The sequence below is a fragment of the Scyliorhinus canicula genome, chromosome 1 (assembly GCF_902713615.1).
Source record: "Scyliorhinus canicula chromosome 1, sScyCan1.1, whole genome shotgun sequence".
Taxonomy (NCBI): domain Eukaryota; kingdom Metazoa; phylum Chordata; class Chondrichthyes; order Carcharhiniformes; family Scyliorhinidae; genus Scyliorhinus; species Scyliorhinus canicula.
In genome coordinates this window covers 178,118,755-178,364,706 of record NC_052146.1, presented here as the reverse complement: position 1 = coordinate 178,364,706, position 245,952 = coordinate 178,118,755, and the positions used below count along the sequence as shown (strand labels likewise).

The window sequence follows — 245,952 nt, the reverse complement described above, 5'->3', positions numbered from 1 at the left end:
GTAGGAACAGAGTTCGATCCCGGCCCCGGGTCACTGTCTGCGTGGAGTTTACACATTCTCCCTGTGTCGTCGTGGATCTCACCCCCACAAGCCAAATGATGTGCAAAGTGGATTGGCCCTGCGTAATTGCCCCTTAATTGGGAAAAAAGAATTGGGTATTCTAAATTTGAAAAAAAAGTATAATTGTTCCAATCCCCCATTGCAATCAATGATGATCGTAATCTTGCAGAATTAAAGCTACTTTGACTGCCATTGGCGATCTGACAAGCAGCATGATTTGATACGAGAACTGCAAAATGTTATATGCAACTCCAGTCAAAGTAATTAAGTCTTAACTTTCTCCCTGAAGTGGCTGGCAAGTTGCCGATTTGTATCAAAGACAAGGCTTTAACCCTGGGAGGAGAGTAGTAATGACCTACTTGGTAGTTTTGGTGCCCTGGGGTGAGCAGATGTCAGTGTAGATTGTGACCAAGTTGGAGTGAGCTGCTATTAAAAACACTGGGTAACATCTTGGTCTTGTTATGCTCTTGGCGTAGCATAAGCAGCTTCCTTGATGTGCACTCTGAGAAAGGTTCAGACGTGGCGATAACTTCAACACATTTATTGAACTATTTACAATTCTCCTACTCGGGTTCGCCACTACTGTTAATCCTTCTATAGCTACTCAGACTGAAACCAGTCTGCTACAATCCACGTGGTGAGTGTGATATTGAATCAACCCTGTGTCTGTACTCACCGAGTGTCTCCACTGGAAAGAGGAAGATCATGTGTGCTGTGTCCTTTATATATGGGTTGGTGTAATGCCCCCCTGTGGTAGCGTCACCTCTGTGTGTATCATGAATGCCCATTGGTCGTGTCCTATCTTACTGACCTATTGGTTGAGTGTCTGTGTTTCATGTCTCTGGTGCTCCCTCTAGTGTCTAGCTAGTCTACATGTACTTACATTAACCCCTTGTGTATCTACAGTGATGCATATCACCACAATCTTCAGTTTTTCCTTCCTAATCAAACTCAAGCCCAAAACAGATCCTCCGTCCTGAAATTCTGGCATCTGCACCCTGGACGAGTTACTGGACATCTTCTGACAGCTCGGTCATTCTGATTGCATAGGAGCTAGTCTTCAGAAATGGCAATTATTTAGCATTGAGATTAATCCAATTTGCTGTAATGCCCAAAATAAAATACAAAAACTTCATATTAACCAAACCCTAATGCCAATACTGAATGGGAGAGTACTGCTTTAATTCAAAACATGGAACTGGAGGGGAGATAGAACATAGAACAGTACAGCACAGAACAGGCCCTTCGGCCCTCAATGTTGTGCCGAGCCATGAGTACCCTGCTCAAACCCACGTATCCACCCTATACCCATAACCCAACAACCCCCCCCCCCCATTAACCTTACTTTTATTAGGACACTACGGGCAATTTAGCATGGCCAATCCACCTAACCCGCACATCTTTGGACTGTGGGAGGAGAACCGGAGCACCCGGAGGAAATCCACGCACACAGGGGGAGGACGTGCAGACTCCACACAGACAGTGACCCAGCCGGGAATCGAACCTGGGACTCTGGAGCTGTGAAGCATTTATGCTAACCACCATGCTACCCTGCTGCCCTCTTAAGTGTAGTGGATTGAAATCATGGGCTGGAGGTTTGCAATTTCTTGATATGCTGAACATGAAACTCACCTGTGGCCTCATCATCCAAGTCCATAACAAGCTTTTATACAGTACTCTTGACTTCATGCCAGTAGAATTTGCTACCCAAAAATCATATTTCCAGGATTTAATGGTCAAATTACCTAACTGCATTGGAATCTTCTTCCAGTACAAGGAGCACAGTAACTGGAAACAATTATAACCGACTGAGTCATTACGGTTTCTGAAATATTTAAGTATTCAAATAGCCTAATTAAAGTGGGATGTTTTTGCATGGGTTTACTGGCATTTTGTTTTTAATAATTCCTTACTGAATGAAAGTAAATATTGCAAGCAGGTGCCAGTTTACATATGCAAATTGCTCAATTTCAAAACCCATAAGCCTCAATTTGCATATCTTCAAAACATACATTCACTGTAAATGTTAAGTGGCATTTTCTTTCCACAGAAGATGAACCAACAAAATGTCACTGAGGCTGAGCTCATGTTTTTTTAATCACAGCATCCTTCTGTTTTCGGAGACTCCACAATAAACTGGCACAGTGGTTATCACTGCTGTCTCACAGCTCCAGGGACCAGAGTTCAATTCTGACATTTAGTTGACTGTGGAGTTTGCAACATTTTCCCAGTATCTGTGTGGTTTCCTCTGGGTGTTCCAGTTTCCTCCCACAGACCAAAGATGTGCATGTTAGGTGGACTGTCTATGCTGAAGTGCCCCTTAGTGTCCAAGGTGGGGGTTTTGGGGATAGGGCAGGCAGGAGTGGGCCTAGGTTAGGCTTCTCTTTTGAAGAGTGGTGCAGATTTGGATGGGCTGAATGGCTTCCTTATGCACTGTAACGATTCTATGAAACCATTCTCACATCAACACCACAGCTTTCCTAAAATAAAGAATTTATTGGAAAACAATTGTATTTCATTAATCAGTCTACAGTCCTTCCAGAACAAACTTGAATATGCAAACGTTCAAGGGTGTCAGTGCATTCTTATTTCCACAGTATAATAGGTACGTGTAGCACAACAAACAAGAGATAAAAACATTTTACAAATCAGAATATTTGACAACACAAAACGGTAGAGAACCTATAGAAAACTGAGATATTTGCGGATTGGTATTACAGTTCCAAATGTGACGGGAGTGGGACAGGGGCGGTAGGGACAGAAACCACACCAGTCTGTACAGTAGTAATGGCACTTCCAATTGAGCATGCAGCTTATTTTAAATTGCTAGACAGTCAATTGCCCAACATGTGCAGTCTCAGCCTATCAGCTTCACAGAAGCAGTGGTACAGTGACCCCTGTCAGCTGTCAGTGCGGTCCTCAGTTGTACAGTGTTCTTGGCATTTGCAGTAGTGATTGCTTCTCATGTGTCGGAGGACCACTAGAACCCTCTTTCAGGCAGCTTCATTCTTCGTCACAGCAAACCTGGAAAAAACATGCACTTCAGGATGAGTTAGTGTTTGAATGATAGCAACTTGGCCCAAAATAGTAGCGCATATCAAGGTCCGTGTGGTTGGCATCACACACGGATGTGATCTGGAGGCCCATCAAATTTAAGGCATTTTACTGGTAAAATGTGCCCGATCACAGGATGTGTCAAACAAGGGCAGCAGGGTAGCATGGTGGTTAGCATAAATGCTTCCAGCTCCAGGGTCCCAGGTTCGATTCCCGGCTGGGTCACTGTCTGTGTGGAGTCTGCACATCCTCCCCCTGTGTGCGTGGGTTTCCTCCGGGTGCTCCGCTTTCCTCCCACAGTCCAAAGATGTGCGGGTTAGGTGGTTGGCCATGCTAAATTGCCCGTAGTGTCCTAATAAAAGTAAGGTTAAGGGGGGGTTGTTGGGTTACGGGTATAGGGTGGATACGTGGGTTTCAGTAGGGTGATCATGGCTCGGCACAACATTGAGGGCCGAAGGGCCTGTTCTGTGCTGTACTGTTCTATGTTCTATCCACTTGCTACTCTAAGCAGGGTCTTAGGAGCATCACCAATGAGAACAGTCTTATAACAAGGCTGTTATAAGATAAAGGCCGGGTCATATAAAATTGAAATGCGCAGTCTTCTTACATAGGGTGTGAATCTCTGGAACTCTCCTGGAGGGCAGAAGTATTTAAAGTGGAGGTGGACAAATGTGTGTTAGATCCAGGAGTAGAGGGCTATGGGGAAATGGCACAGAAGAGGCCATTTCAACAAAAACAGGTCGAGTATTACAAGGTGTGGCAGCATATTCCAAATGAATTTGCACTGTTGCATATTGCTTGTTGTTTACAATCCACTAAATTAGCAACTTATTAGAAAAGTCCAGAGTTTGGAAAAATAAGCAAGCTTTTGCTACATATTACGTTCTAATAAGTCACCTTAACAAATGGATGATCGAGGAGTTGACTAGATGTCCAGCGGTATTTTGGATCACTTTCCAGGCAATGAGAGAGGAAATCTTTGCCTTCTGGGCTTAATCTGTCTGGGATGGGAGGCTTGTGGCCCATTCCAACCTTGTACATTATTTGGAAGTTATGCTCATATTCATGCCAGGGCCTCTAAAATTGGAAAAACAAAATTTTATTAATCAATATGAAAGATTTGCACTATTCAGTGTGTTTAAATAAACTTGGATTAAAACGAGATCATAACATTTTGAAAATGCCTAGTTCTGATGTGTACACTAGCAAAGGTACATGCCAATATCTCAATGGATCGCAGTGCTCTTGGGGAATAATGCATTTTTCTTCTGATAAAAGTACTTCCTTTCGATAATTTTAAAGAAAGTGCTGCACCAGTGTTGTGTGTTCATATGCAGTGCTGCAAAGCTAAAGTAAAGGCTAAAAATAGTATGGAAAAGTCAGATCATCCAATATAAAAGAAAAAGCATCAGATACAGGAACTCCAGAAGAATTAGGAGTGGGCCACCAGGCCCTTCAAGCCTGCCCTGCCATACAATACGATCAAGGCTTATGTCGGCCTCTTGTGCGCCATTTCCCCATAGCCCTCTATTCCTTGATCTATCAAATATTCATCCACCTCCACTTTAAATATTTCTACCCTCCAGAGTAGAGAGTTCCAGAGATTCACCACCCTCCGCAAGAAGACATTTCAGTTTGAAATGACCTGTCCGTTATCTTGTAGTGATGTCCCCTTGTTCGAGACTCTCCCACCAGTGAAAACATCCCACCATCTATCCTGTCAAGTCCCCTAAGGATCTTATGCGTTTGAATAAGTCACTCCTCACTCTTCTAAACTCCCAAGGAATACAGGAAACTATTTAGTCTCTCTTAAAGACAACCCTTTCATCCCAGGAATTAGCCTAGTGAATCTCCTTTGGACTGCCTCCATATTACTGTATCCTTTTTTAGGTAAGGGGACCAAAACTGGATGCAGTATTCCAGGTGAGGACACACCAATATCCTGTACAATTGCAACAAAACCTCCCTATTTTTAAACTCCAACCCCTTTGCAATAAAGGCCAATATGCCATTTGCCTCCTGAAATACCTGTTGCACCTACCTGCTGGCTTTTTGTGATTCATGCACTAGAACACCTAGATCCCTCTGACCTACGCAGCTGCAGTCTCTCTCCATTTAGATAATAATCTGCTTTTGATTCCTCCTACAAAAGTGCATGATTTCACATTACCCCACGTTAAAACTCCATTGACCAGGTTTTCACCCAGTCACCCAATCTATCTATATCCTATGGCAGAATCACAATATCCTCATCATAACATTCCACACATTTCGTATCGACAGCAAATTTGGGAACATTACATTCTGTTTCTTCAAGGTCATGAATGTAAAGAGTGAATAATTGCGAGCCAAGTACTGATCCCTGTGCTCCCCCACGAGTGACACTCTCCCACTCTGAAAATGACCCATTTATTCCAACACTGTTTTCTTTACGTAACAGCCAGTTTTCAATCCAATTCCATGGGCCTTTACTTTATGCACCAGCTCTTATCACATTGGCTGTTTTCCAATCTTCCGGTAGTCTCCTGCAAGTTACGAAAATTTTCAAATAATAGGTCCACTAACTCTGTGGCTGCTTCCATTAAATCCCTAACATGCAGTTCATTGGGTCCTGGCCACTTGACCGCCTTTAGCACCTCGAGTTTCTCTAATACTCTATCTCTTGTGATTGGGATTTTTGCAAGTTCCACCATGTTATTTGAAATCAGCCCATCTGATATCTTGGGGATATTTGCAATGTCTCCAATGTTGAAGACTGATGCAAAAAAATGTATTTAGCATATCAACCATTTCTTGTGTCCTCTTACAAGATCTTGGGCCTCATCCAGAGTAGTGTGCCTGGTTTTTGTCCACAGATATAATAGCCAATATAAAGCCCCAGAAATGTTAGAGAAGAATGTTAGTTTCATATGTTCGTAATTCCCAAGATGAGCAAATGGGACACGAGGGGGGAGACTCTCCGACCTCTCGCCAGGTCAGAGAATACCCGGGAAGGGGCGGCGCGAAACCGCCCTGCCACCGGCTGCCATATTCTCCGGTGCCGGTTTTCGGGCAGAGACGAGGTTTACGCCACGCTGGCGGGGGGCCGTTGGCAGCACCCCCCCCCCCCCCCCCCCCCCCCCGGGCAATTCTGCAGCCCCAATGTTTCCTGGTCAGTCCCACTGGCGGGAAATGTACATGGTACACACGGTGAGACCTGGCTGGTAGGCCGAGTCCTCGGTGGTGGGGGGGAAGAGAGAGAGAGAGAAATCTGGCCCCTGGGGGGGGGGGGGGGGGGCGGGCACGGTGGCCTGGACCGCGATCGGGGCCCACCGATCTGCGGGCGAGCCTGTGCCATGGGGGCACTCTTTCCTTCCGTACCGGCCTCCGTAGGGCTCAGCCATGGCCGGCGCAGAGAAGAACCCCCCTGCGCAGGAAACACGCTGGCCAGTGTGCGCATGCGCGGAACCACGGCAGCGGTTCTGCGCCTGCGCCAGCGTCGGTTGACACGGCGCCAACCCCTCTGGCGCTGGCCTAGCCCCCGGAAGTGTGGAGGATTCCGCACCTTTCGGTCGGCCCGACGCTGGAGTGGTTCTCGCCACTTTTGGCAATGGCGTCGGGCCATCCGGCCAGTTGCGGAAGAATCCCGCCCGAGATGTCACAATGACAAACACAAGGGCTTTGAATTGCCCTTGAAATGAGAATTGCCGAGCTGAACAAAATAACTGATTTACTGAAAACTGAATAAAGGCTATAGGTAATGATGCAATTAGTCACAGAAATACTGATGTCACCTTGTACTGGATCCTTGTATGCAGATGTTCACAGAACTCATGGAATGTGGTTGCTCCTTTGGAAAGGATGAACTTGCATTCGAACAGTACCTTTCATGTTTTCAGAATAGCCAACAGCTTACATTGGAAATATAGTTTGTTACGTAGCAAGGTCCCACAAACAGCAACCGGGTGAATGACTAGAAAGCTTTTTTTTTTTTAAATGGCATTGGTCCAAGGAGGAATTCTGGCAAGGCCACGATCAAAACTCCCTGCTCCTCCGTTAATGTAATGAAATAATAAACTACAGCTGACTTAATATCTCCTTCAAAAGACAATGCACATTCTGTGCTACGTGGGAAATCCGAGACAACATATACAAGAACTGTTGTCAGCAAGAACAGTGTGTGGTAGTCGGTATTATGGTACCCTGGATAATGCTGTAAGACCATTGGTGTGGGAGGTACCTGAGACAGCAAGATCATTGGTGAAGCCTGCCTGCTGGTTCTGCCCAGTAAGGTGGAATATAAGAGCCCGTGTCTCCCCAGCATTGCATTCTGTACCTGCGCTGCTGGGGGAAACATCTAGTACAACAAAGCCTTCAATTGTCGTCCAATCTCGCTTCTGGAGTCATTGATCGAGCATCACGGTGGTTGGAGTCACAATGGGGTATCTGCAAGGCCAAGAGCTTCATGGATTGCACATTTCCAGAAATGGCACCCCACATTTTAAGATATACAAGTAGAATGAGAATAGGATCCTATGAGTGTATTTGGCTCTCTAACCAGTATTCAGTACATTCTCTCATGCTCTGGAGAAGCCCCCTTCTCCCCCCCATTGCCTTCCTCAGTAGTTCTCTCGTCTCCATCCCCCCTCACACAAACACAGCCAGTTTTCCTTGCATTCAATACACCGCCACCTTGGTTCTCTTCTCTCATCCTTTGATGGCAATACCAAGATCCCAATTCTCTTCTATATAGAAATAGAAGGGCTGTGGTAAGTAGAAGGGTAGATGTGGGGAGGGGACTGGCTACTGCCATAAATCGCCCCTTGTCCCTCAAGAAAAATACAAAACTCTAAAGGGATTGTAAAAATATCCATCGACTCCCCATGTTCTGATGTCCTGTTCTGAAGGGAATTGTTTCCATCCCTATCTCCTTCTCACTTCAACACGAGCAAATTTTTTTTTTTGGCTTTCGCTTCTCCTGTTTTTCCCATTCCGTTACTCCAGCTTCTCCGATCACAGGTTCCTTCTTCCCTAACCTTGCTGCTCCTCCAATCATAGATTCTATCTCTGGAGGAGCGGCAAGAATGGGAGAGAGGAAATCTGTGATTGGAGAAGTTAGAGCAGCAAAATGAGAGAGACTGATTCAACTACACATGCTTTCCAGTTCTCAACAAGATGCCTTCACCTGCAACTATTCAGCCCCAGACCATGCAGGACCCATAACAAGTAATACTGTATCTGAATGACCTTTCTTCAGTTTTCCATTAGGGTTATCATCCCATCGTCCTTGGGGGTTACTTGTGACCTTTCACATGCGGATTTGCATGCCAACATGCATATTTTGCACCCTGCTATAGATCCCCAAACAGGGGAGATAGAAGAGCAAATATGTAGGCAAATCTTTGAGAAGTGCAAAAATAATAAAGTTAATACTGGGAGTTTTAAACCATCCTCAAATTAACTAGTGTGAAAGGCATAGAATTCTTAAAAAGGATCCAGGCAAACTTTTTAAAATAGTACACAGCAAGTCCACAAGAAAGGGGACGGTTCTGGACTTAGTTTTAGACAATGAAGCAATATCAATTGTGGGGTTCTTTGGTTTAAATGTTCAGAATTCAGTTAAATTTAGGGCAGTTGTTCAAAAGGAAAAAGATAGGTTAGTAATTAAAGATCCCAATTCGGGAAATACTAATTTTACTAAGCTGAGATGTGATTTAGCTAAAGTGAGATGGAATCAACTACTTGGAAGATCAATGCCAGACCAATGGAAGGCATTCGAGGAAGAGATAGATCCCTGAAAGAAAAAGAAAGTGGGTCAAACATCCAGAGCTCCTTGGATGTCAAGAGGCTTAAAAGAGTGATAAAGAAAAATGGAAGCTTATGACAGACATTACAAGTTCAATGCTACAGAAAAGCTAGAGTATGAAAGGTATAGGGTAAAGAAGATTGATGAGTTGTAGAAACCCAGCATGCAGATAATCTCATTGAAATATGTTGGTGTGGTGAATGGAGACTCACTCAAAAATGGACAGGACTGGATAATAAAAATATGCATGGATAAAAGACATTTTGGAAAGACAGGAAAAGAAGAAAAAGTGGGGTGGGGGAGGAGAAGGTGACAGTATTAATTAAGAGTTTCATTTTGGTCATGGTCAGAGGATGAAGGATAGAATCTACCTGGCTACAGCTAAGGAATGAAAATGGTGCAATTATGTAGCCAGCGGAGTTTATAGGACACCGACTAGTGGGAAAGATGTGGAGGTTCAAATTTGCAGAGAAATTAGAGAAGTGCACACATTATAAATAGTTAGAACGGGGAACTTTAATTATTTAAATATAGGTAGTACTAGTGTGAAGGGCAGAGGGGCAATAGTCCCTAGAGTGTGTTCAGAAGAATTTCTACAGCAGTATGTTTTCAGCCCAACAAAGAGACATTGTTGAACAAGCTTCTTGGTAATCAAGAGGATCGAGTGTCACTAGGGGAACATTTAGGAAACAGTGATCATTGCATCATGAAGTTCAGGATGACAACGGAAAAGAAACAATCCAGAGTAAGAATGAATAACTGGGGAAAACTCAACTCCAATGGGATAAGAATGGAAGGCAATGATTGTGCGCTTTTTTTCTCTGTCCAGTCTTCTGCTTTGGTGCTGCCTTGGATATCACTAAGAGTGGGAAGGCATCCTCTGCAGCATCGGCAAACGCAACCTTCTCTACATGGACTGCAGGCTGAATATAGAGGGGAATTGAAAAAACAATTGAGAAGCAGAGAGAGAGCATGGGAATAGACTGGCATCTAACACACAGCAAAGGCAGAAAGCTTCTCTAGGCATATAAATAGTAAAAAGGTGGTAAAAGGAGCATGGCTAATCAGGGAGCAGAAAGAGGGTTTGCACAAGTATGGTTGACATACTAAATGAATACTTTGCATCTGACTTTACCAATAAAAATGCTGCTGCCCAGCTCATGGTGAAACAAGAGCTGGTTTAGACACTTGAAGGGGTTGAAATTGATCCAGTGGTGGTATGGAAAGGCTGTTAATAAGGTGCCAGGACTGGATGAGTTGCATCTAAGAATACGGAGGGAAGCGAGTATGGAAATTGTGGAGACACTGGCCATAATATTTCAATCTTCCTTAGACCCAGATGGTGCTAGAGGACAGGAGAATTGGAAATATTTCACCCTTGTTCAAGGGTATAAAGTTAAGTGCAACTACTATACACCTGTCAGTATAATCTTGGTGGGGAGCATAAGTAGGCTTGGGATAGTCCAGTTTGAGTTCAACCTGACCATTTTATACTATATTCACCCAAGCTCAAGAAAGCCATTTTGATACTAACATGTGACTGCAAAAGCCATTTTCTATGACTGTACTAAGTAATGGCCAGTGAAACAGATGATTATAAAAGTAATAAACCTTGATGAATTGTAATATAACTCAATGAATCAATGTAATCAATAATCATATTAGAAAGACTGAGTTTTAATTTAAGTAAATTCTATATAGTAAGGTGGAGCAATTTCAGCTGAAACAGCTCAAACAAAAGAATCTTTTTTGACACTGAAAAATGTTCATGCAACCCTACATCATGACCTAACTTTTCATAATTTGGTTGAATGAAGAGAGTTGTCAGAATCCGATTAGGGAACAGTGTGAACACCCCATTGTATTCCTGTCTGAGATCTTACAGCCAGGTGGCCCTCCTGAGGGGAGATGCAAATAAAAGTCAACCAAATTTACCCAGCAATAGCTAGAACTAATTGCTTGGAAGCAGATCTATGAAGTGACCTAGGTTTGTATTGTTGGATATAAAAGGTAAAGATTGGAGTGTTTTTGTGTAAGAAAGGGTAAAACTCAGTTACATTCATGTTGAACAAAGGTGTGTGCGTATATGGGGATTTTTGGTTTCAGTTCAAACTGTGTCTGTATTGTGCTTAGGGGGTTTACAACATGAAAGGTAAACCAGAACACTGGAGAAAGAATACGCTGTTACTTGGCAACCGAGGTGACCTTTAGGGTAGGAAGGCTTTTTGAATTTAGTTTTAGCTGAATTCATAGTAGATGGAGCTACAAAGCTAAAGAATAGAACAACTCTTTCAGCCCTGCTAGAAAAAGAACATGGGAGCTGTAAAAAAGCAAACTTCTCAAAAAGAACACCAGAAACTAAAGAACAGCTAGTTATGGAAACTAGAGAATTTTCTAGGAAGATTGAAATAAAAATGAAAACAGGAATTCAAAACGGGTACTGTTCATTGAAGTTAAGGTCAGAGTTGAAAAGTACAGATCTGGTGGAGTTAGCTAGTGAAAAGCCAGTGATATCTGAAGCACTACTAAGGTTGGTAATATGTTCTACAGCTTGTGAAGTAAAAGGTTGAAGCAATTGGGATCTCTGAGAGACTGTGTGAAAGTCTGAAAGCTCCCAGTTATTCAAGACAAAGGAATACTGAGAGTTGGAAAACATGGAGATAGATTATTGTTGAAAGCAGCTGAGGGAAAGCATTATTTTAAAGATTCTAAGGCATGTTTATTCGAGAGTGGGTTTAGAAACACTCAAGGGGAAGCCGGATTCCAGTGAGACCAGTTGGCTCACAGCGCAATAACCACCTGGGGTATTTGAGGAGAAATCCACAGAAAATCGATCATGTTACATCTGACACTTGAGTGGGGTGTTGTCTGACCGCATTTAACCTGTTGAGTTACAGGGACTGTGTGTTTACTGAAAACCTTATAGCATAAGATACATTTCTAAACCCGTTACCCTAAAAATCTGTGTACATCTGTGAAGAAAATTGGGAGTGAAGGAGTATCATACTGTGGTTAAACTTTTCATGTTTAATAAATGTTATTTGTGTCAAAAGCTAATTGGCAGCCCTGTGACTCAGCTCATCCACGTTTTCTAAAACAAAGTAAAAGTTACAGCTTTTGAGCCAGGGTTCCATTCTAGAAACCGGCAGTAACACAAACTGGGATTGTAACACGATCATTAAATCAACAAAAGCCTGAGAGTGATATGGTGTGATGGTCACAAATAAGTTAAATACAAGGGTTCTAGTTTGGCATCATGAGCCAAATTTTGAAAACCCTAGAAACAATGAACCACGTCAATGTGTTCGACATGGAGACCAGAGATATATGAGGATGAATCTTGTCACCTATACTTCACTGGAATGCACAACCAGCTGAAGCTAGAAAAATCATTGTCCTAAGTATATCTTTTCTTACATAAATTTTCTATTTTTACTATTCAGAGTCCTCCTGTTTTGCCTGTGTTGGTTAAGCCTCGTCTTGTATAGCTCACACTTCATACTCAGCAAATTACTTACAAATAGAGTGGCTGTTAAAATTAGATAAGGGGAAGAGAAGCTTTTAGAAATGATAATTCAGGGCAACATTAACAACTTGGGCAAATGCAGGTTAATTAAGGGTAAATTTTGTGAATTATTAGACAAAATTAGCATAATGAGAGGGTAAGTATTAACATATTTGAAAGTGGCTGAATAACCCAGGTTTGGACGAAATATATCCTAGGCGGTTAAGGGAAGCGAGAGGGGAAAAGGTGGAGGTATTGACCATCATTTTCCATACCTCTCCAGCTACAGGTCTAGGGCTAGAGGACTGCTACTGTTGGTCCATTGTTTAAACAAAGGGAAAGCACAATAGATTCAATAATTAAGGCCAGTCAGACTAATATGAAAACTTATTGGGGAAAAAGTTACAATGAACAGCATAAATCACCATTTAGAAAGACACTGATTAATCAAAGACAGTACAGATTTGTTCAGGGTAGGCAGTGTCTAACATGATTAAGTTTTTTTGTGCGGGGTAGCAAGAAGGGTTGATGAGAGCAGTGCACTTATTGCAGTCAATATGGATTTTAGCAAGGCTTTTGATAAGGTTTCACATGGCTGACAAGTCACCAACAATAAAAGCCCATGGAATCCTTGGCAAAGTGACAAGTTGGATCCAACATTAACTCAAATACAGAAATCAAGGAGTGTTTTTATGTCTGGAAGGTTGTTTGCAATGGGGCTTAGCAGTACTGAGGACCAGGTCTCTTGCTTTTGTGGTATGTATCAATGATTTGGACTTGAATCTAGAAGGTATAATTGAGAAGTTTGCAAATTATACAAAAATTGACCATTTGTTTGATAATGAAGAAGAAAATTGGAGCTCACAAGAAGATATCAATGGGCTAGGCAGATATGTGTAACAGTGGAAAACAGAGTTCAATCAATCGAGAAGCGTGATGAAAAGCATTTGGCTAACAAGGGAAGAGAAACTCAGTAAGATATCGAGAAGTGTGGAGGAAAAGAGGGACCTTGGACTGCATGTCCACAGATCCCTGAAGGTGGCCGAACATGTAGATAAGGTAGTCAAGAAGGCATACAGGATACTTGCTATTATTAGCGGAAGCAGAGAATATAATGGTTGGAAGGCATAGAATATAATGGCTGGAAGGCTATGTTGAAACTGCAAAAAACATTATTTAGGCCACAGCTGAAGTAATGCATACAGATCTGATCAGTGCACTAAAGGATAAGGATGTGATTATCTCCCCTGGCTGGTTAGTCTAGAACCAGGGGACACAGTTTCAGAAGCAGCAGCAGACCATTGAAGACTGTAATGAGGAGGGATTTCTGCACTCAGAAGGTGGTGAACCTTTGGAATTCCCTACTCCAGAATGCTGTGGAAGCTCAGTCATTGAACAGGTTCAAGACAGAAATCGACAAATCTCTGGAGACTAATGGCATCAAGGGATAGGTTGATAGGGCGGAAAGTGGCATGGAAGTAGATGATCAGCTATGATTTAATTGAATGGCAGAACAAACTTGACAGGCTGAATGGCCTACTCCTTTTCCTACGTGATTGTATTAGAGGGATAGACGGGAGATTTTTGAGGATGTTGCATGGACTGGAGAAGTGTAATTATATGGGAAGATTAGATAGGCTAGGGTAGTTTCCTTTCAAACAAAGGAGGTTGACGGGATGTTCAAAAATGAGAAGTCTTGATAGAGTGGATACCAATTCTCTTTTCCCATTTGGGTGAGGGATTCATAACCAAGGAGCATAGCATTAGGGTAAAATGTAAGAAGCTTAGTGGGAGATTAAAGACAATGGCAGGATTCTCTGTTTCTGTGACTAAGTGCTGACGCCAAGCCAGAATCCGTTGACTTTTCCGACAGAAAAAACGGCACGGCACCTGGACAGATTCCGCTACCGTTGTGGGACTAGCACCGGTGACGTGTGGAACACAATCGTTTCCAATGAAAAACAGTGCGGGATTCGACACTCGGAAGGCTGACAAGCTGCAGCCGCACGTACACATTACACTCCCCACGCACACTTATCCCAGCCATCAAGGTGGCACTGGTTGTGCTGGAGCATGCCCACACAGCTGATATGTTGGCCGGGGCCAGAGGGCACCGGGGGGGGGGGGGGGGGGGGGGGGGGGGGGGGGGTGCTGGGGGAAACACCTATACAACCCTAGACACTTGGTTCAAAGTGGGCTGTTGGCGGTGTGCACAGCTGCATGACTGCCTTGCTGGCTGTGGCAATGCTGTTCCATTACCATCCACCCCAACCCCGCAGCCCACCTCCTGGCCAGCCCCCACTACTGTCCCCAGCTATGGCAAAAGGTCCCCCCCAGCCAGGGGCACAACTGTCAGCAACCTATGGCGACGTTGTCCACCTTCTGTACACTCTTTCGCTCACAGCCGTCACACTGGTTTAACAATTTCTGAAACCACAAGCGAACCATGCCGTTGGAAACTTGTCCCATCGGAGGCGGAGAATCGCGCAGACCCCAGAGAATGCCGGGTCAGGCCTGCTAATGATATGCAAACGGTGTCTATAAAATGTGCGTTCTGGAACGCACTGACACCACTTTAGAGTATTGCGATTTGCCATCAAATCAACACCTGCCGCAATTTTGGCGCCGGAACTGATTTTTCACCCAATCGCCTTTCCTGATTTCGATGTCGGCTAACAGAATCCCGCCCTATGTCATTTTATTCAGTGTACGGCAGGGATCTGGAACCCATTGCCTGAAAAAGGTGATAGAGATAGAAACCCTCATAACATTTAAAATGTTCTTGGATATGCACTTCGTAGCAACATGCAAGGCTATGGATCAAGAGTTGGAAAATGGGACTGGTTACATGGCTAACTGGTTAGCTGGTGTGGATACATTGGGCCCAATTTCCTTGCTGTAGATTTCTGATGCTACGATTCAACACCACTTTTGTGAATGCAATGATCTCACAGTGCTGCATTTACGTGCCAGCTTTATACACTCAGTTCTTTCATTGGGTTTCTGACTCAGAAGTATATCGCAGTGTTTGGTTACTGATAAGTCAATTGAAGCACGGTCTGATAGGACAGCACTTTTTGTGCAATATTTTGGTATTTGAAGGATAATGTTACCTTGACAAGACCAAATGGTGATCTTTCACATCAGCAAATGTGACAGGCAGGGAAGTCAATTCTATTTCTAGAGAGCATGCATTCTCCTGCTATCAAATCATTCAGCCATAAACCTCCAATTTTCTCTGTGTGCTGATTCTTAACTCGCACAGTAATCTAATGGATCCCGTGTATAGGACGATATTCTAATCTGCTCACCCAATAATCTCCTGGATTAGTCTATGGGGCAGTGTTGCCGCCTCAGCAGCCAGCAGTCTCCTGGGTCTGTACACAGGACAGTGTTCCCAGTCTTCACTGCCAGTTGTGAAACGTTGCAACAGCAGCCTTGCAGAGGCTCCTTTACAGCTGCTGAATATAGTTATAAAATAACTTTAAAAATAGATAAAACTCTGAAAAATAATAACGTTGTACCTCTCACAGAAGCAGGCAGAGCATATGCCTGACCACATAAGCCTTTGAACATTCAGAACAGCTTCGCCAGAAAGATTGATCTATACTCTCCAATACCCTTTGCAGAGTGTTAGCCTTGGCTCAGTGGTTAGCACGATCACCCGAGTCGCAAGATTCTGAGTTCAAGTTCCACTCCAGAGCTTGAGAGCAAGAATCTATGCTGACACTTCAGAGCAGTACCGAGGGAGTACTGCAGTGTGAGAGGTGCCAACCGTTGAATATGACATTAAATCAAAGACTCATCTACCCATGGCACTATTTTGAGGAAGAGTTATCCCCAGTGTCCTGGTCAAAATTTAGCCCTCAATTCGACATTAAGAAAAAAGATGACCTGATCATCATCATATTCCTGTTTGAGAGTTTGCTATGTGCAATTTGGCCACTATGTTTCCTTCCATATGGCACTGACTGCACTGCAAAGAGTACTTCATTGGTTGTAAATTACTTTTAGACACCTGGTGGTCATGAAAGGCACGACAGAAGTGCAAGTCTTATATTTCCTTCCACTTTTAACATTTATTTCTGTTCTTAAAATCCGACTTTATTTTGTCTCCACAGCACAACAGTTGTTTCAGTGTGTAATGCAATAAGAAACACTTGAAAAATACCCTGCTGGCTGAAAAAACCTTTGGGATGTCCTGTGTTCTAGAAATAAAGCAAAGTGCTGGAAAAACTCAGATCATGCAGCGCTGTGAAGTCTGGAGAAGAGTCTTATTGGACTCTAAATATGAACTCTGTTCCTTTCTCTCAACAGATGCTGCCAGGTTTTTCCAGAAATGTTTGTTTTTAATATCAGATCTCCAGCATCCGCAGTATTTTGCTTTTCTTTATTTAGGGCAGCACGGTAACAGTGGTTAGCACTGTTGCTTCACAGCAGACACATCCCCGGTTCAATTCCCGGCTTGGGTCACTGTCTGTGTGGAGTCTGTACGTTCTTCCTGTGTCTGCGTGGGTTTCCTCCGGGTGCTCCAGTTTCCTCCCACAAGTCCCAAAAGACTTTAATGTGTTTAGGGTGGAAGAGGGTGCTCCCGAAAGACTGTTAGGTAATTTGGACATTCTGAATTTTCCCTCCGTGTATCCGAACAGGCCCCGGAATGTGGCGACTAGGGGCTTTTCACAGTAACTTCATTGCAGTGTTAGTGCAAGGCTACTTGTGACAATAAAGATCATTAAGATGCGAAGTGGCGTAATTCACATCAAAAGTCATTCTGTGGAGAAAGTGTTATTGCAACTTTCAAGAGATCAGATCCCTGTCAAATACAATCCTCTAAGAAGCTGGACATTAAAGCAATTACCTAAATGTAGCAGCATCTTATTCCCAAATGCACCTAGTTAGCCATCTGAAAGATACGTCTTTAAAGACATAGGCAATACATTGCGAATATAAAACACTCCTTAACCTTGAGGTTTAGAATTAATTATTTCCAATTCCATCAAATATAACAACAGCTGATTTATACTCATCGCTTATCACCATCTTAAAATGCATAGGTGGGTACCATTCAATGGGGTCATTCCTGTACCTATCTAATTTTACAGTCAAAGAGCTCTCTCAAGAGTGTGAATCACCTTCAACTGTACAAATAAAATGAATGCAATAGTAAGTGATGAGTTGCAACAAGTTGACTCATCTCTTGTACTCTATAGGGTGTGGTCCGATTCACCACTAGAGCAAAACATTTTCTTTCTGAATGTGCAGGCTGAAGGAACCACTCAAAACATTGTTACATTTCAGAGGTTACAGTTTTTAATGATTCATATTCTAAGATATTGGAGTAAAGCTCTGGCTACTTGAATGAATCATTGAAGTTTACACCCAGAAACAAAAACAGCTTAACATTCACAAACACAAGTTTGAATTCTACACATCATATTCTACACAATTTTAAACTTGCATATTGACTATTTTAAAATTGCTTATTTGTATCCAGAACAAGTGAGGGATAATGGAACTGATTAATACTCCATTTCAAATCAAGAGAACTCCCAGCCAGGTACAATGTAGCTCCTGTCACATGTACAATGACCATTTCGAGATCTACTGTACTATGCAAGTAGATCACCAATTCAAGCAGAGGGGGCCTGGATTAAAGTCCACTGAATATTAAGCAGGAACTGCACAACCTCGTTTCATTCACTGGAGGAATTGGGAGCTGTCAGATCAATAAACAAACGCAAAGATCTGATACATTACTCATGTAACCAGTGCAATTTTGCAAACAAATATGAAGATGGGTGTGCTTTTATTCACCTCTGTTAAGATAGGAAATGAAGAACTTAAAAAACAGAAAACACTTGTCACCTGCCCATGTGCACCATAACTTCAGGAATGAAAAGTCTGTTCCAATTCCACCCAAACCGTCAACCTGTATCCTGCCATAGGTATGACATGTTGTTGCATATACAAAATTTTATTCTCAATATTCAACTACATACCGACTAACATTTAACTTATCTCACCTTGCCTGTGACCATTTCCACAAGGACACACCCCAAGCTCCAAACATCTGCAGCACGTCCATGCCCTTCACCCTTTGCTCTAGTGATAACTTCAGGAGCCATGTAAGCTTTAAAAGAACAAAAGTGAGACAAATCACTGGATATCTTGCAGTTTACAAATGGCTGTTGTGTTGTTAACACATCAGTAATTGCTGCATTTCAAACTCATTTAATATAAAGCATTTTAAGATATTTCTGAAATGTGATAAGATGCAATAACAATATAAATCTTTTCTCTCTCCAGTATGCACTTTATGGAAAGTTTATACTCTTGGAACTACAATAAGAAAAAACAATGCTGATTTATTACAGGGGCAGTGATCGGGGTAAGTGTCAGTCGTTAAGCTTACTGAATCCATAATTCAGAGGTAAGTTGCTCTTTCAAATAGTCGGTGCAGACTCAATGGGCCGAATGGCCTCCTTCTGCACTGTAGAAATTGTATTCCATTCTAGGCCCAGGCAAATGCTCTGCAGACACGGGTTCAAGTCCCATTGTGGCAGCTGGTGGTACTTAAATTCAGTTAATTATCAATTTAGAATTACAAGCTAGTGTCAATAATGGTGATAAAACTATCCGATTATCATAAAAAGCCAGCTGGTTCGTTAATCTGTCATCCTTTCCTGGTCTGGCCTATATGCGATTACAGACCCACAATGTGGCTGATTCTTAAATGCCCCAGCAAGTTGCTCAATTGTACCAAACTCTTACAGAAAAGTTAAAATGGCAGAAAAACAGGACAGACAATCTGGCAGAGACCTGGGGACTGGAATCAACCCTACAAAGTCCACCTTGCAAACATCTATGGCATGTGCCAACATTTGGAGAACTGTTCTACAGGCTAGCAATAAACTGACAGTCATACTCTCCTTACAGCCAATGCTATGACATCTACATCACCATCCCTGAGGTAGCAGCACAGTGATATCCACTCAAGGGTTACCCTAAAATTCCTCAGCATAGACTCTGGACCCCATGAATTCTCATGGCATCAGGTCAAATGTGGACAAGGAAAATAGAGTACACTTTAGCAGTCAAGGGCATTAAGCCTCTGATCTTCGGGCAAGCGTTCTCCAAGGCGGCCTTCAGGACGCGCGACAACGCAGAATCGCCAAGCAGAAACTTAAAGCCAAGTTCCGCATGCCTGAGTACGGCCTCAACTGGGACCTTGGATTCTTGTCTCATTACATTCACCCCCCACCATCTGGCCTGGCTTGCCAAATCCTACCAACTGTCCTGGCTTGAGACAATTCACACCTCTTTAACCTGTGATTATCCCTCTCTCCAGTCGTATAATCGCCCTCTCTACCATACCGTCAAGGCAGGGAACAATCCTGGTTTAATTAAGAGTTCAGGAGGGCATGCAGGAGCAGCAGTATCTAAGAATTAGGTGCTAACCTGATGAAGCTCCAACACAGAACTACAAGCATGTTAAATAGCAGAAGCAGCAATTGGCAGACAATAACTGACAAGATCAGATCAAAATTATGCAGAATGCTATATCCAGTTGGACCGGTGGTGGTCAATTAAACTAACTGGAAGAGGGTGTTCCACCAATATCTCCCTCCTTATGACTGGGCAGCCCGAGGGTCAGTGTAAAGGAGAAGGCTGAAGCATTTGCTGCTGAGCAGACAATCAATCTTGGCCTCCTTTTGAGGCTTCTCATGTGCCAGTCTTCAGCTAATGTGACTCGCTCTAGCCGAAGGCATTGGATATAGCAAAGCCTAGGGGTCCTGACAACACCCTGGCAATAACACTGAAGACTTGTGCTCTAGAAATAGCTGCAGCCCTAACCAAACAGTTCCAGTACAGCTACATCACTTGCAACTGCCCAACAACGTGTAAAATTACTGAAGGATTTGTAATTTAGGTTTTCCTTTATTTTGGATTGTTGCTCCATTTTGTGTTGGGCAGAACAGAACACACCGTCTGTTCATTCAGCTGAACTTCATTTTGGACAAACATGCAAACCAGACATAACCCAAGGAGGCTGGCCCTTCTTATCTGCTATGCTCACTCCCAGGAGCAGCTCATAGCCAAATAACATTGGCTACTGCTCATTAAACAGTTGTTGTTTTATTTGCCTTCAGAAATAATTTATGGCTTTCTGATAAACTTCATTAACTTTTGCCTCAGCAACATCTGTTCAGGACGGTCAGTGGTGATATCTTAGAGGCAAAAGACAGGGGCCTCTGCTTGAGATAGCAGAACTTGTAGGGTTTGCAGGATACGTGTTATCCGAATGGCCTACCTGAATGAGGCCCTCATTAAACTATAATGCTGTTTATGATACCCATTGATTTAAGGCCTGAGACTAGGTAGCGAAGGGCAGACAATTATCACTGGAGTGTTAATCCGACAGGGCACCTAGATTATTCCGCTTTTGCTATTAGCAGAAACAGCAATTAATAGAGGACTGTGATTACAAAGATCTGAAATAGAATCACAGATGTAACATAATAGAACAAAGAACAAAGAAAATTACAGCACAGGAACAGGCCCTTCAGCCCTCCCAGCCTGCGCCGATCCAGATCCTTTATCTAAACCTGTCTCCTATTTTCCAAGGTCTACTTCCCTCTGTTCCCGCCCATTCATATACCTGTCTACCACCTCCGCTGGTAAAGCGTTCCAGGCACCCACCACCCTCTGCGTAAAAAACTTTCCACGCACATCTCCCTTAAACTTTCCCCCTCTCACTTTGAAATCGTGACCCCTTGTAACTGACACCCCCACTCTTGGAAAAAGCTTGTTGCTATCCACCCTGTCCATATCTCTCATAATTTTGTAGACCTCAATCAGATCCCCCCTCAACCTCCGTCTTTCCAATGAAAACCATCCTAATCTACTCAACCTTTCTTCATAGCTAGCACCTTCCATACTAGGCAACATCCTGGTGAACCTCCTCTGCACCCTCTCCAAGGCATCCACATCCTTCTGGTAATGTGGCGACCAGAACTGCACGCAGTATTCCAAATGTGGCCGAACCAAAGTCCTATACAACTGTAACATGACCTGCCAACTCTTGTACTCAATACCCCGTCTGATGAAGGCAAGGATGCTGTATGCCTTCTTGGCCACTCTATCAACCTGCGTTGCCACCTTCAGGGTACAATGGACCTGAACTCCCAGATCTCTCTGCACATCAATTTTCCCCAAGACCCTTCCATTGACCATATAGTCCGCTCTTGAATTTGATCTTCCAAAATGCATCACGTCGTATTTGCCTGGATTGAACTCCATCTGCCATTTCTCTGCCCAACTCTCCAATCTATCTATATTTTGTTGTATTCTCTGACAGTCCTCCTCGCTATCTGCAACTTCACCATTCTTAGTATCATCTGCAAACTTGCTAATTAGACCACCTATACCTTCCTCCAGGTCATTTATGTAGATCACAAACAACAGTGGTCCGAGCACGGATCCCTGTGGAACACCACTAGTCACCCTTCTCCATTTTGAGACACTCTCTTCCACCACTACTCTGTCTCCTGTTGCCCAACCAGTTCTTTATCCATCTAGCTCAGAACAAGTCATAGGCTAGGAATTCTGCAGTGAATAACACATCCCCATCTACAAGACACAAGTCAGAAGTGTGATAAAATATTCTCCCACTTGCATGAATGAGTGCAAATCCAACAACACTTAGGAAGCTTGAGACCATCCAGGAAAAAGTAGCTTGCTTGATCAAATAGTACCAATCACCTTAAACATTCACTCCCACCACTGTCTATGGACAGTGACAGCAGTGCACATGATCGATAAGGTGCACCATCTATAACTGGACAGCACCTTCAAAACTTGGAGGGCGAGAAAGCAGCCAGGGTTTCTGTTCCAAATTACTACACATTAACTCCTGTTAGAAAATGTGAGAGAGAGGGATTACAGACGAGTTCCCTTCAAACATTTATGCAGTCCATTAATGTTTAGTATTATCTTCACACAAGAGCTGGCGAGCCTCCCCATGGGCTAGACTGCACAGGACAGAAAGCAAAACCCAACCCAACTCTAGAAGGGAAAAGTTCCATAGAGAAATATTCTGCCAACAAGATTGCATAATCTATTCGCAAAGCAAACAGAGGCAAATGCCCACTCGAAATCTCCCCAAAAGTTCCACCCCAGTTCAAAATTAGTGTACAAAATTTTCAGATAGAAAACAAGGATTCATTTGTTTAATACATTAGCAACAGGATGCAGGCTGATTTATTCATCGTATTAAATCCAAGGCACCCAGAAATTAATACTGGCTACATTACATTACTAGTTGATTAACCTACATATGCCATTCATCTGTCTGCTTTAATCCACTGAAAATAAATAAGTTAATGCTGGCATTAAACTATTTTACACAGTTGCAATTTCCATGTTTCACATTCCTAATTAAACTTGAGTTGCATGAAATTTTAGAAGTATAAAATGAATCTAAACTGAAATAGATTACAATCCATCAAAACAACTATAAATTACGAAATCAATCCAAAAAGAAAATGTCAACCCTGCAGCAGGCTCTCCAAGAAAGGTCCCTGCAGCAACACTCCATGCCAGACAGGGTCAGCACTGTAACATTTAGAATTGAATCATTCTGGAATGGCGAACAATCAACTATCTATATCTCTGAAATCCAAGGCTTTTCAAAATATGCAGTAACGATAGTCGAGTGCCGTATGCCTGGTATAATCAGCTTCAATTCTGTACAAAAAAATACGATCTGTTGTCAACACTTCAAGCATTGACTAGATTCTCATCCAAGTTGTGCAATGAAATGTCAGTTGTAGGTCGCAATTTAACCAAAACGTTTCTACATGTGGTAGTGAACAGGAACTGACCCGAGCTTCCATAGGGCAGCCAGTGTTACCACGGCGGAAGAGGCAGCAGCCGTCAGATCGGGGAGCGTGACCAGATGGGCCGCAAGATTAAGGACCTCCACAGGGCTGCATGGGTGCGTTGGTACCTTCCCCCACCCCCTCCCACAAGAATGTGCCTGGCACCACCCCTGCCCAGCACCGTTTCATGCCCCGGCTCACCCGTGTCCAGCAGTGCCGCCCACACCGCTCCCCCACCCCTTCCCCCATAGGGCCCGGCTTCTTCTTCTCTCCCCCTGCCCCCAACACAATAAACGACATGTCCTGGAGGAGCAGTTGGTTCACAACAGGCAGGAGAGGGCCCACACAGGCGGCGAGGTGCTGGACATCAGAGTTCTCACCCCCTATGAGGAACAGGACGTGGAGGACAGATCTGTCACCAATATAGAGATCAGCGTACGGCGCAAAGGTGAGGGTCCACTGGGCCCAACCCAGATGAACTGCCACACCCAAATCTAGTTAATTTGGGGCAGCACGGTAGCATTGTGGATAGCACAATCGCTTCACAGCTCCAGGGTCCCAGGTTCGATTCCGGCTTGGTCACTGTCTGTGCGGAGTCTGCACATCCTCCCCGTGTGTGCATGGGTTTCCTCCGGGTGCTCCGGTTTCCTCCCACAGTCCAAAGATGTGCAGGTTAGGTGGATTGGCCATGCTAAATTGCCCTTAGTGTTGGCTGGGGTTACTGGGTTATGGGGATAGGGTGGAGGTGTTAACCTTGGGTAGGGTGCTCTTTCCAGGAGCCGGTGCAGACTCGATGGGCCGAATGGCCTCCTTCTGCACTGTAAATTATATGTATATGCAATGCCATGCAGAATGGCTCATCCCTCTCAGTGACTACATGTCCATGCTCCTGTAGATTCCTGAGCCAATGGTGCCGACCTATCCAGGGTGCTTCTCCCCTCACCCTCCCATGAGAACAGATGTCACCGTCGCTGCGTCACAGCTGTCATTACCACCCGCCACCAGGACAGAAACACACACCTCGGGGCGGGGGGGGGGGGGGGGGGGGGGGGGGGGGGGGCGTGATGAGGTGCAGCGGAGCAAGTCCCAGTCTCAGATGGGCAATGCAGAGGCCCTTCAGAGCACATCCCAGTCACATAGAGAGGTCTCCCAGTCCTATATGGGCATAGCTGAGGCGCTATGGGACATGTCCTAGTCTCAGGTGGGCGCAGCTGAAGCACTACAGAGCATATCCATGTCAGCGAACTCGGGTATGCCCCAGGCACTGAAGAGCATCGCTCAGGAGGTCACACCATGCAGCAGACATTGGGGAGTTGCCAGGGCTGACGAGAGCCAGAACTGGCAGCTGAGGCTTGATTCAGCTGCCCTTGCGTTCCGAGGTGAACCCCTGTGCCCTATGGGCATGCACTGGAACCACCCTATAGAGCGACAGCGGCCACTCGCTCCCCTGAGACCCACCCCATTGACAATAGCGTGACTCGGAGTCAGCAAATGGAACAGGGTGGCATGGCAGGGCATGTGCCGGCAGCAAGAACGTCAGGGCACTCTGGCCCCAGAGGATACCTGCTAGGGGCATCAAAGGCCACGGCTGCAGTAGGCGCAGTCTGCCTTCACCTCCCCGGGGACACACCTAGACCCAAGGGAGAAAAAAGGTGATTATTGGTTTCTCGCCACACTACTACGGGGTCCTGACTTCGCCAACTGGGGTAGGCCGGTTAGGTCGCAAACAGATCACCGCCCGGCGCGGTTCATGATTTTGGCCTCTCCGGCGATCTAACGGCCTTGCCGCACGCTCACTTAAGTGCAACATGGCTATTAAATCGCATCTGTAGTTGCAATGATAGCAGACATAGTTTTGCTGTACAAAGATAGGATAAGAATGTGAAGGTCAGAGTGTTACTAAATGTCAATTGCTGCGTAAAATCAGAAAATAAGCACCACTAAACTAGTTATACTGCTGAGCATGGGATCTGCAATCTAACTCTGCACTCCATTCTTAGGGGGGTCTTTGTACTTTAGGGAGCATATGATCAGTTAACGAGTTCATCTGTCTACACGAGTACCTACACAAATGCAGAGAGCTCTACTCTTCCACCACCCAAATGTTGGTCAAAACCAATAAAGTTAGCAGAGACGCCAAAACATAAAATTATATTTGAAAAGCAATGCCTGACAAAGTGTCAATGTAATGTTGAAACTATTTACATTAAATGAATAATATGTACACTGATATAGGTGATGACTGAGTAAAAAGCAAACTCTCTAAAAAAAATTCTTACCAGCAGTTCCAAGAGTACTGTTCACTTCACCAGGCATGGTCTGTGCAATATTCTTCAGTTTTACTGAACAACCAAAGTCCCCCAATTTGATTAGACCTGATGAGGTGAGGAAGATATTGGCACCTAAAATATGAAGAAGGCTTCAATGTTAGCATTTAATCAAGTAACAAGTAAATTACTGCCAAATAAAGCAATATCAGTGCAAGACTGCAGCTGGAATAGTGGAAAGAAACATCCGACCTAATTTGATAACCTCTAAAGACAAGCATGTTGCAGAAACCTTTAGTATTGGATAAGCAATTCAGCAGCTGTGCCACCAGAGCTACTGAAATCTTCAACTTGCTAGGAGGCCATCGCATCCTTTCAACATCATAGAAATTTTTGGGTGTTGTTGGCTAGGCCAGCATTTATTGCCCATCCCAGAGGGCATTTAGTAGTCAACCATATGCCATGGATCTGGAGTTACATGTAGGTCACACCAGGTAAGGACATTTTCCTTCCCTAAAGGGCATTCGTGAACCAGATGGGTTTTTAACGACAATGGTTTCATTAGACTTTTAATTCCAGGTTATTGAATTCAAATTTCCCCATCTACCGTGGTGGGATTCGAACCCAGGTCCCCAGAGTATGACTTTTGGTCTCTGGATTACTAGCCCAGCGATAATACCGCTACGCCATTGCCTCCCCATAAAATGTGCACCATCACTGACAATGGGACAAGTTTATTGCCAGAATGGGAAAGTTCTGATTTATTATGCAGTGTAGCAGAAAACTTGCCCTATAGTAGAAAATGGGACAACTAGACAACAAGAAAACCAGTTCATTTTACAGAAGGATATGCAGCAAGTGGCCCCAAAACATAAACTGTCTGCTTAAAGACAGCCAATACATTTAACCTCATCATGACCCTCTTTCTTGCAGCAATTTGAGTACTTTGCTAGACATATACTGTACCGTATAATGGTATACTACCACTGTTCAAATGCCAACTTAACCATGACAAATTATTCCTAATCACAAGTCCTAACTTTGATAGTAGGTTGCTGCTGAGACAGATCTCATATAAGGTGGTACACATGCTACAACTGGCCCAAGTGCCTATGGGCTAGTGGCAGTATGTGAAGGTTAAGAACATCAATGTTAGTCGAGGGTAGAATCTCTCTGTGATTTCGATGCCTGTTCTTTGCGGAGTTAACCTAACTCAGAGGGAGGGCAGATTACTGCTGGTTTCACAGCCGAGTTAGGGACTGGGGGGTTAAAAAAAGAGAGAAAAAGAAAATTAGCTCAGGTTCCCACACAACACCCCCATAGAAAATAGTCACTGAGATTTGGTGGGGAGGGGCATATATTGATGGACAAGGTGGTGTTTTCTGGATGGTATTGGAGCAGTTGCCATAAACTAGTGTCAACAAGATAACAAATTGAGACAAGAGACAGCCTTTAAGAAATGATCAACTTCAAATGAAGGCACCCCAATGCATATAAGCTTGCAGTGCGACAGTGTTGGGCAGCGACAGCATGACATCGTGAAAGAATGGCAGACCACAGGTTCTCCCAGCATTGTACGATAATTGTATTGTTTACTAAATAATAATGTACTAAATTATGTTAATAAATCAGTCTCCACACTTATTGTGATACAGTATGTTGGGAGTATAGCTGCGCTGAATATTGATTTGCTGAATTAATTTCGGCAAAATAGAATAGGGCAAGAAATTAATCCTATCCCCCTCTGTAATTTTGCGAGCTGAATTCACAAGTTTTTAATTACACTGAATGAACCATGGCCAGTCTCCAAATTGTTCCTTCTTCTGAGCAGACAGATTCCTACTGCTTAACAATGAGACTCCAGAGGGTGATTTGGCTGGTTTTAAAGGTTTGATGGTAGATGTTCTGAATCTCCTCAGACAGCAGCTAATGTTGCTGCCAAAGTGGTGTCATTAAGTTTTGCAGCCGATTGTCATTTCATGAATATGGGGACGTGTATTATATTGATTCTTGTCATTCTTCAAGTGCAGACATGTTGCATTTGGTTTGCTAGGAGGATCATTGGCTTCCCTTGATGGGTGGCGTGACGAGAATGATGAATCTTAAACGAGGGGCAGGTTTCCTTGATCTCACTGCAGTGTATGCCAACAGTCTGGCACAATGGTTTATTCGTCAAATATAAAGAGTTCTCTCTCTTTGGGTTACTGACACCATTGAACTGCTACTCCAGGACACACAGTTCAGGGCCATATGGGTGCCAAGATTAGCATGGAGAGGAAATGGGCTAGGCCATGTGACTGTCTTAACCTCAACCCTGTTTCAACTTGTACACCAACGATCAACCCCAACCCCGTCCCAGAAGCTATCTATGCAGATAACATCTGTTGTGGCATACAAGCGGAGTCTCACACGGAGCTGGAAGACGCACTAAATTATGATATTGCAAAGCTGACTGGCTATAGCAAGACATGTGGTTGGATTCTTACCAACCCCCCGCCGAAATCGCATTTGGCGCGGGGGCGGAGAATCAAATTTCACGCCGAAATCGGACCCGGCAATTCTCCAGGCCTCGAGAATCGGCGTGTTTGCGATATAGTGTGGAGAAGCAAATCCAAAATTTTCAAACAATAGCACTGTTGCAGGAGATAATGATCAGCACTTACATTTAATTAAAAATGACTGCCCTGTTTTATACATCACGATGTTGCAACCTATGGAAACGTGTTTAGAATACAATAAAACAACTACTGAGATTAACTTGCTCTACAGTTTCAATTATATGTGCTTTTGTGCAAATGCATTACCCTTGATATCTCGGTGTACAATTCCATGTTCATGTAGTACATTGATAGCTGTGGTGATCTGCTTTGTGTATAATCGTATTACGTGTTCCTGGAGACCCAGCCTAGCCACCTCTTCGAGTGTGCCTTCATCACAATACTCCATAAAGATGTACATTTCTTCCTGATCCAAAGATAAACACCATGGTCAACATGTATGGTGGCTGCATGGTGTCCAAATATTGAGACATGATAATCACAGGAAACACATGCATCTAAACTTAAGGGGAAACAACGTTAGGGTGATGGTCTTCTTTTAATCTAAAATCGGCAGCACGGTAGCATTGTGGATAGCACAATTGCTTCACAGCTCCAGGGTCCCAGGTTCGATTCCTGGCTTGGGTCACTCTCTGTGCGGAGTTTGCACATTCTCCCCGTGTGTGCGTGGGTTTCCTCCGGGTGCTCCGGTTTCCTCCCACAGTCCAAAGATGTGGTTAGGTGGATTGGCCACACTAAATTGCCCTTAGTGTCCAAAATTGCCCTTGGTGTTGGGTGGGGTTGCTGGGTTATGGGGATAGGGTGGAGGTGTGGACCTTGGGTAGGGTGCTCTTTCCAAGAGCTGGTGCAGACTCGATGGGCCGAATGGCCTCCTTCTGCACTGTAAATTCTATGATCTAAAGTACAGATTTCAGAAAGACAAACAAATAAACTGGTATTGGAGTGATTTTGAAAACTTGTTCGGAGTAACATTCATGGGAAGGTCATCATAGGCTTAATGGCATAATTTTCACCCGTTATTTTTTTTAATAGGAAGAGACCAACAGAGACTTCATGCAAATACAACTCCACCCTGGTAGTGCAAAATTGGTCCTTTTCGGTCTTTGAAAGGAAAATTCCAACCACCGACAGTGCAGATAGCAAGGGACCTGATATAAGAGTCAATTTTGCCTCTATTGAACCTTCGCAGTTGTACTGAAGTATAATTTGCAATTTAGGAGTGGAAGGGATACAAAATTAACATTTTAAATAGTTATTAAATCATAGAACAGAGAAGTGAACATTCATTTCATCTAAGAGCATTTTGTTCCAAATTAATGGCCCAGGAATGAAATGAAATCATGTAACATTTGCATAATTTGACTTGGGTCTCAACCTTTGCACAAGGCGCAAGCCAAGAAACATATGCACAAAGAAGCTGTTATTATACACAGGTTGACTGCAATTCTATTTTGCTAAACACTTTATATAACTTATGTAAGCAATGTCACTTTAAACTGGAATCATCTTGTCTAGCACTGACCAACTACAATAAAAGCAGAAAATGCTGGAAACACTAAGATCAGACAATATCTATAAAAAGAAAAAAAACAAAAAAAAGTACAGCACAGGAACAGGCCCTTCGGCCCTCCAAGCCTGTGCCGACCATGCTGACCATCTAAAAAAGGTGGTAGGGTTAATGTTTCAGGCTGATACCCTTTCAGAGAATTAAAAAGTTGTTTTAAGACAGCTTATAGAAAACAGGGGACAAGTGCTGCAGGTAGTTGACAGTCACAGTAGAAAGACCTTCAGCCTTTGACTGTTTTTTGTCTAAGAGTGATAGATTTATAACTGTGCAAACACAAGAACAATCTTAAAACGAAAACTCAGCAGATAATTACTGTTCATTCAGTCTTGAGCTATCCTTCTTTGGTACTTTCAAAGATCACTCCTTTGTCGAAACTCTAAAGGAGACATTGGTTGATCATCTGTCACAAGAATCCTCATCTGATCTACCACCTCCATCAGCCTGGCCCCAAACAGCAGAGGCAACAGAAAAAAAAGCCACAAAAAAATTAACAAAAGCCTCACAGGTACCATCTCAGTTAGCATTTCACTGCTAACCCCAAACTCCAGCAACCAGGAGCCACAGTGTGCCCACAGTGCCTAGCTGACCCCACATAACAAGCACCTACGAAGACGTCCTTGGTGCCTCTACTAAGAAATATTGTGACTGTTTTACAATAACAACCAAGAGATACTGGACCCAACTGAGCAAAGAACAAAGCTTTAGGGTCACTGTCCGTGTGGAGTTTGCACATTCTACCCATGTTTGCGTGGGTCTCGCCCCTACAACCCAAAGATGTGCAGTGTAGGTGGATTGGCCACGCTAAACTGCCCCTGGATAAAATGAACTAGGTACTCTTAATTTATAATTTAAAAGAACAAAGCTGTAATTGACTGGGAATTTCATCAGGGCTTTTCCTATATGTTGCTGAAGGCACCGGTACAGCACAAAGAACAAATGGTGGGTAGAAAGAACATGTAGCTCCAACAAGTCAAATATGAACGACATACGGGTTTTCTTTTTCAGCGCTGCCAAAACAATCCATGGCCCAAGTACTCAAAAGCCCACCCTACTGGCAGCCAAGCATGGAGGAGAGTTCATCAAGGACAGGAAGGCAAATCAATGCCCGCTGGAGAAAACATTTTGAAAAGTTCCTCAAACAAAACCTGTATTTGACTCAAGCTTCCTCAACTTCATTCCTTAATAACCCACTGGCCTTGTCTTGATGCTTGTCAAGGTCTTCAACAAAGTTGAAAAAGCCATCATCATAGAATTTACAGTGCAGAAGGGAGCCATTTCACCATAGAGTCTGCACTGAACCTTGGAAAGAGCACCCCATTTAAGCCAATATCCAACCTATCCCCGTAACCCAGTAACCCCACCTAATCCTTTTGGACACTTAAGGGCAATTTATCATGGCCAATCCACCTAACCTGCACGTCTTTGGACTGTGGGAGAAAACCGGAGCACCCGGAGGAAACCCACGCACACAAGGGGAGAACATGCAGACGCCGCACGGACAGTGACCCAAGCCGGGAATGAATCCTGGGACCCTGGAGCTGTGACGCAATTGTGATAACCACTGTGCTACCATGCTGCCCATTAGACAGCTGAAAAGTAACAAATCCCTTGGGGTTGCTAAAATCTCCACTGAAATTCTGAAACACAGCAGACACACACCTGGTAGGGCTGCACATCCTCATGTTCCTCTTCGAGGAATTAAAGCACAAGTTGGGGGCCTCACGGATGCTACAATCGTGACTATATTAAAGAGGAGAGGCAAGTTTGAATATGGTAAGTACATAGGAGCCTCCCTGGTGTCTGTCACAAGGTAGATCATTGCAAGGACCCTCCTTAACCGTCTCCTCCCAATGTCAATGAGCTCCCTCCAGAGTCAGTGTGTGATTTTTGCCTACCAAGAGGAATCACTGCACGGCAAATTCAAGCACAAGGAACAGTACTAACTGCTGCATTTAGTTTTTTTCAATCTCACAAAAGCTTTCGACTGTCAAGTGCAAAGGCTTTTGGAGGATCCTCCACAAATGTCTCTGCCGTCCGCCTACTCCACCCCCACAATGACATGCAAGTCGTGATCCTCACCAACGGAATCACCAAAGGGTTCATCTCAGTGAAAGCTGGGGTGAAACAGTGTCATTGCACCAGCTCTCTTCTCCACCTTCTTCACTGCAGCACCTCACCTCCAGCAAATTACCTGCTGGTGTGCGGATAATCTACAGAACCAACGGGAGCATTCAATCCAAAATCAAAACCACTCCAACTCAGTCATAGAGTTTCAGTATGAAGAACATGCTCATGTGCGGACTCAGGAACGGTGCTCCAGGTCATTGCTGACTCCTTCGCCAAAGCTTATGGGAAAACGGGCCTTAGTGTGGCAGAGTCCGAAGATTATAACAGAGTAGAAGCTAGTCATCCTGGATTCCCTGGGACTGCCCAAGATCGTTAGGATATTCTCAACTGTGTCTGAAAGTACAATGTTCAATCAGAACACTTTATTCCTCCTCACAGACTCCCTTTCTCCTGAATTATAGCAGCTTTCTGCTTTTCTCATCTTAAAACGCTACCTTGCTACTTGGAAATATGGAAGAAGCCAAAGCAATTAGCTTTTCACTTTAATATGTCTTGAAAAGTTAGTTTGAACCATTGTGATCAGAGAGTATGTACACTACTTACCCTGTGCAGTTCTACACCAAAATACCTAACCAGGTTTGGGTGTTTGATACCTTCAAAAATTTTCAATTCATCTGCTGTCTCCTTGATTGTTTTGTGATCATTTGGCTGGAATCTGATCTACGGATATCAGGAAGGACAAAAGAAACATTATTAAAAGAGAATGAGTTGCATCTAAATAGCTGCTTTCAAAATCTCAGGATGCCCAAGTGCTTTACAGACAATTAAATATTTTTACTTTACTGTTGCCTGTGTGAAATCCAAGCTACATACATTATTTTTTTTAATGCATCTGGCAAAGGGTGCAAAACATGCTGAAGAAAGGCACAAAACTTCAAATTACTATCTGTCAAAAAAATGTCCTTTCACAAAAACGGGAGTTGAATATATCTCCATTAATTCCCATCATCACCCTCCCTGGAGCCCCATGTTTGTTTCCTAACCACTCAGTTATATACCCCAGAAAACAAAGTTCTTTGCATAATAAACTGACCAAAAAGATTCAATATTGATTGAGGGGGACAAAAAAAAACTTACTGAATATACTGCCCACCCCATCTTTTAACAAAATAAAAAGGTTTTGTCTATTCTCTCAGAGGGACATTGGGTGTGTCTTTTCTTCCATTCCAGCACTGACATTTTTCAGACCTCTATCCATGGAGAACCTAACTTCATGGAAAACTACATGGACATAGGTTTTATAAAATCAGTCCTGGTGCAGAACATTGTCCACCTGGAGTAAATTTTGGGAATTCTGCTCCTCCCATCATTTTTCGATCAAGGATGTGAGTCATGCATTTTTCCTTGAGTTGTGCAGCAGCAGTCAAGGATCAATGTCATAGCAAAATTTCATGAACATACCCATTTGTATAGTCACAAACGCAATCCCAGGTACATGTGCACACAGTAACTTTATTGCAGTGTTAATGTAAGCCTACTTGGTGACACTAATAAAGATTATTATTACATATACAAAAAGTTGCCAATGCAGGGACTAAGTAGGTTATTCACTATTTACAAATGGCAAGAGTGACCCCGTCATTGCTGGCTTGCCTTTTAATTTCCCACTGGCTACAAGGTTGAATATTTGCCTCCCTTTGATCCACTGGCTACTTTTAACCATTGGAAAGACAAACAACAATGACAAGATGAAGGTCAGCCTAGGCAGAGATTGCCTACTCGGATCTGTAGACTGCTCTAATTTCCAGATTGTAGAGTGAATATGGATGAATCAGTGCAAGCAGGAATGGAGAGCAATCAAATGGGGAATGCAAGAGTGATATAGACTCTGGGAATGGAAGCAAGAAAATGCTTGCTCATTGAATTTCTGTGGATGGCTTAATTTCCGATCAGCTCTCCAAGCCAGGAGAAGTACACATAGTTGGACATTGTCAAAGCTGGTCCAGGACAGTGTTAACAGAAGTGTCTATTGATGTATCCTGGGTAAGAAGAGGGTAGTGTGACAGAACAGAAAGACAACAAGACTGGTTACAGGAATTCAAAAGTACAAAGTCACAGAAATAGATTTGTCTCTAAAGCTTCTCATTTTTATAGAATCAAAAATTATAATTACATTCAGAAAGGACTCATTCTAATGCAGTTAGGGGAAAGTTTTATCCCTACTAAAGCTGAAAGCGACATCCCCACGTACTCAGTGATCTACATGATATCCAATTCCGGGTGCTATTAGACAAAGTGCGACAGACAGCTGCTAGCACATAGAAGGCAATGTTCCTAAAATCAAAATATACTTACTTCCTTCATTGCCATTAGCTCTCCAGTGTCAACATTTATACATGTGTACACTTTCCCGTACTGTCCTTCTCCTGGAGAAACAAAGAATGTTGTTATATCAATGCCAGCGGTTTTAGATAGTGAGTGAATGAGATGGTCCACCTTTGTCACAAGTAGCTCGGATCATTTATAAAAGAGATGCAAACTCTATCTAAACAGGGAAGTATCAGGCTTAAACCATTTGGCCGAAATTGTCGAAAATTAAGTCATCACTTTATACAAATTAAAAACTATAAACTCAAATAATGCAACATCTGATTTTCAAGATCAAGCTTATTTTAGCCATCGATAACCACACAAATTGTCTCACAACTTACTGCAGCATGACAAAGTGAAAAGCTTGCTGAAATAGACGCGAGCAACTATTGGCTGAAGCAATATATTATGAGAACATTTTTACAAAGTAACACAATTTAATTTATAAAATTTATGTAAGTCTAATTCTTCAGTCATCAAATATGGTTCTTTCAAGTCACATCTAAAAAGTTTTTTTTGTTCAATATATCAGATTCTCTTGCCAAGACTTGTGCAATTTCTTGGAAAGTAATAGCACGTTTATAATCGAGTGGTTTGATGCTTGTAAACATGTAACAGATTCAGTGTGTATCCGTTTTACATTTTGTAAATCACTATTGCATCAGTACTTGCGTGTTGACCACTTCAGGTAAACAAGGGACAGTGTTACGTTTTTCATCTAAACTCATGATGCATCAGGCAACAAATGATAGCTTTGACTTCATTTTTATTGGAGTACTGGCACAATACTGAATACCAGCAAACCACAGATTGGATGGTTATGGCAACAGGTTGAATTTAAACCTTTGCTTTGAATATTGTGCTCATGCAGAGGTTATTTTACAATAACAAATTTAGTAGACCAAAATGAAAACAGTTAACCATTGTAAATAGTTTGTAGAAATGCAGTGTATTGAAAGAGCAAATATTAGTCAGCAATCTGTCAAATTGTGATGGAGGATTCCAGCCAAAACATTCAGACGCTGAGCAACAAATTTGGTACTTTTGAGAATTTGTATTGCCATTTCAGCTTTTTTCCATTCACAGAATTTTGCTAATTCAACAGCCTGTCTTTCTTGACTAGATTCCTATTCCCATAAAGTCAGGATATTAAATCATTCACTTTCCTAAAACGTACCTCAGCAGTTTTCGAGTTTAAATATTTTGTCATGCACCAAGTGATTAGTTATACAAAAATAATTGCATTTCTCAAAAATAGTTGCAGTTATGGAATCACGCTGACCCATAAGGTCCTCTGATAGAGCCATGAAACACCTGTGTGACGTTAACTAATGAAAGCTGAGGCAACAGTATGGTGAACTGGGTTGGCACTGCAGTTCACTATTCAATGCCGCATACCCCTGGTTTAAAACAGAGTGCATGTTTGTACCTCACGATGAGACCTGACCAAGAATCATGTGTCATGCTTTTGGCTCAGTAGACAGCATTCGCCTTGGGGTCAGAAGGTTAGGGGGTTCAAGCCCACTCTAGGATTCGAACAAAAAAAAAAAAAATCAACGGCGACACTCCGGGGCAGTACTGAGGGAGTTTTGCACTGTCCGAAGTGTTGTCTTTCGGAAGTAGAGTTAAACTAAGGTCTAATCTGCCCTTTCAGCTGGATGTAAAAGATCCAATTTTACGATCTGGAACAAGATTAGAATAATTATTCCTGGTGTCCTGGCCAAAGTTTATCCATTAATCAAGATCACTGAAACAGATGATTTGGCCATTGGGATATTGCTGGTTGTGGGAGCGTGCTTAGTGCAAATTGACTGTCGCATTTTCTATATTGCAACAATTTGAGTATACACAAATACTCAGTTTACTGTAAAGTGCTTTGGGATGCCAGTGGTTGTGAAAAACACTATATTAATACAGGTCCTTCTGTATAAGGCTCAACCGCAATATCCTATTCATGCACTCTCTACAAACATTTGGAATTGTTACTTGTAGAAAAGCACAAAGGTTCAGCAGCACCTGAGTCAGTATCCTGCAGCACGCCTGGATCCCAGCAGAAATGAGGAGCACACGGACTTATTTTTAAATTAAAATCTTCAAACTTCTGTACTCGAGCTGTGCAGATTGAACACTCATTTTTACATCCAAACTCTGATATTTACCTATTTTATTTCCCCTCTGCCATTTAAACGTCACTTTTCGTAATCCAACTTGCATGACATTATCATAAGATTTAGGAATATCGCAGACTTGACCAATGATATTCTTTTGCTTCATCTGTCGATTCTGTTGCTCCTCAAAGGATTTGATTGACTTGCGGACGGCTTCAATTCGACTCTGCTTGGCGGCGATATCTAGGAAAATAAATACACATCTGTTCAATTTGTAATGTTTATGAAACAAATGACATGGTTTTCAAGTTTTCCTCCCCCACAGCACAAAGTACCTGCATTAGACACATGGGGATGAAATTACATTTTGTAAATAAAATGATCCAATTCTTTTTCATTTGCTGCTGGGTTTCACAGATTCAAACTTATTTTATGGAAATTATGCTTCCTCTGATGTTTGTCAGTCAGATTAATTGTCATCATCTGCCCAATGGAGGGAAAGAGAAAAGATCAAGTAGAGATGGATGCAAAAGGGAATACTATTTCTAAAGAATGGAAATTGGACAAAGAGTTTTCCAATCGTCTGGCATATACACTATTAGTACTGATTTAAGAACGTGTTTAAGAGCACTGGCACTGGATATTGGAAGTTGTAACAAAATATAATCTTAAGGATGGACTTTTTAAAAATAAATTTAGAGTCCAATTCTTTGGGTACTCATAAGGGGCAATTTATTGTGGCTAATCCACCAACCCTGCGCATCTTTTGGCTTGTGGGGGCGAAACCCACACGGACACGGGGAGAATGAGCGAATTTCACAAGGACAGTGACCCAGGCCGGGATCAAACTCGGGTCCTCAGCACCGTGAGGCAGCAGTGCTAACAATTGCGCCACCGTGCTGCCCATCTTAATGATGTACTGTAGTCTAGTAAAAATTTACAGATGTGTCAGTTGGGGGGGGGGGTCAGCATGTTCAGCATGTTCATAGGGTTATCTTTGCTGTAATTGAGAAATTACAAAAATATTTAGATTTCACTATATTGAAACACAGTATGGTACAAAAGTCTGGAATGAAGCCATAGTACAATCATGTATCATCATTGAGACGCGGTGCATGCTAATCATGGAAACAATGGCAAGTAGGATCGGTTGGGATACAAGAAAGTCACTGGGAAAAATAAAAAAAACTAAACAGTGGGTGAGTGAAAACTATGGGTTGATACTGTGTGGAGCTTTATAGCCATGTATCAACCACATGCACAATATGATATATTTTGAGGAGCTATAGTTATTGCCTTTTATCCCTGAAGAAATAAAAAAACAACTTGCCATTATCATGGCATCAAAATACAACTACATTTAAAGAAATCAGTTTATCCAATTCTTTTACACATTTGTTACATATTAACCCATTTATGCCATAAAACACTGAATGCTGTTAATGTTATTGTAGTCAACAGTCCCTATTAACTGACTCAAGTTTTTAAATACTCAAGTCAATAAATAAACTAACTACGGGAGACTTTTCTTGAAGTTCCTAGGACAGAGTCCGTACTAAATCAACCGATTTCAGTCATGGCACCAGGTCAGGTACTACAATGGCCTCAGAACTCCTGGACTGGGGAGTTGGGGGCCTGGAAGCAGAAAGAGAGAAGGAAAAGCTAAAATGTTCCACTCCTGGTCATTAGAGGGATTCCTGGAAAGCAACAAACATTGGGTTACAGCAGGATAGGGCTTGGCCACGATCTTCTCTACAGCTGACAGCCTACCGCACCATAGGTCATAGGGTTGGGTCACCCAGTTGAGTGCCTGACAAGGGATGGGAGAGGTGGGGAACAAATGGCCAAATGCGTTTTCATAATAATAGCATATTTCTTATTGCAATAAATTTGTAGCAAATGCAAACTCATTCTATATGTAGCGACTTTTTTCAAAAAGCTGATGTGTAATGTCTTGCACATTTCTTCGAATCTATGTAAAGTATTGTGTTACTAGTAGTTAACCTGCAAATCTGGAGAAGACACTTCCTGATTCCTTCATTCACAAACAGAAAATATTACACAAAATACCATGGCTTTAAAGTCAGGTGGATATTTTTCCAAAACTGCGAACACTTAAAAATTTTTAAAATTAGATTACATTTTTCAGATATTTGGCAGGTACAACAATCTCATTAATATGCAGAATACTCTAACTACGCTATAATACATTCTCTCCTTTACCTCATCTTTATCCCGGTTTCCAAGTTCTTGTAATTGTTTTACATTCAAGGTGAGATATATCAGAGTAATGAATGGAAAGGACTAAAGCACGCTCAGGTTAGGAAGGGCATAAAAGCCTGGTGCAAATTACAGCTCCCTCTACTCAACCCTAACGATGTGTCTGATGGACATCTAATGTATGAATAATTGCTCCCCTGGCAAAATGAACTTCAAAGATCTGATTGAAACTAATAAGACTGCCAGAAAAAGATTGTGCAACCACCTCTTCTCGTTATAATGCTTCAATTTTGTATATTCTGTGGATGCTAGAATCATCAGAAAATAAAAATTAAATATGACTGAGCAGAACTCATGTATATGTCTATGTTTTTTTTAACAATCCATGTTACTTCAAATTATTTAGCTTAGGAAAATGTGCAGACATGCCATAACATCAAGTATTTACTTTATATTTTAAAAATTCAATCCAGAAGGCATCCCCTTTGGATGAAACAAAGGCAGCAAAATAAAATGACAGGAGTTTAGAGTTCTGTCAAAACACTCTTATTTTACAGAACAATCTTTAAATTTCATCAAGTGCATATTCCTAGAATTATACTGTTACCTTTTGACTGACTTAACAGAGACCGAAGCTCCCAGCTTCTTCGTGCACTAACACTTGGATCTCCTTTAGGATATACAGGTTCTGGGGAAGAGAAGGAATTAAAAGTTACTGAATTCTACAATCACAAAGTAATTAATGTTAGAAATATACCAAACATAATAGGAGCAGTATACAACACCTTATATCCATTGATTTCCTCAGGTATTCAAAAAAATCTATTGATTTCAGTCGTAAATGTGTCCAACAATGGATTTGATTTGATTTATTGTCACATGTACCGAAGTACAGTGAAAAGTATTTTTCTGCAGCCGAGGGAACGTACACAGTATGTACATAGTAGGCAAAAGAATATTCAACAGAGAACACTGACAAATGGTACATCACCAGTGATTGGTTACAGTGCGGAACAAGGGGGCAAACAAAGCAAATACATGAGCAAGAGCAGCATAGGGCGTCGTGAATAGTGTTCTTACAGGGAACAGATCAGTCTGAGGGGGAGTCGTTGAGGAGCCTTGTAGCTGTGGGGAAGAAGTTGTTCCTATGTCTGGATGTGCGAGTCTTCAGACTTCTGCTTGATGGATGGACGGGTTTGGAAGAAGGCAATGCCTGGGTGGGAGGGGTCTCTGATAATGCTGTCTGCCTTCCTGAGGCAGCGGGAGGTGTAGACAGAATCAATGTGGGGGCGGCAAGCTCTTGTGATGCGTTGGGCTGAGTTCACCACACTCTGCAGTTTCTTGCGATCTTGGACCGAGCATCCATAACATTGGGTTCGACAATTCCAAAATTCACAACCCTGAATATTGCTGAAGGCATTTTGTTGATGCTTTTCATCTTGCACTCATCAGAACAATTGTATGAGTAGCAGTGTCAGGGGGAGCAACAACTTTGTACTGTGAATGTGTATGTGAAGAGAGCAATTAATTATCAAGTGGACCCTAATTGGTAGAGGCACTGTCATGGAGAATGCAACAATTAATGGTGCCTGACAGTTAACTACCAAACATTGTTTGAAAATTTAAACCAGGCAGCTTGACTCGGTTTCACCATGGTATTACCCTGAGGAAAGGATCAGTGAATGGCTGTCCCTCATTTTGCATGGCTGAAACAGGAGCAGTACAGACATTTTCTTTCTGTCTGCAAAAAAAAAAAATCAGGCCTGCGTATATGTACACACATGTAAGCCTTCAGTACATTCAAATGCACCACATTGTGAGCCCAACTGACCATTTCATTGATTTATTTTTATAAATTTAGAATACCCAATTATTATTTTTCCAATTAAGGGGCAATTTAGCGTGGCCAATCCACCTAACCTGCACATCTTTGGGTTGTTGGGGTGAAACCCACGCAGACACGGGGAGAATGTGCAAACTCCACATGGACAGTGACCCAGGGCAGGGATTTGAACCCAGGTCCTCTGTCCCAGTGCTAACCACTGTACCACCGTGCTGCAACCCCCCCCCCCCCCCCCCCCACCCCCCAAATGACCATTTAAAATTGGTTGTCAGTGTATTGTTTTTAACACCAAGAATTATTTAAGAAATATGGTCCAATCGCAGAATTACATGTAATGTTTGAGGGACATGCTAATTGATATGATCCACAAGGCCATAGCGCCATAAGACAGGAAGAGAATTAGGCCACTCGGCCCATCCGAGTCTGCTCCACCATTCAATCATGGCTGATATTTTTCTCATTCCCATTCTCCTACCTTCTCCCCATAACCTCTGATCCCCTTATTAATCAAAAAACTGTCTTTTTTTTTTTAAATTTAGAGTAGCCACTTATTTTTTTCCCAAGGGGCAATTTAGCGAAGCTAATCCACCTAACCAGCATATCTTTGGGTTTTGGGGGAGGAACCCACGCAGACATGGGGAGAATGTTCAAGCTCCACACGGACAGTGACCCAAGTCAAAGATTCGAACCCGGGTCCTCAGCGCCGCAGTCCCAGTGCTAACTGCTGTGACACATGCCGCCTTATCTATCGCTGTCTTAAAGACACTCGGTGATTTGGCCTCCACAGCCTTATGCGGCAAAGAATTCCACAGATTCACCATCCTCTGGCTAAAGAAAGTCCTCCTCAACTCGGTTTTAAAGGATCGTCCCTTTAGTCTGAGATTGTGTGGAAACATCCTCGCCACGTCCAGTCTATCCAGGCCTCGCAGTATCCTGTAAGTTTCAATAAGATCCCCCCCCCCCCCAATCCATCCATCCTTCCAAACTCCAACGAGTACAGACCCGGAGTCCTCAACCATTCCTCATACGACAAGCTTTTCATTCCAGGGATCATTCTTGTGAACTCCCTCTGGACCCTTTCCAAGGCCAGTACATCCTTCCTTCAATAAAAGGCCCAAAACTGCTCACAGGTTCTCCAAGTGGGATCTGACCTGAGCCTTGTACAGCCTCAGAAGTACATCCCTGCTCTTGTATTCTAGCCCTCTCAACTTGAATGATAACACTGCATTTGCCTTCCTGACTGCCGACTGAACCTGCACATTAACCTCAAGACAATCTTGAACAAGAACTCCCCAAGTATCTTTGTGCTTCTGATTTCCTAAGCATTTCCCCATTTAGAAAATAGCCTATGCCTTCATTCCTCGTTCCAAAGTGCATAACCTCACACTTTTCCACATTGTATTCCATCTACCACTTCTTCGCCCACTCTCCTAGCCTGTCCAAGTCTTTCTGCAGCCCCCTTGCTTCCTCAATACTACCTGTCCCTCTACAGATCTTTGTATCATCTCCAAACTTAACAACAGTGCCTTCAGTTCCTTCTTCCAGATCATTAATGTATATTGTGAAAAGTTGTGGTCCCAGAACTGATCCGAGGCACACCACTAGTCACCGGCTGCTGCCTGAAAAAGACCCCTTTATCCCCACTCTCTGCCTTCTGCCAGTCAGCCAATCCTCTATCCATGCCATAATCTTACCCTGAACGCCATAAGCTCTTAACTTATTTAACAATCTTAAATAATTAAATATAATAATTATTTAATAATTAAATAATTTAATCTTATTCAACAGACTTCAGTAATGCTTTTGATAAGGTTCCCCATGGTAGGCTGATGGAGAAAGTGAAGTCTCATGGGGTCCACGGTGTACTAGTTAGATTGGCGAAGAACTGGCTGGGCAACAGGAGACAGAGTAGTACTGGAAGGGTTTTTCTCAAAATGGAGAACTGTGACCAGTGGTGTTCCACAGGGATCCGTGCTGAGACCACGTTGTTTGTGATATACATAAATGATCTGGAGGAAGGTATAGGTGGTCTGATTAGCAAGTTTGCAGGTGACATTAAGATTGGTGGAGTAGCAGATAGTGAAGGGGACTGTCAGAGAATACAGCAGAATAAAGATAGATTGGAGAGCTGGGCGGAGAAATAGCAGATTGAGTTCAATACGGGCAAATGCTAAAAAGATGTGCAGGTTAGGTGGATTGGCCATGCTAAATTGCCCTTAGTGTTGGGTGGGGTTGCTGGGTTATGGGGATAGGGTGGAGATGTGGATCTTGGGTAGGGTGCTCTTTCAAAGAGCCGGTGCAGAATCGTAATGGCCTCCTTTTGCACTATAAATTCTATGAAATGCGAGGTGATGCATTTTGGAAGATTCAATTCAAGAGCGAACTATACGGTAAATGAAAAAGACCTGGGGAAAATTGATGTACAGAGAGATCTGGGTGTTCAGGTCCATTGTACCCTGAAGGTGGCTGCACAGGTCGATAGTGGTTAAGAAGGCATACGGCATGCTTTCCTTCATCGGAAGGGGTATTGAGTACAAGAGTCAGCAGGTCATGTTACAGTTGTATAAGACTTTGGTTCGGCCACATTTGGAATACTGCGTACTGTTGTAGTCGCCACATTACCAAAAGGATGTGGATGCTTTGGAGAAGGTGCAGAGGAGGTTCACCAGGATGTTGCCTGGTATGGAGGGCGCTAGCTATGAAGAGAGGTTGAGTAGATTAGGATTATTTTCATTAGAAAGACGGAGGTTGAGGGGGGACCTCATTGAGGTCTACAAAATCATGAGAGGTATAGACAGGGTGGATAGCAAGAAGCTTCTTCCCCAGAGTGGGGGACTCAATTACTAGGGATCATGGGTTCAAGGTGAGAGGGGGAAAGTTTAAGGGAGATATGCATGGAAAGTTCTTTACGCAGAGGGTGGTGAGTGCCTGGAACGCATTGCCGGCGGAGGTGGTAGAGGCGGGCACGATAGCGTCATTTAAGATGTATCTAGACAGATACACGAATGGCCAGGGAACAGTGGGATACAGATCCTTAGAAAATAGGTGACAGTTTTAGATAGAGGATCTGGATCGGCGCAGGCTTGAAGGGCCGAAGGGCCTTTTCCTGTGCTGTAATTTTTCTTTGTTCTCAATCTCCTATGCGGCACCTTGTCAAAGGCCTTCTGGAAATCTAAATAAATCACGTCCACTGGTTCTCCTCCTTTGTCTAACTTCCTTACTTCCTTGTTACTTCCTCAAAGAACTCTTAACAGATTTGTCAGACATGACCTCCCCTTGATGAAGCCATGCTGACTCAGTCCTATTTTATCATGCACTTCCAAAGTATTATTAGAGAAATACAGCACAGAACAGGCCCTTCGGCCCATGATGTTGCGCCGAACCTTTGTCCTAGGTTAATCATAGAATTTTGGACAATTTGTCATGGCCAATCCACCCAACCTGCACATCTTTGGACTGTGGGAGGAAACCGGAGTACCCGGAGGAAACCCACGCAGTCACGGGGAGGATGTGCAGACTCCACACAGACAGTGACCCAAGTCGAAATCGAACTTGGGACCCTGGAGCTGTGAAGCAATTGTGCTATCCACAATGCTACCGTGCTGCCCTTAAGAAGTTAACCTACACTCCCTTATTCTACCCTAATCCAAGTACCTATCCAATAGCCGCTTGAAGGTCCATAAATTTTCCGACTCAACTACTACCACAGGCAGTGCATTCCATGCCCCCACTACTCTCTGGGTAAAGAACCTACCTCTGACATCCCCTCTATATCTTCCACCATTTATCTTAAATTTATGTCCCCTTGTAATGGTGTGTTCCACCCGGGGAAAAAGTCTCTGACTGTCTACTCTATCTATTCCCCTGATCATCTTATAAACCTCTATCAAGTCGCCCCTCATCCTTCTCCGTTCTAATGAGAAAAGGCCTAGCACCCTCAATCTTTCCTCGTATGACCTACTCTCCATTCCAGGCAACATCCTGGTAAATCTCCTTTGCACCTTTTCCAAAGCTTCCACATCCTTCCTAAAATGAGGTGACCAGAACTGCACACAGTACTCCAAATGTGGCCTGACCAAGGTTTTGTACAGCTGCATCATCACCTCACGGCTCTTAAATTCAATCCCTCTGCTAATGAACGCTAGCACACCATAGGCCTTCTTCACAGCTCTATCCACTTGAGTGGCAACTTTCAAAGAACAATGAACATAGACCCCAAGATCTCTCTGCTCCTCCACATTGCCAAGAACCCTACCATTAACCCTGTATTCCGCATTCAGATTTGTCCTTCCAAAATGGACAACCTCACACTTGTCAGGGTTAAACTCCATCTGCCACTTCTCAGCCCAGCTCTGCATTCTATCTATGTCTCTTTATTCCGCAATCTCATCTTTAATAACGGACTCTAAAATCTTACCAATGACCGAAGGCAGGCTAACCAGTCTATAATTTCCCGTCTTCTGCCTCCCTCCCTTCTTAAACAGTGGTGTTACATGAGCCACTTTCCAGTCCTCTGGAACCCTCCCTGCCTCCAGTGACTTCTTAAAGATCACCACCGATGCCTCCACAATCTCCTCAGCTATCTCTTTTAGAACCCTGGGATATGGTCCATCCAGTCGTGATTTATCCATCTTCAGACCTTTCAGTTTCCTCAGAACCTTCTCCTTAGTGATGGCCACTACAGTCACCTGTGCCCTCTGATTCTCCTGGAGCTCTGGCATCCCACTAGTGTCTTCCACTGTGAAGACTGATGCAAAGTAACTATTCAGTTCCTCTGCCATTTCTTTGTTTCCTGTTATTACTTCTCCAGGCTCATTTTCCAGTGGTACAATGTTTATTTTTGCCTTTCTCTTACCTTTTATATGTTGAAAAAAACTCTTCCAATCTTCTTTTATATTACTAGCTAGCTTCCACTCGCAATTCATCTTCTCTCCCCATATTTCTTTTTTTAGGTGTGCTCTGCTCTCTTTTAAAGACTTCCCAATTCTCTGACTTCCCACTAATCCTCGCCACTTTATATGCTTTTCCATTTATGCTGTCCTTGACGTCCCTTGTCAGCCATGGATGGTTCCTCCTCCTTGGGATGAATTTCTGTTGTGCCGCCTGAATAACCGCCAAAAACGCCTGCCATTGATGTTCCATTGTTTTCCCTGCTAGGCTCCCTTTCCAATCAACTCTGGCCAGCTCCTCCCTCATGTCTTTGTGGTTACCCTTATTTAATTGAATACCGTTACATCGGATTCCAGCTTCTCTCTCTTGAAGTGCAGGGTAAATTCTATCATATTGTGGTCAGTGCTCCCTAAGGATCCTTCACCTTAAGTTTCCTAATCAAGTCTCATTACACATCACCAAATCCAGAATGCCCGTTCCCTAGTAGGCTCTGTCACAAGCTGCTCCAAAAACCATCTCTTAGACACACCAAAAATTCCTTTTCTTGGGATCCACTACCAACCTGATTTTCCCAGTCCACCTACATATTGAAGTCCCCCATGATTATTGTAATATTGCCTTTTTTATATCTCCTGATTTTCTATCTCCTGATTTATTTTCTGCCCCACATCCTGACTGCTGCTAGGGGACCTGTACATAACTCCCACCAGGGTCTTTTTACCTTTGCGATTCCCCAACTCTACCCACAGAGGTTCTATGCCTTCTGATCCTTTATTGCTTCTTGCTATGGATTTTACTTCATTTCTTACTAACGCAACCCACCCTCTTTGCCCATCTGCCTGTCCTTTCGATAGGACACATATCCTTGAATATTTAGATATCTGCCCTGATGCCCTTGCAGCTACGTCTCTGCGATTTATATTTACATAGAACATACAGTGCAGAAGGAGGCCATTCGGCCCATCGAGTCTGCACCGACCCACTTAAGCCCTCACATCCACCCTATCCCCGTAACCCAATAACTCCTCCTAACCTTTTTTGATCACTAAGGGCAATTTATAATGGCTAATCCACCTAACCTGCACATCTTTGGACTGTGGGAGGAAACCGGAGTACCCGGAGGAAATCCATGCAGACTCGGGGAGAACGTGCAGACTCCACACAGACAGTGGCCCAGCAGGGAATCGAACCTGGGACCCTGGTGCTGTGAAGCCACAGTGCTATCCACTTGTACTACCGTGCTGCCCCAATAATAATCACTTATTGTCACAAGTAGGCTTTAATGAAGTTACTGTGAAAAGCCCCTAGTCGCCACATTCCAGCACCTGTTCATGGGAGTCCTGAACAGGAATTGAACCCGCGCTGCTGGCCTTGTTCTGCATTACAAGCCAGCTGTTTAGCCCACTGCTAAACCAGCCCCTGTCCACAACATCATACTGGCCAATTTCAATGTGTGTGACAAGATCATTTACCTTGTTCAGTTTACTGCATGCATTTAGGTACAACACCCTCAGTCCTGCATTGACCATCTCCCTTCCCATAGTTGTCACCTTTTTTTGTTCTGCCTGAGATCCGGCAGTATCTGGGATATATAGTGTGCATGGCATTGTTAAAGCTGAACTCAATTGAGCAAGCTGCTAAGTTGTATGTGCCATATACGTCCAAATAGAGTGTGTTGCCTTGGGATCCCTTGTTGGCCTTCTTCTCACAAACATCTTTGTTGGGTTTCATGAGAAAAGGGTCTTCAAGGGAATGACGCCTAACCTCCTGCCCTTGCATATTTCTAATATTTTGATGATAGTTATATTTAAATCTGAAGCTGTAATAATTTCTTTGCATGTCTTAATGGTTCCAGCCTGCTCTCAAATTCACCTTGAAATGGAGCAGTCAAATTAACTTCCTATCCTTAACATACTGGTTGGGAAATCTGCCAGGGTGTTCTCTACCATTGTCTACTGCAAGCCTATCTTCACTGGTCAATACACGCGTTGGGTTTTTTTTTACAGTTCCATAAACTGTAATATTGGTTTGATCAGCAACCTTGTAAATAGGGGCCAAGCCATTTACTTGCCATGCAAGCTTGATGCTGAGCTAAGGTACCCTGCAGGATAATGACTACCCTGACCAGATAATTTCACGCTGCATATGGAGCAAACTAAACGAGCCCAAGGCGGTCGGTCACTTTTCCCCCCCGAAAAGTGCCCAGCTACCTGGTAGGACAAGGCATCTGAAAGATTTGAGCAACAGGTGAAGCTAGCCATTTCATGCTGTTACTGTACAGGAGCAACACATGGCATTCGCCACAGGATGCTACCATCAAGTCAAATGAGTAATGAGGTATTTGAATTCTTGTACAATGCTAGGTATGTGGGCCTTACATTACATAGACAGGTAGATCGTATCAAGCAACATGTTCCTTCTGCTGTTTGCAACAGGCAAAGTAACCTCCGTATCCAACCATCCCGTGGTTAATGTTGGACAAAAACAGTGTCCAACATTAGATGTGATTCTGCAGTTCGACAACATGTGCTAAATAATCCTCAGTATGCTAAAAATTACACCGACAACAACCAATTTAAGATAGTCATTCGCATTTGCAGTGTGACACATTTGCGTGTACTGGAAGCCACGTATGTTACTACACTGGGCCCTGTTCACTGCAGACAGAAGGAACATGTGCACACAGTTCACCTGTGTTCGCTGAAAAAATAAGTGATAGTCATTTGCTGGTTTATTCCTCAGGACAAAGCCTTGACCAGAGTTAAGTTGCCTGGTTTAATTTTTTTTTTAAATGTTTGGCAGTAAACTGTCAGTCACTATGGCTAAGCCTTTGCCAGAATCACTTTCCAACCGATCAGCACAACAGTTGTCTTGAGTGCAAGGTGAAAAGCTTCTACAAAATATGTCTTTTTTCAGAAATACACAAGTGCTGTACTACCAATTAACAACTATTCACAACCCTTCGAGTGAAGAAACTTCTCACCTCAGCCCTAAATAATCAAACTCTTATTCTGAGTGCGCTCCGGTGTTAATTCTCCAGCCAGAGTGTATAGCCTTTCAGTGTCTACTCTGTCAGCACCTTCAGAATCTTGTACGTTTCAATGAGTTCACCTCTCATTATTCTGGAGAATAAAGGTCCAATTCACTCAACCACCCATCATAGGACAATCCTCTCATGCCACGGAAAAATGTAGTGAACCTTCACTGTACTGCAGGCAAAGTCCTTCTTATAATATGGAGACGGAAACTGTGAACAGCCCAACATTTTTTCTCTACTGATGCTAATTATCTTAAGTTCCTCACTCTTATTAGCCCCTTGGTAACCTGCTATTTCTGATATGAATTGGTGTATTCTATATGATAACATCACATATCGTAGTGATTTCAATCAAACTTCTAAAATTGGTTTAGTTATAGGATAGCTCAATGGTTCAGCTTCCAATGTAACTTTAATAACATGTGGCACCAAGAAATGGAGAGGCATATTAATAACTTACATTTTATAACATTACTAAAATTGTAATTCAGAGAGAGAAATGGGATAGAAAGAGTTGATGGGGAGGGAGAAATGGCTGTACCCTGGCTACATGTGGAACCTGATGCTGCACTTTCAGACACAGTTACATAGGACTTTCAGATCTGTTGTGGTGCTACAGTAGAGTCGAAATGTGAAGTTGCAGGAAAAGATGAACATGATTTGGGAGGCGACAGATTGCTTGGAAATGGAGGTGGCAGATTGCAGGGGGAGGGGGGGCTGGTATCCAGGGGAGGTGGTCAGCGTCAAGATTTGTTTCTTGTAGGAGGTGATAGTATCAGATTCGAAGGAGAGAGTGATAATCTGGAGATGAAACAGTCAACAATATCTGCTAAATGGAAGCCAGGAAAGGAAGTTGGGTGATTATCCAGTTTGATGCAAGTAGTTTGGAGGGAGCAGGAGGTGGACCTTCAGGGTTGCACCAGGGTTCAGTATGGCTGTGTTATAAAACACCACGCCTTCAATTCACGATATTTAATCGTCACTTCCTTACCCTCGCGATCTTCAGTGGGACTGGAGTGTCGGCTCAGTGACTTGAACTGCAGCTCGGCTGCTATGGATGCTAAACGATCATTTTCAGGGACACTCGAACCCCTATTTTGAAACAAACAAGATCACATCAGAAACATTCCAATTCATCTGCATTCCAACACAGCTCAAACATTTACTGGCAATTTACAAACACTGTTTGAAATATAAACAAACAGGGTGGCAAAGTTGGCCAGTGGTTAGCTCTATGACATTCACCATCCTCACTTGGAACTATATTGCCATTCCTTCACTGCCACTGGGTCAGAATTCTAGAACTCCTTTCCGAATAGCACTGTAGGTGCTCCAAATGGACTCCAGCGCTTCATGAAGACAGCTCACCACCACATTCTCATGGGCATTAGGGATGAGGAACAAATGCTGACCTTGTCAGCAAGGCTCACATCCCATGAAAGAATTTTTAAAAACACTTTGGTTTATATTTCCTCTTTAATACTATGTTTTCAAACGTCTGACACAAGATGTTTTAAAAAGCATTGCCTACTTAAGACAGAGAGCAATAGATTATGACATTGAGGGAACCAAGGATTACGGGGATGGTGTACGGTGGTGAATTTGAGGTAGAAAAACCAGTTATGATATTTTTCAATCGTAAGGTGGCTCAAAGTGCTGAATAGCCTACTCGTATTGCTATGAAATAGCACCTCTTATATTATGTTACAACTCAAAACTGAAAGAAAATGTAATTATTTAATAATTTGAGTTCAGCAATGTAGTAACAATTAGCATTATCTGCAACATGGATTCTGGTGCCAAAAGGAAATTTGAGATATCCAAAACTGATTGAACTGATATACGATAAAGAATATACATGTGCCACAAATGCCACCTGTTCACGATGTGAGTAAAGCTACCTTAATTCATTTGCAGTGCTTGCAGACTTGATGTGATTGAGGTCACCACCAACTATAGGGGCTGAGCGAATAGCAGCGATGCATTGGTTCCGTACTTCAGAGCCAAGACTCCTTGGGCTGGTGATAGAGTAGAAAACAATTCAAGAACATATAAAAGTAGCTGACAATTTTGGAAGAAAAATAAATGAAGATTGCATGTAGTATTATTATTGCAATGGTGGTTTGATGTCAAGAGAAAGTTCGGAATTAATTGAATAAACATGGACAAACTGACTAACCACTCCATTTTGTGCACTGAACATATCACAATCATAAAAATAATTATACTTTTCTTAAGATCGTTCTACAATATGGTGAACGGAGTTTCACTATTGTCAATGTCAAATAATGTTTTTAGCTAGCGCATACTATGCTTTTATTTCTCTGTGCTGCTGCAGGTTGCAAGGTGGTTATCGCATAGCAATCAGAAAAAGTGCACTGAATAATGCTATAATCCTACAGTGAGTGCTAAGGATTAAGTGTTCCCACTCCCTCCCTCCCCTCCCCCACACCCCTATGTTATGAATCGGTTCCATCAGGATCTGAAAATTCTCTCAGTTACACAGAAATACTAACTGGTAAACAAAGCTGAAGTACCCTTAACTTCGGAAGATAGAACTTTTAAGGTAACATTCTGACCATCAGTTCAGGCCACCATTAGAAACCAACAATTAATATTCATAGAATTTACAGTGCAGAAGGAGGCCATTCGGCCCATCGAGTCTGCACCGGCTACTGGAAAGAGCACCCTACCCACGGTCAACACCTCCACCTTATTCCCATAACCCAGTAACCCCACCCAACACTAAGGGCAATTTTTGGACACCAAGGACAATTTGTCATGGCCAATCCATCTAACCTGCACATCTTTGGACTGTGGGAGGAAACCGGAGCACCCGGAATAAACCCACGCACACTCGGGGAGGATGTGCAGACTCCGCACAGACAGTGACCCAAGCCGGAATTGAACCTGGGACCCTGGAGCTGTAAAGCAATTGTGCTATCCACAATGCTATGCTATACATCTACCAGTTGGTTAACAAGTGCAGCAAAATAAACTGGTTAGCTCTCGATTTAGAATAAGGTTTAGAATTTTGTTTCGATTATACGCAGATCATGTAACAATGATCTCATGCATGTACTAACAACATGCAGTACATATGACACTTACCATTATAAATGCTGACAGCAGATAGCATAAACAAAAAAATCACTGACAAAAGGGGTACGGTAGCATCGTGCAGTGGCGGACTGGGTCTAAAAATATTGGTTGCCAGGAGACAAAGGGGGCCCACCCACAACTACAATGCTATCATTTAATTTTCATAACGAATAAATAAAATTTTCAAAAAATGCATATGGAAAAAAGGGTACAATTAAAATTTTTGTGGAAAAAGTGTATTTCTTAGTAATTACAGTGTACATGTACTGTACATATTACTGGCAGTAGATACCAAATGTAAATACAGAATGTTATAATTTAATTTTTAATTTATTTTTTTGATTTTAATTGGTTGATATTTTTAAATAGTTTACTGCACAATTTACACATTAACAGATAGTTCAAAAGCACAATAGAGCATTGCATGCAGTCCACTATATTAAGACCAATCGTTTGTATTCGCTAGATGATTGTGCAAATCTGCCAATAATTGCTTCTGCATCCAATTCATCTAACAATTCCTTTTCAATGGATAGCAACATGTATGATTCCAAATTCTCCTCAGACAGCGAATTTCTTAACCTTGTCTTTATGATCTTTAGCTTTGAAAATGTCCTCACATTGGACTGGAGTAACTGATAGTGTGCAGATGACTTTATAAAGTTCATAAAGGTTATCATATGCCTTGTTATGAACTCTGTTGGATGCCAGAATTTTTAGTACACACGATGGGCAAGTGCTGCAAATTTTACAATTGTTGCAACTGGAATCCATATTCTCACCATCATTAAGCAATAGCTTTAATACATCAAAGTTTGAAGCAAAAGAAAACAATTCCAATATTACTTGATCTTTGCTGATTTGTCGGAACAGCTTAATAATACCTTCCAATGCTTCATCTTCAAGGCCCTTCTCTGCAATAGTTTTAAACTTTGCTGGGTCCAAGCAGGACAAATCTTTATACAACTGTTTGTGTTGTACAAAGCGTGATTCTAGTGACTGGACAATGCGATCCATTATTAGGTTAAACACATTTACTCGAAAATCAGCTAGAGAATCTGAGGAATTTCTTTCATCATCAATAAGCTCATCTGCCATTCTTTTCTTCTTCCTCTGCCTCTTAACTGGCAATGCTGCTTCCAACGCATCAATTTCCAATGTTTGATTTTCGTCCATATTCATCTGTGAAATCCTGTCATTACATTTATTTACAAATTCCAAAGCCTTGCTGTGAACGTTATCAAATGTTCTTGTCTGTTCCTTCAACTTTGTTGTAGCTGAATCTACCAAACTCCATGCAGTAAACATATCTAAACCACTTGTCTGTAGATAACTTGATAACGGGGTTGTAGTTTCAAATATATACAAGTAAATGCTGTCAATATGGTTTCAAACTTTAGAAGACTTTGAAGTAAAACATTTGCTTCATGTTTTGTTTTTGCATCAAACTTTTCTGAATCTTGTATCATTGATAAGCATGTCAATAGATTTTCCAAAGCACTGGCAGCGGCATCATCAAAACGTCCAAATATAGTTGTTGCTGCATTGGATTTTCCTGATCATCTGGTCTCACCAATTAGCTTTAATAGTTTCATTTTTTCTTGTCCTAGATGTTTTCCAACAACTTCTATCCATACAGCCATTCTCTTGTATGATGCTTTCACAAATGTTGCTATATTCTGGAGCAAATTGAAAAAAGAAACTGCAGGCACACAACATTTTGTTGTTTCAGTTGCCACCAAATTCAAGACATGGGCATAGCACCATATATGAACATGTTGATCAGCCACATCAGCAATTTTACTTTGTAAACCATTATACTGGCCATGGTAGCTTGCAGCGCCATCTGTGCTATCAGATAAACATTTTTGGGGGTCAATTTTAAGATGCTGTAATGTTTCAATCAATAGATCAAAAAGTCCCTGTCCTGTACCTTCATTACTTGGCACAACTGAAAGTAGTCGCTCACAGATAATACCTTCAAGCACATACCAAATAATAATGCTAAACTGATCGATGAATGAATTATCTTGTGTTGAATCAACCTGAATAGAATAATATTTTGCTTGAGAAACTTCATGACTAATTCTTTCTTGTATCATATTCTTCATAATTTTGATTAACATGATTATAGTTGTTTTACTCAGGTATGTAACAAGTCCACCACGGCCTTTACTTTGAGCCTTTTCTTGTTGCTCTAATCATTTGATTCTTTGTTTAGACGTGTTTTGCACTGCAGAAACGTGAGCTGCCATAATGGGGTCATATTTTGCCATCAACTGCACTGTAGCTAAAAAATTGCCATGATTCAGAACCTCATTATCTAGAATGTAGGCCGATTCATTTCTGTGACCTCGAAAAGGAAGTGCTTGCTTGCCTAACATCTTTATGATGACTATAATCCTCATGACAATACTTCTCTGCTTCAATACTTCTTCTTTCCTTTTAATTATTGATGCTGCAAAAAAATTTATCTAAGGTGCCATCATTAACCACACTGATGTATTGCTGAGCATTTCTGACATGTGTTGTTGTCGATTCATGTAAAGTCAAGCTCTGGCTAATACGCCTGTAGTCACTAAATCCACATACAAAGGGTGATGGATTACAAGTGTTGGAAAACTCAAAGGCTAAGCAGTATGAACAATATAAGCATCTATTTTCTTTGTTATATATTAGCCATTTTCTTGGGATTGAGTCATTCATAATTTTCCTCTCATACAAACGAGCATCAAATGGCAGATTATCAAGTGGCTGAAGTGGATGTTCAGCAAAAAACTGTTTTAGCTTTGCTCGTGATGGATATTGGAAGATTCCAGTAATTGATCATTTTTTTTGCGTAGGTTCATTTACAGGATGTGCTTCAGAAACCAAGTCACTTATGCTTGAAGGAATATCTGATTCCCTTGTCACTAGTTGAAGCTATGTGTTCAGATGTTGCAACTACAGGCAGTACAGATACCGGAACAAGGAAGCCAGAAGAAATGTTGGGCCTGGGTTGATTAGTAATGGATGCACTTGTATTTGTCTCTACATTCAAAGTAGCTCTTCTCTGTTCTTGTAACTCGCATGTTATTGCATCATCACCATGAGCACTGTTTCTTGCTTCTTGATTATTTGTTGCAGAATTGGATATTGATGTGGATTGTGCTTGTGGTATTATAAACTCTGTAATAGGCCTGCATAGCTTGGCTGATTCATTCCTTTCTGCTTCTTTTTGTTCTTTGCGTTTTAGTGACCCAGATTTATGCTTTTTCTTTTCCATGCTGGTAGGGGTAATATTCCTGAAATAAAAACTTAATTAAAAATAGCCCACATTGGGAAAAATGAATATTGATGATTGCAAGAATAACTTGAAGGGACGCCAGATAAACCCCTACTTGATAAAAAATATAAAATAACTTACTTACACTTCAATAGGCTATGTTCATTAGTCAATACTACTGTGGCCTATGCAGCTTCAGAAGAGGAGACAATCCACTGTCCAGTGTTCACACCAGGAAGCAACTGAGACAACTGTTGAAACTTAGAAGTTTGGTCCGACTATAGTAAGACATTAAGAATGGTCCCACGACCAAAGTTAACATGTCCAGTTTGATACCAGTGTAGTGTTACAAGTCTCAACCCTTTGAGTTTACCGATCATGGCTTATCACTTCAATATCTTTGACCTCATGATTCACGGTCAAAGGTACCGCTTCTCCTTTTCGGTGACCTCACAACCCTATGTATTGCTTGATATCCTTTCAAGTTGCCGACCATCTCAAGTCACGAACTGTAACTTTATCTTTAAATTCACACACTCTTGCTGAAAACGTGGATTTCCAACTATGTCCGACCCGGGTGAACCAGCCCCCCCCCCACTCCTTTTCACAACCGTTTAACACTGCTTCGTTCCTTCATACACTGAGTGATTATTTGTTTGTTTCTTTTTTGTATTTTTATTTGGTATTGCTCTTTTTAAAAACAATTATATTTTATTAAGTTAGAATACAAATCTCAGGAAAGAAGTTGGAGATTTATTTATCTAATTAATTATAATTTTTAAGGGCCCTTCAGAGATTCACGGGCCCCTTCTTGGCTCTCCGGGCCCCGGACCGATGTACCGGCTGAACCAAGACTCCTGCTTGATATCCTTTGAAGTTGCCGACCATCTCAAATCACGAATTGTAACTTTATCTTTAAATTCACACTCTTGCTGAAAACATGGAATTTCCTTAATTATGCCCGACCCATGCCCCCCTATTCCACATCCTTCCACTACCTCTCCTGCTTCGTTCCTTTTCATGCACTGCTTATTTGTGTCCTGTTCTCTTTTTTTTTCTTATTCCTTTTTATTACTAAGACAGTTGTCTGTGTTTGTTTCTTTATTGCATTTTTATTTGATATAGGGGGCCCACTTGCCATCGGGCAAGCTGACACCCTGGCCAGTCCGCCACTGGCATCGTGGTTATGTTACGAGACCAGTAATCAGGGGTCTGGACTGATTATCTGGCGACATGAGTTCAAATCCCATTGAGCAGCTGAGGGATTTAAACTCAATTAATTAATTTAATTAATCTGGAATTTAAAAAGCTAGCATCAGCAATGACGACCTGATTTTCATAAAACCCCATCTGGTTCACAAAAAGATTTGGGGGAGAAAAATCTATCCTCCTTGCCTGGTCTGGCTGGCATATGACGCTCGACCCAATGCAACGTGATTTGACTTTGACTTTGCTGCTGTCTGAATCAGCTGAGAAGTCAGTTTATCAAAACCGTTTTTAAAAACAGAATGAGAAACAACCGGACTGATTGCCTGATATCAGCCGACACCAGATTCAGGCATGACAAATATATAATCAGGCGCTGCAAATTCTCTCCCATTAATATCACAGACTAGTCAAGCAACAGCCTAACAGTCATACTTAAGGGATTCTACCTTTTTAGCCAACATTCCAGACTCCATCAACACATTTGGGTATCTTCTATCCCATTAGCAGGAGAGTTGCCAAAAACAACAGCACAATGGTTATAGTGAGGAGGCTGTGGGAATCTTCAACATTGACTCTGTAATCCAGGTTTGCCTAGGTCTCCGCCTTGCCTAGTGGGGCTGGCTGTCCATTCGCCCGTTGTTCCTGCCCCTTTCCGTCGCAGCAGCTTCTCGCCGTCCCCTCGATCTATTGTTCGCAGGCATCTTCTTCTGTGCCTTTTGTGTTCGGGTGGGTTTTAGGAGGCTTTTTAGGCCAAATTCTACGATAAATTTACTGTATTGGGTCAGACTGAGGGGAGAGCTAACTGATGTGCATCCGCTCAGCACATCGCCACCACCGTGTCAAGACTTCCCTATTCTTCTACTCCAATCTTCCGAATTGCTTGCTGTATCTGCATGCTAACTTTGTGTTCCTTTGTAAATACACCCATCTCTGAACATTTAAACGTTTCATATTTTAACAAAGGATTCTTCACATCTCAAGGGTCCCAGATTAGACTCCCCACTGGGTCACTATCGTTCTCCCCGTGTGTGCGTGGGTTTCCTCCGGGTGCTCCGGTTTCCTCCCACAATCCAAAGATGTATAGGTTAGGTGGATTGGGCATGCTAAATTGCCCTTAGTGCCCAAAAATGTTTGGTGGGGTTACAGGAATAGGGTGCTCTTTCCAAGGGTCGGTGCAGGCTCGTTGGGCCAAATGGCCTCCTACTGTATTGTAAATTCTATGTCTAATTCTGCTTTCTATTTGTACTATCATAGCAAATAATCTCACTCTTAACTCATCTGTCAGCTTGTTACACACTCACTTAACCTGTCTATATCTTTTGCAGCTTCTTTGTGTCCTCTGCAAAAGTCGATAGATGTGGCTACTGCGTGGGTGGAGTTAGCATGCTTTCCGTTTTTGTGTATTAGCTTGTTTCTCATTTTCAGCCTAAACCACTGCCTGGCAAGGTGAAAAAAAAAATCAAATATGTAATTCACTCCCCTGTCAGTATGCAGCCTCTCCATTGATAGACCCTCAGCTGTGCTGTCTCATGGTGACACTTCCTTGTGGCCCCAGGCTAAAGCATCAGAGGAACTCAGAAGGTTTGGTCCCCAGACGTGCAGTGTGGAGGCTCACTGACATGTGAACTCGTCATGGCACTCATGAATCAAACTCCCAGCTATGAGTGAATAGCTTCACTGTATGGTGGATACCTCAGGAGTGTTGAAAGCTATGGGAGAAATAATCTGCAGCGGGGCCCAAAGGCAGACTAATGTCTAAATATGTCAGTCATCTTTCAGCCAATCCCTATACCCAAAATGGTGCCAAATCTAATGCTTTACATTATTTTGGACCCAACCAGGCAGGGAGAGAGTTCTTGTCTCCATAGATTTTGCCATGGGATGCACCTTCTCTGCAGGGCATTAACCCAACACAAGAGACCAATTACAAGTGATAATCCCACTTTGATTGATGTAGAGAACATGTATTACAAATAGTCTCTGGTAGTGGGAGGGACCATTTCGTCCCACTGTCAGCGACTGCTCACCTTAAGCTGGGCAACCCTCGGCTAATAAGATGCTGAGCCATCACATTCTATTTGCTTCAATGGGTATTTGGAGTTTAGAGTCTTTGCTGAATAACTGCATGGAATTCATTGCGTCAGGAAAACAAAGAAGAAAGAAGATGCCAACTCTGACTGGCAAGCTGGAATATCAAGTCTATAGGTGCAATTCTCCAGAAAATATTCAAAGTACGGTAGCAAGCGGGAATTGCCACAAGCTTCCCAGCGAAGCCGGCAACACAATTCAACATTCATCGGCCACTTAACGAGGCCCCTCGGGCTTCTTGCCGCAATGAAGGCTCGCTAACTGATTCGCCGGGACCGTGCTCGCCAGCCCCCCGCTAATAAGGTCAGGCAGTACTTAAGCTACACTTGCTCAGCCAACCCCAGCCAACTCCTAACAATGGCGCCCAGGACACCAGCCCCAAGATTCAGTGATGCGGACCTGGGGGTGGCTCCTAGATGCGGTGGAGGTTAGGAGGGGTGTGTGTGTGTGTGTGTGTGTGCCTGTGTGCCTATGGTTGTTTCCTTAATAAACATTCCAGCATTTTCCCAGTGTCTGATGTCAGGCTAACTGACCTTCAGCTCCCTTCATCTGTCGCTCTCCTTTCATAATCAACAATGTTATATTTTCTAACTTCCAATCTGCTGGCTGGTTCTAGAATCTAGGGAAAGATTTTCTAGTACACCCACCAACACTGCGGCTATCCAATTAGAACTCCAGGGCCTCAAGCCCCTGGGGAGGTGTTGGCTTTTAGTCTCTCAGCTTTGCAAATAGTATTTCTCAGTTGATTGTAATTATGTTGGGCTCTTCATTCTCATTAGCCCCTCCGTTATCCTAAATCTGGTGCCATTGGCTCTTTTACTACAAAGATAGATACCAAATATTTGTTCAGCAGCTTTGTCTTTTCTTCATTCCACATTGTAATTTCTTCTAACTCTGCCTCCAAAGTACGAACATTTCCTGTAGCTACTCACCTTTTTAAAAAATATATACTTATAAAAGCTCTTATTGTTTTCATATTCGTGGCTAGTTTACTCTCATTCTAATTTTTCCCTTTCCATCAGCTTTGCTGGTTTCTAAACCACTCCCAATCTTCAGGCTTACTATTATGTGCCACAATATAATGTTCTTCTTTTCATCTAATATTACCCTAAACTTACTAAGCCATGGATGGATTTTTCTTGCTCGGTTTTTATTTTGAAAAGGAATTTGGTGAACAATTTCTAACACAATTAGCAAATGTGTCTAAAAATGACAAACCAATCTGATGAGGTGATAATTCAGTATTATATGTGTGCTAAACAGTGGAAGCAGCATGCTATAGACAGAGTTAAGCAATACTCAAGCAATGAATCCGATCAAAGCTCTGCAAATCCTGCCTCATTCAGTCATGAATGGTGGTAGATAACTAAGCAATCGACAGGTGACAGTTCTATTAAAATCACCATCCTCATTGATGATGGAGCACATGAGTGCAGAGGTCAAGGCTGAAATGTTTGCAACCACCTTCAACAAGTGTTGAGTGGTTGATCCATATTAGCTTTCTCCTCAAGATTCCCAGCATCACCGAAGCTAGTCTTCAGACCATTAAATTTACTTCACTAGACATCAAGAAGCAGCAGAGTACGTTGAATACAGAAACAGCTATGGGCCCCCAAAACATCCTTGCTGTAGTGAAGACTTGTGTCCAGAGCTAGTCACATTTCCCACTAAGCTATTCTAGCACAGCTCTAATACTGGCATCTACCTGAAAAAGTTAGAAATCACCCAGTTAAGTTCTACCCACAAAAATGTCAAATCCAGTCAGTTCTGGCCATCTGCTCATTGATGTTTAATTTAGATTCCACAAAGGCCATGCGACTCATCGCATTATAGCCTTGATTCAAACATGGGCACAAATATCATTGAATTCCAAAGTGGAGGAGAGAGTAGCTGCCCTTGACATCAAGTCAGCATTTGATCATGTTTTGCATCTCCTAGGAAAACTGGGAAATTAGAGGAAAATTCTCAACTGGCCAGAGTTATGCCCAGCACAATGATTGGTGATTGTGGTTGTTGGAGACCCATCATCACAGCCCCAGGACATTGATGCATGGGTCTCTCAAGGCTGTGTCCTGGGCCCAAACATCTTGAGTTGCTTCATCAATGATCTTCCCCTCCATCATAAGGTCAGAAGTGGGGATTGTTTACTGATGATCGTAGTGTTCAGCTCTATTTGCAACTCCTCAGATAAAGAAACATTCAATGCATGCAGCAAGGCCTGGACGACATTCAAGCTTGAGCTGATAAGGAGCACCAGATAATAACCATCGCCAACAAGAGAGAACACCACCCTCTTGACATTCAGTGGCATCGCCATCATCGAAACCCCAGCCTAAATATCCTGGATTCACCATTGATCAGAAACTCAATTTGACCAGCCACATCAACATGGTAACAAGAGGTCAAAGGTACGACAGAAAAAGTCAGGAATACGATGGAATACTTCCCACCTGCCCAGAAAAGTACAGCTCCAACACTTGGAACTGTGGCACCATCTAGGACAAAGTAATCGCTTGAATGGCACCTGAATCATCACCTTCACTCCTTTCACCACCAGCGCAGCCTGTATACATTGGCTATCTCCAACAAAATACAATGTAGAAAATTCTTTGACAAGACTTTCCAAAACCACGACCTCTGCCAACAAGAAGGACAGGTGTTCAAGGGTAGCAAGGGTATTTCCCTCCATGTCACAGCGTACAGATTTGAAACAGGTCGCTGTTCCTTCATCATTGCTAGGTCAATATCCTGGAACACCTATCCATCAGCAGCATGGGAGTAACTTTATCGTGTGGACCGGAGTAGTTCAAGAATGTGACTCACCATCACCTTCTCAAGGAAATTTAGGATAGGCTACATATGTTGGCCTTGCTTGCGATAACCACTTGCCATGGATGAAAAAAAATCCAAAACTTATTAAATAAATTAATTACTACTTACTAGACAGCATGACAATTGGAGTCACAGAGAATAAGTTTTGGTCAAAGAAAAAAAGCAGCAGGATGATTATTGGTTGCAGAGCAAGCAGGCGAATACTGACTGGTCTGAAAGACTGCAGAAGAATGGTGATTAGTCAGACAATCTGCAAGAAAGTGGCTACTGATCAGAGAGACTGGGTGACTATAGACTGCAGGAGGGTGATGACCTGTTAGAAAGACTGCAAGGAGATGAAGATTGCAGGAAACTATGATAATTTTGGTTAGCTCAGAGTTTAGAAAATACAGTCCATAGGCATTTTCAGAATCTCCAGTCGGAGACCACTTCTCATTGGCCAATACAAGAACACTGGAATCAGACATTACTGAAGAATTCTGTGTGACTTAGAACATGGAACATACAGTGCAGAAGGCGGCCATTCGGTCCATAGAGTCTGCACCGACCCAGTTCAATCTTCCACCCTATCCCCATAATCCAACAGCCCCTCCTAACCTTTTTGGACATGACAGGCAATTTATCACGGACAGTCCACCTAACCTGCATGTCTTTGGACTCTGGGCGGAAACCGGAGCACCCGGAGGAAACCCATGCAGACACGGGGAGAATGTGCAGACTCCGCACAGAGAGTGACCCAGCGGGGACTCGGACCTGGGACCCTGGCGCTGTGAAGACACAGTGCTAGCCACTTGTGCTACCATGTTGCCCAACTTACTTGACTTGAACTGGCAAATAGATTTTTGTATTAAATGTGTTTTTGGTGCTGTCATTGTATTCAAAGAATGGCTCAACAGTAGATAAGTCAATAAAATTTCCAGCCCTACTTTTAAATTGTGCAGAAGGGGCGAGAATCAAACAGAGTACTATACCTGAATCCCTCAGGTGTCGGGATGATGAGATGTGGATTAGGTGGGTCACTATGGCATCGAGGTACTTTGATAGGACGAGGGCTATTTCGATGAATTCCTGGAAGGTACATAATGAATTAAGTGCAAAGTCAGATGCCTATTGCAGGTAATCTGTGATAACATTAGTGATCAGGTTCAGGAAACATAAAAACACTTCCAAACAGAACAAATACTGTTGTGAAGCATTAATGCGACAAGCTTGTATACTAAGCAAATTCAATGATAACTTTCATTTAAAAAAAAAATTTAATGTACCCAATTATTTTTTTCCAATTAAGGGGCAATTTAGCATGGCCAATCTACCTAACCAGCACATCTTTGGGTTGTGGGGGTGAAACCCATGCAGACACGAGGAGAATGTGCAAACTCCACACAGACTGTGACCCAGGGCCGGGATTCGAACCCGGGTCCTCAGCGCCGTAGGCAGCAATGCTAACCATTGTGCCACATGCCGCCCCAAATGATAACTTTCATAACAGAAATTGACGAATACTTGTACGATTACGTGATTCTATAACCTTTACAATTTTGTTCTAAATTTAACCCAGATACAACATAAATCCTACTTCCAATTGTTTTCTACAAAAGATAAACTGGGCTTTAATACATGGTTTAAAACTCCATAATTGTTTCAATATTACTCCTCCTCAAATATTATTATAAATAAGCAAGGTCAACTTCCGGTGGCAGCCATGAGCTGAGCGGTTGCTCGAAAGGTGGCACCCTCCTGGAAACTTCTTCTTGGACCTTTTTGACCCGAGGAACAGGCACTAAACCTGTAAAAAGCCAAATCAATTGGACCCCCATCAACAACTTGACTGGTTGGGGATGCCGGTAAGCCACCAGACAGATCGTAAGGGGAGCAAAAGCAGCAAAATAACAAGGTTGACAGTGACCCAAAAGACACTGAAGGTCAAGAACGATGACCAGGAGAACAGGCCAAGGTGCCAAAACCTCTGGATCATTAGGCTACTACAGGGCATAGAAGGTAGGAGCCCAACCGAGTTCATGTCAAAGATGCTCAGGACACTGGTCCCAGAGGAGGACTGCACCAAAACTCCAGAGGCAGAACACGCCCACAGGTTTTTCCACCAGAAGCTGCAACCTTGGGAACCAACGCGGGCAGGAATCATCCGGCTACACAAAGGACAAGGAACGTATCCCGAGTTGGGCAAATTGGAAGGACACGCCATCCGTGTCTACTTGGACATTGGGGCTGAACTGGCCATGCAGCGAACAATGGGGCCAAAGGCATTTTCAAAATCAAGGTGTGATTCAGCATGCTATATTCGACGATACTCTGGGTCACATACAAGGACAGGGACCACTTCTTCAACACGTCGGAGGATGCAAACAATTCTGTGTAAAGAAACGAACTGGGCAAGAACGGAGTAGGATAACTTTAAATCATGGACCTCTATGAAAGGTGGGGGGTTGTATGCATTATCTGTGGTTGTCTGTTTTTATCCTTTGGTTAATTTTTTTCTGTTCTCCTGTGGGTCTTTTCCCCGGTGGGTAACCCTTCGATGTCTCTTCCGCAATTGTCTAGTGGGGAATCAGCATATGCATTGGCAATACAAACTATTTTACAGAGCTTGTGGGATACCAGGGGTTAGGGCCAAAGAGAAGGACTCGATACACAGCGGGGCCAGGCCAACAGGGTGAGGACGGTTCTTGCACACCTCCTTGGGCGTCAAGGCTGACACTCCGCCAGCCCAAAACAGAGCGATACGAAATAGGGAAGGTAAAGTCAGGGCAGGGGGCACACCATACTAGTGAATATTCTGTAAACCGGAGTAACGAACTGTGGGAGAGGCTTCCTGAAAAGGAGGGAAGTCTGGCAGGACTTGAAGGATGCAACAGGGGGATAGAATGCTGGGCACACAGTTTACACGGGGATATGGGTGGAAAGAGGAAAGTGGCGGCAGCCATCTTGAACGGGCCAAGAATAAAGGCAAACCCGGGCATGCAGGGGCATGTCCACGAGGCAAACATGGCTGACCCCAAAGAAGCAAGTGACAGAAACCCTCCATCAGGATAGTCACCTGAAACGTGAGGGTACTTAATGGCCCAATCAAAAGATCCCGACTCTTTGCCCACCTGAAAATCCTGAGGGTCGACGTAATCTTTCTCCAGTAGACGCACCCAAGAACTAAAGACCAGACGAGGGTAAGCTTTTTGAAAAAGGATGACATTGGCCATCAACAGGTACATGAACTGCGACCAGAATGGGGAGGTACCTCCCTCCACATTCTGAAAATATTGAAGATAGTGATCAGAGGGGAGATAATAGCATAACGGACTCATTGGGAAAGGAGACAAAAGGCAGCCGGACGGTGGTTGCTAGACCCCATACTAGAAGTGGATCGGCGGGGGCCGTGGAGTTGCTCATAGAGAGGAAAAGATTACAAATGGAATTCTACCTGCTCTCCACCGGGAAAGCAGTGAACCGCCTCTGGTGGACATGGGAGACCTTCTACGAACATGGGGACAAGGCCAGCTGCCTGCTGGCCCACCAGTGGAGAAAACAGGCAGCCACATAAGAGATAACGCAGATCCGGGACAGGTGGTCACAGCTCCAGAGGAAATCAATGGAGCCTTTGCAATCTTCTACCCGGGACTGTACACATCTGAGCCCCCAGAGAGAGAATCAAAGGTGAAACAGTTCTTGGACGGACTGGTCTTCCCAGGTGTGGGGGAGGAAAAGGTACAGTGATTGGAAGCACTGTTGGGTCAAGAGGTGGTCATGGAGTGCATCAACTCCATGCAATCCAAGAAGGCACCAGGACCTTTAGCAGCAGAACCTCCCCCGCACCTGCGGGAGATGTTCAATGCCTCATTGCCGAGGGGGGCCTTGCCATCCACGCTGGCACAGGCCTTGATCTCACAGATCCCGAAGAAAGACAAAGACTCGGTAGCGCGTGGGTCACACAGACCCATCTCATTCCTGAACACTGACCTAAATTTCCAAGTGCAAATTCTGGCACGACGACTGGAGAGTTGCTTGCCAGAAGTTAACGTACAATATCTGGTTTGTCAGGGCAGACAGCTGATGGCAGACAACAAGGGGGGGGGGGGGGGGGGGGGGGGATTCTCCAAATTGGAGACAAAGTGGTTGTGCCATCGCGAATGCCGTCGCGCTTCACGACGACGCAAAACGGGCACTGGGACGACCGATTCTGACCCCCACAGGGGTCCAGCACAGCGCTGGAGCAGTTCATGCCGCTCCAGCCTCCCTTCCCGGCGCCAAATGGGTGCCACGCCAATCCACGCATGCGCAGTTGGGCCGCGCCAACCTGCGCATGCACGGGGGACTTCTTTAGCACGCGGCCCTGACTCAACATGGTGTCGGGGTTCAGGGGCCGGACATGCAACAAAGTAGGCCGGGGGGGGGGGGACGCTGACCTGCCGACTGGTGGGCCCCGATAGTGGGCCAGACCCCAATCGGAGGACCCCCCCCCCCCCCCCAGTGAAGGAACGCTTTTCCCCGTCCCACAGGCCCCCTCCCCGAGCCTTCGCGCAGAGTTCCCAACGGCAGCGACCAGGGGTGAACGGCGCCAGCAGGACTGTCGTATCCGCGTGGCCCATTTGGGCCGGAGCCCACCGATTCCAGCGGCCCGCGCCGCGTCAAACACGCCAGCGCAAATGGCGCCGATTCTCCGCACCTCGGAGAACCACGCGCCGGGCCGGAGAATCGCCGCAACCGCGCCCCGTCGGCGATTCTCCGGCCCGGCACGTGGCTCGGAGAATCGCGCCTCAGGTGCCTGTTTAACATAGTCATGTCCCCAACCAGTGAGGAGACACCAGAGGTGATATCTCCCTGGACGCAGATAAAGTCTTCGACCAGGTGGTGGAAGTACCTCTCGGGTAACTGGAACGATTTGGATTCGGACCAGTGTTAAACTCGCTCCCATGACGAGCTTACGGATGAACATCACCAGTTCAAATTACTTCCGGCAGCACAGAAGCATGAGGCAGGGGTGCCCACTGTCCCCGCTGCTGTTCACTCTGGCAATTGAGCCACTGGCTATCGCGCTCATGTCAGCGGAGAGGTTTAGAGGCATTCTGTGATGAAGTAGGGAGCACAGAGTCTCTCTCTATGCAGAAGACCTGCTGCTCTACATCTCGAATCCCCAAGCCAGCAGGAGAAAGATAATGAACTCCCGAGAGAGTTCAGAGCCTTCTGGGGAAACAAATTAAATCCGAGCAAGAGCGAAACCTTCCCAGTGAACCCACAGGGGGAAAAGCAGAACTGGGAACGCTGCTGTTCAAACCAGTCCAAATTAAATTCAAATAGCTGGGGATCTAGATAGCCCACAACTGGGCCCAGCTCCACAAGTGGATCCGGTCTAGCTTGGTGGAGGTGGTGAATGGGGACGTGCGGAGGTGGGACTCACTCCTGCTCTCCTTGGCGGGGAGAGTACAGATAATAAAGATGATAACCCTGTCAAGGTTCCTCATAATGTTTAGATCGCTCCCGATCTTCATCCCCAAATCCTTCATCACCAAGGTGGACAAACTAATCTCGGCCTTCGTCTAGGCAGGAAAGAACCCCAGGATCTATAAAACTGTTCTGCAAAGAGGGTGGCTTGACATTGCTTAACCACCTGTACTACTAATGGGCAGCAAACGTAGAACAGGTGTGGAATGGGTCACTACCTCACTCCCATTCCCCCCAGCCAAGTACTCGCCCGGTGATGGTAGCATCACTGAAAGCCTGGAACCAGCTTATGCCCTATTTCAGGTTAAGAGACAAGATGCATCCCAGTAGAACAGACATCACATACAAAACCTGGAGAAGGGAGGAAGGGGTGTTGAGGGCCCGATACATGTACGTGGACGGCAGAGTAGCAACCTTAGAGGAACTAACAGAGAAGTTCCAACTCCCGAAATGGAGCAACGTTTGATATTTTCAGAACGAGCCTTCCGCCACAAGGTCCCCCAGTTACCCAGGCGCACCCCACTAGACAGATTGATATCACAGGATGAGTTAGGGGAGGGCAAGTGTGCATACATATATGGACAACCACTAGAAGAGGTAATGACCCCACTGGACGAAACAAGAGAGATGGGAGGAAGAACTAGGCCTTGAGCTAGGAGGACGACTCTGGACCGAGATCTTGCACAGAGTAAGCTCCACCTCCTCATGCACGAGGCTGAGCTTGATGCAACTGAATGTAGTGCACAAGGCACACCTGACCAGGACTAGCATGAGCAAGACCGCGGTGAACGATGTCAGGGGAGTCCCTGCAACGATCCCACATTTTCTAGTCCTGCCCAAGACCGATGGGATTCTGGACCACATTCTTTGTAGCCATGTCCAAAGTCTTTGGAGTTAAGATGGAGCCATACCCATTGGTGGTGGTCTTTGGGGTGTCAGAACAGCCTGAACTCTTCGGGGGGGGGGGGGGGGGGGGTGCAGGCTGAGGTCCTGCCCTTCACCTCCCTGATAGCCCGGCAACGATTTCTACTTGGATGGAGATCAGCAGCGTCCCCCCCAAGGCCATAGACTGGCTTTCTGACCTGGCAGAATTCCGGAGGCCAGAAAAGTTCAAATTTGCCATCAGGGGGTCAGAGGAAGGGTTCCACTTCAGGTGGAAGCAGTTCACCACCATCTTCAAAGGCCTGTTCATGACCAACAGCTTGAGAGGGGGGCAATCACATTACTAAAAAAAACAATTGCACAGATGCTCATGAGCTGTATCATGGTTATGTTGTGCAGTAACATGTTTTAAAAAAATAAGCATGGTCAGATTTTTCAATTAATTAAAATAATCCAACAAAATCACAAATACAGAAATTTTCTTTAAGGCATTGAATGGTTTGCCATCTTTTCAAATATGTTATCTGAACTGCCAATTCTAAATAGTAGAGGTACATCTAAACAAGATACAGATTGATAAGGAAAAGTGGCAACTGCAACTGTAGTGGGAAAAGTACCAGCACCATCTTACTGCCAACACCCATTATCATTAACACAGCAAGTAATACACGTTTCGGCTCTGAAGAGCCATCTTACAGACTTGAAACATTAACTGTTTGTTTCTCTCTCCACAGATGCTGCCAGGCTCGAGTTTATCCAGCATTTTCTGTTTTTGTAACAAGCAATACAATGAGCTTCCCTACAGTCCAGTTGAATGCGTGGACACCCAGCTATGAAGGAGGTGGGATCAGGAACAATAGCTTGAAACCTCTAGCAGGGACTTGCAATATATTCTAGCTCAAACTAGAAATGTGCCAGCTTGTCAACAGAGCAACAATCCTTTAAAAGGGAAGTGGGAGTGGAGAGGTTGAAATAGACATTGTTGGCATAGAATGGCAACGTTCAATAATAATAATAATAATAATAATAAACACTTATTGTCACAAGTAGGCTTCAATGAAGTTACTGTGAAAAACCCTGTAATATTTAATAATATTTATTAAGAATGCTAATGAAATTCGAAAATGTTGGAAATACTCAGTGGGTAGGGCAGCATCTATGGAGAGCGAAACAAAACTAGCTAATGTTTTAATGAAAGGTTATCGATCTGAAACATGGTTTCTCTCTCCAGAGTATTTTCAGAATTTAGTTTTTTGGTTTCAGATTTCTAGATTCCACAGTATCATGCATTGAATGGGTCTTAAAATAAAAAATATAATTTTCCTCAGTTGTATTAAGTATACAATACTGAACACAAACCTGTCACAGGGCTATGAGGCTTTCCTATCACATGGCCGATGCACTCATTCATTAGAGACTGCAAACTCTGCAAAAAGTAATAAAGGATGCACTTCAACACCAGAGCTCAATCAATAGTTGAGAATTCTGTCAGCTCATTTACCCAAGATTTAAGTAATAGAGAAGTATTACAACCTAATGATCAACCTGTTAAAAAAAAAGATGGCACACCATAGAAATCACACCAGACATATTACTGGCACGTCTCCCAGAAAATAGAAGCCTATGTCAACATGTAACATACATTTAATGTTACGGTAATTCGAATGGAGATATAAATGTTATTGGAATCTGTTAAACTGGTTAAAGGAATTCACAATGAAGGGAAGGATATCAAAAATATTTTCCGTACTTTATAATTTGAAAATTATACGGGATAAAAATAGTTGTATGGTTTATATTTTAATTCATGAGAAGCAGTACATCACCCATCTTTGAAATGAGGCTTTCCCTACCTCTTCACGCATCATAGAAGATGCCATAGCACTGTGTCCATGCCAATGTGATCAACATCACTTTAAAAGAAATTCTGGTTATTTACGTTTGTGGGATCTTGCTCTGCATGAATTGACCACCATGTTTTCTACATCTGAACAACGATGACTTTGAATGCACTTCACGTAGTGTAAAGCATTTTGAGACGTTCGGGATGCAACAGTACAACTTTAGCAGGAGGTAGCAGACACTCCTATAACAGTTTGCATGAGATTAAACGCAGAGAACCATCAGCTGGGACAATAGCATATGTCTCTCAATATGACAGGCCTGCAGCCATGGTGGTCTAAAAATGATCTGCGTAGTTAAGATAACAGCAGAACTAAAAAGTTAGTTAACATTTAGCTTGGCAGCCAGTAGACTCAGTGGCCATTTACTGAATCTTTCCTAACCAATTTATTGACAAAACATCCGAACACGATCACCAGGTGACAGACGCACTGTATAGATCACAAGTTGATAGCAAGTTACCAAAAAGTCATCTTCTGGAAGAGCTGAAATAAATCCTGGTTCAATTGCCTGAAGGAAATCAAATCCTTGGGTTGCCCACCTGCAAATGGATCATAACATTAGTACTGATTCAGAGGGGAAAAATAATAAAAATATTTATTTTTATTTGAATATATCGAACCTGGGTCTTGTTCCCCTCCCGCTTTCACATTTTGTAAGCACATAGGTCATCCATTTTCTAGCAAAGCTTATAAATTTGTCCCCCATCTTCTGCCTGAATTCTCCAGACATCAGACGCACAGCTTCTTTGTGATACTGAAATAACAAAAATAATTTTCAAACATTTATAGATGGCAATACATTGTGTTTGTTACTCTAACTCAGGGGTGGGCAAACCTATCTGTGCAAGGGCCACATTCAGAAATTCACAATTTTAAAGGATCGCATAGTATATTAAGTAAAATAATTAATATTTGAAATAGCCAAAATAAAAGGTTTTTAAAGAAAAAAAAGCAATTAATTTTTATTAATTAATATTTTAAAGTAGAAACTTTACATGAAACACATTTATTTGAAAAACAAAGTAACTTAGTTTAAAGGAAAAAAAGCAATTAATTTTTATTAATTAATATTTTAAAGTAGAAATTTCACATGAAACACATTTTGTGCCGAGCAATGATCACCCTACTCAAGTCAACGTATCCACCCTATACCAGTAACCCAACAGCCCCCCCATTAATCTTAAAATAAAAAAAATAAATAAAAAATGAAAAAATACATTTATTTTTTTTAATGACTTGATCTTGGTGGGCCGCATAAAGACCTTTGGCGGGCCGCATGCGGCCCGTGGGCCGTAGTTTGCCCACCCCTTCATTCCAGGGATCATTCTTGTGAACCTCCTCTGTACCCTTTCCAAGGCCAGCACATCCTTCCTTAGATATGGGGCCCAAAACTGCTCACAACACTCCAAATTGGGTCTGACCAGAGCCTTATGCAGCCTCAGAATACACCCATGGTCTTGTATTCTAGCCCTCTTGACATGAATGCTAACATTGCATTTGCCTTCTTAACTGCCAACTGAACCTGCACATTAACCTTAAGAGAATCGTGTACAAGGACTCCAAAGTCCCTTTTATGCTTCTGCTTTCCGAAGCATTTCCCCATTTACAAAATAGTTTATGTCTAGATTTCTCCTTCCAAAGTGCATAACCTCACACTTTTCCACATTTTATTTCATTTGCCACTTCATTGCCCATTCTTCTAGCTTGTCCAAATTCTTCTGCAGCCCCCCTGCTTCCTCAATACTACCTGTTTCTTCAACCGTGCCTTCAGTACCTTCTTCCAGATCATTAATGTATATTGTAAAAAGTTGTGGTCCCAGCACAGACCCCTGAGGCACACCACTAGTTACCAGCTGCCATCCTGAAAAAGACCCCTTTACCCCCACTCTTTGCCTTCTGCCAGTCAGCCAATCCTCCATCCATGCCAGGATCTTACCCTGAACACCATGAGCTCTTAACTTATTTAACAGTCTCCTATGCAGCACCTTGTCAAAGGCCTTCTGGAAATCTAAATAAATCACGTCCACCAGTTCTCCTTTGTCTAACTTCCTTGTTACCTCCTCAAAGAACTCGAACAGATTTGTCAGACACGACCTCCCTTTGACAAAGCCATGCTGACTCAGTCCTATTTTACGATGCACTTCCAAGTGCTTTGTGATCTCATCTTTAATAACAGACTCTAAAATCTTAAGTGACCGAAGTCAGACTACCCGGCCGATAACTTCCTGTCTTCTGCCTCCCTCCCTTCTTAAACAGTGGGTATTACAATAGCCACTTTTCAGTCCTCTGGGACCCATCCTGCCTCCAGTGATTCAAGATCATCACTAATGCCTCCAAACTTTCCTCAGCTATCTCTTTTAGAACCCTGGGGTGTAGACCATCCGGTCCAGGTGACTTATTCACCTTCAGACCTTTCAGTTTCCCCAGAATCTTCTCCTTAGTAACGGTCACTGCCCACACCTCTGCCCCCCGGTTCTCCTGGAGCTCTGGCATCCCACTGGTGTCTTCCACTGTGAAGACTGATGCAAAGTAACTATTCAGTTCCTCTGCCATTTCTTTGTTTCCTATTACTTCTCCAGCCACATTTTCTAGTGATCCAATGTCTATTTTTGCCTCTCTCTTACCTTTTATATATTGAAAAAATCTCTTCCTATCTTCCTTTATATTACTAGCTAGCTTGCACTCGTACTTCATCTTCTCTCCCCCCCCCCCCTTATTGCTTTTTTAGTTGTCCTCTGCTCGCTTTTAAAAGGCTTCCCAATTCTCTGGTTTCCCACTAATCCTCACCACTTTGTATGTTTTTTCTTTAGTCTTTATGCTGTCTTTGACATCCCTCGCCAGCCATGGATGCCTTGTCCTCCCCTTGGGATGAATTTCTGTTGTACCTCCCTAATAACCCCCAAAAACTCCTGCCATTGTTGTTCCACTGTCTTCCCTGCCAGGCTCCTTTTTCAATCAACTCTGGCCAGCTCCTCCCTCGTGTCTTTGTAGTTAACCTTATTTAATTGTAATACCGTTGCATCTGATTGCAGCTTCTCCCTCTCAAACTGCAGGGTAAATTCTATCATATTGTGGTCACTGCTCCCGAAGGGTTCCTTCACCTTAAGTTCTCTAATCAAGTCTGCCTCATTACACATCAGAGAGAGAGAGCGAGAGAATATGAGAGACTACAATCCCAGCTGTGGCAGCATTGATTAATTTGTAAATGTAAATTTTTCTTTTTTAAATATGCAACTTAATGACAAAAAAATTCTAAAAAACATCAGTTTAGATCAGTTTGCGTATATAAAATTATCGATCATTTTGCAGAACAGCCGCAAGTGATTTTAAATGTTAGCTTAAACCCCAATTGGTTCATTTTGTTTTTAAATTTAGAGTACCCAATTCATTTTTTCCAATTAAGGGGCAATTTAGTGGCCAATGCACCTAACCCTGCACATCTTTGGGTTATGGGAGCGAAACCCACACAAACACGGGGAGAACGTGCAAACTCCACACGGAATGACCCAGAGCCGGGATCGAACCTGGGACCTCGGCGCTGTGAGACAACAGTGCTTCATAGAATTTACAGTGCAGAAGGAGGCCACTCGGCCCATTGAGTCTGCACCAGCTCTCGGAAAGAGCACCCTACCCAAGCCCATACCCCCACCCTATCCCCATAACCCAGTAACCCCAGCCAACACCAAGGGCAATTTTGGATACTAAGGGCAATTTAGCATGGCCAATCCACCTAACCTGCACATCTTTGGACTGTGGGAGGAAACAGGAGCACCCATAGGAAACCCACGCACACACGGGGAGAACGTGCAGACTCCGCACAGACAGTGACCCAGCGGGGAATCGAACCTGGGACCCTGGCATTGTGAAGCAATTCTGCTAACCACTATGCTACTGTGCTGCCCCAATTGTGCTAACCACTGCATCACCATGCTGCCCTAACTGGTTCATTTTAAGGAACCTTGATGGAACAGCTTTAATTTTGTTGTTATTTGTTTTTTAAAAAGTTAATAGCATCAGGATTATTACCTCAAAACCAAAGTTATAGCTTTGAATCATGGTTTCCCTGTAGTACTGCTGTAAAGTTGCACATTCAGATTCATCCATTTCAGCTTCGGACTCGGAATTAAACATCTTGTCAATCCTATTGATCGCATTACTAATCTTATTGCATAGCAATAGTGCTTCTTGCTGAAATTTAAATTGAAGTCATTAGGTAAACAATTTAGGTTTAACACTTTTTTCAATTTAGTACTTCTGTCCAAAACTCAAGGACAAAATACAGAAGAAAATAAACCATATATTACAGCAGTTAAAAAATATATTCCCTGCACAGTTTTAATCTAATTTTTTCACACTTTCAATGTGTCCAAGATTCCCAAAACTGAGTGTTATAAAATATTGACACAGGGGACAAGGTTTGACAGAGTTGCATTTAACAAATATAATTTCATCAAAATGGGCAAGACCATGGCAATGTCACTGGACTAATAACCCAGAGGTCCTACTCATGCTCTGGAGACATCATTTCAAATCCCACCACAGCAGCTGGTGGAATTTGAATTCAATTAATAAATCTAGAATTGAAAAAGTCTTAGTGATGGTTCCATGAAACTATGACTAATTGTCGTATAAATACATCTGGTCCACCAAGTCCTTTAGGGAGGAAAATCCATCTACATGTGACTGGCTCCCGACGCACAGCGATATGGTAAAACTTTTAATTGCCCTTGGAAATGGCCTCACAAGCCACTCAGTTCAAGGGGAATCAAGTATGGGAAACAAATGGAATAGCCACTTCCCTTGAAATAATAAATTAAAATGGGGAGTTGGTGGCAGTATTTTCTTGCACTCAGTGTCCAAGAACAACTTCCAATGGATAAACACAAAACAAAATTAAAGGACCCAATCCATTTATGGACATGTTCAAAATTATGCATTGGGTACACTTAAAATGGGGAAAATCTGCCTTTAAATAAACTGCTTACAGGAAGACAGTTATTCTTAAAAGCTTAGAAAAAGTTTCCACTGTTCCTTCAAGGCCCACAATACAAAGCCATTCAAACAGCAGCAAAACATTAAAAGTGATAGTCAAAATTATGACAATCTCAAAGAAACAAATTTAGTTATTTTTAAACACAACAGAGGAAACTGCTCTCATTTTTGCAACCTGCTAGCTGTAAAAACTATTATGCTTTGATGTTCAAGTGCCAGCCCCCAGGCTCCTTTCCTAATCTTTATTCTGTTTGTTATTCTTTTTCCAGTTTAGTTTTCTCCCCAGTAATCACATTTCTAATCCTTTCTGCATTCCTAAAAACTCAGTGCTATTCGACATAAGAAAACAAAAAATGCTGGAATTACTCGGCAAGTTCATGATCTGACCTGCCTGAATACCACCCTGTAGCAATCTGCAAGTCCACGGTGACTTGTCCTGTTACTTTCTCACTATGACCAAAGTTGAAAGACGGAGAAAGTGTTTGAATGCCACTACAAGGCATAGTGACCAAAACCTTTAGCGTCAGCTAGGTTTAAAAACAGGCAGTAGTGGATTGTTTGTCTATACATCTCACCCGATCTTACAACAAAAAATTGGGTATGGTGCCCAATGAGCAGCTGATTTGCTACTGCCCATTTTATTGCCACACTGAAGTTTAATGTTATACCCAACATATTGGTGACAGGCAGCCTCCAATATTTGCTCAGTATGATGTTATATAAATGCAATTGTTTGCTTTAACCCTGAACAGTAATTGAACAACGCAATTTCATTCTCATCCCCACCACTACCACCCCACTGAGGCTTTAACTACAAAGTCAAAAAGTCAAAGTTAACTACAAAGTCAAAATTGGCAGGAAACATTAAGAGGGACATGACAGCTTCACACCTCATCCTGTTTCGAACTATGCAATCAGTATGGTCACGTATCAGGACATTGATGAATAGACAGACCACTTGATTTACTCACTACGGGCATCACAAGGTCGTGTATATTCATAAATGCAGAATGTTTATATTTGTTCATTCATGTTACTTAAGATTTATAACCACCTTCAAGGAAAGGAAGTAAACAATGCAAGGTACTCTGGTCGAATATACATATATATGTAGGTTTAGGATTTACAAAATAAAACTTTTGTTGTATTTTTATTTGTAAATTTCTTGTGGATTTGGACCATAGCTAAAAAATAACAAAATTGTTATGTTGTTCATTCCCATAAGGCTTTAGAATTTAATGCTGCATAGTATAATTTAGTTGACTGTACAGTTTTGCTTTTGCTGAGGTGCAGGATGTGGGTTGCAGGATTAGATTAGTGTTGACATTTTTGATAGCCCCACTATGGAAAAAGATAGCCAAGACAGACTGAAGATAGGAAGTAGGATAACAAGGCAGAATGGTAAACAAGGTGGAATCTCATATTTTAATCAGAACTCTCTTATTTCTAAGGGACTTATTTACAGCAGAAATGTCATGCTATCATGAACCAGCAAGAACACAGTGCGTGAAAAGTGATTGCCCGAGATCTTGTGCTCTCCTTAATAATTTGTAGTGTGTGATCAAAATGATCATTCATATTCTGTTTCTACCCAGAGAAAAACGAACAATTGTGTATTTTCTCCACATGTCTACTGCATAATGGCATTGCAGGAGTCCAGATATGGGCAGCAAAATATTTACATTGCAACCACATAGTTTGCAGATTCAAATGGTCTTACAACTGCAACCTACAAATGTGTGACACAGGTAATCTATCACCATACCACCCAAATATCCAAATGCCAATTACCTACTAAATTAGACAACAGCCAGGGGTGAGAATTAGTGTGTTAAACAGAGGGCTTCAAACAATAAAATTACCTCAAAATAAGGTCACAATATTCATAAAGATAATCATAACATTTTGACCATGAGTGCTTGAACGTTCCAAAGCTTCCAGTTGAAGGTTCATAACGAAAATGAGTAAAAACTAGGTTTTGTTAAAGTGATTCACTGTGGTTTCCCTTATCTTGACTATGCTCAACTTTCTTTGCCCTGCTTCTGCCTCCAAAGCCCCAAAACAGGATTATAATCTTAGTTCCAAATGTAACAAACAGTGTAGAATTACTTTGTTCTGACCAATTACAAAAAGGCTGAGAATTGATACAAAATGATGGGGGAAGATGATGGAGTTACAAGCTTAAATAAGGAACCAAGTAGATAATCACAATTACATCTTCTTTTCAATTCAACCGTTGACTTTTAAAAACTAACAGCATTAAAAGTCATGTCCCGCTGACCAGATTTGAATTGTCCATAGTATTGAATCTGTATCATGGAATTTTCTATTCTTAATTACAAAGCTCTGAAGCATCGGGATATGAATAAATGTAACACGAGATAAAATACCTTTAGCTGCTCCAAAGCTTTGGCAATGACAGGTTGGCTGGATGTCTGTTCACGGTGTAAAGAGATTAGACTTTCTATGGATTGTTGAAATGTTTTGCGTTGACTCACAAGGTGGGAAGATTGCATGACAACCAACAATAAATTACTAATCTGAGGAGTTAAGTAAAAACAGAATTTGCAGATTTGGTAACAATTCATTAAAATTCAGGATACTAATGTAGCACACAATTTAGTATCTCTGATAAAATGATTTCAGCACAATACACCGCCAATACCATCTTCTAAAGCCCTAGTCCCCAAAACTGCACCCTACAAACAATCCAACAAAGCTCCATTTTCTATATTACTGCACCTCCCAATACGATGTCCGTGCTCCAACCACAAATCAGAGATTTCAAATCTTAGGGGATTTCTTATATATCTTCCAACAAGACGAGCCATTCAGAGAGTAGACCAGGACTTGTAAAAGCTTTATCTGTTGAATCAAAGGCTAGAAAGTTTGTGAAGTCACTTTTTGAGCTCCCTGCTTTCTCCCACAATACTCTTCCTAGTTTATTTCCACTCCAGCTATGCGACCGCCATACTTCCATAATGAAGTCCATCCATCCCCTACCGTCATTGATTCCACATTCCAATGTATTCTAATCTGCTTCAGCAGTTTCCAGTGGCTATGTTTAATTATATTGCCCTATTAGAATCCCTAAGGTGCAGAAATGAGGCCATTCAGCCCATCATCAAGTCTGCACCAGCCTTCCAAATGAGCAGACCCAAGTCCACTCTCTCACCCTATCCCTGCGCACTGATCATGGCCAATCATATAACCTGCAAATCTTTGGATTTAGAGCAAGAGATTTAAAAATACAATCCAGATTAGTATCTAATCACCTTCACAGTGTTCTAAACTTCAGACGATCCATAAAGAAAACTACAGAAGCTCGCCAAATGTTAAGCAAATTTGAGAAACGAGAATGTTGTTCTCACCATTCTCTATCTGGTCTACCCATTCCTTTTTTGCCACATTACTGCTCCTATGAAGCACCTTTGAACACTATATTATCAAAGGTGTAATATAATTACAAGTTGACAATGTTTTAACTAATTGTAAACTGTTACTTAAATCAATTTCAGATATTCTACTTAAAATGCATTATAGACTATCACATGTACAATGAGGTTTCAAACTAATGATGCATGTTTAGTCATGAAGTTACATACCTGCATGCTTCTCAACGTATCCACAGTTTCTACCTGGGGCAGTACTTTGATAGACTGGCCACCCCACAATTTCCAGTTATCCTCCCGATCTCTATCCTTTGGGTCGCCTTTGATGAGAAGCAAGTAAGCTTCATCCATTGATTCGTCAGATTCCTTTGAGCAGTCCTTTCCAGCTGTTGCACTAAGCAGCTGGAGTATCTGAGATTTTCGCTCTGCAAGGTCAAATGCAACAAAAATATGCAGGTCCTCCACTCCAGGGATTTGAACCTGAAAAGGGAAGGAATGGCAATAGTTATAATTTTTTCAGTGCTTTATGTATTAAAATAAAAACATTAAGCTCAAAAATATTTTCCATACTAGATTTGTATTTTTCCGTACCTAGCATTAATTAATAATTTCACAGCCAAAATAAAATCAGCACCACTGGATTACTTAACCATAATTTATTGTTAATCAAAAGGCCTTTGTATACGATAATTACTATTCTTTTGTCCAGGGCATACACCACAAAAGTAAACGGCCTAATCCCACTGAAAAGAGGTTTTGACTGGAACTACAAGACTTTCCCTTCATAATGCAAGAGTTTGTATAATTCCCAAGGTGGTTAACTCCAGTGACATTAATTATATAAGTAAATTGTGTCTTTGAATGCAACAGCACATTTAAGCACTATATAGCTTATTTAAAAACTTGTGTTTACAACTCTTGCACTTTTCTAACTCGTTCTGTGGTCTATTGCCCAGAATTTCTTTCTCTGTATAGGCATCAGGCTCTTTTAAAAATGTTGATGTTTATTTGTAATTTTTTCCCCCATTTTCTCTCATCATTTGTGTACCTGTAGCTTTCATTATGCCTCATCCCTTGTCATTGTTGATTTCCCTTTATCAAGGATGGCCATTTCTCGCATGCTGTGTAAGTAACACTTATGTGAGTTGATTACAGTGGAGATGGATTGTGCTTGGCAAGCCTCACTTTCTCAGTCTTGCACATCTGTTCCCAGATGTTTGACAAGACATGACGACTGGAGGTATAGTATTCTGCAGCGGCTGATCTTCAACACCTTCTCCCATGCAAATGAACTTTACAGCTGCGTTGTGGTGCTTTCAGTACCAGTGTAAGGGAATGCCATGTGTTCAGCTACATCTGTCAAAGCTGCTTTTTTTTGTTGCCAACTTGAGGAAGGGCAATTGGAGCTTTCACTCGCAGTGGATATCTGCAACCCTCATCCAGTTTGAAGTTGCCAGCACGTGGTCCCTGCCATACACAAGCAGCTACAAGAGTCACAGGTGAGAGCTGGGCAAAGGTATTGACAACCTGGTGGAGCAGAAGATCAACTATGATCTTGTTGAGGACTTGGTGCAGTTATCCAGTCAGCTATGAAGTAGGTTGCAGCCGACTCCTGACACACATCCATTCTTCCACATCACTCCATATAAATATAAATATTATTTTATCTCAGTACTTAAACAAGTTAGGGAGATGAAACAGGCCGAGCTAGCTTGTAACAGGAAGAAACGGAGGCAGGGAAAATTGCAGACAGGAAACAGGAAGGTGAGAAAACTTGGAACTGAAATGGGAAACAATGGGTATGGGAGCTCTCATTGGTGTTTGAATATTGGTTCTAGGACAGAATGGCACAGGGCAGGATGAGGTGGTGGTCTGTCAATATTCCATCAGTCACCACTAGTACAGATAGTGCCCAGGACTGTGGCAAGAATCAAGTTGTACAAACTAAACTATGGGTGCTGTCCTGGCACTCCAATAAGAAAGGAAAGCAAGAAGAAGTTGGCACTGGAAGTGGGTCACTCCAGGCTGCAGATTATCTGGAGAAGTCATGCATGTTCATAGTTCAAACAAAGTATTTGAACTCGAATGACTGGTTAAAGCAATCAACTCTGGGGTCTGAACAGATAATTCAGGATCCTGACAGAAAGTAGGCCCAAAGGAAATAGAAAAAATATTTTCTACATTTGCATTTAATTCTGTAAATGTAGAGTTTCATATTTTGGTGACATTCTTATCTCCTCTGTTCTAAAACATTTTAACTGCAGATAGAATGAGTGGGACAGAGGTGCATGGCTTAGAAAGGTAGCTGCAAACTTTTATTTATCAGTTTGCTTTGTCCTGCAACTGGATACTGGAACACATGATCAACTATATGATAACAATATATAAACATATATGCATGCAAAAATAAAACTACAGATAGTAATTTAGTTCACACCAATATTTTCCACACATATAAATGAGTGTGATGTACATGACATTTAATCAGATAGATATTTGGGCTACAGATAACATGTTTAACTACAAAGATTATGCAGGTAGCAGCCAAAATAAACCATCATATACTAAAAGTTGTTGCGCCTGAAGACATTAATGTAAAACATTTTACATCACCAAATGGAAGGTTAAATTGGGTCAGCAAAAATGTTAAAATTATTAAATTAAGGTATTCAATAAGTAATTAGGACTGCATGAAAGAGTTGAAGCTTGTTCATAGCTTGGGATGCCACATTTCCATTCTCCCCACCACCCCCACTCACTCAAGAGGCAGAAGGAGTAATTAAAACAAATGGCCAAAGTCTGCATTACTGTGCCTGGCACACAGCCCCCTCCGCCCGGCAGACATCCTTTTCATCTGCCTCCTCCCAACAGACATCTTCACCCCGCCTCCTCCCTGGCAGTGAGCCTCTTTGCCCCGCCTCCTCCTCCTCTCCGACAGCCAGACTCTTCGCCCCACCTCCTCCTCCTCTCCGACAGCCAGCCTCTTCACCCCGCCTCCTCCCAGCAGACATCCATAGTCCATAGAAAATACAGCACAGAACAGGCCCTTCGGCCCACGATGTTATGCCAAACCTTTGTACTAGATTAAGAACAAATCAATCTACACCCCAGCATTCTACCGTAATCCATATACCTATCCAATAGCTGCTTGAAGTTCCCTAATGTTTCCGACTCAACTAATTCCACAGGCAGTGCATTCCATGCCCCCACTCTGGGTAAAGAACCTACCTCTGACATCCCCCCTATATCTTCCACCTTTTCACCCACCTCCCACCAGAAATCAGCCTCTTCACCTGCCTCCTCCCCAGCAGCCAAACTCTTCGCCCCGCCTCCTCCCCAGCAGCCAACCTCTTTGCCCTGCCTCCTCACCAGCAGCCAGCCTCTTTGCCCTGCCTCCTCACCAGCAGCCAACCTCTTTGCCCTGCCTCCTCCCCAGCAGCCAACCTCTTTGCCCTGCCTCCTCCCCAGCAGCCAAACTCTTCACTCCACCTCCTCCCCAGCAGCCAGCCTCTTCACCTGTCTCCTCCCCACTGGCTGACCTCTTCACGCCGCCTCTTCCCCGGCAGCCGTTCTCCGCCCTGCTGCCAGCCTCTTCACCCCGCCTCCTCCCCAGCAGCCAACCTCTTCACCACCTCTCTTCCCTGGCAGGCATCCTCCGACCCACCTACCCCCTGCAGCCAACCTCTCCGCCCCACAGCCTCCCTGGCAGCCGGCCTCTTGGCATTTTCAAATCTATGGGCCATTGCTTGAACAAGCCTGAATTGCACAATTAAAATGTATGCAAGTAATGTCTTGAATTTATAACAAAAACATGCTTGGCTTCATCATAAACAAATGCTGAATAATCAACTACATCATTGGGTTGACAATACCAAACTCAGAAATCACCTAAATGATTTAATTATTAGCACCTCAGGTAATACAGGGAATAGGAAAAACCTTGCTGTCTAGCGATCACAACATACCAGCTTTATTGCACAGTCCAGGTATATAAATGCATGTCATAGTTTCAACATGAGAAATGATTGACAAAATTCAAAACAAAAACATTACCTTGACATGTTTTTTTGTTTTAAGAGCTTCCAAAATATCTGGAACTGGAGCTGACAAAGTAAATTCAGCTGCTATTTCAAGGTCCTAAATCAAAACAAAGAGTTTTACTTTTGGCCCGTTTTTGTTGAGAAAGTAATGTAACATTGCACATTATATTTACAAATAGTTACATATTACCTTTCTTAGCATTTTAGCAAATCCCAGGGCCTTGGACGCTCTCTCCCGAGCTTCATGAAAGAGCTCTTTTAATGCACGACTGGTCTCTATAACAGACCTCCTGAAGAAAACAATGTTAAATCAGAAATTCAACTTTTTGAGAACAGTAACACACAAGTCAGTGTGGAAAGGAAGGGGAAAATATCAATCTCTCAATAATAATCTTTTTATTGGCACAAGTAGGCTCACATTAACTCTGCAATGAAGTTACTGTGAAATTCCCCTAGTTACCACATTCTGCCGCCTGTTCGGGTACATGGAGGGAGAATTCAGAATGTCCAAAATACCTAACAGCACGTCTTTTGGGACTTGTGGGCGGAAACTGGAGCACCCAGAGGAAACCCACGCAGACAAACGGAGAACGTGCAGACTCCACACAGACTGTGACTCAGCAGGGAATCAAACCTGGGACCCTGGATCTGTGAAGCAACAGTGCTACCCACTGTGCTACCGTAGTTTCATAAGTTAAGGAAAAGGAAATAGTGATAAAATAACATCAGAATGTCCCAGAGCATTCAACATAATCTTTTGAAGTGCAGTCACTGTAGAATAACTGCTTTATATTTTCCAAAATGCATTTTTATACACAAACGTTCATACAGACTAATTTAATGATTCACCTTACAAAATGTAATCAACTTTTCTTCCCCCTGCACCCTACTTCCTGATCCCATATCCTAGCAAGGAGTTCTCTCTAGCTGTTTAAGAGAGACGATCATTTTTTCCCCAAGATCAGCTAGTACTCCTGAACTGAAATTCATATAGCTGGACTGAAACTCCAAAATGGCAATGCAGCTTTATTCTGTACAAACAACAGGCACATTTGCCAAACAATAGATGAAAAATTCACATCCCCAAAAATTGCATTACAGATGCCACGATAACCTATTAGGCTATTAAAACAAAAACACTTCATATGGGAGATTTTAAACTCAAAATGAGAGGAAAAAATAAAATGACTAAGACAAGATAGCATCTTGATTAGTGTGGTCTAATGGCAACAAAGAAGCCTAATCATTCTATAACCTGCATTTTAGACTTTATTCAGTATAAAATGGCTGGTAATTCTCATCCTTGTTTTTTTGTTTGGAGTTCTCAGTAGGTTGGGAAGGAATCTACTGTCGTTACCTTGTCTGGCCTTCAGGTGACTCCAGATCCACAGCAATGTGGTTGACTCGTAAACTGTCCTCTGAAATGGCCTAGCAAGCCATTCGGTTCAAGGGTAATTAGGAATGGGCAACATATGCTGGCCTAGCCAGTAACACCCACATCCCATGAATAAAACAAAATCAGTAGCAATTACATTTATTATGCCCATTTTACTCTTGCATCAAAAATGGTACTAATGCAGAGCAATCTGCCATTAGCTTCTTTTGCATAGATGAAAATTTTCCCAAGTGTTTTACCGCCAAGTACTTTGGAAACATAGTTGTGATGTAAAAAAAAAAAACTGCATTCCCACAGCAAGTTCCCAAACAGCAACTGGCAAGGACCAGTTAATCCTGACTGACCGTAAAATATTGGCCAGGACACTATCGAGTAACTCCCGTGCCCTTCCTTGGAAAGCGCCATGGGATCTTTTATGACCACTTGAGGGGGCAGCCGGGGCCTTGGATTTAACATCTCAACAATTGGTATTTATTTCTTATCGTGTTTATTGTTCATCCGGACAATCTCAATCACACGTTTCTTAATCACGTGAGAGTAGTGCAGGTGAGCCATAGTTGACACCTTGGAAAGTAGGAGAATAAATGAATCCTTCCAAATGATTCTTATAGGGCTTAGCCCAACTTCCCACCCTCCTCCCCAAATGAAATGTGATTATTTTAAAGACATTTCTTAACTTGGTGTCATCATGTACGATTTATTTTCTTATGTATAATGGGAGCTTTGGAAAAAAAAAACAGAAACAAAGTGTTCCAGGTACAAATGGATCATTTTCTGGCACTGCAGAAATCCCCAAAAGAGCAGAAATCTCTGGACCTGTAAAACCGTGTAGTGAACCTACTTTGTCACTAACACAATGCATTTGTGCACAAGTGTCCTAATTAAAATAAAACTACAGGCAAAACGCACTGTTCATATTCAGTTTACACAGTAGTTCCAATTAAAACAAACCCCACTCGAACTTGGGGTCAATTTATTTTAAACGGAATAACTCATCATTGGTGCATCTAACTTCAGATGAAAATGGCCACAAGAGCAAGCACAAAGTAGATTCTAATCAATTATACTATTATTAGTGCAGCAAGTCATGTTTTCATTCAATTTGCAACAGGCTCATGGTAATTCTTCTCAAATAACTTTAATTTTAAAAATATAAGTGTATTAATTGTTAAAAGGATTACGGCCATGTTTACAGTACCTGATTTCATCTGATGCAGTACTATCATCAGCGCTTGCCCAGAATTCATCACAACTTTCCTGAAGTCCAGAATCTAAGAACTCTCCAGTGGATTTTAGCAGCATTCCAGCTATATCGCTATTTGGGAAAATGCAAAATGACAAGTCTAAACTATACAGCACTTCCAAACTGCTAATTAGAACATGATGTATAGGATCATTCCTGAACAGAGTTGATAGCTCCTATTCCGCAGTGAACATCTGAAGTCTGCATAAAATATTAAATCAATCATTTGTAAAATGTACTTTGATGAAGGGAAATAATTACTTTGTGAAAAACATACAAGGTTTCTTTACAACCATATTAGTAAGTGACAGATTTTTATTTTTAAACGCTGAACACACTGTAATATCAGACCAGATTTCACAGATTGACAAAATTAATTCACCACAGAAAAATAAATCAACATTTCAAATGATGCATGTAAACTGCATCTGCAACCATGTTTGTAACAACAACATGGGCAAATTCTAGAATGTGTCATCCCATGTCGAAAAAGTTTGACTTCAAATCGGTCTGAACTGGAAGCCGGGCGGTGTGTGGTGGTGGTTTGGGGGGGGAGGGGCTTCCCCCAATAATCAGTACATTAACAGTCGCCATACTCCTAACACACAAGAAATTATTGAAGCAGGAGTGCACTGTAATGTAGCAAAGGCATCAAACAGATGGGTGGGGTGATGGAGAGAGCGAGAGCGAGATGCCCACTCCGCAAACTGAAGGAAGAGCTTACTCCACTGCTTGTATTCCTCACAAAACAAGAACAGATCACAAAACAAGAGCGAATATTAATGTTAGGCTGTTATGTCCCAGAGATAGAGATAAATAGTTTTTTGAAGAATAAAGGGATTAAGGGTTATGGTGTACGGGCCGGAAAGTGGAGCTGAGTCCACAAAAGATCAGTCATGGTCTCATTGAATGGTGGAGCAGGATCGAGGGGCCAGATGGTCTACTCCTGCTCCTAGTTCTTATGTTAGCAGTTCCCACACTGTGCGTTGCGACTGAATTGGGGTAACGGTGATAAAGAAATAACAAACAGGGGTCACAAGCTCCCCATTCTCCAAGACAGCTCCCCACACCACAGCAAGTTCCAGGAGGCATCTGACCCTGGTCCTGCCTCAGTTTCTCTGATAGAGTGAGTATGCGTGGCTCTGTGGGTGGGCTCGAGGTGATGCGGGAGAAAGAAAGGGCTGATTACAGACTGTGTATGGAGTAGAGGCTGATTACAATTTGTGTGGGGCAGTGGGCAGACAGACTGAATTTGAAGAATTAGAAAATTAGAAGTTTATTTGACTTTGTCTCAATTTAATTCAATGGCGTTAAGATCATATTTAAGAAACCCTGTTGTGATATTGCTATGGGTGAGCAATTCTGCAAATGTGATCAATTGAGTCTGCTGCATCCTGGCCAAGATCCATCAGCTAAAGCAGCTCAGATAAAGTAATGGATTGGTGAGTATACAAAATAATAACATCTTTAAAAACCAAAGCTTTCCATATTTATATTTACTGTATTATATTTTGATCTATTATACACAAACTTTAATGGTTATATAATGATTGTTGCTTTATTTGCTCTTTTGTTTCTCATAGGCTCTCGGGTCACTAAGTGTTAAACTGGGGTCACATTGGAAAATAGTTTGGAAGCACTGGTCTACGGTACGTCTCGTGGAGAAAATGGACAGATCAAATGGTTGCGACACACTAATAAAAGCATTTCACCACAGAGACGCTTGCACCATCTTCAAATATTGCAATGAATCCTAATTTTACCTACTGGTAAATGGCGCTACAGAGATAAGAAAGATACTTGATCAGTGCCAAATTGATTGATCTCTGCTATTTTGAGCTCTGGTAGTGGCATGTTTGGGTCAATGCCCTTGGGTTGAAGACATAGGGGAAAAGGGAGGGTGAAGGAGATTCAAAAATGCTTCATCACACAGCAGTTTGCTTGTTTTCTTGAGTTTACATAGAACGTGGAGACAACGCCATTGTATAGAGACCAGATTATCGCTGTGTCAGGCAAACCTAGAAGCCTTTTAAAAGAAAAGGTGGGGGTGGGGGAAGCATTAGTTGACAAGTCATCTGGTACATCTTAGTTTTCTAAATTTAGCCATTGGTGCTTTTTTCTTTAAGTTTTCCCAATTAAGGAGCAATTTAGAATGGCCAATCCACTTACCCTGCATCTTTGGGTTGTGGGGGTGAAGCCCACGTAGACATGGGGAGAATGTGCAAACTCCACACGGACAGGGACCCAGGGTCATGATCGAAACAGGGTCTTCGGCACAGTGAGGCAGCAGTGCTAACCACTGCACCGCTCTCCCATTAGCGTTTTCAATACACTCTCGTGTCTGTGAAATGGAATGGTTTGTTCTAACAATTCTGCCTATTGTGGATGAGTTTTAAAAAGGTTAGAACTACCTAACTCAGCAGGGGGCTCGATATACATTTTGAATGATACTTAAGAGTTTATTAGAGGATTATCTGTTTTTGATGTGGTTCATGAAACACATGTTTGATTTTTAAACAGATTGGCCACTTGAAAGGATTTGACTTTTTTTTTGAAGGAGGAGAGTTTGTTTTTTTCCTTATGGGGTGTTCAAATGGGATTATTTTTAGATTTAATTTTTTAAACAACCATTTCAAAGATAACCTGTGATCTGCCCACAGTGGATATTGGGTGAGTGGCTATGGAGGGTGCATGGAGGTGCTTGGTGATATGAAGGAGCATGGAAGATATGAGGGGCATGTTGGTGATGGTTTCTACTGTCACAATGGGTCTGTCTGGCCCCACCTACCTGGGATGGAAATATAGCAGGCAGGGGCCCTTCTAGAGGCATGTATGCTGGGTTGGGTAAGTTTCCTGGCTGAACTTTCCACCCACTCTGCAAAAAAATCTGGCCCTGTGAGAATCAAATTTCATGAATCGTGCACATACTCAGAACATTGGATTTAATAAGTTTGCTCAGTCTAATAAAAGAAATTGCACAAAATGGATTAAAACTTTGGCCCTAGAGATTGACAATGAGACTGCTCATATGAGATTTGATCACCTAAATTAGAAAAATTACATTCTATGGTTAACCATATTCCACTGTTGCATGTTAGAATTATGAACTTTATAAGATTATTGTTTTGTTGACTGTGCCTTTTAATTTAGGGTAAAATGAAGGGGTCATGTGACTTGATCTGAAGTCAACCTAATGTCAGGCCGAGGTGACATGGCCATTAAATATTGAATCGCAGCCCAGGTGTTTTGCTGAATGATGATGCATGGTGTTTACACTTGGAGACAATGGCACAGCAAATCTGTTTACAGTGGTTAGATTGCAGTCTCCAAGGTCCCAGGAATGTGTTGAAAATGCCAGCTTGTAAATAGTTGTGCTTTAAACTGTTCATTTACATTCAAAATGAGAGAAATGGGTTCTGAAGTATAGCGAAATCAGTATTTCCACATGGATACAAAGCGTACTTCAAGAGGGGACAGGGTTCTACGGTATACCCAATATATCTCTAAGACATTCATAGATTTAGGCAGTCGGTCAAGTTTCAGGGCGGAGGGAGCAGCGAGAGGCTGGAAATCTGTGGTTTACCATGCAGGAATGCAGGTGGGAGCTCACACTTGGATTGAAAGGCCAAATCCTCAGGATTTTAAACAAGCCTGGACGATTCACCTAGCTTGCGCCGGAGGGAAAATTTCAAGAAAAACACCTTCATGCGAAAGACAGGTCTGAAATTTAAAAAGTTACTAGGCTGGGAAAGGAAAAGAACAAAAACAAACCCTCAGGAACTAAAATTCACTTTGGGAAAAATCAAATGATTACTTTAGGGATGGTGCACATTATACCCATGAAGAGGGTTCCTCGGCTGTGTTAAAAGTGGAAGATTCTGCTCTGTAGTTCAACATACAAGTTGTCCATTGGGCAGCATGGTAGCATGGTGGTTAGCATAAATGCTTCACAGCTCCAGGGTCCCAGGTTCGATTCCCGGCTGGGTCACTGTCTGTGCGGAGTCTGCATGTCCTCCCCCTGTGTGCGTGGGTTTCCTCCGGGTGCTCCGGTTTCCTCCCACAGTCCAAAGGTGTGCAGGTTAGGTGGATTGGCCATGCTAAATTGCCCGTAGTGTCCTAAAAAAAGGTAATGTTAAGGGGAGGGGGGGGTTGTTGGGTTACGGGTATAGGGTCGATATGTGGGTTTCAGTAGGGTGATCATTGCTCGGCACAACATCGAGGGCCGAAGGGCCTGTTCTGTGCTGTACTGTTCTATGTTCTATGTTTAGTCAATAACATTCTAGTCAGTTTGTCATGTCATCCTTTCACCTGGGAGTTGGAATTTCATTGGCCTCTACAGGGATCATAACAACATAGACCCTACCAGAAGAGCTTTCCTGCTTGAGCTTCTCCTCCTCGGATGCAAGGGGTTATTTCTTTGGTAAAATTCCATTCTATTTCTAGAAGGTTCTTCAGACTGTGGGAGGCTTGAGGTAAATGCTGTAGCATCCGAATCCAGCTCCGCATGTAATCAAAATAAACCTATAATGCCAAAGGAAACATGTACATAAAAATTCTGAAAATAAAGCTGTAATGTGCAAACTTTCCAATGCATATTTTAACACTTTGCCACAGTGGTAGTCACTTCCAGCCCGCTTTTCCCAGCACTGGGCGTCTTTGCTGCGATAAATTGATAGGGTCACATAGCTACTAGCTCCGAGCTATCTTATGTGTACGTAGCTATCAAGAAATAAAACAGCTGAAAGGCCCTTGGGAGAATTGGAGAATTGCAAAACTACCAAAATCAAAGACGATAGAGGCCAAAAATGAATACGTCTGCACAAGTCTGGAGGTGGACTGGTGCCATGTTCAAATATTTTTGTTCAAACACAATTCCCACAATAATCCATGTCACAGAGGGTGTGGGGGGGGGGGGGGGGGGGGGGGGGGGGTTGGGGGAGGATAAGGCTGTTATGTTATCGCAAACAAAAACCCAGAACTTTCAGTAACATTGAGCTACATCGAGATATTAGGACATGCAACCACAAACTTGAATAAAGTGGGAGATAAAGGAGGGAGGAAGAAGGCTAGAGCTAGATCCCAGAGTCCAAACAAGTGCAAGTGTGGTTGCAAATCATGGAGTGATTAAAATCAAGGACACGCAAGGGGCCAGAGTTGGAGGAGCAGAGGTCTCGAAGGGTTGTAGAGCTGTAGATTACAAAGAGGGAGGAGATAATGGAGGGGAGATATTGTAGATCCATGAATAGCGACAGGTTAAAGTGGAGTCAAGTTAAAGTAGGGTGGAAGATGGGAGGTTAGCCATGAAAGCATTTTAATAGCCAAGCTTAGAGGTAACAAAGGCATGGGATGAAGGTTTTGGCAACAAATGGTCGCTGCTAAATGCATGGAAATAGTGAGTAGGTGATGGAACACATTTGGGGTCTGAAGCTTAATTTAAAGCCAAGAAAGATGCCAGGCTTATGCTAATGATGCACAATTGCTCTGAACATGTTGCGGTTCGAGATCAAGAGAAGAAACCTAATATTTTTTAAACCCAGTAGAGCTCTCAGGCGCCTTCAGAAAGCAAACTGTCATCCCGAGTTCAATCAGTCCATTGAGGGCAGCACAGCTGTGCAGTGATTAGCACTGCTGCCTCATGGTGCCGAGGAACCAGGTTCGATCCCGGCCCGTGTGAAGTTACATTCTCCCTGGGTCTCACTCCCCACAACCCAAAAAGATATGCAGGCTAGATGGATTGGCCACCCTAAATTGGAAAAAAATAATTAGTACTCTAAATTTTTCTTTAAATCATACCATGAAGATCCTAGTTTTTAAATTTGTGATCTATGCAACATTATTCAGGCAGGATAGATGTGAAGGTGCTATAAACTACCCCATCATTCCCATGAGTTGGGGGAGGATTAACTGGTTGATGAATAGAATCTGCTCCTAATTACTATTGACCCAGGCTGAAAAGACCTGAATGTCGAAAGCAGTTTAAACAAGAGTATACATATTGTGTGAGTCCAGTAAGGATGAAACAAAGGCAGGCAGCTGAGGGGACTCTTAACCCCAGTCACTACCTTCAGCAAAATTACAGCTTAGATACTGAATGAACATCTGAAACTGAATTATTCAGAACACAATTAGGGAAAGGGAAATCAACGGTGTACTCCAACTACAATGTTGCAGGCTGGAGTTCTCCACACAAGATCTGATAATTCAGGGTACTTGGCAAAGAATGTCACTCATGGGTAAATTGCAAATGTATTTCCTTTTAAAGTGTGGTTGTGTTCCATTTTAAGCAGCTAATATAACACATTCAAGAATTGGTGTTTCGCGGTTTGAGCATTTATGCAGAGCTGTAATGATTTTAACATATATTGGTCACAATGATGCGACAGAGTTATGCCATTTTTAACAATTTAGGCATTTATACGACTGTTATGGGCCAGGGTTTAGAGAACCCCAAAGTGTATCATGGAGTTCACCTGACCCACGACTTTTACTAGATCGTGGTATGGGGAGCACACGGCCCACTCTACAGGTGTGGTACAGCAGAAATGGAAAAGTATTTTTTAAAGAAAAACAATGTTTATTCTATAAACTCAAGTTAACCTTTTTAAAACATACTCTCACGTGACAATGACAAATAACTGGAACAACGTTTACATCAATCACCAGTGCAAAATTCATTCTATTCAGTCAAAGTTAGGCAGTTAGCTACATTAACTTTGCATTGCTGCCTCACAGCTCCAGGGTCCCGGGTGGCTGTGTGTGTGGAGTTTGCACTTTCTCCATGCGTCTGCGTGGGTTTCCTCCGGGTGCTCCGATTTTCTCCCACAGTCCAAAGATGTGCAGGTTAGGTGAATTGGCCATGCTAAGTTACCCCTTAGTGTCAAAAAAGGTTAGGTGGGGTTGCTGGATTACGGGGATAGGGTGGAATGCTCTTTCCAAGGGCCGGTGCAGACTCGATAGGCCAAATTGCCTCCTTCTGCACTGTAGGGATTCTATGAAAAAGTACATAGCTTAAAATAAAGTATAAAATTTGACAAACATTTTGAATGACATGACTGTGATCTTTTAAAAGCTTGATGGGAAGCAGCAGATTGACAGTAGGATGTGTGCAAAATCTTTTTAAAAAACAAGATTACAGTTTACAGAATATGTATTTCCAGCACTGATTACTCAAAAAAGAGTTAAATTGAAGCATCTTGTTTCCTAGTTGGTGCTACAGAATTCATTTTCAGACAATAATGAAATGCAGTTGTGAATGCTTTTGCCCAATATGGCGCATCGGCTGTAAATGCAAGAGAAAAGTCATGAACACTTGAGCTTCAATTTGTGATTCATAGAGAGTTTCATCCAATTATATACTCACAATTAACATTTTATGTAGATCTTCCTCAAATTCATCAATATTGTTGTTAACCTTTTGCTGTCTCTGGAATTCATCCACGATCCCATGCAGCATGAATTGATAATACTGCTTCATAAGTAGGCCACCCTTCAGTACTTCCTTGCACTCTCTAACCAACTGTAATAAAAATAACCATTATGTGCAATGTCTGGAAATATTTACAGATCAGGTCAAATACTAAAGAGTTATTTGGCAAGATTGACATGGAGGGGCACTTATTGCTTTACAATTTCCAATTGCGACTAAAAAACCAGTGCAAATATACCAATGAATTTTAGACATTATACAAGAATGTTTTAAACTCAGTAGCTCGGAATTAGCGGACTTCAGACAGGTTGATGGTAGGGCTCAATTGGTCTCATTTCCTGTGCAAAGCATGGGGAAATACAAATAAGGGCATCTATTCTTGATCACTAAAAATAACATTAACAGAGCAGGAATTTAAGTGATGTCAGTGTCAGGCTTGGTATCAAATCTCCCCCATGACTTAATATCCTGATGGCATTAACATGCAGAGTGGCAACACCCAAGGTACCGCAGGGCATATGGCATCCATGGAATGTTATCTCCACAAAAAGTCAATACCTACAAGAAAGGACAGGGATAGGAAAAAATAAAATTAGTGTGCATTACAAAGGTTAATAATGTGGGTCAGAGAAAGTCAATATTAAAACTATGCTGTATTCTAGATTATTGACAGCACGTAGGAGGCCTGTGATTGCAGTCTGAGAATTGACCACAAGTTAGGAAAAAAATATCCGTGCCGAGAAAAACGGGCTTCATTTCCAAAACTATTGAATTCTGATGTAACCTCAGGGCCCTTGTTGTTTGAAGTAGCTAATTCTCCTACTATAACTGAAAACAAGTGTTTCGAGCAACAGTATTTGTATCAAAACATGAGGAACGATGTGTTAATGACACAATGTTATAAATGCGTAAATCAGCCAAAATGTTCTGGGGGGGGACGAGATATTCTGGAGTTGCAAATCTCGACACGACACTGTGCAAAGCAAACAGCATTGCACCTTTTAAGCCTCCGCACTAATTTTACTACAATACCAAGCAGTCTCTTTGGCAAGAAAGGAAACAATTTAAACTTCTTAAAAATATAAATGGACTTGTCTTCCTTTTCTTTCCGATTTCTCTCTACTCTTAATCAATCTTTCTTTCTTCTCTCTATTTCTCTAATAGCTGATTTGATTCTTAACTCACCCACTCTAATAGCCATCAGCAATCGCCATTCCTATTTATCTTGCAACTTTAAAATCTCATTGAGGTATATTTTGGTCCTATCAGCCATCAAAGTCCCCAGTGCCCTGTTGCTCTCTCCACGCAATTATCAGCTTGCACTTCCAGTGCTTTACAGTGTACAAAGAAGTCTAATCATGCAAACTGCAAGATGGCCCACTCCAACAAGATTTGCCTCAACATATTGGTTTTGATTGATCAGCCAAAAATTGAGGTACCACATTAGACTAAAAGAAAAAGCGCACATTTTCTAATAAAACTGTTATTAAAAATAGACCATCAATCCAGAACATTTGCAGTGTAGCCAAAATATCATAGTTCATTTTTGTAATCAATTTGAACTGATCTCTTAAATGTACTATTAAGACAAAAAATCTTCCAACAAGCTTTATTAATGAAACTTTGAGAAGCAAAAAAAAAAGCTGTTATAAGATTTGAAGTTTTTCTATTTAAAAAGGGATAATTCATGCTTTGCTGATAGTTATCAGAAAGTGAGTGTTTATACACATCGGTAAATTCTGGTGCGGCAGCATGTAACACCCGGATGGACTTTAGGGGGTTCCCCACGCAGGTCCCGGTACTTCAGGCTTTGCTACCATTTTTGCAGGGAACTAGTGCAATCTAACCTGACAACCCAGCAGAGCAAAAGGCAGTGAATTGGGTGTTGTCGAGGTCGGCATTGAAGAGAGACAGTGGGGGTAAGTTACAAGTGCCGATCCCAAGCAAGGAGTCAAAGATGGTAGGGGAAGCGGACGCGCCAATCACCCTCGAGATGATGGAAGGGGTGATAGCAAAAGAACTGGACAAGTTTGGTGGGGAGATTGACGGGCTATTCCCCGGGTGGAACAAACCATAACAAGGGGACGATTACACATCAAACGCTTCAGCGTGGCTGGGGGACCTGATGGGAGTTTTTGGACCTTGAGAAGGTCAAGTTTACCGTGAGAGGGTTGGTGGAAGGGTTTTACCGTAGATGGTGGCCACTTAAAATGTATTTTAAAGAGTTGGTCACTGTTAACGAGTTGGGTGGTTTAGTGGTGAGGTTATAGTGTTTTAAGGGGAGGGGGGTTCTTACGGTTTGGTTGTTATTCTGTGTTATTTTTTGCTTTGTATCAAAATTGTAAAATTACAATAAAAATATTTCCCAAAAACTACATAAAGATAATGCATGTGAAATTACACCAACAACATTGTTCCAAGAAAAAGATGAAAACGGTATTTTGGCAGGCTACCTGTTTAATGCTGAGCAACGATGGCTCTCCTGCAGGTCTTTGCTCCAACCTTAGTTTTAAGCACTCGTGAATAACGTTGAGGAGAACTCGACACAAGACCAAGTAAGCAGGTTGAAATGATGGGAGTTCCATGGCCTCCAGCTGTTCCCAGGACACAGTGCTGCCTTTCTGCTCCGCGCAGGAAGACATGTGAGACAATTCAGGCAGGTAGTCACGGCAGCTCAAAGGCTCCGGAACAGCAGAAAACTGGAATACAGACGAAAGGGAGTGCAAATTCAGAATTGCATGCTACAGTTTCAGATCGAAGGTTTGATCAGGTACAATGTACATTAAGCTAAATCAAACGCCGCAAACCAGTGGAAAGTGTTTGATCAGTTACAAAATGGCTTTTATCTTAGTGTCTGCAAGTGTACATGTTTAACTACAATTCCAGATCTTCCCTCCCTCTTCTTTGAAGAAGCATCAAGTAGTCTTATGCTACAAAAAATTAGCAGTAAGTTGACCAACACCTTCAAATAAAAACTAGCACAGTTGCCAAGTCAAGAACAATCCTGATTAATTTCCATATGGAAGGCGGATAAAGTAAGTAGCTGGGTATTATAACTTAGCTGTAGGAATTCCCCATTTGTGAAGAGAGAAACATAGTAAAACCCTAAAGGGTTAAAATTGGTGGTGTACATGAAGAGGCTGGTTGCATGTTACCTCAAAATATTTTACAATCTTTGCACTAAAAATTATATACCAGATTATTTTAAGTCATCTTACGCTTTTTAAAAAAAAATTTAGAGTGCCCAATTCATTTTTTCCAATTAAGGGGTAATTTAGCATGGCCAATCCACCTAATATGCACATAGAACATGGGACATAGAAAAATAAAGCACAGAACAGGCCCTTCGGCCCACGATGTTTTGCTGAATTTTTGTCCTAGATTAAGAACAAATTAATCAATACTCCATCATTCTTCCGTAATCTATGTACCTATCCAATAGCTGCTTGAAGGTCACTAATATTTCCGATTCAACTACTTCCACAGGCAGTGCATTCCATGCCCCCACTACTCTCTGGGTAAAGAACCTACCTCTGACATGCCCCCTATATCTTCCATCATTCACCTTTTATGTCCCCTTGTAATGGTTTATTCCACCCGAGGGAAATTCTGACTGTCTACTCTTTCTATTTCCCTGATCATCTTATAAACCTCTATCAAGTCGCCACTCATCCTTCTCCATTCTAATGAGAAAAGGCCTAGCACCCTCAACTTTTCCTCGTAAGACCAGCTCTCCATTCCAGGCAACATCCTGGTAAATCTCCTTTGCACCTTTTCCAAAGCTTCCACATTCTTCCTAAAATGAGGCGACCAGAACTGCACACAGTACTCCAAATGTGGCCTTACCAAGGTTTTGTACAGCTCCATCATCACCTCACGGCTCTTAAATTAAATCCCTCTGCTAATGAACGCTAGCACACCATAGGCCTTCTTCACAGCTCTATCCACTTGAGTGGCAACTTTCAAAGATCTAGGAACATAGACCTAAAGATCTCTCTGCTCCTCCACATTGCCAAGAACCCTACTGTTAACCCTGTATTCCGCATTCATATTTGTCCTTCCAAAATGGACAGCCTCACTTTTTTCAGGATTAAACTCCATCTGCCACTTCTCAGCCCAGCTCTGCATCCTATCTATGTCTCTTTGCAGCCGACAACAACCCTCCTCACTATCCACAACTCCACCAATCTTCGTATCGTCTGCAAATTTACTGACCCACCCTTCAACTCTCTCATCCAAGTCATTAATGAAAATCACAAACAGCAGAGGACCCAGAACTGATCCCTGCGGTACGCCACTGGTAACTGGGTTCCAGGTTGAATATTTGCCATCCACCACCACTCTCTGACTTCTATCGGTTAGCCCAGGGGTGGGCAAACTACGGCCCGCCAAAGGTCTTTATGCGGCCCACCAAGATCAAAAGTCATTAAAAAAAATGTTTTTTAAAAATAAGGTTAATGTGGGGGGGGGGGGGGGGGGGGGGGTTTGGGTTACTGGTATAGGGTGGATACGTTGACTTGAGTAGGGTGATCATTGCTTGGCACAACATCGAGGGCCGAAGGGCCTGTTCTGTGCTGTACTGTTCTATGTTCTATATGAGGCGCCCAGAATCATAACCGGGTGAAGCGCCATTTTTGAAAAGTAGAGAAAAAGAGGGCTAAAGGCAGGATGCCGCCGGGGGAAGCGCTGAGGTATATGCCGCATGCTAATTGGTTACAACCGGGACTATTAATTAATATACTATGCGGCCCTTAAAAATTGTGAATTTCTGAATGTGGCCCTTGCACGGAAAAGTTTGCCCACCCCTGGGTTAGCCAGTTCGTTATCCAACTGGCCAAATTCCCCACTATCCCATGCCGCCTTACTTTCTGCATAAGCCTACCATGGGGAATCTTATCAAATGCCTTACTAAAATCCATGTACATCCACTGCTTTATCTTCATCCACGTGCTCGGTCACCTCCTCAAAGAATTCAATAAAACTTGTGACGCAAGACCTACCCCTCACAAATCTGTGCCGACTATTCCTAATCAAGCAGTGTCTTTCCAGATGCTTAGAAACCCTATCCCTCAGTACCCTTTCTATTACTTTGCCTACCACCGAAGTAAGACATCTTTGGGTTGTGGGGCGAAACCCACACAAACTCAACACGGACAGTGATCCATGGCCAGGATCGAACCTGGGACCTCAGCACAGTGAGGCAGCAGTGCTAATCACTGTACCACCGTGCTGTCCCCCAGTCATCGTACACTTGACACCGACACATTTTTAGACCAAAAGATCTAAGAGTACACAAACCAGACCAACATTCTCCCACCTCCTTCTCCATCCAACCCCAGAAATCAGTTAACATGAGCAATGGGAAGCACTGCTACCTCACCGCTCCAGGGAGCCGTGTTCAATTCCGGCCTCGGGTGACTGTCTGTGTGGAGCTTGCACTTTCTCCCCATGTTTGCGTGGGTTTCCGGCGGGTGCTCCGGTTTCCTCCCACAGTCCAAAGATTGCAGGTTAGGAGGATTGGCCATGCTAAATTGCCCCTAATGTCCAAAAAGGTTAGGTGAGGTTGCGGGAATAGGGTGGAGGTGTGGGCTTAAGTAGGGTGCTGTTTCCAAGGGCCAGTGCAGACTTGATGTGCCGAATGGCCTCCTTCTGCACTGTAAATTCTATGGACATACGGAGCATGACTGGGACACGGATGATCGTTCTCAACAAGACTGCAGAACGTTTATGGGATCCTCTGGTTGTGGGTCTGCTTGGCTCAGTCTATAGAATGCCATTTCCAAAGCTTAGCATGGGTTTGTTCTGCGTTCACCAGGCTGAGCACGTCACCTGTGGTGAACCCACAGATTATGGTGGTAAATAAATTTGCTGCTGCTAATGGTCCTGCCTTCATCTCATTTGCTGTTGAAACCTTCACAAGTCCTTTTTACCTCTAGACTTGACTTTCGAATGTTCCCATTTGATCTCCTACATAAACTCATACAAAACTTTGCTGTCTGTAACCTAACTCACATCAAGTCCTGTTCATGCCACAGAACTGAGCTTACTGACTTGCACTGGCTGTGGATCAGAAAAATAATTTCCCAACCTAATTTTTAAATTCGCATCTTGTTTTCAAATTCCTTCCCTATCTCTGAGTTCCTTCAGCCCTACAACCCAGCGAGGGTGCTGGACCCCTCCAATTCTAGCCTCTGATGCATCCCTGGTTCAATGCGCCATTGACAGTGCTGCACTCAGCTGCTCAAAGCTCTGTAAACTCCTCCCTAAACAACCGGTTCCTCTCTTACGATCTTGTTTAAAAAGCGTCTCTTCTGGTTATTTGCCCTACTAGCTCCTTCATTGGCACACTGTCAAATGCTGCTGGATAACCTTCTTGCAAAAAGCCTTGGGACATTTTACAATACTAAAGACATATGAAACTGCAAGTTGCCGGGATACAAATCTATAAATTTGCATCAATTTACATTAGTCTATCTGGGATCAAGAATAAAATTGGTGTTTTTGCATTATTAAGTAAAGTCCCAATGGAAACAGTCGAAAACCCAGTTCTGAAGGCCATTCAAAACATTCAACTGAAGTAATAGTAGTAAATTCCCAGCCAGCAGATGGTGCATGGCACCTAAATGCAAAAAAGTGGAAAGTCCAACGAGCAGAATCAGTCCTGCTTAATCCTCCTGTGGCACATTGAGGAGCAATGTGGTACATAGGTGTCAACTTCAACACCTTCTTCGTCACATCTGTTGCGATGTGCGAGGAATTCACAGTTGCAAAAATTGAATGTGGAGGAAGCAAGAGGAAGGAAGGACATAACGTGTTTTTTTTAAGCACCAAAAGAAAATGGTCAGCAATTACCTTTCTGATAATGTATTAAGCTATCATTGGAAATATACCATTGCATAAGAAATAACACGTTAAATCAATAAACCACAAATTTCAAACTGTTTTTTTTTGCTTCACTATCCAGTCATGCTGAATATATGGGAGAGAGAGAGCTGGCTAAACATTCTATTCTAATGCACAAGGTATGCGCGGCACGGTGGCACAGTGGCTAGCACTGCTGTCTCACAGCTCCAAGGACCTGGGTTCGAGTCCAACCTTGGGTGACTGTGTGGCGTTTGTACGTGTTCCCTCTGTCTGTGTGGGTTTCCTCCAGGTGCTCCGGTTTCCTCCCAGTCTACCATTGTACAAGCTAGGTGGATTGGCCATGCTAAATTGCCCCTTAGTATCTAACAGTTAGGTAGGATTACAGGGACAGGTCAGGGACGGGTGGGCCTAGGGCCAGTGCTCTTTCATGGGGTTGGTGCAGACTCAATGGGTTGAATGGCCTCCTGCACTTCAAGGGTTCTATGATTCTAGGTCTGAAAAGCAAGTGTTACAAACAAGCATAGAATTTACAGTGCAGAAGGAAGTCATTCGGTCCATCAAGTCTGCACTGGCTCTTGGAAAGAGCACCCTACCAAAGCCCACACCTCTACCCTATCCCCATAACCCAGTAACCCCACCCAACACGAAGGGCAATTTTGGACACCAAGGGCAATTTAGCATGGACAATCCACCTAACCTGCACATCTTTGGACTGTGGGAGGAAACTGGAGCACCCGGAGGAAACCCACGCACACATGGGGAGAACGTGCAGACTCCGCAGACAGTGACCCAAGCCGGGAATCGAACCTGGGACCCTGGAGCTGTGAAGCAATTGTGCTAACCACTATGCTGCCGTGCTGCCCTACAGTTGGGTAATATCATGCCATGCAGAAGGTTGGTTGCAGTGTTGTTTCTATTTATATTTTGATAGGAGTACTGTGGCAACATTTTGGCTGCATTATTACAGCGGTAGCTTGCAGTAACAACATTTTATTTTTGACAGCTACTTGAGAGATTTTAAAATAAATTGTCTTCATAAAACAAACTGATTTTAAGACGCCCAGGAGTACGGGGGGAAGGGAGAGTGGGAATTGGCCATAATTATAATTTCTGCCTTAGATCAGAGGTGCTGCTGGGGGACTGGGGACTGTAAATGTTGCACCCTCATTCAAAAAAAACGGTGTGAAGAGAAGCCCAGAAACTACAAAGTCAGTTTAAACTTGGTGGTGAGGAAGCTTCGAGAAACAATAATGCAAGACAAAATTAATAGTCATTTGGGCAATTGAGGGTGAATTAAGGATTTATGGGCAAATCATGTCTAACTTGTCTTTTTTTTTGATGAGGGGACAGATGGTTGATGAGGGCAATGCAGTTCTGTGGTATATATGGCCTTCCAAAAGATATTTGAGAAAGTGCCACACAACAATTTTTTGAGAAAAGTTGGAGCTCATGGATTAAAAGGTTGTGGCAACATGAATATTAAATCGGCTGAGTGACAGGAATAGTTTGTAAAGCCGCCATAGTCCCAGATGACCATAGGCTGTTTTCCCCTTTGAATGGGAGAGCTGACTGGTGCCGATTTAACCCGAGGATCACCACACTTCAGCCGAGGGACAAGTAAAGGCGGGACCTTCATGAATAACCTCAGCCGATACAAGAATAGACAGCAGTTGGTGAACAATTGTTTCTCAGGCTGCAGGAAGGTTAATAGTGAAGCTCCACAGAAGTTGGTGTTAGGACTTCTGCTCTTTCCAATAAATATTGATGACTGAGAACTATAGATCACAATTTCAAAATTTGTAGGCGATATAAACGAGGATGGTAGCATAGAGGTTCAAAAGGATATAGTTTGGTGGAATGCGCAGACAAATGGCAGATGACATTTAATGCAGAGTAGTGTGAAGTAATCATTTTTAAAAAAAATTTAGAATACCCAATTCATTTTTTCCAATTAAGGGTCAATTTAGCGTGGCCAATCCACCTACGCTGCACATCTTTGGGTTGTGGGGGCGAAACCCAAGCAAACATGGAGAATGTGCAAACTCCACACGGACAGTGACCCACAGCCGGGATCGAACCTGGGACCTCGGCGCCATGAGGCAGCAGGGCTAACCCACTGCGCCACCGCGCTGCCCTGTAAAGTAATCATTTTGATAGGAAGAATGCAGAGACAATATAAATTATAATTTCAAGAGGGTATAATTCAAAAGGAGGTGCAGAAAGCAGAGGGACCTGGATATACGTCTGCATAAATCATTATGCATGAATCACTGAAGGTGGCTTGACAGATTGAGCGAGCAGTTAATAAAGCATTCGAGGTTTTACTAATAGGGACAAAACAAGAATGCTATGTTGAACTTGTGCACTGATTTGACCTGAATTGGAGTATTGCATCCACTTTTGGGTGCCATACTTCAGGAAGGATGAGGCATTAGAAAGAGTGCAGAATGATTCATTAGAATAGTTCCAGGGATATGGAACTTCAGTATGTATAGATTGGAGAAGTTGGGACTGTTTTCCTTAGAGAAGGGAAGGTGGGGAGGAGATTTGATATAAGTGTTCAAAATCAAGTGATGACTGGCCAGAGTACATAGAACATTACAGCGCAGTACAGGCCCTTCAGCCCTCGATGTTGCGCCAACCTGTGAATGACAACTGGAGGGAGAATAGTGAGTGGTTAAGATCTGTAATACACTGCCTGTGAGTTTGGTGGTGGCAGGTTCAATTGAGGAAATTGGAGTATCTGAAGAGGAAGAATATGCTGTGCTACAGGAAGGTGGCAGGGCAGTGACACTGGGTGAAATGCTCCTTCAGAATGGCAGCACAGGGCCGAATGGAAGCCTCCTGTTCGGTAATCCCCGAGAAGTGAGTGTTATATAAACCGAGGAAATGAAAGACCAATTAGCTTGTCAGTAGTGGGAAAGATAATAGAATTTGTCTTCAAAGATGCAACAGAAAAACAACCAAAAACTGAAATGATAATGAAGAGAACTCTGCAGAGATTCCAAAACACAAGATAATCCTGGAACAACCTTACTTGAATTCTTCCTGTTCAAGTAGATATAATATACCCAGATTTACCCTTCAATGAGTTACCAAGGTAGAGACTAGTACTAAATTACTAGACTACTAATCTACAGGTGGAGGCTAATGCTATGAGGACATTGGTTTAAATCCCACCATGGTAACCAGTGGTATTTAGAACCAATTTTTAAAAATCTAGAATTTAAAATCTAGTCTCAGCAAAGGCAAACATTAAACCATTACTGATTGTCCAAACACCCATCTGGGTCACTGATAACCTGAAGGGAAGTTGCTATCCTTAACCTGGTCTGGTTGACATACATCTTCAGACTTACAGCTATGTGGTTGATTCAAAATGCTCTCTGAAATGCCCAGTAAGCCACTCATTTGTTTCAAACTGCTCCAAACTCTAAAAAGAAATGAAACCAGATAGACCACTGGGAGATCTCGACACTGTAAACTACAATGCCAACCCAGCCCTGTGAACTCTGCAAAATCCTACTCCAGGGGCTTGTGCCAAAGCTAGGAGAGCTGTCCCACAGATTAGTCAAGCAACAGTGAGACAGTCATCCTCACTAAATCATAAATCATAGCGTACCCAGGAATGGTGATGTGTCTTCCTGCCCCGCCGGCAGGACAGACCCACCAGTACAGTGGTGTAGTCACCAGGGATTTGCTCTTGGGAGTCCTCAATATTGACTTGAAACCCATGAAGTCTCAAAGAACAAAGAAAAGTACAGCACAGGAACAGACTCTTCGGCTCTCCAAGCCTGCGGCAATCATGCTACACGTCTAAACTAAAATCTTCTACACTTCCGGGGTCCGTATCCCTCTAACCCCATCCTATTCATGTATTTGTCAAGTTGCCCCATAAACGCCACTATCGTCCCTGCTTCCACCACCTCCTCCGGCAGCAGGTTCCAGGCACCCGCTACCTTCGGTGTAAAAAAAAACTTGTCTCGTACATCTCCTCTAAACCTTGCCCCTCGCACCTTAAACCTATGCCCCCTAGTAATTGACCAAAAATGACAAATGTCTCATGACACCAAGTCAAAAATGGGCAAGGAAATCACGTACTCGTTAACGGAGAATAGGGCAGTAGGTGGTAATGAGTCAGTACTCTTCCGTGTTCACCAATTGAAAGAAGCACTGATGGGAGAAAGAGGACAGAATCTAGCCTGTGGTCAGGGGGGCTGTCTTCAATAACCATCACCAAGCGTGGCTGCTGAATTCCATCAAACATAACTGCTTGACTGGCTCGGTGACAGTTGATGATGTTCGAAAAACCTATTTGATTTTGTCCTCACCCCTCTCCCTGTTGCAGATGCATCTGTTCTTGACAGCATTTGTAAGAGTATCCTTTTGGAGACAAAGCCCTGTCTTCACAAGGAGGGTATCCTCCATTGTGTTGTGGCACTACCACCACGCTAAATGGGATTGATTTCAAACAAATCTAAACTTAAAACTGGGCATCCACAAGATGCTGGGGCCATCAGCAGCACCAGCATTGTATTCGACCATAGTATGTAATCTCATGGTCCGGCATAATCCCCACTCTATCATTGCCATCAAGCCGGGGAATTAATCCTGATTCAATGAAGGGTGCAGGGGGACAAGCCTGGAGCAGCAATAAGCATATCTAAAACGAGATGTCCACCTAGTGAAGCTACAAGAAAGGACTACATGCATGCCAAAACACAGAAACAGCAAGTGACAGATAAAAGCTAAGAAATCCCACAACCAACGGATCAGATCTAACCTCTGCAGTTCTGCCACATCAAGTTGTGAATGGTGCTGGACAATTAAACAACTGACAGAAGGAGACGACTACATAGATCCCCATCTTCAATGATGGAGTCCAGTACATTAGTGCAGAAGGCAAGCCCGAAGCATTTGCAACCAACCATCTTCACTAGAAGTATCAAGTGGATGATTCATCCTGGCTAAGCTCAAGAAGTCCACAACATCATAGATGCCAGTCTTTAGCAATTTCTAATTCGATTCACACCGCATCATATCAAGAAATGGCTGAAAGAACTGAAGACTGCAAAGGCTATGGGCCCCGACAACATTCTAACATTAATACTGAAGACTTCCCGTATCAGCCTCCCCGGACAGGCGCCGGAATGTGGCGACTAGGGGCTTTTCACAGTAACTTCATTGAAGCCTACTCGTGACAATAAGCAATTTAATCATTGTGCCCCAGAACTAACCATGCCCCTAGCTAAGCTGCTCTGGAACAGCTACAACACTGGGATCTACCCGGCAATGTTGGAAAAGTGCCCAGGTAATCACCGTCCACACAAAGCAGGAGAAATCCAATCCACCCCTGCAGTCTACCTTTCATCATCAGCAAGAGATGGAAGGGGCTGTCGACAGTGTCATCAGGCAGCACTAACAGAGCAATAACCGGCTCACTGATGCTCAGTCTGAGTTCCACCAGGGCCACTCAGCTCCTGATCTCATTGCACCTTGGGTTCAAACATGTACAAAAGTGCTGAACTCCAGAGAGGAGGGGAGAGCGACTACTCTTATCAAAGTGGCATTTGACTTGAATGTGGATCAAAGGACCCTCGAAAAACTGCCGTTAATAGGAACCAGGGAGAAAACTTTTCACTGGTTGTAGCCATAGCAAGAAAAATGAAGATGACAGTGCTTGTTGGAGGTCATTCATCACAGTCGCAGGATATCGCTGCAGGAGTTGCTCAAAGTAGTCCTAAGCTCAACCGTCAGCTGCTTCAATGACTAATAAGGGTCAGACGTGATAATGCTCGCTGATATTGATAACTGCATAATACTCTGAAACATTCCCGATTCCTCAGATACTGGAGCAATCAGTGTCCAACTGCAGCAGGACATGGACAACATTCAAGCTTGGGCTGTCACATTCACACCACACAAGTGGCAGGCAGTCAACATCTCCCAACAACAGAATCTAACCATCTTGACATTCAATGGCATTACAATCACTATCACATCCTGGGGGGGTTACCATTGACCAGAAACTGAACTGGACCAGCCATATAAATACTGTGGCTACCACAGCAAGTCAGAGGGCGGGAATTCTGTGGTGTGTAACTCACCTTCCAATTCCCCAAAACCTGTCCATGATCTACAAGGCACAAGTCAAGTGTGTGATGGATACTCTCCATTTGCCTGGCGTGCAACTCCAACAACTCAAGAAACTTTGCACCAGCCATGACAAAAACAAAAACACTTGATTAGCGTTCCATCCATCATCTTAGACAATCACACCTCAACACACACACATCATCATGAAATGGAACAATGACATTGCAACAAAATCCTGAACTCCCTTCCTACCTGCACCACATCGACTCCAGCAGTTAAAGTAGGTAGCTCATCACCATCCTAGCAACGGCAATTAGGGATGGGCAATAAATGCTAGCTTAGCCAGCAGCGGCTACATTTTAAAATAAAAGGTCAGAACATGTGCAATTAAGAAACAAATAGCAGAATGGATAACAAGCTGGCTAAAAACCAACATGGAATTCAGGTTAAAGGTCGTTACATGGATTGGAAAAAAGTGGGAAGCAGTGTTCCAGGAAGAACAGTGCTGGGACTACTGTTGTTCACCATTTAAATAAAACTAGACTGTGAATTGGAAGTAAAATTACAAAATTTGCAGGTGGCACCCTTGGGACATGGAGTTAATACAGAGGAAAACGCCGGCATAATACAATAAGCTATTAATCGTCTTGCAGAATTGACATGTAACTGACAAATTAACTTGAATATACACATCAGCTTAGTTTCAACATCCATTTACAAATTACAAGCAAGCAAATCAATTTCAGATAGGGTCTCTTCAGATAGCACACATTTGCTAATGGATGCAGAGAGTAATCCAAGAGTCAGAACAAGTGCCACACTTGAAGCTACCATGTCTGTTGCCAAGCCACTATAATTGTGGTGCACACAGGCACACAGAAGGTGTCACCATTTTCCTTTATTGTCAAGCTAGTGACACTCGGGTGTGATAATTGATTTTTAGGGCTTCATGCCACACTTACAAGCATCCTTGAAGTGACGCTTTGGGAATCCATCTGCACACCTTGGTCTGGCTACCTTACTATTAGGTTCTTGGGTATGTGATCATATTCCCCTCTGTATGCATCCGAGCCAACAAAGCTGCCTCTGTCTGATGAGGCTTTGAGAGTGCTACCACATTCATGATTTGGCCCATAATGTCTGAGACAGCAAAGTGCTGAGAACAGAAACGTAATAAACCATCAGCTTGGTGTAATTCCATACAAGTTTCATTATTCAGCTAAAGGTGGCATGCATCAAGAAACAGATTGTCAGTCACCATTTACCCAAGATTTGGGGGGGGGGGGGGGGGAGAGAGAGAGAGAGAGAGAGAGAGAGAGAGAGAGAGGGGGGAGAACAGGGAAAAGGATACCGAGGGAGGCAAGGGAGGAAATTGCTGGGGTCTTGACAGAAATCTTTGTATCCTCATTGGCTACAGGTGAGCTTCCAGGAGACTGGAGAATAGACAATATTGTTCCCTTGTTTAAGAAGGGCAACACGAATAATCCAGGAAATTACAGGCCAGTGAGCCTTACATAGTAGTAGGAAAATTATTGGAGAGGATTCTGGGACAGAGTTTGCCCCCATTTGGAAAGAAATGGATTTGTTATTTGTTAGTGAGGGACAGCATGGTTTTCTGAATGGAAGGTCATGTCTCACTAACGTTCAGAGGAAGTGAACTAGAGGAAGATGAAAAGTGAAGCAAGGGCAGTGGGTGTTGTCTACATGGACTTCAGTCAACCTTTGACAAGGTCCCTCATGGCAGACTAATAAAACAGGTGAAGTCACGTGGGATAAGAGGTGAGCTGGCAAGATGGATACAGAACTGTCTAGGTCATAGAAGACAGAGGGCAGCAGTGGAAAAGTGCTTTTCTGAATGGAGGGCTGTGACTAGTGATGTTCGCAGGGATCAGTGTTGGGACTTTTGTTGTTTGTAGTATATATAAAAATGATTTGAAGGAAAATGTAACTATCTGATTAGTAAGTTTGCGGACAACACAAAGGTTGGTGGAGTTACGGATAGTGATGAGGACTGTCAGAGGATACAGCAGGATATAGATCGATTGAAGACTTGGGCGGATGGAGTTTAAACTGGACAAATGTGAGGTAACAGTAACTTAACTGCAGTGTTAATGTAAGTCTACTTGTGACACAAATAAAGAAAGATTATTAAATAAAGATTATTATTATTCTATCGCTTCTCAGCCTTTTGGCTAAGATGAGCGCGAGGTCAGGTGTAATGCCTGGATCTGATATGACTCTCCTGTGCGGACCATGAATTCGATTCAATTTAAATTGTTTTTGGAGCAGGCAAGGAGCTGGATTAGGGGTTTGCCCCTGTCCACACTCTGAACTCTGGCTTTGTAACTCTCAAAGTAAATAAGAAAAAGGTTATTATTATTCATGCATTTTGGAAGGTCTAATACAGGGAGGAATTATACAGTAAATGATAGGAGTATTGATAGGGAGAGAGATCCGGGAGAACAGGTCCACAAATCACTGAAAGTAGCAATGCAGGTGGTTAAGGCAGTCAAGAAGGAATATGGTACGCTTGCCTTCATCGGCCGGGGCATTGAATACAAAAATTGGCACGTCATGCTGCAGCTGTACAAAACCATAGTTAGGCCACATTTGGAATATTGCATACGATTATGGTCGCCACACTACCAGAAGGATGTGGAGGCTTTGGCGATGGTACAGAAAAGGTTTACCAGAATGTTGCTTGGTCTGGAAGGTTGAGGGGTGACCTGACAGAAGTTGACAAAATGAGTGGTATGAACAGCGTGGATATTCGGAAGTGTTTTCCGCAGGGTGGAACAGTCAATTACTAGAGGACGAAGGTTTAAGGTGTGAGGGGCCATGTCTGGAGGAGATGCGCGAGGCAAGTTTTTTTTTTCTTTACACAGAGGGTGGCAAGTGCCTGGAACTCACTGCCGAGGGATGTGGTGGAAGAAGGTACAGTAACGACGTTTAAGAGGCACCTTGACAAATACATGAATAAGGACAATTACATGAATAAGATGGGAATTGAGGGATACAAGACCATAAGACATAGGAGCAGAATTAGGCCACTCGGCTCATCGAGTCTGCTCCGTTTTTCAATCATGGCTGATATTTTTCTTATCCCCATTCTCCTGCCTTCTCCCCATAACCCCGATCCCCTTATTAATCAAGAACCTATCTATCTGTCTTAAAGACACTCAGTGACTTGGCCTCCAGAGCCTTCTGCAACTAAGAGTTCCACAGATTCACCACCCTCTGGCTGAAGAAATTCCTCGTCATCTGTTTTAAAGGATTGTCCCTTTAGTCTGAGATGTTGTCCTCTGGTTCTAGTTTATCCTGCAAGTGGAAACATCCTCTCTATGTCCACTCTATCCAGGCCTCACAGTATCCTGTAAGTTTCAATAAGATTCCCCCTCATCCTTCTGAACTCCAACGAGTAAAGACCCAGAGTCCTCAACCGCTCCTCATACGACAAGCTGTTCATTCCAGGGATCATTTTCCAAGGCCAGCACATATGGACTCCGGTCGTGCAGAAGATTTTAGTTTAAACAGGCATCATGATCAGCGCAGGCTTGGAGGGCTGAAGGGCCTGATCCTATGCTGTACTGCGCTTTGAGAACAAGTTACTGGTGTGGGAGAGAGGACAGGGAGGGGAGGAGGGGAATAGAGAAAAAGGAGAATGAAAGAAGAACACGTTACTGGTGTGGGAGAGACAGTCCACGAGTCATTGTAGCCGAGTTGCCATGTCGGCAATAAGCACTGCATCATCAGTGTAGAGAATTTCTCCGATTAGGATGAAATGTGTTTTGTCTTTGCTTTCAGTCTTGCTAAGATTGTGGAGCTTGCTACCTGACTTAGCACGGAAGTAGACTCCTTCCTCAGCTGTGGGAAAGGCAAAATCAGGAACATTAAAAAAAAGATGGCAAGGGCTAGAGCACAGCCCTGTTTCATTCCTTTCTTCATTGCAAAATGTTGTGAGCGGAGCCATCAAACTATACAGTGCGATGCATGTTGCCATGGAAGCAATGAGACTCAGGGGCTTTGGTGGAGCCCCAACCTTACATAAAACCTTGCAGAATTCTCCTCTGCTGTCGATGTTGAATGTCTTAGTGGGATTTGAGGAAGTTAAAGACATATACCCAGTTTCCAACACCTTTTGTAGCTGCCATTTTAGGGAAAATAATGCCCATAGTCTACGAGCACAGAAATTGTGTTGCATCTCCAGATGCATTAGTCTGCAAATAGGTGGAGTTTTTACAAATATGACCCTATTTACCTGAATCTCCACAGACTAGTGCTCCAAACATCCTGTTGTCCATTCTTTCTGTCCCTTCCTATCTAAATTTTTAGGGAAACCATTGGTGGAATATGATTACAAGCATTAGAATTTTAAAAATGCTTAGGAGCAAGATGCCCTGCAGTTGTTGCGGTCTCCTCTGTTTTCTTTTTGCACAGTGCGATGATTTTTGCATCATGTTCCTGTGAAGCAGAGCATTCCATTCCATAGCAGAGGTGGTCCTAAAGGTGAGGCAATAGATGGAACTTGCATTCTGGCTGACATTCCATCCTTGCCAGTTGTTTATTTGTTAAACAGTGTATGGGCTTCTTGAGATGCGGTGGTGAAGTGATGCAGGTTCCTCATCTAATTAATCCTGAACAGGATGCTGCAGGAATTGTCAAGTGTGTCTGGGAGATGACCATCTCGCAGGAGTCTAACTTACAGTAATGTTCAGCCCAGCGGGACATCTTTTTGTTGGTTGGTGAGTAATTTACCATCTGCTGACTTCAGAGGGGCAACTTTAGCGATCATGGGGCCAAGCACCCTCTTGACCCCCTTCATAGCTAGTTGCTCTGGTGTTTATTTGTGGCGTATTGCCTTATCTTTTGCACATCTGACGGCTGCTTTCAGATTGGGCAGTGTTTTAAGTGAAGAGTTTACGATGTTCATTATGTGGTGGTGGTGGGGGGGTGGGGGGGGGTTTACTGCAGATGTCATCTCAGCTGAAATTATCTCAAACTGGTAGACGTTGTGGGTTCCACATTTACTAAATTACACTTCTGCTGGTTCTTAGATAATTGAGCTCCGTGACTTCCAAGCTTAGTCAGTATCAGCATCTGGAGCTTCCTGGTAAAACTTTGGTGGGGAGCAATTGTTGCAGTGAAAGTTGCGAAATGCTGGTACATCGCACCATCACTTGCGCAAAGGTTGTTGACGTGTGAATACATGACAGGTCATTCTATTTGGAACTGTGAAACTTTCGTGAGTGCACCTTCACTCTGCTGCCAAGAGAGTTGGTGTTGCAATTTGCTGTATGGTAGGTGTGGGGAACACTGGGCGGGTGACACCTTGTGATGACCTAGTTGGTGCCAGTGCCCAGACCTTTTCTTTTTGTGGGTGGGGGAATGATTCATTCAGAGGTAAGTGTTTGTGATGCAGAGACCAATCAGGGCACAAAGCTCAAGGAAGCGTTATTTGTTTTGTTGATTTTGCTCAGCCCATGACGTCTGAGGCACACTGGTCATGAATCATTGCCTGCCCCAACACATACACGGAAGTCGTCCAGGATTAATAGCCTCCTGCAGCTTGGAAGGTCCCTGAAAACCTGCCCAATGGCAACACCAAACTGGTGTAGCTGATGGTCAATCAGGTCCATCTTGTATACACTTGCTGCAGAATGCAAGTCATTGTTTACACCAAGGTACGCAAGTCCTCATCTTCCAGCTTCCAAACTGAAAAGTTACCCCTTTCTTGGTTTGCTGTCCACCCTAAGTAATGTTTAGGAGGTGCAAACTCCTGTACATTTGTTCCAGCCTCTCCACCTCATAGAATGGGATCCAAAGGAAAGATGAAAGGAAATACATCTGGCTCCAGTCAGTTGCAAGAATTGATGGAAGGTGCCAAAGCTGGAGGGAAACACCAGCTGCCTAATTTAGACATTAGTATACATAGGAGTGAGGTAATAAACGTTTCCAGAACAAATAACGCCACATATTCTTTGGAAAATAATTGTCTAAATTGGGCAGAAAGGTCAAGGGACACAGATACATTGATCAACGGAAGTAGCCAAGTTGGTTAATAAGGCAAACCATGCACTGTGGTCCATTCTTAAAGGGATAAAATTGAAAAGCAGAGAATTTTATTAAACTTGCTAAGAACCTTGGTTAGATCACACGAGGACTATGAACAGCTCTGCTCTCCATATCATAAAAATATAGGCACTAGAGCAGGTACAAAAGGATTTACTGGAATTACATAAGAACTGAGGGGTTATACCAATCAGGAAAACTGGATAAGTTGGGGCTCCATCCTCCGACAAGAAAACGCTGAGCAAGGGATTGGTCAAGATCTTCAAGATTATGAAATGTTTGTGTGCAGACAGAGATCTGGTGTCTCCACTTGTGGGGGCACCAGGAGTAGGTGCCATTAACATAAGCTTGGTACTAATATATCCACGAGAAACTTCCTTATCCAGAGTGATTAGAAAATCCAACCACAGAGTTAATGAGACGAATAGCATTAGATGCATTCAAGAGTTGATAAAAACATAAGGGAGAAAAGAAGGGTATATTGATGGCTTAGGTGAAGAGGGTGGAAGGTTTGTGTGTGACATAAATAAGAGAATGGGCCTGTCGAATCAAATCGCCTTTTTGTGCAATTACATATTATGCAACTATATTGAAACATGTTAAGCCCAATAAACAAACATTCTTGGCAAAGAGTTCTATTGTACTTCTACTGAACTCTTTTAAAATCCCAAAGTTTTATCTAAACATACAATACAACCTGCAATACAGGGCAAACAAACCAAGAAATGCTGCTGTATTCTGATGTGACCTCTAGACTCTACCTGCCCCTCTTAGTTATTTCAGGAGCATTTGCAGTTAATTTATATTCAGAATCATATGTACCACAAGAATGTGTTCTTTATTTCTCAAGAATAAAGAGCATGAAATAAGGTATAAGTTTTAAAACTAAATAAAACAATTGATATTTTATTCAAATTACTGATATGATCAGTAATTCCTAAATCTATCATTTTAAAACTAAAAACACCATTAAATTTTGTGTGTACTTATTGGCAACAGAAAACGATGTTTAAACACTTGAGATTAAAACAGTAAATCAACATTTATATACTTTCATACAGCAAACTAATATTTGTGATGGCATTTTTGGTCAGTGCATGATGGTTTAGTAGGTACAAAAGCATAGCCCGATAGGAATTTTAAACCAAGAAGTCCATGTAGAGGAAACGATCAAATGACATGCCAGATTTGCAAAAGGGTTAGTTCCTGGGGGAAACTGACTGCTAAATGAAGTAGTCGTCGGGAAGAGTTTCAAAATGGACCATGATTGTATTTCTACATCAATGTTTAAAATAAGCATTTTAAGATAACATTCTGGGATACAAATTGAAAATATTTTTTTCTTAAATTCAGCAATACTCATTAAAAAGCTCTGGATATTTAAACCTTTTGCAAGAATGTACATTGGTAATTTAGGCAAATCAGTGAATTTTAAAGTAAAACAGTTTGTGTCTTCTTAAGCAGTCCCTCAGCATTGAGAATGATTTGCTGCCACTCAAATTCAAGATGTTCTAAAATGACTGACAAGTCGAATGCATTATCTGTAATATTCAGGGCAGATGGTGCTTGAAAGGATTGGGTAGCTTTGTGTCTGCTCTGTCACGCACTTCAACTTTGTCTCCATTACAAAACTCTCTGTTTGGTGTCTTCCTGAACGATCACCCGTAATTTTGATTGTTCACAAGCCAGGGTCTCTCAAGTTCCTAGGTAGGTGTCCAAACTTCTTCGGACGGTTGGGTGGCCTACAACAGCACCAGCAGTGCCTTTGCAAGATCGTCCAAAGACAGCTCAACAACAGCGTCCTCTCCAAAACCAACTTACTCATCAAGGCGCTAATCATTCAAAATCAAGCTCCAATTGGGTAGGACATGTAGTTTGTAGCCTGACACCAGATCAAAACCTTTCTACCTGGAACTGGGATGCAGCAGGAAACTTCTAAGAGTGGAAATGCTTTAGAATGTCCTCAGAGGTCAATTGTACCCACCAACTCAATAAAAACAAATACACTGAAGCAAAATTTCAAAGTTTGTTTGGAATATATTTGTACTGCCTAAGCTATGGTGATGCACAGGAAGCAGAAAGTGTGAGAAAAGGAGAGTTACAACAGGTGCTTAAAAGCGTCAGTCTAAAATGTGCTCCTGAAAACAGATTAATTATCCAGATATTGCAAGTTCCCCCAAAAAATATTACGGCCATCAATATCTATCAAACAAGAAACTTCTCACTAATGTGTTTGATGCTTGCACTTCATGGGGCATTGCTGGAATATTCTTTCAAATCACATTGCTTGATGGCTGCAACATCACACGCCTGGTAATGGAATACGAGGACAAGACTATGAACTGAAGCATGAGGCAATAGCTGTTTGCTGCTGTTAGTCTGTAACTTCGAGTGTCAAAAAGAGCCCAACGAAATTAAAAAAGGACAATACAATTCACTCCCTAGTGTACAGGTTTGAATTAGACAACAAATTATTCAATGCCACTGTTGTACTTCCAATAAGGCTATTGAGAATTAGTACCTGCTAATTAATTAACGTTGATTGCTTTAACAGTTCCAGTGCACATACATGCCAAATCACTCATAATTCCATGGGACTATTCTAATTAGTTGGGTAGAGTGTATTTGCTATTTGTAGGATTACACCAAAACTAAATTAACTCATGACTGTTCAAATAGACAAACTTAAGGGTCCTAAAGCATTGACATGGGTGGTGTTGTGCACTGTTAAGCATAATCCTGAACAACCTCCTGTATTAAAACTAATACAAGAAATGTGAATTTTGTTTTACTCCTCCAAAAATAAATTTAAAAATCAGCCAATCTTGTTCAGATTTCACTCACTGTATACAGTGATCAATCTGCCTACCCTGCACATCTTTGGGAGGTGAGGTGAAACCCACGCAGACATGGGGAGAATGTGCAAACTTCATATGGCGTGGATCGAACTCAAGTCCTCGGTGCCGTGAGGCAGCAGTGCTACCCACTGTTTGTTGCTCAAAGTTGACCAAAAAGTCACAAGTACAACAAGCAATTAGTAAGGAAAAGCATGCACTGGCCTTTATCGCAATTACAAGAGTAAGGAAGTCTTGCTGCAATTGTACAGAGCTTTTAGGTTTGCCTTGGGTACAATGTACAGTTTTGGGCTTCGCAGCCAAGGAAGGGTACACTTGCCTTTGGTGGAGTGTAATGAAGGCTCACTGGATTCATTCCTGGAGTGAGACTATTACGCAATGATGAGAAACGGAGCAGAATGGACCAATACTCTTCTGTAGTTTAGAAGAATGAGAAGTGGTTTCACTGAAACATAAGATTAAGAGAGAGCCTGGCAGAGTTGTTGAGAGGTTGCTCCCCTTGGATGGAGAACTTGTGGCAACGAGAAAACCAGCTAGAACTAGGCAGCGTTGTCGAAGTTTAAATGTTAACCCTTATATTAAGACTAGGAGGAATTTGTTCAAAATAAAAACAAATTACTGCGGATGCTGGAATCTGAAACAAAAGGGAAAATGCTGGAAAATCTCAGCAAGTCTGGCAGCATCTGTAGGGAGAGAAAAGAGCTAACATTTCGAGTCCGATGGCTCTTTCTCAAAGGAATTTGTTCACTTGGATAGATGTGAACCTTTGGGATCTCTACTGGCAGGGCTATCTGTAGCTGTTTAGTCATTGAATATATTAAAGTCTGAGACATGGAAGGTTTTTGAATTTGGGGAACCACGGAATCTAGAAAGAAAGTGGAGTTCAGTTGAAGATCAGCCGCAGTCCCCTTGAATGGCAGAGCATGCTCGAGAAGCTGTTTGGCCTATTCCTACTGCCATTTATGTTCTTATGCTTCAGGAAATACATCCCAGGGCAGCACCATAGCATTGTGGGCAGCACGGTAGCATTGTGGATAGCACAATCGCTTCACAGCTCCAGGGTCCCAGGTTCGATTCCGGCTTGGGTCACTGTCTGTGCGGAGTCTGCACATCCTCCCCATGTGTGCGTGGGTTTCCTCCGGGTGCTCCGATTTCCTCCCACAGTCCAAAGATGTGCAGGTTAGGTGGATTGGGCATGCTAAATTGCCCTTAGTGTCCAAAATTGCCCTTAGTGTTGGGTGGGGTTACTGGGTTATGGGGATAGGGTGGAGGTGTTGACCTTGGGTAGGATGCTCTTTCCAAGAGCCGGTGCAGACTCAATGGGCCGAATGGCCTCCTTCTGCGCTGTAAATTCTATGTAATTTTAAAACTGCACAGAAATTCTTACTGCCTCCCAAACCCTTTTCTCCCCTTCCACACCAACAACCCTCTTTCCCATTCAGTCATTCTGCCCATTACTTGGATTCCGTTGCCACTCAGTCCAGTAAAGCTTCATATATCCTGGTTATCAAATTCCTCCAAAGCCTCACTCTTTCCCATCTCTGTAACCTCCTCTAGTCCTCAGAGATTGTTGTACTTTCAGTTCTGACTGCTCGTGAATCCCTAATTGTTATTGCTCCATCATTAACAGCCATTATTTGACTGTCTGGACTATCAGGGCTGGAATTCTGTCACTAAAATTTTCCCCTTCGCTCTTATCCTTTAAGAGACCACTTAAAAATTTATCCCAGCATCTGTCCTGGTAAATTCCTTGGGTGGCTCAGTAACAAATTGTGTTTGGTGACACCCCTTTGAAACACCTTTGCTAATAATAATACTTTTTATTGTCACAAGTAGGCTTGCATTAACACTGCAATGAAGTTACTGTGAAAAGTCCCTAGTCGCCACATTCCGGCGTCTGTTCGGGTACACAGAGGGAGGATTCAGAATGTCCAAATTACCTAATAGCACGTCTTTCGGGACTTGTGGGAGGAAACCGGAGCACCCGGAGGAAACCCAAGCAGACACGGGGAGAACGTGCAGACTCCGCAGACAGCAACCCAAGCCAGGAATCGAACCTGGGACCCTGGTGCTATGAAGCAGCAGTGCTACCGTCCTGCCCTATGGATGTTTTACTGCATTAAAGGCACTATATTAGTGCATGTTTTAGTTTTCCTACTCGTGTTTGACTACCAAACACAACTTGTTCTGTTATCACCCTTTTGCCTTGATCTATCAGCCTGTTTGGCATTTAATCATTCCTGCCCTGTCACAGACCTCCACAATCTTCTTTCCTAGTACTTCTTCTCACTTCTTTCCTGACTCTGCACTTGCTTAGACTTGTTAAATCTCTTTCTCACTGTTCTGTTGAAAGGCTATCGATCTAAAATGTTACCTCTGTTTACGCTCTCCACAGATGTGCTAGCATTCCCCAAATGTTCTCTTTTTACTTTAATACCAGCTATCATCTACAATGTCCCACATCCACAAACAGGTTGTAGTCTTATTACATTTAATATCAATTTAAAAATATTTTATGGACAGGTTAACATGAAAGACAAAAATAAATAAAGGAAAAGGCCAATGGCTTGAAGCAAAGTTGCAAAAACGTTCAGAATTGCAGCATGGTTACTACTGCAGATCAGAGCTCTTACCTCCAGTGTGCTAACATCTTTCTCCAGTGCTATACGTGTCCTTTGTAGGGACCCATCCATTAACTTGTGAAGTCTCATTATGAGCTTCCGTAGTCCCATTTGTTTCAGTGCTTTATCAACAAAAGGCCTATAAATAGATGTTTGACAATTTCTGTTGAAACTAGTGTCAAGTGGGCAATCAGCAGACTGATCTCCCGTGAAGGATGTCTCATCTTCAGACACAAATCTTTCAAACTTCTTTGGAAAAACATCCAAAGACTGAAAGTGAACATGTACTCCTTCTTCGTGCCTACGTGCACTGTGTTCTCTGTCGTTTTCTAACCCAGTGATTTCATCTCCATGACAATGCTCCTCTTCATTTTCCAATGGGCAAGTCGGCGAGCAGGTCTCATTACTGTCCTCTTCCTCATTTGGATCACTCGCTCCAGAAGGACGAGGAGATGGGATTTCAAACACCGGCCAGCCAATGTTTGGCAATTTCTCAATGCCCAAGACCGTTCTCATCAAATTCAATTTCTGGTTCAGGTCTTTAGTTATATTCAGCCATAAACAGAGTGCCTGCACTCTGCTTTGAAAGTCCTTTGCAGCATACCTCTCATAGTCCTTCTGGAGGGCCTGCAATGATGGGTAAAGTGCTTCCACAGACTCTAGCAGCTCCATAATACTTTTAACCTGTTCAAATGCTACCCTCTGACACTGGAGGTGTTCCTGATAATCACTATGACCAAAGACATGCGTTCCTGAAGTCCTAACACATTCGGTCTTCTGTTCAAAAATCTCATCCTCTCCAGCAGCATCAACATGACCATCGCTTTTGCAAGCACAAACATTTCCATAATTTACCTTGAAGTTCAAAATATCATTAATAATATCAGGAACAGCTTGGCGTGCAGTATATAGGTAAACATCTTGGTCATTTATGCTACAACCTGCATGCCAGGCCTGCAGCTCTAGCCAGATAAGTTCATTTGATCTGTTCAATTCATACGAGGTATTTTCCTGGCCTCTCTGCTCCTTCTCCTTTCGTTTAGAAACTGAGGTAAGCTTAAGAAGCAATCGCAAAGTTTCAAAGAATTTCAAACGGTCAGCTGGGCAATCAGTTCTGGAAGTTTGTCGTGTGGGTCTGCTCACCGGCACGGAAACTGGAGGGCTGGGGTTACTACAGCTAAGGCAGAGGTAAGGCTTGTTCGGAATTGAATTCTTTGCAGAAGGCCCAGTGATAGGGTCCAACATAAATGCACATTGCACGGTTTTCTTATGGTCTCTTTCTGTTGTTCGCATATTGGAGCGTAGCTTCTTTCCTTGTTTATCACTGAACACAGCGACATTTTCAATGGTCTTCTGTTTCGGTGTCAGCTGCTTTGGCACGGTCACCTTTTCTGAAATGTAAGCAAAGAAAGGTTACTGAGAAGACGCTGCATTACACATGAAAATACATTCCAACATAAAAAGTAAAAATTCCTGTCTTTTTTTAAAAATGAGCCCAAGATAGCTGCTCCAATTCAATTTCACTAAAATATTGGAAATTTCTAACAAAAGTATATTTAGTACAATTCAATGCCTCAGACAGGTGTAACTCAGCAATAGTATAGCACAGCATGATCAATACAAATGAACAGCAAGCAAGAGGCTAAGGGAAAAAAAGTAAACTTGAACCTATAGCGTCCATAACATTTTTAATTTACTCGAGTGCTCCTCTGACATTGAAGGCGCTCTTGGTCTCAAATCCTTCCTAACACAAGAAATATATTTTATACTCTCCCCGCCAACATGCAAGTGAATTAATCTATGATTGGCACAGAGAACTAAACCAGACCAATCCAAGCAATATCTATCGCTGTTTAAGGCTTTTGCTTTTCTCTCCTTTGAAAAACCTAGTTCAAAAACAGAGCACCTTTTTGTAGGGCCCCGCCACGGTTGAAGGAGCAGAGAAGAGAATAGTAATCAAAAAAGGTAGTCAGTAATTGTCAAAAAACATGGCCTCATGCCACACACGCACTCTAAGAACTTTAGATCCCAATGTCAGGCTAAGCAACAGAACTTGATACTAATTGATCAATTCAGTCTATTTTACTTCTTATGCATAACACACTGACTGATTTAGAGGCACAGGCATCACCATCTTTAATTTTTCCTTTAGAACACATTATTGACCAACAGAAGTCAAACCCTGGTTGACAAGGCGTTATCCTAGGTATTTGTGCACAAGATACAACTTTTTCTTCAATGACCAACCAACCTTTGGAACAGCATTCCTAAAGTGAGAGTGAGGAATGACTCCCTGTATTTCTTCATTGGTGAGTTAGGCATATTTTTGGAGGACTTTAGGGTCACAACAGAAAGGCAACAGGATTCTGGGTAATGACCTGCTCAGATTATCCGTTTGTGCTGGAGGAGATAGGCAGGAATTCATTTTAAAATATTTTGTGAATTGGCTTCAAAATGCACAAATTACATGTGCCATATCCTCCTGGGAATCATGCTGATGTCAGAAGAGATGTTACTACTACTAAAACATAGAAATGTGTAATTGATATTGCCAACATTTTCTATAGGACCCTCCTCCCAGGCCTCTGCAAGGGCAAGGGCATTTCACAATGCCTGCAGCAAGGGGAATTCTGGGTTTCCACTGAAGCTTTGCTAGTATCTAAAACATTTCCCTATCAAGTCTAGAGGCTAGATATGAAGTTCTATTGGGAAAAATCAATCTTTTTCATTACACAGCAGATTTCCTGTGCTGCACAAAACTTTATTCACCCTTTTAGGAATTTTGGGAAGAGCTTGGTCTTTTGTATCATCTACATTGGTTAAGTGAGCAACAACTGACAGTAACAAGAACTTGTCCAAGTATTGCAAACATCTTTGCCACTGACAAGAATATATTTAATCCACTGAGGTTAATCCACATAGAATTTACAATGCAGAAGGAATCCCAGAATTCCCCTTGCTGCATGCATTGTAAACCATAGAATTTACAATGCAGAAGGAATCCCAGAATTCCCCTTGCTGCATGCATTGTAAACCATAGAATTTACAATGCAGAAGGAGGCCATTCGGCCCATCGAGTCTGCATCAGCCCTTGGAAAGAGCACCCTACTCAAGCCCATGTCTCTATCTCATCCCCGTAACCCAGCAACCCCACTTAACCTTTTTGGACACTAACGGGAAATTTAACATGGCCATTCCACCTAACCTGCACATCTTGGACTGTGGGAGGAAACCCACGCAGACATGGGGAGCACGTGCAGACTCCGCACAGACAGTGACCCAAGCCAGGAGTCGAAACTGGGACAGAACTGTGAACATAAGAACATAAGAACTAGGAGCAGGAGTAGGCCATCTGGCCCCTCGAGCCTGCTCCGCCATTCAATTAGATCATGGCTGATCTTTTGTGGACTCAGCTCCACTTTCCGGCCCAAACACCCTTAATCCCTTTATTCTTCAAAAAACTATCAATCTTTACCTTAAAAACATTTAATGAAGGAGCCTCAACTGACTTTTTACAAGAAACATACTTGAAGATCGGGGATCAGACAAGGCTAAGGAAAGGGCGGGTAGGACAAGTCTTCCATTCGGGATTCAACACGAGGACGTGGGGAGTGGCGGTGTTGGAAAATAAAACGGGTGGCATTTGAGGTGGGGAATATAGTAGCAGATTCGGGGGGGGGGGAGAAGGATTCGTCATGGTGAGTGGTAAGTTGGAAGAGTTGCCTGTGGCGTGGGGATGGGGGTAGCGACGTAAAATCAAATCTGGTGCTGCTCGTGGATCAGATGAAGGGAGGTTTTAAGAAGAGGGACGTGCTCCCATTGTCGTTGGCATGGATGGTACAGTCTGTGAAGATGACAGTACTTCCAAGGTTTCCGTTTGTGCTGCAGAACCTTCCGATTTTTATTCCAACGGCCTTCTTTAGGAAGATTATTGCATTGATCTTGGACAGGGAAAGCCCCACGGGTGAAGGAGGTGCTGCTGGAGCAGGAACATTGGGTGGGGGGGGGGGGACTGATGGAGGCAGCCTCTTGTGAGGACCCTTGGGGCATTATTGATGGCGCCTGTACCGTTCTCGCTTGACAGGTACTCCACGAGTCTGGTAGTCGCTGTAGTATCTGAGGCTGGATAGGGCCTCAGTTTGGGCTACGATTTGCAGGAATCACAGGTTTGTTCACTTTCACCCTGTCTCCCTAACCCAACAACTCCTCCTAACCCTTTTGGACATTAAAGGGCAATTTAGCATGGTCAATCCACCTAACCTGCACATCTTTGGGCTGTGGGAGGAAACTAGTACACCCAGAGGAAACCCACGCAGACACGGGGAGAACGTGCAGACTCCGCACAGACAGTGACCCAGCGGGGAATCGAACCTGGGATGCTGGTGCTGTGAAGCGACAGTGCTAACCACTATGCTGCCATGCTGCCCTTAAGTGGAAGGGGGAGGAGGCTCTGGGGAGGGTGATTGCATCCTCTTTGTGCGCTAGGCTTAACCTCATTCAATGCAAAGTAGTCCACAAGGCGCACATGACAGAATTAGGTTTATTGAAAGGGTGAAGGATAGGTGGGTGGTGCACAGGGGACCCCGCTTACCATGCTTTGGGCCTGTCCAAAGCTGGAGGGATTTTAATTGGGGTTCACTGATGTGATGTCTGAGGTACTGAGGGTGAAGATGGTCCCGAGTCCAGAAGTGGCGATTTTTGGAACGCCGGAAGATGCGGGACGCAGGAACGGCGTAAGATGCGGGACTCCAGGCGATGAGAGAAGCCGACGTTTCGGCCTTTTTCTCCCTGGTAGCCTGGAGACGGATCCTGTTCTAATGGAGGGACTCAGGGCCGCTGAAACCAGGGGAATTCCTTCAGTTGGAAAAAAAATCAAGTTCACCTTAAGAGGAACTGTGGAGTGATTTGCACGGAGATGAAAACAGTTTATAAACTTTTGCAAGGATAGTTAAGAAGTCAGCAGGGGGAGGGACTTTGGGATTAAAAAATGAAGCAGAGTAGGTGGAGGGTAATGCGCGGGGGTGTTGGTTATTTATTTGTTATGTGATGTTCTATTTTTGGTCGTGTTTGATATGCTGGTTGGTTACCAACGTTTCCTGTATTGCAGCAGTGACTGCATTTCAGAAGTCCTTTCTTGGCTTTGGAGCAGATTGGTGCAGACTGGAGTTGTGAAGAATGCCGTCTAAAACCAAACCGTTTCTTTATTTTACCTAAACCCACGTCGCAGACCAAATGGCCTGGATTACCCGAATTTCCCAAGCTAAGATCAGCTACCAACAAAAACAAGGGTTTGATGATTTTCTGTGGCTCAGATTGAATGTAAAGCATCTCGAACAGTCATCTTTAGAGAAGTAGAATCAGAGTTGCTACAGCGCAGGTGGCCGCCATTCAGCCCATTGTGTCTGCACCAGCTCTCCGAATGAGCATTTCACTTAGTACCTGCCTTCGCGCTGTAACCCTGCATATTATCCCTTTTCAAATTCCCTTTTGAGTGCCATGATTGAACCTGCCTCCAGACCCTAACTGCACAAAGTGCATCATTAGTCAAAAAACCATGAATTTTCCTTGTACTTTTTCTCGTGATTATTTAAGTTCCTCTCTCTCTCTATTGCCCCCTGTTTATCTATTATTCCAGGAGTGCTTTTTGTAGCTTCTACGATGAAGACAGATGCAAATAGCTTGTTCACTTAATGCAGAGCTAGGCAAGTGCAAAGGAGAAACAAATAGAAGGCTATGCCGATAAGAATGAGATGTAGTAATGTTGGAGGTGGTGCTTCCACAGCATAAACAGAGACCTATTGGACCAAATGGCTTATTTCTATGCTGTGAAATATCTGTAAAGGAATGTGTTTTCTTTTATATAAAAAAAAGTGTTTGCACTTTATCAGACCCTTCATGTTCCAAAGCTGGGGACGCAAACCAGATACTTCTTTGTTGAGCCTCTGACCAGCACCATTTGCTGCTACAATCAAAACAAAATCAAAGGCAGAAGGTGCCGGAGATCAAGATTAGACAAAGAAAAATAATTCAATGCAGGTCTTATTCCCAGAGGCAGTACTCTGCATACAATATGGTGAACAAATTACCTGCTGTTTGAGACCTTGTTGTGCGCAAATTGGCTTCCATGTTTATACACGTTACAATAGTGACTGCACTTGAAAAACACTTCACTGACTAAATTGTTTTGGGACTTCGAGGTCATGGAAGTTGCTATGTTACATATGTAGAACATGCGTAGGGCAAACGTCACAGAAACAGGACACTTGTTGATGATCCATTATTACTCCACTCAATCGCCTCCCATCTTTGTTCATCTAAATCTACTACCGTCCTATATTCCTTTCTCCCTCATATACTCATCAAGCTTTCCTTTAAATGTATCCATACTACTCAGTTCAACCACTTCCTGTGGTAGCGAGTTCCAAATTCTCACCATACTTTGGTTAAAGAAGTTTATTCTGAATTCCTCATTGAATTTCTTGCTGACTTATCTTACATTGATGGTTTCTGGATATGCTCTTCGCCCCTTGTCTTTTGAAACGAAAAGAGAGAAACGCGACTCAACTTTCGCCATGAATTTCTGGTATCATCCATCCTTCTCTGCATCCTTTCCAGTGATTCTATAAATATATCCTTTTTACAATATGCGACTAGAACAAACACAAGGCTATCTTTCACTATTCAAGCATCACAAGTACAAGAAATGATTATCCTTGAAAGTTCTGGCTTGTCTGGTAGACGTTACCAGTACTAGAATTTGCTACAACTACAACATTGGCAAAGATCACCACAAGTTAAACCACTGAGCTCTGTATGATGCACTGGTATGAATTTACAGATGTAATTGGAGTATGTCACAAGAAACATAGCACAGTGACTCAGGAACAGTGCAGCCAATGCAATAACAGAAAAAATTTCAAATATTCTTTCCTGAAACAATCTCAGAAGCACTGCACTAAAAAGAAAACACTTAACAGCTTATTAACTAGATTATAAATGTATTATCTCAATTCAATGGCCTAGAATTCACTTGTTTAGAAGTTTCATCAGTACATACAGGTCTCTAATGCTTCTCTTCAAATAACAGAAATGTAGCAATAAAAATCAATGCAATTAAGTAAAGGAAGAGTAAAAAGTAAATAACTTGATAATAGCAATCTTTCCTAAGAGCCTGGATGCATCTGCTGGTCACCAAAAAGAAAATGCTGGAAAATCTCAGCAGGTCTGGCAGCATCTGTAGGAAGAGAAAAGAGCTAATGTTGAGTCCAGATGATCCTTTGTCAAAATGCTGCTAAACCTGAGATTTTCCAGCATTTTCTTTTTGGTTTCAGATTCCAGCATCTGCAGTAATTTGCTTTTATCCAGTGCATCCACTTGAATGACCATCAAACTGGGCAATGAATATGTAAGCCTTTGGCAATTTTTCAATGGGATATTCAATTAAATATTTTGTCCATTGGGTGTCGGTTTAAAATTACCCTGGGCTGTGCAATGTGTTCATTAGCAGAGAAACGGAATGGAGCTGTGCTGCTGCAATTGCAAAGTGGCAAACACCCTCAATGTTCTCGGCTGTCAGTTTAAATCAGGTTTACCCAATAAACCAATTCCTTATTGCCACAAACAGATTTTCAAAGTGGAATGCATTGTCTTGGCTGATGTTACCTCTAAAATTGGGAGCGAGTGATGCAAGTAAAATGTAATATGCTGAAATTACTACTAATTTATTGGGCATGTTTATTGAACTTCTTTCATTCCTATCAGATGTAAAAGCGGAGGTAACCCTGCCTGCGACTGCTGATAAAAGTAGAAATCCCAAATCAGCTGCTTCAAATGTGAGCCATCACATACTGCAAACAAGCAACAGCAATAGGCCACTTGGGGTAATAAGCTGCAATCCAATTAATCATTATTATGGATTCTTTACTTAAACTGGGATAATTCACATCAATACTCTATTTGAAAACGAAAGGAGGTCCTAACTTTTTATTTGCCTGTGATCATATGAAGCATACCTATCCCACCAGAGATGGAGCTCATGGGTACCTCTTCTTTGCCGCAAGTTTGACACGTGACATGCACATTAATCTTGGGTGCTATTTTGGAAATTCTGGACGTTATGCTTCATCCGCATATGTTATTGAAAATCATAGCGAAACGTCAAAAATTCCAGGAAACTATGGCACGCATATAATGAAAGTTTATGTTTTGTAATTTCCTGGGACATACCTGGACTGTACATACACACTGTTTACAAATTGCATATATCCAGTATTATACTTCTCAATTCTTCTGATCAGTGTTGATCGAGATAACTCATACCTAATTACAAAGTTGCAGTTAACTTGGCTGACTTCAAAGCTTCACTGATATTCTGAAGCAGTGAAAGTCTGAAAGCTCATCATATGACCCATGCTTGCATGTACTTTATATGCTCATTTTCTTATCTCTTAGGGTGTGAGCGATACTGCCTTGAGTGCAATGTTGCCCAGAAAAACAATTGTTTGTACAATCAGAAGTGCATTAGCAGGCAATGTAGTTAAATGCTTTTAAAAACAAACAATTGTTTCATTTACTGCTATCCCACAAATTACTAATCCATCAAATTCAATTCATAATTTGTCATGGTGGAAATTTGAATTCTTAACTGGTGGTTGGCAGTCAAGTATCATTAACCAGTGTACTACTGAGTTTAAGGTGCACCAATTTTTTAAATTTTTTTTTAAAAATTGGTTCACAAAAAAAATCTCAGCAATAATTATTTTTGCTAAAACAGGCATAAAGATTTGTTTTTGGTTTCTCTCTTCAGACTGTGGTTTGTTTACATTTCAGTTAGATCATTTGTGACGCACAAATTATTCTTGAATTATTATCCAAGGTTTGTTGTCTTGTTAAACGTAGGCTTGTTTTCATGTCCTAAAATTAAAGCACTGTCCTTGGCAAACCAATTAGTACAGCAGTACTGCATATTATTGGATTTTGAAATGTACAAATCCTGGCACTAGAAATACATGTTTCATTTGAGGATTTCCTGTGGGTGGAATTATTTTCTTCAGCAATAGTGATCCCACTCAAGACTTGGTGTTTCTGCATAATACATTCATTTTATTGAGACTGCTCAGTTACATTGTTCCAAGCTTCCAACAACCATAGCCATGCCTTGTGAAGTATAATTTACCCACTGGAGGCTTTTCCTCTTAACCCTCACTGTCCTCAATCCTGCTTGGGATCCCTGATACCACAACTTGGTTGAATGTTATATTGATGCTGAGGGAGGTAACGCTTATTTCTTACTCTAGTATTCAGACCTCCAGTCCAGATCTGAGCTAAGTCTGGGACAAGGTCTGGAGCGAAGTGGTTCTGGTGAAAGTCAAATAAAGCATCATTAAGGAGGTCACTGACGAGTGAAATGGACTTGTGGGCTCTTCCATTACTTCGCCAATGATCATGAGGAAGCGAATAATTGTTTACGTTTGATTTGTTGTGCATCCTGTGGATAGGAGATACCCGAGTAACTTCCCACACCGTTTGGTAAATGCCTGCTAATTTTCACAAATTGGTTATTCAAATGCAAAACTATTTAGGTCAATTATTTGGAATTGGATCCAACTATCATAATACCAGAGGCTTTTACATTTTATGTTTCCGTTCAGGGTATGTAAATTTGATTAGTTTATTTTTACATTGCAATTTATGCTGCAATAAAGAAGGGTACTGTTTTTTAAGTTTAAACATTACATTTTAAATGCTTATTGTAAAAGGGGAAATTGGACATTCTACACAATAATTTTCTGAAAAAGCAAAATAACTTGGTTTAATGCATGTCAACTGTAGCTCAGTTGGCAAGACACTCATAATGACAATAATAATCTTTATTAGTGTCACAAGTAGGCTTACCATTAACACTGCAATGAGGTTACTGTGAAAATCCCGCAGTCGCCATACACCTGTTACGGTACACAGAGGGAAAATTCAGAATGTCCAATTCACCCAACAAGCATGTCATTCAGGACTTGTGGGAGAAAACCAGAGCACCCGGAGGAAACCCACTCAGACACGGGGAGAACATGCAGACTCCACAGACAGTGAACCAAGCCCGGAATTGAATCCTGGTCCCTGGCACTTAGAAGCAACTGTGCTGCCCATATGCTACTGTACCACTCATCTCTTCCGTCATAAGATTCTAGGTTCAAGTCCCGCACAAGGGCTTGAACGCAATATCCAGTGGAGTACTGTGAGAATGTGGTCTTTCAATGAGGGATTAAACAGAGACCCCATCTGCTTGCTTGGCTGGATGCAAAAGATCCTGCATGAGGATTTCCTGCGGGTAGAATTACCTATAGTGCCTTAGCCAATGTTTATCCCTCAAGAACATCACAAAGAAACAGGTAATCCAATCATTTATCATGTTGATGTTTGTGGAAGTTTGATGTGCACATGGGCTGAAAAGTAACAAATAACATTTTGCTCCACAGGTGCCAGCCAATGATCATCTCCCAACAAGGGAGAATCTAAATTTCCACTTGACATTCAATAGCATTACCATCAATGAATCTCCACGATCAACATCCTTTGGGGATAGGGGAACATTTACCTGAAACTTAAACAGGACTAGTCATAAAAATACTGCAGATACCAGACCAGGTCGGATATTGGGAAACCTGCAGCGAGTAACTGATCTCCAGACTACCCAACTACAAAGCAAATGCCAAGAGTGTAATGGAATACTCTCCACTTGCCTGGATGAGTGCAGCTCCAACAATCAAGAAGCTCAATAAGTTCCAGGTCAAAGCAGCCCACCTGATCAGACCTCCATCCACCACCTTAAAACATTCAACCCCTCCACCAGTGACGGATTGGTCAGCTTTCTGGACATATACAAGATGCACCTCTGCAACCTAGCACAACTCTCAACAGTACCTTCTAAACGTGTGGCTTTTACCAATCAGAAGGACAAGGGCAGTAGATGCATGGGAACACCACCATCTTTAAGTTCTCCTCCAAACCACTGCATCCTATCATAGAATTATTTTGCTGCTTTTCCACTGTCACTGGGTCAATATGACAGTGTGGATACACAGGACATTTAAAAAACACTCCTAACAAACTCAAGTGGATGTAGTTGGGGAATTAAAATTAAATCACAGTAACTCTAATTAGGGAGGATGACGATCATCCAGGGTTCCAACTGGATCTCTGCATATTGGCTGAGGACAGATTCAGACTGGTTTGTTATCCTAATGCAACCATGTTGCCTATCAAAACTGAGGCACCAAAAATCAACACCAAATTATACATCAACATCAATCCTTTCAGACAACAAAAACAGAAAACATTCAATAAATTAAGTATGCCATATTTTACATAGTTAATGTATATTTATTGATGCACAATTTTGATTCCAGTTCACTTCCTAGATCAACTTCAACTGAATAACCCATCAGTTATAGTAATCACACAAGTTTTCATGATCAAGTTAGTCGTGGTTCCAAGAGTCTTGACCTGGATATGCAAGGCGAGAGCCAACCTACTCAGTTCGTTATCACCAACCGACTTGTGCACTCTTTGATGCAAGATTGTATATAGATCTTTTGCAATGTTCTGCACCCAGAAACCTTGTAACGCTTGGTTGGTTAACTGCAAACTTAGAACAGTTGAACTGAAAGGAGAACGGCTAAAAAGCAAAATACTTCAGATGCTGAAAATCTGAAATAAACAGAAAACTCCGGAAGCAGGTACAGCAACATCTCTGGAATGAATTAGAATGAAAGGTTTAATGAAGGACCACCATTGGCTTGAAAGCAGAACTTCTATCCTCGGTGGAAGATTCTAAAATTGAAACATGTCCTCCCCTCCATTACATCCAACTTGATCTTCCTTACTTCTGATACTCTCTCTTGAATACTGTAGCTCATTCCTCTCCTGCTTGTGTCCTTGATTACATGCCATCATTGTCTGATGACCACAGCTTTTGTATCTTTAACATTCCTGGTGGATGGCACATCTGCACCTAAATTTTTATTTTTTCTAAAGACAATTTCTGACACCATCCTTTTCAGCCATCAGCACCTTTATATATCAACCCCACTGAGAAACGTGAACGGTCTTTCTCTTTAAAAAACTGCTCATTTACAACAATCCGAGAAAAAGATTCTCTCCCACATTACAACGGGTAATGTCATTTTCTTAAAAACAGAATCCAAAAATCAGTTCAGATGTTTGGAGAACATTAGTTTTCCGTTAAAATGATACCGTAAAGGACATACTGGCACTGGAGCGGGTCCAGCGGAGATTCACACGGATGATCCCAGGAATGGTAGGCCTAACATACGATGAACGTCTGAGGATCGTGGGATTATATTCATTGGAGTTTAGGAGGTTGAGGGGAGATCTAATAGAAACTTACAAGATAATGAATGGCTTGGATAGGATGGACGTAGGGAAGTTGTTTCCATTAGCAGGGGAGACTAGGACGCGGGGGCACAGCCTTAGAATAAAAGGGAGTCACTTTAGAACAGAGATGAGGAGAAATTTCTTCAGCCAGAGTGGTAGTTCTGTGGAATTCATTGCCACAGAGGGCGGTGGAGGCCGGGACATTGAGTGTCTTTAAGACAGAAATTGATAAATTCTTGATTTCTCGAGGAATTAAGGGCTGTGGGGAGAGAGCGGGTAAATGGAGTTGAAATCAACCATGATTGAATGGTGGAGTGGACTCGATGGGCCGAATGGCCTTACTTCCGCTCCTATGTCTTATGGTCTTATGGTCTTATGGTAAACACTACATAATCTCCAGGGAAGAGGTGGACCATTGTCCACAGCACGGTAGCATTGTGGATAGCACAATTGCTTCACAGCTCCAGGGTCCCAGGTTCGATTCCGGCTTGGGTCACTGTCTGTGCGGAGTCTGCACATCCTCCCCGTATGTGTGTGGGTTTCCTCCGGGTGCTCCGGTTTCCTCCCACAGTCCAAAGATGTGCAGGTTTGGTGGATTGGCCATGATAAATTGCCCTTAATGTCCAAAATTGCCCTTACGGTTGGGTGGGGTTAATGGATTATGGGGATAGGGTGGAGGTGTTGACCTTGGGTAGGGTGCTCTTTCCAAGAGCCGGTGCAGACTCGATGGGCCAAATGGCCTCCTTCTGCACTGTAAATTCTATGAAATTATATTCATTCTTCACATCCTATTAGGATGTACAGCTTGGCTTAAAAGAGTCTAAGGAAACCATATGCTAAGCACACAATGTTGTCAATGCATTTAGCTAGGTGGTCCTTCACATAGCCCCTCATATTCCTAGTTATGAGAGGCCCAAGACCAGCACCACTGTTTCGTATAGATTTGGCTGGAGGTTGAAACATGAACTTAGATTGGGTGGGTCTATGGTACATGGAGAATGTACACTGGTCAATGTAGTTTATTTAATTCAAATCCCCCACGTACAGGAGGAACATAACAAATTAAAAGAAATCAAAGTGGAATGGCTGTATAGGAGCTTTAATAATCAACATGCATTGTAACATTGCAGTTAAATCGGAGCAATAATGTTTAGAAAGTATGTGACGATTGCTCCATTTAACAGTTCACCATAAACTGGACACCGATTGAGAAATGTATCTGGTTTCTTCCATTCAGCTTCTGTTGGTGCCAACCAATTTTGGTATTATTCAATTTGATATTTGAAGGATGTATAATCATTAGCGTCACAAGTAGGCTTACATTAACACTGCAATGAGGTTACTGTGAAAGACCCCTAGTCGCACACTCCGGGGCCAGTTCGGGTAAACTGAGGGAGAATTCAGAATGTCCAATTCACCGAACAAGCACATCTTTCGGGGCTTGTGGGAAGAAACTGGAGTGCCTGGAGGAAACTCACCCAGACACGGAGAGAACGTGCAGACTCCACGCAGACAGTGATCCAAGTCAGGAATAGAACCCGGGTTCCTGCTGCGGTGAAGCAACTGTGCTAAGAATATCGGACCGCCCTGTGAAAGAATTCTCCTGCATCAGCTGAGACACGAGTTTGGTCGATGCCGGCTAAGCCAAGGTCTAGAGCGAAGCTGTTCTGGTGAAAGTGAAATTAACGCCAACTCGTCGTTTCAGTATTTATTAGGCTTATGTAGTTTCTCAAATATTATTGTTCAAAATAGAGAGATATGACACAATCAAGCTGATGGTATAATATTAAATATACACTTGCGAATGGTGCATTTTCTGTAATGATAACTTTGAAGGTTGTTTTTGTATGAAGATATTTATATTTACTTCAGTTAGAAATACTTCCCATATTGGCTGATGTTATTCCTGAACTTCTCAACCTTGCCCCTCGCCTAAAGGGTGGTGATCCTCAGGTTAAATCACTACCAGTCAGCTCTCCTCCTCAAAGGGAAAAGCAGCCTATAGTCATCTGGGACTATGACAACTTTACCTTACCTATAGACATCTATTGCATTAGTGCCAGCCACATTTTGAACAGACAATTTAGCCACAGGTGGATTTGTAATTTATATTAAAAGCAATTTTCGTTCAGCTCAAAACTGGGATATTTCAGCTATCCAGACTACTTGAGATAATGGAGCTTTGTAAAAAACATTCCAGTAATTGTTTATTCTGTTGTGCTGGCATTCATTTATGGCTAAGAAAAGATAGAAGGCTGTATCTAGTTTGATTGATGGCCAATCCCTCAACAGAATTGGTAGTTACAACTCTTGGCTTTCTGTCCATCTAAAAGCACGATAAAAGGAGTATCCAAAGCAGTTTTGTTGTGAGTTGGTGGGGAAGCTGGTACAACAGAATCAATTTGCCTTTGGAGGCCAAACCAGTTTTGGACAGTCGTGTTAGCAGAGATCGTGGCTCATTAACATAATCCTCATCATAACACAGAAAATTAGTTAAAATAACAGGCAGACTTACTCAGTTCTTTACTGTTTGCAAAGTAGATCAACTGGTTTGATTCAGAATGCATCTGCCCACCAAATGTGCTCATCACATTTAGGAGACTAGAGAAATAAATGTGTGGAACTTATAATATTCAGTTCATGTAACAAGATGTTTCATCATTACACCCATCCCTGCCTATCTCATCTCACCATCCTCAGGAACACAACACTATATGGTTATATATTAGATTGTAAAAAGAAAACTTCAAATTGTAAGGGGAAAAGAGGTGGTGGGGGGGGGGAGAAGAGAGAGAGAGAGAGAGAGAGAGAGAGAGAGAGAGAGAGAGAGAGAGAAAAGATGATGATAGTCCACTTATAGTCACAGTGTAAAAACGCTAAAGTAGAGAAATACCTATTCAGGCCTGAAATTAGTAACAGCAAAATATGTGAGATTCGTTCTAATTTGTAGTAATAACACCAGCAAACATATTTTAAACTGATGCTCAATTTTTACAATTTGTTTAATGCTTGATCCATAATTAATCATATCATCACTAAGCCATAAAATGAACAGTACTCAAGGAATACAATGCATTCCTTTATTAATGCAGCTCTTTAACAAATATTTGGGTTTTTTTAGGTTACCAGAGCAAAAGATTGACAGTCTACGGTATGAATAGTGGATTAGTGCCCAAAACATAAATTTGCACTCAACTCGTCCTTGTGCAAAGTTGAACCTCAAGGAATATTAATATAAATAATTCTATCATATGCTACTTTACTCTAAAATCAACAGTGAAAAATACTTACTGATTGGCCAATGGTATGAACTTGAATAAATGCCGCGTCTTAATTGCACAATCGAGAGAATTACTATAATGCTGTAACCAACAGGTCAACGGAAACTGTTACAAAGAACTTTTTGGACAAGCAGAGTACAATTCCTGCGATTCATCCGAGCATATTTTAAATGTGGAAAGAGCCAAGAAAATTGCAGCCGAGTTTTCATCCCTCTGAAGCCAGTGCAAGTTTCCCAGACAACAAATGATGTGACAAAGATTGGATTGTTTTTGCTATTTGGCCTTCGGTTGCATATAATTTTAAATATCATGAAACCCATGCTAAAAACAAAAGATGCCCCTTCAAGAAGTTTAAAATGCCTGACCAAACCACAGGGATAGGCATGATTAACCTGTTCATGAGTCAGTTAAATTAAAGATTATCTTCAGTAGCTGGGACAGGGCACTTTAAATATAAATTCAATAACAATTGATCCTGGACAAATTAAATGTGTCCTTTCACAGTGTTTCCCAAAACAAAGCCTATTTAAAATTCATAGAAAAAAAAAGTGCTAAAAAATTACCTGGCATCTCCCCGTGTCTGCGTGGGTTTCGCCCCCACAACCCAAAGATGTGCAGGTTAGGTGGATTGGCCATGTTAAATTGCCCCTTAATTGGAAAAAATAATTGGGTACTCTCTCTAAATTTAAAAAAAAAAATTACCTGGCTATTGTGTGTAATTTAATCGAATGAAAATTGCTGCCCAAAGAGGATCCAATGTAACATTTCAACACCTGCTTGCCATATGTTAGTTCTGTGTATCTTAACGAGGTGGGGCCATACATACCTCCATAATCAACAGTTTACTTATTACCAAAGACTGTGAATTTGAGAGTTTGCCAGAAGTTGTAAAGGACATCACCGAATCATGCTGCACAGGGGGCCTCGTGCCCATTGGGCCTTTGCTGGCTCTTTGAAAATCCTCTCCAATTCAGTTCCACTCCCTGGTGCTTTCTCATACCTCACTTATTAAAAGTTACCATTAAATCCACTTGCACCACCCTATCAGGCAATGCATTCCAGATCACAGCAAAACTATATTAAAAATGTCATTCCTCAAATCTCGGATTCTAGTAAACAAAAATGGAGCATGAAAGATCTGAAACAAATACAACTTTTTTTTAAAAACTCACTCACTCATGGGATGTGAGCGTCACTGGCAAGGTCGACATTTATTGTACACGAGAAGTTGGCAGTGAACTGCAGTCCTTGTGGCACGGGTACCCTCAGTACTTAGGGAGAATGTTCCAGGATTTTGATCTAGCGACAGTGTAGGTAGTGTCTCAAATCTGGCTATCTGAAAACCGACTACATCCAAAGACGAGACTTTTTTTTTTTTAAATGCTGCCATCAGCAGACATACCCTCCCCACCAACACCTTTGGCTGGGAAATTCCTTGAGAGTTGTTACCACTCTACTACCAGCACGTTCTTGAAATAGTGAGAACCACATTTACATGCATTACCAGAGCTTCTGCCGTGTTTCTGGCAATGTAGCGCTGACGGATCTGTAGCAGCTATAAATAATTTCTTGGATTTTCTTGCAGAATTGTCTTGATTTCTTTCAAAACTGCACTTTACAATCCTTTCTTCAAGAACATGTACTGAACATCCTATATGCCCATTCCAATCCAGTCCGAACTGAAAACTAACATCCAGAATCCAGCTCGGACTTGCACTCGAGAGTGCCAGTTTTGAGACACTGCAACCTGTAGCTCCAAGTCAGCATAGTGTGTGACTTGGAGGGAATCTTGCAGGTGTGATGTTCCCATACACCTGCTGCCCCAGTGCTTCTAGGTGGTAGAGTTACAGATTCTCAAAATATACAAGTCAGTCAGCATGTGTGGACAGAAGAGGGGTCATGGTACTGGGCAGAGTCTCTTTGCAAGTTCTAATTTGCACTGCCCAAAATATCAGGACCTTCTCACTCCACAAATGATGGCTGGTGTGCTGCATATTGCCGGTATTTTCTATTTTAGGGCAAATAGATTGTAAAAAATAAATACCTCAAGGGTGCCATAAAATTGCCTCTATTACATTTTGTGACACCCATTTGTCTCTTCACATATCTTCTCTACTGAATAGTACTACATGCCGTACGCTTCACCCCATGCCAGTGTCTATGCAGTTACATTGTGTATTTATGTATGTCCTATCTTTTTTCATGTATGGATCAGTCTGGACTGTATGCAGAACAATACTTTTCATTGTACCTTGGTACACGTGGCAATAAATCAAATCCAATCAACTATCTGGGGAGGACTCTTGCCTGTACAAACAAATGTAAAACTGCAAATATGCCACAACAGTGGCAGGGTTGCATAGTGGTTAGCACTGCTTCCTCACAGCTCCAGGGACCCGGGTTTAATTCCGGCCTCGGGTGACTGTGTGTGGAGTTTGCACTTTCTCCCAGTGACGGTATGGGTTTCCTCCGGGTCCTCTGGTTTCCTCCCATAGTCCCAGGTTAGGTGGATTGGTCATGCTAAATTCCCCCTTAGTGTCCAAAAAGGTTAAGTAGGGTTACTGGGATAGGGTGGAGGCATGGGCTTAATTCGGGTGTTCTTTCATGGGCCAGTGTGGACTCGATGGGCTGAATTGCCTCCTTCTGCATTGATTTATGATTCTATGAAAGGTGAACATCACTGTTATTCTCTGCTAAGTACTTACACTCAATTGTGAACTACAAGAGGCAAAATTCTAATTACATTCCAGACCTGATATGCCTGTTGTACAAGCAAAAAAACCTTGGTGGAAAAAAAGTTAATCATAACAATTGACATGATTGAGTTACCATCTCATTGCTATGAATAGGGTGGATGACAATTACACCCAAAGGCTGTTCAACTCCCATTTTCTGTCAGAGCCAAGTCATCACCTTTGGCAGCAATGATGCGACAAAGCGGAGGAACATTATTTTATACTGTGAGGATTATCATGGTGTGAGTCAAAACAGAAATTTGGTACATTTGGAAAAAAAAATCTTTTTGTTTTTTTTATAAAAATTTAGAGTACCCAATTCACTTTTTCCAATTAAAGAGCAATTTAGTGTGGCCAATCCACCTACCCTACACATCTGTGTGTGTTTTGGGGGTGAAACCCACGCAAATCCAGGGAGAGAATGTGCAAACTCCACACGGACAGTGATCCAGGGCCGGGATCGAACCTGGGATCTTGGCGCTGTGATGCAGCAGTGCTAACCACTGCGCCGCCGTGCTGCCCTTGGAAAAAAAAATTCTAAGTAATCAAAATATCTTTATAAACATACGAAGGGAAGAAAGCGGGAACATCTCCATGATGTGAGAAACAATTGCTACGTGAAATTGGACAGATAGTTAGAGCCAGAATCCATTATTGATAAGTTCATAATTTATGCAAAAATCTTAGAAGCCGAATATGCCGAAACATCTACATACATGGTGGCACACAAGGTTTGAGGTAGAGATTAGAGACTCATTTATAAAATACAGATAGCTGCAGTTCCTTCTAGTTAGAAGTAGGACAAGTAATTTTGACCTCCATCAGTCTTGTGTTAGAGTTTAAGAGTGCTATTTTTTCACCGGCGCACACCACCGCAGCCCCCTTCCCAGGAGGACCCGTCCTCCCACTGGCTCCATCCGGATGTGATGAAGCTGAAGATGACACACTCCCAGAGCCACGGATGCCCGAGCCGACGCCAGCATCACCGTCGGGACTGCGACGATCGCAGAGGACGACCAGGGCCCCCGACCGGCTGATAGTCTCATTGTAAAATGAACTTGTAAATAATTGTCTGTAAATGTATACTGCATGTAAAGGCAGTACGCTATAACCTCTACCACTGTAAAAGCAAGGCCACCACCCCCACCGGACCTAAACGGGGTGAATGTGGTAGGCTATATTAGGGGTATCGCGGTACCTAGGTGGGATGTACCTTATACTGCAGTATGAGTGGCAGAACCTGCCTGCTGGTTGCGCCCAGCCGGCGGAGCATAAAAGAGTCTGCGTTTCACCCACAGCAGTAATTCTGTACCGGAGATGCTGGGGTAACTACTTGTTCATTAAAGCATTCAATTGGACTACAATCTCACTTCAGTAGTGACTGATCGTGCATCAAAGCGTTGGGACATCTTGTTGAAGTTGTACAAGACATTGGTAAGACCACACATGGAATACTGTTCATTTCTGGTCACCCTATTATAGAAAGGATATTGTTAAACTAGAAAGAGTGTAGGAGAGATTTACGAGGAATCTGCCAGGACTTGATGGTCTGAGGTATAAGGAGAGGCTGGGACTTTTTTTCCCTGGAGCATAGAAGGCTTAGGGGTGCTCGTTTAGAGGTTTATAAAATAATACGGGGCATAGATAAGACAGATAATCGACATCTTTACCCAAAGGTAGAGGAGTCTAGAACGAGAGGACATAGGTTTAAGGTGAGAGGGGAGAGATACAAAAGAGACCAGAGGGGAAATTCCTTCACACAGAGGGTGGTGAGCATCTGAACAAGCTGCAGTGGTAGAGGCGGGTACAATTTTTTCCCTTTAAAAAGCATTTAGACAGTTACATGGGCAGGGTGGGTATAGACAAAACGTGGACAGGTTGGACTAGCTTAGGTGATACAAACTGGGTGGCATGGATAAGCTGGGCCAAAGGACCTGTTTCCATGCTGTAAACACCTATGACTCTTAGAGGACGTTGGAGCAGCTGATGTGGGAGGGGGCCCTTTGATCTGCCCAGAGATGGATCAGGCGCAAAAGGAGGAGGCCACAGGTGTGGTGTGGTGTTTGGGGGGGGGAAAGAGAGTTGCCGAGGGCGATGGTGATGCAGTTGCACCATTTCTTGGATAAGGAAAAGAATTTGCACTGGGTGAGGCAGACAGGGAGGTGTATTCGGGAAGGGAGCAAACTTTGGGTCTACCAGGACCTGGGTACAGAGCTGGCGAAGAGAGCCGGGTTCAGCTGGCTAAAGGCTGCTCTCTTCAAGAAGGGAGTGAAGTTTGGGGGTTCGGTACCTGGCCTGGGTGAAGCTTTTCATGAAGCCCGGGGGTAACCTGCGGAACAGCTACCAACCGGGCAATATGTTGTCTATCGCTCACAACAAAGGGCTGCTCAATGTACCTGGGGAGAACAGCTGCTTCCTCAACGGCGCGGTGCAGTCCACTTCGGTAGCGCAGTGGTTGGCACTGTGGCTTCACGGCGCCGGGGTCCCAGGTTCGATACCCGGCTGGGTCACTGTTTCTGCAGAGTCTGCACGTTCTCCCTGTGTCTGCATGGGCTTTTCGGAATGCTGCAGTTTCCTTTCCTCCCACTCGTCCCGAAAGACATGCTGTTGGGTAATTTGGACATTCCGAATTCTCCCTCTGTGTACCCAACCAGGCACCGGAGTGTGGCGACCAGGGGCTTTTCACAGTAACTTCATTGCAATGTAAACCGACTTGTGACAATAAAGATTATTATTATTACCCTACCCGCTTGTGGGACTCGTCAGAAGCAGGGGTTTTATTTTGACTCGCCGGACGAGGCGATGGACTTTATGAGAGGAGTGAGAGGCAGTGAACTTTGGAGTGTCTATGGTAAAATGTCTGGGATGGGTTGACAGAGAAGCGGTGATGGTGAGTCTGTTTTTCGTTCTTCTTTGTTTGCTGGTGGTTGGGAGGAGGGGATGGGGTGGTTGCAGTCCCTAGGTAAGGGCCACCATGCTAGCTGGGTGGGTTGGTTAACGGAAGTCAAGTGGGGGGTTTCCAGGAGGAAGGCATGTTGGGGGGGGGGGGGGGGGGGTGTTGCTGACATGGGTATGGCTGATGTGGCGCAGTTGGGAAGGGAGAGTTGGCAATGGACATCCCAGGGTGGGCCTGGAGAGGCGGTAACACGTTGGGGGGCCAGACGAGGCAGAGGAAGGGAGGGGTGGTCAGATGTTCCATTCGGGGCTAGATATGAAGGCAAGGGGAGTGGCAGTATTGGTCAATAAGAGGCTGGCATTTGAGGTGGTGAGCATTGTGGTCGATCTGGGGGTAGGTATGTGGTGGTTAGTGGGAAACTGGAAGGGATGCCGGTAGTCCTGGTTAATGTTTATACCCCAAAATGGAATGACGTGGATTTTAGCATGTTGGGGAGAATTTTGGATTTCCCACATGCATTGGGTTTATTTCCGGATCAACTTTTCGTAATGGACAAGATGCTGCTGGCAGGGGTGTGGGGCTGAGGTAATCAGCGATCGTGATCTCCGACCACACGCCGCACTAAGTGGATCTTTGGGTGGTTCGGGGGAGGGGGGTCCAATGGCCATAGTGGAGGCTGGGTGTGGGGCTGTTGACAGCTGTGGGGCTGCGATAGCGGGTGAGGGCTGCCATTCGGGGCTACGTGGAGATGAATGATACGGGGGAGGTCACAGTCGCCACATTGTGGGAGGCACTCAAGGCTGGAATTAGGGGGAAAGTTTATTTTGATTCGGGCGAACAGGGAGCGGGTGAAGAGGCCAAGGCTCATTGATGAGATCTTGAGGTGGATAGGAGGTACTTGGTGGCGCTGGAGGGGTTGTTGAAGGAGGTACAGAGGCTCCAGATGGAATTTGGGTTAATGTCGACGGGGAAGATAATGGGCAGTTGCGGAGGGCCAGAGGGCAGTGCATGAATACAGGGGAAAGGCAAATAGGATGTTGGCTCATCAGTTGAGGAAGCAGGCAGATCAGTAGAGTGAGGGATAAAGGAGGTACGGTGGTGATGGACCTGGAGAGGGTGAAGGGGGTATTTGAGGCCTTCTGTAAGAGGAATTCTGAGTCCGAGCCCCTGAGGGAGGAGGAGGCGATGAATGGTTTTCTGGATCGGTTGGAGCTTCCCCAACATGGAAGAGGGTCAGGTTCAGGGCCTGGAGGCCCCGATTGGGCTGTGGGAGATTATGGATGGCAGGGGGCGATGCAGGCGGGAAAAGCCCTTGGTCTGGATGGATTCCCAGTGGAGTTTTATAAGTAGTTTGGGTTGGAGCTGGGCCACTGTTGGTGAGGGTTTATAATGAGGCGAGGCAAAGGGCGGAAATCCCTCCCTACTTTGCCTCAGGCTTCGATCGCCCCGATTCTTAAAAAAGGATAAGCACTCAGTGCAGTGTGGGTCATACCGCCCGATATCATTGTTAAATGTCGGTGCCAAGCTATTGCCGAAGGTACTTGCATCGCACATCGTGGACTGCATGCAGAGATTGATTGGAGATGATCAGACGGGTTTGTGAAAGGAAGGCAGTTGTTGGCAAATATCCGGAGCGGCCAGTTATTCCGTTAGTCCAGTGGTGGTGTCAGCTTTAAGAGTGTGGGGCAGTTTAGGCAGCACTAGAGTTAGAGGGTATGTTGTTGTAGGTGCCCATTTGTGATAACCACAGGTTTGTGCAGGCCAGACTGGATGCGAGGTCCCAGGGGTAGCGGCAGGTGGGGATTGAGTACTTCACAACTTGTTTAAAGGGGGCAAATTTGCAGGGCTGGAAAAGTTGGAGGAATTGTTCAAGTTGCCCAAAGGGAATGGGTTTAGGTACCTGCAGGTTGGAATTTTGTGAGGAGAGAGATGCCATCTTTCCCAGGGTTGCCACCTCCGGTGCTGCAGGATAAGCTTCTGTCAGAAGACGAAATAGGGGAGGGGAAGGTGTCAGATATTTACACGGAATTGCTGGAGTGGAAGGGTGCCATGATGGAGTACGTTAAGTGCAAATGGGAAGAGTTGGGAGAGGAGGTAGGGGCCAGGACATGGGCTGAGGTTTTGCAGAGGGTACAGGTCCTCATCATGTGCAAGGTTAAGCCTCACCCAGCTTAAAGTGGTGCATAGGGCCCACATGACAGTGGCAAAGATGTTTTGAGGGAGTGGAGGATAGGTGCGGGCAGTGCACGGTGGCCCTCACAAATCACGTCCACATGTTTTGGGCGTGCCCAAAATTGTGGGGGTTCTGGCAGGGGTCCTCGGATGTTAAGTTCGAGGTTCTGGGGGTGAGAGTGGCCCCGAATCCGGAGGTTGATGTGAGGTTCTTCTGATGCTCTTTGGTTGTTCTTTTGATATTTTGTATTTATATTCTGGTTAAAAGTCTTGAATCAAAATATATCTTTTAGAAAGGAACACTAAAAGAAAAATAAATGGACATGCAGGATTTGAAAATTTAATTAATTGGTCTTCCAGGGCATTCTACGTTGAAAGACCAAGAACATAGTCTCTACCCGGTTTCCGAGACAGTTCTCCTCCTCCTCCTCCTCCTCCTCCTCCTCCTCCTCCTCCTCCTCCCCCCCCCCCCCCCCCCATTGCTCTCTTCTCTCCCATTAACTAAGCATTTGACTTCTCTCCTTGCACTTCTTTTTCTTTACTTTGAATGTGAAGGCATGGTACACAGTGACAAAAGCCAATAAGGGTGGGACATATGTGCTTTCCCAACCCTTTATTTAAGCCCATGCTTCTGTTGATCCCCTTGCACCCATATCCTTTATCTCTTTACTTGCTCTCGAACAGTTCCCCTGTCTACAGCACCCTCACTACCTTCAACCTCCCCTGGTTCTGTTGTTATTCATATTATCCTTAACCTCCCCATGCCACTCCTTTTCAAAAGAAAAAGCACCCTTTACTTCCTCAAAAGGAAGATGTGATTCATTTCCTCCCCAATAAACTACACTGGCACCAAATTTCTATATGGAATTAGTATGGCTTTAATGTTTTAACTGCCTTTACAACCAGTGAATGCTGTTGATTCAAGTCCAGCTTGGTCATGTCCTAACCAGTGAAAATAATCTGGCTGAAAATTGAAATTACATCTTTCCAAGTGCACCCAGTCTACAGAAACTCAAATATTATCCTCAAGAAGTGCTTTTTGTGGTTTTAAATTCGATTCTAAAAAAGAAAAAATGTCATTCTTTTTTCTGTAACATCACGCAAAACAGATCGAATGGTTTCGACAAAGGATAACGCTTGCAGGATTTACATTACAATGATCTGAACTACAGTCATAATGTGATAATAGCAGCCTCTTAAATTCATTGGCTAGTGCTAACCCAATAATGAAATTTTGCTAATTAACAATAATTTACTCTGCTCAGCAGCATATAGCAAAGCTCTTCAACACTTAAAACTATCTTGCCGTGAGAGTGTATTCCTGCTGACAGCCACCTCAGGGCCATGATGAATAACAAAACTCAAGTGGCTTCCTGTTCTAGCACATACTGAACCTCCCAATGTACACATGGAAAACCTCCTAATCAAAAGAACATCAATGGCTGATAGCTAAAACACTCCTGAAAAAGAAAACACACACTCATCTGAAATTGCATAACCTTACCGGAACACACTCCACACACTAGAAACGGATAATGACCTCTCAACAGCACATCTCCGGGTTGACTGCAAACATCACAAACCACACAATCTGGTAAATGACCCAAGTTGGGAAGACCCAGGTTTCAACCTTCCACAGAAACTTTGGACGAGCTTCAACCACTCGAGGGCAGGCCAGAGAAGATATAGCCACTTGTTCAGCCCAAAATATGACTGCAACCATCTAATTGAGACCATCGACCAGTGTTAAAGTCCTGCAGTGGGAGATATCCTGGTGGCATCACAAGAATTCACACTGTGTCAACTAAGCTGTGAATGGATTCTCAGCCGCAAAGTCAAACTACAAATGATTCCCCCCAGCATTCAAATAAAAAATAAATCAGGTCAATTTGAGAGATACAAAGTTGCACATAAAACCATAGTGAAAAAGGACTCTTAACCTTGATCTAGAGCGGATTCTGATGGGTCATGCTTGAGTAACCCCAACTTTAAGAACCTATTGGAGTAAAGTATTTTTGGTTTATTTCACAGGTATATGGAGAAGTGATGTATATGCCGATTGATTCAGAGGTTGGTAAAATCGACAGCCACCATTTTCATTAGATTAACATTTGCAATGAACTTCAAATCAATAAGCAACATCAATACATAGATCATAGATTTTTACAGTGCAGAAGGAGGCCATTTGGCCTATCGGGTCTGCATCGGCCCTTGGAAAGGGCACCCTCCATCCTATCCCCATAACCCAGTAACCCCCACCTAACCTTTCGGACACTAGGGGGCAATTTAGCATGCCCAATCCTGCACATCTTTGGACTATGGTAGGAAACCGGAGCACCCGGAGGAAACCCACAGACACGGGGCGAAAGTGCAAACTCCACAGTCACCCGAGGCTGGAATTTAACCCGGGACCCCGAAGCTGTGAGGCAGCAGTGCTAACCACTGTGCCACCGTGCCATCTAAATACACCTAAGTTAGGAAACTAACTCAAGACCTTTTCCCAAAAGAAGATGGGCACCCACGTGAGCTTCAATGCCATTAAAGTCAGTGTGCGAGTCTTCCCAGTGTGATGACAGCTGCATCTTGTATTATCCACACATTACCTGGGGCTATCCTAGAGATCAGAGAAAACATCTCAACTAAATTTATTTGAATTCAAAGGGAAAATGTTTTTGTAATGTTAATGTTTGACGTCTTTCACAGTGCGATGCAAAAGGTCGCAGGGTTTAACCACATCCTTTTTATTATAATTCTATTTTTATAACTGCTCTCAACGTGAAATTATAATATAAAACAATTCAATCTCTCATATTAGATTTTAAGAGCATGGCAAGTCACATTTGATGCCAAATATTCCTCCATTATTTAGACTTCTTTCAATACTGCAAAATGAGCCACTTGAAATATTTCTAAAGAACCTTCCTTGGAGTACCTATGGCAAAATTCTAAAGGCCTGGCTCGTTTTCCAATCCTGACTCAGGCCGGGTGAGTTTCAGGAGGAACACAGATATTGGAAGGGATAATCAAAGACAGAGGAAGTATTCAAAAGTTGGGAGGGCACCACAGCCAGATGGACTGTTTCCGAGGCTGCTGAAGGAGGTCAGGGAGGAGGTAGCAGATGTGCTGAGGATGATTTTTCAATCCTCACTAAATAACAGGGGAGGGACTGGAGAAAAGTAAACGCAGTACCAATGTTTAAAAAGGGATTGAAGGAAATGCCAAACCATTATAGGTCGGTTAGTTAGTCTTAAATGCTGGGCAAATTAGTAGAATCAATCCTGTTTGGATACATGGGAGGGAGAATTCAGTATGTCCAAATTACCTAACAGCACATCTTTCGCGATTTGTGGGAGGAAACCGGAGCACCCGGAGGAAACCCACGCAGACACGGGGAGAACGTGCAGACTCCGCACAGACAGTGACCCAGTGGGAATCGAGACTGGGACCCTGGCACTATGAAGCAACAGTGCTAATCACTGTGCTACCGTGCCACCCAAGTTCACAGATGATTGCACAATGTTCAGCTTTATTCAAAATTCCTCAGCTACTTGAGCAACCCATGACCAAACGCAACAACATTCAGGCTTGGGATGATAACAAGTAACATTTGCACGACACAAGAGCCATGCAGTGACTCGAACGAGAAAGAATCCAACCATCTTCTTTCAACTTTCAATGGCACGCCCACTACTGAATCCCCACTATCAACATCCAGGGTCTATGGACCAGAAACTGAACTGCATCAACCATATAAATACTGTGGGGCTACAAGAGAAGGTCAAAGTCTGGGAATTCTGCAGCAAGTAGTTCATCTCCTGCCTCCCATAAGCCTGTCCACCATCTATAAAGGCATAAGTCAAGAGTGTGATGGAATAAGCTCCACTTGCCTGCATGAAGAGCAACACCATCTAGGGCAAAGCAGCTGACTTGATTGCTATACCATCCACTAACATCGCCATCCACTCCCTCTACCACCGACATAGTGGCTGCAGTTATGTACATTCTACAAGATGGGCGACATGGCAGCACAGTGGATAGCACTGTTGTTTCACAGCGCCAGGGTCCCAGATTAGATTCCCGGCTTGGGTCACTGTCTGTGGGGAGTCTGCATGTTCGCCCTGTGTTTGTGTAGGTTTCCTCCGGGTGCTCCGGTATCCTCCCACAAGTCCTGAAAGACATGCTGTGAGGTGATTTGGACATTCTGAATTCTCCCTGTGTACCCAAACAGATGCCGGAATGTGGCGACTAGGGGATTTTCACAGTAACTTCATTGCAGTGTTAATGTAAGCCTACTGTGACAATAAAGATAATAAAAAAGATGGACTGCAGCAACTCATCAACATTTCTTTTGACAGTATTTTGCAATCCCATGGCCTCTATTACCTTGAAGGACAAGAGCAGCAGATGCACGGGAGCACCACCACCAAAAGGTTCAGCTCCAAGCTAGACACAGTTCTGATTTGGAACTAGATCACCATTCAGTCAGTGTCTGGATCTGTCTGGATCTCCCAACATAGGTGTATCTACACCAGATGGGATGGAATGGTTCAAGAGAGCAGCTCACCACCACCTTTTCATGGGCAATTAGAGATGGCAATAAGTACTGGCTTAGCTGGTGACATCTTAATGTGACCACACCAAAGAAAAATCATTTCACCGAGTGCTATTTTGTGTAATAGAAACATAGAAAATAGGAGCAGGCCATTCAGCCTTTTGGGCCTGCTCCACCACTCTTATAATCATGGTTGATCATCCATACTCAACAACCTACTCCCGCCCTCACTCCCATATCTTTTTGATCCCCCCCTCCAGTGCTATATCTGACCACTCTTGAAGACATACAATATTTTGGCCTCAATTACTTCCTGTGGTAATGAATTCCACAGGCTCCCCACTCTCTGGGTGAAGAACTTTCTCCTGATCTCTGTCCTAAATAGTCAACCCTGTATCCGCAAACTGTGGCCCCTGGTTCTGGACACCCCATCACGAATATTCTTCTTGCATCCACCATTTCTAGTCCTGTTAGAATGTTTATAGGTTTCTAGGAGATTTCCCCTCCCCTAATTCATTTAAACTCCAGAAGATACAATCCTAACCGATTCAATTTCTCCTCGTACATCAGTCCCACCATCTGAGGAATCAGTAAAGTAAACCTTTGCTGCACTCCCTCTAGAGCAAGAATATCCTTCCTCAGATAAGGAAACCAAAATTGCACACAATATTCCAGGTGCGGCTTCACCAAGACCCTATATAACTGCAGCAAGACATCCCTGCTCCTGAACTCAAATCCTCATAATGAAGGCCTGCATATCATTTTCTTTCTTTACTACCTGCTACACCTGCATGCTTTCCTTTAGTGACTGGTGCACAAGGGCACCAAGGTCTGATTGCACATTCCCCTCTCCTCAGTTATGGCTCTTCAAATAATAGTCTGCCTTCCCATTTTTGCTGCCAAAGCGGATAACCTCGCAATTATCCAAATTATACTGCATCTGCCATTCACTTGCCCACTCACTCAATTTGTCCAAATTACACTGAAGGATTGCTGCAACCTCCTCACAGTTCACCCTCCCACCCCACTTTGCGTCATCGGCAAATTTGGAAATATTACATTTTGTTCCCTCATTTAAATCATTCATCTCGTGAATAGCTGGGGTCCTTGCACCGGTTCATGCAATACCCCACTAATCACTGCCTGCCAATTTGAAATAGTCCCATTAATTCCTATTCGATTCCTGTCTGCCAACCAGTTTTCTATTCATCCCAATACACTACCGCTAATCCCATGCGTTTTAATTTTACACACTAATCTATGTGGGACATTGGCAAAAGCCTTCTGAAAGCCCAAATAAACCACATCCGTTAGCTCCCCTCACCAACTCTACTAGTTACATCCTCGAAGAATTCCAGTAGATTTGTCAAGCAGGATTTCTCCTTCATAAACCCATGTTGACTCTGTCCAATCCTGCCACTGTTTTCTAAGTGCTCTGCTATAAATTCTTAAATCGCGATCAATTTCAATGGTTAGAAGTTGCAGTAAAACCATGTACTGTTCCATTGGTTTTGGGCTTGTGGGACAGAGGACAATTTAAAGATTTTTGTAGGTAGCTATTTAATTGAAAATGACTTCTGATTTTTAGCTTGTGCCACAGATCAAGCACTGCATGGAGAGAGGAAACAACTCACTTTGGTCAATACAAAATTAATCTCCCATGCCCGTGTAAATGATTCCTTGATTCACAATTGAAAATCTCTTGGGTCATATCTTGATTTCCATGTCAGATTAGGTTCCGTAAAAACGTTGACGCAAGACATCTGAATTCACTGCTCATTGTGAAGAACAAAAATCAGTACCTATCAATTAACAGATTACACCGCACAGCCAAAGTAAAGATTTCAACTCACTCAAAAACCAGTCACTTCCACAAAGTTAAATTTGGGGCCAATGGCTACTGGTTATATACACTCCATGCACGCTATGCAATGTAAACAGCCACTCAGCATCCACCCTGTCAATCAAACCTTTGACGTGTATATGAATGAGGTCAGCTCTCATTTTTCCTAGGAAAATGGGCCTTTTGCTTCAATTTCATGCAACCTTCAGCAGTTTGGCAGCCCCCGATTATAGGTTTCTTTACAGTGTCATTAACAGTCTGATGAAAAGAGCATGGGATTGTCTGCAGCGAACATTGTTACAACTTGTCTGAACAATCTTTTAATGCACATGCACTGCAAAACAGCCATGTGTCATACAGCTTCTGATAGTAAAAATTAGTTACCTTTTGTCTTTCTCCAACAGAACAAGTCAATGCAGTTTTGTTGGATTATGTACAATAAGTCAAAAAAACAAATGTGAAACTCCATCCAACTATATAAGCTCTTCGTAAGAGCTGTGATTCTGCTGCTTTCTCACAATTGCCCTGCAATGTCCAACTTTAAGAATTTAGCAAATGTCCTTTTGAAGGATACTACTGAATCTGCTTCCACCATCTTTTCATGTAGTGCACTCCAGATCATAACTTACTGCAGAGAAAAATCCTCGTCTCCGCCCCCTAATAACCCTATCACAAGCAGGGATTGATTTGCTTCGGATGTCACGGGGACTTGCTAGCACTTTTTTAAAAAGTTGATTTTATCAAGGTAGGTAGTGAAACACCTTATTTATTCAATCCACGATGCGAGGCACTGGGCAGAAATCGGTCCTGGTGACTGCATTTACTTTCCCCTGGTCAATCACACTTAACTGTTGCAGATGAGGGCGGAGGAGGCTGTGGGGGGTAGATTAAGAGGGTTAATGTTGGAGAAGAGAAGCAAGGTGCTATCATTGCCTTCCTGGGTAATGTTTTTAGAGTGGTCATTTTAGTGGTGGAGAGCATAGCCCAATAATAGTTTTAAGTGGTCCGACTAGATTTGGAGATGAATGGTAAAACCATTTGTTCACTAAATACATTAAATCCCTTCTCCCTTGGACATGGAGCGGAGCTGAGGAGTATACCAGGGAAATGAATTACATACATAGAATTTACAGTGCAGAAGGAGGCCATTCGGCCCATCGAGTCTGCACCGGCTCTTGGACAGAGCACCCTACCCAAGGTCAACACCTCCACCCTATCCCCATAACCCAGTAACCCCACCTAACACTAAGGGCAATTTGGACACTAAGGGCAATTTATCATGGCCAATACACCTAACCTGCACATCTTTGGACTGTGGGAGGACACCGGAGCACCCAGAGGAAACCCACGCACACACGGGGAGGATGTGCAGACTCCACACAGACAGTGACCCAAGCCGGAATCGAACCTGGGACCCTGGAGCTGTGAAGCAATTATGCTATCGACAATGCTACCGTGCTGCCCTGCTTGGAGCATTGGATTGGAAAGAGCAATAGTTCTACTGTCTGTGTGAAGTTTGCACATTCTCCCAGTGTCTGCGCGGCTTTCTTCCGAGGATTCCAGTTTCCTCCCACAGTCCAAAGATGTGTGGGTTAGGTGGATTGGCCATGCTAAATTGCCCTGGAGTCCAATAATGGAGTTACAGGGATAGAGCGAAGGAGGGCCTGGGTAGGGTGCTCTTTTGGAAGGCCGGTTCAGACTCGATGGGCTGACTGGGCTGCACTTTAGCGATTTTATTGGGGACAAGGGTAAAGTTAGTGGGTATGATCTAGTGCATCAATAGCTAGAGATGTCAAGGTGAATTAATAAAGATGATGCACGCCATTTGGAAAATTGACCAGCAATTTATAATGAGGAAGAGACATGTGAACTGAAAATGACCATGGAGTTACTGGCCAATTTGCACTGCTCCATTTTTAATTTCACTGAAGTGGCTTCGGTGATTTTCATAAAGTTTCTGCTTTTGTTTATTTAATACCTATTAAATATACTAAAGCAAGTCAAGCCCAGTAATTAAGTGGCAACTGCTAATGACTGACAATTACCACCATGGCCCAAAAAATAAAAGTCAAAGTGCAGAATATCATTCTTACATTTAGTGAATGGCTATTCAAATATATTTTTCTTTTAAATTCTTACTTTCTTTTCTCTCTTGCAATTCAATATTTCTTTCCTTCCTTTCATTTCTCTTTTTTTTTACCTGATCTGACACTCAACTCCCTCTCCTCAAATCTTCCTTCTTTTTGTTTCTCAATCTTTAAATGTTAAAGAGATAGTTTCCTATTGTTCACCAAGTTCTGATGTCCTCATTGCACCAATATCAGCTCACACTTCCAGCATTTAGTGGCCAAAACATTTCTGAGCGGACTGGCCATAAGTCTAAACAACAGGGCAGCCATGAGATGCCCCACCAAACCAAATTACTTAATATTTCTTTGCACAAGTAACAACTGCGAAAGTGTTGGCTCGGATGAGGAAAGAAGGAGCAGGCAGAAAGAGGAAGGGAGAAGTGAACTGAGAGAACAGGCAGGGGAAGACGAAAGGCGACTTGACATATATTGCCTTTCACAACCTCCAGGAGGTCCCAAAACACTTTACAGATAATGAAATACTTTTGAAATTGACACTGTTGCAATGTAGGAAATGCAGCCACCAAGATGCATACTGCAAGAACTGCAACGTGATAAAGACCAAACAAGCGGTTTAATGATGTTGCTTGAGCAATGAATATTGGCATGGACAGCGGGAATAGCTCCCTTACAGCTCTTCAAAACAGAACTGCTCATCTCATTTCGTGGTCACTCGAGAAGACATAGACTGGGTTTTAAGTTATTTTCCACAAGAATAGCATATGTCACTGCAAGCCTAGGTTGTGTGCTCAAATCTTTGAAGTGGGCTACTTAATATCCACTTGAGAGAGATGGTACCTCAATGTCATGCCTCATCTGAAACACAACCACCAACAGAAAGGAAGATTTTTTTTCCCTCATCTTAATTTTCTCTTGCAAACAGAATTTTGAAAGCAAACAAGGGGCTCCAAAAGAAACAGAGGGGGTGGGTAGGGGGAGGAAAGAAAGAGGCAGGGGGCACAAAAGAGAAGGAACAACAAAAGGGGTAGGGATAGAGGATCAGAAGGGCGAGGAGACAGTCTTTCAAACCAGCTTTAAGGGTGCCAAAGGAAAACAATAAATGCAGTTTGTGTTTAGTTACAGGATGACAGAACTGCAGTAATTACAGAACTATTAGTTCTAAAGTCACAAGAAGAAATTTAACAAGGTGATCAAATTGGCAGGTTGGATAGATTGTCCCTTCCCCCAAAATATTACCATGTTACTAAAGATACCACAGATGAAATTATAATATTTTGGGTGACTGCACCCACATTTATGGCCTTAATAGAAACCTGGTTGAAGGGTGATGGTAACTTTCCCCTTAATGAAGCCCCCCCCCCCCCCCCCCCCCCCCCCCAAACCTGGCTACATCTTCCACCATTTGCTCCTCCACCATCACAGTGGTACTGTGGTGCTCATCACCAAATTACTTTGGCCTGATCCCCTGGCACTTTCTCCAACTTTGAACATCGCCCCTTGTTCCATCACTCTCCCCTTTCTTTCAAAATTATTGTTCGACGTATGGCCTCTTGTACATCTCCAACTTTAATCATTCAACCGTTGGTGGCCAAGCTTCCTGTTGCCTGGGCCCCAAACTCTGGAATACCTTCCCGACAGTTCTTAACCTCTCTACCCTATTTTCCTTCTTTAAGGCACTCCTTAAAACCCACCTCTTTGACTAAACAATTTGTCATCTTAACTACTGTCTCTTTAGGAGGTTCCTTGTCACCATTTGTTTTATAACGCAGAACTGCCTTGGGGTGTTTTACGTGGAATCCACCATAAATGGAAGATGGAAAATAGATCAACTTTCCTGATGCTCATTGAAAAGTGAATTGGAGCATTCTCATTATCTAACACATTCAGTGCCCATCTCATTCCATCTCATAACCACCGCTATAAAATACCATACAGTTAGTAACTTCAAAACTGAGATTATTCACTTGTGGCATATACTTCCAAGCAAAGTTTTGAGTCATACTAACCTTTATTAGCAGGACGACTGACTGCTTTCCCAACGTTATTTCTGTGTTTGGTTGACATGCGTTTCATCTGCCTGCGGGTGTTAGGTGGTGAAGTTCCATAAAAACCTTCAAGGCTAGATTCATCAGAATAGTCATCTGATTCAATATCTTCAGAAGCGATATCCCCTGATCTTCTGTCTTCCCTGAGAACGGAAAAATAAATTACCCCAGTTGTTCTACAAATAATATATAATGTTTCTAAAAATAACCGCTTTGAGATAAAACATACAACTAACCAGGCAAGCAAAAACGTGCTGGAGAGAAGAATGCCTTTAAAAATGGATTTCACTTCATCATCTGAAGTGAAGTATGAATGTGCATGCAGATTTATCGATTACATGCAATGTATATTTTACAAATGACACGAAAATACTGCTGGGGGAGGGAGGATGGAAAGAGGAAAATATCTGAATGATGAGAAATTGCATTTGGTACCAGAAATATTGCTTTAAGCTATTAAAAAAAAGTTAGATTCCCATAACTTATGGGAATATAGTTATATTCAACAAAAACTGTTTTGAAAAGGCCTGTGACAAGCCAGAAAGCAGTCCAAATCAGATGTCCAGGATATTTATAAAAGCAGCATTAGAATAAAGGGAATGCAATTCAAAAATAAGAGAGATCAGTAATGGGCCAAAAAGAGAGGTAGACTTGGATGGATTTAGAATGCATGTGGATAGACATACGAGTGTGATACAGAAGGTTGGTGAGCTGCAGGCACAACATGCCACTTATAACATGGTGGCAAAAACAGAGACAAGAGGAGGATATAGAATGTAATATTCCTGGCTATAAAAGTTGTCTAGGAAAGGTTGCAGCAACAAACCAAAAAAAAAAAAAAAGAGGGTGGTAATATTGATGATTTATGTGGTTACAGCACAGGAAAGGGGTGATAGACTGGAGAGTCAAGACAATCCTATATCCCATTTGGTTAGATTTAAAGGAATATGAAGACTTATTACTCTGCTGGATGTACACAATAGATTACCATATCATGGAAAGCATATAGGATGAACAAATTTGCAGACAACTTGCAGAAAGGTTTAATAATTTTATAGTGATAACAAGAGACTTTAATTATAAAGAGCAATGGGGATTAAGAATTCCTGAAATATGTACTTTCTTGATCAATCCATTCCCAGGTCAACAAGGAAGGAAACATTGCTGTATCTAGTTCTGGGACTAAAGTGGTGTATATTTCAGAAGTGAAGCATTTGGGAAACAGGAATCACAATGCTGGCTTTGGAATAATAATGAAAAACAGAACATGGATCAACTGGAGGGTGACAATTTTGGCGAATTGAAAAGGCAACAGCCTGTGAACAGTGTATATCCCACTGACTATACAATCACCTGCTACCACAATATTCCTATTCACTCCCCACACGAGTGGCTTCGTGTATCATGGCATGTTTGGCGAGAGATGGTTGGTGACAACAGTACAACGAATGTTGCATATATGGACCTTCAAACGGCATTTCAAGTATCACAAAGTGAAGTCCGCTGCATTAATGGGTCAGTGACAGAATAGATAAGGAATTGGCGAACAGACAGAAAACGGAGAGTAGGGGTCAATGGTTATTTTTCAGAAGAGGGAAGTACACCAAAGGTGCCCAAGTGTTTCAGGAACACTGATCTTTTTGATATTTCTTAAATTACCTGGATTTCAATTCACCAAAATTGTTGCATTCCAGTTGATCCAGATCCTTTTTTCATAACTATTCCAAAGCCAGCATTGTGATTCTGGTTTCCCAAATGCTTCACATCTGAAATATACACCACTTTATTACCAGAACTAGATCCACCAATATTTCCTTCCTGGTTGACCTAGAAATGTATTGATCAAATTTGTTCCTCCTATATACAGGACATAATTTAAAGTACCCAGCTGTTAAGAAACTCAAAATGTGATAAAAGAGGCGGATACAGAAAAATCTGGACTTAGTTGGGTGAAATGAGCAGACACATGGCTGATTCACATATATTTTGAACTGATCCATTTTAAGAAGTAAAATAGAAACTAAACTGTAGGTTTCTTTTACTAAAAAAAGACACCTGGAGATACATCTCTTTTAAGAAGTCGGGACAAGATGAAATGGCTGTTAAAAAGGGACTCTATTAGTAAACAAGCAAGAAAGTTACATTGCATCTTTATAAAATTCTGGTTAGACCCCAGCTGAAAAAGGTATAGCCAATTCTGGGGTGGGGGGTCACACTTAAGGATGTCAAAGCTTTGGGAGAGACCGTGAAGAGGAGATTTATTAAAATGGCACATTTAGAATGCAGAATTTCAGTTTTACGGAGAGACTAGATAAGCTTCAAACCTAGGTTATAGGGAGATCTGATAGGAGCTCAAAATCATTAAGACTTTTAATGGAGTAAATAAGAAACTCGTTCCAGTGATATTGGGTCAGTAACCAGAGGACACAGGTTTACAGCAAATAGCTAAAGAACCAGGAATAGCATGAGAAAAAAAATAATTTGCACAGCACGTTGTCTGGAATGTACTGTAAACGCATGATGGAAGCAGGTTCAATAGTAATATTCTAAGTGGAATGGAATAAATACTTGCCAAGGGGAAACATTTACAGGGTTATTGGGAAAGAACTTGCGAGTGGAACCAACTGGATAGCTCTTTGAAGAACTGGCTCAAGCATACTATGTGGATGGGCCTCCCCATGTTGCATCATTCCACAGAATCTGAAATGTACACTCCCCCAAAACTAGTCCAAGTAACACCAATTACTTTTTGCAAGATGCAAATTCCAGACAGATTATGTGAGCTCCAAGCAATTAAATCCCCAGGGCTGGATGGTATTTATCTCAAAATGCCAAGTCTTGGGAGAAGAGTTGAGAAACCACCCCCACCCCACCCCACCCCCAAAATAAAATGGGTGAGTCAGTAGGCATTGATGAAACATCTGTATTTTGCAATGGCTTAATGTACTGCCCACGTTCAAAAAGTAACTATAAATCCAAAGTAGCGTTCTTTGTCATTCTACACACACTAATGGAATTGAATAGTCAACTTGGGGATCATTGTACAAATAGTCAGCATAGCTTCAGAAGTAGAACATCCTTGCCTGACCAATCTCTTAGCAAGTTACAATTCAAGTGGTCTGCAGTAAGGCTTATGATGTGGTCCAAACTGACAGTCAGAAAATATTTTACAAAATTTCACAAGACTTGGGGCAGGATTTTCTGCGCAACCTGCAGTGTGCTTTTCTTCTGGCTCCGCCATTGTCAATGGGATTTCCCATTGAATGCACCCTTCATGGCCAGGAAACCCGAGGCAGGGGTGTGCTGTCGGTGGGACCGGAATATACTGCCGGTGTGAACAGCCTGTACATTTCGCCCTTAATTTTAAAGCCCTGGGGAAGATCTAACCCGAGGAATACATACAAAACTGGCTGAAGAGTAGGAACGATGCATAATCGTTACAATGAGCCATATCTGAGTGGATAGGAGAAAAGATGAACTCAGTGGCATAACTCACAGCTCAGTGCTGTGGCTGCTGTTTTACTTAACCAGTTTATCTGGATTCAGAAATTCAAGACCAAGTCATGAAATCAGCAAACCGTACTAACAGAGGCAAGCACTGTAATCAAAATAAGCTGATTTGAGATAACAGAATGGATTGGGCAAGATTTTATTGAATTCTTCTGCAGAATACCAGTCGTTGGCTACACCAGTTTTTATTGCACATCAGCAATTGTCCTAGAGGTGGTGTTGGTGAGCCACCTTCTTGAACTGCTGCAGTCCATGAGGTGTAGGCATACCCACAGTCCTGTTAGGAATGGCAATATAGTTCCCAGTGTAGTGAAAGGCTTGGATGAGAACTTACAGGTGGTGGCAAGCTTCTGTCCTCAAGGGTGGCAGAGGTCTTGGGGTTCAAAAGGTGCTGTTGAAGGAACCTTGGTGAGTTGCTGCCTGAATCTTGTGTATGGCAGGATTCTTTTGAGTATGACTATGTTAGGCTTGACTACTCAATTTTGGCATAAGCTCTCAAATGTTACTAATCACTTTGCAGGTTGGGTTTGCCATTTGTGATGAAAGTAGGAATTTCAGATAGATTGTATTATATATATTTGGTGCAGTAAGAGTTACAAACTTGTGATTAGTCTGTGCCTGCTTTGCAGTCATGTTTTAAAAATCCTGGTTTGAAAGGCAGCAGACACGTTTTGGAGGTAGCGGTAAAATTAAAGCATTACATAAGTATCAAAATTCATTCCAACCATGGATATTGTTTGCTGAAGTTGGGCTAATGGAGTTCTGATTATATAAAGAGAGTTCCCTGTGAGTAGACAATTAGCGACACTTGTATTCAGCTTAGTAAGATGATGTATGGGGCAGCATGGTGGTACAGTGGTCAGATCTGCTGCCAGGTACCCGGGTTTGATTCCAGCGTCAGGTGAATGTCAGTGTTGAGTTTGTACATTCTCCCAGCGTCTGCGTGGGTTTCCTCCCGGTGCTCCGGTTTCCTCCTACAGTCCAAAGATATGCAGGTTAGGTGGATGGACCATGATCAATCATCCCTTAGTGTCCATAAGGTTAAATAGGGTTATGAGGTTACAGAGATAGGGGCAGGGGAGTGGGTTGATCTTTTCCCTCAACTCCACTTTCCCACCCACTACCCATGTCACTTGATTCCCAGAGATCAAAGTCCTGTCTACCTCAGCCTTGAAGATACTTAACAATACATTCCAGCATTTTCCTCATGACTGATGTCAGACTCTGGTCTGTAGTTCCGTTTTCTCTCTTCTTTTACTTTTGAATAGACATGTTATATAGGCAGGCCTCGGACTTGGGACACAATTGGTTCCTGAAAACAATGCCATAAGTTGAAACCGATTTTCCCATAGGACCAATAGTATAAATGGGGGATTGGTTCTTGAACCAAGGCTGGAAATCACTCATGGGGCACCCGGTGATGTAAAATCCTCAATTCTTGCCATGTCAAATCGCTACAACTGCCGATGTCAACGCACCTTAGCACAAGATCCTCGGCTATTGTGTGGGGATATAATGAAGTATATTCGGTCACTGTCACTTACCTGTTTAACCTTAAATTTCTTTGTACCTGAGCACATGTTAAATACAACACAAGCATACAAATGCATTAAAACTGACCGTTACGTCAAAAAAAATTTATAAAATAAAATACTTGTTTCCAACCTAATAAAGATGGTTCAATCTGTCCAGTCATGCAGGTGGGCGGCACAAAATGTCAATTTGCATCTATAAACATGCTGGCATAGTGCGCAAGTCGAAAACAACATTGCAAAGTTGAAATGGGATGTCAATTTATAAACGTTGCAAATGCGGTTCGTCATACCTCGAATGTTGTGAAGTTGAGGACAGTCTGTATTTGCTCATTTCCAATTTACTTGGACCATTATAGAATCAAGGAAATGTTGGAAAATCATAACCATTACCTCTTAGAACCCTGGGATGTAGGCCAAAGCTCCTTGGAATTTGTTTCTCCATACTTAGACTCCCAATATTAACTTCTGCAGTAGCCCCGTAGTTAACCCCTATTTCTGGTTATGCAATTTGCGTCTTCTGTGAAGACGAACAACACAAAATATTTGTTTAATATTTCTGTCACTTCCTCATTCTCCATAACTTCTCCTTTATCTGGCATGAAGGGAGCTCTTAGGTTTATAACTATTCTTCGCACTATATGCCTTTTCTTTTAATTGAATACATACTTAACATACCTAGCAAACATCAGGTAAATCTTGGGAGTTAATGGATCATACTTGTGAAAAATTCTGAATCATTTCTATTTTCCACTGTTTACTCTCTATTTACCCAGTCAAACTTACCTCAACCTTTGTAAGCTGTCCCCAGAATCTTATGTTTTGGCTTTAGTTTAAACTTTGGACTCAAATATCTCTCTCTAGTAATGCAACTGAATTCCATATTAAGTTATGATCACTCCAAGAGGACATTTACAATGAGATTTCTAATTAACCTTGCCTCATTGCACAATACGAGATCTAAAATTGGTTTCTCCCCAATTGGTTCCACAATGTATTATCGTAGAAAGCTGCTGCAAAGTTGCTGCCACATAATTATTTAACAAACTCATCTTCCAGACTACTTTTGCCAATTTGATTTTACAGTCTATAAGATTAAAGATGCTGTGATTATTACATTGGCTTTGTTACAAGCTCCAATTATTTCTTACTTAAATGTTCTGTCCAACTAAGAAGTCTCAGTCGTTTTATTTCAGCCAGGGAAGAAGGTATCGGAATTAAGATTTTAGATATATACAAATTAAGGATTTAGAAAAAAAAAGGTTCAGCCTGTTCAGTTGCTCGTAACACTCATGTTCTCAATTTTGGTGTCATCCTTCTGCAAAAGGCCAAAATTCTGCACAGTTCTTCAGCTTGTGTAGTATGGAGAAGATAAATGTAGATGCTTATATTGCATTTTTCTGATTTAATTATCATGGCTGGCAGGGATAGGCTGACCTCAATGAAGCCATCTCTACAGCCCATAAAAACAGTTCTATTATCAAATCTGCCTGACATGTCTGTGTGATAGAGTATACACACAAGAGCAAGCAGATGTAATTTAGTATAATTATTGAATGTTATATATTTACAAGTTCACATTTGCACATCTACATTTAGCTAATCTGTACAACATCAATTAAGTCACAGAATGAGAATTACGATTAGTTAGCGGGAATTTTTTTTAAAAACAGGAATGATTCCTTTCCGAATTTGTGGGCTGCATCGGCCAGAATAAGCATTTCGTAATGCTGATCCAATCATACAGTCGGAAGCTTTAAAGTAATTCAGTTGATAGGTCTGAGTGGAGTCTGTATGTCACAAGGTCCCAACATAACATGCTCTATCTTGACTGTATGCAGTTCCGTTATCAAAAAATAATAAAAATTAGACTACACATATCACATCAAATATGTCCGCCATGAAAATGCAAAATTGGTTCATTAGTGCATTTATGTAGGGGCTTTTCACAGTAACTTCATTGAAGCCTGCTTGTGAAAATTATTTTAAATTGTGAAAATTATTATTGTAGAAGCCCACACACTAATGCTACTAAATAAACTTCTCAAAGGCCAGTAAGCCCAATTACTGGAAATGCAATCTTATTGGTATGTCTCTTGGATATTGTTTATTCAAGAGGTCAAAGCAAACAGGGCATGGGAAACGCTAGATTGGATGTTGAAGCCATACAGTTATTCTCAATGGATTTCACTACCACTTCAGAAATGCGCATTAGATTTAATGATTGTTTTGCCAATAACTTGTTTGAATATTTTAACTCTTAAAAATGTTGGATTTTTATCATAATCATTGAGATCATTATTTTATAGCACTAACATGCATACATCTTGCATACATACATACCCAACCTCAGCTTATTCTGTACCGGATATAACTGGGATCATTTCTTATACACTGGTGGTACAATTTTTTTCCCCTCCATCATAAGCTTCCTATCTAGGACGAATACTCGAATACTCAGGCTGCCTTAGAAAATGATAGAAAATAATGCATGCCATTTCAGGCTGAAATACAACAGGGCAGCACGGTAGCATGGTGGTTAGCATAAATGCTTCACAGCTCCAGGGTCCCAGGTTCGATTCCCGGCTGGGTCACTGTCTGTGCGGAGTCCGCACGTCCTCCCCGTGTGTGCATGGGTTTCCTCCGGGTGCTCCGGTTTCCTCCCACAGTCCAAAGATGTGCAGGTTAGGTGGATTGGCCATGCTAAATTGCCCGTAGTGTCCTAAAAGTAAGGTTGGGGGGGGGGGGGGGGGGGGGGGGGGGGGTGGGGTGTTTGTTGGGTTACGGGTATAGGGTGGATACGTGGGTTTGAGTAGGGTGATCATTGCTCGGCACAACATCGAGGGCCGAAGGGCCTGTTCTGTGCTGTACTGTTCTATGTTCTAGTGTCTGGATTTGAAAAATGTAGGTCAGCTCACTGCATTGCACCAACATTTTCCCTTAAAAGCACTGGATAGAAGAATTTGGACACTATCTTCTTTTATTCCATGATTCAACCCTCCACAATTTAAGCAAATGCTAGCTTAGAAGAATACCACCATATTTAATAGGTACCATCTTTATCGCAGCCCGGCTAGCCTCAAGTGTTGGGGGAGGGGGACGGAGAGAGAGAAAATTAGGATGCAGGTAACATTCAATTTCTCATTACTATACAGTAATGGCTCAATAGTGTGCAGTTGTGATCACAAAATTGGACTCACTTGCGATACTGTGAATGACTACAAAGTCTGCCAAAAATCAAGGTCCAGACTTTACATGTGATGGATGAGCACTTAGGGTTGCCAGCCCAGATGAACCACAAATAAGCCGTTTGGGAGGAGTGAAGAAAAAAACTACACACCTTCCCTAGTTGTGAGCTGGGATCTAATTTTAAACCAAATTTTTTGTTCTTTGGTAAATTTATTTGATGAAATAACAAAGAGGCTGATTGAGTGCAGTGCTGTTGACGTTAACCACATAGACTTTCAAACAATATTTCATAAAGTATTTCTAAGCAAGACTGAAGCGCAAAGGATTAGAGGGTCAGTGGCTGCATGGATATGAAATTACCGTATATACTCGCGTAACTTTCGATCTCGCGTATCATGCGACCCCTAAATTTTCGTCCCCAAAACATGATTTTATGGTATACCTCATGTATCATGCGAGTGACTTTTTTGGAAATTAATTTTGGAAACTAAAACTTCCAAATGGTATCATTGTGTGTGGTTTCTGCAGAGTTGATTCTGCTGTGAAAGCTGTTCGCGATTCGAACAGCTTTCCAGCTGGCTTTACTCGCGTTGTTCAGCCGCTTGCCGTTTCCATTCATAAAAACATGAATGGAAACGTCAAGTGGCTGAACATCTTCCCATCAGAATGCTGTGGTCACAATCAGTAGTATTCTGATGGGAAGAGTGGATTCTGCTGTGAAAGCTGTTCGCGATTCGAACAGCTTTCCAGCTGGCTTTACTCGCGTTGTTCAGCCACTTGCCGTTTCCATTCATAAAAACATGTGGCTGAACGACGCTAGTAAAGCCAGCTGGATGCTATGTGACTTATCTTGGCCAGCATTTCAGACCCGCGATCTTTGTACCTCGCGTATCATGCGACCCCCGAAATTTAGGCTTCAAATTAGGTGCTCAAAAGTCGTATGTTACGCGGGTATATACGGTAACTGAGACAGAAAGCAGCGAGCATATTCCTTTTCCAAACTGGAAGGAAATGTGCAGTCGTGCTCCCAAGGGTGCTGGGTTGACTACTGCTCTTCCTGAAATACATTGATGACCTGGAATTGGGTATACAGGGCATAGGTTTGCAGATAATACAAAACGCCAAATATTAGTAAAAGGGATATAACAGCAGATATCAGGACACAGGCTGGTGCAATGGGCAGACAGATGGAAGATAATGTTCCCACTGAGTAGCACAGTTAATGAGCAGGCTGTGCGAAAGCTGGCCCCTCTAAGTTACCACATGCCCGCAAGGATTTTAGTATCATGCTTCTATTGTAAACTTTTTCTAATCTAGGATTTCAATAAACAGAACTGTAAAATTGTAATTGCGACAATTTACATTTAATTATGGATATTAAAATCAGACTAATGCTTGAGCTATACAACATTAGAGGAGAGTGCTGCTCTGGGACTGTTGTTTGCAAAACTGACTGAAGTAATTCAAGAGAGCAGACAAGAAGCAAATTCACATAGTATAAAAGGAAACTATACCATAGTAATATAATATATTGAGTGGCACAGTGGTTAGCCCCACAGCGCCAGGGACCTGGGTTCGATTTCAACCTCAGGCAACTGACTGTAGAGTTTTCACATTCTCCCATTGGCTCCGGGTGCTCTGGTTTACTCCCAGTCCAAGAATGTGCAGGTTAGGTGGATTGGCCATGCTAAATTGCCCTTAGTGTTCAATGGTTCGGTTAGGTGGGGTCCCAGGAATAGATTGGGGATGGAGTCTAGGTATGAGGGTCGGTGCAGATTCAATGGGCTAAATGGCCCCATTCTGCACTATAGGAATTCTATGATTCCATGAAATGATTCAATATGGAAAATTTTCAAATTCAACAAAACACAATCGTTCCAAATATCAAAAGGCACAGGCAAACAAGGATATCATTCATGCACATGGCAAGTTAGCCAAGTCAACTCTTGCATTAATTTAATCGCCAGCAGTTGCAAAGCGAACCTCTCCATCTGGTAACTGTGGTACACCACACTGGAAACCCAAACCTGACCCCTAGATTAGATGACCTTTAAAGGTGTGCCATCATTTTGTCTTGCTAAAACAAGACAAAGAAAGCACTGATCTTAAATGAAGCAGAGATAGAATAAAATATCTGCTTAGGGACTGAAAATTTACTTTTAGAAAGCCACAGGGCCAAACTCTTTCATTACAAACAAAATGTAACTAAGCAGTTATAGTGGCTACTTGTTAAACTCACACTGAGTGAGCACAAACTATTTATACGTTCCCCCTAGTTGCAATTACCCTTATTTTGTGCACCAGCTTGTTTAGAACACCCATATAATTCAGCATTGGTAAGGACTGAGCAAATCTACGTTGTCTGCAGGAACAAATAAATGCAATAGAAAGGAGGAGATAATGCTCATACTCTCCTAGATATCATTTACATGCATTTTTGGGTCCGACGAGCTAAATTGTCAATCAATTCCCCTACTGGTAGAGAACAGGACACATTGAGGCACAAACTAAGTTATTGCTAAAATTACAACAGATGGTACCAAGTCACCCTTCTTTGTGGAAGTGTATGCTGGGGAGTCTCAATGAACACGGTACAGGATTATTTTATGAATCAATGTGTTATGGACCTGTACTGGTTGAAACGTTTGCAAATATATTGATCAAGTCCCATAATAAAGCTACTCGATCGTGTAGGCAAAGAGTGACCACAGTATGTTTGAATACATTACTCGGAAATCAGCATAAAAGTGAAAAACACATTTTTTTTTAAATGGAGTGGATTCCAAGAACATTGAAACAATGTCAAACGATCCTTCTTCAGAGAGCAAAACTGAATATTCCAAACAGAGAACAAAAAAGCTAAATAAACGTGCAAAAATTGACAAATATAGCAGTCATGACTCAGATTCGCTTGAAGCTTTACTTATATTTGCTACTAAAGGCACATTTCCATAGGAAGCCTGGGTCTGCCTATGAAACAAAAAAACTTACGTATAATGAATGGTAGTGTACTTCTGGGCTAACAAATTGCCATTTTACTAAATTAACTATATAAATGTGTCCATCATACAATGCCTGCCTACAATATAATTCAGGCCATCCTACAAGATCAGTAGAATGCTAGACAAATTCATACAAATGCAAAATACGTTTATGCTCAATATAAAGTTTAGAGGAATTCTTAAACTGACATTAATTAGGACTAGGTCAAATATGGGCAGCAGTTAGTTAAAAATCCATTCATTACGATCAGAGCTGATCAAGTTCTTTTTTTTTAAAAATAAATTTAGAGTCCCCAGTTATATTTTATTCCAATTAAAGGGCAATTTAGCCTGGCCAATCCACCCATCCTGTGCATAATTTTGGACAGAGGGACAGAGAGGGACAGAGAGGGACAGAGAGAGTCAGAGAGGGACAGAGAGAGACAGAGAGAGACAGAGAGAGAGAGAGAGAGAGAGAGAGAGAGAGAGAGAGAGAGAGAGAGAGAGAGAGAGAGAGAGAGAGAGAGAGAGAGAGAGAGAGAGAGAGAGAGAGAGAGATAGATAGATAGATAGATAGATAGATAGATAGATAGATAGATAGATAGATAGATAGATAGATAGATAGATAGATAGATAGATAGATAGATAGAAATACAGCACAGAACAGGCCCTTCGGCCCACGATCTTGTGCCGAACTTTTGTCCTAGGTTAATCATAGAATTTTGGACCCCAAGGGCAATTTATCATGACCAATCCAACCAACCTGCACATCTTTGGACTGTGGGAGGAAACCGGAGTACCCGGAGGAAACCACGCACACACGGGGAGGATGTGCAGACTCCACACAGACAGTGACCCAAGTCGAAATCGAACTTGGGACCTTGGAGCCGTGAAGCAATTGTGCTATCCACAATGCTACCGTGCCGCCCTTAAGAAATTAATCTACACTCCATTATTCTACCCTAATCCATGTACCTCTCCAATACCCGCTTGAAGGTCCCTAACGTTTCCGACTCAACTACTTCCACAGGCAGTGCATTCCATGCCCCCATTACTCTCTGGGTAAAGAACCTACTTCTGACATCTCCCTTATATCTTCCACCATTTATCTTAAATTTATGTCCCCTTGTAATGGTTTGTTCCACCCGGGGATCCCCCTGGATCTGGGTTCCCCCATCGGGATCATTCTTTCTGAATCTAACCTGTCTAATCCTGTTAGAATTTTGTAAGTTTCTATGAGATCCCCTCACTCTCCAATGAATATAATCCTAACTGACTTAGTCCCACCATCCCAGGTATCAGCCTGGTAAACCTTTGCTGCACTCCCTCCATAGCAAGAACATCCTTCCTCCGATAAGGACATCAAAACTGCACACAATACTCCAGGTGTGGCTTCACCAGTGCCCTATACAATTGCAGTAAAACATCTCTATTCCTATACTCAAATCCTTTCGCTATGAAGGCCAACATAGCATTTGCCTTCTTTACTGCCTGCTGTTCCTGCATGCTTACTTTCAGCGACTGATGCACGAGGACACCAAAGTCTCGCTGAGTATCCACCTCTCTCAATTTACACATTCAAATAATGTCTTCCTATTTTTGCTACCAAAGCGGATAACCTCACATATATCCACATTATACTGCATCTGCCATGCATATATATGTCCATTCACTCAGCCTGTCCAAATCCCACTGAAGCATCGCTGCATCCTCCTCACCCTCCCATCCAACTTTGTATCATCTGCAAATTTGGAAATAATACATTTAGTTGCCTCATCCAAATCATTAATATACGTGAATAATTGCGGTCCTAGCACAGATCCCTGCGGTACCCCACTAGTCACTGCCTGCCAATCAGAAAAAGACCCATTTATTCCAACTTTTTGCTTCCCGTCTGCTAGCCAGTTTTTTATCCATCTCGAGACACTACCGGTATTTCCCTCGCGCTTTAACTTTACATAGTAATCTGCTATGAGACCTTGTCAAAAGCCTTCTGAAAGTCTAAATAAACCCCATCCACCAGTTCTCCCTGGTCAACTCTACGAGTTGCATCGTCAAAGAACTCTAGTAGATTTGTCAAGCATGATATTCCTTTCGTAAATCAGTGCTGACTTTGTCGGATTACATCACTGCTTTCCAAATGATGTGCTATGAAATCCTTAATACAGTAGTCCCCCTTTATAACGCGGGTGTTGGGGTCCAAGACAGCCACCCGCGTTGCATCCGAGCCGCTGATATCCACGATGGGGGTTTTAAATTTATTTTAAAATCTATGCTAGCGCTTCCCATTGAGTCTACGGGGGGCGGGGGGAGAGGTCAGACCCCCGTAGACTCACAATGGGAAGCGCTAGCATAGATTTTTAAATAAATTTAAAACCCCCATCGTGGATCTAATTAAAACAGTGTCAATTTCAGCGGCCGGCTCACTTTGATCCGGAGAGGGAAGCTGCTCTCTCACTGAAACAATCAGCCGGCCGCTGAAATTGACACTGCCCGCTGCTCTCTCCCTCCAATCCAACTTTTAAGTTTTAATGTTTCTGATTGGAGGGAGAGAGCAGCCGGCAGTGTCAATTTCAGCGGCCGGCTGATTGTTTCAGTGAGAGAGCAGCTTCCCTCTCCGGATCAAAGTGAGCCGGCCGCTGAAATTGACACAACTGACAGTTGGGGTCCATAAGCCCCCCCGCAGTATATCGCGAACCGCGGTATTGTGGAGCGCAGTATAACGGGGGACTACTGTAAATGGAATCTAGCAACTTCCCTACAACCAACGTTAGGCTCACTGGTCTATAGTTCCCCGTTTCTCTCTACCTCCATTTTTGAATAGCGGGGTTACATTCGCCACCCTCCAATCTATAGGAACCTTCCCAGAGTCCAAAGAATTTTGGAAAATGACCACTAATGGATCTACTATTCTTGGGCCGCTTCTGAAGATCATCGGCCCCCGGAGGTTTGTCCGCCTTCAATCCCATTAATTTTCCCCAAATCATTTCTTTACTAATACTAATTTCCTTCAGCTCCTCACTACTTGTGCTTCTCAGAACTTCCGGTACATTTCTTCTGTCTTCACAAAGAAAGACATGAATAAAGTACAAATTTAGTTCCTCAGTCATCTCATTGTGTGTTATTATGTATGGCTGCTGCATTAGTTCCTCAGAGGTTATTCAAATGAGTGGTAAATAGTTCATTGTAGTTATAACACAAATAGCTGCTAAGAGAGAAAATGGCTTGCAGCTATTTAGTGTCTTTAACATTCAGACTTCACAAACATCCAAATCAAACAAAAATGGACATCAAAAGGAGGTAGGAGGGGTGCGCAAAAGCCTAGCCCAAAAGATGGGATTTTAAAACAGGATCTGAAAGGAGAGGGAAGTGAAAATGTAGACCAAGTTAGGTAACTGCATAGCGTGGAACTTGGAGATGAAGGCATGCGTCAGTGCAGGGGGTCTAAAGGGAGGAAGAACAGAATCAGGGGAATGAAGAGTTCTGGCTCCCTGAAGGATTGGATGCCATATTATGAAACAGGTATTGAGGCACTGAAGAGGGTGCAAAAATATCAAAAGGATGATGACGAGAACTGCAAGATTCTATCAAGAAAGGATGAATAGAGTGGCTTTCTTTGTTTTGAAGATAGAAGGCGGAGATGTGACCTAATGGGAAGTACATTAAATTATGAAAGGTTTTGATTCAGAGAGTGTTTCCATTTATGGGGAACAGCAAAACTAGGAGTGATCAAGGTGTAGCCACCTGGGGTGGCCATGTCCCAATTACAAAATGGACACTTGGCAGAGAATGAAGAGAAAAATGGACAATGCTGAGAAAGCAAGCAGGTGTAAGGTTTGTCTGTTGATTGGAGTTGCAGCTTCCAGACAAGACCGATACTGCAAAGCCATTAACATACTAATGAGCCATCTCCGGGGACAAAAGAGAAACATTTAGGTAAACGATACTAAAGCAGAGAACCCAGCGCCAGAGGAGACTAGAACAAAGCAGGCCAACGGCCACCTAGGGCCCACCCAGCAATCAGGGCAGCCACTCCTTTATTGGAGGAAATCGATACCAATGATCAGGATATGGTCCAATTAATTTGGACCAAGTTCAAGGACCACCCAAAAGCGCGCGAAGCCCCCTTTGGGTTTAAGAGGAAGCCCCCAAGAGAGAATCGTTCTTCTTCGCCTTGGCTCTCAGCGACGAGGCCTGCCTAGCAGCTGCACCAGAACAAGCAAGTCCAAAGTCAAGATAGACGCTCCTAGCTACTATTCCATACCAGCTCGGCCCCAGCAGCCTCAGAACCGGACAACGGTCATTGTTCCTCTGACTGAGTGGGCGCCCGAAGCTAAGTATAGGCTTTAGTAGTAGTGATAGTTTAGTTGGTAGAGTTTGTGCATGAGTATAATTGACTGTGTGTAAATAAATGAGCATTGATTTTGAACGTACTAACTGGTGTATCGAGTCTTTGACCAGTATTCGGTTTTGAACCTTGTGGCGGTAGAAAGATACCTGGCAACTCTTGAGCAAACGTAATTAGAATTAAGGAAGGCGACCATATTAACCGCCATAAACAGAGCCAATTAAAGAGAGAGCACAACAAGCAACAATGGTGGTGGATGGCATTGTTTGGCATAGCATGGGACAGAAGCTGGGGTTACAAGCTGTCCTTTCCCATGGAGATTGGGGTATAAATACATCCCTCAGTTGCCTTTCCATCCTTCACACCAAGTTGTAGGCTTCCCTCATTTCCATCATTCACCATATACCTTAATCTTTATGGTAACTCCTCCCCTTCCATACAATCCTATTGCTACCTCTACTCCAACACTCGCTACACCATCTCCGCCTTTTTGAACTATCTGCTAAGCCCGATACCTCCAATACCTTCTGCAACAAAACAATCACCACAATCAAAACTCATCATCCACTCAACTTCATTCCTAACCACTCACCTCCAAAATACCCCGAGAGGCAAAGAAAATCTCACCCTCAGCCAGTTCCCAGTCTTTCCCCTTATTCTCCCTCCCTACCCACTTTCCTCAAACTTTTGTTTCTTTCAAAATGGAAATTATATTTATTTTTCAAAATCAAATAGGAATCAGCAGTCATATTTGTCCTTTCTCGTGTCAGTTGCACTTCTCTTTGCCATCAAAAGACAAGTAAAATGATTAGAAGCTTCCTATTCACCTCTATTTTTCAAAACTAAGGTTGAATTTAAGTGAACTTAGTACCAAGAAAAATGGTCATAGAACACTTCAAAAAATTTACAGAACACAAGCTATAACAAATATGCAATCATTCTCTCTCAATCACGTGCACATTAACACAATTGTCTTTTAAAAGTTTTATCCAAAAAGGCTTTCCAAGTTAATCCCCTAGTGCTTCTTCAAACAGATTTCAAAACTCAAATATTGTTAGAGATGACAACAAAAGCTATAAAGCAATAAAAAGCCATAGACGGATGTATACTATAAAGTGCTCCAGATAAAGCAATAAAAAGCTATAGATTTCAAAAAGATCAAATGAATGGTGCTACAGATGACAAAGGTTTTCATAATTTGGTTAGCTTAACGCCATTGATGCCTGCTAGAAAGTTCCATACAGAACACAAAGATTAAAATTTTGGGTTTCTCTTCAGCTAGTAGCGTCACATCTTTGAGCAACAATATAAAGTCTAAGCCCAGGCTTTTAGGAAAGGTTGATGCTGCCAAGCAAAACCTTGGTGAATGCAACAAAAGACATAATGGCCATTTAAGATATTTAGTTACATTATTGTGTATTTTGTGATTAAAACATTTATTTGGGCGTAAAGATGTCATTATTGAAATAAAATGTCCAAAAAAAATCAGTATTTTGAACAATTTGCAGAGGAAAAATGCAGAAATTTATCTTTAAAATGCAGGCATTGTAATTTGAATGAAAATAACAAAGCGCAACAAAAAGTATATCCTGGTCAGCAAGCCCATTCAGATCTCGATCCATCATTGGTCATTCTCCTCTGACACTGGATACGCTATATTCTAAGCATTTATACCACAGAGCAAAACAGGAGGGCCACGGATTTTTAATTAAAACAAATCCTCAAAAGTGTTTCAGAGATGCTGTTACTCGAGGGATAAATAGTGCCCATAATTTATTCCTCTTCTTTGAACATTGCCATGGATCTTTTATATCCATCGGAAAGGGCAGATTGGAACTCAATTTAAAATCTTCACTAAGACTGGACCCTCTGATAATGCAGCATTCCTTCGTTACTGTTCTGAACATCCATCTGGATTATGCACTCAAGCGCTGCACTTTAGGACTTGGGCAAAAAATTGAGCCAAAACCAGCACAATCTAAGTGAATTATTTTACTATACTCTTCAGAAAGCAATCACTAAATAAGTTAATTATTCTTTGCTCATCTAAAGTACAATGTTTACACACCACAAGAATGCACAATTCAACATTTATAAAAGTCAAACAAAACAAACTTCATTCCCACGTCAGATTAGCTGAGAGTTTTAAACAATCTCTGACTAACGTATCATTAAAAATGTCCTTCAGGAGTAAATATGGTCCCAAACCTCAAGTTGAACTTAAATGGAAGTTAAACACAACATAGCCCTCTGAAAGCTCTCTGAAGGTGTCTAGACGATGCGGGTAATTACTGCTTAGGCCCCTCAAATTCCAGCTCTACAGACCTGTAAAAATTAAATTTGTTTACTCGATTTGCTCCAAGCACAATTTAACTCCTGTTTACTAGCAAGCAAAACTATTAATTTAACTGACTTTTTTGTGCAAGTCCCCACACATTGCAATAAAAGCAAAGCACTGCAGATAGTGGGGATCTGAAATAAAAACAAGTGCTGGTAATTTTCAGCAGGTCTGGCAGCATAAATATAGGAGCAGAAATAGGCCATTTGGCCCATCGAGTCTGCTCCGCCATTCTATCATGGCTGATATGTTCCTCATCTGCTACCTACAATGATACAGGTCAAGAGCTGGATTGCAAAACATGCATTTCCTCCCTAGAACACATGACCTCGGAGCCGGAGTAGGCAATTTAGTCTCCCGAGCCTAACACCCTCAATGTGATCATGGCTGATCCCATCCTGGCCTCAACTCAACAGTCCTGCTCGTTCTCCACAACTCTTCAACCCATTACCAATTAAAAATCTGCCTAACTTTCCTGCGTGGGCACGAGCCTGGGAGCGCTGGTAACGGCGCAGCTGCCGCTCCCTCCAACGAGGTATACCACAAGCCCGGTGGTGGCAGCTACCTTCAAGATTTGGGGGCAATGGAAGCGGCACAGGGGGGAGGTGGGGGCTTCCATGGGGTCCCCGATACGGGGGAACCACCGGTTTGTTCCGGGGAGAATTGATGGCGGGTTCCTGAGTTGGCACACGGCAGGTGTTAGGCGGCTGGGGGACCTGTTCATAGACGGGAAGTTCATGAGCCTGGGTGAGCTGGAAGGGAAGTTTGGGCTCCCCCCGGGGAACACCTTTAGGTACATGCAAGTAAGGGCGTTTGTCAGGGGTGGCGGGGTTCCCTCTGCTGCTGCCGCGTGGGGTTCAGAACAGGGTGCTCTCGGGGGTGTGGGTTGGAGAGGGGAGGATCTCAGAAGCGTAACAGGTGATGCAGGAGGTAGAATGAGGCCTCGGTGGAGGAGCTGAAAGGTAAATGGGAGGAGGTGCTGGGTGAGGAGATTGAGGAGGGGACGTGGGCGGATGCCCTGGAAAGGGTGAACTCCTCCTCTTCATGTGCGAGGCATAGCCTCATACAGTTTAAGGTGCTGCATAGGGCTCATATGACCAGGACAAGGATTAGTTGGTTTTTTGGGAGTGAGGACAGGTGTATTAGGTGCTCTGGGGGCCCAGCAAACCATGTCCATATGTTCTGGGCATGCCCAGCGCTGGGAGAATTTTAGAACGGTGTAGCAAGGACGGCATCAAGGGTGGTAGGATCCAGGGTCAATCCAGGCTGGGGACTCGCAATATTTGAGGTTGCAGTGGAGCCAGAAGTGCAGGAGGCGAAAGAGGCCGGTGTTCTGGCCTTTGCATCCCTAGTAGCCCGGCGGAGGATTCTTCTTCAGTGGAAGGATGCGAGGCCCCCAAGCGTGGAGGCCTGGGTCAACGATATGGCGGGGTTTATTAAATTGGAGACGGTGAAATTTGCCCTAAGGGGGTCAGTGCAGGGGTTTTTCAGGAGATGGCAACTAGATCTCCTGGCAGAACAGTAAAATCAAAAGGTCAGCAGCAGCAGTGACCCGGTTTGGGGGGGGGGGGGGGGGGGGGGGGGGGGGGGGGGGGGGGGGTGGGTCTCTCTCTTTTTGTTTTGGGTTGAATCGTCGCTAACGACGGGCGTTTATTTATTGTTTCTCTTCTGTCTATATGGGGATGGTGGGGTTTTGTTCTTTTTATTCTTTGAATTTCTGTTACTGTTTTCTTTTTTGTGAAAACGTGAAAATTTGAATAAAATTTTTTATTTTTTTTTTAAAATCTGCCTAACTCCTCCTTAAATGTAGTCACTGTCAAGAGAGATTCACAACCCTTTCTTTGGGAATAGTTTTTCCTCAAATCGGTTTTAAATTTGCTATCTCTTATTTTAGATTATGACTTCTCGTTTTAGGGGGAGAGAAACGGTTAACCTTTCCAACCTAATGTGACTCTTTGTTGGAACGCCACACATTGTAGGTTGCAGTGGATTAATAGTAATAATAAATCGGGCTTACATTAACACTGCAATGAAGTTACTGAGAAAATCCCCTCGTCGTCACATCTTTCACTATCTATTTTCCTCTCGTTAAATGAAATCCTCCCACTATAGTCACTCCCTACTATTGTAATTATCAAACCGTTCAGCAGAGGAATGCAAACCAGGTAGATTATCCACATTTCTACCATTGTACACTCAGCAAGCCACATTGCAGAAACTAAGACAAACAAGCTCCCATTAGATTAGTGTGCAATTTTGAAAGGCAAGGTAGCACAGTAATTAGCACTGTTGCTTCACAGCGCCAGAGGTCTCAGGTTTGATTCCTGGCTTGGGTCACTGTGCGGAGTCTGCACGTTCCCCCCATGTCTGCTTGGGTTTCCTTCCGGTTGCTCCGGTTTTCTTCCCAAAGTCCCGAAAGATGTGCTGTTGGGGTGAATTGGACATTCTGAATTCTCCAGAACAGAGGCCGGAATTTGGCGACTCGCGGCTTTTCACAGTAACTTCATTGCAGTGTTAATGTAAGCCTCCTTGTGACGACAATAATAATAAAAAGAATGAATACTTCTTTAAGCATAGAATTTAAATGTAAAGAAACAAGTTACATAGAACATAGAACAGTACAGCACAGAACAGGCCCTTCGGCCCTCGATGTTGTGCCGAGCAATGATCACCCTACTTGAAACCCACGTAACCCGTATACCCGTAACCCAACAATCCCCCCATTAACCTTACACTACGGGCATTTAGCATGGCCAATCCACCTAACCCGCACATCTTTGGACTGTGGGAGGAAACCGAAGCACCCGGAGGAAACCCACGCACACACGGGGGAGGACGTGCAGACTCCACACAGACAGTGACCCAGCCGGGAATCGAACCTGGGACCCTGGAGCTGTGTAGCATTGATGCTAACCACCATGCTACCGTGACTTATTAGACTTAACTAGTCTATGCCAATGTTTATGTTCCATACAAAAATTCCTCACACCCTATTTCACCTAAAACCAACAGCATTGCCTTCATGCATTTTTGTAGTTTCCCTTAAATTTAACTATGATATTTGCTACCAAATGGAGTGGGTGAAAACAAGTCCACATCCAACCCACTGTCTTGACAAAGACGTCTTTCCCAGATTACTTATAAAATGTGTTATATTATACCCCATTCTTTTGAACTTTTCCTTGCACCCAATACACCTCTTACTCCACACAAGTTATTATGGATAGCATGGTGCACAGGGTAGCACAATTGCTTCACAGCTCCAGGGTCCTAGGTTCAATTCCTGGCTTGGGTTGCTGTCTGTGCAGAGTCTGCACGTTCTCCCAGTGTCTGCTTGGGTTTCCTCCGCGTGCTCCGGTTTCCTCCCACAAGTCCCAAAAGACGTGCTGTTAGGTAATTTGGACATTCTTACTTCTCCCTCAGTGTACCCGAACAGGTGCCGGAATGTGGCGACTAGAGACTTTTCGCAGTAACTTCATTGCAGTGTTAATGTAAGCCTACTTGCGACAATAAAGATTTATAGTGAGCTATTGCTAAAGTATTTGATTCATCTAGTTTGATGGATCTATTTCTCAGTTACAACCCAAAGCAAATAATAGGACACCACTTTGGTGTTCAAAAGTTAAGCCTTCAAGCTCCTAAATTGGCATTGTCTCTCAATTTAAAACCTTTTGAACGGGTTACCTACCTTTCTTTGTTCTCCTGCCTGCCCTATTATCAGTTCCTAATCACTTTTATCTCTTTAGCCTCTTTGAAAAATAATGCCTCTTGACATGGGCTTAATCTATGGATAGTTTTGGCCATCAAAAAAACTGGCATAGAATCTTTCAGAAACTTTGATTAACTCTGATGAAATTTTACTTTATAAAAAGCAAATGTTCGAGTACCCACCAATGTTACAGTTTTGAAATTATTTACCAGTCAGCTTTGCTACAGCCAAGTTATTGTACCCTGTTCATAGTGGCAAAATTCAGCATTAATTAAGTAACGCATAACAATCAAGTTTGAGAGTTCTATTATAATACGAAATGTACGGTCAACAAAAACCTAACCATTTTTTGCACTAGCTCCATTGTAACCCAAGAACAAACACAGGGCGTCACTCTACATCAGAGTTTACTGGCTCTGTTTACATTTAAGAGAGTTACATTTACTGGTTCTGGCAACAACCCACCTGAGTGAGAACAAAAATCCGAGACAAACAAAAAGCTTTTTCAAACTGAATTTCTTCATTTAAATTTGGAAAAACAGTAACTAATGGACATGTAAATTCCTAAAGGACTGAAACGCTGCTCCTGCTTACAAATCCCAAATAGGTTTCAGTAAACCAAACAGGTTTTGTTGCCTTACTGTAGTTTTTTAAAATTCATTTATGGGATGCAGGTGTCGTTGGCAAGGTCAGCATTTATTATCCATATCCAATTATCCTTGGAAAAAGTGCTGCTCGGTATGGAGTTCCAGCACCAATGGAGAACGATGGAATGATACAGGGTAGCATGAGAAAAACTCGAAAGGTAGTGTAAATCTCATGTAACTGCTGGCCTTGCCCTTCTAGGTGGTAGAAAAATAGGACAAAGTATACAAGAGGAGATAGTGGGTGCTTGTGATAAAGGGATCACAATTAGAATGGGAGACTTCAATCTACATATAAACTGGAAAAATCAGATTGGCAATAGTTGCCTGGATGAGCTCATCGAATGCTTTCGGGATTGTTTCTTAGAGCTGCACACGCTGGACCAGAGTGCAGTTGTACCCTGATATTAATCCTGTCACATACACACATAGATTACAGTAGAATGATGGGGTGCAGATTAATTTGTTCTTAGGACAAAAGTTCGGCACAACAGCGTGGGCCGAAGGGCCTGTTCTGTGCTGTATTTTCTATGTTCTATGATCTAATCTATGACCTTAGATGAAAGGAACCCCTCAATAGTAGCGGCCGATAATTGAATATTTGAAAAGGAGAAGCGAGTCTTAAGGCTAGTACTTCTACTTCACAAAAGCGGACTTTAATTTTAATAATCTTTATTGTCACACGTAAGTTACATTAACAATGTAATGAATTCACAGAAATGAACTGAGATACTAGGCTAGGGGATAGATCATTAGAGAAGCAGCAGTAGATGTTCAAGGGGATATTTCAGAATAAATATATTCCCACTGTAAAGACAAATTCGTTCGGAAGATCAACTATCCATGATTAACTAAAGTTAGAAAAACATCAAACCTAAGGAAAAAGCATGTAACTGGCATAGATGAGTGACAAGTCAGATAATTGATTAGAATGACTAAAAATCAATCAGGAGAAAGAAAGAGTATGAGGGAAAGCTAGCTAGAAAAGAAAAACATAGCAGGTGTTTCTGCAGGTATTTAAAAGGGAAAAGAGTTAAGTAAATTGAGTGCGAGTCCTCTAGGGAATGACAATGGGGAATTATTAGCAAATAATAAGGAAATGGCAGTGAAATAAATAAATATTTTGCTTCCTCCTTCAACAGAGGATACAAAAAACATCCCAGTGATAGCTGCAAATCAGAAGGTGGAAGGGAGAGAGGTACTTGGTGAAATTAGGGAGGTGCAGTACTGAAACAAACTGATGGAGCTGTGGCTTGACAGGTCTCCAGGTTCAGGTGAACTTCATCTTTGGGTCTTAAAAGAGGTGGCTAAATGAGGTAGTCAGTGCGTTGGTGTTAATTTTCTAAAATTCGCCACATTCTGAAAAGGTTCCAGTGGATTAATAGTAATAATAAATCGGGCTCTATTCCACCTCTATTCAAGGAGGGAGGGGGCAGAAAACAGGAATCTATAGACCAGTTAGCTTGATATCAGCCATGGAGGAGGTGTTAGAAGTGATCAATAAGGAGGTTATTACTGCGGGCGGCACAGTGTTTAGCACTGCTGCCTCACGGCACCGAGGATCTGGGTAGATCCCGGCCCCGGGTCACTGACAATGCAGAGTTTGAGCATTCTCCCAGTGTCTGCGTGGGTCTCTCCTCCACAACCCAAAGATGTGGAGGGTAAGTGGATTGGCCACGCTAAATCGCCCTTGGAGGAAAAAAATGGAGTACTTTAATTTATTCGTTTTAAAAAGGAGGTTATTGCTGGGCTCTAAGATTAATTCAAGGTAATTGGGAAGAGACAGTATGGTTTTGTGCATGGGAAATCATGTTTAATCAATTTAATGGAGTTCTTTGAAAGAAGACCATGTGTTGTGGATAAAGGTAAATCTGTAGTGTACTTGGATATCCAGAAGGCATTTGGCAAGGTGTGAGATAAAAGTTATTGCACAAAGTAGGAGGTGACTTATTAGCATTTATGTTAGATTGGCTGGCTTACAGAAAACAGTTTGTTAAATAGGTCTTTTTCCGATTGGCAGGAAGTGACAAGTGGAGTCCAACACAGGGGCCTCCGTTCTTCACATTTATATCAATAACTTAGGTGGTGGGGGAGTAAAGCAAGGTAACTAAACTAAAGATGGCACAAAGATATGTAGGAAAGTTAAAAAACCTGCCAAAATGGTGTATAATATGGGAAAACATGAGGTTGTTCACTTCGGCAGCAAGAATAAAAAGCAGAACACTACTTAAACGGAAAACAACTGCACTTAAGTGCTGCCAAAATCGCCTCCATATTTTCAGCGTGGCCACCACCACAGGGCTCCCCGAATATCTATCTGGGATAAACAGGTGCGCCGCCATTCCCAGCACCCACAACCCCGACAAGAACCTGCATCCATCCTCATCCACAAAGCCTCCATCTCCCTACTCCAACTCACTTCTCCACTCAGTAATAAAACAACAGGTTCAGTAGTCCCCTCCCCCCAAATCCTAGCCACCTTACCTGCCCAGACAAAACAACAAAAAACAACCTATTCACCTACTTAAAGAACTACTTTGGCAAAAGGAACGGCAGCAAAATATTCACTGGCTGCACCCGACCAGGAAGACTACCCCAACCCAGTAAACAAGCCTTAACCCTACCTACCAGACTAAGTTCAACTTACGAAGCCGGGCCCAGTCCAGAACCACTTGCACTTCCAAATACCTGAAGTGGGTCGTTGCCACTCAAAATGTCAAACCAAACCCCCCCCCCCCCCCCCCCCCCCCCAACCCCTGGAGTGGACACCACAAAACACTCACTTCAGCTTGTAGCCTGTAAATGCCCCAAATCCCCTAAGCAGTCCCGTGTGACCCTCCCCAATCACTTTCGGAAAGCAGTCATCCAACCCGAGCACCAGCACCGCCACGATCTTGGCATCCACATCAACAGAGATATGGGCCTATACGACCCACACTCCACCGGATCCTTGCCCTTTTTAAGTAGCAATGAAAAGGATGCCTGACCCATCAACTCAGGAAACACACCCTGACCTTCGCGCATGCAAACATTTCCACCAACAGCAGCGCCAAGTTATCCTTAAACGTTTTGTAAATTCCACCGGGAAACCATCCTGCCCTGGGGAACTACTCCACTTCATCTACTCCCAATGGCTTCCTCCAATTCTGCCCTCTCCTCCTTGATGACGCTCCAATCACCCCAAAAACTCCCTCAGATCGGACTCATCCTCCAGAGGCTCTGACTATCATGGGGGAATTCGATGATGGTATGCAACTGAACGTCAAGAAGAGTAGATATACTTTTGGTTATTGGAGATGTTCTTTGCTATGGCCAGAAGACAGGAAGGAAAAATATATATCTCTTGTCAACCTGACTACGCTATAAAATTGTTGTTTTTTTTTTTAAATTGGACTAAGGCTAGCCTCTAACCTTCAGACAAACTTCAGAAACTCATTATCTCTTTTTTTAAAAAGCTATTGTCCCTCATCTGGAACTGCACAAAGCTTCTTTATGTTTCTAAAGACCGTGGGAGGCATTCACATAACCTGCCCAAGCTGCTAGAACCTGTAAAATTGCTATGTGGAACTGAACTCAGCACTCACTGTTGACCTTAGAAGCAAAGCAGGACTCTGTCTACCATTTTACCAAGGGACAAGATAGCAGCGGAAGAAACATTCCCTTATCCACACGGAATAGTGGAAATTAGAACTTGTGCCTTTAAGACAAATTCAACTCTATGTACCTTCCCCCATTGTGAAAGTCCTGGCTTCTGGAAAGGCTGGTCACCCCTGCAACAGTCAGCCTACTGCCCACACTGAAGAATTACACTACTGGGCTTCCGATTTTAGATTCACAAAATTCATAACTCATTATTTGATCTTATTTATTTATCCAAACTGCAGGGAAATTTCTCGATTTCACTTTCTTTTAAAAAATAAGTGTAGAATACCCAATTCATTCTTTTTCAATTAAGGAGCAATTTAGCATGGCCAATCCACCTACCCTGCACAACTTTTTGGGTTGCGGGGGTGAGATCCATGCAGACATGGGAGAATGTGCAAACTCCACATGGACAGTGACCGGGCCAGGATCAAACCCATATCCTCAGCCCCGTGAGTCAGCAGTGCTAAACCTCTGGGCCATCCCTATTTACTTCAAATTTACTCAGGTTCCTAATGCAATACTTAGCAAAATACTGCATTGATTTAAAAGAACAGTAACTCTTACCTTAGCTCTGAAATTCAGCTCTTTTGCCCATGTTTAAACTAAGGTTATAATAAAGGTCTGGTGCTGAATTGTCTGTGCAACCCAAACTAAGCATCAGTGACTGAAACAGTGAATTAATTCCAACATTTTCAAATGCCTTCTGCATTAACTTGGGCAACTACCAGGAACAGACCTTATTTCCTATCAGATTGCATTCCCCCTCCATATGACTGCGCTATGCTGTAAAACAGCAAAAACAATCAGTGACGTCTCCTCGCCTACCTGGTAACACCAGTACTTAGCAAGTCTTTTCTTTCTTCCACTACTCCTTTTTCATCTCCATTGTCATATTTATTAAACTAAAATATAATTTGATAATTTCACTAAAAAGTTTGCGAGTTTTGATTGAATAACAGCCAGAGCCACTCAACAGGTTAATATTCTGTCATATACAGTAGGATTAGGTGTCATTGTTAAGATATTTTAACATGAAATTTGAGCTAATCTAAATATGACACCCAAGTGTTGCGAGTCCTAAAAGGAGTGGCGTGAGAAGTGCGAACAAAATCAAAACTCTGCTGAAATCTGACACCAGTCTGGGATGTCAAATAGGAATTGTAATACAATAATATACATATATAAAATGTAATGAGTTCTCAAGAATATTTTTTCCCTTTGCAGCCACTATAGAGCTCTAGGGTCTTTTCCCAATGTGCAATTCCATTTAGAAAAGAAAATCAACACCTTGTTAACATTTGTATCTAGCATACAAGAGGGTCAACAATTTATATTTCTTATCCCAAGTCAGTCATACTTACTTTCTTTTTTTTTTAAAAGTATTTTTATTAAGGTTTTGCAGAATTTTTCATAATAAAACAGTAGTAACCATAATAACAAAACAAACTAGAGTGAACATTAACATAGTGCAAAAAGAGAATATATAATAACAATTAAATAGACATTACCCCACGCGACCCAGTCTTCCCACCATCCCAATGAAGCACTCACCCCCCTCCCACAACCCCCACCTATGGATTGTTGCTGCTGCTGACATTAAAATTTTCCCCGAGATAGTCGACGAACGGCTGCCACCTCAGAAAGAACCCTAGCATAGACCCTCTTAAGGCAAACTTTATTTCTCGAGGCTGAGAAACCCAGCCACGTCAGTAACCCAAGTCTCTACACTCGGGGGCTTAGAGTCCCTCCACATTAATAATATCCGTCTCCGGGCTACTAGGGAGGCAAAGGCCAAGACATCGGCCTCTTTCGCCCCCTGAACTCCCGGGTCATCTGACATTCCAAAGATCGCTATCTCTGGACTCTGCACCACCAGTGTTTTAAGCACCTTGCCCTCGTGAACCCTTGCCAGAACACTCTAAGCTCCGGGCATGCCTTAAACATGTGGACATGGTTTGCAGGACTGCCCTTGCACCTCATACAACTGTCTTCTACCTTAAAAAACTTGTTAATTCTCGCTGCCATCATGTGTGCCTGGTGCACCACCTTAAATTGAATTAGACCTGAGCCTGGCACATGACGAGGAGGAATTAACCCTGTCCAGACCTCTGCCCACAGAACCCCTTCCACTCCTCACCTACTCCTCCTCTCACTTGACCTTGAACTCCTCCACCGGGGTTTCTCCGCCTCCTGTAGTTTCTGGGAGATATCCGAAACCCTCCCCTCCCCCACCCAGGTGCCGGAGACCGCTCTGTTCTGTATCCTCAGTGGCGGTAGCATCAGAAAGGCCACTATCTGTTTTTTTCAGGAAGGCTCGTACTTGCAGATATTTAAAGGCGTTTCCTGGCGGCAGACTAAATTTGTCCTCTAGCGCCTTCAAACTGGGAAAGCTTCTGTCTATGAACAGATCTCCCATCCTGCTGATGCCTGCCCTCTGCCAGTTCTGGAACCCACCATCCATCCTACCCGGGACAAATTGAGATTGATGCATATCAGGGTCCAGACCGACGCTCCCTCCACCCTCTTGTACCTCCTCCACTGTCCCCAGATCCGCAATGTCGCCACCACCACCGGACCTGTGGAGTAATGGGTCGGTGAGAACGGCAAAGGAGCCGTTATCAAAGCTCCCCAGACTAGTACCTTTACATCACGCCGCCTCCAGCTGCTCCAACACTGCCACCTCCTCCCCTCTCCCCCCCCCCTTCCCCAAATCGCCCACTTCCTAATCATAGCTATATTGGCCGCACAGTAGTAGTTGCGAAAGTTCGGCAACCCCCCCCCCCCCCCCCCCCCCCCCGTCTGCGCTCCAACAGCGATCTCCTTACTCGTGGGGTCTTATTCGCCCAGACAAAGCCCGTAATGATCCTACTCACCCACTTAAAAAAGGCCTTAGGGATGAAGATGGGGAGGCACTGAAAGACAAACAAATCTGGGGAGGACAGTCATTTTCACGGTCTGTACCCTCCCTGTCAGTGACAGCGGGAGCATGTCCCACCTTTTAAAGTCCCCCTCCATTTGCTCCACCAACCGGATCAGGCCGAGCCTGTGCAGTGCATCCCATCTCCTGGCCACCTGTATACCCATGTAACAAAAACCTTTGTCGATCATCCTGAGCGGAAGCTCTTTCAGTCTCTCCTTCTGCTCCTTGGCCTGGATCACAAACAACTTGCTCTTTCCCATGTTCAGTCTGTACCCTGAAAAACTACCAAAATCCCTCAGGATCCGCAGAACCTCGCCCATCCCCTCCACAGGGTCCGAAATGTACAGGAGCAAATCATCCGCGTATAGCGTGACCCGATGTTCCACCCCCCCAATCAGTCCCCGCCAGTTCCTCGAGGCTCTCAGTGCCATAGCTAGTGGTTCTATAGCTAGGGAAAATAGTAACGGGGAGAGGGGACACCCCTGCCTCGTTCCCCGGTGAAGCTCCAAGCACCGACCTCAGCTGGTTTGTACATACACTTGCTACAAGCGCCTGGTACAGCAATTTCACACAGCCAATAAAGCCCTCAACAAACCGAACCTACTGAGCATTTCCCACAGGTGCTCCTACTCCACCTTTCTCTGAGTCCATCGCTGTTACCACCTCCGTCTCCCCTCCCTCTGAGGGCATCATAATAATATTCAAAAGTCTCCGGACATTGGTATGGAGTTGTCTGCCTTGAAGACACAATCTTCAATTCTTGTGGCCAGAATCTTAGCTAGCAATTTGGCATCCACGTTTAAAAGCCAAATCGGCCTGTATGACCCCAATGTTCCAGGTCCTTCCCTTTTGGCCAAGATCAGGTGTAGTTTCTGTTCTTTTCAGTTTAATATCTGGAACGTCCTTTATCTGGGTACCATATATTAAATTGATTTTAAGAGCAAGGAGATGGAATAGGAGTTTGCTCCGTCCATTCCACACATCGACGTGGTATTGCAGTACCTCCTGGAATGGCGCTCTCCAAATCAATAGCTGTGTCACTCTTCCCTGATCATATCCTTTGTCTCTGAAGTTTGTTTTATTTGTTCACAGGATGTGGGTGTCGCTGGCTTGGCCAGCATTTATTGTCCATCCCCAACTGCCTGAGGGAAGGTAGTAATTGAAAATGCCTGTGATCGTGAATTTAAACAGTGTGTACTTGTTGCATCTAGCTGTGGTCCAACCATACTGAGGATTCACAGAAGGTGGGTTTAAAGCCTGTGGAATCATCATCACAAGATTCGGAAAGGTTTATGGCCAAACTAGCAAAGTCATAAGAGGAACATTCTTGCTAACTGTGAATCCTGTGCACAGACAGTTCCTGGTCACTATCAAATCTGTTCCTTGTCATACACAACAGAAACCAGCACAATTGTTAATTGACATCCATGATTATTGAAATCAAAGAAGAAACTAAGCTGTTATTTGTAGTTTATGTTCACCGGAAGTGGTTCTGCAGTGTATTAAGTTAGCGAGCACCTGTTGAGTCGCATTGCACTCCTCTGAGGTAAGTGAGGTGTTCACAACTTATGTTTGTGAATTAAAGTTTCTGAGGGTGGGCCTTGAAAGGGATTGTAGGAGGGTCTCTACAAGCCAGCAATTAAAAACCATTTTGCTGGCATTTGTTCACTCCTAGTCAGAACAAAATTGCGACACATTCGGGAGAAACCACCGTTAAAGCATCTTGTTCATATGGCAGCATTGCCGCTTTGGTCGTTGGTCTAGGGTTATGATTCTCGCTTTGGGTGTCTCGGTGTCGAAATTTGCGAGAGGTCCCGGGTTCATATCCCGGACGAGCCCTTTGATGAGGTTTTCTGTTGGTCAAAGGACATGTTTTGGACAGTGGAGAGCCTTTTTCCTCGGATGGTGATGTCTAGCACGAGGGGACATAGCTTTAAATTGAGGGGAGATAGATACAGGACAGATGTCAGAGGTAGGTTCTTTACTCAGAGAGTAGTAAGGGCATGGAATGCCCTGCCTGCAACAGTAGTGGACTCGCCAACACTAAGGGCATTCAAATGGTCATTGGATAAACATATGGATGATAAGGGAATAGTGTAGATGGGCTTTAGAGCGGTTTCACAGGTCGGCGCAACATCGTGGGCCGAAGGGCCTGTACTGCGCTGTAATGGTCTATGTTCTAAAGCAGTCTTCTTGAGCCACTGCAGTCCATATTACTACATGTGGCACTGCAAGGGGTGGAAATGGATGCAGCACACTTGATCAAACACTCAATCAGCCCCGCCTCACACTCCAAACTCTTGTCTTCAATGCCAACCTCGCTACGACCATTATCCCAGCAAATCAGAATGATTGCAAACTCGATCATGTATTTAGCGGAGCTGTGCTCCCGAGCGTTTCTTTGAAAACCCAAAATAAATTGCAGCTTGAAGGACTGGCTGTGCTTTCTTCTGCTTGCCTGGTCACCCAACCCACCCTCACTGTATTCCAATGTTTACCTCCATCTTTCGCTTCAAGTTTTTAAGACTGCTTCCGGGCAGCACGATAACAGTGGTTAGCACAGTTGCTTCACAGCTCCAGGGTCCTAGGTTCGATTCCCGGCTTGGGTCACTGTCTGTGCGGAGTCTGCACGTTCTCCCCGTGTCTGCGTGGGTTTCCTCCTGGTGCTCTGGTTTCCTCCCGCAAGTCCCGAAAGACGTGCTATTAGGTAATTTGGACATTCTGAATTCTCCCTCTGTGTACCCAAACAGGTGCCAGAATGTGGTGACTAGGGGCTTTTCACGGTAACTTCATTGCAGTGATAATATAAGCTTACTTGTGATAATAAAGATTATAAACACATTTTTCTGCTCACCACATTATGTTCATCCGGCCATTTGCCTATATTTTTCCTGATGTGCTCAAGCGCCATCATCCTTCCTACCATTGGCCCTGCTATTTATTTCTGAACTTTCTTCTTTAACTTGCTACTAATGCTATTTGTAATTGTTGCCTTGTTTGCTTTTGCCCCTTCTGATCCAGTGTTTTTCCCAATTGCAATGTATTTCCTGCTCAATTCCTCCCTCTAATAACTTGCATTTTTGAATTGCATTCATTGGTATTATGCTTTGGTTTTCAACACCAGCTTTTGCATTTTTACTCCAGCCCAACATATTTTTTTTTTTTAAAACCCTCCAATCCAAGGCATGACTGTACTTGCTTCCCCCCCTGTTCTTGTGTCTTTGCATTTTGAACTTTGTTCCTACTTTGGCTTTCATATGCTTTGTTTTTCGCCATTGCCCTCACCATTGTCACTACATTCACTGCTGCCCACTGCTCCTTTTCCTTTTATTTCTTACTGCTGCTTCACTGATTTATTCATTTCTGGAGGTCATATTTTATAACTGTCTTTGCTAATCCGTTGGTCTGTTAATTCAGTACCAACATGGTTATTTACACCGTAAAAGTGATCGACATCCTTTCAATACGATTACTGATTGTAATGCATGTAATTTCCATTTCATTTTGAGAACTTTCCTCATGATTCTTCATTTTTTGACACTACTTTGAACTACAACTTTGACTTTATTCCGCAAATTTGAATCTTCGTTGTTTAAACATCTTTTGCTCACTGTCTTGGGGTTTACAGATATCACATTAAAATAAAATAAATTATTGCTCAATACATGATCAACATTTTTATCTGTTATATATAATCTATAAAATGTACATATTAAAATCTTGCCACACCGTAATTACACCTGGCGGTTAGTCAGGAAGTGGGTATTCTATGCCAAAGACAAACACACTACCTAATAGTATCGCCTTGGGCACATGCAAATTACCAGAATTATGTACCGAGAAACTCCCTTTTTGTTTCTGACTCAATTTAAAGCCACAAGTTCTAATCAACTAAATAATTAGAAACTAAATCATTCTTAGGGGCATGTTGAATTCTACGACTAATTAAGAAGTTATTTTTCTGCTGTTTGTGTATTCCTAGAATCCCTGCAGTGCTAAGGAGGCCATTTGGCCCATCGAGTAAGCAGCGACCCTCCAAAAAAAGCACCCTAGCTAGCCCAACCTTCCGCTCTATCCTTGTAACCCCACCTAACCTTTCGACACTAAGGGGCAAATTAGTATGGCCAATGCACCTAACTTGCACATCTTTGGACTATGAGAGGAAATCGGAGCATCCGGAGAAAAACCACGCAGACACGGGGAGAAAGTGCAAACTCCACAGTCACCCACAGCCTAATTTAATCCAGATCCCTGGCACTATGAGGCAGCAGAGCTAGCCACTGTCACCATGCAGCCCTGTACAGTGGAAATTATTATATTTTTAATCAAAATTTAGGTATCTGATGAGTATAATCAAAGTTAATAAACTAATGTGGAGTAAATACATTTATATTTTATGACATCGTTCATGGAAAATTACAAAATATTACTAAAATGCTCTCCTGGCCAACTTCCCACGTTCAACAGATTTTAGCTCACAACGTTGCCGACAACCCGACTCAGACCAAGTTCTCTTCAGCCATCACTCTTCGACTTCACCTGCAATTGTCCCCAATCCAACATTACCCTTTATTTAAAATTTTCATCTTTGTGCTCAAATCTCTCTGTGGTCTCACCACCACCTCCCTCCTCTTTTCTAGAACTTATTGCACCCCCAAGCTACATCCCTTTGAACACTCAGGTTCTCCAATTACGGCCTTGTGTACCCACCAATTTCCAATTCCGGGCTCGTGTACCCACCAATTTCCAATTCCGGCCTCGTGTCCCCACCAATTTCTATTAGTGATGTGCCTTTAGCTGCAGAATACCCTGTAATCTATCCACCATTCTACCCAAGAAGCTTCTTAAAACCTGTGACCAGAATTTTAGTCACATGTTCTAATATCTCATTCATTTCATAACAGGCATCAAATTTCATCTCATCTTGTAAAGCACACGTGGATGTTTTAACTCTCTTGAAGACACCATGCAATTGCAAATTTATGTTCCAGATATTTGATAGGAGTATTAGAGGGTAATCTAAAAAAAACTATTACAGCAGTGATAAGATTTTGGAAATAAAGAGAAAGTAAGGAATGAATGCAAACTCAGGTGAATCTTTGCAAGATGCACACAAATTACCAGAATTTCCTGCCAGCAGTGAAGCTGTGGCTTAAGTCGCTGACTGAATTATAAATGACATTCTTACCAGTTTTTATTAGTTGCAGTGTAAATAGATTGCCATGGACAAATGCGAGACATAGTGCGGACGTGTGTCTGGGGACAGCGGAGGTGGGGTAAAAAGAGGGGAGGTGGCGGGATGAGCAGCACGAATGTCTGCTTGGGGCCAATCTAAAGCAGGGTAAAAAGAAAATGTCCACCGTCTCGGATTTGTCACATTACTTGCCCGACATAAAAACTGCCCCCAACTAAATATTAGGAAGACCAAAAGCAATTACCTCAGTTCCTGCCACAAACTACAGTGAAGCATTATTTTGACTTACGGGTAGAGGTTTTTTTTGTTTGTTTTTTTGTTTTTTTTTTGTGGAAATGTTTTTTATTGAGTTTTCATATTTTATATCCAACAAATTATTAGAAAAACGCAAAAAATAACACGTATATTTACAGGCAAGCATCTTCATAACAACAACTGTGGCTACCCCCTTTAACCGGCATACATATTTTACATTCCACAATATGGCCGAGGCACATGTTTATAGGTGTGTGTGTTGTGTGTGTGTGTTGTTTGGAGGTGTCTCAAAGATGCACTGGGAAGCAGCCCCTCGTCGCCTAAAGACTCGACTCTGATTTATCCCAACCCCATTCCAAAGGATTGGTGGTTTGACTCTAATTTAACGCCGCCCGCCCCCCCCCCCCCCCCCCGCCCACTCACCGAGGCACAACCTGACCCGACCCCTACAAAATCCTACCCATCTGCTTTATACATTTATCTTCTCCATGGTCTGTCAGGGATACATAACAGAATAACTGTGGTCAAATGAATCGTACGCCCGACAGAATTGGACGTTTTAAGTTAAGCCAGACCTGATGGGAATTTAAACCGGCCAGTTTAAATACACTGGTCAGATGGGCAAGCCAGGGCAAGTCTGGACTTGTCCTGCAAATGAGATCGGAGAATCTGCCCTATCCAAATATGGGGGATTGTTGTGCATTCCCCAGATTCAGCCAAATCTAAAATCTAATACGCACTCAGTCCCAAGCTTTTCAGATAAGGGTATTGTCCAATGGTCCCCTGTATTGTCCAATGGTCAGAGGTATTGAACCAAGGATCCATTTGCCATCTCAAGTGACAAAGTTTGTATGGATCGATTTTGAAGAACAGAGGAGTTCTTCCCTGGCCAATATTTATTCTAACTATGTCGCGGATTGTCTGCTCCTCGGCTCACTGCTGTTTGCAGGATCTTGCAGTGCTGAAATCAGTTGCTGTGTTTCTCGCATTACACTTCCGATGGCAAGTGACCTTCAATAGTATTACATTAGCTTTGGAACTTGAGGTTGTGAAGGGCACTCTTGAAATGCATGTCCTTGCTTTGCAATTTGTGATCTTTTTGTCCTACTTATCCTATAAAATTTACTGGTTAAGAGCAGAATAGTGGAGCGAAGAATTCACATGGCAACTGCATCATGATAAATTAGCTGCATCATTGGAAGAAGTCTCGATAGGGAAAAACATTTTCAACCACTGAATAACCAAAAGCAGAGAATGAGAGAGAGGGCACCCGGCGGGCAAGAGGGAGCAAAATGCACGAGAGGGAGTAAAACAATGCACGAGAGGGAGCAAAACAAACAGCTCTGCCATTTTCACAACAGAAAGTGGTTTCAGGTGATGTGACCCGAATGGGCAACCACACTAATCGTAGTAACTGTAACATCCCCACATTTGAGTGCTTTAATTCTAAGCCAGTGCAATGCTTCATTTAAAAAGCACCCCAAAGTTATTAATATAAACTGTCTGGAATCTTTTAAAACAAGATTCTGTTAAATGATGTTTCACGAGAATAGACACAACTACTTTCTAATATTAGAAAAAAGTGGCTCAGGGAGTATAGCACACAGATCCTTTGCAGCTAGCCATACTGCAAGTTGGGCAGAAATGCAGCCAGTCCATTTACTTCAAATCACATTTCCCTGGTACCAGTCTCACAAGAATTTGTATTTATACAGCCCCGCTCACAAGGAAAAATGTGCCACAAAATTTGACACACACATTAGGACAAATGATCAAAACATGGCCAAAGAGGCAGGGTTTTAAAGAGCACCTTAAAGAAAAGCAATGGAGATTCAGGGAACAAATTCCAGAACTTAGGGCCGAGGCAACTGAACCCGATGATGGAGCAACTGAGACAGGGGATTCACAGAAGCCAAAATTAAGAGAAATGCAGAGATTGCAAAAGGTTGTACGGTAGGAAGGGCTATGGAGGGATCCGAATTTAAAAAATTGTTTGAGGCCTCGTTGGACTGTAAAAAATTCAGGTCAGCAAGCATAGGGATGATGGGTGTACAGGACTTGGTGTGAGTTTGGATGCAGGATGACCTTGCATTCACAGAGGAGCATTTTAATGGAGCATTTTAATAGCCATGTTTCATAGTGACAAAAGGTATGGACAAGGGTTTCAGATGAGCTGAGGCCAGGGGACGCCCGACAGATGGAATTAAATGGTCTTTGGGTAATGGAAGCTGAAGTGTCTTTGTGAGCTCATCATAGGGTGAGATGAGACATCAAATTGAGAAAAGGGGAGGCAATGGCATAGTGGTATTGTCACTAGACTAGTAATCCAGGTTCAAATCCCACCACAGCAGATGGTGAAATGGTAAATAAAAATAGTGATAACATTAAATAATCTGGTTCATTAATGCAACTCCAGACCCACAGCAATGTGGCAGACACTTAACTGCCCCAAGTTAATTAGGGTTGGGCAATAAATGTTGGCACAGTCTGCCATGCCCCATGAAGGAATAAAAAAGTTTGTAAATGGTCTGGTCTAGCTAGGGGAGAGAGGGATGGACTCGGGAGCTCAGGAATGGAGTTTATATGGCAGGGACTGAAGAGCATGATTTTGGGACAGCAAACTGCACCAATCTCACACTTCCAAAAACAGAAATTAGTTTCGGAGGGCGTGGGGGAAAGATATGGAGGATTACAATTCCTCCAAAGATATCTCACTTTCCCCAGAAATCGCACTCTGTTGCCAGAACTAATCGATTAGAACCCATTTGGCAACATCTAAAAGCGGATCTTTCAGAAATGCCAAATGAATCACCATGGCATTAACGCCAAGGCAAGCCTCACTATACCGCAAACTTCTTTCTGACATCCTCAATTCCAGGATAAGCATGTAGCAACATTACTTACACGCACTTAAATGGCAAACGACACGGCCGCGCCCAAGGAAAGCAAATATTCTGGGAAATGCCTTTAAAATGTATGAAAACATCACGGCTTGAAAAACTCCGCCGTCCGATCGACACAACTTCTCTCCTCATAAACTCCTGTACAAGTTTGCAGATAAATAAGGATGGAGGTAACGTGAACACCCACCCCCCAAAAAGATTCGGCTGTCTGCAATGCCACATTGTCGCAAACTCCCACGCAAAAACTCTTAACCTTAAAAAAAAACTTTCCTCCCAGAACTTACTTTGCAACGACTGTAGTTGATTTCTCGAAAAATGGACAAGCCACCCGTCCACGCAGGCTACCCAACAATCCGCATATTTTCAACTCCATCGCCTCCAGTAAACAGCAACTCGATGTACGCGGTACTAAACTACGTCTTTAGATGTAAAACGCCCCGGGACTTGGCTATCTTCATACAACTCTCCACTGAAGAAGTTTTATTTTAAAGAAACAATGTGCTAGAATAGATTTGTAAGCGCATTGCTCGCTTAGAAGGTGCTCCCCAGGGCAGATGGTTTATATGTCTGCTACACATTCTGGTAAACAAAAGAGCCAGTCGGGAATTGGAGAGAGTTGCACAAAAGCTTTTTGAAATAAAAATAAAAAAGTGCATACTGTTAGGTTACTAGTATAGGCTTTTAGGTGACAATATAGAAATGTTTTGCACGCACCTGGTCTTGTGTGAACCAGACAGAGTTAGGGAAAGGCGAGAGTGCTGGTTCAGAAAGCTCTTGGATTTAGCATCGTTTTGCATTTCTGGAGATGGGGGTGGAGGAATTTGTTGGACTTTCGCCAGTTAACAGCGAGTTAAGAAACTGCTAAATCAACCCCGACTTCACTCTGCAAACAGGGCTGGTTGCAATTCTTCAAAAGCTTAAACTTGAAGGTTGATGTATCCGCAAAAGACTTTCCTGTTTTAAAAATAATTGCATTCGTGCAGTTTTGTACACATTGTGCGTGACCTAATGCACCTTTCGCCGCCAAACCCCCTTTGCATCAATGGGCTCTTTAAGTGACACCGCCAGCATCACCCAGCTCAATGCCTCTAGAGAGATTTATTGTATCCGCAGCACGGCCACTCAGAACATCTTTTATGCATTTCTTTTTTTTGCTGCAAGATCTGACCTCCATCGTTAATGCATTTTCGCAAATGAAAATTACTCGTTCATTTTCTGCTGTTAAAGGCAACTCACGCCGAATCCCGCGTGTGCATATGTGTCCTAGTTTACTTTTCCACACAATGCAAAAGTTAAAATGTTATGCTGGCGTCCCCTATTTCCCCTTTCACGGTGCAAATTAGAAGCTGCAGTCATTTCTCCCCTACGTGCACAATGTGGCAGGAAGCGGCGGGGGACGACCGTGCGCACGCGCGGCGGCTGCAACCCCAATGTTAGCCGGCGGGGGACACTATTTGGCAGAAGGTGCTTGCGGCCCAGTCTGCAGCACCTTTCCCCTCGAATCCCCCCCCGCCCTCTGCCGTGCAAGACCCTCGCTTCATGATACATGTACGATATATATTACGTTTCGCCTTTCGTCTCCTCCCTCCACGTCGCTCGCTTTTTACCTTTGCATCTGAGGCGGTTGCAGCTCGGACGGCTCCATGTCGGGTTTCTCACTGGTGCAAAGTGCACGGCATGGCTGCGCTGTTGTTATCGTCGTCGAAAGGAAAGAGTTGGACTTTTTTTTAAAGAAATAGATTCTGGGATCCGCCTGCGAGCTGCAGAGACCGGAGCCCTCAGCCAGCGCTCGAGCGCCTCTCTGCTGCCGGGGCGGCCATCTTGCGACCAGTCTGTGGTAACTACGGCAACCCGCTGCTGCCAGAGGGAGCCGGCAGAGGGCAGCAGCACCGCTAAATGTCTGAAAACTCTGCCTTCAGGTTGAAGGTTCAGGTGAAAATGAAATGAAATGAAAATCGCTTATTGTCACGAGTAGGCTTCAATGAAGTTACTGTGAAAAGCTCCTAGTCGCCACATTCCGGCGCCTGTCCGGGGAGGCTGGTACGGGAATTGAACCGTGCTGCTGGCCTGCCTTGGTCTGCTATAAAAGCCAGCGATTTAACCCAGTGTGCTAAACCAGCCCCTGGTCTGTGCATTTTTATGTTGCATTAGTTCATTTTCAGCTGCATGATTGACCTAAGGGATATTAGTTCTAATATATTAATTTAGAGGTTGAGAAACAGGCTAACCACAAAAAATTCCTCTGCTCTTATAACAAGAAAAGACTTGTGTAAACAGGCTGCCCAGTTTTCCAACAGTCCTAACATGGCCTCCTGGGGAGATGTCGCCGTTCATAAAACAATGTAATTAACTTTATGTCGATTCTAGATTAATGGCTGCAATTTCTAAATTGATTTGATGGGAGAGGGGCATCATTATACTTCAGATTACGGCAGTAGAGTTGCATTTGTTGCCATCGTGTAAGGTTCTGCTAACTCAGATAGATACCAGCTTGTGAAGGAGAAAGCAATGATGTTTTTTTTGGCACTATGAAGAGTCAAACTGACTTGAAACGTTAACTCTGTTTTCTCTCCCCACAGATGCTGCCAGTGTTCCCTGTTTTTGTTTTGGATTCCAGCATCGTAGTATTTTACTGATGTTGTGCGAATGGAGTAGATATTTTTAGTTTGCTATACAATGGAGGAATTGCATATGTTTTTAGGGAAATGGGAATGAGGGAGGATAACTGTTGCAGGGAGAGCGGGAACGCTGATGATACAATTGTGGAATGGTCATGACATAGAACAAAGATATCGGCTTATCATGTCCGTAGCATCTCTCTGCAAGGGCAAGTCAGCTGGCTCTGCTCCCCTACCTACAACACTGCAATTTTTTTTTAAACTTTAGGTGCCTACCGAAACTCATTTTGATAACCTGGATTGTGATTCCGCCATGCTCTCAGGTAGTACATTGCGGTTCCCAACCAAAAAAAAAGTTTTCCTCATGTTGCTATTGGCTCTTTTTCCATATCATTTTAAATCTATGTTCTCTGGTTTGTGACCTTTCCACCATTGGAAACTGCTGTATACTCTATCTAGATCCCTACTGATTTTAAATACCTTTATCCTATCTTCGCTCAGCCTTCTGTCCTCTAAGGGAACAGCAGGATGAATGTTTGGAGAGTGGATGGGCTAAAACCCCATGAGAGCCAATGGTCAGGGTTGGGAGTGCGGAGGAGCCAGTGGGGAGAGTTAAGAGAGCAGGGGGCCAGCGGCGATAGTTCAGAGACGTGTAGAGGACGTTCTGCCAGACCAGAGGGTGTATAGCCAGAGCAGATGGTGGAGCAGCCAGGGGAGAGCATTCTGAGATTTGAGGGGCTCGTCTCCACTACTGCTCTTCTAGAGAGTCAGCTGCATTCAAAAACAACAAGAATCATTGTGCCGCATCAAACATGGCCCAACGAATTGCAGTCTCTCCCCCCACATCACTCCAGTTCGCTAGCCACCCCTTCTCCTATCCGCTGGCAAGTTGGCCACCACCCAGGGTCCCCCTCCAATATCCCCCTAAAAACAACAACCACCCAATCCCACTCTCCCCACTAACATGCCCAAATATGCCGAAACTCCAACAGCATTAACAAGCTTCTCTCCCCCTAAGAAACATATGAATCCCCCCCCTTCTTACAGCCCCAACCCCGAGGAGAACAGAAACATAACAAAAAGAGGCATAAATACACTGCATAAACACCCTCCTTCATACACAAAGTCCTAAACAGTCCTCCTCAGACCAGTCTCAGCTTCATCTCTCTGATGAAGGCCTCCGCCAGCTTTGGCATGCCGAAGAAGTAATCTTTTGAGTCCAATATTACCTGCAGTCATGGCCCAAAGCCTCCCCAACGGTGGCTTTAAATGATTCCTTCATCTCCTTGCCCTGCCACTCGAACTGCCTTTCCATGTTTGCCAAATGTTTCTCGCTCCTGTGTCAGCGTGTCTTATGTAATGGGCCAGGCAGCCATCTTCCCTCCTTCAGGTTCTTTGGACGGGCTATCCTCCTGCGCTTTCCTCGCATTGGCCTTCTTTGTCTACATTTTCAACATTCCTCCATTGCTCAAAAATCCATCAAACAAACCAACTGGGTTTGGACACCAAAATCCCTCAGCAAAACGAGTTACGGGAATCAAAAATAAAGACCCTGCCAGGAACCACCTTTCATGTGTCTTGCTGTTACACAATGTCACCGGAAGTCCGAAACGTCTCTCAAATTAAGATATTTCATTTTTAAAAAGGCCGGGTGGTGGGGGTGTCATGAATCTGCCTGGAGAAAGAAGTTGACTGTATTCAAAGGGCCTCTCCCGGTAACGGGTTTAGAATGCAGTTTAGATAATAATCATGTGTGAATAGCTTATGGAGGACAAACCAATTATAAACGATTGGGAAGGTCCCTGAGATATAGATATGTTAATGAATAGTCAAAGACGTTGATGGGGACATCGAAGGAACAATCAAAGAACAACAAAGGTGTAATTAACCAGTCCTGAGAAGGAAGGGAGGAAGTTACCATCTAGCAGTCTCAGAAATCGGACAGGCCAGTTTCCAGCCACCAGGCCCGAAGGCTAGTTTACAGCAAATAAGCTTCTAAGTCTTAGAGCCAAGGCAGTGCAGAAAACCTTCGTAACAGCAGTTTTAAAATATCTCCAGTGGACCTGAGTGGTTCCACCATGCTGGGTTCAGCGAGTGTCACCAGGCCTGTTGCGGCTTATGTTGGCTGAATCTCCATGTCAGACTCAGAGTCCAATAAGTCAACATCCCATATTTCCAGATCGAGGAGTAGGTCCTCCTTACAAGAGGTCAACGTTGACTATGTCGGAGGAAAAGGTACCACTGGTCGTGGAGCTCCGGGTGGCATTCGAGGACCTGTTTGGCACGGCTGTGGAGGTGATCCACGTGCCTATCGACTCCTTCCCCTGTACACGCACGAGTATGAGACCGGTCCTGATTGCTTCACCACTCTTCAGCATAGCACGCCGTCAGCGAAATTTCAAACATAGATTGTGTTGCCTGGGGAAAGTTCCCTGAAGGGCCTGGGCCACATGCGTCAGAGTGCTTCTGCCAATCGTGGAATTTCCTCCCGATATCAGCAGGACGAGGCTCAACCGTGTGCGCAGCCGACGACCCATTAACAGCTCTGAGGGGGCTAGGTCAGAGGGGTTGAGCTGGGTCAGAGGGGTTGAGCTGGGTCAGAGGGGTTGATTCCCAGTGGGTCAGAATGGAGGAGAGTTTGTGCAGGGGGTCGAGACTGAAAGCACTAGCAACAGCGCCGCTCCCGATAGCTCCGGGGAAATACTCTGGTAATAACAGCTTCATTGAGAATTTGGAGGCAGTTTCACCAATACTTCAGGTTGGGGTCAGGGGAAATGCCGATTCGGGGAAACCACAGATTTGAGCCAGGGAAGTGAGATGGAAATTTTCGGAAATGGGATGAGAAGGGGTTTAAGACACTAAATGATTTGTTTCTTAGGGGTCGGTTTGCAGGATTGAAGGAGCTGGAAGCGAAGTATGGGCTGGAGCAGGGAGGATTGTTCAGATACATGCAGGTTCAAGATTTTGCCAGAAAGGAGATACAGAGCTTCCCGGAGGAACCGACCTCCACATTGCTGGAGAAGGTGCTGACAACAGGGGGACTGGAGAAGGGAGTAGTGTCGGCAGTTTACGGAGCTATTTTGGAAGAGGAGAAGGCACCACTGGAAGGTATCAAAGCAAAGTGGGAGGAAGAGTTGGGAGAGGATATGGAGGAGGGGTTCTGATGTGATGTGCTCCGGAGAGTGACTGCCTCCACCTCGTGCGCGAGGCCGGGGCTGATACAGCTGAAGGTGGTGTACAGAGCACACCTCACGAGGGTGAGCCAATTCTTTGAAGGAGTAGGTCTCATCTATTACCCTCTGCAGCTCCAACCTCTCCTCTTTGTCCACCCTGGCCTTAAACAAAATTACCTCAACACCGCCTTTAGAGCCTCCCAGACAACTGCCTTCGACACCTCACCCGTACAGTTGAAACCTATATATTCCTTAATTACCTTTTCAATTTTCTCACAGAACACTAGGTTCCCCAAAAGCCCCACATCCAGTTTCCACCCCGGCCTCTGCGCTACCCCCTTCTCCAGTACCATATCCACCCAATGTGGAGCCTGATCTAACACTACAAATGCAGAGTATTCTGACCCCTTGACTCCACCACAAAAAAGTCGATCCGAGTATACCATATGGACTGCTGAGAAAAACGAGTACTCCCATTTCCTTGGGTGCAGGAACCTCCAAGGGTCCACCCCTCCCATTTCCATCATTAGCCCAGCCAGCGCCTTTGCCCCCCCCCCCCCCCGCCCCCCGATGCAACCAGCGAGCGCGGCCGTGATCTGTCCAACCTTGGCTCCTGCACCAAGTTCCAGTCCCCCCCCCCACAATCAGCTCGTGCGTGTCCAAGTCAGGAATGGCTCCAAACACCTTCTTTGCGAATTCCACATCGTCCCAATTGGGACCGTATACAATTACCAGCGCCACTAACCTCCCCTCCAGCGCCCCGCCGCAATCACATATCTATCCCCCTGATCTGCCACTACCTTCTCCATCTGGAAGCGTAACCTTTTGCTGACCAACACCGCTACCCCTCGAGCCCTTCCATCAAATCCCGAGTGAAACACTTGGCTAACCCAGCCCTATTTAAGTCTCACCTGGTCCTTCACCCTCAAGTGAGACTCCTGCAGCATTGCCACATCGGCTTTCAAACTTTTAAGATGTGCAAGCACCCTTGACCTCTTGACCGGACCTCCTAGCCCTCTCATGTTCCACGTGACTATCCTTACTCGGGGTCTCTCAGCCCCCCCCCCCCCTTTCTTATCCACCATCATCATACCCCCGGGCCCTGCCCCATAAGCCTGACCCGCCTCTGTCCTTTGTTAACATCAAACCCCTTCCCCCCCTCCCAAAAACTCCCCCTACATTTCCCCCTGAAACAACATCTCCCAACAACCATCCCCTCCCTCGCTCGCCTTGGAGACCCATTGAAGCCTGCTATCCAGGCTCCAACGTCCGCAGCCCTCCTCTCACCTCTGTTCACTAGCTGACCAGGGCCGGCTCAAGGCACCGGCAACTCGGGCAGTCGCCCGGGGCGCCATGTGCTAGGGGGCGCCAGACTCGGGTCCCGCGCATGCGCAGTTGGGCCGGTGCCAACCAGCGCATGCGCGGTGGCCGCCCTCCCCCAGGGCTGCCCCCCCCGGTCCGCCCCCCCGCTCGGTCCGCTCCCCCCGTCTCCCACCTCGGTCCGCTCCCCCCGCTCGGTCCGCTCCCCCCGCCTCCCCCCTCGGTCCGCTCCCCCCGCTCGGTCCGCTCCCCCCGCCTCCCCCCTCGGTCCGCTCCCCCGCTCGGACCGCTCCCCCCGCCTCCCCCTCGGTCCGTTCCCCCCGCCTCGGATCCGCTCCCCCCGCCTCCCCCCTCGGTCCGCTCCCCCCGCTCGGTCCGCTCCCCCCCCCCTCGGTCCGCTCCCCCCGCCCCCCCTCGTCCGCTCCCCCCCCTCGGTCCGCTCCCCCCGCCGCCCCCCCTCGGTCCGCTCCCCCGCCCCCCCTCGGGTCCGCTCCCCCCGCCCCCCCTCCTCGTCCGCTCCCCCCGCCCCCCCCCCTCGGTCCGCTCCCCCCCGACCCCCCCCTCGGTCCGCGCCCCCCCCCTCGGTCCGCTCCCCCCGCCCCCCCCCTCGGTCCGCTCCCCCCGCCCCCCCCCCTCGGTCCGCTCCCCCCGCCCCCCGCCCCCCCCCCCTCGGTCCGCTCCCCCCCCCCCCTCGGTCCGCTCCCCCCGCCTCCCCCCCCCTCGGTCCGCTCCCCCCGCCGCCCCCCCACCTCGGTCCGCCCCCGCCCCCCCTCGGTCCCCCTCGGTCCCCCCGCCCCCCTCAGTCCCCCTGCCCCCCCTCGGTCCCCCCCCGCCCCCCTCGGTCCCCCCCCCCCCCCCTCGGGTCCGCCCCCCTGCCCCCCCTCGGTTCCGCCCCCCTGCCCCCCCTCGGTTCCGCCCCCCCTCCACCCCCCCCCTCGGGTCCGCCCCCCCCCCCCCCCCCCGGGCCCCCGCCCCCCCTCGGGTCCGCCTCCCCTCGGGTCCGCCCCCCCTCGGGTCCCCCCACCCTCGGGTCCGCCCCCCGCGCCCCCCCCCGCCCCCGCCCCCCCTCGGGTCCGCCCCCCATCGGGTCCGCCCCCCCGCCCCCCCCTCGGGTCTGCCCCCCCCTGCCCCCCCTCGGGTCCGCCCCCCCCCCTCGGGTCCGCCCCCCCCCGCCACCCCTCGGGTCCGCCCCCCCCTCGGGTCCGCCCCCCCCGCCCCCCCTCGGGTCCGCCCGCCCCCCCGCCCCCCCTCGGGTCCGCCCCCCCCCTCGGGTCCGCCCCCCCTCGGGTCCACCCCGCCCGCCCCCCCTCGGGTCCGCCCCCCCCCCGCCCCCCCTCGGGTCCGTCCCCCCCTCGGGTCCGCCCCCCCCTCGGGTCCGCCCCCCCCTCGGGTCCGCCCCCCCTCGAGTCCGCCCCCCCCCCCGCCCCCCTCGGGTCCGCCCCCCCCGCCCCCCCCTCGGGTCCGCCCCTCCTCGGCCCCGCTCCCGCCGCCCCTCCTCGGCCCCGCCCCCGCCGCCCCTCCTCGGCCCCGCCCCCACCGCCCCTCCTTGGCCCCGCCCCTCCTCGGCCCCGCCCCCCCCCCCCCCCCCCCCCCCCCCCCCCCCAAGGGCGCCGAAGTTCAGCTTGCCCAGGGCGCCAGCAACCCTAGGGCCGGCGCTGTAGCTGACTTTAGTTAGCTAGCGCAGGTGGCTTCCCCCGCCAAGATATATCGTCCCCTTCCACCCAGTCACAGAGAACGAAAAAAAAAAAACAAGACCAACAATCCAACCCATACAATTGACTAACATAGCATTTAACCGTCGCAACACAGAACGCTAATCAACCCACTATTAACTTGAACTCTGTAACAACGCAAAGAGAAGTAAATTACAATACACATCAGTAAAAAGAAAGTTGGAGCATTCATACATTTTTGCAGCTGCTCAAACACAATCCACAGTCTCTCTTCCAGTTCCACTCCTCACGTCTGTCCCAAGCCTTCTGCCCTCACGAACGCCTCAGCCGCCTCCGCTGTCTCAAAATAAAAGTCTTTGGTGTGATACCTTACCCTCAACTTTGCCGGGTACACCATACCAAATCGCACCCCCTTCTTGGACAATGTCGCCTTCACTCGCCCAAACGGCGCTCGTCTTTTTACCAACTCCACTGTCAAATCCTGGTAGATCCGAACCGCAGTACCATCCCACAGCACTTCACGTTTCTGCTACGCCCAGCTTAATACCTTCTCCTTCATGCAGAACTTATAGCAGAGAATTACTGCTCTTGGCGGCTCGTTCACTTTGGGCTTCGACCTTAATGACCGATGAGCTAGGTCTAGTTCATACCGGGAGGGGTTCTTACCCTCCTCCGTCTACTCCGCCAACTTCTTAGCAAAGTATTGTGTTGGCCTTGAGCCCTCTGTCCCTTCGGGCAAGCCCACAATTCTCAAATTGTGCCGCTTTGAGCGATTCTCCAAGTCCTCGAGCTTTGCTCGGAGCCCTCTGTTGACCTCCACCACTCTCCGCAGCTCGTCCCCCATCGAGGTGACCTGGTCGCTGTGTCGTGACACGGCCTCCTCCACTTCCTTCACCTTCTCGCCCTGCTCTCTCACCTCGGCCGATGCCTTTGCCACCGCCACCACTTTTGCTCGTCCTCTCATTCAGCGGCGAACCCTCGTTTCCTCCTTTCTTCGGCGCTGCTCTGCACATCCTTTAGCAGCTTATTGTTTTTTCTTTCTTTTCTCTCCCCTTTCACCCTCCTGTCCTTCATCAATCTGAATTATTTTTTTTGAAAAAAGGGGAGAAAAAAAAACTTTCACCCAACTTCTTTAAACCTTCTTTCTCCTCTACATTCCCCCAGAGCTCCCCTGGGACAGGACTTCAGCCTTCTTTCTTCATCCTAGGTGGGAGCCATCCGATGTGGGACACCTTACCTACATCGTGGCCTGGCCTCGGGCCTGCCACCTCGGCCTCCTTGTAGCTCCGCCCCTGCTGCTCCGAACTTCACGCAGTGCTGGGCCCAGTGCCTCAGCCCCTGCCGCCCGACACCCGCACGGGGTTCTGCACCGGTTTTTAAACTGGCCCCACTAGCTGCCCGTGACAGCCCCAAAAGCTGACGATAGTAAGGGGGGGGTGAATGATGACTCGGGGAAATGCCCGAAGACGCCGCAAATTGTGGCCACCAGCGGGAGCGTTTTGTACTGCGGCCGCCCTGTTCGCCCACACCACCGGAAGTGGCCTCCCTCCCTTCTTAAACACGGTGTTACATTAGCCATTTTCCAGTCCTCTGGGACCCTCCCTGCCTCCAGTGATTCCTGAAAGATCATCACCAATCTCCTCACCTACCCCTTTAGAACCCTGGGGCGTAGTCCATCTGGTCCAGATGGTTTATCCACCTTCAGACCTTTCAGTTTCCCCAGAACCTTCTCCTTAGTGATGGCCACTACATTCACCTCAGCTCCCTGATTCTCCTAAAGTCCTTTTTTAAAATATTTTAATAGTTTCTTTCTAATTTAGAGTATCCAATTAAGTTTTTCCAATTAAGGGGCAATTTAAAGTGGCCAGTCCACCGACCCTGCACAACTTTTGGCCATGGGGGCGAAACCCACGCAAACACAGGGAGAATGTACAAACTCCACACAATACTCCATTAGTATTTGGAGATCTGAGCTTGGAATCCAAACCTTTTCACAAACTCCCGAGAAACACTCTGGTGTTTTTAATGCGTTGAATGTCTTTGGGAATAATCTTCCTTTGTAAATTGTACAAAACCAGCTGCAGCAGAATGTCGAGATCAGTGGTATTCCCAAAAACCCTCTTAATAACTTAAAAATTGTTAATAACTTCTTAACTCTTAGTATGTTTGTAACTCACCACTTCCCACCACTAAGTTGTTGCCTCCTGGCTGATCGCTTCCCACCTGCAATCCTACCACTCGTAGCTTCCCTCCCCAACCCCCCCCCCCCCCCCCACTTGCCATCTTCCTCCTACATCACTCTTTAAAAGGGAGCAGAGGTTAACTACGAAAGCAATAAATGGGGAGAAGATGAAATATGAGTGTAAGATAGCTATTAGTATAAAAGTAGATGGCAAGTGTTTTTTGCAATATATAAAAGGTAAGAGAGAGGCAGGAATAGACATTGGACCACCAGAAAATGAGGCTGGAGAAGTAGTAATAAGAAAAAAAGAACTGTCAGAGGACCTGAACAGTTACTTTGCATTAATCTTCATGGTGGAAGCCACCAGTGGGATATCAGAGCTTCAGGAGAAACGGGCAGCACAGTGGTGCAGTGGTTAGCACTGCTGCCTCACAGAGCCAAGGACACAGGTTTGATCCCAGCTCTGGGATTTCTTCCTGATTAAAATAAAAACTGAAAGGCTCTCCAACTCTCGCCACTCATACCCCCTCACTCGCACTAACTCCCAGTGTCACATCCACACTGCCTTATGCCCACATGCCACTGATATTCAACCTTTAAAAACATTGCGTGAATATCAGTACGGTATCTCTCATCCTGCTAGGATGTTATGTGGGCGGAGTATTCTGGGTTTTGTAAATACATGGGACAGGATGCCGTGTGCTCCGTACTTACAATCATGTCATTAATATTTGTTGCTGTATTTGGAAATTGTCAAATGCACAGAGTATCAAGTCCCTTTTCTGCCGGAAACTATAGAGACGTTTTATTTGAGGCTCATGCGAGTTTTCTTTGTAAAATTCAGACAAATAAAATCCTTCTCATGTTTTTTATTTTTGAAACTGAGATTAGATCCCAGTTGGTTGTTGCGCCTGGAGCAGGGAAGTTCCAATTTCCCAGTCTTATCCACACCAAGTTGGGACAAATTAGAAACAGATCCTGTTCTGACACACAGTATAGATAGCATGGTCAGGTGGGAGCCCAGTGGTGCTACCTCTGAGTTCAATGTTGAGTTGATGGCTTGTTAAATTCTCATTTTTACAGGGGAGTGGATTCTCCGTGTGAATTACAGAATTGTTGCCCTTCCCGCCAACCCACTTGCAGGTTGCAACCTGAACTTTGAAAAACCCTGCCTTACACACTTACCTTCTTCCTGGGCTGTTATTTTCTATGCCACCTTTTAAGTTCACCTGCATTAGCGTAGCTAGTGCCATAAAAAGGAGCATGTCTTCCTTTGCTCTGCTTCTCTTAGACTCTGACATTGGATCCAGGGACCCTCTGCAGGTGCTTGAATCTCACCCAGCTTGAGTCAGGGAGCTCAGGTGAGATAAAGAAATTTGGTGCGGGTGCAGAATGGCAATCTGATACGGATTGCCAATCTGAGGAAGTTATAGCCAAATATAAAAACTAACAAACACTTATCTTATGTATGACAGTGTAGTGATTATAGTATTATGGTTTAAAACCAGGGGACAACTCTCACGATAAAGGGTAGGCCATTTAAGACTAAGATTAATTTCTTCACTCAGAAAGTGGTGAATCTTTGGAATTTTCTACCACAGATAGCTTGTCTGTGGAAGCTCAATCATTGAGCATGTTCAAAACAGAAATCTTTACATTTCTGGAGAAAGTGCAGGAAGAGGTGTTGAAGTAGTTGATCAGCCGTGATCTAATTGAATAGTGGGGCAGGCTCGATGGGCTGAATGGACTACTTCTGCTCCTATGTTCCTCCTGAACTTAAAACATGCAGATCGTGAGTTCAAATGTCACCATGGTAAATTTAAAATTGAATTCCGTCAATATGGCAATTTGTAAACCAGCTGATGCACCATCAATTGGATACGAGACGAAGATGTGATCCAAACAAAAGGCTTTACTGCACAAGATGTGTGCCCGGCAGCAGACGTAGAGAAGAATGGCCGACTGCCGGGGAACACGGGTTCTTATATCCCGCCTTGTAGGCGGAGCTACCTACCCCTCAGCCAATCGCCTGAGGTACATGACGTACCCAGGCCAATGAGCAGCGAGTCCTCTGCACCAATAGCAGCTTGCTTCTGAGGTACTGTAATACCCCTAGTCATACGACCACATTCACCCCTTGTTGAAAAGGAAGCCGGGGAGGGAGGGGGGGGGGGGAAACACGGCCATGAGGGTGGGTGGTGTCCCGTGAGTACATGAGACTGGTAGTATGACTAGAGATGTTTAGGCCGTAACGTTGCATCGATGGCTGCCCACTGACCCGTAATTAATGTACAAGAGGAGAAAAAAACAACAACTATGTACAGTGTGCATAATCCAGGGGGGGGGGGGGGGGGGGGATGAAAAATGGGTGAATAGGTACAGAACAAAAAAATCACAAGAGTCCATCCGCAGGCAAAAGTCCACCCGTAGGTCACATCGATTCAATCAGTCGACTGGGCGCCCTCGATGTCCTGCTTGACCTGCATGGTGGTGCCGGTGACGTCGGAGCGGTGATCGTCCGTGACTCCGGGAGCAATTATCTTGTTTCTGTGTCCGTACCCCTGGTCGGAGCTAGCGGGGGCCAGGCCGGGGGATGGGGTCACTGTCCGCTGAGCTGTGGGTGCGTTCGCTGCTGGGGGCAGTGAGTGTCGGGGGTGGGGGGGGGTGGCTGGTGCTGGGGGGTGTGGCCGAGATCCGGCGGGTGCCAGCTCCCGGAGGGAGACCATGTCCTGTCGGCTGTCGGGATACTCCACATACACGTATTGCAGATTCACGTGGAGTAGCTGGACTCTTTCGACCAACAGGTCCGACTTATGCACCCGCACGTGTTTCCGGAGCCGAATGGGCCCGGGGATAACCAGCCAGGTCGGGAGCGGGGTCCCTGAGGAAGACTTCCTGGGAAAAACAAGACGACGTTGGTGAGGCGTTTGGTTAGTGGCGGTACAGAGAAGTGACCGGATTGAGTGGAGGGCGTCTGGGAGGACCTCTTGCCAGTGGGAGACTGGGAGATTTCTGGACCGTAGGGCCAGCAGGACGGTCTTCCAGACCGTACCGTTCTCCCTCTCGAGCTGTCCATTACCCCGGGGGTTGTAACTGGTCGTCCTGCAGGAGGCGATGCACCTGCTGAGCAGGAATTGACGCAGCTCGTCGCTCATAAATGAGGACCCCCGATCGCTATGAATGTATGCGGGGTAACCGAACAGAGAGAAGGTGGTGTGCAGGGCTTTGATAATGGTGGTCGTGGTCATGTCAGGGCGGGGGATGGCGAAAGGGAAACGGGAGTACTCGTCAATCACGTTGAGCAAGTACGTGTTGTGGTTATTGGAGGGGAGGGGACCTTTGAAGTCCATGCTGAGACGTTCAAAGGGGCGGGAAGCCTTTATCAGATGCGCTTGTTCAGGGCGGTAGAAGTGCGGCTTGCACTCCGCGCAGATGTGGCAGTCCCTGGTCACTGTCCTGACCTCCTCGATAGAGTAGGGCAGGTTGCGGGTCTTTATGAAATGGAAAAAGCGGGTGACCCCGGGGTGGCAGAGGTCCGCGTGGAGGGTTCGGAGGCGGTCCACTTGTGCGTTGCCGCAGGACAGGGCATCGGGAGGCTCATTTAGCTTCTCAGGACGATACAAGATGTCATAGTTGTACGTGGACAACTCAATCCTCCACCGCAAGATTTTATCGTTCTTTATCTTGTCCCTCTGTGCATTATCGAACAGGAAAGCTACTGACCGTTGGTCTGTGAGGAGGGTAAACCTCCTGCCGGCCAGATAGTGCCTCCAATGTCGCACAGCTTCAACTATGGCCTGTGCTTCCTTCTCGACCGAGGAATGGTGGATTTCAGAAGCGTGGAGTGTTCGTGAGAAGAAGGCCACGGGTCTGCCCGCTTGGTTGAGGGTGGCTGCCGGAGCAACATCAGACGCGTCACTCTCGACCTGAAAGGGGAGGGACTCGTCGATAGCGCGCAGCATGGCCTTTGCAATGTCTGCTTTGATGCGGCTAAAGGGGAAACGTGGTGGACTGGATGAGTGGTCGGGCTTTGTCGGCGTAATTGTGGACCCACTGGGCATAATATGAAAAGAAGCCTAAACAGCGTTTGAGGGGGAGGGGGAGCTCCATCAGGGGAACATGCGTTCGGGGTCGGGGCCTATCACTCCGTTACGCACTACGTAGCCGAGGATGGCTAGATGGTCGGTGCTAAACATGCACTTATCCTTATTGTAGGTCAGGTTAAGGAGTTTTGTGGTATGGAGGAATTTGCGGAGGTTGGCATCGTAGTCCCGCTGGTCGTGGCCACAGATGGTGACATTGTCGAGATATGGGAAGGTTGCCCGTAAACCGTGTTGGTCGACCATTCGGTCCATCTCCCTTTGGAAGATCGAGACCCTATTCGTGACACCGAAAGGAACCCTTAAAAAGTGGTAGAGTCGCCCATCCGCTTCGAATGCAGTGTACTTTCGGTCACTCGTGCGGATGGGGAGCTGGTGGTAGGCGGACTTAAGGTCCACCGTGGAAAAAACCTTGTACTGCGCGATTCTGTTGACCAGGTCGGAGATACGTGGGAGAGGATACGCGTCCAGCTGCGTAAACCTGTTGATGGTCTGACTAGTCTATGACCATCCGATTTTTCTCCCCGGTCTTAACCACCAGCACTTGTGCTCACCAGGGGCTATTGCTAGCCTCGATAACCCCTTCCTTCAGAAGCCTTTGGACTTCGGACCTGATGAAGGTCCGGTCCTGGGTACTGTACCGTCTGCTCCTGGTGGCGTCGGGTTTGCAATCCAGGGTGAGGTTTGCAAACAAGGATGGCGGATCGACCTTGAGGGACGTGAGGCTGCAGACAGTAAGGGGGGGCATAGGGCCGCCGAATTTGAATGTTAAGCTCTGGAGGTTGCACTGGAAATCTAACCCCAGGAGTGCTGCCGCGCAGAGGTGGGGGAGGACGAAGAGCTTATAGTTTTTAAACTTCCTCCCCTGGACCGTGAGGTCCGCTATGCAGCACCCTGTGATCTGGACCGAGTGCGAACCGGAGGCCAGAGCGATTCTTTGTTTTACCGGATAAACGGGAAGTGCGCAGCGTCTTACCATGGCGGGGTGGACGAAACTTTCCGTGCTCCCGGAGTCCAACAGGCAGCTCGTCTTGTGACCGTTGAGGAAGATCTTCGTGGTCGCCGTGGAAAGCGTGCGGGGCCGTGTCTGATCCAACATTACTGAGGCGAGTTGTGGCAGGAACTCCAAGTCGTCATCTGGCAGAGAGTGGTCACTTGCGGGGTTATCGGCGCCGATCCAAGATCGCGGCACCCGTCGGCCGCACGTGGTGGGGGGTGAACAAAATGGCGGCGCTCGGGGTTTGCATATAGCGTCGGGGGCCCAAAATGGCAGCGCCCGGTGATCACGTGGGGGGGGGTGGGGGCAGAGAGGTCCCCGGGCCGCGCGGGGCTCGTGAGGAGCGCGGGGGGGGACCCGCGGTCGCTGCTCAGGACTGCAACGACCGCCTTGGACTGGCAAACGGCCGCAAAATGGCCCTTTCTGCCGCAGCCTTTACAGGTTGCGGTGCGGGCTGGGCAGCTCTGGCGGGGGTACTTGGCCTGGCCGCAAACGTAGCAGCGGAGCCCCGAGGGTTTATCGGGGCACCCTGCGGCACAGGCCTGAGGGGGGTCAGAGTCTGCGGAGGTGAGGGGGGGTCGTGTTCCATGCTGCCCAGGGGGCCACCGTGCGGTCGGAAGCGTCTGCGCGGGCGTTGCGGTTAGCGACATCGAGAGAGGAGGCGAGGGCCCATGCCTCAGCGAGACTTAAAGTTTCTTTCTCCAAGAGTCTCTGGCGGATCTGGGAAGATTGAATACCCGCCACAAAAGCGTCTCTAATTAAAAGTTCGGTCTGCTCAGCCGCAGAAACATGTGGGCAGGCGCAGTTTCTCCCCAGAACAAGGAGGGTCTGGTAGAATTCGTCAAAGACTCACCAGGGAATTACTGTCTCGTGGCCAGCAAGTGCCGTGCGTAGACCTGGTTCACCGGCCGGATGAAATGTCCTTTTAACAAGACCATAGCCGCGTCATAGTCTGTTGTGTCCTCCATGAGCGTGTACACGGCGGTGCCCACGCACGAGTGGAGGATATGTAGTTTTTGTTCCCTCATCGGGCGTTTTTTGGCTGTGCTCAAATAACTATTGCAACACGCCAGCCAGTGTTTAAATGCAACTGTTGCATTTGCTGCATGCTGGCTGAGTCGAAGGCACTCTGGCTTGATACGAAGCTCCATCATTTAAAACTTGTGCATTAAATTGATGCACCATCAATTGGACACGAGACGAAGTTGTGATCCAAACAAAAGGCTTTAATGCACAAGATGTGTGCCCGGCAGCAGACGTACAGAAGAATGGCCGACTGCCGGGGAACACGGATTCTTATATCCTGCCTTGTAGGCGGAGCTACCTACCTCTCAGCCAATCGGCTGAGAGGCACATGACTTACCCGGGCCAATGGGCAGCGAGTCCTCTGCACCAATAGCAGCTTCTGAGGTACCGTAATACCCCTAGTCATACTACCACACCAGCATTGTGGATAGCACAATTGCTTCACAATTCCGGGGTCCCAGGTTCGATTCCGGCTGATGTGGTTTCACCACTTAGGCCACTGAACATGAAAGGCCATGAATGATTCAAAGCTGCAGATGGTTGTAGAAGCTGTCAATCACAGACCACTACTATAAAACTATGAAAAGCTTTCAGCTAATAGATCTGTGGGAACCAGGCACAGGACACAGCTACTCTCCTTTCAGGAATGGACTGTGAACTTCAAGGTAAGTGTTACAGCTGTAATTCCTCTCACTCTCCCCGTCTTCCAGACAGGAGTCTCTTTTCTGGGGTGGAATCCAGAAGCCCCACTGTCCTCCGGTGTTGACACTCATGGATTCCCACAAGTGCCTGCACCATGCAATTGGTGCCCTGCGCTATGGAACTCATGTCCTCAGCCATGGAGATCATGAACTGAGCCATAGAGCGGACATCCAATACCATGGAGTGCACCTCCTGCACCAAGATCCCCACTGTGGACACAACCCTCGCAGTGATGTCCTTGTTGCGTTGGAGTGACGGCACCATATTCTCAGGCAGAAGGCAATGGGACTCTTCCAGTCGGCCTTGCAGTCTGAGGAAGGATGCTATTATCCCTTCCTAATGCTTGTGACTCTGCCTTTGCAGTTTCAGCAGCTCAGGGACAACCGGACCCAGGGTCATGTCAACGGCGAGGGGCTGAGCAGTGTCCAGGGTTCCAGCATCCCTCCGAGTGCAGGATCCCTGGGACTATCCTGCCTCTACCAGCTATGAGGTGCTCACCTGTGAATGACCAAAAGCCTGCCTAGGAGTTAATCCCACCAAGGTGTGAGTATCTGCATTGGTGGAGAGTACGGGTGACAGGCGTGATGCCTGAGAATTCTCTCTTGGAGCTGCTCATGTCTGTAGTATCCAAGGGGCGCGGGGATGGTCTCTTTAGGCATTTTGACAAACACTTCTCACTGATGAGTATCATCCTGCATTAATGTTGTTTTATTGTCAATTCATCCACACTTCCATGAATATGTGGGCAAAAGAGCTAAAAATGTTTTTATGTTTACTTTTCCTGCAGTGAGAGAGTTCACTCTAACATCAGTAATATCCAGTCGCTCCTCAAGACCCAAGCTACTAATCTTGCTTTTCAGTACAAATCCACCTATAAAACAAAGTTTGTTTACCCTTATTAAGTATCTCATGATCTGACTCCCGTTGTTTTGCCTCTTATCTGTTTATTGCCAGCCACCAAAACATCAGAATCATGAGGAATTCTATTTCTAGTTCTGTGCCCTGTGGTCCTTATTTCATTGTCTGGTCTTCAAGCAACAGTCACTACTTCAATTTTATGTCTGTCGTGTCTACTAATACAACATGGGCTGGATTCTCCGCTCCTCAACCCCGAAATCGCATTTGGCAATGGGGTGGAGAGACCATTTTGGCGCTCAAATCAGGAGCATACCGGTTTTTAAATTATCCGCCCCCCCCCCCCCGAAAATCGGCGTACTCCGCCGAGTATCCACCCCCTCAAGCCATTGCCTGAGGCCCGCCCCGCTATGCTCCATTGCCGACCGGCCGAATTCCCGAATGTGTCGCTTACGTGTGCTCACACCATCCGGGATCCTCGCTTAGTAGCTGCGGACTCAGTCCGTTGCCGCCACAGTCGGGAGAGGGCCGATTGGCGGGCAGGGCCGGGTGGGGCTTCATTCGGGGCTGGGAGCAATGTGGGCAAGTGCTCTAGGGCACGCGAGCGGCCTGTGCGGGTCACTACTTTGCTGGTCCAGGTCCGCGGGCTGAGTACGCCATGGAGCACGGCGCCGCCGCCACCTTGCGCATGTGCGGCCTCTGACCCGGAAATACCGGCAGCTGGAGCTGCGAGCTCTTCGACAGATCCCTGCTATCCCTCAGCAAAACGGGGAATCTGTGGCCTTTTGACGCCAGTTTTCCTGACGTAAAAGACCACAATTTTCACAGCGGCGTGGGGACTTAGTCCCAAAAACGGAGAATCCAGCTCCATATTCCTTTTCCACTTTCAGATGCTCTTTTTCTAGTTTGGAATCATTTTCTGGCACAAGAATCACTTCTGGATCTGCTATCACTCCTTCTTCTGTACTTTACTACTTTCCACTCTTTCACCTATTCTGCCAGCGCATGGACCTTACTTCGTCATCAATCCGAATATTCAACCAGAATTTAAACTGGAATCCAATGTGAGGAGCAGCCTACTTGTTCTTGGACTCACTTACCTCTCTGACATATATCTATCCAACAAAGCAACAAAGGAATGGTAGGAGTGTCTGTAACAATATAACAATTTATATATTTTTTAAATATAAATTTAAAGTACTCAATTCTTTTTCTTCCAATTAAGGGGCAATTTAGTGTGGCCAATCCTCCTAATCTGCACATCTTTGTGTTGTGGGGGTGAGACCCACACAGACACGGGGAGAATGTGCAAACTCCACACAGACAGTGACCTGGGGCCGGGATCGAACCCGGGTCCTAAGCGCCGTGAGGCAGCAGTGCTAATCACTGCGCCACTGTGCCGCCCAGAATCCTTGAGAAACCAAAAGTCTCATTTTTATATTGAAGATATCCCTCATTGTTTAGTGTGGCATTATTGTCATACTAAATGATGTAGAATGGAGATTGATATAACAGCCGAAGACTGGGCATTCAAGAGGCCCTATGGAGTCAGTAGAACTGTGTAATCTTACCTTCATTAATCTCGTGACCCTTACCACTAAAACACCCCCAAGTGGGAAGACTAACAGGTTCAATGGGCAGTTATACAAGGATATGTGATGAACAGCTTCAGACATTCATTTACATAGAATTTAAGAGTATGATTAGGCCAGTCAGCCCTTCGAGCCTGTCCCACTATTCAATAAAATAATAGCTGATCAGATTACAATCTCAACTACACTCTCCTGTCTGCCCTCATAACCTTGACTCCCTTATGTGTCAAAAAATCTGTGTAACTCAGCCTTGAATAGATTCAATGATCCTGGTCTGCACTACTTTCGGATGAAGAGAATTCCACATACTAACGATCCTCTGAGGGAAAGGAATGCTCCTAATCTCAATCTTAAGGGAGACCTCTTATTTTAAAATTGTGTCTACTAGTTCTGGTCTCCCCCACAAGTGGGAACATCCTCCTGGTATATACCCCATCAAGTCCTCTCCGAATCTTATGTTTCATTATGATCACTGCTCATTCTTCAAACTCTAATGAGCATATGCCCAACCTGTTCAACCTTTCTTCATAAAATAAGCCCCTCATCCCAGGGATGAGTCAAGTGAACCTTATCTGAACTACGTCTAATGCAGTTATATATTTTTTCAAATAAGGAGACCAAAATTGCACACAGTATTCCAGATGTGGTCTCTTCATGACCCCGTACAGCTGCAGTTAAAACTTTCCTACCTTTATATTCTAGTCCCCTTGCAATGTATGCCATCATTCCATTCACCCTCCTAATCGTCTGCTGTACCTGCATTCTAACTTCTTGTGATTCATGGAACAGGATACCCAGATCCATGTGACCCACTAATTTTGGCAATCTCTCTCCATTTAAATAATATACTACCTTTCTATTCTTCCTGAAACAGAAAGTGATCTCTATCTAGTGGAGTTACAATACACAGATAATAACACACAACACACCTAAAGTAGCAGGCTATAGGCTTACAGCCAACACATCGTGGGCAATTTCTATGGTCCTATCACATTTAATTGGGGCATGCAAACAGGAGAAGTAGGCTAAATTAATATCATGTTAAACCTTGGTGCTGCCCAGCATGTGAACGAAAGAGACCTTTTTCAAGCATCCTCAACCAGGGCTAACAAATAGACATTTTTACTGGGCCTCCTACCACGGTCCCCATCCTCAAAATGCCACTGTCCAGCCAGATGGGGTCATTTTGATAATGGAATGCAGCAAATGTTTTGGATCCTGACAACTTCATAGTTGTAGTGTTTAAGACCTGTGGACTAGCGTTAGCTGCTCCCTTAGTTGAACTAGGATACTAGCATTTACCAGCAATGTCTAATCATCACAAACCTTTTCATTGGCATTCAGTTCAGGTTTGGTTTGCTCCAGATTTCATCATGACATTGATTCAGATGTGGATGCAAAAGATGAATGTCAGAAGAGAGGTGAAAGTAACTGTCCTCAAAATCAAGCCCTTATTTGAACAAATATGATACCGAGGAGACCTGGAAAAACATGGCTAGATGTCAAAAGGTAAAAGTTCAGGTGGCCGAGTCATATCTAACATGAAAAAAGGTGGCTGTGAATGTCAATCATTGCAACCTCAAACATTGATGCAAGGATTCCTCAGGATATCATCCACTGCCCTAGTCATCTTCATCTGTTTAATGAGAGACCATGCCTCCATAATGTTACAGCAAGAGCTTTTTGAGGATTATGTAGAGTTCAGCTCCATTCAAATGTTCTTCAAAAACATAACAGTCCAAACCAAGCTGGCTACACAACAGAGAACAGGAAATAGAAAGTAGGCAATGATTTGGACTAGCAGAAGGTGGGAAATGGTACTCCACAGGGATCGGTGCTGAACCCCTTGTTTACCACTTCAATAAACCATTTGACCTTGGGAATTAGAAGTCAAATTTCAAAACTGGTGGATGACAATACATTGGGGATACAGTTACATAAAATTACATAGAATGTACAGAACAGAAACAAGTCATTCAACTCATCAGGCCCATGCCAGATTCCTCCATGAACTTCCTTCATTTAATTGTCAGCATAACCTATCACCATATTCATTTGTCACTCATATGTTTTATATTGTTTTACCTTAAATTTTACTATAATATTCACCTTAACTACTCCATATATTGGAACACTCCACATTCTAACCACTACTGAGGAAGATTGTGATAAAATTCAAGAAAATATTCATAAACTTCCAGAATGGGTAAATTAATTTCAATATATATATATATATATATATATATATATAAAAAAGTGTGAGGAGGTGCATTTTGCTGGAAGGAATAAGAGGCCCACTTATATCTTGCAAAATAAGAGCTGGATTTTGCCGCTGACTTCAGAATCCTGTGTCAAGACCAAATATGAGTTCCAAACTTGCACCTGCCTGCAGTTGGGGGAGGGGGTGCGGCACGGTGGGTGTGAGTGCAATCTTCCTGGAAACAGACTCTTAACTGGCCCCGTCCAAGATTGCCATTCTATTGAGGATAGTAGTGAGGCTATAAAATCTCCCCTTGTTGAGGTCTTAACTATGCTAAGTGGTTGCCCTGTTCGATACACCAGGAAGCCAATCCTCCAACCAGGGCACCTCCAGTTCTAAAGAGATAGCTACAAAGATAGTTAGTGCTCTGGCTATGATTTTCCAAAATGCCCTAGATTCTGGAATGGTCCAGTAAATTGGAAGTCAGCAACTGTAACACAGCTATTGAACAAAGTAGGGAGAGAGAAACCAGGGAACTGCAGGCCAGTTAACCTGTCATCAGGTAAGTGCAGGAATCTATTATTTAGGAAGTCTTAATATTGCACTTAGCAAAGCATTGTGTGATCAGACAAGTCAGCATGGTTTGATAAGAGGGGAATTGTGTTTGACAAATTTATTAGTTGTTTGAGGATGTAATTGGTAGGTTAGATAAATGTACGTATAATTGTAATATACTAGGATTTCCAAAATATACTCAAGAAGGTGCCACATACAAAGTTAATATACAAATAATAACAATATGCAAATAGCTTATGAAGTGGGCAGTAATATAGTAACATGGATAAAAGATTGATCAATGGACATAAAGAAAAGAGTAAATGGAGTGTTTTCAAGTTGGCAGACCATGCCCAGTGACATGCCACCATGATCTGTGCTGGGGCCTCAGCTTTTATAGTCTATTTTTTTTAAAAAACGCATTTTATTCAAACTTGTATCAACGTAGGTTACAGCAAATAAACACCTCGGGAAACATTCTTCCCAACCATCAACTATACAGTTTGGACAGACTTTTCTCCTTTTTCAGCAACCCCCCCCCCCCCCCCCCTCCTCCCCATCACCCACCCCCCACCCCCCGCGACAAACAACTCCTCAAACACGGCACAAACATCCCCCACCTTTTCCCAAACTCCCCTGCTGAGCCCCTTAACTCATACTTTATCTTCTCTAACCGCAGGACCTCATACAGGTCACCTAACCATGTTGCTACCCCTGGTGGCGATGCCGACCGCCACTCCAGCAAAATTCGTCACCGTGCAATCAGAGAGGCGAATGCAAAGACATCGGCCTTCCTCCTCTCCATGAGCTCCAACTTCTCTGAAACCCCAAATCTCGCCACCAAAGGGTCCGGGTCCACTCCCTCCTCCACTATCCTGGCTAAGACTGCGAACACTCACACCCAGAATCGTCCCAATTTTTCACAACCCCAAAACATGTGCACATGATTCGCTTGCCCCAACACCTCTGACACTCATCTGCTACCCGCTGAAAGAACCCACTCATTCTCGCCCGGATCATATGCACACTGTGCACCACCTTAAACTGTATCTGGCTCATCCTTGCACAAGAGGAGGTCCCGTTTACCCTTCGCAGTGCCTCACTCCATACTCCCCAGTTGATCTCTATTCCCAACTCCGCTTCCCATTTCTCCTTGATCTTCACCATCCGCTCGCCTCCCTGCTCCCACAGCCACTTATATATATCCCCAATTCTTCCCTCCCCTTCTACATCTGGAAGCAGCAGTCGCTCCAGCAGAGTGTATCCTGGCAGTCTCGGGAACCCCTTCCAGACCTTTCGTGCAAAGTCCCTAACCTGTAGATACCTGAACTCACACCCCCTCAGCAGCTCTACCCTCTGCCTTAGCTCCTCCAGACTGGCGAACCCTTCCGCCAAATACAGATCCCTCACCATGACCAGCCCCACTTCCCTCCACCTCCTCTATACACTATCCGTCCCCCCCGGCTCAAACCCATGATTCTCGCACAGCGGCTTTAGCACCGACATCCCTTCAACCCTAAAATGCCTCCTCAACTGATTCCATATCTTCACCGTGGACTGCACCACTGGGCTCCCTGAATACCTACTCGGAGCCATTGACAACGCTGCCATCACCATTGAAGTGTTGGATAGTGCAGGCTTGCAAGGTGACCATATACCACCAACACTGAGGAAGGTTCAACTCTATTATATTAACTAACGATTAACTAATCGACATACAAGAATTGGGGGTTTAAACAATGCTAGTTTAAACTAGAGACTTAAGCCTGTCCAAACCAGTTGAATCTCTCAGCACGTGGTGTGAGTCTGTGATGGACTTGATGAGTTCTTGTTCTACTAAGAGGCAGCACCCAGAATGAGCGGGAACTGTGGTGCCCTCTGCCTTTATAGTGTGTATATTCTAACTGGTGATTGGCTGCGCTGTTTGTGCATGTTGATTGGTCCCAGTGTATGTCCATCGGTATGTGTCTGCACCATGATATACTGGTGTATATTATGACATCCCCCCCTTTAAAAAAAATGTTGATGTGTGTCGTAATCCACGGGAGGCAGGAGTTCCGTCACCAGACCAATATTTATTTACAATAACGATATTACAGGAGAAGCTACAAACAGTGCTGCTAGCTGTCCAGTCAACTTAAGACTGGCTCACAAAGCCTACACAGGTGATTATACGGGCCCCCTCAATGAGGTATCATTGAGGGAGCTCATACTCCAATTGGGCAACCAATAAAGCCAATTGGAGTTCATTACCCCCCCCCCCCCCCCCCCCCCCCCCCAAGGTCCGAGGAATTCCTGCCAGCTGGCATTCCTCTGAGCGTCTTCCTGCTCCTCATGTCTGGGTCTGTCACCTCTGTGTCGTCCGCCGGGTCGTTCTCCGAAGTGGGCAGGGTGTACCTTATAGGTGCCCGTCTTTTCGTTGACGACCTCCTTGGAAGTTGTTATTCCTCCTCCTCGGGGAGAGGTGTCACGGCGGCCTCGTTGAGTGTGTCCATCTCCGACTCTGATGACTGGATGACGGGGTCTGGAGAAATTGCTCGGGGCTGGGGTGTGGGTATCCTTTCCGTCTGGGCTATCCCAGCTTGAGGCGGTCCTGCTTCGCCTGCCTCCAGGTGTGGTTCCGCTGCCCTTATTTGGTCTAGGTGTTTCTTCAGCACCTTACCTCCTATTGAAACCTGATAGGATATGGGCCTATCAGGGTCCCAATCTTGATAGGATAGGATAGGATTTGGGACTCTACCGTGCCTTTGACCCACGTTGGTCCATTCCCATAATTCCTGACCCAAACCGGTGCCATATCCTATCAGGTTTCAATGAATTTAACAAGGAAGGAAAAAAATAGCTCAGAAAGTCCACTTATTTGCAGAGTTCATAAGTTCAGTCTCTGAGGTGGGCGACGAACTCTGGTTGACCGTACGGGTGGCACACCACTCATCATCCGGGTCGATGCTGTGAATGTGGACGGGTTTGGTGCCACGCTTGGGAGACATCCTGTTCGTGGTTATGATGCCAACTTGGAATGGGGCCTGTGGGTCATCACAGGCAAAGTCGGAAGAGAGATCTGGAGCAGGTTCGTTGATGGCAGGCTGAATAGCCCTGATGTCTCTGCGGGACTGGGTGGACCTCCTAAAAGCAGCAGGCAGGGAGGACCTGCACAGAGTAGCATAGTGGCCGAGTTTTCCACACCGCAGGCAGCGTCGGGTCTTCGCAGGACATTGCCGTTGTAAGTGGGCGGAGCCACAGTTGCCGCATGCCGGTGCGTCGGAATGATCGTTGCGCCACCGCGCATGCGCGGGGCGATCCAGCGAGGTATGCGCGTGCGCAAAACGGTCCGCGATGTCACCACGTTCGTTGCATGTCAACGTGGGTGTCCACGAATAGCGCGCGCAATGGCCGCGATCATCCAGATCCAGACCCTGGAAAGATTTTATTATTTGGACCCGTTCTGCTTCGAAGGGAGCTTGCCGCGCCGTTTCAGCGGCCTGGATGCGGGAGTAGCACATAGAGGCATGCTCATGGAGCACACAGGTCTCAATGGCCGTGGGCAGGGTGAGTTGCTTCACTTTTAGTAGCTGCTGGCGCACGGGCTCAGATTGGACACCAAAATCTATCTGGTCACGGATCATGGAGTCAGAGGTGGACCCGTAGTTGCAGGACTGCACAAGGACGTGGAGGTGGGTGATAAAGGACTGGAAAGGCTCGTCCTTGCCCTGAATTTGCTGTTGAAACATGTATCTCTCGAAGCTCTCGTTTATCTCGACCTCGTAGTGGCTGTCGAACTTTAAGGAGGACTGTTTTGAACTTCGATTTGTCCTCCCCCCTCAGCGAAGGTGAACGAGTTGAAGATGTGGAGAGCATGGTCCCTGGCTATGGAGAGGAAGAGAGCAATCTTCCATGCGTCCGAGGCAGCTTCCAGGTCCGTGGCCTTGAGGTACAGCTGGAAGTGCTGTTTAAAAAATTTCCAATTTGAGCCCAGGTTCCCGGCAATGCGGAGGGGCGGCGGCGGGCGAACGGAGCCCATTCTGCAGGATGGCGTGAGACTGGTGGAAGGCTGATCACTGGTAGGTAGGTCTCAGAAGTACTAACATCTCAACTACTGGTACCATGAAGTGTTGGATAGTGTAGGCTTGTGAGCTGAACCAACACTTAGGAAGGTTCAACTCTATTTTATTAACTAACCTACATACGAGAACTGCGGGTTTCAACGATGCTAGTTTAAACTAGAGACCTAAGCCTGTCTGAACCAGTTGAATCTCTCAGCACGTGGTGTGAGTCTGTGCTAGACTTGATGAGTTCTTGTTCTACTGAGAGGCAGTACCCAGAATGAGCGGGAACCATGGTGCCCTCTGCCTTTATAGTGTGTGTATTCTAACTGGTGATTGGCTGCGGTATTTGTGCATGTTGATTGGTCCTAGTGTATGTCCATCAGTATGTGCCTGCACCATGATATACTGGTGTATATTATGACAACCATAGCCCTCAAACTAGACCATTTACAAGATTCCTCCTCCATCCTAACCCACTCTACCCCTTCTCCTTCCCACCACCGCTGCACCTTGTCCACATTCGCCGCCCAATAATAATGAAGCACGTTTGGCAACGCCAACGTTTGGCAACGCCAACCCCCCCCTGCTGCCTCTGCCTCTGTAGCAGGGTCCTCCCCACCTTCGGCACCTTCCCTGCCCATACAGAGTCAGAGATGATTGTGTCCACTTTCCGAAAAAAGGCCTTTGGTATAAAGATCGAGAGAGCCTGAAAGATAAACAAGAACCTCGGCAGAATATTCATTTTCAACACTTGGACCCTACCCGCCAACATTAAGTGCTCTGTATCCCAGTGTTCTTCAAACTCGGAGGCGTGACCCGCAGGTGGGGTGCGGGTGGGTGTCGAGAGGGACGTGGAGCCGTCCTTCGCGGCGTGCCGATCGCGCAAATCAGCCGCAGCAGCCAGCATTTAATAACGCCGGCTGCAAGCGGCCTTCAAAATGGCCACGAACATATTTTTTTTTAAATCGGCCGCATTTCGCATGCGCACCCGATCATTGGTGTGCATGCATTTTTTTAATATGTTCGCAGCCATTTTGAAGGCCGCTTGCAGCCGCCGTTATTAAAAGCTGGCTGCTGCAGAGACACACAAGATTTTTTTTAGCTTGCTAACCTATCTGATCTTCCTGCTAAAGGTAGGCAGAGGGCAGGTCACGCCCCCCCCCGAATGTCGACGTCACGTGCTTTGGGCGCGATTGCGATTCCTCTATTTTGTTAGCAGCAAACAAGCAACAGGACAGTAAAATTTTAAATGAATCATTTTATAATAAGCAAGAGAGGGCCAGAGACACAAACAGGCTAGGATCTCACAACTAAACCTGCTGAAGAGAGTGGCTCAGAAGAATCCACAGCAGGACAAAGCAGTGTTGGTGTGAGCTGTTCAGGAGGGTCCACACCAGGACAAAGCAGTGTTGGTGTGAGCTGTTCAGGAGGGTCCACACCAGGACAAAGCAGTGTTGGTGTGAGCTGTTCAGGAGAGACCACACCAGGACAAAGCAGTGTTGGTGTGAGCTTTTCATGAGGGTCCACACCAGGACAAAGCAGTGTTGGTGTGAGCTCCAGGGCCTCTGGTGAACAGCCCATTAAGACGAAACTGAAATCAGGCACAAAGCAGTATAAAGACAATTTGTTAAGGTATGGATTTATTAATTGAGCTAGTTCAAATCAGGCTGCAAGGCCCATGTGCGTTATATCCAGGGAAGTGCTGGCAAATGAAAGTTTAAAACCCTCAAAACATCAAAGGCATTTGAAGAGTAAGCATGGCGAGTTTGAGGACAAACCTCTTGATTTTTTTCAAAGGATGCGACGAGAACTTAAATCGTCAGCTGAAGTCCTCAGCAGAAATGCTACATTGAACGACAAAGTACAATTAGCCTCTTACATGATAGCTTACCGTGTAGCTAAAGAGAAAATGCCCCACACTGTAGCAGAGAGATTAATTCTCCCTGCAGCATTAGATATAGTTTGTACAGTCATAGATGAGAGGTTCGTTGAAAAAGTGAAACGCATCCCACTTAGTGATAGCACAGTGGCTCGCCGAATTTCTGATATTGCTGAGAATTTAGAAGCCCAGCTTATTTCTCATTTAAAATATGCGCAGGCATTCTCAATACAACTGGATGAATGTACAGACATTTCAGATTGTTCAACCTTGCTAGTATACGTTAGATATGTTTGGCACAATGAATTTGTTGAAGATTTGCTGTGCTACCTGACTTTAACAACCCACACGACTGGCGCAGAAATTTTTGAAGTTTTGAATAGTTTTGTGGTTGGAAAGTGAGGGCTCGATGGGGTAATTGCAGAGGAATCACAAGTGATGGAGCAGACAACATGACTGGGAAAAACAGCAGAGTTATAGTAAGGATTAAGGAGGCAGCTGGTCAGGACATTGTTTGGAATCATTGTTTTATTCACCGTGAGGCACTGGCACCGAAAGGAATTCCATCCAATCTTGAAGTGGTGTTGAAAGGAACAGTGAAAGTTGTGAATTTAATTAAACGCAGCCCACTCAATACCATACTTTTTGACACTCTGTGTTCTGATATGGGGGCTGAGCACACACATTTATTGATCCACTAAGAAGTACGTTGGCTGTCAAAGGCTCGGGTGCTACTCAGAGTTTACGAACTGAGGTATGAAATCCACGCTTTCCTCTTCGAGAAATTGTCCCTTCTGGCTGATTTGTTTGCTGATGAAACTTGGATGCTAACAATGTCTTCCCTTGCAGACATATTTTCAATTCTAAATGAACTGAACCTCAAATTGCAAGGGAAGGATGATGATTACTTTTGGCACTCTGAGGAAATCGAAGCTTTCCAAAAGATATTGAAAGTTTGGCAATTGCGAGTGCGAAGCCAAAACTACATGTTTCCTACACTGCTACAACACATTGAAGAAAACAGCATTGGTAAGGAAACTGTAAATGGATTAGCAAGCCTTATTGAGTTGCATCTGGCTGCCCTGATCGACAATTTTGGTCGCTACTTTCTAGAGGAGAAGTTTAAGATTCTGAGAGAGAGGAGGTGGGTGAAAAATCCCTTTGGGTTTGAGACCCCAGAATCAGTTCTTAACTTGCAGCTGACTCCAAAAGAAGAAATTGAGCTTATGCGTATCAACTGTGACAGCATATTAAAAACACGGCACAAGTCAATGAGGTTGTCAGCATTCTGGAGTAGCATCTCTGAGGAGTATCCGGAGCTGAGTAAAACAAGCATTTTGTTGCTCTTGCCCTTCACAACGACCTACATGTGCGAGGTTGGATTTTCCATCCTCACAAAGATGAAGACGCCACAAAGGAACCGGCTGAATCCGTCACCTGATATTGGATTGGATTGGATTTGTTTATTGTCACGTGTACCGAGGTACAGTGAAAAGTATTTTTCTGCAAGCAGCTCAACAGATCATTCAGTACATGTGAAGAAAAGGGAATTAAACAAAATTTAAGAAAATACATAATAGGGCATCACAAGATATACAATGTAACTACATAAGCATTGGCATCGGATAAAGCATACAGGGTGCAGTGTTTTTTTTAAATTTTAGATTACCCAATTATTTTTTTCCAATTAAGGGGCAATTTAGCGTGGCCAATCCACCTACTCTGCACATTTTTGGGTTGTGGGGGCGAAACCCACGCAGACACGGGGAGAATGTGCAAACTCCACATGGACAGTGACCCAGAGCCGGGATCGAACCTGGGACCTCAGCGCCGTGAGGCAGTTGTGCTAACCACTAGGCCACCGTGCTGCCCCAGGGTGCAGTGTTAATGAGGTCAGTCCATAAGAGGGTCATTTAGGAGTCTGGTAACAGCAGGGAAGAAGCTGTTTTTGAGTCTGTTCGTGCGTGTTCTCAGATTTCTATATCTCCTGCCCAATGGAAGAAGTTGGAAAAGTGAGTAAGCCGGGTGGGAGGGATCCTTGATTATGCTGCCCGCTTTCCCCAGGCAGCGGGAGGTGTAGATGGAGTCCATGGATGGGAGGCAGGTTTGTGTGATGGACTGGGCAGTATTCACAACTCTCTGAAGTTCCTTGCGGTCCTGGGCCGAGCAGTTGCCATACCAGGCTGTGATGCAGCCCGATAGGATGCTCTCTATAGTGCATCTGTAAAAGTTGGTAAGGGTTAATGTGCACATGCCGAATTTCCTTAGTTTCCTGAGGAAGAATAGACACTGTTGTGCTTTCTTGGTGATAGCGGATATGCGTATAGCCCTCTCTTCCTGTGAACCTCATTGGAGTGAGATCGTGAGGACCAAGCAGGCTCACCTCTTGCATTAACGGTAAGAGAAAATGGTGGGTCGCGAAGGTCGGCTGGCGTGGGTTGCGAGAGTTGGCTGGCGTGGGTTGTGAAGGTCGGCCGGGTTGGGTCCCGAAGGTTGGCCGGTTGGTTAAAAAAGGGTCCCGGAAAATAGGTTTGAAGAACACTGGTGTATCCCACCTTTTAGAATCTTCCCTGGCCTCCTCCACCAGTTTCGTTAAGTTCCACTTATGAAGCCCGTGCATTCCCTCGCTACCTGAATCCCCAAGTACCTAAACCTTTCCCTCTCTACCGTAAATGACATCCCCCCTATATTAGCTCGCTGTCCCAGCTCATTTGTAGAAGTGGATTTCATTTGGAACTTCGCTGATAGGGTTAATATAACAGTTCTGAAAAGCTCTGTGAAAGAGATGTCAACAGGTCAAGGGATGAAATAAAGGGAGTGTGTCTGACCGGCATCTGTGAAAGCAAAGATGTCAGAAGGTTATGGGATGGAATATAGGGAGTGTGACTTTGGTACTAATTAATGTTCTGACCCGCATCTGTAAAAGCAGAGAGGTCAAAAAGGCAAAGAATGGAATGAATGGGAACCGTTACTTTATTGCAGAGATAACGTAATTAAGCTCGTTTGACCAGTTGGAACAAATAAACATTGAAATGTAAGAGGGACTGTCTTTGGAGTGAGTTGAGCCATATGGCCATGGGATAAGAAAGACCTTTGTGAACAGCATTAATAGTGACTTGTGCTAATGATTATGTAAAAAATAACCTCCCGACCTCGAAGAATAATTCCATATATGTACATGTTCTGGATCCTTGCCAAATCATAGGTGTATCTAGGAATTTAAGGGGACCACCCCTAAGCTGTAAAATGTATAAGAATACCGTCCTTATTCTGGGATTTTGGCACTTCTCGAAGGTGGTTACCCGACTGCTTAGAGATTTGTCCCGGCCGTAAATAAACGAATATTCGTTACTGACGTGTTCGAGTGTTTTACTTCTGGACTGACGATCAGATACGTGAAAGCGCAATTCACACATTCACCGGGAATACTTCGCTTTTCCCAACATTCAGCTTGTATCCCAAGAACCCTCCAAACCTCCCCAACAGGCCCACAATCCTTCCCATACTCTCCAACGGATCCGAAACACACAGCAAGAGGTCATCGACATAGAGCGACACACGATGCTCCCTATGTCCCCTCATTATCCCCTGCCACTCTGCCGACCCCCTGAGAGCCATCGCCAATGGCTCTGTGGCCAGCGCAAACAGCAGCAGCGACAGCGGGAACCCCTGCCTCACACCCCTGTCTAAGTCAAAGCTTCATGAGCTATCATTCGTCCTCACCCTCGCTCTTGGCGCCACATACAGCAACCACACCCATGCCATAAATCTTGGTCCAAACCCAAACCTTCCCAAAATTTCAAACAAGTACCACCACTCCACCCAATCAAATGCTTTCTCCGCGTCCATGGACACCACCACCTCCGGTACCAGAGCTCTCGACGGATTCATCACCACATTCAACAGCCGTCTTATATTACTCACGAGCTGCCTGCCCTTTACGAAGCCTGTTTGATCTTCTGCCACCAACCCCAGGACACAATCCTCCATCCTCCCCACCAACAATTTAGCCAATACTTTCACATCCGTGTTCAATAGCGATATGGGTCTATACGACCCACACTCCACCCGATCCTTCCCTTTATTTGGGATTAGCATGATTACTGCCTGGTTCATCGTCTCCGGCAACTCCCCGTTCTCCAGTGCTTCATTAAACGCCCCCAACAGATGTGGTGACAGGTCCACCACAAATTCCTTATAAAATTCTGCCGGGTACTCATCCGTCCCAGGGGCCTTCCCCGACTTCATACCCCTGATACTATCCAGCACCTCCCTCAGCCCCAGAGGCTCCTCCAACGCCTGTCTCTTTGCTTCCTCTACCTGGGGAAATTCCAGCTTGTCCAGAAACCACCTCATGTCCCCCTCATCTCCTCCTGGGTCTGCCTCATAAAGTCCCTGGTAATACCCTCTAAATGCCTCATTTATCTTCGCTGGCTCTGACACCACATCCCCAGCCCCAGTCCGGATCTTCAATATTTCCCTGGACGCAGCCTGCCTCCGCAGCTGGTGCTCCAGCATGCGACTCACCTTCTCCCCATACTCGTATTGCACCCCTCTTGCCCTACGCAGTTGCCCTACCGCCCTCCCCGTTCTTCAGCCTATCAAAATGCCCCTGCAACTTTTTCCTCCTTGCCAATCCATCCACGGTGGGCTCCCTCGAATATTCCCTGTCCACCTTCACTTATAGACGTGTGAAAAGAAGGAATACTCCCTTCCCCCTGGGTTCTGAAAGCACCATAGCTCCACCATACCCATCCTCTCCATAAACCTCCCCAGCTCCCTTGCCATTTGTATCCTACCCATCGACCTGAGGCTCGATCTATCCACCCTCGGCTCCAGGACACAGTTAAAACCTCCTCCCATGATCAACTGGTGCGTGGCCAAATCCGGGGTTGCTGCCAACAATCCCCTCATATAACCTACATCATCTCAATTTGGGGCATACACATTTACCAACACTACCAGTGACCCTTCCAATGCCCCACTCACAATCACATATCTCCCACCTGGATCCCTCACCTCCTTCACACTCACAAATCCCATTTTTTTGCTCATTAAAATCGTCACACCCCTCAATTTCAAATCAAACCCCGAGTAAAAACCCCACCCCTTCCTTAACCTAACCTGGTCCTTCACACGGAAGTGCGTCTACTGCAAAACGGCAACCCCTGCTTTCAAGCACCTGAGGTGCGCGAACACCCACGACTTTTAACCGGCCCATTCAGTCCCCAGATGTTCCACCTCACCAACCTTACCGGAGGCTTGCGCCTCCAATCCTCTCTACTGTCCGTCATCTTCCCCACTTAACTCCTGCCCCTTTAATTCCACTCTGTACCGCGCCCATCCCAGATGGCCCCTTTCTTTGCTCTTGACCATGTCATCTCTCACCATTACATAGTACCAGCACCCCGGTTCCCAAGCATTGTCCACTCAGTTCTCCCCCAGTTTATGCTCCTTAATGAAGTCTTCGGCCGCTTCTGGCGCCTCGAACTAGTACTCCCGGCCTCCGAACGTCACCCAGAATTTCGCCGGGTAGAGCACCACAAACCTGATCTGCCGCCGGTACAGCACCGCCTTGGCCTTGTTGAAACCTGCCCGCCGTTTTGCCAACTCGGCTTCGATGTCCTGATAAATCCGGACATTATTCCCCTCCCAGTCACAGCTATGCTTCTCCCTGGCCCACCGTAGAATTTTCTCTTTCTCCACAAATTTATGGAGTCTCATGATCACCACCCGCGGCGGCTCCTCAGTTCTAGGCTTCTGCCTCAGAGACCTATGCACTCAGTCCACTTCAGGTGCCTTATCTAGCACCCTTTCTGCCACCAGTCCCGCCAGCATCCTCGAGAATCCCTACAAAATTATGAGGGGCATAGACAGAGTGGAAAGTCAGAGGCTTTTCCCCAGGGTAGAGGGGTCAATTATTAGGGGGCATAGGTTTAAGGTGCGAGGGGCAAGGTTTAGAGAAGATGTATAAGGCAAGTTTTTTTACATCGAGGGTAGTGGGTGCCTGGAACTCGCTGCCAGAGGAGCAGGGACGATAGTGACATTTAAGGGGCATCTTGATAAATACATGAATAAGATGGGAATAGAGGGATCCGGACCCAGGAAGTGTAGAAGATTTTACTTCAGACGGGCAGCATGGTTGGAACGGGCTTGGAGGGCCGAAGGGCTTGTTCCTGTGCTGTACTTTTCTTTGTTCTTTGAGACATACCTCGTGGCACTCACACCTTCCACTCTTTCAGGCAGGCCCACTATTTGCAGGTTCTGCCTTCTCGAGGCTTCTCCTGCTCTCCCATCTTTGCCCTCAGCGTTTTACAAAGGTCTCCTAGGAGCCCCACCTCTGTCTCCAGAGCCACCACACGATCACTGTGGTCGGAGATCACTCCTTCAATCTCCCAAATTTGTGACCCCTGCACCCCAAGCACCTCTCCATCTGCTCCAAAGTACTCTTCAGGGGTGCCACAGCTTCTGCAATGGCCTTTGCATGATCCTCCTGCATTTCTTTCCTCTGTTTATGGAATTCCTCCTTGATAAAAGTCATTAGTTCCTGTATCTGGGGCCTTACAGCTTACCCGTCCCCCGCCTGCATGCTGGAAGAGACTGCCTGTGAAGCACAAGACTGTTTCAACTTTCCAACCAAACCTCTCACTGTTTTCTGCTGTGTCCGGTGATCAGGCATACCATTCCATGGGTAAACTACTCTTCTAACGTTCACCTACGCCTTTTCATCAAAATTCCACCTGGATCTGGGTAAAAAGAGCCCTTTTCTGTGACTTTGAACAGGAACAGCCCTTTATGTGACCACTCACTCCATGGTCACAAGCGGAAGTTCTATGTAGTCTATATATTAATGACTTAGACAAAAAGACAGAGGGCTGGATTCCTGAGATTAAGTGTTGATGTTGGGACAGGATTCGTGGACTTCCATGGTAGCAAAACTGGCGCCACACCTTGACCAATTCAGCGACCGTTCAGGGGCTAGCACCGGCACCACGTGGAGCACAATCGATTCCAATCAGAAACAGTGTCGGATTCGCCCCTATTCGTGATTGACATTCAGGAGGCTGACAAGCTGCAGCCACATATACACACTTCACTCCCCACTCGCACCATCCCAGGCAACAAGATGGCAGCAAGGAGAACCGCACGAACAGTCACCAGTGCCAAGCTTGAGACCATCCTGGACATTCCCCCCCCCCCCCCCCCCCCCCCCCCAGGAGAATGTCACCTATAACCACAGGGAGTGGGAGAAGACTGCAGAAGGTCCGTCAGATCTGCGGCCCATCACCGGGGAGAGCAGCGGGCCTGGACATGGTTTTTTTTTAATCAACATTTTACTGAGGTAGTTATTGGTACTATAACAACAACACAATAAACAATGTACATGAAACTATAAACATAGTGCAAAAGCCGTCTCCCTCCATTACAGGTCCCACCTTTATTACCCCCCTACTCTAAGCTTCAACTAACCCCCCTTCCCCCCCTTCTGCTAACGATTAGTCTTCCGCAATGAAGCCGACGAACGGTTGCCATCTCCGGGCAAACCCTAACAGTGACCCTCTCAAGGCGAAATTGATTTTCTCCAAACATAGAAAGCTAGCCATGTCCGATAGCCAGGTCTCCGAATTCGGGGGCTTTGAGTCCCTCCAAGCTAATAGTATCTGTCTCCGGGCTACCAGGGAAGCAAAGGCCAGAACATCTGCCTCTTTCTCCTCCTGGATTCCCGGGTCTTCTGACACCCTGAAAATCGCCACGACTGGACTCCACGCCACCTTGTTTTTAACACCGTGGACATGACATATGCAAACCCCTGCCAAAAGCCCCTGAGCTTCGGACATGCCCAGAACATGTGGACATGGTTCGCTGGTCCTCCCGCACATTTTGCACACCTATCTTCTATCCCAAAGACCCTGCTCATCCGGGCCACTGTCATGTGGGTCCGGTGAACGACCTTGAATTGTATCAGGCTGAGCCTGTCACATGTTGCAGACGCGTTGACTCTACTCAATGCGTCCGCCCATAGACCATCCTCTATCTCTCCTTCCAGCTCCTCCTCCCACTTGCGCTTCAGCCCCTCGGTCTGCGTCTCCTCTGACCCCATATTTTCCTTGTAAATGTCAGAGACGCTCCCTTCTCCGACCCACCCTCTGGAAACTACCCTGTTCTGAATCCCCCTTAGCGGTAGGAGTGGGAAGGTTGACACCTGTTTACGTAGGAAGTCCCGCACCTGCAGACACCTGAATTTGTTTCTCCTCGCCAACCCAAACTTCTCCTCCAGCGCCCTCGTACTCGGAAAGCTCCCCTCCATAATCGTATTCCACATCCTCTCAATCCCTGCTCTCCGCCATATCCGGAACCCCCCATCCATACTTCCTGGGGCAATTCGGTGATTATTACAGATTGGGGACCAGACCGATGAACCTCTGCTCCCACATGTCTCCTCCATTGTCCCCTGACTCTCAGGGCCGCCACCACCACGGGGCTGGAGGAGTACCGTGTCGGCAGAGGCGCAGTTACCAATGCCCCCAAACTGGTGCCCTTGCATGAAGCCCCCTCCATAATCTCCCATGCTGACCCCCCCCCCCCCCCCAGCACTACGCACTTCCTGATCATGGACATATTCGCCGCCTAGTAATAGTTACTAAAATTTGGCAGCACCAGCCCGCCCGCTCCCCGACTCCGCTCAAGCATTACCTTCCTTACTCACAGGGTCTTGCCCGCCCAAACAAAGCCAGAGATCACTTTGTTGACCCGTTTAAAAAAGGACGGTGGAATAAAGATGGGGAGACATTGAAACACGAACAGGAATCTCGGGAGGACCATCATCTTCACCGTCTGCACCCTCCCAGGTAATGACAACGGGAGCGCGTCCCATCTGCGAAAATCATCCTTCATTTGGCCTACTAGCCGGTCCTATTCCCGCGCCACTTGAATGCCTAGGTACCTAAAGCTTCCCCCTACTAACCTAAGCTCCCCCAATCACCTCTCCTAACGCCTCACCTGGATCGCAAACATCTCACTTTTCCCCATATTTAGCTGATACCCTGAAAACAAGCCAAATTCCCCTAGAATCCTCATAATTTCTTCCATCCCCTCTATTGGGTCCGATACATACAGAAGCAGGTCATCTGCATGTAGCGAGACTCTGTGCTCCACCTCCGGACCAGCCCCTTCCAGCTCCTTGAGGCTCTTAGAGCAATTGCCAACGGCTCCAAATGAAAGTTTTAAACCCTCAAAGCTAGCGTGAACAACAGTGGGGAGAGGGCGCATCCCTGTCTCAACCTCCAGTGCAGTCTAAAATAGTCCAATTTTGTCCTATTCATCCGTACACTTGCCACACGAGCCTGATACAGCAACCTGACCCAGTCAATAAAGCCCCGCCCAAATCCGAACTGTCCCAGTACCTCCCACATATATACCCATTCTACCCGATCAAAAGTCTTTTCTGCATCCATTGCGATCACTATCTCCACCTCCCTACCTTTCGGGGGCATCATGATCATATTTAACTGCCTTCTTACATTGGCCACCAACTGCCTACCCTTAACAAACCCCGTCTGGTCCTCCCCAATAACGTCCAGAACACAATCCTCAATCATGGAGGACAACATTTTGGCCAGTTGTTTGGCATCCACATTCAACAGGGATATCAACCTGTAGGACTCACACAGCTCCGGGTTCTTGTCCCGCTTCAAAATCAGCGAAATCGTGGCCTGTGACATCGTCGGGGGCAGCACCCCTCTTTCCCTTGCCTCATTGAACATACTCATCAACACCGGCTCCAATATCCCAGAGAACATTTTATAAAATGCCACTGGGTACCCGTCTGGCCCCGGGGCTGTACCCGCCTGCATGGCCTTCAGATCCTCATCTCTTCTAACCCGATCGGGGCCCCCAGCCCTTCTACCAACTCTCCGTCCACCTTTGGGAAATTCAGCCCCCCCAGGAAGTGCCTCATCCCCTCCGGCCCTGTAGGGGGTTCCGACATATACAGCCTACTGTACAAATCCCGAAACGCCTTATTCACCCCTGCTGAAACTCCAACCAGGTTCCCATCTCCATCATTTACTTTCCATATCTCCCTGGCTGCCTCCCTCTTTCTAAGATGCTGTGCAAGCATTCTGCTGGCCTTCTCTCCATGCTCATAGATCAATGTTCTTCAAACTATATTTCTGGGGACCCATTTTTATCAACCGGCCAACGCTCGGGACCCAACCTGGCTGACCTTCGGGACCCAACGCGGACAACCTCCGCGACCCACGCCGGCCGACCTGAGCGACCCACCATTTTCACTTACCTTGTTTGCTGATGACAAAAATGGAGGAAATGGTTTTGGGTCCCTTTGGCCCTCGTACATGCTCCTCCAATGGAACCTGTTGGATGAAGGTAAAGCCTTCCAGTGTCGGAAAGTATGGAGTCTCCATCTGTCCAAAGTTCTGCATTTTTTTTCCTGTAAAATGTTATCAAATAAAAACCCCCCCAAACTTGTTAAAAAAAATGAATAAAATAAATGAAAAAAATAAAAATTAACTGAATAAAATAAATGAATAAGATGAATAAACCCCCCCCGAACTTGTAAAAAAAAATGAATAAAATAAATGAATAAGATTAATAAACCATCCCCGAACTTGTAACAAAAACAAAATGAATAAAATAAATGAAAAAAATGAATAAACCCCCCGAACTTGAAACAAAAAGCTGCGACCGTTTAAAAAATAGCGGCAGCACTGCGCATGCGCGCTCGATCATCGGCGTGCATGCGCATAGTGTTGCGCATGCGCACCAATGGTCGTGCGCGCATGCACAATGCGGCCGAATTTGTTTTGCATGTTCGCGGCCATTTTAAAGGCCGCTTGCAGCCGGCGTTATTAAAAGCCGGCTGCTGCGCAGAGATTTGCACGATCAGGAGCGTCGCGAAGGATGGCTCCGCGACCCTCCCGACACCTGCCTGCGACCCACCCGCGGATCGCGCCCCCAAGTTTGAAGAACACTGTCATAGATCGTCCCCCTCACCCTCCCTGTGGTTACCAAGCCGAACAGTGCCTGTAGTATCCACTGTTCACTTAAAAGCCCTGCCTCTGGGGTCTCCGCATACCTCTTATCGATCTGTATTATCTCCTTAACCAGTTGGTCCGTCTCTGCTCTGTCCACCTTCTCCCTATGGGCCCGTAGCGAGATCGGCTCCCCTCTGACCACCGCCTTCAGTGCTTCCCAGACCATCGTTGCTGAAATTTCCCCCGTGTCACTGACTTGCAGGTAGTTCTGAAAACATTTCCTCAGCCGCTCGCACACCCCTTCGTCAGCCACATGTCCCACATCTAACCTCCAGTGCGACCGCTGGTTACTGTCTTTACTAACCTGCAGGTCAACCCAGCGCAGAGCATGGTCTGAGATTGTGATCGCCGAGTACCCTGTGTCCACCACCCCTGTCAGTAAGGCCCTGCTGAAAATGAAGAAATCAATCCTGGAGTACACTTTATGCACGTGAGTAAAAGGAGAACTCCTTTACCCTCAGCTGCCCAAATCTCCATGGACCCACCCCCCCATCTGCTCCATGAACCCTTTAGTTCCTTTGCCATTGCTGCTACCCTGCCTGTTTTCGAGCTTGACCGGTCCAAGCCAGGGTCAATAACTCTGTTGAAGTCCCCTCCCATGACCAACCTGTGCGAGTCCAGGTCCAGTATCTTCCCCAGTATCTTCTTTATAAACTCCACATCATCCCAATTTGGCACATGCACATTTACTAATACGACCTGCACCCCTTCCAGTTTCACACTGACCATAATGTACCGACCTCCGACATCCAAAACTATTTTACCCGCCACAAACACCACCCGTTTATTGATCAGGATCACACCCCTCTAGTCTTTGAATCCAGTCCTGAGTGAAAGACCTGACTGACCCAGCCTTTCCTCAATCTAATCTGGTCAGTTACTCTAAGGTGCAACATTACCACATCCGCCTTCAGCCCCCTAAGATGCGCAAACACACATGCCCCCTTGACCGGCCCATTTAACCCTCGAACATTCCAGATGATCAGCCTAGTTGGGGGGTTCATTGCCCCCCCCTCACCGATCAGCCATCCCCTTTTTTGGGCCCGCCTCCAGCCCATGCTCCACGCCTCCACTGGCCCGCCCCCGGGCAGCCTCTGCTCCCAACCTCCTCTCTGTCCCTCAGCACAAATCCCTCCCTCATCAACAGACCATTTCTCCTCCCCCCCGCCCCCCCCAGTAACAACACAATGTAACCCATCCCTTTTAATAAACCTAACATATGCACCCCCACCACTCCGCTTCCGTGAGCTAGCCCACCCAGCTAGCTTGGTGGCCCCTATCCCTGGTGCTGAATAATCTCCCACCTATTGTTCCCTCCCCATCTCCATTCTTCCCCCCGCCCCCCGCTCATTCAAACATACTCCAACATCAAACAAACCCCACACAATTGCCCGGCAAATCTAAACAAGCACACCTCCATCCCTCAACAGTGCAAATGAAAACCTTAACTCACTCAGCCCTGCCATTGGTCCCAAATAAATACAGAAGGCATTACAAACAGGTTCCACAAAACAAAAAACTAGAAACTTTTTAAAAAAAGAACAGAGAAACAAAAAGAAAAATAAACATGAACGCTGCAGCAAAGTTCAAAAGTTCTCAGTCCACCACCAATCCTTTCCTTTTCACAAAGTCCAGCACGTCCTCAGGTGACTCAAAATAAATGTGCTGTTCCTCGTACGTGACCCAGAGACGGGCCGGATACAACAGTCCGAACTTTTTCTTAAAAAGGATCGACCTAACCTGGTTGAAGCCTGCTCTTCTCCTGGCCACCTCTACACTCGGGGCTTGGTAGATCCGCTGGATACTATTGTCCCATTTACAGTTCCGTGTCTGTTTGGCCCACTGTAGAATGCGCTCCTTATCCAAGTACCTGTGGAATCTCACCACCATTGCCCTCGGGGGTTCTCCCGTTCATGGCTTCCTCGTGAGTGCTCTGTGAGCCATAGCCACCTCCAAGGGCCGGGAGAATGCCCCTTCCCCTAGCAGCTTCTCAAAGATATTTGCGATGTATGCACCAGTGTCCGCTCCTTCGGACCCCTCCGGGAGCCCAACGATTCTCAAGTTCTGCCTGCGGGACCTATTCTCTAGGTCCTCCACCTTCTCTAGGAGCTTCTTCTGCTGGTCTCTCAGCATCCCCACCTCCAACTCCACTGCAGTTTGATGTTCCTCCTGCTCAGCCAGCGCCTTCTCCACCTTCTGGATCGCCCGATCTTGGGCATCCAATCTAAGCTCCAGCCGCTCAATTGACTCTTTTATCGGGTCCAAGCAGTCCTGTTTCTGCTTAGCAAAGCCTTCCTGAATAACCTGCATCAGCTGCTCTGTTGACTGCTGGGTCGACAAGCCAGAGGTCCGGCCCTCCGCCATGCTGTCTCCCGCTGCAGCTTCAGCCCAAGCCTTCTCTGTCTTTCTGTTTCTGCCTTTACAAGCACTTCTATTCCTTCTCTCCATGCACCGATGTGGGAATCCAGTACACAATTGCCTCTGTCATCAGTTTTACATTTCAAGTCTGGTAGAAAATCGGGGGAAAATTTCCAAAAGTCCGACCCGAGCGGGAGCCACCGAATGTGCGACTTACACCTTCATAGCCGCCACCGGAAGTCGGCCTGGATGTGGTTGACGGGCCAGAGGAAAGGGCAATCACCTCAGGTGAGGAAGCGAGACCCCCACTGAGTTGCGTTTCCCCATTACACGTGTGTCACCCCTCCCCCCAATATCACCCTCATCCTCACACCACCCTCACCACCCCCATCCTGCAATATAATCATGTCTAGTGTCTTGCAGGTCCTGCTTGTAATGGTGAGGGCCCTTCTGGTGTTCCTAACCTTAGTCAGAGCCCGGGTACTGAGCAGCGATGATGATGATGATACCGCCACGGAGGAGACCAATATCCCAAGACCCAGGACACCCTGGCGTTCAAGCCAAAGATGACACCGATTTCCCATCACAGCTGTCTCCAACACCCTCCACAATCCCAGAGACACTCCTCTTGGTTGGAGATTTTAGTGAAGTGGCTCCTGGGACACTATCTGGCATTCACCACACACATGCTCTGGTACATCAGGCGGAAGTAGGAACTACCAGTGGGGCGGACGGTTGGAGAGCGGGCCTACCTCAGGGACTAGTTGCCATCCAGACAGGTTTTGGGGTTTTGGAATCATGGAGATGCAGTCGCAGAGCCAGGGACTACATGGGGGGTGGTCGGCGACCATCCAGCACCTGCAGGTGCAAGTGTAGAAGTCCTACCACCTGGATGTGGTGCCAGCCATGCGAGCCACCCAGGCCAACCCGTAAAGTTGGTGGAGGCCTTGGGGGCAAGGATCTGTGGATCAGCCTGTCCATGGACTGGGACACACTCTGCAGCTGGTGGCCAAGGCCCAGGACAGAGCTGTCCTCTCACAGGCAGCTATGTGCCAGAGCCACCTGGACATTGCAGCGGCGCTCCTGAGCATGGCCCAGTCACATCGGGCCATGGATGAGAGCCTCGGCAGGATTGCCCAGACGCTGGCCAACATGTCACCGATGCAGAGCGAAGTGGCCCAGTCCCATAGAGGTTAGGTGGCACAGTCACTAGCTGATGTGGCACAGTCCAAGAAGATGATGGCACCATTACAGTGTGATGTGGCACAGTCCCAGATGGAGGTGGTCCACTCCCTGTACTCCATGGCCGCGAGAATGCAGACCCTGGTTGAGACGGCAGCGGGCCTCCAGGATGGGTAGCACCATGTGGCAGTGGAGCCTCGGAGAAGGTGTCGCTCGCTCCCCCATCTCATGGAGTAGTCCGGGGGCCACCGGGCACCCCGAGGGAGGAGGAAGTGATGGGGCCTGTGCTTGTGACTCCCACGGGGGACGTGCTGGAACACCGCAGCACCTCAGTCTCTCTCCTCCTTCCCTCCCTGTCCCTGGTGCATCTGGTAGGTGTAGGTGTGCTTTTTTTTCCCAATTCAGGGGCAAATTAGCGTGGCCAATTCAGCTACCCTGCACATCTTTTTGGGCTGTGGGGGTGAGACCCGTACAAACTCCACATGGACAGTGACTCGGGGCCGGGATCGAACCCGGGTCCTCAGCGCCACGAGGCAGTAGTGCTAATCATCGTCCTGAAACCCTCTCTGTGCCAACCATCAAGGTACCAGGAACAATTCTTTCCCTCCCTGGTGGCTTCTTGCTACTCAATATCATTATCTTGCCTGGTGGCTAGCTAGCATTTCTCTCAGGCTTTGGGCTGGAAAGTAACAAGGTGGGAGAAGGAGGCCTCAGGAGTTAAAATCTCCTGGAGATTCACACTTCCAAGGGGAGGTCAGTTTGCTGCTTTCCCAATTCCCATACAGGGCTAAAATCAGGGCTTAAGTGTCAGGTATATGCTTGAGAACATCTTTGAACCAGAGGAACACGTATTTACCTTTGACAAACCTTCCAGGGGGTTTGAGCAATCAGACTCCATTGGGTGATGAAAAGATCAGTAACAGAGTTGTAGCTTATTGTATGCTATAAATATAGCTAGGATTCTGGCTGTCAAGCCACAGGGAAGATTACATGGTGGAGCAAAGGTAGATTTAGAAGCTGGACTAAGCAATCTCTCCAAAAATAGAAAACCATATTGATGGGCTTAACCAAATAGCACTTTTCTTAAACGTTATCAGAACAATTGTTGACTTGCAGTCAAACAACACTTCTGTTCAAACACTTGTACTTTGAATATGAGCTCTGTTTTACATTATTGTGGCTGCATTATGAAGAACCTTTGGTGTTATTTCATATGGTGTTTAAAAAATGTTTACTTGCCTTGACTCAATAATTCCAAGTATAATTTATAGCTTTACAAAATAAGCAGGTGGTCATTGTGTGAGAGGTCAACTGATCTATTCATACAGACTCTCATATTCAATGCTCAGGGTGCCAGCTTTTGAGACAAAGGTTTCAAAGCAAGTTATATCTCGATATCTTAGAACATTACAGTGCATTACAGGCCCTTCGGCCCTCGATGTTGCGCCGTCCTGTGAAACCCCTCTAAAGTCCCTCTACACTATTCCCTTATCGTCCATATGCCTATCCAATGACCATTTGAATGCCCTTAGTGTTGGCGAGTCCACTACTGTTGCAGGCAGGGGATTCCACGCCCTTACTACTCTCTGAGGAAAGAATCTGCCTCTGACATCTGTCCTATATCTATCTCCCCTCAATTTAAAGCTATGTCCCCTCGTACTGGACATCACCATCCGAGGAAAAAGGCTCTCAATGTCCACCTATCTAATCCTCTGATCATCTTGTATGCCTTAATTAAGTCACCTCTTAACCTTCTTCTCTCTAACGAAAACAGCCTCAAGTCCTTCAGCCTTTCCTCATCAGATCTTCCCTCCATACCAGGCAACATCCTTGTAAATCTCCTCTGTACCCTTTCCAATGCTTCCACATCCTTCCTATAATGTGGAGACCAGAACTGCACGCAATACTCCAAATGCAGCCGCACCAGTGTTTTGTACAACTGCAACATGACCTCATGGCTCCGAAACTCAATTCCTCTACCAATAAAAGCTAACACACCGTACGCCTTCTTAACGCCCCTGTCAACCTGGGTGGCAACTTTCAGGGATCTATGGACATGGACACCGAGATCTTTCTGCTCATCCACACTACCAAGAATCTTACCATTAGCCCAGTACTCTGTCTTCCTGTTATTCCTTCCAAAATGAATCACCTCACACTTTTCTGCATTAAACTTCATTTGCCACCTGTCAGCCCAGCTCTGCAGCTTATCTATGTCCCTCTGTAACTTGTAACATCCTTCTGCACTGTCCACAACTCCACCGACTTTAGTACCATCTGCAAATTTACTCACCCATCCTTCTACGCCCTCCTCCAGGTCATTTATAAAAATGACAAACAGCAGCAGCCCCAAAACAGATCCTTGTGGTACACCACTAGTAACTGGACACTAGTCAGAACATTTCCCATCAACCACCACCCTTTGTCTTCTATCAGCTAGTCAATTTCTGATCCAAACTGCTAAATCACCCTGAATCCCATGCCTCTGTATTTTCTGCAATAGCCTACCGTGGGGAACCTTATCAAACGCTTTACTGAAATCCATATACACCACATCAACTGCTTTACCCTCATCCACCTGTTTGGACACTTTCTCGAAGAACTCAATGAGGTTTGTGAGGCACGACCTACCCTTCACAAAACCATGTTGACTATCTCTAATCAAATTATTCCTTTCCAGATGATTATACATCCTATCTCTTATAAACCTTTCCAAGACTTTTCCCACAACAGAAGTAAGGCTCACTGGTCTATAGTTACCAGGGTTATAACAACAATTGCTATCCTCCAGTCTTCTGGCACTATTCCTGTAGACAAAGATGACTTAAAGATCAAAGTCAAAGGCTCAGCAATCTCCTCCCTAGCTTCCCAGTGAATCCTAGGATAAATCCCATTTGGCCCAGGGGACTTATCTATTTTCACACTTTCCAGAATCGCTAACACCTCCTCCTTATGAACCTCAAGCCATCTAGTCTAGTAGCCTGTATCTCAGTATTCTCCTCGACAACTTTGTCTTTTTTCTGTGTGAATACAGACGAAAAATATTCATTTAGCACCTCTCCTGTCTCCTCGGACTCCACACACAAATTCCCACTACTGTCCTTGACTGGCCCTACTCTTACCTTAGTCATTCTTTTATTCCTGACATATCTATAGAAAACTTTAGGTTATCCTTGATCCTACCTGCCAAAGACATCTCATGTCCTCGCCTGGCTCTTCTTAGCTCTCTCTTTAGAGCCTTCCTAGCTAACTTGTAACTCTCAAGCTCCCTAACTGAACCATCACGTCTCATCTTTACATAAGCCTCCTTCTTCCTCTTGAGAAATGTTTCAACTGCTTTAGTAAACCATGGTTCCCTTGCTCGACCACTTCCTCCCTGCCTAACAGCTACATACTTATCAAGGACACGCAGTAGCTGTTCCTTGAACATGCTCCACATTTACATTGTGCCCATCCCCTGCAGTTTTCCTCTCCAGCCGATGCATCCTAAGTCTTGCCTCATTGCAACATAATTGCCTTTCCCCAGATATGACTCTTGCCTTGCGGTATATACCTATCCCTTTCCATCGCTAAAGTAAACGTAATCGAATTGTGGTCACTATCACCAAAGTGCTCACCTACCTCCAAATTTGACACCTGTCCTGGTTCATTAGCCAGTACCAAATCCAATACGGCCTCGCCTCTCATTGGCCTATCTACATACTGCATCAGGAAACCCTCCTGCCCACATTGGACAAAAACGGACCCATCTTGAACAACATTTTCAAATAATGCCATTTTTCTAAATGCATACTGACATCTAGTGGCTATGCTCAAGATTGCACTAATATTTTGTTTAGGATGGTGAGCTGCAAGCACAAATAATAATCTTTATTATCACATGTAGGCTTATATTAAATAACCAGCCGTGTGGAAATATGAAGTAGTGGCAATAATGGAAATGTTGCTGAAAAGTGATGAGAACTGGGCACTTAATATTTAAGTACATAATGTGTTCAGAAAAGATAGGGAAGGAAAGACATCGGCCAAAATCTTCCGTCCTCGTTCGTGGCTGGGATGTCCCGCTGCCATTGACAGTGAATGGAGTTTAGGCCGGAACACAAAATCTTCCGTTCTCGCTCATAACGTTCCTGCCACATGTGAGACCGGAGAATCCCACCCCCTTGGCGCTGAACAATACACTGATAGAACAGAAGAAGCATTGCTTGCCCGAGCTGACGTATTCTCGAATGCGATGAATGGCATTGGGTCACATTCCCACTGTTATCACACCTGATCATGACAATTAGACAGGTTGGTGGGGTTAGAAATTGGAAGCCCACTTGTATTATTCAAATTTCATTCAATTATGTAGTTAAGGTCATTAATCTCCCAATTGATGAATATTTTGCCACAGTTTCTATCATTATTTCACTGCCGACCGGTCTTTTTGTCGAAAATGTTTTTTATGGGAGTGGAACGGTTGATTTCGTCATTTGTTAGGGCAGGTAAGATAGCGAGGATTCGGAAGACAGTGCTTCAGAGAGGGCGGCAGTCAGGGGGCCTGGCCCTTCCCAACCTGTTATATTATTACTGGGCGGCAAACGCTGAGAAGGTGCGGTGTTGGGGTGGGGAGCCGGAGGCTGTGTGTGTGAAGGTGGAAGCAGACCCTTGCAGGGGGTCAGGGTTGTGGGCGATGGCAACGGCGCTACTCCCATTCGCCACAGGGAAACATTTGGGGAGTTTGATTGTGGTGGCCGTTGAAGATAAGGAGGCAATTTCTGCAGCACTTTAGGCTCGGTGCAGGGCTGCGTGGTTGCTGATCCGAGGGAATAATGGGTTTGAGCTGCTGAGGATGGATGATAGGCTTCGGGGGTGAGAGGAGCGGGATGTGATGGAAATGAAGGACGGTTTCTAGCTGGGCGGTTCATGGGTTTGGAGAAGTTAATGGAGACGTTCACCCAGCAGAGAAAGGAGACTCTGGAGGACCTGGCGAGGACAATGGATCCAATTTAAGGTGGGGATCAACCATGTGGAGATGAGGTTGAAGTCTCAGATCCAGGCGATCCAGAAGGTGGAAGAGACGTTGGGGGAGCATGAGGAGCAGCTTACTTCGATGACAGCTGTGATGGGGGTGATGTGGGATATTCAGAGGCGGCTACAGGAGAAGGTGGAGGATTTGGAGACCTGGTCCCGGAGACAGAACCTGAGGATCGTGGGGCTGCTAGAGGGCAGTGAGGGAGCAGACGCTGGCTCATATGTGACCAGGATGTTCGAGTAGTTGCTGGGAGAGGGGGGTCTTTGAACGGCCCCTGGAGGTGAACCGGGCGCAAAGGGCACTGATGAGGAAGCCACAGGGTAACGTGCCGCCGAGGGCGATGGTGGTGCGGTGGCATCGGTTTCTGGACAAGGCGTGGATCCTGAGGTGGGCCAGGCAGATGAGGTGGTGTACCTGGAAGTGACTGTGAACTCCGGGTGTACCCGCACCTAGGTGCGGAGCTGGCCAAGAGAAGAGCAGGATTCAATAAAGCGAAGGCTTCCCTCTTTAAGAAGGGGGTGGAACTTGGAATTTTAGACCCGGCTCACCTCTGGGTGACCTACAATGGCCGTGAATTTAATTTTGGGACAATGGACTGGCAGGAGAAGAAGGACATTGAACTTTGGGGGGCATTGTCCTGCATTCTATTGTGGGAGAAGGGTGGTTGCTCTTTTCTTTGTTTATCGTCTTGGATTGTTGGCGTTGTTGTTTGCACCGGGATAGTGTTTGAGCCGGGGGGAGGGAAATCGGTGGGAGTGAGGATGCTAGGCTCCATTGGCAGGGGCTGCCAGGCTAGCTGGACGGGCTAGTTCACGGAAGCGCAGTGAGGGGTGAGCAGGTGGTTAGAGTGTTGATGGGGGTTGGGGTTGGTGTTGATTAGTGGGGGGCAGGAGGGACTGCTGAGAGAGGAGGGGCTTTTGAAATGTGGTATGGGGAGGGTCGATGATGTGTGGACATTCAAGGGTGGGCCTGAGGGGGTGTGGGCGCTCACAGTGGAGGTTGGATTTGGGGCTGTTGACAGATGAGGAGGTTTGTGAGCGGGTTAGGGCTGTCATTCGTAGATATTGGAGCTGAATGACACGGATGAAGTTTCGGCTGCCACACTGTGGGAGGCATTGAAGGCAGTAGTAAGGGGGGGAGTTTATTTTGATATGGGCACGCTGGGATAAGACGGAGCGGGCGGAGATGGCGAGGTTAGTGGATGAGATTTTGCAGGTGGCTAGGAGGTTTTTGGAGGCCCTGGAGGCAGGGTTGTTGAGGGAGAAACTACAGATGGGCGTTTGGGCTGATATCCACGGGTAAAGTGGTGGGGCAGCTGAGGAGAGCTATGAATATTGGGTTTATGAATATTGGGAAAAGTCGAGGAGGATGTGGGCATATCAATTGAGGAAGCAGGAGGCTGTGAGGGAGATCAGAAAGGTGAAGAATAAGGGGGGAGAATACACTTTTGATCCTGTGGGGGTGAATGGGGTGTTTAGGGATTTTTATAAGGGACTGTATGAGTCGGAACCCCCAACTGGGGTGGAGGGAATGAGGCATTGGAGTTCCCTAGGGTGGAGGAGGACCTGGTGGAGGGATTGGGAGCCCGCATTGGGCTGGTGGAGGTGGTGGAGGGTCTTGGGCAATGCAGGCAGGGAAGGCCCCGGGCCTGGACGGGTTTCCCGTGCAATTTTACAAAAGTTTTCGGAAGACTTGGGCACCTGCTGGTAAGGGTGTTTAATGAGGCAAGGGAGCAGGGGATGCTCTCCCCGATGTTAACGCAGGACTCGATCTCCTTAATTTTAAAGAAGGACAAGGATCCGGAGCAGTGTGGGTCCTATAGGCCAATCACAGTGTTGAATGTGGACGCTCAGCTGCTGGCCAAGATCTTGGCTTCGAGGTTTGAGAACTATGTGCCAGCGGTGATAGGGGAGGACTAGACGGGTTTGTTAAGGGGAGGCATTTGTCGTCTAACGGGTTATTATGGGTTTGGGCGGGGGCTTGTCGATTGGGTCCGGCTGTTGTACCGGGTGCCAGTAGCGAGTGTACAAACAAACCGGTTGAGCTCGGAATATTTCAGGCTGCATTAGGGGGCGAGGCAGGGATGTCCAGTCTCCCCATTGCTCTTTGCCTTGGCTATAGAGCCATTGACAATGGCGCTGAGAGCGTCAAGGGACTGGCAGGAGATAGTACAGGGGGAGTGGAGCGTAGGGTCTCACTGTACACGGAAGACTTGCTACTTTATATTTCAAACCCGTTGGAAGGTATTGGGGAGATTCTGAGCATTTTGGAGGAATTCGGTCCGTTCTCAGGGTACAAATTGAATATGGGTGTTATGGGCCAGGGTTTAGAGAACCCCAAAGTGTATCATGGAGTTCACCTGACCCACAACTTTTAATAGATTGTGGCATGGGGAGCACATGGCCCATTCTACAGGTGTGGTACAGCAGAAATGGAAAAGTAATTTTTAAAGCAAACCATGTTTATTCTATGAACTCAAGTTAATCTTTTTAAAACATACAGTGAACGCCTTTGCCGTTCTCGCCAGCCAGGTATTCCACAAGTCCGATGATGGTGGCGGCCCTGAGGGTGTGGGGACAGTGGCGGCAGCACTTGAGGCTGGACGGAGCCTCGGTGTGGGCATCGATCTGTGAGAATCACCGGTTTGTCCCAGGGGGACTGGATGAGGGATTTCGGGAGTGGCATCGAGCGGGGATTGAGCGGTTTGCGGATCTGTTCCTTGAGGGCAGCTTTCTGAGCTTGGAGCGGATAGTGAATGTGTTTGAGTTGCCCACCGGGAATGGGTTCCGGTATTTGCAGGTGAGGAATTTTGTCTGGAAGCGGGTACCGTCCTTTCCTCACCTGCCACCCAGGGGCTACAGTACAAGGTGGTTTCAAGAACAGGGGTAGGGGAGGGTGCAATGTCAGAAATTTACAAGGGGTTGATGAATTGGGAAGGAGCCCTGATAAGGGTAGTGAAATGCAAGTGGGAGGAAAAGTTGGAAGGGAGCTGGAGGCTGGGCTGTGGGAGGAGGCTCTGAGGAAGGTGAATGCATCTTCGTTGTGCGCTAGGCTTAGCTATATTCAGTTTAAGGTGGTCCGCAGGATGTACATGATGGTGGCTAGGGTAAGCAAGTTTTTTGAAGGGGTGGAAGATAGGTGTGGATGTTGTGCGGGTAGGCCCGTGAATCATGTCCATGTGTTTTGGGCTTGTCCAAAGTTTGGGGGTTTATGGTAGGGATTTGCCGACATTATGTCAAAGGTCCTGAAGGTGAAGGTGGCCCCGGGCCCAGAAGTGGTGATCTTTGGAGTGTTAGAAGACCCCGGCGTCCAGGGAGGGCGAGAGAGGCCAATGTTTTGGCCTGCGCCTCCCTGGTAGCCTGTGGGGTGTTGGTGAGTGACCTGGCAGAGTTTCTCAGGCTGGAAAAGATAAAGTTCGCCTTGAGGAGTTTGCCCGTAGATGGCAGCCATTCATCGACTTATTTGCGAACAGTTAAGATGTAAGCAGTAGTGTGATTAAATGGGGAGTTTGGGGAGTGGAGGGCGAGATGGTGGGGTGTCAGGTATTTAGTTGATTTGGTTATTTGCAGCCCTGTTGCCTTGTTTTGTTTTGTGATTGTGTTTGATGTGTAAATATATAAATGCCTCAATAAAATATATATTTTTTAAAAAGGTGAATTTCCGCTAGCCCCCGCCTAGATGACCCATCCCTCCCACTGACCACATGTCCATTCTACCGCAGCATCCTCATCTGACGGTGCCGGTCCATCTGGGGTGGTTCCCCCCCCCCCCCCCCCCCCCCCCCCCCCCGATGAGAAGACCTCGGATGGGAGCCCTGAGGAGACAACATTTATTGTGGTCCCGCTGTCATCCTCACCCTCCACCAGCACAGAGACACACACCTCAGTGGGCGACAGTAGTGGTCAGGCTTCTGGGGCACATTCTGGTGAGCACCACAGAGTTTCTGATGCACATCAGGTGGAGGGAGACGGGAACCCCCAGGAGAGACAGCAGGCAGAGGTCTGCTCGATCCCAGGACACAGCTGGGTCCCAGTCAGATGCTGAGCCTCTGGACCAGGTTTACTCGGAGCTGCTGCAGACGCGACAGTGCGGTTGTGATATTCAAAGGAGGATGTCAACGACACTCTTATAGCAGGTGCATATACCATTGGAGAAGTCCCAGAGTCTACGGGCGCAGGAGATGGCGCAGGTAATGGTGACACCGAGGCCAACACTGCTAGGGTGACGACTGCAGTGGACATCTGCTGCATGAGCGGAGGTATCCAAGGCGTGGCTCAGTCAGTGACGGCCATGGCATAGGGCCTCGACAGCATGTCTCAGTCGCTGGGGGATCTGTCCCAGTCCCAGGTAGACCCTGATGAGGTGCTGCAGAGCATGTCCCAGTCTCGGGTGGGCATTGTCGAAGCCCTCCAGAGCACATCCTGGTCACTGAGGGAGCTGTCCCAGTCTCAGGTGGGCATAGCCAAGGCGCTGCGGAGTATATGCCAGTCCCAGGTGAGCATTGCCGGGACACTCCAGAGCATGTCCCGATCTCTGAGGAGCATCGCAGAGGGCATCAACACCATGCTGCAGACATTGGGGAGCTGCCAGGGCTGGCAGAGCCAGATGACGCAGGGGCAGCCAGGGCTCGAACCAGCTGCCCCTCCATCCCGAGATGAACCCCTGGGTCTTATGGGCACCAACCAGGAGGAGGGGGCGCTGGGTGTCAATCAGGAGACACCCTACGGAATGGCGATGGCGGCCCGGGTGGCCACATGGGTCTCGCTGTATCGGGTCTCTGCATCGGTCACTGGCCTCCATACTGGCGACGTTATCCAGGTGCTCAATGGGACCCCTTATTCCCCAAGAGACAACCGGTCATCCTGGGGTGGTCCTGTAAGAAGCCGGGGATATCCGATTGCCACAGGATGTAGTTGTCACGCACACTCCCTGGGAAGTGTGCACACACGTGCATGTTCTTCATGTGGAGGTCACATACGAGCTGGACGTTCAGGGAGTGGAATCCCTCCCATTGATGTAGGGCACTCTCTGACAGCCTGGTGAATGCAAGGTGACATGCGTTCCATCCAAAATCCCCTGGACCTGGGGCATCCAGGCGATGGCAGAGAATCCTGCCGCCTGGACATCCTGTTGGGCCTCATTCATGTCAAGGTTTATACAGTTTACTATCCAGGCAAACAGAGCATCTGTGACCTCATGGATACACTGGTGGGCTGTAGCTTGTGAGATGCCGCACAAGTCCCCGCTCGAGCCCTGGAGTGATCCTGCATGGACGTTAAGTGCTGTGGTGACCTTGACAGCCATTGGCAGCAGGTATCCTCCTCCTCTAGCTGGTGCCAAGTCCGCAAGGACATGTCCCAGGTATTGCACAGACCCCCTGTTGAGGCAGGGCTTCCTGTGACACACGCTGTCCGTCATCTGTTCGAAAGACCAGTGACACCTGTATACCTTGGGCCATTGCCAACCTCCCTCTCTGGGTCCCTCATTGGCCTGATGGGCGGCCAGGTCCTCAGGGTGGGAGGCAGGGCCCTGCACATGGGCCACAGCCTCGAGCCACTGTCTATGCTGCTGCCACCGCCTTCTCCGGCATCTGGCCGCCTGGACTGCCAGCAGCACCACAAGGGCAGCTTCCGCAGTGTCCAAGATATCATCCATTCCGTATAATATCTGTGAGGAATTAGGGAGGGTGTGAGACCCCAGCGGTGTCTTCAACCTTGGAGCCCTCCGTTCCCCAAAGATCCCTCCCATCGCCCACACCCCCTGCCATCTAGAACATAGAACATAGAACAGTACAGCACAGAACAGGCCCTTCGGCCCTCAATGTTGTGCCGAGCCATGATCACCCTATTCAAACCCACGTATCCACCCTATACCCGTAACCCAACAACCCCCCCCTTAACCTTACTTTTTATTAGGACACTACGGGCAATTTAGCATGGCCAATCCACCTAACCCGCACATCTTTGGACTGTGGGAGGAAACCGGAGCACCCGGAGGAAACCCACGCACACAGGGGGAGGACGTGCAGACTCCACACAGACAGTGACCCAGCCGGGAATCGAACCTGGGACCCTGGAGCTGTGAAGCATTTATGCTAACCACCATGCTACCCTGCTGCCCCTAATACCATCTGATACGCCTTACCCACGCAACCCTGGCCACAGCAGGGCACCTGCTCACTATACCTCAGACACTCGCATGTCATGTTACCTGGTCCACACGCTGCTCCCCTCTCCGGTGCACACAGGACCGTCTTGTGCCAAAATGTCCCTGGTGCTGGGGCCCAGCCCCTGGTGTTCGGATGTTGGCCACTACATTCGTGGTGTTGCCTCCTGCAGTGTTCAGGCATAATATCCAGGCAACACGGTCTGATTGGGGTGGTAGTAATAACTCCCACATGTTACACGGCACACATGCCTACCGACGGGAATCCACTTGGGAGCTCTGAAGTGCTCACTTAACTGCAATTGGCAATTCCCAATTAGCAATAGCCTTCAGCCGCAGGGCCAGTGTCCTCCACAGTCAGTGGGAGTTATGGGTGGTTGGTGGGGCAGACAGGCAGGGACTGGGGTTGGGGATGGGAATGGAATGGGAACACGCGATCCAGGGTTGGCATGAAAGACCTGCGGACGCTGAGACCCACCCCCCACCCCCTCGCCAGGCCATGGATAGGCCCCACCCCCATCCCTCCCCTCCAAGCACCAGGGCAGCAACCCAGTGCCCACAGGCTCATTATCCGGGAGTGAAAATGGCTACTCACTTCCTCAGATCCCCACAGCAACCCTTCCCAGCTTCACGTTTTTACAAAGGTGTGACATAAGGGGTTGCTCCCGTTAATTATACAGAGATTGGCCTTAATTAGTGATTATTGGTTTCTCACCATGCTATGGCGGGTTCCTGATTTTGCCAAAAGGAGCGGGTTGGTTAGATTCTCGTTTCTCGCTTCTCTCTCAATCTAACGGTCTCCTCACGCTCTCGCTTAAACGCACTGCGGCCATTAAATCGCATTCTAAGTCTCCCAAACGGAGAAGATCAGTTAGTGAAGCACCTACACTGCTGAAATTTGGCACAAATTTTCTGTAGAAACCACTCATACCCAGAAATCTCAGAAAGTCTCTTCCATTGACTGTATTTGGAACTTCCCAATTGCTTTTGTTTTACATTCCATGGGGCCATCAGACCATGTCCAACATTGTGGTCTAAGAAGGTGACTTGAGCTTTTCCAAACTCATTTATCGTCAAGTTTACCACCAAGCCAGCCTCCTGTAATCGATCAAGCAATCCCTTTAAATGTTCCAAATGCGCCTTCCGTGTTTGACTGAACACCAAGCAGATTGCATATGTACACTGCACAATTCTTTAGTTCAGAAACGACCTTGTAGGTTATACTTTGGAATGTTTCTGGCGCATTCATCACTTCAAACGGCATAAATTTAAACTGATAAAGACCATTTGGTGTCACAAAAGCCAACACCTCCTTTGCCCTTTCTGACAAAGGTACTTGCCAGTAGCCTTTCAATTAATAAACATTGCACAACTTTTCAATACAGTCATCCAAAAGAGGAATAGGATCTGATTTCATAACTGCACTGGCATTCCTATAGTCCACACACAATCGTTGCTTTCCATCTGATTTTGATCACAATAGGTGAGCACCAATTGCTGCAAATCACTTCAATTATACCGGGCGGGTTTCCCCGTTTCAGAAACTAAGTGTTGGCGCCGGGACTGAATCCAGCAAAATTGGTGCCACTCCCGAACCAATTAATCAACCGTTAATGAGCCAGCACTGGCGCCACGTGGAACACGATCGATTCCAATGAAAAACGGTGTCAGATTCGGCAGGGTCGGGATTGACACTCGAGAGGCTGACAAGCTGCAGCCGCTTATAAGCATTCCACTCTCCACTCAATCCCAGGTGGCAGCACGGAGAGCAGCATCCCGTTTTGCAGATGCGGAGTTGGAGACCCTGTTGGACGCCATGGAGGAGAGGCGGGCTACCCTGAACATCAGGGTGGGAAGGAGACTGCCACCTGCCGCCATACACTGGGCCTGGGCGCAGGTTGCAGAGGTCGTGAGCTCCGTGGACTCCACTACCAGGACAGGTCGGCTGTGTCGAAAAAAACTGCGCAACCTCCACGGAGCAGCCAGGATGAGTTCCCCTGGAACCAACCCCCATCCCGCACACCGTAACCACCCCAACCCGGGGGGGGCGACCGGACACCCACTCTGCACCACACACCAACACCCATAACGACCGCCATGGCCAGGTGCCTTGGCCACAATGGTCACCAGCTACCCTGTGCTGCATGCATCCGACTGTCTAACACTGTGTGTTTTCTGTCTCCCTCCCAGGAGAAGGCAGCCCACAGCCGCCAGGAGAGGGAAAGGATTGCAATGGGGCCTCTGGACCTATGGCCCCCTCACTGCAGCAGAGCAGCGGGCCCTTGACCTGTTGGCGGGCTTGGAGAGAGGGCAGTCGCCGGGGCAGAGGTCACCAACTGGCGAGCAAATGAGACTCTGCAGAGTTTCAATTACCCATGGCATGTGTGTCATCATCCCCACCACCACCATCACACCCCTCCACCCCTACCACCCCTAACCCGCAGGCCAAGACACCCCGGGGCACCAGTCCGGGGACGACAAGGACCAACCCCTCAGCCGGGGGTGAGCCTTGAGGAGGCCAGGAACCGTCAAGTGTGAGTTGGATCGTCGACGGCATGCCCGGTCCTCGAATGACAGGTGCTGCTGGTACACGTGAGGCCTGATGCGCGCCTCCTTACCAGCCCCTCCTTGGCCTGTTGGGCAGCCGGCTCTCCATCCTCACTGGCTGCCTCTTGTTCTTCTGGAGCAGGCTCTGCTGCTGCAGGGTCCTGCCCGAACAGCTCCAGCGCATACAGCCTCAGTATATTCCCCATTTCCCAGGGCTGCAGTGACGAGGATGAAAGCCACTATTCCTGATTGGATTCCAATGTCCATTGTCTGCAGGGGATGTAAGTAAGTTAGACATGCTGGCATGGTGTGTACCCTTGTGCCCAACCAGGTCCAACAGGCTATACGATGGCCCTCATCTGCACTCTGTACCCCCGCATGTCCACCTCCCCCCCCCCCCCTTTCCAACCCCACACCCACGCGTGGCCATTCCACCTGCACGCTGACCTTCGCACCCCTGGCCGGTCGGTGTCTGGCACCATGGGGGCCCCTGGCCCCGGCACCCTTCCCTGCTGCCAGGGGTACTGGTGGCTGCAGCTACCCATGCCAGCAGTACGCTCCGCAGCCCCCATCCCCGTGGTTGTCCTTGGGTGGGCCGTGTGCTGTCCGGGCGGCAGGTGGCAGATGGTTGTGGAGAGGGCGGGAGTGGGGTGGGGATGATGGGGTGGAGGGTGGGGGCTGGACTGCGGGGAGTGGTGGGTGTAGGGTGTGGTCTGGGGTGCGGGGAGTGGTGGGATGGGGGAACCTATACGGCCGTTGTCACTCTGTGTACCCCATGTGCCACAGTGGGCAGTCAGTGGGGTGTGCAGCAAGATGGCTGGCCTGCAGCCTGCGGCAATTTTGGTGCGTGCCGGGGGAACCCCGATCCCGTGGGAGGATCGCCTCGACCCCATGGCCCATCTCCTGGTTACCTCCTCTCCCCCCCTCCCCCGTCAACCCCCACTGTCCAGGCCTGTCAGACAGGCCCCCCCTCCCCAAGCCAGCCCTGCCAGTGGCAGGTCTGGTAGCCCACAATCGCGCTACCTATCTCTTCTCTCTCCCTCAACGGCTACAGCACCTGTTTACCGATTTTTGAAACCACAAGTGAAACACGCCATCGGTAATTCCTCCCAATGGCGGCGGAACATCGCGAAGGCCCCAGAGAATACTGGGTCAGGCCCACTAATGATATACAGACGCTATTTACTGTACATGCGGAATAGAATGCATTGACACCGTTGTCAAGGCACCGGAGCATGGCATTCTGGCGGGTGCATGGTGCCACCCACAATTTTGGCCTCCTGATCAATTCTCCACCCAATCTTCTTTCCCAATTTTGGCATCGGCTAACGGAGAATCCTGCCCATTATTCTTAAGCCTGCTTTCAATCTTCTTTTGTACCTGTGCCAACTTTAGTGGATTGAGTCTATATGGATGTTGTTTAATTGGAATAGAATTTCCTATATCTGCATTATGTACTATTACTCTTGTACTTCCTTGTTTGTTCCCACACATAGCTCTAAATGACTGTAATAACTCTTTCAGTCACTATGCAATAATTTACCCAAATTCAGATTACTTCCTCATTTCCAAACTAATTTGAGGAACGTCAAGTTCAGAAT

At 44.8% G+C, this 245,952-nt stretch overlaps 1 protein-coding gene and 1 non-coding gene across 6 annotated transcripts; one reads left to right on the top strand and one right to left on the bottom strand.

Annotated features, from left to right (window-relative positions):
* Nucleotides 1-2,536: 2,536 nt before the first annotated feature.
* Nucleotides 2,537-188,946, bottom strand: map3k4 (mitogen-activated protein kinase kinase kinase 4). Of its 5 annotated transcripts, none has more exons than XM_038803416.1 (27): nucleotides 188,718-188,946; nucleotides 149,904-150,085; nucleotides 115,951-117,329; nucleotides 93,887-94,132; nucleotides 91,368-91,523; nucleotides 88,371-88,528; nucleotides 83,963-84,079; nucleotides 81,559-81,658; nucleotides 81,382-81,465; nucleotides 77,542-77,808; nucleotides 76,327-76,476; nucleotides 72,971-73,132; nucleotides 69,565-69,698; nucleotides 69,405-69,483; nucleotides 68,400-68,466; nucleotides 61,679-61,775; nucleotides 50,113-50,229; nucleotides 49,203-49,303; nucleotides 39,049-39,129; nucleotides 36,273-36,464; nucleotides 34,099-34,169; nucleotides 32,347-32,463; nucleotides 28,356-28,515; nucleotides 25,564-25,686; nucleotides 18,428-18,534; nucleotides 4,012-4,191; nucleotides 2,537-3,084 (listed from the first exon to the last, which is right to left on the bottom strand). In XM_038803416.1, exons 1-27 carry the CDS (start codon nucleotides 188,753-188,755, stop codon nucleotides 3,064-3,066), a joined length of 4,686 nt encoding a protein of 1,561 aa, XP_038659344.1. In that variant the 5' UTR covers nucleotides 188,756-188,946; the 3' UTR covers nucleotides 2,537-3,063. The 5 variants fall into 5 exon arrangements, 4 of the variants coding, with proteins under 4 accessions (XP_038659344.1, XP_038659339.1, XP_038659328.1 ...); XM_038803411.1 differs by lacking the exon at nucleotides 188,718-188,946 and adding an exon at nucleotides 187,825-187,941; XM_038803400.1 differs by lacking the exon at nucleotides 188,718-188,946 and adding an exon at nucleotides 187,395-187,657.
* LOC119978829 lies at nucleotides 179,591-179,782 on the top strand. Its single transcript, XR_005463580.1, has one exon. It is a non-coding gene; the product is annotated as a U2 spliceosomal RNA (small nuclear RNA).
* Nucleotides 188,947-245,952: the final 57,006 nt, after the last annotated feature.

What these genes read in the sequence shown, in the direction of transcription:
- map3k4 (XM_038803400.1), bottom strand. Translation starts at nt 187,483, where the DNA reads ATGGAGTTGAAAATATGCGGATTGTTGGGTAGCCTGCGTGGACGGGTG. An exon ending in ACTGCATCAGATGAAATCAG is followed by an intron (nt 81,659 to 83,962) that starts GTACTGTAAACA and finishes TGTTTTCTTCAG; the next exon opens with GAGGTCTGTTATAGAGACCA. An exon ending in TTCCAGAAGATGACTTTTTG is followed by an intron (nt 68,467 to 69,404) that starts GTAACTTGCTAT and finishes TACTTTTTGCAG; the next exon opens with AGTTTGCAGTCTCTAATGAA.